At 40.2% G+C, this 288,358-nt stretch overlaps 7 protein-coding genes, 1 long non-coding RNA gene and 2 pseudogenes across 15 annotated transcripts in view; 4 read left to right on the top strand and 6 right to left on the bottom strand.

Annotated features, from left to right (window-relative positions):
• syt7b (synaptotagmin VIIb) overlaps positions 1-16,155 on the top strand; it is a 173,410-nt gene extending 157,255 nt beyond the window's left edge. For both annotated transcript variants that reach the window (XM_088333670.1, XM_088333669.1), the window contains 5 exons: positions 3,446-3,713; positions 7,106-7,275; positions 8,801-8,915; positions 12,236-12,435; positions 13,733-16,155. In XM_088333670.1, coding sequence (XP_088189796.1) covers positions 3,446-3,713; positions 7,106-7,275; positions 8,801-8,915; positions 12,236-12,435; positions 13,733-13,837 — 858 coding nt within the window. In that variant the 3' untranslated portion in view covers positions 13,838-16,155. The remainder of the gene's footprint in view (positions 1-3,445; positions 3,714-7,105; positions 7,276-8,800; positions 8,916-12,235; positions 12,436-13,732) is intronic.
• An 11,933-nt stretch (positions 16,156-28,088) lies between these two features.
• On the bottom strand, positions 28,089-34,066 carry sdhaf2 (succinate dehydrogenase complex assembly factor 2). The gene is made up of 4 exons (XM_088333664.1): positions 33,912-34,066; positions 30,709-30,932; positions 30,346-30,455; positions 28,089-28,615 (listed from the first exon to the last, which is right to left on the bottom strand). Exons 1-4 carry the CDS (start codon positions 33,936-33,938, stop codon positions 28,488-28,490), a joined length of 489 nt encoding a protein of 162 aa, XP_088189790.1. The 5' UTR covers positions 33,939-34,066; the 3' UTR covers positions 28,089-28,487.
• LOC148366849 (cleavage and polyadenylation specificity factor subunit 7-like) lies at positions 34,067-43,267 on the top strand. Of its 3 annotated transcripts, none has more exons than XM_088333663.1 (9): positions 34,067-34,255; positions 34,642-34,706; positions 34,862-35,065; positions 37,162-37,265; positions 38,283-38,428; positions 38,504-38,816; positions 40,376-40,464; positions 40,544-40,688; positions 41,462-43,267. In XM_088333663.1, exons 2-9 carry the CDS (start codon positions 34,668-34,670, stop codon positions 41,676-41,678), a joined length of 1,257 nt encoding a protein of 418 aa, XP_088189789.1. In that variant the 5' UTR covers positions 34,067-34,255; positions 34,642-34,667; the 3' UTR covers positions 41,679-43,267. The 3 variants fall into 3 exon arrangements, with proteins under 3 accessions (XP_088189789.1, XP_088189788.1, XP_088189787.1); XM_088333662.1 differs by having other exon boundaries at positions 34,067-34,273; XM_088333661.1 differs by having other exon boundaries at positions 34,067-34,706.
• A 9,278-nt stretch (positions 43,268-52,545) lies between these two features.
• Positions 52,546-57,013, bottom strand: polr2l (RNA polymerase II, I and III subunit L). 2 transcript variants are annotated; one of them, XM_088333659.1, is made up of 3 exons: positions 56,883-57,013; positions 54,278-54,383; positions 52,546-52,769 (listed from the first exon to the last, which is right to left on the bottom strand). In XM_088333659.1, the coding sequence occupies exons 2-3, from the start codon at positions 54,370-54,372 to the stop codon at positions 52,661-52,663; spliced, it is 204 nt and encodes a 67-aa protein (XP_088189785.1). In that variant the 5' UTR covers positions 54,373-54,383; positions 56,883-57,013; the 3' UTR covers positions 52,546-52,660. The 2 variants fall into 2 exon arrangements, with proteins under 2 accessions (XP_088189785.1, XP_088189784.1); XM_088333658.1 differs by having other exon boundaries at positions 56,854-57,003.
• A 4,040-nt stretch (positions 57,014-61,053) lies between these two features.
• LOC148366847 (uncharacterized) lies at positions 61,054-64,031 on the bottom strand. The gene is made up of 2 exons (XR_015850245.1): positions 63,878-64,031; positions 61,054-63,318 (listed from the first exon to the last, which is right to left on the bottom strand). It is a non-coding gene; the product is annotated as an uncharacterized LOC148366847 (long non-coding RNA).
• Positions 64,032-68,944: 4,913 nt separating this feature from the next.
• dagla (diacylglycerol lipase, alpha) lies at positions 68,945-134,900 on the top strand. 4 transcript variants are annotated; one of them, XM_088333666.1, is made up of 22 exons: positions 68,945-69,490; positions 101,423-101,524; positions 101,612-101,823; positions 104,237-104,338; positions 104,611-104,749; positions 104,815-104,902; positions 108,993-109,127; positions 110,377-110,454; positions 111,282-111,406; positions 112,927-113,077; positions 117,067-117,150; positions 118,893-118,970; positions 119,096-119,176; positions 120,568-120,710; positions 121,936-122,004; positions 122,087-122,159; positions 122,289-122,497; positions 124,740-124,866; positions 127,261-127,521; positions 129,199-129,365; positions 130,877-130,894; positions 131,526-134,900. In XM_088333666.1, exons 2-22 carry the CDS (start codon positions 101,430-101,432, stop codon positions 132,568-132,570), a joined length of 3,480 nt encoding a protein of 1,159 aa, XP_088189792.1. In that variant the 5' UTR covers positions 68,945-69,490; positions 101,423-101,429; the 3' UTR covers positions 132,571-134,900. The 4 variants fall into 4 exon arrangements, with proteins under 4 accessions (XP_088189792.1, XP_088189791.1, XP_088189793.1 ...); XM_088333665.1 differs by lacking the exons at positions 68,945-69,490; positions 130,877-130,894 and adding an exon at positions 87,336-87,402; XM_088333667.1 differs by lacking the exons at positions 68,945-69,490; positions 127,261-127,521 and adding an exon at positions 87,338-87,402.
• A 2,678-nt stretch (positions 134,901-137,578) lies between these two features.
• ext2 (exostosin glycosyltransferase 2) lies at positions 137,579-172,929 on the top strand. The gene is made up of 15 exons (XM_088333657.1): positions 137,579-137,703; positions 142,846-143,188; positions 143,255-143,478; positions 145,116-145,205; positions 147,125-147,241; positions 148,055-148,250; positions 148,340-148,479; positions 148,565-148,658; positions 152,838-152,969; positions 159,107-159,296; positions 160,902-161,068; positions 164,946-165,089; positions 167,293-167,421; positions 167,909-167,991; positions 170,828-172,929. The coding sequence occupies exons 2-15, from the start codon at positions 142,874-142,876 to the stop codon at positions 170,964-170,966; spliced, it is 2,160 nt and encodes a 719-aa protein (XP_088189783.1). The 5' UTR covers positions 137,579-137,703; positions 142,846-142,873; the 3' UTR covers positions 170,967-172,929.
• A 13,264-nt stretch (positions 172,930-186,193) lies between these two features.
• Positions 186,194-186,372, bottom strand: LOC148366844 (U2 spliceosomal RNA; annotated as a pseudogene).
• A 3,176-nt stretch (positions 186,373-189,548) lies between these two features.
• On the bottom strand, positions 189,549-242,966 carry LOC148366843 (homeobox protein aristaless-like 4). Its single transcript, XM_088333169.1, has 4 exons — positions 242,660-242,966; positions 214,171-214,475; positions 193,811-193,939; positions 189,549-190,925 (listed from the first exon to the last, which is right to left on the bottom strand). Exons 1-4 carry the CDS (start codon positions 242,964-242,966, stop codon positions 190,626-190,628), a joined length of 1,041 nt encoding a protein of 346 aa, XP_088189295.1. The 3' UTR covers positions 189,549-190,625.
• A 42,579-nt stretch (positions 242,967-285,545) lies between these two features.
• LOC148366842 (5.8S ribosomal RNA) lies at positions 285,546-285,691 on the bottom strand (annotated as a pseudogene).
• Positions 285,692-288,358: the final 2,667 nt, after the last annotated feature.

Raw genomic sequence — 288,358 nt, 5'->3', positions numbered from 1 at the left:
AAAGAAATGAAAAAAAACCTTGCAAAAGACACGACAAAATACACAACAAAATGTATGACAAAATACACAACAATATACATGACAAAACAAATACCAAAATGAAAAATGCCAAAGAAAAAAGAAAAAAATCACACGACAAAATACACGTCAAAATACACATCGAAAAAAACATGACGAAATACACAACAAAATAAATTAATAAAGAAATGAAAAAAATACCTTGCAAAATACACGACAAAATACATGACAAAACAAATATTAAAATTTTAAAAATGCCAAAAGAAAATGTAAAAGACACGATAAATACACAACAATATACATAACAAAACAAATACCAAAATGAAAAATGCCAAAGAAAAAAGAAAAAAATCACACGACAAAATACACATCAAAATATACGTCAAAATACACAGCGAAAAAAACATGACGAAATACACAACAAAATAAATTAATAAAGAAATGAAAAAAATACCTTGCAAAATACACGACAAAATACATGACAAAACAAATATTAAAATTTTAAAAATGCCAAAAGAAAATGTAAAAGACACGATAAATACACAACAATATACATAACAAAACAAATACCAAAATGAAAAATGCCAAAGAAAAAAGAAAAAAATCACACGACAAAATACACATCAAAATATACGTCAAAATACACAGCGAAAAAAACATGACGAAATACACAACAAAATAAATTAATAAAGAAATGAAAAAATACTTTGCAATATACACGACAAAATACCTGACAAAACAATTATTAAAATAAAAAAATGCCAAAATAAATTGTAAAAGACACCAAAGAAAAAAGACAAAAATCACACGAAAAAATACACGTCAAAATATAAGTCAAAATCGAAAAAAACAGGACAAAATACACAACAAAATACACGAATAAAGAAAAAATGACAAAACAAATACTAAAATAAAAAATGACAAAATAAGTGAAAAAACCCACACGACAGAATACACAACAAAATACAGCACAGACGTATGACAAAATGCATAAATAAGTGACATTTATGTCTTACATTTAAATATTACATGATTGATTAATGCATTCATTTATTTTTTTGACATACATTGTAAGTATTTATATGTTTATATATTAATTTCTACCTATGGAAAGATTGATCCTCCATAACCCCATAGCTATCATATTTTATTTACCAGATTAAGAGTTTGCTTCTTCGACTGGTGCAAATCCAATAGTTTGTTTTCTCAATTCCCGAAAAATGCTTTCTTGTTAATAAGTTTCAGACCCTATCTGTTGAACAATAATTTTCTGCCATTTAGCAGACTTTCATGACATGGGCAAAAGAGCAGAAAAAAATGAGGATCATTTCAGAGTGTCAGGCTGAATAACGAAAAGCCATCGCTTTTGACAAAGGGAGAATAAGGTTGGGCTGAAAAGTAGGAAATTGGATATGAGATATGTGCGACTGTTGCCGGGGGCGATGCCCCCCGAGCTTCTTACCCGCATTTCAACTGCATTTCCGCAGCTCTCTTTCGCATTAGTCTTGGGCGAAAGTGGAAATTTTGGTATCGATCCGACTAAATTAAAAACAGGGTAGTATCGATCGATACCAATCTTACACTGTTTCTTCTTGCTCTGAAACATGATCCTTGAATAGTACTTCCTCCATAGGTTAGTTTATAACTACAATCAGGGTTGGGTAGGGTTACTTTAACTTGATTACTTTCAATTACTTTTGGATTACTCCAATACCAAATATGCTAATAAAAGAAATGAATAAAATGACTAAATTTTGTGCAGGCTTGAGGAGTAACGGAATACATGGAACGGCAAAAATGATGTTGGCAAGCTGTTTGGATTTATTTTCATTTTGTTTCTGTCGCATTTTATGTTAGTTTTGCCAGAGATCAAAGAGATCAAAGCCAGGAGAGAAAGCTTACCACGTGTTGTGAGTCATCATTTTATTCATATTTAGTTTCTTTTGTCTTTTATTAGCATAATTGGTATTGGAGTAATCCAAAAGTCATTGAAAGTAATCCAGTTAAAGTAACCCTACCCAACCCTGATTACAATAAACAGACCACAAAAAGTCAAAGCACCGAAATGAACATTCTTTTTATGAACTCAATCAATGCCATAATATTTTCAAAAGCATTGTCTCCAAAACACAAAAGCACGTTTAATATTGTTTGTATTATTATTAAAAAACTATTATAAAAGGTTTGGTGCTGCTCATCAGTAAGTATCCAGCCTCTGGGAATGATTTCAATATGATAAATCACCACTGGATGGCAGGAGTCGCCTTGATCAGATATTAGCCTACACTTTAACCAAGCTCAACTTCCTAGTGTTGCTTCCTGAATCCTGCTAATGAGAGTGTGTAGGCAGGTGTGCATGGTGAAGTAGTGTGAGGAGAGTTGCGAGATATTAATTCCTCGTAAGGGCTTATTTCTTTCCCCAAAAATGTTTGTAGTCTCATTGTCATCGTCTCATCAGAGAGGGTTCACGTTTCATGCAGGAACGCCATAGTGACCAAAATCGTGCCGCCGGAAACATCGGGCCCGAAAAAGTTCCTGCAACATTCATGCATAAGTTTTGTTTTAAGTATTATTTTCTTCTTTTTATATACTAATTCTCTGCTTATGAGGTAGTACAGTGAAATATTTGACATAACTTCATTTTCAAACATTTTCGACGGACGGTGTGTCTCGGAACTTTTTTATAAATAAAAGTGTACCTTGGTTCAAAAAGGGTTGAAAAACACTGAGTTATATGATTACAATTACAGCTCTGTTGGATATTAAAAAAAAATGTAGTGCGAGTCATTAATCTTGGTGTGACACACTGATTTACAAGGACATTTGAAAGTGGCAAAAAGGTTGCTGACCCCTGATTTATATTGGTACTGATACTCTTTGCTTGGAAATATTATGATCATTTGTTATTAATCCACCCCCTTGACTTAGTTTTCAGTTACGATGATAACGGCCTCACAGGGGAGCGGCAGGGGCAGCAGTGGCTCAGGAGGTAGAGCGCTCGTCTTGGGATCAAGAGATCGCAGTTCGAATCCCGGCTCCTCCGTGTTCCATGTCGAAGTGTCCTTGGGTAAGACACTGAACCCCTAATACTCCCAATATGCAGCTTAGCGCCTTACATGGCTGCACGGCCGCTATTGGGAAATGTGAAGCACAATGTAAAGCGCTTTGGGAAGTCTTGACTTGAAAAGCGCTATATAAATGCAGATCATTTCATTTACAACTAAAATGGGAAATTTCACTTTCAAGAAACCCCTCAAAAAGCCAGTTCCTTCGTGACCAACACACCACTAATTCATACTGGAGTGAAGGTCTAGAAGTAAATTCCACGGCACGCTTTTGGTTTGCAGTCGCTTCAATAAGGTTCACTGGACTATATGTGTCCCTTTAATACTGTCAAAGAAGTCAGCATTGATGTGGTTTCTCCCAGTTGTCTCCAGGCTCAGAAGAGGAGGAACACGAGGGCCCAGCATGCGAGAAGTTGGGTCGCATCCAGTTCAGCGTAGGATACAGCTTTCAAGACTCCACCCTGACGGTGAAGATCCTCAAGGGACAAGAATTACCTGCCAAGGACTTTTCCGGCACGTCCGACCCTTTTGTCAAACTCTACTTGCTGCCTGACAAGAAGCACAAATTGGAGACAAAGGTCAAGAGGAAGAATCTCAACCCTCACTGGAACGAGACTTTTCTCTTTGAAGGTGTGACTGTTGCATGGACAGTAATATTTCAGTTATCGCAGTTAACGGGGACAAAAACGTGAAAATCCACGAAATAACGACGTCCCTTCATAAAACCCCCTAAGGGTCAAACCTGCCTTGAGATGACATCTTTACCAATGACAGTAAAAGAGCAACTATAGATCTCCCAAAAAACCCACAGAACACCAAATTGCTATTGAACGGTCTTTGTTGTCATTATCCAAAAGTGCAACAAATTCAAAGGACTTCTCCTTTTAGTGTAAGAAAACAATTTAGAGAGCGTCTGGCTAGCATTGGGTATCCTCGGATTGAGCCAGGACTATGTGGTGATTAAAATGCAACCATCCCAAATGTAGCGGTTTCCCACGAGTTGTAGATCCAGGTCATCCGTTTCTAGAGTAATGGATCTGGCGTTGGTGAAAGACAGCCTCGGCATGGGTAGCTTGTTATGTAGCCTAGCCGCAGTAGACAAGACCTGGGCGCCGCTATTCCCTATTGTCCCGACCCTGCCTCTATCTCTTACCGGATCCATGGAGCACTTGCTGGTGATCATCATTTCTTTGCGATTTAACTGATACTTTTTTTTGTAATGGACTGATAAAATACAAGCTGTTGCGGTACTTCGCCATTTTGTTTTGGTGGACACATTGAATTGTGCCATTTTTTAATACTTAAGATGTCAAATGTGCCCTCATTTGATGTAACATGAGGCTCAACTAGAGGGAGCTGGCATGATGTTTCGCCATCTTCTGGTAACCAAAAACCGAAGATCTTGTGAAATCTAGCAAAAAATGAGAAGAAAAATGGCGCGGGATGGTCACTTTCAGTATCCGTAGTTTGTATTTTTCCTTGTGCTTTGTAGCACACTTTATCGTTTGCAAAACACTGTACAGCTACATATAACGGTCAAAAAAATACTCCCTGTCTCTTTAAATATGTCAAGAACCGGAACGGGATCAGGACCCAAATGGTGACGTTTCTCACACACGCCTTTTATTTTAGGGGAAATGGGGAGTCATGCGCGTTAGGCAGCAGTCTGACATCGAATGACAGAAAGCCAGAGGCTGACACAATCGATACCAATTGCCCGAGCAGATATCGGACAGACGGGGTAGATACCGGACAGGATGGTACAGACAGGATTAATATCCAAACCGGATACCGAAATTAAACAGGACAAACTAGATGGGAACAAAACTGGAAACCAATATTAAACAGGACAAAATAAACAGGAACAATACAGGACAGAAAATACCAACAGGAAACAGGACCGAGTCAAAACCCACGTCTTGAGGGGCAGAGGTTCGTTGACAGACTGACAATAAGTGATAGAGAGCACTGAGCTTAAATAGAAGGAAAGCCAATCTGTCAACGAGCCGCAGCTGGTGCCACACGGGCGGGGCCAATTGGGCACCATGGGCAACCATGACAGAGGGAGTTGGCATGATGGTCCGCCATCTTGCCACTGGTAACCAAAAGCTTAAGATCTTGTGAAATCTATGCAAAAAATGAGAAGAAAAATGGCGCGGGATGGTCACTTTCAGTGTCCGTAGTTTGTATTTTTCCTTGTGCTTTGTAGCACCCTTAATCGTTTGCATAACACCATACAGCTACATCGAATGGTTGAAAAATACATCCTCTCCCTTTAAATAGCGTTTTTGGTTTTAGGAAGCTGTTCAAAATTGCCTTGCAAAAAAACAAAAGAGAAAATAAAAAAGTAAAATAAAAAGGTTGCACATACTGGTAATTTTGTTGATTTTAATTATTTTTTTCCTTATTTTACTAAAAAATAAAATAGTTTTTTTGCTCATTTTATGCATTTGTCATTTTGGTTATTTTTCTACCACTTCAACAAAAAAATAATAATAATGTAGAAAAACAGGTAAATGTATCTTAAAATCCGCAATGCAGTGTACAAGCAGCATTTCTAACCATAAGGAATACATGGTGACCACCAGGGTTGGGCAGGGTTACTTTAACTTGATTACTTTCAATTACTTTTGGATTACTCCAATACCAAATATGCTAATAAAAGACCAAAGAAACTAAATATGAATAAAATGACTAAATTTTGTGCAGGCTAGGGGAGTAACGGAACACACGGAACGGCAAAAATGATGTTGGCAAGCTGTTTGGATTTATTTTCATTTTGTTTCTGTCGCATTTGATGTTAGTTTTGCCGGAGATCAAAGAGATCAAAGCCAGGAGAGAAAGCTTACCACATGTTGTGAGTCATAAATTTATTCATATTTAGTTTCTTTTGTCTTTTATTAGCAAATTTGGTATTGGAGTAATCCAAAAGTAATTGAAAGTAATCAAGTTAAAGTAACCCTACCCAACCCTGGTGACCACAAATGATTTATGTAACATAATAATTAAGGCTTTAAGACCCTGGAGAATTATGACGCATAATCAGAATAGGAAACAGGACCCACTTGTGATGTTTACCACAAGTTTTATTGAAAAAACGAGGAAGGGGTTCACCCACGATCCGGTGTTCGCTCTAGTACTCGGATTGTGATCCGAACACAGAAGTGGATCTTCCATAGCGAGCAATGGCCGTGTCAGGGGCGGAAAACTGGTCGATAGCCGGGACTGGGAGAACAAGATGTGGTCGGGGTCGGAAACAAATTGTAAGCCGGGACGGGAGAGCAGACATGGTCGGGATCAAAAACGGGTTGTAAGTCGGGACGGGAGAGCAAGACGTGGTCGGGATCAAAACAGGTCGTAGCGGGAGACAAACAGGAGCAAAAATACGGGACGGGCGTGAGTCAGGGTCAAAATAGGCTTGCTTAATCGGGGTTGGGTAGGGTTACTTTAACTTGATTTATTTCAATGACTTTTGGATTACTCCCATACCAAATATGCTAATAAAAGACAAAAGAAACTAAATATGAAGTAAATGATGACTCACAACACGTGGTAAGCTTTCTCTCCTGGCTTTGATCTCTTTGATCTCCAGCAAAACTAACATAAAATGCGACAGAAACAAAATGAAAATAAATCCAAACAGCTTGCCAACATCATTTTTGCTGTTCCATGTATTCCGTTACTCTCCAAGCCTGCACAAAATTTGGTAATCTTATTCATATTTAGTTTCTTTTGTCTTTTATTAGCATAATTGGTATCGGAGTCATCCAAAAGTCATTGAAAGTAATCAAGTTAAAGTAACCCTACCCAACCCTGTGCTTAGTATACACGGAGATTCACAAAAGGACTGACAACAGGGGATTGACAGGACCGGGTTCAAATAGTGACAGGGAGCCAAAACAATACAAAATTCACTCCAAAATATTATTATGATTATTTTTATTATTATACTTTAACTCTAATTTTTTGTGTTGATCATTCGGACTTTGGAACGTGAACTCCACTTGGTGTTTCTATTTCAGGGTTCCCATTTGAGAAAGTGGTTCAGAGAACTCTCTACCTGCAGGTTCTCGATTACGATCGCTTCAGCAGAAATGACCCCATCGGAGAGGTGTCCATCCCCCTCAACAAATTGGATCTGGCCAACATGCAGACTTTCTGGAAAGAACTGAAACCATGCAGCGACGGCAGCGTGAGTACATTGAAGAAAAGAGGGAGAGGGAAAGAGTGGGAGGAAGGAAAAAGATGGGACAGAATGTAATGCAGGGGTGTCAAACTCATTTTTACTCGGGGGCCGCACGATAGAAGAAATATTCTGTCGGGGGCCGGACTAGTATATTAAAGAGAAAGAAAAAGAGAAAGGGGGAGGGAAAAGGAGAGAGGGTGGGACAAAGAAAGAAAATGAGAGAGAGAGAGAGAGAGAGAGGGAAAAACAAAAGATAAAAGGTTGCGAGAGAGGGGGAAAAGAAAGGGAGAGGAAGAAAGAAATCCAAAGAGAAATAGAAAGACAGAAGGAGAGAAAAGAGAAAAGAAAGCACAAAGGGTATGAAGAGAGAAAGAGAAAAGAGAGGAAATTAAAAAGGAGGTTAGAGCAAGAGGTTAAAAGACACAGAGAGAGAAAGAGACAAAGAGCAACAAAGGAAGCGAAAAAGAGAGACACAGAGAGTGAAAGAGACAGTGACAGAGTGGGAGAAAAGGGGAGTAAAAGAGAGAGAGAGAGAGAGAGAGAGAGAGAGAGAGAGAGAGAGAGAGAGAGAGAGAGAGAGAGAGAGAGAGAGAGAGAGAGAGAGAGAGAGAGAGAAAGAGAGAGAGAGAGAGAGAGAGAGAGAGAAGAGAGAGAGAGAGAAAAGGAGAGAGGGCGGGACAAAGAAAGAAAAAGAGAGAGGGGGAGAGAGGGAAAGACAAAAGATAAAAAGTCACGAGAGAGGGGGAAAAGAAAGGGAGAGGAAGAAAGAAATCCAAAGAGAAATAGAAAGATAGAAGGAGAGAAAAGAGAAAAGAAAGCACAAAGGGTATGAAGAGAGAAAGAGAAAAGATAGAGAAAAGAGAGAGAGAGAGAAAGAGAGACAGAGAGAGAGAAAAAGAGAGAAAAAGAAACCGAGAGAGAGAAAGAGAGACAGAGAGAGAGAGAGAGAGAAAAAGAGAACGAGAGAGAGAAAGAGAGAGAAAGAGAGAGAAAGAGAGAAAGAAAGAGAGAGAGAAAGAGAGAGAAGGAGAGAGAGAGAGAGAGAGAGAGAGAGAGAGAGAGAGAGAGAGAGAGAGAGAGAGAGAGAGAGAGAGAGAGAGAGAGAGAGAGAGAGAGAGAGAGAGAGAGAGAGAGAGAGAGAGAGAGAAATAAATACAATTACAGTGTCTTTGTTCGAGGCACCTGGCTTTGGCAACATCAAGTTGACCTATTTCAACCTGCAGCTTGTTTTTCTCTTGCGCTTCTCTGTGTGTTGTCTCGCGGGTCCGGATTCAATCCCTTAGCGGGTCCGATCTGGCCCGCGGGCCGCCTGTTTGTCACCTGTGATGTAATGGATGATGTCAGCGCTGGCTGCTGAGATCCTCCCGGGGGAGATGAGATGTGGAAGTGCTCCGGTGGGAGAGGATGCGTGCAAAAAGCCGGCGTCTGACAGCTTGCTGGATTAAACACAGACTGCTGGAGGAGAACACGGTCAAAAGGAAGGAAAACAATGGCAAAAAGAAATAAACAGGTCTGCGTTCCGTTTCTCCAGGGAAGCCGAGGAGATCTGTTGGTGTCTCTGTGCTACAACCCCACTGCCAACGTTATCACTGTGAGCATCGTCAAAGCCCGCAACCTCAAAGCCATGGACATAGGAGGCACTTCTGGTGTACACAAACACACATTCCATTATTGGCATCATCATACCTGTCAACCTGTACGTTTTTGCCGTACAAAGTACCGTAAATTCCAGACTATAGAGCGCACCTGATTGTAAGCCGCACCCACCACTTTTTAGGTGATCTGCCGCTTTTGTATTTACACAAGCCGCACCCATGTACCGTATTTTCCGCACTATAAGGCGCACCTAAAAGCCTTTATTTTTTTCCAAAGCTGACCATGCGCCTTATAATACGGTGCGCCTTATATATGGATCAATATTAAGTCGCAAAGTCTTGCAACTAATAGTTTTTGGTCCTATATTTTCCATACATAAGGCGCACCGGATTATAAGGCGCTACAATGGGAACGTCGACAAAACAGTCAGATAGTTCAGTCCAATTTATTACCCCCTTACTATTCCGAAAGCTTGCAAAGAAGCAAATGCGTGTCTCAGACATGTCAAAAACAGTGTCTGTACGATGTCACCAATCACTCAAATGCATCGTTCCAAATATCGTTCGGAAGGTTAAAGTCTTGGGATTCAAGAAATGCCAAACATTTCTGAGTTTCCATTTTATTTTTTGCTGGCAACTGTGTGGACAGCAAAGTAAGAATTTTATCGTGCAGGGAAACTGGGTTCTTTACTGTGCATATGACAATAAACACTTTGAAGTGAATTTAGTTTAAAAATAGACTCATCACAGAAACATCAAGATCGTTCTAAAACAAGATACCGGGAAAATATATATCCGCATAGCTCACCTAAGTTCTCTTGCAGCCATCACGTTCATTAATGATACGTAACCATGGTCTTCTTACAACCGTGAGTGTAGTAAATCCAGGAGAGTAAAATATTTTCAAATACAGAATAGTAAAACATGTTTTCTTTATGCCGTAGTGCAACCCAACATGTGATTCACATTCATCTTTTTCGACCAATTGCAGGCTTTGTTTCGCCCCTTTAGCCTATGCGAGCCTGTAAATTATAAAAAGGATCCGCCCCCTTTACCTCCGAATAACTTTAGCCAATAGTGACCGATTCAAGTGATGATTGACTCATTGGTTAGGAAATGAAACGCCGGTATATAAATCCCAGCATACACCGCGGACGACTTCGCCTTCGGGGGAAAATCTAGTTGGCGGCTGCTTGCTTAATTTGCAAGACTTTGCGACTTAATATTGATCCATATATAAGGCGCACTGTATTATAAGGCGCATGGTCAGCTTTTGAAAAAAATAAAGGCTTTTAAGTGCGCCTTATAGTGTGGAAAATACGGTACTCGGAATTACATCCAACGTACCTTGTAAAAATGTTCGCTGCAAATCCTAGAATATTTGAGGGCTGCCTTTGTTGGGACTCAGCACAACAACAGTCTCTCCGTTTGATTGGAGATAAACATTTTCGTCTTCTGTCCTCATCAAAAGGGTTAAAATTCCAAATCGGGTTTAGAAGCTTGCACAGGAATTATTCACCATGGTAAAAAGTGGTGGTATCTGTTTCAACTCAACTGCCTATTCAACTGCTGTGCGCTCAAGTGTTTATTCTTGCCAGAGAAGGCAACGTGACATCACGTGCAAAGGGTCAATACACACCTCCTAAAACATAAAATAGGTGAGAAAATACTACATGGTTTTTGCGGTTAATGGGTCCCAGAACCACCCAGGAAAACTGAAAATCCACAAAGTAGCGTCACACCTTCATAAAAGCCCCCAAGGGTCAAACTTACCTCGGGATGACGTCCCTACTGACTGAGAGTATACATCTGTAACAAAATAACAGCTATAGATCTACAAATAATAACACATTACACGGAATTGCATATGAATTCATGGTTTTGGGTAGCTCAGGAGGTAGAGCGCCCGTCTTGGGATCAAGGGATCGCAGTTCGAATCCCGCCTTGTTACATGTCGAAGTGTCCTTGGGTAAGACACTGAACCCCTAATACCCCCAAAAAGCAGGTTAGCGTCTTACATGGCTGCAATACAAGGCCGCCTTTTGGGAAATGTGAAGCACACTGTAAAGCGCTTTGGGAAGTCATTGACTTCTAAATTGGAGGTCCTCTCCATTCAGTGTTAGAAAGCGATGTAAGGAGCTAGCTGGACAATATTATACCAACCGCAAGACACGTGGCGAAAAACACAAATGAAATGCCACAATTGCCTATCTAAAAGGAGAAAATGTAACGACGGCAGGTAAACTTACCCAACACAGCTTTTGGAGGTCGAAGCACGCAACACGGACAAAACAGTCACAAGGCCTCCAGCGACCTGGTAAGCAAAGTTCCAAATTCCCCATGAGCAGTTCAGATTCAGATTCAGATTCAGATCTACTTTATTGTCATTCTAGTACACGTGTATACAGACCGAAATGTCGATACATCTGACCCGCACAGTTTTCTTGAATGTACAGATATAAATAAAAAGTTGTATTGAGTTGGAGTATTAAAGTACTAATAATATACTAAATAATTATGGCTATGTATAGTATTATACAATAGTGCAAAGAGTGCAAGAGGAGCAGCTAACCAGATGTGCAAAATGGGCAGTCAGGTAAACAAGTCACTGTACAGTAACAATAACACTGTAGTACAATAGTGCAGAGGAGAACAGATGTGCAAAGGAGTGGCTAGGTGTATAGAACTCCTAGTAGTGCAAAAAACAAAACAGACAAACTGATGTACAGATTAGCAGCAGTGTAGACTTTCTATGTGTGTGATTGACCATTTAACAGCCAAATGGCCAGGGGGACAAAACTATTGCAGAACCTGGTGGTCCTGCACCGCACACTGCAGTACCTCTTCCCAGAGGCTAGCAGAGTGAACAGTCCATGATGGGGGTGAGAGGGGTCCCTAATGATGTTCTTGGCTCGGGATAGGCAGCGCTTCTGGCCAATGTCCTGAATGGAGGGGAGAGAAGTCCCAAAGATTTTCTCTGCTGTCCTCATCACCCTCCTCACACTCCCCCAGTCCGAGGCACTGCAGCCTCCACACCACACAGGGATACAGCTGGTCAGGATGCTCTCTATGGTGCCCCTGTAGAATGTGATGAGGGTGGGTCAGGGCTGCTTTATATGTTGTGTTAACGGGATTCGCCATTTCCAAAGTGTTGTGTTCCTTTAATGACGTCAAAGCTCTACAGCAAAAAATCAGATGGGTCCACTTAGAAACTAAATTCCTCGAATCCCCCGGCACATAAAATATCTTGTGCATAATTGTGGGGAGGAACACGACACGTTCTGTTCCTGATTATAAATATTGTCTTTTTGAATACCTAAAAAACTGTGCGGAGGAGAGAAATCAATTCATATTCATATCCCTTTTGGCAGACCCCTACGTGAAGGTGTGGTTAATGAACAAGGACAAGCGCGTGGAGAAGAAAAAGACGGTGGTAATGAAGCGTTGCCTAAACCCTGTTTTCAACGAGTCCTTTCCTTTTGACGTGCCTGCCCACGTGCTAAGGGAGACCACAATAATTATCACTGTCATGGACAAGGACAAGCTTAGTCGCAATGATGTCATTGGAAAGGTAACTCCTTCCCTTTTCTCTGCTGCTTCTTGCCTCTTCCTGAGTGTATATTTTTACTCTGTCACAAGCCGGTTGCATGAAATCACCCAAATTGTCTCTACTGACCCCTGCTGGCACACATCAAATATATTAAATCCAGCATAGGTAAAGCCTCGGCTTTAAAGGAGCTGTGTGGAATTTTGATTTTATTGGTTTACTCGCTGCCGCCATCTCCTGGCTTGTGTCATCATTGCAGCCTCTGTCAGCTCATTCATGATGTGTGTATTTCTTTTACGCATTTGAACTCTTATTTTCTCATCTTTGGGTTGGCGTTAGACTGTACTTGAAGCATGCCTTTTTTACTTTCACCATTTTCTTGCTGCATCAACATATAGAAACAAGAAATATTCCATGGGCATGACTTCAGTCTCCAGCGTCCTTTTCAATATTTCAGTTGATTTTGAATTAATCCATAATGGCCGCTGTCCCATATTATTGAGCCTTGTTCATTTCCTACTAATGTCACGATCAGTGCAATCAGGTTCCTGTTTTTCTCTAGGTTTCTATCACTTATTCTCTTTCCCATCCTTCTGGACCGTACTTTTTTGGGCCACCTCTAGGTTAATTTTTGCTCCTCATAGCTGTGGTCACTTGTCTTGATTTCCCCTTTCTATCAAAACCCATCCTCTTCTCTCTATTAGTACTCTATCCCCTAGGTTCCTTGCTAGTTTCTTATTTTCTTATCACGTCCCAAGCACCCTTGTCTCAGGTCTGTGTTTCTCAAGTGGAATAAATCCCAGCCTGCCCTTCTGGATTATGACTACGACCTGATGAACTCTTGGACTGTCGCCTTCGCCTGGCTTCACTGGAACACCGAATTGCCTCTTGGATCACATTTGTTTTTCTCGGGACGTAGATACTGTCGCCTAGCTATGTGACTTTTTAAGTACCGAACTCTGCCACCTGCAATAAATTGTGTTTCTGCACTGTGTTTTGGGATGAGAAGACGACAAACTCGCAAGGAACCAAGGGGATAAAGTAAAAATAAAGGGGAGAAGATGTGTTGTGATAGGAGGAAAACCCATGGGGAAATCAGGACAAGTGATCAAAGTTGTGGGAAGTAAAGTTGAACCTGGAGTGGCCAAGAAAGGTAAGGTCGAAAGAGATAGGAGAGTGAAAAACCTACAGAGAAACAGGAACCCGAGTGCAGGATCGTGACTAACTAAACACCGGGTCGAAAACACAGGATTTTATGGTCCTACACTATCTCAAAAAGCCATTACTCTTTAGTTGAGACCCCACTCTCTTCTTTTGGCAGATTTATCTCTCATGGAAGAGCGGCCCTGCAGAGGTGAAACATTGGAAAGACATGATGGGTCACCCTCGCACGGCCGTGGCCCAGTGGCACGCACTCAAGGCCTGAGGGGACGAGCAGGCTCTGTTCCCCTTGCCCTGAAGTTGTAGACAAGTGTGCGTCACCTCTTTGTTCTCAGGCCTCTTTGAAATCCCGTCCCGCTTAATCCCCTCCTCGTCAAACAGTGACACCCACTCGACCCCTCCGTCATTCCTCCGACCTTTAAACGTATTTGATGTCCGTCCACTACTTCCTTCTTGTACTGTCTTTTGAAGAGATTGTTCCTTTCTGTTCACAATGCCACTGTGTCCTTCTTGTCAACCACTCCTGAACGTCTTAAATACGAGAGCAGTATTTCATGCCACACACAAAGACAAACTGGTAACCAAAAACGGATGGACCACGGATCCGAAATATGATGTTGGGGTGAAGGAGACTCCCAATCGCCTGCCTGACTCCACTTTTGCCGTCACTGCCAGTACAGATCCAGATAATGCAACAGGAAGGTGATGAAGGGAATGGTCTCCTGAAAAAATGGAATAGATGGAACTCTTCCCTTTTTTTATCTCTTTTTTTCTTTGCTCTGGCAGCTGTGTAATCATTTATCTTGACTGGTACCCGATGTTGTCTGTGAGTGTCGTGGGTGATGTGCTGTGACCCCAAACGAAGTTTTGTATTTTTTTTTCTTAAAATGGGGAAAAGATGAGAGGATCCAATGAGAAAACCTCCAGTACACAAAGCTATAGCATTGAAAATACTGTCTTTGTTTTTTGGACAGAAAAGAAAACTGTAGAAGTGATTGGTGTGTTATCTGCTGTGACCATAAAAAGAAACAAAGAATCAAGATGTTCTTCCAGATAGAAAATGAGCAAACCCAACATTACAACCTGGAAGTTGTGTGTGGTTTCTGTCTATCGGTGGATGAACGAGGGAGTATTTTGGGGATGAAATAAAGATGAATGATTGTAGGTTGATAAAGTGATACATTTTAAGTCATTCCAAAGAAAACACAGGTGATGCTGGAATCAAGATTAGCAGTCTTCTCTGCTGTGGTCCCTTTGTCATTTGGACTAATACTACATGATTTGTACAAAAATGCAGTTTTTTTCGAAAAACTCTTGGGTCAAAAATAACCCAACTTGGGTAAAGGGTGAATCGATTTCTTGAATTCATTCTACACAGCTTTTGGGGTTGTTTTGCAAAGAGGAGAGAATTCGTTCCTCAAGTTGCTTCCCCTTGTAATCAAAGAATATTACAAAAAAAGCTGAGAACACTTCCCCTGGAAAAAGGTTATTTTGTTAGAAAATTTAAAAAAGGGCCGTAGTGTACAAAACAAAACCCCCAAAATGTATTGTTTGAACGAAAGTTAGGTTATTTCTTCTGAACAGATTGGAACCACGGGCTGAAAACATCCCTGCTCAAAACCAGGCCGGTTTTAGGGAGGGAGGGAGTACCACAGAACCTGCTTTCAGTCTTCGCCTTCTATGTGAGAAGTTTTAACAACATGAGAGAGACCTCTATCACAGTTTTGTGGATTTGAAGAAGGCGTTCGACAGAGTATGGCAAGCCGCCTTGTGGGCCATCATGCAGAAGTGTAAAGTAGGCTTAAACTTATTTGCTCAAGGTGTGTATTTCTAAACAGTTTTATGCTCCCTTTTGGCGTTTCCTAGTCTTCCTGTCTTTGTTTACGTGTCCAGAGGGATGGTCTGTGGTCTTTTCTCGTTGTCTTAGTACTTTTACACCCACAGCGCAGAGGGGGGGAGGTTTTCAGAATAGAGTTGGGCTAGCGAGCTGAAAGAAGGTATAAAAATTGGCTAACACTAGAAAATACACCAGACATGAGACTTTTGAGTTTTCTTAACAACTGCAGTTGGAGAAAGAAAGGTCAGAAGAGCAAGGATTTTAACTCTCCCACATGTAAATGGTCGTTTTTAGACCCAACACGAAGTGCGACACTGACAAAAAAAATCAAGCAAAAACTGATTCTTTTTTGTTTGAATTTGAACCCCTTTAAGATAGATCAGTATGTTTAATATTGTATCAAAAAACAATCCCAAAACTGTGTACTTTAGTTTAGAAAAACAAAAAAATAGGTTGTTTCATACAAAACAGCTAAGAATATCGGATTCAACGACCCAAGAAATGAATCAGTCCATTTTTTTGACCCAAGTGTTTTTAAAATGCAATCCTACACACATTTAACCAGTTTCACGTTTGCCTTTGATTCAGCTGCCAAATCAAATTCTTTGCCAGCAGCAGAAGACGTTTAATCCGTTTGGATTTCGATCCATTCTGGAATTTTGTCTTCCAGTCATTTGTTTCTTTAAACCAGAAGATACCAGCCCTTAAGTTTTTTTATTGTACTCTGTGAACGAATAAAGGGATGTCTAATGTATGTGCTAGCGTGTGACAGTCCATGTTTCATAACACCTTATGTTCCACAATTTTCTAAATGTTTTTCATGGTAATGCTAAAACAAAACCCATATATGTGATAATAAAACGGGGATATTTTCATAAGCATGGCAGCTGGACGCTTAATCTTACAAAGAAAACAGCGACAGATTTTAGGTTTGGACCTAAGCAGCTAACTGTGCTAACTGCTGTTAGATGGCCGGGTCCCAAAAAATACCCCGCCATGCACAAGTGCTATCTGACACAACAAGTTCTATGTCCAGATCATTCCATGCTTTGCTGCGCACCATATGCGCACCGAGGGGGGAGAAGCGGTCGGAAAGGTGGGACAGGACATAGTCATCACCTCTCCACTTCACGACAGGTCAGCCAAGCACGACACAACATTCTAAAATAACCTTACCATGAAGTGTTTGATTGTGCTGATGGCTGTGCATAGTGCAGACGGAGAATTAAATTCAGAAACCATACCAAAAGTCACCTTAATGAATCATTGGAGCTATTAATCCTGATTGGATAACAGTCAGGGTTTAGAACAGTCCCTCTAAAAGTGGGGACAAATTGCCAACTGTCATTCCATTTAGGACTGCTTTAAACAAAGAAAGGTGAACCGGCAATATAAAATTTCACACTGTATGAAATAAAATGACACAGGTTGTGTAATTTGGGTAGATCTGTGTCTTCGGCCTATCTTTTAATGTTAAGATTCTGTGAGGGGCACAATGTCGATGTTTTTTTAATTGCGCAGTGTAGATAAAAGATGTGTACATACAAAAAAACATCTCATTATTTTAAGTTTTATCTCTTAAAACGTTTCCCCAAGTCCACCAGGAGATTTATTTTATCATTGGTTGGTTGGTTGGATCCATTAACCCCTTGGGTTCTAGAGGCACCATTTCCTGTGGTGTGTCTTGGGGCAAGTACAGCCTGGTGGCGCCCATCCCTCTCCAGGCCAACATATGCAGAGGTGGGTAGTAACGGAGTACATTTACTCCATTACATTTACTTGAGTAAGTTTTGGGAAATGAAATGATCTGCATTTATATAGCGCTTTTCAAGTCAATGACTTCCCAAAGCGCTTTACATTGTGCTTCACATTTCCCAATAGCGGCCGTGATCTGTGCAGCCATGTAAGGCGCTAACCTGCTTATTGGGGGTATTAGGGGTTCAGTGTCTTACCCAAGGACACTTCGGCATGTAACACGGACAAGCCGGGATTCGAACTGGGATCCCTTAATCCTAAAACGATCGCTCTACCTCCTGAGCTACTGCCGCCCCTGAGCTACTGCCGCCCCTGAAATGATGTACTCATAGGAGTATTTTTAAAACCCTATGCTTTTACTTTTGCTTGAGTAAATTTGTGAAGAAAAAACGGTACTTTTACTCCGCTACATAGGCCACAGAGTCCCCTGTTACACAACCCTGGTGGGGTAAGCCGGCTCTGGATTAGGAGGGAGAAGTTTAGCTGGGGACCAGGAGAAAATGGCAGCCGGCCCGCCAACTTGAGGGCGTTGTGGTTCAGGGTCGAAACACCCGATGACAGTTGGACACCACCTGATGACATCTTCTCCTGGTTGAAAGCTACAGTCACTTTTTTTGTGTGACTGTTAAGAGTAGCACTATTTTTGTGTATGTTATAATTTGGCAACATTTAAGTCATTACTTCGTTACTTAATAAATCCCCTCCAGGTAAGTGCGCGTCTGTCTGTCTCTGCTAAGGCGCATTTATTTTGACGCAGAATTCCGGCAGGCTCTACCATGTTTAACCAATCAAATGTAGCAACCTTGTCACGTGACCATATTCAACTTCAGTGGGGGAAATTTTGCTTACGGGTGAAACGGGTCAAAAATGTCGCTTAGCTCCTATGAAGGAGTAGCACCCTTGACCTCACATCAAAAGCACGCTCCCCTTAAAAAGGGTTCCAAACACCAGATACATACAATATGCGATGTCTCCTTGGTTTGCCTAAACAAACTGAGATTTTTGTATTCAAGAATTCAACAAATATTGGCCCCTTTTCAGTTAATACTTTGTACGACGTCCTTTTACTGCAATCACAGCTACAAGTATTTTTGGGTATATCAATATAAGTTGCACACATCTTAAAACAGAAATATTTCCCCATTCTTCCTTACAAAACAGCTCAAGTTCCTTAAGTTTCTATGGTGATCCTTTGTACACAGCACTTTTTTTTCTACAAATGTTCGATTGCATTGAGGTCTGGACTTTGTCTTGGTCATTGTAATACCTTAGTATTGTAAGTTTTTAATCATTCTATTGTAGATTGTGCTTTATGCTTAGGGTTGTTGTCCTGTTAGAAGGTTAATCTGAGCCCCATTTTCAGGTCTCTTGCAGGCTTCAACAGCTTTATAATCTTCCTGTTTTTGGCTCCGTCGGTCTTCCCATCAACTACAACAATCTTCCCAGTCTCTGCTTAAAAAGAAGCAACCACGGAGCATGATGCTGCCGCCACCATGTTTGACAGTGAGAATGGTATTTTCAGGGTGGAGTGGAGTGTTCTTTAACTTTGTTATTCTTTAACTGAATCGGTGGTTCTTAAAAGACGGCTCGTACACCCACGCCAGTGACGTGGAGTCAAGGGAACCAGGCGAGTCTTCATGGAAATATAACATTGAAACTATATTAAATGGTTACATTTATTTTTTTCAAAATAGCATCATCAACAAATTATGTTACACATTTTTAAAAAATAATATGTAATGTATTACTGTGATGAGCATCTGTAGCTGCAGAGTGAGGCACGCAATTCTCTTGCCTCATGGAAGAGGGCAATAGAGAAACGAAAAATTCTGATTTGGCGCACACCAAAGGCACAAGATAACCTGATAGCAGTAAGTCAACCAATCCAACATGGATTTTTTTTCATATTGGAGGATCACCTATCGATACTTTTAAGATTCATTATTTTAGAATAATCAAAGTACTATACATAAAATAATGTTTAATCCAGAAAACGATTTATTTTAAAACACAGGTATTATTTCAACACAGGATTGGTACACCTTTTTTATGGCCAAATTCAGACCCTTTTTAAGGACTTTCAGAGACGTTTTTCCAGTACCATTAAAATAAGTAATCCGGTGTGAATCATGTATTTTGCAAAGCCACAAATGTATCAATTCAAATCTGTATTATTCTATAACATAAGATTTTTAGATCTTGAGTAAATTGTGAATATATTTGTGGATCTGAATAGGAAGTGTGTAAATATTTTTAGACAAATCTCTCCCCATATAGGTGTTGCACATATTTTCAGTTGCAGGGAGTTCTTCCAATACAATTTACCACTGGTAAATACTACCTTCATTTTTTGCATGACCCATAATAAATGTCAATAATTGATATGTCATCCTAGCACTGATACATATTATAGAGTGCCCTGTAAGGTGTAGTATTAACCTGTCTGCTTGGCCGTGATGACGCTTCATCGAACAATCCCGTACAAACTAATGCCAGCTGAGGTTAATCACGAGGGAGGAAGAAATACAATAGCACAGCAAAGCCAATAAAGAGCAGTGTCTGTGTCATTTTTAAGCAGACTTGTTAATAAACAAGAAAACACTTTCAAGCATTTACAAAGCACTACACCCAAAATTCAAGCACTTTTCAATCTTTGAAAACAGAACATTAAAATTCAGGCATTTTTAAAGATTTCAAGCACCTGTACGAACCCTTTTAACTGATACATAGTAAATACCAAAACCTTGCATGTCAGGTTACAAATGGCCAATCTAGATTTTCCCTAGGTATGACTAAGTAAGTGAATTATTTGTCCCTGCGACTGGCTGGCAACCAGTTCAGGGTGTCCCCACTCCCTGAAGATGGCGAGAATGGGCTCCAGCGACCCTGATGAGGAAGCAGAGCAGAAAATGAATGGATGATTGTATCTAAATTCATTTTTCAGTACCATATAGTTTGACATGGTCAGTCAAATACAGCCCTTAATCACAAGAAGTCTCAAAGGGCTCCACAGACCACAGATTATTGCAAACTACAGACTATTTTTACACCTTCCCATGATCTAAAACCTACATGAGGGCAAGGGAAAACGCAAAACCTTAGCTTGAGGAAATTAAGAAACCATGAGGAGAGCCCCTACAAAAAAATCTTAATAGAATAAGGATTTGTATTTTGTTTTTTAATTTTAGACGAACTTCAAATATTTTCTTTTAGTAATGCTGAATTCCAGAAAACTGGGAAGTCGGATTTTTCCCACTCAATGGCACGGTCGTGGAATATTAGTATGAACTAAATTAATACTACATTAATCATGTTTCTAGTCATTCTGACCCAAAGATCGGACTTAAGTCAAAATCGGCAGACGAGATAAGTTTTCATTAAAACCAGATGGTTGTAGATAGGATAGTTTAAAAGCCAGGTTATTCTGAACTTATTATAAAAAAAATCAGATAATTTTTTTTGCAAGAGTCTGAAATGCCTGCCTGTAGACTATATAACCGCGAGATTTTCTCTGTTCGTTGAGTCTCAATCAAATAAATAAGACCATCTATTCATCCATTATCTGCACCCCTTATCCTCAGTAGGGTTGCAGGGGTTCTGGAGCTTATTCCAGCTATCTTCGGGCAGTGGGCAGGGGACACCCTGAACCGGTTGCCAGCCAGTCGCAGGGTACACAGAGACAGACAATTCGGTCGCTCATTCAACCCTAGGGACAATTTGGACCGGCCAATGAACCTAATATGCCTTTTTGGGAATGTGGGAGGAAACTGGAGTGCCCGGAGGAAACCCATGCAAGCACGGGGAGAACATGCAAACTCCACACAGGAGGTTCAATCTCATGACCTCAGAACTGTGCCGCACACGCGCTAACCACTGTGCCACCGTGCTGCTAAGACCGTCCAGTCTAGCTATTTCTCTTGGGTTTTTCTTCAACAGTACCAGATATGACCTCAAAGCGTTTCAGGCGAATGTAAACAGCAAAGATGGCTGATTGCTAATAGTTGTTTTTGATTTTCTTTATAGAAAATTGCCATCTCCAGCAGACCTGCCATCTGGCAAGCGCTCAAATTGTGGAGGAAAAATGGCAGCTGAGCTCAATAGCGCCACTGTAAACTGCCTTATCTAGTTACATCCTCGCTGAAACTCAAACACTGTGTTTCAATGGGCATCAGAATTTTGTCGAGTGACGTCTAATTGAAGCAACTCGAAGCAACTCTAACTTTGTAACTAGGACTTCCCAACATTCCTGTGATATTTTCCTCTCCAGGCAGTTTTTATTGGGGTCGGAGTTTGCCCCACATATGCAACAAATAGTACTGGTTTCCATGGTTAGAATTAGCAGGAGACGCCTTTTGATCTGACTCAGATACCAAAGTCAAGTCATGTTTATTTGTATAGCACTTAATCGCAAGGAGTCTCAAAGGGCTGCACAGACCACAGATTATTGCAGACCATAGGCTATTATTACACCATCCCCTGATCTAAAACCTACATGAGGGCAAGGAAAAACTCAAAAACCTTAACATGAGGAAAATGAAGAAACCTTGAGAAGGGACCGCACATGAGGTCATCCCTCTTCCAGGATGACCAGGCTCAGGCTGCAATGGCAATTGTAACATATGTCAATTTAATTTTAAATGTATGTTTCCAAAGTGTATACATGTTTATAATTATTCTCTATATTTTGTATTTTTCATTATATATATTTTATCCATTTGGTTACACTCCTACTTGTACTTTTAGGTTGAAGTTTTTATCCAATCAGCTGTAAATCCCCCAAAACAGTCAGCTGCCACAATCCTACACTGAGGCTCCTGTTCCTCTCTCTCTCTCTCTCGACCTAACCTTAGTCGACCACTCACTTGCGGGTTCAATTTTCCTTCTCGCAGCTGTGGTCACCTGTCTTAATATCATCATGGTTATTCCTCCGATCACAACTCATCCTCCTTCCTTTATCAGTCGGTTTCCTTGGTTCCTTGCTATTTTGTTGTCTTTTTTCATCACATCCCAAGCAGACTTGTTTTAGCTCCTTGTTCTTCTGGAATACTGAATCCTTGCCTTCCCATGTACCAGCTGATGAATTATTTGGACTTTCACCTTCGCTGCTATTTGGTCGCTGTTGTTTTTGGGTGTAGAGTGTAATCCCACTCTTCAAAGATGAGCATGACCTCAGTATTAACAGGCAACGGTGTGACCATAATATTATTCGACTGAATTATAATAACATTCATGTTTTTACTCTCCAGCAAACTATTAACTCATTCAAACTTTGCACATTTTTATACAAACCGAATTTGATGTCAAGTTACTCAGAATCTCTAAAAAATACTAAAAAAAAATGTTAATTATTGAGTTTTTAGCGCAACCACAAACAAACTGCGAGGAAGAGTGATGGAGATCGCATACTTGTCGATTTTTACATATTCCCCTGTCAGGACCAGAATGGAAACAGGACCCACTCGCGTACGTTTACCACAAGTTTTATTGAAGGAACGAGGAAGGGGTTCACCCACGATCCGGTGTTCGCTCTCGTACTCGGCTTGTGATCCGAACACGGAAGTGGATCTTCCGTAGCGAGCGGTGGTGGTGTCTGGGTTGGAAACTGGTCGGTAGCCAGGACAGGGAGAGCAAGACGTGGTCGGGGTCAGAAAGAGTCGTAAGCCGGGACGGGAGAGCAGACGTGGTCGGGATCAAAAACGGATCGTAATTTGGGACCGGAGAGCAGACATGGTCGAGATCAAAACAGGTCGTAGCGGCAGACAGGAGCAAAAAAAACGGGACAGGCGTGAGTCAGGGTCGAAAAAGGGCTTGCCGTGTAAAAACAGAGATTCGCAGACGGACTGACAACAGGAGACAGATAGGAGTGGGTTTAAATAGGGGACAGGGAGCCAATCAGTGTCCCAAACATGAGCGGGCACAGGTGAATCACATCAATAATCATGACATCCCCATATTTTATACATCGTTTGATTATTTCAAATTATGTTATTCTAATTCCACGGGCATGTACAAGCATGATCTCATTTAATAATAAGTGCACATCTGGCCTGAAGGCTCTTTTCCTCTATTCAGTAGTGGAGGGTTACAAATGTGAGTAAGGAGCCATTATCCAATGCCTCAGGGCGATCATGTATGAGCTTTAAAAGGAAAGACAATTTCAGTAGTGCTTAGGATGCTATAAAAAAATATTGGCTTAGTATCTCTGAATTCCAGAGGCAAAGTGCCTCCTAATGAACCATATGTGAGCCATATCAGAGTGAGAACGCTGCGGAAGATCATGTAGATAAATCAGGTAGGGATGTTTTAGAGGATACATTATCGCCAGATAGATTTGTTAAACTCATGGAAGATGAATTGGGTTAAAATGTGCTTACGTGAGCTATCTAATGAGTTGAAATTAGCACAGCACAGCCTCGATGAATGCATTTAGAATAATTTGTCGCCGTCTGCTGGACTTAAATTGACATTGTAAGGGTCAAAAGTACAGTCAGTATATACCTGCTACAATTGGACATCTGTTCTAGTCATGAATGTATGTTAGTAACTTTTTGAGTTTTGAAGATTTAGCTTAAATATGCCCTTTTATACTCTTATATTTGTATATACTCTTACACTTTTGTACTCTTGTATCTTTATACCTTTTTGTTTTTATAGTATACTAAATGAGTGTGTGGTTTTACAAATGCAAGGTCAGAAGAATAAGTTCCCGGACAACAAATGTGTGTCTCTTATTAAAAAGCTAAAACTTAAGAGGCCACTCACGGTTTCCTACCTTACGCCTATCCATTAAAAATATTATATCCAGGTGCTTTTTATGTTCTCGCAACGGTTGTATCCTCTTGGGGTCTGCAAGCTGTTATCAAGATGGCTTTCATTTTTGGTGCTGGTAAGCCTGCTCGAGAGCTTGCCTCCCACATTCGAAGTCTAATTGAGAGCTTGCATTACAGAGACGCATTGTGTTGCAAAGTTTCACTATCCTTATTGCTCATTTATCATACTTGCGCGCCATCTGGCGACCAACATTATACACTGCATTTAGAGCAAGTTCTGTCTAAACAAATCAGATTTGTTTCCTGTGTTCATATAATCTCATTTAAACCAATCAGATGTGTTGTTTCATTCTTGTGTTTTCCAATAAAGGAGCCTCCTGCCACGGGCAGAGCGTGCTTTCCTTCCTGAGCCAATCCTGGAAGCACGCACCTCCGATGGAAGAGCTATCAAAAACCTAAATCTCCGACTCAAAGTGTGTTATTTTACAATCTCAAGTTTAACCTTGACACAGTTTACGAATAAACCTTAAGCATAAACATCGAGATTAGAGAAAAGAGATTTCCACTGTCTGGAATTCAGTTTTGGCTCGTAATGCAGTTAGATATTAAATGTCAGTCGTGATTGATATTGTGGAATTTTTAGTTATGAAGAAACTGCCATTATGAGAAAATGCTGGTTTTGCCAGTTTTCTGGAGGACAGTGACTCCATTGGGCTGTTTTTGTCTCTTTATAAGTACTCTATGTACAAAGATCCAGAACTGAGCAGCATTACAAAAGAAAATCCTCCATAATAATGCATGCGATACAAGCTCAAAGGTACAAAACGAGAAGATCGAAATGATCAGCTCACTTGCAACAGAGGAGATAGTGAGACAAGTCGGGGATACATTTCATTCAATTAAAGGGCACGACGGGATCCCATGGGCCAGAAAAATATAACTTTAGCAGTGCGTTTTCGTGACAAAAAACTATCTCTTGTGTGAGTGCCTCATGGCAATGGCTATGTGATTTAGCCCACATTCAACAGTTTTTGAGTTTTTCCTTGTCCTAATGTAGGTTTTAGATCAGGAGATGATGTAATAATAGTCTGTAGTTTGCAATAATCTGTGGTCTGTGTAGCCCTTTGAGACTTCTTGTTATTAAGGGCAATACAAATAAACATGACTTGACTTGATGCAGAGGCTCTGACAGGTCGAATCATTGATGACTGTTTCAAAGCGCGTCAGCTGTGGTGCTTTTTCTCTTTGAGAGATGTTTCTGGTGTTTCATCTGTTTAGTGAAGATCTATTGTTTTAAAACTTAAATCATGAAGCCTGATGTAAGCTGTTTCCAGGGTTGGGTAGGGTTACTTTAACTTGATTATTTTCAATTACTTTTGGATTACTCCAATACCAAATAAGCTAATAAAAGACAAAAGAAACTAAATATGAATAAAATGATGACTCACAACACGTGGTAAGCTTTCTCTCCTGGCTTTGTTTTCTTCGATCTCCGGCAAAACTAACATAAAATGCGACAGAAACAAAATGAAAATGAATCCAAACAGCTTGCCAACATCATTTTTCGCCGTTCCATGTATTCCAAGCCTGCACAAAATTTAGTAATTTTATTCATATTTAGTTTCTTTTGTCTTTTATTAGCATATTTGGTATTGGAGTTATCCAAAAGTAATTGAAAGTAATCCAGTTAAAGTAGCCCTACCCAACCTTGGCTGTTTCTAGGTGTGCTTTTCATGTTTAAAGGTGCCTCCCGAAATGTGAAATGTTACTCTCTGCCGCCGTCTTCTGGCCTAAAGTCATGATTACAGCCCCAGTCCTCTCATTCGTCAAGAACGTGCATGACGTATACGCACTTCTTTTGGGGATTTGGGTTGGCGTTTGGATCGTACTTGAAAGAAGCTTTTTCTTACTTTTACCATTTTCATGCTACCCTAACAACAACAAAACTGTGATTACAGGCATAAAGTCACTCTCCATCCCACATCCACCACCGCCTTTCCTTCTTCCTAATATAGTGCGAATCCCAGAACAGCGATGCTGAATGTATGACAAAAGCAGATAAGTTCGGCAAGTCGCATTTATTTGTATAGCCCTTTATCAAAAAATGTCTCAAAGGACTGCACAGGATTACAATGACACCATCGCCTGATCTTTAACCAACATGCGGGCAAGGAAAAACTCAAAACCTCAGCGTGAGGAAAAAAGAAAACTTAAAAAGGGGCCTCACAAGTGGTAATCCCCCTTCCAGGATGACCAGGGTGGAATAGATTTAGCATTGGGTCACAGTACACAAACATAGTAAACATCAATAAAAGACAAAACTTGACTTAACCCAGAATCCAACCGGAAGTTAAAAAAAAAAAAAAAACAGACCTGGACCTGAAGCATGTCATCGTCTGCATCGATCTACTGGCAGAAATAGGAAACTGTGTCGTAGCTGTCATGGACTTTTTGAAAGATTTTTCATATTACCTATATTTTTTTTTACTTATTTTTATCGTTCACTATGTTTTGTGCATTGTTACCCAATGCAAAATCTATTGCAGCCTGGACATCTTGGAAGGGGGATTACCACTTGTGTGACCTCTTCTCAACGTTTCTGATTTTCCTTATGATGAGGTTTTGAGTTTTACCTTGTCCGCATGTGGCTTTCAGATCATGGGATGGTGTGATTGTGGCCTGTGTAATTCTTTAAGACATTGTGTGATTAAGGACTATACAAATAAATGTGACTTGACTCAACTCAGTACATAACTGTAGGGGGGTGGGCGGTTTATGTTGAAAAAGGGAAAGTGAAAATAAAGAAATATCTTCAGTTGTTTCTCTGGTAATGAGCACGATCTATGCACCAAAGATTATTTAGGGAATCCGAGGTAGTAAGTGTGTAACCTTGAGCTTCATCAGACTAGTCAAGTCATGTTTATTTGCATGGCCCTTAATCACAAGAAACCACAAAGGGCTCTGTACAGGTTACAGACTATTATTACACCAATACAATTCAGATGAATGACAAGAAGGTTCAGCAAATAAGCAAAAATACACACAACTTAGACGTTCTCCAATTTAAGTTATCCCAAATCCATGGGTATGTGCTAAAAACATACATTGATTCTTAAAGTTTAGTACCCCACAGTCAAGACCAAAGGTAGAATCCAATTCCTACCGCAACCTTGATGTGAAGCTCTATAACAAATAAAATATTCTATGAGACTGTTGTGGCAAGCGCCCTCTTCTATGCGGCAGCGTGTTGGGGAGGCAGCGTCAAGAAAAAGGATTCCTCTCGTCTCAATAAACTGGTGAGGAAAGCGAGCTCTGTTGTGGGCACAGAGCTGGACAGCCTGACAACAGTAGCCGAAAGACGGGCACTGGAAAAGCTGCGGTCAATCATGGACAATTCATCACATCCACTACACAGCATTATCTCCAGACAGAAGAGCAGTTTCAGCGACAGACTGCTGTCACAGTCTTGTACCACGGACAGACTGCGGAGATCTTTTCTTCCTCATGCCATGAGGCTCTTTAATTCCACCCGGCGGAGTAAAGGCCCACATTAAACCACACCCCCCACATTGCATATTACCGTATTTTTATTGCAGTGTGTATTCTGTGTAGCACTATCTAGATACTCTATATAACACGCTACCTTGGGCATTAACACGTCACATTGAGTATTTGTGTATTGTATTCTTTTTGCTTTATTATTGTTTTGTTCTCCAGCGCAGGGATGCTGCTGGAAATGTGAATTTCCCTGCGGGGATGAATAAAGTATCTATCTATCTATCTATCTATAAAGAATCAGATCCTTGTTGGATTCCTTGTCTGGGTAGATCGCCATGTTTTTGTTTCAAGTTCTGAAGCTCTTTCATGATTTATTGAAAAAAAATGTACTGTTTATAAAAAGCTTGGAACGGATTGGCACATTTACATTCAAAATGTGTCTTTACTTACAAAAAGGAATTTCAGGTTACGAAGCTACTCCCACAATGAATTAAGTTCGTACATAGAGGGAAGAAATTGAATATTTTCGTGAGAAACAAACACACATTTTTCATCTAAATATCTGATTGAATATTATATATGTGGTATTTTATTCACATGTGCAATTGGGAGATTTTGTATGTGTAATTAAAACGCCACTGAAGACTAGACAAGGATTTGCATGTTTGAGATTTATTTCATACCTTTCTTGTACCAGCGCCTTTTTTCAGACCTCCACTTACAAGACTTAAAAAGTGGTCGGCGGCGCCCTCTGTTGGCTGCGGCTGCATCGGCTCGCTACAACGGGTCAGGTGCAATCGACATTTCGTTCTGTGTACATTGTTACACAGAATGACAATACAAGGAAATTATTATTATTATTATTATTATAAGTCTCTAATATCATGGGACATGTAAGAAAAATATATGAAAACTCGTTGCAGCTCACATCACATTCCTACCGGCGAATATTTCGCAATACAATTGTCCAACAGGGGTCACTGTTTCATCAAGCACACAAATGAGAAAAAAAAAATATTTAACAGGGGTGTTTGAAGGGGAGGAAGAGGAAACTTTTAAACTTCCTTTTCTAAGTATTCCAAGTTGGGGGCATCCAACCTCTGCTCCTGATCGCGATTCTTTGTGAACTCTTTAAGCATATCCATAACTTCTCCTTGGTAAACGCCTGGTGTGGGTTGAGCCTCTGGAATATAGAGAGGAAATGAGGGGGGGTGAATTATTGCAACAGGTCAATATAAAACAAGACCAGGAGTCGTTTTAACACAGTGAAAAAACAGCGGAAAAAAATGTACGATTGTCTGTTATGTTTAAGTATTTTGCCTATCAAAGTTTTTGGAATTGGGCACAAGTGTGTCCGACAGTGGCTTGCGAAACTATTTGGTCCCCTTGAACTTTGAAACCTTTTGCCACATTTCAGACTTCAAACATAAAGATCTAAAACTGTAATTTCTTGTGAAGCATTAACAATAAGTGGGACACAATCATGAAGTGGAATGCACTTTATTGGATATTTTAAACATTTTTAACAAAAAACTAAAAAGTGTGTGTGCAAAATTATTCAGCCCATTTACCGTAAATTCCGGACTATAGAGCGCACTTGATTATAAGCCGCACCCACCACATTTCGGGAGTAAAACCGATTTTGTACATACACAAGCTGCACCTGTATACTAGCCGCATGCGCCCACATTGAAAAAACGCAATTCAAACAGAAATTTAACCAGTACCCGATAAAGTTCAAAAAACACAGCCGGCAAACTGACTGGAGAATGATACCGGTACTTAAGATTTAATGCAGACCTGCAAAGTCCAGGTGCCCGTGGAAAGTAATCCAAGGAAAAAAGTATATTTCCAAAGGTAAGGGTGGGAAAAATATATATCCACTATTGTCGGCCGCGTCCACAAACACGTCTCACCTTTACTCCACTTCCCGTCAGCCTGCGTTTGCCCCGCCCCTTCTTTCTCATTTGCTCGTACAAAACATATCAGAATAAGTTTCTAAAATAAATACATTACAAAAATATAAAGTTGCAAATACATATTATACATGGTTACACATATTTACAAAGTAAGACGGTACACCGAGAGAGTTTTCAAAGCTTTAATAATAATATTATAACTTTCATCCCAAACCTTGCCTGTGAAGGGTAGCAAAACGCTACTAGAAACACGCTCTCAACTCAGTAAACAGCTCTGTTAAAAAAGCATACCGTACTTGAAATAAGAACGGCAAACCGTCCTTATCTTCCTCCTCTTAACCGACGTCATCAAAGTCGTCTTCCTTCAGTATGGGAAAATGACTTTGACACATAGACGTCGTCCCACGCTCCCTTAACCAAAAAAAACGCTAGCATCACGCTCGCTAAGTAAAGTTTGCGTGCGGTAGCTCTGTTTCCTTCTATGTCAGACTGCTCGATTGCGTTTAACTTGAAAGTTGCATCGTGTGCCTATTTATTGCAATTTGCATGATCAGGATATGTCTACGCTAATTAAATTTGAGCACAAGTTAAGAAGTGGAAGTCTAAATCTTACCTTTTGTACTCGAGCGCCGCTGGCGGCCGTTAGAAAAGTTACATAAATTGGCCGCATCACTGAATAAGCCGCAGGGTTGAAAGTTTGGGAAAAAAGTAGCGGCTTTTAGTCCGGAATTTACGGTACTTTAAGTGCAGCAAACTCTGTCCAGAAGTTCAGTGAGGATCTCTGGATGATTCAAAGTTAATCTAAATGACTAACCATGATAAATGGAATCCACCTGTGTGTAATTAAGTCTCTGTACAAATGCACCTGCACTGTGATAGTCTCAGAGGTCTGTTTAAAGCACAGAGACCATCATAAAGAACGAGGAACACACCAGGCAGGTCCGAGATACTGTTGTGTAGAGTACCCTCAAAACAAAAGACATGATAATTTTACCTGTAGCCCAGTAGTAAATGTCCCAGTCGTTGCTAGGTTCGTTGATGAGTCTGTCATACTGCTGCAACTGGGTCTCGCTCATCGTATTCAAGTAGCGCTTGGCAAAAAGGCTACAAGGGCCATAAAAATTCATTAGTCATGACAAATTACAAAAACATGCAACTTAAAGAAATACTTGATAATTATATTGAGATGCAGAACACGGAGGCTGCCATGTCCCAAAAGAGCAAGTTAGGGTAAAAAAATTTTGTTCGAATAATAATTTCGCATGATTTACCAAAGAATATCCAAACACATTAAACATAAGCACAGCATGCCAAAGAAAATAAACACAATAGTTGTTCAAGATGGAAGGCTAAATACCTGAGTAATATACAGTTCTCTAACATGCCCCTCTTGCGGCTTTCATAGAGCAAGCGTCGTCTCTTGATGTCAACGGGCTCTCCGGGCTTTTCCTCCCAAGGGGGCAAAGGGATCTCGATCAGGTCAGTCCTGGCATCGTCGGGTGCATCGCCGCGGTAACAACGGGTGGGAACCAGACCAGTGATAGCAGGTCTGCATGCTGTCTGGCTAATCCTTGCCACCAACTGATGTGAACACAGTAGAATGAACACAACCATGAAGTTAGTTTTTTATGGTAAATCTTCTTTAAACTCCAAAAAGAGAAACGGGAGATAAACAGATCGGTGCAGTGTCTGCAGTCATGTGGACCCTTGGGGGTCCGTCGGGTGAAGCAGGAGCTGCGCCGAAAGGCAAAGCTCTTGATTTACCAGTCAATCAACGTTCCTACCCTTAATAATCGCAAACTGTGGGTCACAACAGAGTAAACAAAATCACGGATACAAGCGGTCTAAATGAGTTTATACCGCCTGTTATTTTGTTATTAAATCGGCAACGGGATTAATCAGCGACTGAGTGCATCGTTGATCATCGAGCGGCATTACAATATCGCCCCCCTTCTTTTCAGAATTTACATGCTTCCATTAGATGATATTATTCACTAGTATAATATCAGTTTCCATTGCTACGCAGATGACACCCAACTATATCATCCAATGGAGGAACAGGCCCCACTAGACTGTGAAAATTTGGAAGCCTGCCTCACTGAGATAAAAGAATGGATGTCACTCAACTTCTTGCGCCTTAACACTGAAAAAAACCCAAAATGTTTATTATTGGTCCATCTAAATTCCGTGACTTGTTCTTAAAAACTGCTCTGAACATTGACAAATGTAATATCACCCAGAGTGACTCAGTCAAAAATGTAGGTGTCATATTTGACCACAATCTGTCCTTTCAAACACACGTTAGAATATTACTAGAACAGCTTTTTTTTCCATCTTCGCAACATTGCTAAAATTCGCCCTTTGCTGTCTCATTCGGATGTGGAAATTATAATTCATGCGTTTGTTACCTCCCGATTACTGTAATGCACTACTCTCTGGTCTCCCAAAGTCCAAAATCAAGAGCGTTCAGCTGGTACAAAATTCTGCAGCAAGGCTTTTAACTAAGACAAGAAAGTTTGATCACATTACCCAAATTTTATCTAATCTGCATTGGCTCCCTGTTAGCTTAAGATGTGATTTTAAGGTTCTGTTGGTAGTTTACAAAATCATGCATGGACTTGCTCCCTCGTATCTTTCAGATTGAATTTCCCCCCTATGTTCCAGTCCGGAGCCTTCGCTCTGAAAATGCTGGTTTACTAGTGATCCCAAGAGCCAAGAAGAGAGCCGCAAGTTCGAGAGCATTCTCCATTCTGGCGCCAGTGCTGTGGAATACTCTTCCTCCTGAGATTCGATCTGCAACCTCAGTGGAACTGTTTAAATTTAAGCTTAAAACACAATTCTATTTCATAGCATATGAATAACCTATATTTTATGTTGACAATATGAAATGAAATGAAATGATTTGCATTTATATAGCGCTTTTCAAGTCAATGACTTCCCAAAGCGTTTTACAATGTGCTCCACATTTCCCAATAGCGGCCTTGTATTGCAGCCATGTAAGACGCTAACCTGCTTATTGGGGGTATTAGGGGTTGAGTGTCTTACCCAAGGACACTTCGACATGTAACACGGACCTCCTGAGCTACTGCCGCCCCAATATTTGTTATGGCAACATTCATTGCATCCTGCTCATCCTGGAAGAGGATTACCTCATGACTTTTTTGCATGAATTTGGCCAACTTCGGTCACTCAGTGTCATACCTGTCAACCTGTACGTTTTTGCCGTACAAAGTATGTTTATTATGCATTTTAAGACGTGTACGACGTACAAGAAAATCTGTACGGAAAAACACAAATATGTCAGTTATGGGTACCATCCGGTAAACACCGACTATCACGAAACGGCAAATCAATCAAGTCAAACGAGTTCGAGTTGTGTAGTGAAAGGAAGTCCGTCTCTTTTTAGAGAACCGGCTTTTTCGGCTCAACTCATTAAAGAGAGCCGACTCTCAAACGGCTCACTTGCTTTGATGCATTATATGACGAATTATTATTGTTGTATAAAGAAGTTAAGAAAAAAAGGAGAAAGTAATAAAAAGACAGGTTAGTGGTTATCACTTTAATCAGTACAATACCAAGAATAATTTAATGCAGAAAATGAATTAATAGTTTGAATAAGAAAATGTATTATTCTACTTAATTGCATGTATTTTTTTCCTTCTACAGTGAACGTCCAAGCGACCTCATTCATGTCGAGCAACTCAGTATCTCACAACAAAATGTTAATTAACAATATATATGAAATAACGAAACACATGTAGAATATAACATGTGAAACTACATAAATAAACACGTTTGGAAAAAAATATGGTGTAAGATTATTTTCTATTTTGTAAGGGAAAATACCAGACATGGGGACTTGAGACTTAGTGACTTGGACTCGAGTCGACTCGAGTCGCTGTTTTTATGACTTGTGACTTGACTTGGACTTGGCAATCTAAGACTCGGGACTTGACTTGTGACTTGACTTGCCCAAGAAAAAAATACTTGGGACTTACTTGGGACTTGAAGGTGAAGACTTGAGACTTACTTGAGACTTGCACATGTGTGACTTGGTCCCATGTCTGGAAAATACTACAGTTTGTAAGGGCATGGAGCCCTGGAGCTTGACAGGTATGCAGTGTTGACAGGTATGCATTCACAGTTGTGATGCAAATTAATAATAAAGGCTTTCAGACATGGTACTAAACGTCAAACTAATTCAGAGTTGATGCTACTTAATGTGGGCAGGTACAAACAATCACATTTTTTCGCAGTTTCAAGTTGCCATTGACCGAATGCAGCAAAAGGACAGTTGCATAATATCTCACGCTTGCCTGTTGTACAACTTAGATTGCAAAAATCGAAAATTCCACTCAGGAAAACTGTTAATACCCAACACAAAACGGACAAAGACGGTGTAAATATATTTCAAATAAATATGATTACATCAAGCACACAATCAGAAAACTGTTACAGTAGAGAAAAATAGGCATTGGCTAAAACAGTCTAGATCTCGAAACAGGGCTTGACAGATAATTAAATAGAGTTTGTTATATATTTAAAAATAATCTAACTTACTCTTTTTGCAATCACGGAGGACAACATTTGGCTTTGCTGTTTACGCGAACCTAACCTCTGCAGACTGTTCCTGCAACGTCAGAAACAATGCACGCCCTCTTCCTTACACAATATTAGAATTGGCTCAAACTAAACACGTGATGCAACGTGACCTTAACGTTTGCTTTTGTCTCACGTCAAATCCTCAAATAAACAATTTATGGGGAAAAACTCTATCTGATCTTGTTTCTGATTACATTTATTCAAAAATATTAAATATTTCCATATCTTAGCCCCCTCTCCTACTGCCAACCAAAGAGTCGGAACTAATGTTTCTTATGTTTCTAGGCGGCGGCATATAACAGGTACACATGACCAGGCAGGTACGTTAGCAAGAATAGCCTCAATGGCCAAATTTTGAAATTGTAACAATCTAAAAAAAACGTGTTGTAAGACGTGTGTGTCGTTTCCTTTCATTTTCATTTTGGCAGCAATCGTTCTATCGTGCTAAGTCGATAGACTAATGAACGTTTATTGCTATACATCCGCTACCGACGTTTGCTAACGTTAGCCAATGTGCGTGTCAACTAAAAGTATAAATATGACCCAGCATCATCATTTTCTCTTTCTTTTGGTTCCGCATCTTGTGTAAAATTTATATACCGAGGCTTTGATTAATCGCAAAAGAAATAAACAACATCACAGTCATTGTCATTCTTTGAATGATCCCTGGCCCTCGTGATGGCTGCAGCTGGACCGAGTAAATCCAATACGGAGATGGACGACATTTACCATGACCCGAATCAGAACGACGAGGTGAGTCTTTTCGCATGTATTGCAAAAGTAGATAGGGTTATGCCTCATTCTCTCTATTAACCCCATAGAGTAGAACAACATGTTTAAAATGCAGTTATATTTAACAATATTACCACGTTTTATCACCATGCTTCCTCTTGTAAATGCTACCACAGGATCTGGACAGAATCGATGAGACAAATGACCTCTTTGATGATGCTGTACTCTCTGGGTCTGTCGAACGAGACACAAAAGATACTTTGAAATCAGATACTGGAAGAACAAGGCCAACAAAAGTGGAAGAAGCGGCTTCACCGAGAGATGAAAAGGAAACACGGCAGTCAAGAAAATTCACGTTATGTATTGGGAATTTCTCTTGGGTGAGTTGAATGGTAAATGGTCTGCATTTCTATAGCGCCTTTCAAGTCAATGAAGACCTCCCAAAGCGCTTCACACTTACCCATTCACACACACACTCACACACCGCTTATTGGGGGCGTTAGGGATTCAGTGTCTTGCCCAAGGACACTTTGACGTGTAACACGGAGGAGCCGGGAATCAAACCCGCGATCTCTTGATCCCAAGACGAGCAGGATAGTTGTTGTATACACAATATATACAGGGTAGAGGTAAGATCTTAGGGCTGGGTTCGAACACAGGACCAAATTATTTGTCGGGCTTAGAATGTCGATCGTTTGTTCGGGCAGGCTTCTCTTGCTGACTTTTCAAGAATTGTTATTCAACCGTCCTTTGCATGCGTGCAAATACTCCACAAAGAATAGGAAACATGCCGCTGGCTTTGCCGGACAAAGAGTAGCAGGGAGGCGGAGTTGGCAAAAATCACACTTTCTTCCTCCTACCTCCTCTTCACAAAACATTATGAAAACTCAAGTTGGATTTGGGCTCAGTCCCTCAAATTATTTTGTTGTATTACTCGCGAGTCAAATCTGGCTGGATTTTTCAGTCCCGAGCTTACCTCTAGTATAGGGTTTATACGGGTGTTTTCAACGATTGAAAAGCGTTTGAATTTTGGGTTGAGTGCTTGTAAATGCTTCAAATTGCTGCCATGTTTCACAGCAAGTCTATGTAAAAATGACGCCTACACTGCTCTCTGGTGGCTTTGTCATTGCATTTCCTCCCTCGTAATTATCATTGGATTGACCTATGAAGCGTCATCGCCCCCTATGGGTCGTGCTCAAGCAGACAGGTGCATGCTAAACAGGGCACTATGAAATTTGGAGGATTAGGAATCAGATATTGACGACCATGCAAGCAAAAAAAAGCAGGTTGGTTTTCCATTGGTAAATTGTTATGGGAAGACATTCCTGCAACTGAAAATTTCAGCTACATATTTCTGTCAATTTAACACTTATACGGGGAGAGATTTGTCTCATAATATTGAGATGCGTAATCTCAAAATCCTCAGTCAAGTCATGTTTATTTGTATAGCCCTTAATCACAAGGAGTCTCAAACGGTTGCAAAGGCCACAGATTATCACAAACATCAAGCGATTATTACACCATCTCCTGATCTAAAACCAAATGAGGGGAAGGAAAAACTCAAAAACCTCAAAATGAGGAAAATGAAGAAACCTTGAGAAGGGACCGCACATGAGGTATTACAAAAATACTACAGATATGATACAAATATGATGCCATGGTAAAAATTGGATTGAGACGACTTTAGAAATACTACAGAATAAAAGCAAAGTTGTTACAGTAAAAACACCAAAAAAACACGACCAAATACCACAAAAAGTTGACTAGAGTAATGCTACAAAAATACTACATTGTATTACAGAAATGCTGCAAAAATACTATCTAATAAAACTAGTAATGATACAGAACTGCTACAAAAATGGGACTTCAGAAATAGGAATAGAAGTACAGTAATACTACAAAAAGAGAAGATATACCACAAAAATGTTGCAGGAACTGTTCAAAAATAGAACTACAGTAATGGCGGTGCTAGAAATGAATTGGACCGGACCATCTCAAGGCAGTGGAGTATTTCTGACTCTTCTTTATTTTAATTTAGCCTTTTTTTATGATATCTAAGCCCCTCCCGTCCTTTAGTAGGGGAAAGAGGTCCCCAAAACGCCATCATCCATCGTCATTCTGCTATTGGCTGAGAAGGTGTCAATCAATTGGGAAGTTAAATATGATTTATGGCAAGGCACAGACTAACCATGTGAGGAGAGGGACCTGATGGGAGGCCATCTAGCCCTCAACTTTTGAAACATGACACCAACAATAAATTCACTCAATTTCATTGTGTTGAAATGAATTATAATAACTGAATACACTAAATACCACTACTCATTGGAAATGATGGCATTTTGTTGAATGTTGGATAAACGGAAACGGTAAGCAATCAAAAGAGTACATGCGTGTCATTGCCCATTCAGAGTTGTGGCAGTAAAAATATGTGAACCCTTTTAATACTTATTTCTCTTCTCGTTTCATTTCCCTTTAGTGGACATCTGAAAATGACCTCCATCAATTGGCCGAAAGGTTAGGTGTCAGGAATATTGTCGACGTCAAATTTGCAGAGAATAAAGTCAATGGCCAATCAAGAGGGTAAGTGATTTTATATATACACTTTTTTTTTTTTTTTTTTTTTAGAATCTGAAATGTGGCCTAAAACATCTTCAAGGGGAAGTTAGATATATTTTTAAAGGCACTTTGTATTATTTAGCACCTCCTAATGTTGAAAAAAAAAACACTTACGTTTTTAGGGGTCATAATAGACGATAAATTAAGCTGGAAAACTCACATCAGACACATACAAACTAAAGTATCTAAAAGCATTTCAATAATTAATAAAGCCAAATTCCTTTTGAACTATAATGCATTGTATTATATTGTTCTCTAGTTCGGCCATACTTCACATATTGTGCAGAAGTCTGGGGCAATCATTACAAAAGTTCACTATAGCAGCTCTTTTTTTATCCTCCAAAAATGTGCAATTAGAACCATACACAGGTTAGGATGTTGAGATCATACTAATATTTTATTCCCGCAGTCCAAATTATTAAAATTAGATGATTTTGTAAAAAAATTAACTGCACAACTGCTATTTAAGGTCAACAAAAACATAGTGCCAGGAAAGAAGGAAATTATAACTTCAGGGGCTGTAGTAAATTCATAATCCCAAAGGTGAGAACCACCAGGAAAAGTATGTGTGTGTCTGTGTGTGGAGTCAAACTTTGGAACAATTTACAAGACGAGATCAAACAATGTCCAACTATTCACTTGTTCAATTTTAAATACAAAAAAACATTACTGGCGGAATACAGAGATGAAGAAAATGGGGTATGAGTGATACAAGAGATAGGGAATAGTGCGTCTAGAACTATGGTTAACTTTGTTATATTGTTGCTATTATCATAACTGTTATTATTAATATTATTACAATTGTTGTTCTATAATTGGTGTATTTAATAGGGAAGATGAAGAGGTAGGGAATATAAGCATTTGCTTTTACTACTTCTTTTCAAACATGTGTAATATTATTTTGTTGTTGAGTTATTGTTTTTGTTCTGTTATTATTTTAATGTTCCAATAAAGTATTCATTTATTCATTCTTTACTACAGCTATGCCAAGGTCGTGGTGACCTCCGAGACGTCCTTAAAAACCTTGTTGGAAATGATTCCCCAATGTACTCTGAACGGGGAAAAAATAGACTGTCGCTTTGCCACTCATCAAAACATTTCCATGTTTGAGGATGTCGCTAATAAACGTAAGAGCGCCGCCATTATTCGGTGGTCCACTTGTAAATGTAGCGTTTAACCGCAAAACCAATTTTTCTCGGCAGGATACCCCATGCGGAATAGCTCCAGGGACGATTCACCAGTGCCCTCGTCTTTCCGAGGGGACAGCCATCCTCCCAGTATGCCCCCTAACTTTCCGCCCCATCCGATTGGAAACACATTCCCTCCACATTCTAGCCCCTTCCCTGGGCTGCCACCTCCCTTCCCGCTTCTGCCGCCTAACATCACTCCGCCGCATCTGTACCCACCTCCCCCTTTCGGTGTGCCGAGCCGCCTGCCCCCGAGCCTGCATATAAATCCAGCTTACTTCCCCCCGGCACAAGACGGACACAGAAGCCATGCGTACGGGCAACAAAAGTAAGGAGGGGATCCATTTTTATTTACGATTGTGTCTCATTGTGGGTTCGGATGGGTGCTCGGAATCCTTGAAAATGATTGAATTTTAATGTTTTTTTGTTCAGGGATTGATCAGTTCGTGAATTTTGGGTGAAGTGTCTGTAAATGCTTGAAATTGTTGTCACGTCAGCAAGTCTGCTTAAAAATGACAGCAACACTGCTTTCTGGTGGCTTTGCTTTGCCATTGCATTTATTCTTCCCTTTTGATTAATAGCAGCCTGCATTAGTTTGTATGGCATTGTATTCTGAGGTGGAATATCCCCCTACGGGTCCTGCGTGAGAGGACAGGTCCATGCTACACTTAAACAGGACACTATGAAATGTGTGTTAGTGCAAGGATTATGATTTTTTTTTTTTTTTTAATGGACATTTATTAAGGAAGCGTTTCCCGTAGGTAAATTGTCATGGGAAGAACTTCCTGCAACTGAAAATGCCAGCTACATATTACTGCCATTTTACTCAACACCTATATGAAGAGAGAAATATTTACACACATATTGTTTAGACCCACAAGTATATTCGTGGTTTACTCGAGATCTAAAAATCAAATGTCTCCATAAATGGAAAGCAGTGTCTGAAATAACGTCTGCCCTGACACCCGGGGCGTGCATCTTTTACGTCGGGCGTAAAACTTACAAAACGTCTGCGCCCGGGTGGCCGACAACTTTCAAGAAAGAAAGAAAAAATATGTCAAATCAAACCTTGGCTTTATTCCAATTTCGAAATCTTCGTTTGGTTAGGAAATCTCGGTACGTTTGGCAATTTTCATACTCTGCAGCTGATCAGAATTCTGCATCGAATAATTTCGTGCTTTGGGACTTTCCCGAGCGCTATAAGGTCGCACATTTGCATATAATTTTCCAAAGTAGACGCACAGAACACAAGAAAAATGGAGAAGTGGTTAGGAATCAAGTCAAAACCTCAGCCCCAGAAGAAAGATTCAAAGGAAGCTAACAAAATTGATCACGCCACAAAACGTAAACGTACATTAAAAGCATCGTGGAAAGAGGAGTTCACATGGCTTGTAGCAGACGATGAAGATGAGTCAATACAGGTACATACTGATGGCAGATGGAAAACAGCGATGTCTTGTACATGCAATGAATGTTATAAGTAGATTTATAATAAAAAGTGTTGTTCTGTTATATATTCTGATTATCAATCCTTAATACTTTGCAAAAATGCGTTTTTTTTTGCGATGAGTTGTCTTACTGTGTTTCAAGTTGTGAAAAATGGGGCAGGCAAGTTTTCAGAGTGGGCTGCCCTGCCGTCCGGTAACTTTTTGTCATGAGTTTCAGACTATGCAGCTAGGTTTGTGACATGATTCACACCAAACTCCTACTTTTAATGTTACTGGAGAAATTTGAAACATGGCTTTGAAAGTTCTTAAAAGTGCTAGAAATTTGGTCATGAAAAGGGTATTACGAATCCTAGTAGTAGCCATAGTGTTGGGATAAAAGTGTCTTTTGGCCTTTATTAGATGATCAGCTTAAAACCTGTGTTCTGTGCGAACATCTTAGGGGTGACAGAGAGTATGAAGAGCTGTTGAACAGGAATAAAGCAGTGGCAAGCAGCGCCATTACCAAGGCCGTGACGGGAGCAACAACAGGTAAGTGCACAGAAAACGTGAGCGTTCCCCCAAAAACGAAACGTTACAATGTAACTTCCTGCATATTTTTTGTTTGCAGGAGACGTGAGAGAAGCCATGGAAACGCTGCTGACGGCAATCGCCACCATCAAGCAGTCGAGCATTTATGGCGACGAGCGCTGCCAAGCCCTCGTCACTTCTCTCAAAGACTGCCTGGCCTCCATCCATGGGAACTCCAGCTACAGGTGCGTTCGCTTGCGCATGCTTTATGTCAACATTGGATTCTTCAGGAAGTCGGGGTTAGGTCGACTTTTGCCGATTCTGATGGGAAATGGTTCAATGTGTTTTATAGAAAACAGGGATGTTCTATTTTGGAAGGGGTAGGTGAGGAGAGTCTGCGTTCCTGTTTAGTAGTTAAACGGTAACTACCATATAGCGCTTCTGTCTCATCAAAATTACAGGAGTTCCTAGGGGGACTCTTAATTCTGCCGGCTCGAGCCACTCTCGTGTTCGATTCATTAATGTTGAACTCTCTCGCTGCTGCTCTATTCCCGTGTTCTACTGCGTGACTGATCGCCTTGAGTTTAAACTCCGCGTTGTAAGCGTGTCTCTTAATAGGAGCCATTTCAGGGTCTTTATACAAACGCACAAATAATAAAGAATCGTTGTTTAATATTTCCCAGTATGCACAGCGCACTTCTTCTACGCGAAAAATGGAGTCGGTGGCTGCTTACCGTAAGTTGCGAGACCTTGTAATTCAATATAAGGTGCACCGGATTATAAGGCGCGTAGTCAGCTTTTTTTAAAAAAGATTCAGATTTTATGTGCGCCTTATAGTGCGGAAAATACGGTAATCGGGTAATAATGACAATTTTGTGTCAAAAAAGTTGTGTCCCGGGGACCTCGTTGATTTGAGACGATGCGTCCCCAGCAAAAATGGTGCGTCTAGGACGCAGGGACGCGGGCAAACCAGAACACTGCTAACTCGTCGGAATCCCGCTTTTTGTTTTTCCTACAGGAGCGGCAGCCATTTCGGAGAGCGCGACAGGGACCGCGATAGGGACCGGGACAGAGACCGGGAACGAGACAGGGAGCGGGAGCGCTACAGGGAATCCTCGCCCCGTTGGGAAAGCGCCGGGACGTCTCGGAGGCACAGGGAACGTTCTTGGAGCCGAGAGAAGGACCGGGAGCGTTCGAGGGACCGGCACAGAGATCACAGAGAACGCTATCGCTGACCAGGTGAGATTCTACCACACGGAAAAAACTGGTCCCACCCGCCTGTCAATTTACCCATCCGACTGATTGGATTTGCCAATAATATCAAATCAGAATCTGCTGTCCACTCACTGACACGAAGCAGCACAGCGAATCAACTTTTTTTACAAAATGACACCTCAAATTTCACATTCTCTTCTTTTGGCGAATCCGTGGTTGTTGTTTTTTGACTCGGAAATTAGTTTTGAATTCCGATAAAATCCGATCATATTACGTTCATGTTGATCACCTTTAGGTTAAATTTCTGTTGTAGTCCACTTAGAACACATGTGTCAAACGTGTGGCCCGCGGGCCAGATAAGGGCCCGCCAAGGCTTTTAATCTGGCCCGCGAGACATTACGAAACGAAGCACGATAGAACGATGAGTTGAGGTTTTAAATATGGCCACTTGATGCCGCCAAAGCCAGGTGCCACTCACAAAACAACTGTAGCAGCCTCTCTCGTCCTCTCATTTTATGTTTTTCTCACGCTCTTATTTTCTTCTCATTTTTCACTCTCTTCCTATCTCACTCTTTCTTTCACTCTCTTCTTTCTTTCTCACCCTCTATTTCTCTTATGCTTTTTTTTCCTCTTTCACTTTCTCTTTCTTTTCTCTCTCCCTCTCTTCAGCCATGTCTTTTTTCACTTTCTCTATTCCGCACTCTTTCTTTCTCTCTCTAAGTATCCCACATTCGCTCATTTTTCCTGTCTCTTTCTCCTCATCTCCTATTCTTTTATTTGGTTTCTCTCTCCCTTTGTCTCGCTTTCTCCCTTTTTATATCTTACTTTTTTTGTATCCTTCTTTCTCCTTTTTGTCCCTTTCTATATTATGCTCTCTTTATTTCTCTCTCCCTTTCATTTGTTTCTCTCTAAATCTTTTTTTCACTTCCTCTCTTTTTCACCCTCTTTCTTTTGCTATACTGCAATCCACTAGTCTGGCACCCGAGAGATTTTTTTTCTAGCATGTGGCCCCGAGCTCAAATAGTTTGACACCCCTGACTTAGAAAATATGCGTAGCCAGATTTGATTTAACAGGACCAAGTGAATCCGACCCAAATATCAGAAATTTGAAGCGTCTCATTGTGAATGTCCCGTTTGGATCTGTCTTTCAAATGTTTTGGCAGGTCCAAAGCTTCGGGTTGTGCCTTTTGAAATTCAAATGTCTTCAACATGTTAGTTTTGATTTTTTTTTTTTTCTGGATTCATGTGAAAATGTTTTGAGACAAACTACGATCGGGCAGAATCCTGAGAGTTTTGAAGAGGGTAGATTACAGTTCTTTTTCTTTGAACTCACTTGATTTTTTTTGTAATCAGTTACGAAGGTTATTTTTAGACTGGTAGAATATAACGATTTGTGTTGACACAACCTTGTAAAAAGACTAAAGATGTTCTCTCCAGACACATGTATAGTTTCTTCATTGTGCTCTTAATAGGCATTCGAATCGTTTTAAGCAGATACTGTGTGTAGTGAGTAAAATTAGAAACCTTGCATGGGCAAGACACCTTTAAATTTATTGAACCGTGTCATTGTTGTTTTTTTGTATGATAAAACAATCCCCAAACTGTTGAATGTGTTGTTTGTCAGGCTTAAAACACTTAAGGCTCCTTGGGGGTTATTCAAAAATGTTTGATATTGGAAAAATATGTTTTTTGGTGGGCAGAACCGCAAGGTAAGTGCAGTTCTACATAACGTCCACATGTATCGTATAAAGTGTATTGGGTCTGTTGGGAATTATAACTACTGTAAATTCCGGACTATAGAGCGCACCTGATTATAAGCCGCACCCACCACATTTTAAGAGGATAACCCCTTTTGTACTTACACAAGCCGCACCTGCATATAAGCCGCATGCGCCCACATTAAAACATGCTACACAATCACGAAATTAACTCAAACCTGACTTTAAGTCCCGCAATTGTAACTGAGTATGTAGTACACAGTCCTAAAACACCAGCAGGCAGATTGAACGTAAAATGATACCGGTACTTAAGATATGACGCAGACCTGCAGAGTCCGGGTCCCGTTGAAAATAATCCAAGGGGGAAAAAAATGTATATTTCCAAAGGTAAGGGTAGGAAAAATATATATCCATTATTGTCCGCTGCGTCCACAAACACGTCTCACCTTTACTCCACTACCCATCAGCCCCCGTTGTATTCGCCCCTTCTTTTTGATTCGCCCGTGGAAGACATATCAGAATAAGTGTCTAAAATAAATACATTACAAAAATAAACCGTTGCAAATACATATTATACATGGTTACACATATTTACAAAGAAAGACGGTACACCGAGAGAGTTTTCAAAGCTTTAATAATAATACTATAACTTTCATCCCAAACAGTGTCTGTGAAGGTTAGCAAAACGCCACTAGAAACTCGCTCGCGACACAAGTAAACGGGTCTGTTAAAAAAAAACGGTATCTGTAAAAATCATGGTAAACTGTGCTCATCTTCCTCCTTATAACTGACGTCATTAAAGTCGTCTTCCCCAGTATGGGAAAGAGGCTTTGTCACATAGACGTCGTCCCACGCTCCCATAATCAAAAACACGTTAGCAACACACTCGCATATATTCCACCGGTCTAAATCTTACCTTTTGTACTCGAGCGCCGCTGGCGGCTGCTAGAAAAAATACATAAATTGGCCGCATCACTGAATAAGCCGCAGGGTTGAACATTTGGGAAAAAAGTAGCGGCTTATAGTCCGGAATTTACGGTATCAAATTGTACCGTTTACCAAATGTTTCAAATTAGTTATCTGACTCCGTTAACCAAACATGACCTACATTCATCCAGCAATTATGAGCGCTCGTTTCTTGAGAGAAAAATGACCAGGAAGGCCGACATTTCCACACGGGTCGGATTTTATTATTCCTAACAGCAGAACTAAGTGTACCAACAGGAGACAGCTGAAGTGACCTTGGAGTGTGAGGGAAGCCTTCTTCTGAACTTTAGCTTGAATGAATGAATGAAAACTTTATTTCGAACCTTAAATAAAAACAGAACAAAAACAATGAGTCAACAACAAAATAATGTTACACATGGAGCCCATCTCAGCTATCTTCGGGCAGTGGGCAGGGGACACCCTGAACTGGTTGCCAGGCAATCGCAGGGCAGAGACACAACTCACTCGCCTCATTCACACTTAGGGACAATTTGGACCAGCCAATTAACCTGACATGTATGTCTTTGGAATGTGAGAGGAAACCCACGCACGCATGGGGATAACATGCAAACGCCGCACAGGAAGATTCGATCCCATGACCTCAGAACTACTGGGAAAGCGCTAACCACTCAACCACCGTGCCGCCTGAGATACTGTTGTGAAAAAGTTAAATGCCAGATTAGGCTACAATGTTTTTTCCCAGGCTTAAAAGGGAGAGAAACAACTTGCTGTGGTTGATGAAATAATGATTTCTGACGTTCACCAGAAGATCCTAAAGAGGAACGTCAGGCCATCAGTTTGTGCCCTCAAACTCAAAATTGCTCTTGGATTATGCAGCAGGAAAATAGTCCTGGAGTGCCCAAGTCAAAGTCCGGATTTAAGACCAACTGAAATGCTGTCGTGTGACTCTAAACCGGCAGTGAAGGCTTATAAAAACCCTTTGATGTGGAAGATTTGAAAGAATTTTGAAAAGAAGAGGGCCAAAATTCCTCCAGACTGTTGTGAAAGACTCATTACCAATTAAAAATGTTTGATTTCTATTATCACTGCCAAATATAAAGGTAGGTTTTAATTTTTTGCTGTGCCTTAATAAATGGAATCAACATTTAAAAGCTGCATTTAGTATTTATGTGTCCATACTGGGGGTGACACGGTGGATGAGTGGTTAGCCCAGTCACGGCACAGTTATGGGGTCAAGTCAAAAGTCAAGTCAAATTTATTTAAATAGCCCTTAATCACAAAAATGTCTCAAAGGACTGCACAGGATTACAATGACACAATTACCTGATCTTAAACCAACATGCGGGCAAGGAACAACTCAAAACCTCAGCGTGAGGAAAAAGAGAAACCTTGAGAAGGGACCTCACAAGTGGTATCCCCCTTTCAGGATGACCAGGGTGAATTACATTTAGCATTACAGTACACAAACATAGTAAACACTAGGTAACATGTTGAAAATTTGTCCGGAAAGTGCATGACAGCAAGGACGCCCCCAGCCTGTAAACTAGTCCAGAAAGTCTACGACGGCCACGACGCAGCTTCCCATCTCTGCCAGCTGGTTCATGCAGGCGTTCACATGCTTCGGGTCAAACGCTGGTCCGCTGACTCATCTCAAATCGTCCTTCTCCTTCGAATCACCACCAGGCAGGCAGTCGGGAAAAGACAGGACAATACAGAATATGAGGTGGGCATCAATCATAAGCTTTGGAATAGAAGTGCGTCTTAAGCCTTAATTTAAAAACTTCCATCGAATCATTCTGTTTGGAATTTGCATGTTCTCTCTGTGCTTGAGTGGGTTTTCTCCCACATTCCTAAAATGCGTTTCAGGTTAATTGGCTGGTCCAAATTGTCCCTAGGTGTAGAATAGAATGTACTTTTATTGTCATAGGTGTGAATGAGCAAGTGAGTCTCTGTGTGCCCTGGGATGGGCTGGGAACCAGTTCAGGGTGTCCACTGCCCATTGCCCGAGGATAGCTGGGATGGGCTCCAGTACCCCCGTGACCCTACCGAGGATAAGCGGTGCAGATAATGGACGGAGGGTGTCCGTACTGTCTATTGTAGTGGGTCCTATCATAGCTTGTTTTTTTATCTTCTAGACACAGAGGGCTGCGAGAAATGTATTTCAAATTCTCTGTTTATGCAGCAGAAGTGACAATAAAGCTGACTTTGACTAGTGTACCACCATTTTTTTTTGCATCAGCCTTTATTAGAGCGGAGAGAGAAATTGAAACCCAATCTAGTTTGACACAATTAGATAGTTCCTCAGCTTTGAGAGACCGATTCAGCTTCTGTCACAGGCAGACAATGCGCTGTGCCTTGGAGCTAGCAATATCTTTAAAATGAGTCCGAATTTATTTTTTTCTCATCCATCCATTATCGATATTACGTATGGATCTGTAGTCGCAAGTCGTGCCCCGAACAAAGGGGGCGTGGTTAAATGGAGCCCGTATCGAGGTCCGTCTTGTTTTTCATGTCACGTGATCGGAGGCACTCACGTGACTGACTTTCGTCGTGATTCACGCTCAAAGAATAAGCTCGAAAAATCCAGGATTCCCCCGCATGATCGACCCGACTTGGATATTTGCTGCAAGACTTCGACTACTTGAGAATGGAGCCACCCAAAAAATCGAAAGGACTTCACCAGTTTGGGAGCATTTTGAAATGATATCTCCCAAAAAGGTATAGACATGAATAATTAAGCACAGATTAGGTCTCTATATTTATACCCACGCACTTTGTGTGTGTGCGTGTCACACAAAATATAATAATTAGAATTATATATGTACCTACAACTATCACAGATTTTATTCCTCGATCAAAATCAATAAGATGCACTATTTCCTCTGTAATATGTGTGTCCCAGTTACACAAGCACATCAAGTTGCTGAACATACGGACGATATTTTGTGCTCATATTTACTGGTTTGTTCCCTGCAAACCACACAACATCTACGTTACATCAAATGACCAGCAGATGTCAGCACTGCTAAATGAGCTATTAAACGAGGCCTGGATTGATCAGGCTTTTGGCAAAGCAATTAGAATAGAATAGACTCAGGGTTGGTAGGGTTACTTGAACTTGATTACTTTCAATTACTTTTGGATTACTCCAATACCTCATCTCATTAGCTGCACCGCTTATCCTCAGTAGGGTCGCGGGGGTGCTGGAGCCCATCCCAGCCATCATCGGGCAGTGGGCAGGGGACACCCTGAACTGGTTGCCAGCCAATCGCTGAGCACACAGGGACAGACAACTCGCTCGCTCATTCACACCTAGGGACAATTTGGACCGGCCAATCCACCTGAAACGCATGTCTAGGAGGAAACCCACGGGAGAACATACAAACTCCGCACAGGAAGTCCGGTAGCTGGATTTGAACCCACACAGGAGGTTCCCAAGACCTTAGAACTGTGCCGCACATGCGCTAACCACTGCGCCGCCGTGCTGCCCTTACTCCAATACCAAATATGCTAATAAAAGACAAAAGAAACTAAATATGAATAAAATGATGACTCATAACACGTGGTAAGCTTTCTCTCCTGGCTTTGATCTCTGGCAAAACGAACATAAAATGCGACTGAAACGAAATGAAAATAAATCCAAACAGCTTGCCAACATCGTTTTTGCCGTTCCATGTATTCTGTTACTCCCCAAGCCTGCACAAAATTTAGTAATTTTATTCATATATAGTTTCTTTTGTCTTTTATTAGCATATTTGGTATTGGAGTAATCCAAAAGTAATTGAAAGTAATCCAGTTAAAGTAACCCTACCCAACCCTGGTTACATCAAATGACCAGCAGATGTCAGCACTGCTAAATGAGCTATTAAACGAGGCCTGGATTGATCCGGCTTTTGGCAAAGCAATTAGAATAGAATATACCTTTATTATCATTGTTACAAAATGGATTGAACATATTGTGACAACGAAATTGGACGTGGCACTCCAGGTTCACATTTACAGTGAGGATAGAAGAAAAGAAGATAAAGGAACAAAGAAGATGTTTGTATTGTCCTTGTTGCAAGCTTTTTCTCCAGAGGGGGGGTGTATGAGGGGGTGAGGAACAGACAGAGGTGGTCGGATCCAGCTAGGTGGGGGAGGGGGGGGGTGGCTCTGTACGCATGTTTGATGTTACTGTACACACGGTCCAGTGTTTTCCCCCCCCTGGTTGCACAGTCCACGTATTAAATGAATTTGCCCCAAAAGACACAATACATTCACGGGGCTTCAACCTGCCATCACTAATTATCTGCACTGCTTATCCTGGAGCCCATCTCAGCTATATTTGGGTACTACTCAGGGGACACCCTGAACTGGTTGACATGTATGGGCTCAATAGCAATTTTACAAGCAGTGTTTATACACTTTATGACCAAATTCAAGTACTTTAGGGACTTTTAAAGCAAATGTTCCCATTTCTGCAGTACCATCATAAAAACAAAAATATCCAGTGTGATTAATGTATTTTGCAGAGCCAGAAATATATCTGCAATTTACATATGCAATTTTAAATCATGCGTGTGTATCTATCAAGACATGAGTTCTAGATCTAAAGTCAATTTCAAATACATTTGTTTTTGAGCCAAACCTCTTCTCATATGCAATCAGGATTCAGGGCTAACCACTCTAGAGACAGCCCTGATCAAGGTAACCAATGATCTACTGGCAATGGACTCCGGCGCTTCATCACTCTTGCTGATGCTAAACCTTATAGTGCTTCCTTTGACACTGTGGACCATAAAATCTTACTCGAACGGTTGGAAAAACGGATTGGTCTCTCAGGAACCGTCGTGTTATAGTTCAGATCCTACCTCTCAGATAGGACGCACTGTTAAATATGGTGCAATGACATCTGAGCACTTTAGTGTTACCTGTGGTGTTCCGCAGGGTTCAGTACTTGGCCCCCTTCTTTTCAGCATTTAGATCCTTCCATTAGGTGACATTATTGCAAGTACAGTATAATATAAGTTTCCATTGCTACCTAGATGACACTCAACTATATCTTCCGTAATATATGAATCTGCCACACTAAACTCTAGATATTTGGAGGCCTGCAAAGAATGGATGTCACTCAACTTCTTGCGCCTTAACTCTGAAAAGACCGAAATGTTAAGTTATTGGTCCATCTAAATGCAGTGACTTGTTCTCAAAAACTGAACAATGACAAATGTAATACCACCCAGTGACTCAGTTAAAAATTTAGGTGTCATATTTGACCCCGATCTGTCCTTTAAGAATATTACTAGGACATTTTTTTTTTCCATCTTCGCAACATTGCTAAAATTCGCCCTGTGCTGTCTCAGTCAGATGCGGAGATTATAATTCACGCGTTTGTTACTTCCCGTCTCGATTACTTTAATGCACTACTCTCCGGTCTCCCAAAGTTCAAAACCAAGAGCCTTCAGCCGGTACAAAATGCTGCAGCGAGGCTTTAAACTAACACAAGAAAGTTTGATCAAATTACCCCGATTTTAGCTAACCTGCATTGGCTCCCTGTTACTTAAGATGTGATTTCAAGGTTCTCTTGGTATTATACAAAATCATGCATGGACTTGCTCACTCATATCTTTCAGATTTAATTTACTCCTATGTTCCGGTCCGGAGCCTTCGCTCTGAAAATGCTGGTCTACTGGTGATCCCAAGAGCCAAGAAGAGATCCATCTGGGCCCCGGTGCTGTGGAATGCTCTTCCTGCGATTTGATCTGCAACCTCAGTGGAAATGTTTAAATCTAAGCTTAAAACACACTTCTATTCTATAGCATTTGAATAACCTATATTTTAGGTTGACAATATGTGTGTATTATTTGCCCTCATGTAGGTTTTAGATCAGGGGATGGTGTCATAATAGTCTGTGGTTTGCAATAAACTGGGGTCTGTGCAGCCCTTTGAGACTCTTTGTGATTAAGGGCTATACAAATAAACATGACTTGACCTATGTGTTGGGTAAAAATTACGGCTTAAATGAAGCTTATTTTCAGATGCAGGAAGTTCCTCCCATGACAATTGACCACCGGGCGATGCTACCTTAATGTTTTGCATTGCACAGAATGAATGTCCATAATCAATGCATAATCCCTGCACCAATACACATTCCATAGTGCACTGTTTAGGTGCAGAATGCACCTGTCCAACTGGGTGCGACCCTTAGAGGGCGTTGACACTTCATAGCACAATGCTGTACAAACTAATACCAGCTGCAGTTAATCACGAAGGAAGAACTAATTCAAACAAAGGTACCAGAGAGCAGTGTCAGCGTCATTTTTAAACCGACTTGTTGAGAAACATGGAAATAATTTAACGCAAGCGATTTACAAGCACTTAACCCGGGATTCCTTATTGACAACACATAGAAATTCAAGCACCCGTACAAACCCTGGACTAGGATCAATCCTGTTGGAAAAATGCTGATACACATTGGAGTTATACAGGACTGTCTCAGAAAATTAGAATATTGTGATAAAGTTCTTTATTTTCTGTAATGCAATTAAAAAAACAAAAATGTCATACATTCTGGATTCATTACACATCAACTGAACTATTTCAAGCCTTTTATTATTTGAATATTGCTGATTTTGGCTTACAGCTGAAAAAAACTAAAAAATCCTATCTCAAAATACTAGAATACTTCCTCAGACCAAGTAAAAAAAATAATTTTATAACAGCAAAACTAAATCAAACATTTGAAAATGTCCATTGATGCACTCAGTACTCGGTTGGGAATCCTTTTGCACGGATTACTGCATCAATCCGGCGTGGCATGGAGGCAATCAGCCTGTGGCATTGCTGAGGTGTTATTGATGCCCAGGATGCTTCGATAGCAGCCTTCAGCTCATTTGCATTTGTAGGTCTGGTGTCTTTCATCTTCTTCTTAACTATACCCCACAAATTCTCGATGGGGTTCAGGTCAGGGGAATTAGCAGGCCAATCAAGGACAGTGATGCCATGGTCAGTGCACCAGTTTCTGGTGGTTTTGGCACTGTGGGCAGGTGCCAGATCATGCTGGAAAATGAAATCCTCATCTCCATAGAGCTTTTCAGCAGATGGAAGCATGTAGTGCTCTAAAATCTCTTGGTACACAGTTGCATTTACTCTGGACTTGATGAAACACAGTGGACCAACACCAGCAGCTGACATGGCTCCCCAAACCATTGCTGACTGTGGGAACTTCACACTGGATTTCAAGCAACCTGGATTTTGCTCTTCTCCAGCCTTTCTCCAGACTCTGGTGCCTTGACTTCCAAATGAAATGCAAAACTTGCTTTCGTCTGAAAAGAGGACTTTGGACCACTCTGCAACTGTCCAGTGCTTCTTCTCCATAGCCCAAGTCAGACGCTTCTTCCGTTGTCTTGAGTTCAGAAGTGGCTTGACCATGGGAATACGGCTATTGTAGCCCATTTCCCGGACACGTCTGTGAACTGTGGCTTTTGATACCTGGACTCCAGCTTCAGCCCACTCTCTTTGAAGCTCCCCCAAATTCTGGAAGCGGCTCTTCTTCACAATTTTGTTAAGGCTGCGGTCATCTCTCTTGGTTGTGCAGCGTTTCCGGCCACATTTTTCCCTTCCAACAGACTTTTTGTGGATATGCTTTGAAACTGCACTCTGTGAACAGCCTGCTCTTTGAGAAATTTCTTTTTGTGTCTTACCCTCCTGATGGAGGGTATCAATGATGGTCCTCTGGACAGCAGTCAGATCAGCAGTCTTCCCCATACTTGTGATTTAGTTTACTGAACCAAGCTGAGTGTTTTTAAGGCTCAGGAAACCCTCGCAAGGTGTTTCGAGTTAATTAGATGATTCAGGTGATTAGTTGAATAGCCTACTTGTATACTTTTTCATGATATTCTAATATTTTGAGATAGGATTTTTGAGTTTTCTTAAGCTGTAAGCCAAATTCAGCAATATTAAAATAATAAAAGGCTTGAAATAGTTCAGTTGATGTGTAATGAATCCAGAATGTATGACTTTTTTGTTTTTTTAATTGCATTACAGAAAATAAAGAACTTTATCACAATATTCTAATTTTCTGAGACAGTCCTGTATATTGGAGCCTTAGTAGGAAATTATGAAATTTGCCTGTGCAATTTTTTTTTCTGCGAAAACCAGAAAAACGACAAATTATCGATTCCTATTACTTGTGTTTAAGTCTTCAGGTAGATACCAGGACAAACTGTACAACACACAAAAGTGACTTTCATCAGCTTTATAAAAAAGAAATTCAGAAGTATTTAACTGAAAACATTAGCGTCCATATGATATCAAACAAAAAGCAATCATCAAACACTTATCAAGTCGAGTCGCCGCTACTTTTCCAGCGGGGCATAATTCAACAACTTTTCAATAAGATCCACATGAGACAGGAGCATCCTTCGACAGCAGTATCTCTTCAGGCCCAAGGCATCGAGCGCATCACTGAAAGAATTCCAGAAAATGAAATCAATTTTATGAAGTTCATAACATACTCCAACCAAAGATGGCTTAAACTTATACTATCATGAACTTTAGCAACTAGACGTCTACACAATTAAGATATTTACGGAGAAACTCAATATAGGAAAATAGTGTTTCCCATACCATAGGAAGTCTCTTGGTTCAAATGATCCCTCCAGAGTCTCAAATTTGGATTATTGGAAAACATAATATGTTTAAATATATATAACGTGAAGTTCATCAAAAAAACTTTTAGATTTGTCATTTTAATAAATGATGAAAAACACCATGGTGTGTGTTTGAGCTACGCATTTCCTCAAAGCGCCGCTTCTATATGTAGTTACCTAGCGCCGACCCAGAAGTCTCTTTCACCAAGCGCCCCGGCCATTCTCTAACTCTAAGCCTAGTTTTTGATTGTAAGCCTCCTGCCTGTCAGGCAAGGAACCGGGCCAAATCTATTTGCCCACCGTGTGTGGACTTTTTTTTAACTACATAAAAGGACAACGCCAGGCGTAATTTGTACATCTGTCAACTTTATCCCGCACTTTGTATAGGATTTTTGATCATGACGAATGCCATGTAACAATTTTTACGCAAAAAAAAACCCAACAAAAAATTATTTTAATTAGACCCTCTCTTGCCCATTTTGGCTTATAATCCAAAAGGTCTTGGTTACTGGTAGCAGACAGCAACATCAGCATAGATTGCTAAGATTGTCGCAGTACACTAGCAAAATTATAGCTAGTGTTGCGTCCTTGCTACATAAAATAACCTCAAATTGATTGCATGTGGCCAAAGAACAAAAAAATGTGCTGCAAGCATTGTTTGTGTTGTTTATTTTGCAAATATAATAAACTCGTTTACACAAATGACCTTTGTTTTTATTCTACATAGTCTGTCTTCCTGTGAGCAAATAGGTGTTTTTACGAGATTTATTAACGCTTAGTAAGAGAAACCGGCATCCTGTCATTGCAGCAATCACTAAAGCAGTGGTACTGAATATAATAATTCAACCCATCAGTTAAATCAAATTTAAAACTTATATAGGGGATTTGATCTGTTTACACGCCATTATACCTTTACCCTGGAGAACCCACAGGTCATAGTTTTCCAAAGAAAATGGTTTTCATGTTCTCCAGGGTACATGAAATAGTACATCATCGGCATCAGAACAGCGCTAGTTATTTTTAGTCTAATTAGATGACAAGCAGATTTACTGATTTTTTGCATCAAACTCCTGTCTGTGTGACTTGATTGCTGTATTTCATAATTAGTGTATTTATGATTCTAAATTTTACAAGGGCACAGATTCATCATAGCTTCTTGATTTTGCCCTAAAAACGCACCCGATCATTGCGTTTGAATTTAGAATGTACACCGTTTTCTTCCGGGAGGGACATTCCTCACACCCCTCTAGAAAGTCCTCCCACCAGGGTCTAACAAAAATCTACGGGAAACACTGGATAATAATAATAATGTATTTGTCCTACCCTTCAGTGTACTCAGCCTGCAGCAAGCCAAGGTACATCTCCCACTTGTTACCCACGATCTTCCCACACGTGAAGCACCGCACTGGGATGATCATTTTCGAGACACCTGAAGAGAAGAGCATCTTATTCAATTGCAAAACCGAAGGAGATGTTTGAAATATTTGCTATATTCATCGGTAAGTACAGGTAAGAGCATCCAGTCTTGATGTGGGAGTCAACCTAAGAGATTTCCTAAAAAAAGTCTTATGCAAGTCGTGAGGATAAGCAGTTGGATGACAGATTAATTGAGGTTTTATTGCCCCACTACTCCAATCACCAGATTTCGGATTATGCTAATTTTGTAGAATGTTCGTTACAAAGACAAAATCCACCTTTTATTGTTCATTTCTGGCGGCAGCTATTTAGCAAAAATGCTGTCGGGTTAATATGACATCACAAGCGCTCAGATACAGCAAACAACCAATTCCAGTTTGCATGTTTACAGAGTCGGGGCCACGTTGGTCATTAGCTGAAGCCTGAGCAACTGTGGTGTCATCTTTACTCAACTATTTTCTCATAATGGCCTCTGCTAAAGATGGATAAAAACAGATGGATATTGTTATATTTTATCAAACTCGTAAGTAGCCAAAATACCTCCAAACAACTAAAGAGGGGGGGGGTCTACCCTCAACGACTCAGCATGCTTTGAGTGGGTATGCTTGATGCCATTTGTCTTTCCATCTTTAATTTTGACTGTGTTGTGGTGCTTTCGCTTTCACGAATATCGCAATCACAGGCCAATATTTCCATTTAATGCTAATGAGTGGAGTTAAGGAATAAATTATCTTCAAGACGTCTAATATAATTTCTATTTCATTATATTTAGCTTACTTCATATTTCATCGGGACATTTCATCAATGCACTAGCAAGGATTGTGACCTTAATAATTACAAAATTTAGAGTTACTTTACATCAGGGGTCTTCAACTTGTTTCAAGCTTAGAGCTACGTTTTGCTAGCAATTAGTGTAAAGGGCACTCATTTTGTTATACCTTTCTAAAATACTAACTTATCTTGATCTACTTAGTGTATTGTAACTATGTCATTACCAGGTTAAATATTGACAAAGGAAAGAAGAGAGAAAAATGACCAAGAAAAAGAGGGAGTGAAAGAAAGAAGGAAAGAGAGTGTGTGTGAAAAAAGAAGGAGAGTGTGTGAAAGGAGAGTAATAGTAAGAGGGAAAGAAAATGAAGAAAGGGGAAGAGAGAGACAGTAAGAGAGAGAGAGAGTAAGTGAGGAGGATAGAGAGAAAGATAAAGAGATAAGGATAAAAAGAGAGAACAAGAGAAAGGAAGGAGGGAAGTGAAAGAAAGAAGTAAAAGTAAGAAGAAGTAAAAGTAAGAAGTAAAAGGAACTAAGAGTAAAAAAGTAGAAGTATAAGAAAAAAAAAAGACAAAAAGAAAGATAATTCAAAAAGTAGGGGTTTATTTGACTCAGTCCACCCAAAAAAAAAAAAAAACTACAAATTCACAATGACCCAGCACTGGTGGGGGTTTTTCAGGACAGGTTTGCGGGCACCTCAGCTGTCCTCAGGGGGGCACCAGGTTGGAGACCCCTGCTTTACATCAAAAAGTAGTAACATGTATTCATTTTATTTTAAATCCCAATAACATATTAGTTACTTACCTGTCAACCTGTATGTTTTTGCCATACAAAGTACGTGCATCTTGCATTTTAGGACGTGTACGACATAAAAGAAAATCTGTACGGAAAAACGCAAATTTGTCAATTACGGGTACCATCAGGTATACACCGACTATCACGAATCGGCAAATCAATCAAGTCAAACGAGTTCGCCGCGGTATTGTTTTTTCGTTACAAACGAAGCGAGCGTGTAATGCTACTGTGCGCATGCATCTGCCACTGTAGTGCCTCATTTCGACTCCCCTGCAAAGTCCTCCCCCCCTCGCGTGAACGTGCATTCTGCTGCGCTTCCAACAATAGCAATCGCATTCTATATAATAACAATAAAGCTATTGTCGGAAGCGCAGCAGAATGCGCGTTCACGCGAGGGGGGAGGAGTTTGCGGGGGAGTCGAAATGAGACACTACACATCAATGGTTGATATTGTAGTTTGGTTTACAAAATAGAAATGCCAAATAATTTTTCCTTCAAAAATATCTTTATTTACAAATTTAAATTTAAAGTATTATTAATGGATATTTCAGTTACGCTGATTACAAATGTTCTTGATTTTTTATTAAGAATATGTACAGAATGGCTTTGAAGACATTAGGCTGAAATGTCCCTCGATTAATACAATGTTTGACAACCCTCTTTTAGATTAATGTGGTCGTTTCGATATAACACGAGTTTAAAATAATGTATTTGCACCGTTTACCTTTATAAAATACGTTCTATTTATGATACCGGCATTCTACCAGTTACTTGTCGTCTCGTAGGCTAATGCTAAGCTAACAACAAATGCCGCCCGACGGCCACGATGTTACTGTAACCAACGTGACTGGAGGATTTTCTTTCTTCTTTTAAGACGATTTTAGATTAAATAAAATTCAAGTACATCCTATACAACTTACCCACAGAGTTTTCACTGCTTTAAACTTACGATGTAAATAAAATAGTGACCAAAGAGTTGACGGACAGCACTAGTTTTCCGGTGACTTAAAAACTTCCGGTTGTGTCATTTGAGGTCAAAGTTTAACTTCCGGTAGCGTATTGTAACTTGAAGTGGGTGATCCTGGTATTTTTGGGGTGTCGATCCGATCCAAATAAATACAGGATAGTATCGATCGGGATCGGCCCAAGGCTTCATGGGGCCCTAAGCAAAATAAGATTTGGGGTCCCCTATTACTTGATGATTTGCATACCTACATGAACTCATTCCATGTTCTACTCCAAGAGTGGGCAACTATTTTGAATCAGGAGCCACATATGACATGTTATACTTCTTTTTAAATCGATTAGTTTCATCAAATTGCTTTTGAAACGACCACAATTAGAGCAAAATAGTATACTAGGTCCCTGTTTTAAGCACTTCATTTGTTATTTAGTATTGAAGTATTACTGTAGGTTTATTTTGGTTTTTTTAAGTTGGATTTTTAAATAAGTTCTGTAGTTTTTTGAAGTGTTACTGTAGTTAAATTTTTAGTAATCTACATAGTATTTTCATAGTAGTGTTTTTTTAGTATCTCTGTAGTACTTTTGTTGTATTTTGAAAGTGGATTTTTGTTGTTGTATATTTATTATTATTATTTATTATTTTATTATATTAAAGGATATTATACATTTGACTATAAAGGATATTATATGATTGACTACAAAGTACATGTACTCGGTTTGATGCAGTAGAGATATTCGCTGACTGTTTTTATCCAAGGTAATTAGAAGGTTAGGCTGTGTGGAATGTATCAGACGTATTTCTGATAACGGAATTCCTGTGAGTGCTGACGGAGAAGGCCAGACGCACAAGGACAGACGCACAAGGACAGACGTCGGGGCGCCGCTGGTATGCGAAGATTGCGGAGCCCAGCCAACACGCCCTCATACGAGGGGTAGACCAATAAGAGAAAGCTAACGTTAACTATAGATGACACATAGCACAAAGCCAATGGGATGTCTTTTCTTTGTTTGTGAAATGTATAAATGATCCAGGGCAACTGGGAGAGGAACGCGGTCTCCTGTTGATACACTTAGGTCTTCTGTTAGGAACAATAAACATCCGCCCCCGTGTGAAATGTTGGCTTTCCTGGTCATTTTTCTCCCAAGAAACGAGCGCGCATAAATTGTTGGATGAGTGTAGGTTGTGTTTGGTTAATGGAGTGAGATAACTAATTTAAACAATTCGGTAAACGGTACATTTTGATAATTAATTCCCAACAATATCTGTAGTATTTTTATAGTATTTTTTGTATTACTGTAGTTTTATGATTATAGTATGTTTGTACTATTACTGTAGTATTTTTAAATTGTATTTTTGGGCTATTTCTTTTGTAGTTTGTAGTATATCTGTAGTATTTCTGTAGTACAGTGTTACTGTAGTTTTATTTGGGACGGAAATCAGCACAGAAAAACAAAAGTAATGACCAACAATCCCCAAGGTGTCACCAAAAACATCACCATCAACCACAGAGAGCTCGAACCTGTCACCAAATTTAAATACCTTAGAGCCGTCATATCAGAAGAGGGGTCAGAACCATAAATAATGGCCAGGATAGCTGAAACCACAGCCGCACTTTCCAGACTTAAACTCATCTGGAGGGCAAAGACCATATTAGTGATGTCAAAGATCAGACTCTTACAAGCACTGGTTACTTCCATCTTCCTCTACGCTTGCGAGACATGGACTCTCACAGCAAAACTGTAAAGGAAATCCTACAGGAGACTCCTGGGCATCAGCTACTTAGCCCATGTGAAAAACGAAACGAGTGCGCAACACCATCAGAGGGCAAATTGGACCCTAAGAAGAACTGTTGTTAACTGTGCGCAGACAGAAAATTCAGATGTATAGTCACGTCACAAGATTATCACGACTGTTCAAGATAATTCTCCACGGCACAGTCCAAGGCACAGGTGTCGAACAGGCGGCCCGCAGGCCAGATCAGGCCTGCTAAGGGATTGAATCCGGCCCGCGAGACAACACTTAGAGAAGCGCAAGAGAAAAACAAGCTGCAGGTTAAAACATGTCAACTTGATGTTGCCAAAGAAAGGTGCCTCGAACAAAGACACTGTACTTGTACTTATTTCTCTCTCTCTCTCTCTCTCTCTCTCTCTCTCCCTCTCTCCCTCTTTTGCACCCCTTTTCTCCCACTCTCTGTCTCTTTCACTCTGTGTCTCTCTTTTTCTCTTCCTTGGTTACTCTTTGTTTCTTTCTCTCCCTGTGTCTTTTTAACTTATTTTGCTCTAACTACCTTTTTTCCTTTTCTCCCTTTTCTCTTTTCTCTCTTCATACCCTTCACACTTTCTTTTCTCTTTTCTCTCCTTCTGTCTTTCTATTTCTCTTTGGATTTCTTTCTTCCCCGACCTTTCTTTCCCCCCTCTCTCACGACTTATCTTTTTATCGCTTTTGTTTCTCACGCTCTCTCCCTCTCTCTCTTTCTTTGCACCGCCCTCTCTCCTTTTCCCTCCCTCTTTCTCTTATTTCTTTATCTCTCTTTTTCTTTCTCTTTAATCTACTAGTCCGGCCCCTGACAGAATGTTTGTTCTGCCGTGTGGCCCCCGAGTTAAAATGAGTTTGACACCCCTGGTCCAAGGGGACAAAAGAAGAACTGGGCCCACAACATTAAGGAATGGACTGGTTTCAACTTTGCCACGACCCAAAAACAGGTCAACAGTGGAGAAGGCTGTCCAGAGTTGCTTCCTCATCGGTGCTCGACAACCCATGCAGTTAAGAGTGTCGTGAACCGTGAGCTACATCACATTTTTTTGTTCTCACTCATGCCTAAGACTTTAAAACACAGACAGAATATAAAATTGTACCATAAATTTACCATGTATCCATTATGAACATGTTGTGATGTTAAATAATCATGCATAACAAGATTGTATTGAATGAAATTGTCAGAACCAGAACAGGAGGAGGACCCACATGCGTAATGTTTCTCACACAAGCTTTATTTTGCAGGAATGGGGCAGTCATGCACGTTATCACAAACGCCTGTGATTCGGCTGGGCGGAAGAAGTAAGGCAGAAGTCCGGCGTGGAACAACAGGAAGCTAGAGGCCGACGAGATCGATACCAGATACACGAGCAGATACTGGACAGACGGGGTGGATACAGGATAGGACGGGACACACAGTATTGATACCAGATACACGAGCAGATAACGGACAGACGGGATCGATACCGGAAACTGGAGACTAGCGAAAGATATCGGACAGGATGAGACAGGCGAGATCGATACCGGATACCGGAGATTGTAGCGAGGAATCAGACAGGACGAGACAGACAAGATCGATACCCGAAACTGGAGACTGGCAAAAGATATCGGACAGGATGAGACAGGCGGGATTGATACCGAAGATTGTAGCAAGGTATCAGACAGGACAAGACAGACGGGATCGATACTGGAAACAGGAAACTGGCGAAAGATATCGGACAGGATGAGACAGGCGGGACTGATACCGGAGATTGTAGCAAGGTTTCAGAGAGGACGAGACAGACGGGATCGATACTGGAAACAGGAAACTGGCGAAAGATATCGGACAGGATGAGACAGGCGGGATCGATACCGGATACCAGAGATTGTAGCAAGCTATCAGACAGGACGAAACAGACAGGATCGATACCAGTCACTGGAGACTGGAGCCCGATTTCAAACAGGACGAGATAGACGGGAACGATACCCAATACTGGAGATTGTAGCAAGGTATCAGTCAGGACGAGACAGACGGGATCGATACCAAACACTGGAGACTTGAGTCAGATATCAAACAGGACGAGATAGACGGGATCGATACCGGACAGGCTACACAAGCAGGATACCGGACAGAGTCAAAACACACGTCTTGCAGGTGCAGAGGTTTTTTGACGGACTGACAAAGGGTGAATGAGAGCACTGAGCTTAAATAGGAAGGAAGCCAATCAGTCAATAAGCCGCAGCTGACGCCAACCGGGCGGGGCCAATTGGGGGCAATGGGCAACCGAGACAAAAATAACCATGACTGCAAATAAAAATGTGAAAAAACACAAAGTTTCCCTGTATTTGGCCCAGGAGCCAGAAACAAACTTCAAAAATAGTACATTTCCTCGTTCACAATTTCAGATAAAACAAACACCCATTTCTATTTGGTTCACGGCCTTTAATAAAGGTTGCATCACAACTACATTCTTTGTATACACTCTGGGAGGGAGGGTATTATCTATAATTTTTTCAAATATACGCTGTATATCAAAAATATACCAAAACCATCGGTCGCCATAATTACATACTTTCTGTCACCCAACATCATCGTCATTTTCTTAAACACTAGTGTTATTACATCATCATTTATCCGAAGTAACTTGCTACGGCACAACATTAGTTGCTAACTGATTAATCCTACCCGAATTATTGCATTTATACGCTGTTGTTGTTCCGATGTCATTAAGTCAACTTCTGGTACACGGATTTGTACAATGGCATGTGGAGTTGGTTCTAGGTTCGGCTTTGAGTCATTACGATGCGTTTGAGGTGAAAACGTACCGACGTACACGAACCATTTACGATAATTAATACATTGTAAACAAGTTCCTTTGCAACCAGTGAAATGACGATGCCGGGAACGCATGCAAAGTGTACAGAGATGAAATCACGACGACTTGACTAATCTACTTCCTTTACATTAGCACTCTAAATCTATCTATCTCTACTGAGTAATTCATAAGGTGCTGAAAACAAAGGGTTGCTCTTGATGGGATACACGAGGAGCAAAGCACGGCGCAATGGAGCCTGATTCGATTGCAGGCATTGGACTTCGATACCGGACCACTAATGACTGGTTTTCCAGTCTACAATGAAGTATTTACGATAAGAAGGTTGCATTTTGGTTGCAGACGGTGTGTCATACATTGATTTGATGCTATGATTGAGTATAACAGAAAAATCATCCCGATTCTACGATATACTTTAAGGCAGGGGTCAGGAACCTTTTTGACCCAAAGAGCCATAAAAGCAAAAAATGTTTTGAAAAGAAATTGAGAGAGCCACATGATATATTTTCAGACAAAATTGAAAAAACTGCCAAACACGCTCTCTAGACAAACGCTAATTCTTCAGCACATTTTATTTCACTGTGTGTTATTTAATGATTTCATCAAATGTATGAAATGATAATAATGCCAAATCCCGTGTCCCAAATCAATGTAAATATGCCATTTACAATTTGTCTTCCACCTTCAGTTAAGAGTGTTGAGGCCATTTTTTTCCATGAAATTTGTCCTTAATAACGGTTTCAAAACAATGTGCATGCAAAGTTCTTTTGTAAAAATGTCACAAATGACTGCAAACGATAAGCATGTCGTCATATTCACTTTCGGTGTAGACTGCATTGAGCGAGAGAGAGAGAAGGAAGTGCCTTGCGCTGTGTGCAGGGATCCGCCCACCTGTACTGCTTACCCAATCAAAGTCGTTTGCCAGCGTTTTTATTTATCAGTTTAAATGGTTTCTTATCGAAGTTGCTTCGGCTTTATATGGACCAAAATCGGGATGAAATCACTTGACTTTGGAACGCCACAGAGATGTGCAATAGTTACATTTTATTTCGGAGCCATACGTACTCATGAAAAGAGCCATATATGGCTCCCGAGCCATAGGTTCCCTACCCCTGCTTTAAGGAATAATACTAGTCCGACATATAAACACATCAGGATTATTCTCCCACATGCTATTAATAAGCCCGAGCAGTTCCTCTTCTATGAAATTATCATATAACGTGAGTTTTTTTTGTTTGCACTTTCAAAGACACAAGTGAATCTGCGTTATTCAAATTATATCACAATAATGAATCAACGAGAGTACAATTTTCTGGAAGGCAATGGAAATTGAACAAAGGACAATTACGGTGTTCAATATTGGAATAGATGATAGCATTTATAAACGCCATCTTGAGAGTTTTGTAATCCTAACAGCTTGTTTTTTCGAAAAATCTCGTGTTTGTTACCCCAAATAAAAAGCAAGCCCCCCCTCTTCAATATCAACCATGATTATTTGAGAACCAATTTCACATCATGTTATTCCATGAGAGTATTTTAATTTCTCCTTGCCAGCAAAATGGCTCCAATCAAGACGGCCCCGACCGCGATGACGGCGCCGCCGATGAGGAAAGGTTTCAGGTGCTCCAGAGAGTCTGTGCAGCATCCCGGGGCCCCGTCGCCCGCATCGCTTTTATCCTGGGGGGGAGGGATCTCTGGCTCTGGGGTGGCGGGGGCAGGCTCCGCTTTACGGGAGGCCGCCGGTTCCTTCTTCTCAGCTTTTGACGGCCCTTTGGGCGCAGGAGCCGACTTGGCTTTTGATTCCATGGATTCTGGGAGGGAGGTGCTGGATTGTCTGTACTGCTGCTGCTTCACTATAACATAGAAGTCATATATAGCACACAGAAGTACATGTTCCACATTATTTAGTTTCAGAAATAAAAATCATCGCTAAATATGGGAGCTTTAATCTCAGTCACTGTTTAGCGTTATCAAACTGGTGTCAGGAGGGCCTTACACGTGACCTTGAAGGATAAAATTTTGGATGTGAGTAAGAGGTTTAAGACCTTTTCACTATTTTGCTTAAAACACCAATAACGTTGCACGTTTGAGGTTAGAAGTGTTTGCCTCCTTTTGAAAACCCAGTCATCCGAAATGACTAGCATACTGGACTACTGTACCACTGCAGCTCTGCAGAGGCTGCACATCACCCGAATGCCACTCTTTCCCCAAGAATGATCAGATTTATAACAGGTGGAAGTGAAAAATAAGAAATGCAGAGGCATCCAGCTGAGTTAAGAAGACCCTCACGAACAGACATCACATTTTAACTTACATCACACGGAGCCTGCAGCTATCAATGCCGATCGTTTTGCAGAAATAGTACACGTTAACAGTGCTCTTGCTAAATGAAGCAAAACGGAAATAACCTACCTCTTCTGCGGCTTCTCTGCAATTTCTAGAATAATTGCACGATTGAAGGACCACAGCGGTCACTGGATGTCACAATGCCTTTAAATATGCGAGGATGACACAACGCAGGGAGATGGAGGGCGCAGAGAGCAGAAGGGAGGAGAATGGAAACCAGACCGGCACGTACCATTTGGTGCACAAAATAGGGGGGGTCTTCTTTCATCCTATTTTCCCCGGATTGTTTTCATTCAAAATTATACTAACAGGATAACGTGCAGTATTTTGTTGTCTTTATTGACATAACAATAACAAGGCAAATGGAAAAAAATAGGCCAAACGGGACCAAATGGCAGGTTAAATTAACTTAAAAACTCTTCGAATATAAATTCAGATTTTTAGTTTATTTCTTTATGTTTATTTGTATTTACTTGATTAAACTCAATGCTTTATACCTGATGTCTCGTGGCGAAATTCTTTCTGCTAAAAACTTTCGCCTGAAGATGGCAGTGTTTGCTACAGTTTACTATAATATCATTTAGCGTCATTTTTGTTTTTTGGGTTAGGCCGGTAGGGCGTATACAAGGGCGTAGTTTTACCTTAGACAAAGGGGGCATATCCCCACCAATATTCACAAAACATTGTTTTGTCCCCACTAATGCTATGTGATCATATTTAAAAATGTGCTATGTCCCCACTTATATCGACCAATCATTGATTAGTCACTATAAATAAGATGTGATCACTTTTTTCAAAAATACGCTGTGTCCTATATCGAGTCAAGTCAAGTGATGTTTATTTGTATAGCCCTTAATCACAAGAAGTCTCAAAGAGCTGGTACAGACTACGAACTACTATAAGAGATTAATTCAATGTTTTGAATCAAAAATTGTTGTCACTGTTTTCCACATCAGCAAAAACGGCAATAAAACACACCAAATGAGATATGGTACCTGCTACGTCTCAAAACCCAATACTCTGTCGCCCTACTGGCATTTTGGCCACATTGCTCAATGAGTCACCCCAATTAAACACGTCATATTCAGTCTAATCTGTTTTCATAACTTAAATAGTCCACTTTTTATAATAACTGCTTAATAAGGCTAACTCCACACTGCGCAATCATTGTTTTTTTCCACACTATCGTTATGTGATCACTTTCAAAATGTGCTATGTTCCCACTAATGCCCCCAAACCCAAAACCAAACCTGTGCCCTTGGTTTTATATATATTTTAAAGCGGTGGGCAGTGAGGGCCTACAAGGCCTTCTCTGATGGCCTAAAAATATCTGAAATATGTGGATGCTTATTATACTTTGTCCACGGATACCTATCAAATAATTCCCAATCTGTCATGATGACTGATTAATCTCACCTATGCCCGCTCGTTTTGCGCCAACCGCTGCAGGCTTCCTGATTGGTTCCCTGTCCTACTTAAGCTCAGTCCTTTCACTCCCATGTTGTCAGTCCGTCAGCAAACCTCTGTTTATACAAGGCAAGCACTTTCACTCTGACTCCTGTCAGTCCCGCTTTTTTCACCAGTTTTCCACCCGTCCGTTCCTGATTTGCCCGTTTGTCTCCGGCTACAACCTGTTTTTTGACCCCGACCACGTTTTGCTCTCCCGTCCTGGCTTACGACTCGTTCTGATCCCGACAACGTTTTGCTCTCCTGTCCCGGCTGTAAACCTGTTTTTTTCCCGTCTTCGACACCACGATCTCCTGCTCCAGAAGATCCACTTCCGCATTCGGAACACGTTCCGATTCTGTGAGCGGCTTGCTTCCCGCGTCCAGCGAGCTTCTCCTCTTTATCTCAATAAACCTGTAGTTAACGTTACGCATCTGGGTCCTAATTCCGTTCTGGTCGTGACACAATCGTCCGTCAATTTCCTTTCATTGCGTCTCCCCGGTCGTGCTGCTTCCAGATGTGTACTTTCATATTCAAGCATTTAACCAATCAGATTTCAGCTATTAGTTGTTGTTAGGCTCAGAAATCTACCCGGGGGCCTTCACACGCAAATTTGCAGGTCCTAAGACATATCATCAGCGACGATGAAATTGTTGGTTTTGCCGATCAGATCTCAAGTTGGTGACACAGAGGCCTGCTAGAAGGCGTTGGGAAACGTCAGCTAGGAGGCGGTAATACACCAAAGTCTAAAATCTATTACAGGAGTAAATTGAATCTTTTCTTCCGGCGCCGTCACGAATGGCAGCCACTCCAGCAGCTCCCGTGTTATTTTCGATTGTTCTCGATTGTTCTCAGCTCAGGGATGCTGCTGGAAATGTGAATTTCCCTTCGGGGATGAACAAAGTATCTATCTATCTATCTATCTATCTATCTATCTACTAAATTCTAATATATTTTATTTTTTAACTTTACATGGAACATTTAACTCTCTTAAACTTTGACGTTGATAGTGCAACAACAAATAAACTTGAGAAGAAGAACAAACTTGACATTTTTGTGTATAAAAAAATCTAATCATGAAACACATTACCCCTGAAAAAAAAAACACAGGAAACTTCGATAAAATTCATGACAGATCTACAAAAAAGATATGAAACACAACAAATGTAACTTTTTATAGATTAAACACATTTAAAGTCAACAAGAAGGAGAAAAAAATAAATAATGACCAATCAGAAGAGAAATACACGTCTCGAAGCGAACCGGCTCTTTTTTGGCGGGGAGCCGGCTCCCGTCGTGTTCTTCCAATGACCGGCTTATAAAGCCATTCTGTTTACGTACGACACATAACTACCACCCACTAGTGATGGGAATACTGGCTCTTTTTACAGAACCGGCTCTTTGGGCTTGGCTTACTGCAAAGAACCTGGATTTTTGACTCTCGAACGCTTCTTAAGATTTTTTAAAAAACTATATATTACCAAATAATAATGACAGATTATGCATCAAATTATATAATTTTGAAAACGTAGTATGCTGCTATATTATAAAAGCATTTACTGATTCAATATACCGTGAACTTTTATCCATTTTAGGCATTCTCAAATTGTTATACTAAGCAAACAACAGAGATGACGACACTCATATTGACAAGTAACGAGTGCCTTCAAGAAATAATGATGAGAATGAAAAAAGAGGAAAAGAGAATGAAAAAAGAAAGAAAGAAAGAAATATAAAGAAATAGAGAGAGAGATAGAGAAAGTGAAAAGGAAAAAGAAAAAAGAGAAAGACAGAAAGATAATAAGAATAGATTGATAGAAGTATAAAGAAAGAGAGAAAGAAAGAGAAAGAGACAGTGAGAAAGAGGGAGAGAAAGAGAGAATGAGAAAGAGAGGCTCAGGAAGGAAAATGAGAGGAAAAGAATGGAAGAGGAATAGAGAGGGGAAGAGAGAGAGGGGGAGGGAGAGAAAGAGACAGAGCATAAAAAAGAGAATGAGGGAAAGGGAAAGACAAAGAAAACAAGAAAGAGAGATATAAGATAAGGAGATAAAGCGACAAGGAGAGTAAAAATAGAAAAGGAGAGAGAGAGACAAAGAGAGAGAGAGAGAGGGAGGGAGAGAGGGAGAAACAGTAAAAGAGAAAAAGAGTAAAAGAAAGTGAGAGGGACAAAAAGTGAAGAGAGAAAGAGAGGAAAACAGAGAGAGGAAAAGAGAGAGAGAGAAAGAGAGACATGAAAAGAGAGAAGATGACAGAGACAGGAAGAAAGAGAATGGAAAAGAGAGAGAGTGTGTAAAAAAGAGAATGAGGGGAAAGAGAAAGACAAAGAAAGCAAGAATAGGACAGTAAAAATAGAAAGGGAGAGATATAAAGAGAGAGGAAAAATAGAGAGAGGGAGAGAGAGAGAGAGAGAATGAGAAACAGTAGAATAGAAAGAGATAGAGAGTAAAAGAAAGAGAGAGAGACAAAAAATGAAGAGAGAAAAAGGAAGAAAGAGGAGAAAAGAGAGATTGGGAAGGAGAGAGAAGAAAAGAGAGAGGCACACCGTGAAAAAGAGAATGGAGGGAAAGAGAAAGAAAAAGGGGAAGTGAGAAAGAGAAAACAAGAGTGTAAACATGAGGAGAACAAAATAAAAAGAAAATGAGTGAGAGTTACAGGAAAAGTGAAGGAGTGCGAGAGAAAGAGAAATTGAAAGAGGGAGAAGGAGCGTGAGAAAAAGATAGCGAGATCAAAATAGAGAGAAAGGGAGAGGGGGTGGAAAATTTAAAGAAAGAAGATGAGGCAGAAATAGGAGAGCAATAGTTAGAGGAGGGGTGTCAAACTCATTTGAACTCTGGGGCCACACGATAGAACAAACATTCTGTCAAGGGCCGGACTAGTAGATTAAAGAGAAAGAAAAAGAGAGATAAAGAAATAAGAGAAAGAGGGAGGGAAAAGGAGAGAGGGTGGGACAAATAAAGAGAGAGAGGGAGAGAGCGTGAGAAACAAAATATATAATAAGAGAAGTCGTGAGAGAGGGGGAAAGAAAGGGAGAGGAAGAAATAAATCCAAAGAGAAAGAGAAAGACAGAAGGGGAGAAAAGAGAAAAGAAAGTGCGAAGGGTAGGAAGAGAGAAAGAGAAAAGGAGAAAAGGAAGTTAGAGCAAAAGAAGTTAAAAAGACACACAGAGAGAAAGAGACAAAAAGCAACAAAGGAAGATAAAAAGAGAGACACAGAGAGTGAAAGAGACAGAGACAGAGAGTGGGAAAAGGGGTGGAAGAGAGAGAGAAAGAGATAGAGAGAGAGAGAGAGAGAGAGAGAAAGAGAGAGAGAGAGAGTAAGAGAGAGAGAGAAATAAATACAAGTGCAGTGTCTTTGTGAGAAGCACCTGGCTTTGGCAACATCAAGTTTTCAAGTTTTCAACCTGTAGCTTGTTTTTCTCTTGCGCTTCTCTGAGTGTTGTCTCGCGGGTCGGATCCATTAGCAGGCCTGATCTGGCCCGCGGGCCGCCTGTTTGACACCTGTGAGTTAGAGAATGAAATAAAAAGAAAGGGAGGGAGAGAGAGAGAGGGGGGGGGGGAAGTGAACGGGTGTTTCGAACTGAACAGGCTCCCCATCAATAGGAGTCTTTCGTCCTTCACTCCAAAGAGCCGGACAACTACGCCGTTCTGTTCTCGAACGACACACGACTACCGCCCACCCCTACAAACCACCAGTGGCGCTCTTTCTCCGCAAGATTTCACGAGCGCCTTCCGTTTAAGAGACGAGTCATGTAGTATGCGCAATCCAAAATCGGAATGCGATATGCGCATCGAAAGGCGGAAGGGAAACCGCATCTTCCTATCTAATTCCATATCGCTATCTACCGGGGGATGGGCCCACTCCTCGTGGAATGCCGCCTCTGTTTTCGCCCGGCGCCTGGTAACACGCACACGCCGCTGACTACAAACATGGATTTTTGATCTCGCCCGTTTTTTATCCGGGATAGGAGAACAAAAACACGCACGGGAGCAGCCTCGCTCCTAGAAGACGTGTTGCTCTGAGAATCGACATCTTTGCAGCGGATTCCATCGAGCAAGCGTCTTCCCCCTCGAATGACAGCTTGCCGGTGGTCACAAATCTGGTGGTCACAAATCAATGACTTTGAGATCCCCGACGCATCTTTGAGTCTGGCGGGGCTTGTCTCCGTTTGGGGGGAAATGGGTGACCGAGCGGAACCGATGCAGTGGTTCGTGGCAGGGCAGCGTCAATATACAGGTGAGATCGGCATAGTGTACCTCGATATATGGCTAGAAACCCAGGCTTCGGTGAAACGTCCCACAGTGATTTCTTTATGTATTGATTTTATGGGCACATTATGAGGCCACACGATAAGCGAGGCCCGCAGGATGCTCTCATCACTGCAAAACAGCTCATACACGTGTTTGGTGGATGCAGACCAGCAGGACCTGCCCAAGGTTTCATGGGGCCCTAAGCAAAATGAGATTTAGGGCCCCCTAATGCTTGATAATTGCATACCTACTAAAACTCAGTCCATGTTCTACTCCGGGTGTTGGCAACTATTAGGAGTCAGATGCTGCATGTGACATGTTATACTTATCATCTCACCTCATTAGCTGCACCGCTTATCCTCAGTAGGGTTGCGGGGGTGCTGGAGCCCATCCCAGCATTCATCGGGCAGTGGGCAGGGGAACACCCTGAACTAGTTGCCAGACAATCGCAGGGCACACAGGGACAGACAACTGGCTCGCTCATTCACACCTAGGGACAATTTGGACCGGCCAATCCACCTGGAATGCATGTCTTTGAAATATGGGAGGAAACCTACGCAAGCACGGGGAGAACATACAAACTCCGCACAGAAAGTCCGTTAGCTGGATTTGAACCCACACAGGAGGTTCCCAAGACCTTAGAACTGTGCCGCCGTGCTGCCCCTTGTTATACTTCTATTTAAATCTATTAAGTTCATCAAATTGGTATTGAAACGACCACAATTGGAGCAAAATACCACATTAGCTTCCTGTTTTAAGCACTTCATTTGTTATTTTGTTTTTTAGTTTTTTCTGAAGTCAGCTTTTTCTTGAAGTTCTATAGCTTTTTTGTAGTGTTATCTATCTATTTACTTTGGTCATATCCCTCAAGAGGGGTGACCAACAGAAAAACAAACACATACAATAACAAAGAAAATAAAAAGGGAAACAAATAGCAAAAAACACACACAAATATCTCTGGACCATGGCCAACCCAAATGCCAAACAAGTTGGGCACCTCGGCACCCAAGTTGCTCATGCTTTCGTCCCTCCAGATGAAACGGGACACAAGAAATCGCCCATGTCACTCGGGTCAGGGTGACACAACACACTCAGGGCCCGACAGCTTTCACTGGTTTACCCCTGCCGCATCATACAGGTGCCCTGCCCATCCCTTAGAACGAGTCCACACCTCCCACTATCCTTTTACAACACCTCTCCACTCATTCCTATCACCAACAAGTAGTGTTACTGTAGTTTTGTTTTTGTACTATTCTTGTAGTATATCCTTAAGTGATTTTTTTGTAGTATTTCCATAGTAGGCATGGCATGAGTTGCTTTTGTGACACAATCAATGTCAGTGTATATCATTTGGACGTGAACTTAAATGTGTGATAACCGAGACATTTATGATTTTTTTGGGGAGTTCCAACCACTCAAAATGTTCCGTAGCATCGAACCAATTGTTATTCATTTATTTATCCCCCCCCACCCTGGTCATCGTCGGGGAAACAACTTGCTGTGGTATGTCAAGTACAGCCTGACGGTGCCCGTAAATCTCCAGGACGTTTTGGTATGGAGTTTGCGTCAGCACATGAAACAGATAATACTGGTTTCCAAGTTTACCAGAAGCAGGAGAAGCCGCCTGATCTGACACGAATACAGCACCTTCATCATCTGGTCGCCGTTGTTGTCGCTTTAAAACAGGGGTCTCTAAGCCTAACTTTTCCCTTCTCTGATGAGAGGCCAGAGTCTGTTTGTAACAGAAAAGAGTGCCTAAATGTAAACATATATTGTTTTCCAGAAAGCCACAAGGAAATGAACCTTCTGGATTCTTTACAGAACAAAATTTAGAATTTAAATAATAAAAACCAAATAAATAAATAATAACCAAATCAAACTTTGTAGAAACTTAAAAAAGTCCATGGAACAAATAATAGGTCCAAGTTCAACTTAGTTATCAGAGCATTTGGACCACTAGTGGTACAGATGACTTGTAAAAAGGCAGTAGATGTTATCTCATTACTTGACAGAGTACCAGAAACGAATGTTTTCTATTCAATTCCAAGCACTGTATGTGACAAATTTATTGCCATTTTTCAGACACGAAATACACAACAAAATCAACGTTCGTCTCTGGTACCATGACTAATGATAGTTTGATAATGAGATAAAACCCAATGCCTTTTTCATAAGTCATGGGGCAGCACGGCGGCGCAGTTCATGTAGTGGGAACCTCCTGCGTGGGTTCAAATCCAGCTCCACTCCTGTGCGGAGTTTGTATGTTCTCCCCGTGCTTGCGTGGGTTTCCTCCGGGCACTCCAGTTTCCTCCGGGCACTCCGGTTACCTCCCACATTCCAAAAACATGCATTTCAGGTGAATTGGCCGGTCCAAAATTGTCCCTAGGTGTGAATGGGCAAGTGAGTTGTCTGTCCCCGTGTGCCCTGCAATTGGCTGGCAACCAGTTCAGGGTGTCCCTTGCCCACTGCCTGGAGATGGCTAGGATGGGCTCCAGTTTCCCGCGACCCTAATGAGGATAAGCGGTACAGCTAATGAGATGAGATATAATCACTGGTAAACCAGTGATAAGAGATGGCACTCTCAACCGCGGCTATCCGGGTTCAAATCTCGTTACAAGTAAAATAGCGCACCCAGTTCTTTTGCTATGTTAAAAAAAGGTCGTCAAAATGCTCTCTTATATTATTCAGTGGGCCGGACCATATCGGAAAGCACGGCCAAGGAGCTTCGTTTGGGGATCGGTGCCTTAAAGCAGTGTTTTTGAACCTTTTTTAACTGAGGTGCAGTTCTTTCATTAAGAAAAATCCCGCGCTACACCACTAACTGAAAATGTCAAAAAAAAGAAGAAGCCTTTATGAACAATATAAGTGTTTTTAACAATGAAGAATGATGTTATATTATAATGTCTTAAATTGGAATCAAATAAACACAAAGAGTAAAGTATTTTATTATCTTTCATATTTATATTTACTCTGTGCAAAATCTGGGCCAATTTGGATGAACGCAGAGCTGTTATCTTCGCAGGAATCGAAGAAAGGAACACACTAACTTCTTCCTCCACAGCTCAGTCTTTCTCATGCTAATTTGCTTGTCTCTAAGCACAAGGTAATTAGTTACCAGCTGCTGTTTATTTTATGGAAAAGTTCTACATTACTGTGCCAGGCGCTAGACCACACAGGCACACAAATTGGATAATTTCCCAAGGAACACCTGACAATATCTCTTGGCACACCAGTGTGCCGTGGCACAGTGTTTGAAAAACACTGCCTTAAAGCATCCACCTGTTTTTCAGAGATGAGCTCGACATCAGCATTGACAGGCTGTATAACCAATGGCAGCAGTGTCCAAACTTTTCAGAAAGCGGGCCAGATTTGGCAATTTGAAAATGTGTGATGGCGGACTATTCCGCCTAGCATTCTTTGAACAGTCTTTAATTAATCCACCCTCCGTAAAAGTTTTGCTTGGCATTCAACATCGCCACCTCATAGCTCACCTTTGTAGCATTGTTATTTGACCCGCAGGGTCTCGTGAAAGCCTCTTTCACTTGATTCACCTTTTCACAGCATTTGTTCCGGTTAGCTTTGTGTAGTCAGCATGTTTGGTCTGGCAGCACCTCTTTATATTATATTCTTCGAAAACAGCCATTGTATCTTGGCAAATTAGGCAGGCGCAGTTGTTTGAAAAAAATTACTCCAATTTCCACTTGCCCTCTCAGTCAACTTTCCTTTTTTTTTTTTTCCCCCCTCCCTTTATAGTCACCATGTTGGAAATGGGGTGAGCTAAAATTCTCACAGAAGGTCAAAAGAAAGGTGACCACTACTACTGCCATCATCTGGGGAACTGGTGAATTATTATACTTCGTACATTTTTTTTTTAATATATACTTCGGTCAACGTTACTGGCGAAGCACATATTATTATTTTAGTAAAAAATTGATCACGGGCCGTAACTAGCCCCCCTGGCCGGACTTTAGACATGCCTGACCTATTGGTATTCGTATAGAACAGTGGTCTAGCAACCCATGAGCGAGTTTATTATGGATGCAACCACTGTGGTGATTCATTTACTCGTATCAAATGGTCTGGCTGCACTCTACAAAAACAAAAAAACTCTAAATCATCCCTGTGTTGTGCAACAAACTAAATAAATTAGCTGCGCCGGTGCTACGAGTAAAAAAGCGCAAGACGAAGACTACAACCCCGTAAAATCGGTCTCATTCAAGGGGCTGCATGCTTCGGAGCACCAGGAATATCCTGGCAACCTGACTTCAGAAATTCCAATGTTAAAGACTGTAAATACACATAGTTAAATAGGAATACTCACACATTTCTCTACTGACTAACTATATGTGGGTTCTTAAGTCTTTTTTGCTATATTATTTTATGTATTTATTTTACATGTAATGCTTTTATACTTGATTTGTTTTATTACTTCATCTTTTTTTCTGTAAAATAAAATACAGTACCCAGAGAAAGTATTTACTCAAAGGGGGCCGGTATTTTTGCAACGTCTACTTTTTATTTTTATAAAATGTTGAATAAATCAGGGCAGCACTGCGGCACAGTGGTTAGCATGTGGGCGGCACAGTTCTGTGGTCATGAGATTGAACCTCCTGTGTGGAGTTTGCATGTTCTTCCCGTGCCTTCGAGGGTTTCCTCCGGGCACTACGGTTTCCTCCCACATTCCAAAAACATGCATGTCAGGTTAATTGGCTCAATTGTCTCCAGCACCCCCGTGACCCTACTGAGGATAAGCGGTGTAGATAATGGATGGATGGATGAATAAATTACGTTTATTGCAACCTTTGTCCCACATGTTGTTGAGTTTTAGAAGATATTTTGAGTTTATTATGTAGAAGGTGTAAAACCTGAAAAATGTCAAGTTCTTCACCTTTGCAAAACTTTGAATTTTTTTCATCTGAGCTTTTTTTGTCAAAAACCTGATGCGACCCAACCGTACTCAGACCTTAGCTTAAAAAATTGTTCAGAGTAGGAAAAGATATTTGGTGGCCACAGGCTCTGGTTTAAGCCATGCATGCCAACATTTTGGGCAGCAAGGCAGCTGAGTGGTTAGCGCGTCCGTGGCAGAGTTCTGAGGTAAAATCCAGTTACCGGCCTACCTGTGCGGGGTTTGCATGTTCTCCCTGTGCTTGCGTGGGTTTCCTCCAGGCACTCCAGTTTCCTCCCACCTTCCAAAAATATGTATATCAGGTTGATTAGCAGCAGCACGGCGGGGCAGTGGTTAGCGCGTGTGCGGCACAGTTCTGAGGTCGAGATCGAACCTTCCTGTGTGGAGTTTGAATGTTCTCCCCGTGCTCGAGTGGGTTTCTCTGAGCACTCCGGTTCCTCCCACTTTCCAAAAACATGCATGTCAGGTTAATTAGCCAGTTCAAATTGTCCCTAGGTGTGAATGGGCGAGCAAATTGTCTGTCTCTGTGTGCCCTGCGACTGGCTGGCAACCGGTTCAGGGTGTCCCCTGCCCACTGCCGGAAGATAACTGGGATGGGCTCCAGCACCCCCGTGAACCTACTGAGGATAAGCGATGCAGAAATTGATGGATGGATGGAATGTTGATTGGCTGGTCCAGATTGACCCTACGTGTGGATGAGCGAGTGAGTTGTCCGTCTCTGTGTGCCCTGCGACTGGCTGGCAACCAGTTCAGGGTGTCCCCTGTCCACTGCTTGAAGATAGCTGGGATGGGCTCCGGCACCCCCGCGACCCTACTGAGGATAAGCGGTGCAGATCTGGATGAATGGATGCCAACATTTGATATCGAAAGCAATAGATTTGATCTGCACAAAAACACCGTCTCCAGGATATTTCAAAACAAAACCAAAAACAACTTGTGCTTCTTGAAAAGCAGAAGTAGCCAGTTTTTACCAAAACGTAAATTTAATGTCCCCCCTCGCGCAAACGCTACTAAAACAACTTCGTATCTCATATTTTGGGGAATGTAATAGAACGATAAAGCACAGAGATATTGCACCTTGTGTATAAATCACTTTTGAGCGAGTTGATAATGGCGACTTCAGCGAAATGAAACTTTATATTGTGAACGTTTTTCTCTCGTTTTATACATTTAGGATTTGACAGTTAATTTCCACGTTTCACGCTTTTTTTCTGAAATCTGTCTATGCTTCCCCTTGGGGATGTCATCAGGAGACACGGAGTCAACTTCCAGTGTTACGCTGATGACACCCAGCTCTACATTGCCGTGTCCCCTGATGACACAAGTCCTATAGATACTCTTTTAAATGGCATTTCGGATATCAAGTCATGGATGGCAGAAAACTACAGTTCAACCGGGACAAAACGGAGGTTTCACTCATTGGTCCAGAAAATCTGAGAGTGAAAGATTTTAGAGCTTTAGATTATGTGAAAAAGTTGTGTCATTTTCAACTCTGAACTCAATTTTATTCCACAAATCAAAAACATAACTAAAATTGTTTATTATCATCTCAAGAACATAGCCAGAGTCCGCCCATTTCTCTCTCAGGCAAACACGGAGGTACTGGTGCATGCTTTTATGTCATGAACCGGAAAAGGATCAGGACCCAAACGTGTGACGTTTCTCACTCAAGCCTTTTATTTTACGGGAAATGGGGAGTCATGCACGTTAGGGAGCAGTCTGGTGTGGAATGATAGGAAGCCAGAGGCTGACGAGATCAATACCAATTGCTTGAGCAGATATCGGACAGATGGAGTCGATACCGGACAGGATGGGACAGACAGGATTGATATCAAAACCGGATATCGAAATTAAACAGGACAAACTAGACGGTGACGAAACTGGAAACCGATATTAAACAACGGGACAGACAGGATTGATATCCAAACAGGATATCGAAATTAAACAGAACAAACTAGACGGGGAACGAAACTGTAAACCGATATTAAACAACGGGACGGACAGGATTGATATCAAAACAGGATATCGAAATTAAACAGGACAAACTAGACGGGGAACGAAACTGGAAACCGATATTAAACAACGGGACAGACAGGATTGATATCAAAACCGGATATCGAAATTAAACAGGACAAACTAGACGGTGACGAAACTGGAAACCGATATTAAACAATGGGACAGACAGGATTAATATCAAAACAGGATATCGAAATTAAACAGGACAAACTAGACGGGGAACGAAACTGGAAACCGATATTAAACAACGGGACAGACAGGATTGATATCAAAACCGGATATTGAAATTAAACAGGACAAACTAGACGGGGAACGAAACTGGAAACCAATATTAAACAACGGGACAGACAGGATTGATATCAAAACCGGATATCAAAATTAAAAAGGACAAACTAGGCGGGGAACGAAACTGGAAACCGATATTAAACAACGGTACAGACAGAATTGATATCAAAACAGGATATCGAAATTAAACAGGACAAACTAGACGGGAACGAAACTCGAAGCCGATATTAAACAGGACAAAATAAACGGGAACCATACCGGACAGGGAATACCAACAGGAAACAGGACCGAGTCAAAACCCACGTCTTGCGGGGCAGAGGTTCGTTGACGGACTGACAAAGGAGGAGTGAGAGCACTGAGCTTAATTAGACAGAAATCTTTCAACAAGCCGCAGCTGGCGCCACACGGGCGGGGCCAATTTGGCGCCATGGCAACTTTGACATTTAGTTTTTTATCGTTTAGATTATTGAAATACCCTGCTTTCTGGTCTTCCCAAAAAGAGTATTGCTAGCTTGCTGCATTTGCAAAACTCAGCGGCACAGGGAAGGGATCACATTACACCAGGTTTAAAATCACTGCATTGGCTCCCTGTGCTTTTTAGGATCAATTTTAAGGCACCTTTACTAGTTTTGAAATGTCCTAATGGTCTTGGGCCATTCTATTTGTCTGATTTGCTTTTACTATATCAGCCCTTGCGGCCCCTGAGGTCCTCAGGCAGGGGGTTGTTGACTGTTCCCAGGGTGAGAACAAAAACCTACGATGAAGAAGAATATCTGTATAAAATACTTTTAAGAGTATTTTTTTAGTAACATTTCTCAAGTATTTTTTTTATACTATGGTATTATGCAATGGTATTTTTAGTACTTCTGTAGAAGTATAACTGATGTAATTTCAAAGCAGTATTTTAGAAGTATTTTTGTAGTATTTCCAAAGTAGTATTTTTGTCACATTTCTTTCGAATTTTTGGAATATTACTGTAGTTGTCTGTTTTGTAGTTATCGTGGAGTAAATAATTCCGTAGTAGCATTTTGTAATATAGTATTACTGTGGTAGTATTTTTGTAGTAACTCTATACTGTTTTTATTCAGAATGAAAGCAAAATAATATATGAGGTCCCAGTTTTTAAGCAGTATATTTGATATTTTTGTAGTTATTGTGTAGTATTTTTGTTGTACTTCTGTAGTATTTTTGAGTGGACACATAGAGTGACAATGAGGACAATTTTGGCACCCAAAAAAGTTAACCACTCTTGGGTGGCCCCCTAGTGGTTGCGGGGCCATAAGCAGCCGCTTAGCTCGCTTATGCCTTGGGCCAGCTATTTATTGTACCACTGCACGTGGTTTTTCAATGAAATGGTTTGAAAAGAACGAAGTGAAACAAAAATAAAGCAAAGGAGATTGACCCATGCTTAGTTTTCACGGTCTCGCTGCTTCATGGATTCACAGTGTGCTCTGATTGGCTAAGCAATCTAAGTGAGTAATAAAGATTTTTTACAGGTACTATATAGAGTATTTCTTTGTCAAATGTATAAAAAGAATATATATATCTTGACTATGTATAGGAAAAAGTACATTTATATTTTAGTTCTTTATTCTTGTTGCACTATGTTGCTGCAAATGTCTTTGCAGTATTTTCTGATGTCGCTATAAATTAGACCAGTTCGCAACCACTACCCTGTAAATAACCTAATTCTTTTTCCTAATTCTATTCCTTTTCATCTGGTTTTATCTTTCCGTACAGGTGCTTGAAATCCTTGAAAATGCTTGAATGTTTGTGTTGTGTTTTCAAGCATTTAAAAGAGCTTTTACTTTGGGTGAAGTGCTTGTAAATTCTTGAAAGTGTTGCCATGTTTCTGAACAAATTGCTTAAAAATGACAATGACACTGCTCTCTGGTGCCTTCGCTTTGCCATTGCATTTCTTCTTCCCTCGTGATTCACTGCAGCTGACATTAGCTTGTATGGTGCGTCATTGTCCCCTACGGGGTACGCCCAATAGGATAGGTGCATGCTACATCTAAACAAGGCACTATGCCATGTGTAGTACCGTAAATTCCGGACTATAGAGTGCACCTGATTATAAGCCGCACCCACCACATTTTAAGAGGAAAACCAATGTTGTACTTACACAAGCCGCACCTGTACATAAGCCGCATGCGCCCACATTAAAAAAATGTAACACAAACACAAAATTAACCCAAACCCAACTAAGTCCCGCGATTGAAACTGAATGTCCTTCAAAAAAGTACACGGTCCAAAAATCACAGCCGGCAAAATGAACGGGAAATAATACCGGTACTTAAGGTTTGATGCAAACCTGCAGAGTCCGGGTCCCGTTGAAAGTAATCCAAGGAAAAAAGTGTATATTTCCAAAGGTAAGGGTGGGAAGAACATACATCCACTATTGTCTGCCGCGTCCACAAACACTCACTTTTACCGGTCCCCACTTCCCGTCAGCCCGCGTTTTTTATTCGCCCGTGGGAAACATATCAGAATAAGTGTCTGAAATAAAGACATTACAAAAATATACAGTTGCAAATACATATCATACATGGTTACACATATTTACAAAGAAAGACGTTACACCGAGAGAGTTTTCAAAGCTTTAATAATAAAAACTTTCATCCCAAACGGTGCCTGTGACAGGTAGCAACACGCTCACAACACAGTAAACGGGTCTGGTAAAAAAAAAACATACCGTACTCGTAAAAATCACGGCAAACCGTCCTCATCTTCCTCCTTAGAACTGAAGCCGTCAAAGTCGTCTTCCTCAGTGTCGGAAAGAAACTTCGTCATATAGACGTCGTCCCACACTCCCTTATTCCAAAACACGCTGGCAACACGCTCGCTCCTTCTTTATCGGACTGCTCGATTGCTTTTAGCTTGAAAGCTGCATCATGTGCCTTTCTTTTTGCATTTTGCATGATGAGGGTATGTTTACGCTAATTTAATTTACTGTATGCACAAGCCAAGAAGTTGCAGTCTTCCTCGGCGCAAATATTCCACCGGTCTAAATCTTACCTTTTGTACTCGAGCGCCGCTGGCGGCCTTTAGAAAAATTACATAAATTGGCCGCATCACTGAACAAGCCGCAGGGTTAAACGTTTGGGAAAAAAGTAGCGGCTTATAGTCCGGAATTTACGGTAGTGCAAATATTATGTATCACGTATATACATTTGGCAATGCAAAAAATTAACGTAGCGTTTCCCAGTGGTAAATTGTAACGGGAAGGACTTCCTGTATCTGAAAATAAAGGCTACATATTACTATCATTTTAACTTAATACATATGGGGAGGGATTAGTCTCAAAAGCGAATATATTTGAAATTAATTCAAAATCTAAAAATCATATGGCTTGTTAAATGCACACGCATGATTCAAAGTCGCATATGTAAAACCCAGAGTATCGGATCTGCAAAGTACACGATTTGCACAGCATTTTTATGTGTTACTGGATGAATATGAAAACAATCTTAAAAAGTCCTTAAAAAGTGCTTGAATGTGGCCTTGAAAAAGCTGTATGAACCCTGAAGTCTTTATTACATTATCCGTTGTAATCAATGACAATAAAGACATTCTTATTCTATTCTGTTCAATTGATTTTATAGTATTGAGGGATGGTGATATTCTATAATACTTGAGTAAAATACAAATTATGACATCACAGATTCAACCTATCCTCCAGTTTCTTTTGGAAAGTAACCTCTGTAAAAAGCTTTGGATTGCTATAACCCAAGTCAAGTCTTTTTTATTTGTATAGCCCTTAATCACAAAGAGTCTCAAAGGGCTGCACAGGTTATTTCACAGACTCTTATTTCAGACTATTATTCCACCATCCCCTGATCTGGAAACAACATGAGGGCAAGGAAAAACTCAAAACCTCAACATGAGGAAAAGGAAGAAAAAATCTCTTTCGAACCCAGGGCGCATTGCTCCCTATGGTACGCCAGGCTCCTAGTAATAATTTTGTCGAGACACTCTTTTGTTAGACAGCCCTACCATTCGCATAATGAATAATGTTTACATATGTTGACCTATACGTTACTGTAGGCTCTTAGTCCTTGCGGATATTGTGCAGATGCTATATAAAGACCATTATCTAGTGGCCTTCCAAAGGACATCATATCAACAATGTTGCCCAAAACCAAATTGAGTTTGACACCCTGTCGTATTTCCATTTTTTTTTCTAAATGTATGTTATTAGTATTTCTTTTAAAATTCATACAAACCAATCCAGTGACATTCAGTTAGTTTATACGAAATGTGTTGATCGATATGTTGTGGATATTAACTAATACAAAACTGAACAAAAACCTGCAATTACATTCCTAAGTATAAGTATTTTATTTTTAATCAATGTATATGGAAAGGTAAAAACTATTTCATTAAGCCTTAATGGATTAGGGTGTCAATTCGAAGATTTACAAGGGGAAATTAGGTATTTGAGTTGTTAGGCCAAAAGTGTCATGGAGGTAATCTTCCACAGTATTAGCTGTTTGCTGTAAGTGCTTTAATTCACGTATTACAGTATTTAAAACGTCAGTAAATATCGGGCAGCAGTATGCGATTCAAAGTATTTTAACGTAATTAGTTCTGTTGTTTTTTAGCACCTAAAAGGACATGTTGCTATTGCTTTATTTAAGAAATGGTCCTGCTAGTCGGTTATTGTGACATTGTCGTCACAAATGTCTGCTTATGTGTTAATACAAGGCTGTCTCAGGAAATATAAATATTGTAATAAAGTTATTTATTTTATGGAATGCAGTTAAGAAATAAAGCTAAAATGTCATACAGTCTGGATTTATTCTAAATCAGTTGAAATATAGCAAGTCTTTTATTATTTCAATATTAATGATTAGGGTGGAAGAGCATTCAACAGCACCGAGGCCCGAATGGAGAACGCTCTCGAACCTGCGGATCTCTTCTTGGCTCTTGGGATCACTAGCAGACCAGCATTTTCAGAGCAATGCTCCGGACCGAAACATAGGGGGGAATTAAATCCGAAAGATATGAGGGAGCTAGTCCATGCATGATTCTGTATACTACCAACAGAACCTTAAAATCAATTCTTAAGCTAACAGGGAGCCACTGCAGGTTGGCTAAAATCATGGTCATGTGATCAAACTTTCTTGTCTTTGTTAAAAGCCTTGCTGCGGCATTTTGAACCAGCTGAAGGCTCTTGATTTTGGTCTTCGGGAGACCGGAGAGTAATGCATTTGAGTAATCGAGACGTGAGGTAAAATTATAATCCCCGCATCTGACTGAGACAGCATAGGGCGTATTTTAGCAATGTTGCAAAGATGGAAAAAAGCTGTTCTAGTAATATTCCTAACGGGTGTTTGAAAGGACAGATCGGGGTCAACCGTGACACAAAAATTTTTGGCTGAGTCACTCTGGGTGATATTACATTTGTTCAATGACTCAAGAAATGTTTTACTTCATTGCATAACCACATATACTGTAAAATACAGACCTTTCTTTTAGGCCACATTGCAAATTGTACTATATAAGCAATATGCGCGACCCACCACCCTGTCCAATGGTCCCTGAGGAAGCTGTTACCATTTGGTTTGGAGCCAAGTCACGACTGACTCCTCTTCAATTAAATCGTATTTCATGTTAATATTTTCCATTTACGATGCTCGAATAACTGATCGTGCGGCCACGTTTTCAGAATCCCTCCCGTTACATAGTTTCACATGCGGGCATCCTCTGCAGACAGCTTGGCAGTTCACATTCGCAACCCAGCCCTGGCTTGCATCCATACATGCAAACACGAACACATCGGCTGAAACACGAGAAAACGGAGAGCGAAGAGGTGAAAAGGATTGAGTGGGTGGCGGTGGGAGAAAAAGACGGAGAAAGAGGCAGAGGGAGAGTAGGAGTGAGTGGCACATGGCTCCAAGTCTAAAAAAAGATGAGCAGTGGTTAACCAAAACCAAAATCTGGCTTTGTTCGATAAGGCAAGAGAAGAAATTGTCGGTTTCCTCTGCGCCGAAAACGCTGCAGATGCACTCGCTCGTTTCTGTGTTCACAAACGTCCTCTAAAATATGAATAGTGAATGAGTGTGTGGGTAGGAAGGAGAAGGAGAGAGCATTAGGACGAGGAAGTGTCGAATGGGAGGGGGTAGAGGGAGGGCTTCGTTTCGCCTTGTGTTTTGCAATGCTTGTTGAGGAACCGGCTGATTAGAAACAGTGAGATGTGGATGTGACAAAAAGTGAGAGGATTTTTGTAGCAGTTTCATTCTTACCCAAGCAGGCATGAAAGTGAACATAGAGATTGAAATTTAAACCATTAACCACTTTGCCAGCTTTTACTTACCTCTCGAACTGGTAATTATCTAAAACTTTGATGAAAGAATGGAGATCTGATGTAGGCTTTAATTTTAGCATTATTATAAGGTGTGTCACGACCAGTGTTCCCTCTAAGCTGCGCGCGTGCGCACTGCTCGCACATCCTCTGCGCACAAGAAAATCTAGCCGGCGCACAAAAATGAGGGCTCAAAATGACTAATTACGAAGCGACTTAAGTCAAAGTTACAGTGCATGAAGGTAAAAATACACGGGTTCCCCTGACGTTGTGTCCTAAATGCGGTATTTTGAAGTCGAGTCAAAGTAGAACGAAGTTGAGTAAAGTTAGTAGAGTTGGTCGAGAACCGGTTTCTTCGGCTCGGCTCACGAAAAGGAACCGGCTCTTTCGGGTCCTAAACGGCTCTTCAGGTTGTTTTTGCTTCTTTAATCCCAACATGACCAAATATTATGTAAAATTATGCACAAAATGACTTAAAAGAAGGGGGAATAGAACAAAAAAGAAAAAAATACCAAAATAAAAAAGTAGTGAAAAGCTGAGAAAAAAAGAAACAAAAGGAAGAGAAAAAAAGAAGGAAAATTTTAGAAAAAAGCCAGAAAAAAAAGAAAAGAAAGTAATGTAGGAAAAAAGTAAATAGAGAACAAAAAAAAAAGTAACAGCTTGGAAAAAATAAACACAATGAGATTTTTTTTTAAAGGCATTTAAAAAAAAGTAGGAAAAAAACACGGAAAAAAGAAGAAAAAGCTTGGGTTGCATTGAAATAATTTCCAATTATATCAAGTGAATCTTGTTGCCAACATTGTACTTCCACTAAAAAATGTGATTAAGTACAGTTCTGTATCTTACAACCGACTAAATAAGCCCCCAAAAATGTTAATATTATGTGACAAAAAATATCACGGAAAAAAAAGAAATGGATATCTTGTGAAAGAATTGTAAGAACAAACGACGTTTGTAGGCCGTACAACCTTTGCCGTACATGAGTCAATTCATTCAAAAGAGAAAAATAATTTAGCATTGCCGGAAACTCCGCAAAATGTAACTTGATGTCCAGTTTTGGACATGTTTGATCATGATTTAGTTGCCACACTTGGGATTGCTGTTGCTCACTGTTGTTTCAAGCGTTGCACACCGACTTTACGTGAACGCTCAGACCCGTGGAAAATTACAGGGAACATTGGTCTGAGTTATATAGTTACTGGAAAAAAAAATAATGATTTACAGTTACTAGTTACTTCATTGCTGTCTGGGAAGGAAATTAAATGTTTTTGAGATGAAGTAATTGAGGAGTATGTTAGGAGTGACAAGATTGGATAGATTGAGAAATGAAATTGTGGGAGACTGAACTGGAGTAGTCGTGGAACTGAGCAAGCGTGTGGATAACACGGTACTCTGTTGGTTTGGGCACATGGAGAGGATGAATGGGGAGCGAATGTTGAAGAGTATCTACAGAGCAGAAGTCAATGGAAGGATACCAAGAGGAAGGCCGCGATTGACGTGGATGGTGGTGTTATGAGTGCACTGCGGGGAAGAGGTCTAAATGTAGTGGAAGCTAGAGCTCTTGTTGGTGATAGGAATGAGTGGGGAGGTGTTGTAAGGATAGTGGGATGTTTAGACGCGTTCTAAGGAATGGGCAGAGCACCCGTATGATGCGGCAGGGGTAAACCAGTGAAAGCTGTCGGGCCCTGCTGTTGAACAGAAGAGTGTGTTGTGTCACCCTGACCTGAGTGACATTGCCGCTTTCTTGTGTCCCGTTTCATCTGGAGGGACGAAAGCATGACCAACTTGGGTGCCGAGGTGCTTAACTTCTCTAGGTGTTTGGGCATTTGGGTCGGCCATGGCCCAAAAATCTTGTGTGTTTTTTGCTACTTTTTCCCCTTTTTATTTTCTTTGTTATTGTCTTGCTGTCGGTCACCCCTCTCGAGGGATATGACTAGGGTAGATAGATAGATGTCTAAAACTTTAGTGCTAGGTTTTTCAGATTAAAGGTTTTCAACCGGACCAAAAAGTGATTTAAAAAATATAAATGGTTAATCGTCTGCATTTATATAGCGCTTTTCAAGTCACTGAAGACCTCTCAAAGCACTTTACAATGTGCTTCGCATTTACCCATTCACACACACACTCACACACCGATAGCGGCGTCAGCCATGCAAGGCCTGCACAAGGACACTTTCACATTTAACTTGGAAGAGCCGTGGGTGTTTGTCTTGCTGTCGGTCACCCCTCTTAAGAGATATGACCAAGGTAGATAGTTACTTTTTTTTAAAAGTAATTGTGTTACCCTCCAAATTCCGGACACCAACTCTGAAAGTTACCGTATATTAGGACACCTCGCTGCTCAGCACTTTGGTTATCTCTGAATTCTCATAGTGCATTGTGTTCTGCATTCTGATTAGTTACACAGAGGAAAATGATTTCTATCGCCAACAAAGTTGGACCTGTCCATCCATTAAACCTGCTTAGGAGCCACATGGGGGGTCTTTGGCACTCCCTAGCGCTTATTTCAAAAAAGTTTCTGTGGAATGGAACCAGAAGTTAAAACCAGTTGTAAGGTCATTTGATGGTGGCAAAGTATCATGTAGAGTTAAGTGGATCGAGTCCTTAATTCATAATGTTGTGCAATAAAACAGCAGAAAATAGGTTTGTTCTAATTTAGACTTCAAGTGAGTCGTTTGTCAGTTTTTTTGTTTTGTTTTTTTTCGGAAGGGGGGTGGTACCCATGGCAGCAAGATGGCGGACAATTATGTCACCTATGTCTAGGTGAGTTCATGTTTATGTATTTTTACTTACTATTTAAATATATATATATATACATATATATATATATATATATATATTTAAATAGTGTTTTTACTGCTAGGAGGCTCGAAATAATATACACTCTCCCTTCAAGTCCCAAAATATACATGGGTTGGGTTTAGCTCTTTCCACAAAGTCCAAATTTAAGTCAACAATAGTTATTGTTGTCTGTATCTCCTTGAATGTAATCTGAATTTTGAATGAACAAATAATGCATTTTAATACATCTTTTTAAAGCTTTGATTTTTTTTTTTTGTCTTTCAATTTTCAACCAAATAAGTTTCCAGTTTTTTCCTCAGTAGGTTTAGTGTGTTAGATTTAAGGTTTAGGCTTCACTGCTTTTAGGAATATTAATTAGTTAGATAGAACAGTAAGATTGTGTTTTTTTCTTTTTGTAAAAAAAAAAACATGGTTCTTAGGTTAGGGGTGGTAGAAATCCTTAAATACTTGAATTTGATGGTTTTGTTTTCAAGGTTTGAAAAGTTTTTGAATTATGGGGAAAGTGCTTGTAAATGTTTGAAATTGTTGTCATGTTTTCCTAAATGAAGAATAATAAATCAAATCTAGTTAAAAATGACGCCGACACGCCTGCTCTGGTGGCTTTGTTTTGCCGTTGCATTTCTTCCCCCCTCGTGACTGACGGCAGCTGGCATTAGTTTGTATGCAGTTGTCATGTGAAACGTCGTCATCCCCTATGCGTAGATTTGCAGTGGTCTGATACTCCATCCATTTCAATATTATTATCCTCAGTAGGGTCGCGGGGGTGCCGGAGTCCATCCCAGCTATCTTCCGGCAGTGGGCAGGGGACACCCTGAACTGGTTGCCAGCCAATCGCAGGGCACACAGGGACAGACAACTCATTCGCTCATTCACACCTAGGGACAATTTGGACCGGCCAATTTTACCTGAAATGCATGTTTTTGGAATGTGGGAGGAAACCCACGCAAGCACGGGGAGAACATACAAACTCCGCACAGGAGGTTCGATCTCTTGACCTCAGAACTGTGCCGCCGTGCTGCTCCCACTTCATGATTGTGTCCCACTTATTGTTGATGCTTTACAAGAAATCACAGTTTTATATCTTTATGTTTGAAGTCTGAAATGTGGCAAAAGGACACAAATTTCAAGGAGGCCAAATAGTTTCGCAAGCCACTGTAAATGTGACTTGACTTGAATAAAGCAATATCTACATCTGTCAAACCTTGGAGCCAGAATAACCTGTCACTGAATGCGTAGCAAAATAGTTTGTCTAAATCCAAAATGAGAAGTTATTTCCAAAAAAGAACAAGAAATACTTTCATTATTACAACTTGACTTGAAGTAGTGGAACAGTAGCGACCTGCTATTTGTATTGCACCAGTCTCTGATAAGCTTCTCTGCTTGTTTGTCGTCCGACCAGTCTGCAAAGTCTGTTCAAAGTCTATGTGCTTGCAAGACAAAAAAAAATCTCTTGCTGCTTGATTGCATTGGCATTTGAGAAAAAAAGAAAGGATAGTTTATGAGCAGTAGGCAACCTATGAGGCTTTTGTGCCGCCGGGTGCATGGTTGGGAATCGAACAGAGGAGAAGAGCACCAGTTGCAAGTAGGGCTTCCTCCAACTAACCTCTATTTTCATAGTCGACTAGTTACCGACCGGGGGGGCAACGCGTCCAGGTACAGTTATGACGTCCTGGGTACTAATTCAGCAACCACCTTTCCTGTGCGGAGTTTACATCTTATGAAATGAAATGATCTGCATTTATATAACGCTTTTCAAGTCAAGATTTCCCAAAGCGCTTTACATTGTGCTTCACATTTCCCAAGAGCGGCCGTGCAGCCATGTAAGGCGCTAACCTGCTTATTGGGGGTATTAGGGGTTCAGTGTCTTACCCAAGGACACTTCGACATGTAACACGGAGGAGCCGGGATTCGGACTGCGATCTCTTGATCCCAAGACGAGCGCTCTACCTCCTAAGCCACTGCCGCCCCTGTGCTTGCGTGGGTGTCCTCCGGGCACTCCGGTTTCCTCTCGCTTTCCCAACACACGGTTCAAATTGTCCCTAGGTTTGAATGAGCGAGTGGTTGTATGTCTTGTGTGCCCTGCGATTGGCTGGCAACCAGTTCAGGGTGTCCCTTGCCCACTACTCGAAGATAGCTGGGACGGGCTCCAGCCCCCCCTATTGAGGATAAGCGGTGCAGATAATGGATGGATGGATAGTTACCGACTAGTGAAACAATTAGTCAGATTATCAGATACAGACTCTGCCCTACTTACAAACGAGATCGTTCGTAAGTTGAATTTGTTTCATAAGTATATAAGTACATTTAGTATAAGTAACCTGTATTGTTTTGTACTAAAATTAAACATTTCATGAAATAATATGCTCTATAAAGATAAATAAATTTACTTTTGGAAGATGGGCTTCTAAAGGTTGTCCTCCGTGGTAGAGAATGGACGAATAAAAGGCGATCCAACCATTTTCTCAACCGCATCAAGCTTTCTTAGTCCACTTTCAATTCAAAAGAAACGGCTCACCTCTTCCTTACACTTTACACCAACCATATTGAATGGATGCACGAGATATTAAACAATAAAAACGTCAAAGTTCTTTGTGCGCTAGAGATACAGTCCACGTAGTATGTTTACAGACAAACTAGGAAGTAGAAGCCAGATTTCTTCTTCGGGGTGGATGCTAGGTGACCTCTCACAGTGCCTCCACATGCCGGTAGTGGCGGAAAGAAGCACTGGAGTACTGTCCGGTACTTGGAAAAAGGTGCACACAATACAAAATCCAACTTACAGCAATGTCCGGATATTTGTCGAGATCCCGAAAAAAGTTTTTTTCTACCGTATTTAGTAAGTTGAATGGTCGTAAGCAGGGTTGGGTAGGCTTACTTCAACTTGATTACTTTCAATTACTTTTGGATTACTCCAATACCAAATACTCTAATAAAAGACAAAAGAAACTAAATATGAATAAAATGATGACTCACAACACGTGGTAAGCTTTCTCTCCTGGCTTTGATCTCTTTGAGCTCCGGCAAAACGACAGAAATGCGACAGAAACAAAATGAAAATCAATCCAAACAGCTTGCCAACATCATTTTTGCCGTTCCATGTATTCCGTTACTACCCAAGCCTGCACAAAATGTAGTAATTTTTTTCATATTTAGTTACTTTTGTCTTTTATTAGCATATTTGCTATTGAAATAATCCAAAAGTAATTGAAAGTAATCCAGTTAAAGTAACCCTACCCAATTGGTCGTAAGTACTAATTTTTCTTAAATTTAGCACAAGGTTATGTGGAAAATGATAATTAACACAAGGAAATGGGTACAGTACAATGAAAGATACTCATGTTATTAAACATATTGCATATTCGTACAAGAATAAATAAAAATGCCCTACCTAAAACCGATTAGGGACAATGCTCAATAGAGACATAAATCCAGTCAACTGCAAAGTCTGTGACAAAATAATGTATTGATTCTCAACAGTTTGAAATCAACGGTTTTAACAACGGAGGTCCGTTGATTTTAACGACTGACGTTTGTCCTTGAAACCGTATGCATTTAATTTCAAATATGTTTTTTAGGCAAAGTCTGACATAATGCTCAAGCTCTCTTTTATAGCGAAATATACACGTATAAAATGTGCAAAGCACGTCATCAAAACTGTATTTCTTCTTCCCTCGTGACTAACGGCAGCTGATATTAGTTTGTATGGCATTGTCATGGGAAGCTTCATCCCAGACACTGTTTTCTTTAAATGTCTGTTCATCACGGAGGTACTGCCATGACACGCAAGGTCTGCTTTGCATACTTTTCAAGGGGTCTTTTTATCCGCTGTATCTCAGCTAAAATGCTCCCAAACTTTGAAAATTTTGGTACCCATAGTTCGTGTTGTCGCCGTTATTTCTGAATGTTACCGCTAGCGACAGAGACCCTTTTGCAACCGAGGCACTCTAAGCAGAGATTTTAATCATTTAAGGTGCACCACAGTTGGAATAACTGATCTTGCGGCGATAGTTGACAATGTAATACATTGTGGTTCATTTCTATTAGCGATTTTTGTGGACAATGTCAACTAATCTTTGCAGCCATAGGTGGAAGTCATCCCAGCTTTTTGTCATATGGTCTGTGGGCTATATTGACACAATGTGGCTTTTTCAAGATCTGGCTGATAAGTTTGATTTTTAGGTTTTCAAATTACAGACATCTCAAACAGTGTTCCCTCTTAGCTGCAATTGCGCACTGCTCGCACATTCTCATCGCACAAGAAAATCTAGCCAGCGCACAAAAATGAGGGCTCAAAATGACTCATTAAGAAGCGACTTAAGTCAAAGTTACAGTGCATGAAGGTAAAAATACACGGGTTCCCCTGACATTGTGTCCTAAATGCAGTATTTTGAAGTCGAGTCGAAGTAGAACGAAGTTGAGTAAAGTTTGTAGAGTATGTCGAGAACCGGCTTCTTCGGCTCGGCTCACTAAAAGGAACCGGCTCTTTCGGGTTGTTTTTGCTTCTTTAATCCCAACATGACCAAATATTAAATACAATTATGCACCAAATGACTTAAAAGAAGGGGTAATAGAACAAAAGAGAAAAAAATACCAAAATGAAAAAGTAGTGAAAAGCTGAGAAAAAAAGAAACAAAAGGAAGAGAAAAAAAGAAGGAACAATTTAGAAAAAAGACAGAAAAAAGAAAAGAAAGAAATGTAGGGAGAAAGGAAATAGAGAACAAAAAGAAAAAAGTAACAGCTCGGAAAAAATAAAAATTCTTTTTAAAGGAATTAAAAAGAAAAGTAGAAAAAAAAGAAGAAAAAGTTTGTGTTGCATTCAAGTAATTTCCAATTATATCAAGTGAATCTTGTTGCCAACATTGTACTTCCACTAAAAAATGTGATTAAGTACAGTTTTGTATCTTACAACCGACTAAATAAGCCCCCCAAAATTTTAATATTATGCGACAAAATATATCAGGAAATAAAAAGAAATGGATATCTTTTGAAAGAATTGTAAGAACAAACGACGTTTGTAGGCCGTAAAACCTTTGCAATAGTACATGAGTCAATTCATTCAAAAGAGAAAAATAATTTTGCATTGCCGGAAACATAGCAAAATGTAACTTGATGTCAAGTTTTGGACATGTTTGATAATGAATTATCTTGCCACACTTGGGATTATGGTTGCTCACTGTTGTTTCAAGCGTTGCCCACCGACTTTGTGTGAACGCTCAGACCCGTGGAAAATCAGAGGGAACATTGATCTCAAACGTCAATTCATCTTTGACAAGCAAATAAGGTGTAGCCCCTGTGTTTGCTGTCAGCTAGACTGTACATGCAGAAGACAAAACCCTAATGACATAGTGGGAGCCCTGTCATTGTTGTTACATCATTGTTGTCGGGTCACGTGGGCAAAGGTCGGGACCTGGCACGCAGCCATACACTGTGTAGCACAAAGGCGCTGCTCACGTGCAGGGATGTGTACGTCTTTTCACAAAACCTACACATCCCTTTCGACTCACATGGACTTGGATTTGGGTGACCTCTGCGCTGTTGCACACCGATTCTGTCCATGTCAGGTTTAATGACACATTTTTCAATATTTAGTGCCATCTAGTGGACAACTAATATTTCTTTTTTTTTTTTTAACATGTAAATCAATACAGACGCTGCCCTACTTACGAACAAGATCATTCGTAAGTTGAATTTGCTCCAGTGCTATATTTTGTATGGAATACATGTTTAAGGTTTATATAAGTACAGTGGAACCTCGGTTTTCGAACGCCTCTCTGTTCGAACGAATCGGTTCTCGACCCAAAATTTTGAGAAATTCTTGCTTCGCTTTTCGTTCAAAAAATTGGAGTTCGAACGCCGGTACGCTAGGGTGCGATGCTTAGCGGTGTACGGGTGTAGATCGTGTAGATTGCCCCCACCCCTCGTGAATAACTCTTATCACGTGGGCGCGCACTTCTTTTCGCTTTTAATATCGGTGAACGGAGTGTTTTAGCCCCTAATTATGCCTCGGAAGAAGGTCGGGGCAGGCAGCAAAGTTGCTACAGGTGAAAAAAGAAGAGTAGTGCGTACAACTATTGCATTTAAGAAATAAATAATATTAAAATAAAGAAGGTGTGCGAGTTTCCCTTCTTTCGAGGGAATAGAGCCTGGCTTCTGCAGACCACCACAAAGGAAAGAAATCCTATTCATAATTATTTTCTTTATCCTTTAACCGCTCACCACTTTTTGTGGAGACCCGGGTGCTAAATGACGTGTAAACGACCTGATTTTTTTATTTTTACACGTTCGTGTTAGCGTAATCTTTCGTACGGAAGATTACGCTAACGCGAACGTACGATTAGCCTGGGTTAGCTTCATGTTTACGTTCATGGTAAACATTCGGGGTGTTGGAACGGATTAAAACGATTTTACATTACTTTTAATGTGAAAAAACGATTTCGATGATCGAACAAATCAGTTTGTCGAACAGGGTTCTGGAACGGATTATGGTCGAGAACCGAGGTTCCACTGTATGTTTAAGGCTTGTATAAGTAACCTGTATTGTTTTGAAACTAAAAAAAAACGTTGAATAAAATAAAATGCTCTACAACGTTACAAAGCAGGCTGAATGATCAAGCATAGTACTGTACTGAAAAACAAAACTCCACATTAGTCGGTGACATTCTATGGTCTGTGAAGCCCTTTGATACTCCTTGTGATTAAGAGCTATACAAATAAACATGGCTTGACTATAAAGATAAGAAAGTTAAGTTTAACTTATTTTTGGAAGAGTTAGGCAACTTTCTCCCCTGTGGTAAAAAGTGGACGAAAAAAAAGCGATCCAACCATTTTTTTCAACCGCATCAAGCTTTCTTATTCCACTTTCATTTTAAAAGAAACGGCTCGCCTCTGCTTTACACTTTACACCAACCATATTGAACGGATGCACGAGATGTTAAACAATAAAAATGTCAAAGTTCTTACCGCGCTAGTGACACAATACGTAGTATGTTTACACACGAACTAGGAAGTAGAAGCCGGAATTTTTTCTTCGGGGTGGATGCTGGGTGACCTCTCACAGCGCCACCACACGCCAGTAGCGGCGGAAAGAAGTACGGCAGTAATCTCCTTTACTCGGAAAAAGGTGCACACCATATAAAATCTAACTTACAACAATATCCGGATATTTTTCGACATCCCGAAAAAATGTTCGTACCTACCGTTTTGCGTAAGTCGAATAGTCGTAAGTAGGGTAGCGTCTGTATGTCATCACAACTTTTAGGTTTTTTTTCAACTATAATTGTGATTCTAGTAATCAGTAATTATGCTTTACTTTCAACTGGTTGGCATGTATTGGTTATTATCACGACTTAGTAGTCAAGAGCTGATTCTTGCAGAGGGTTTTTGTTAAGTCTCGTTTTTCAGGCTGCCGCCGCTTGTTACCTTTTGCTCTGCTCTCAAAACTGCTTTTTTTTTTTTTTAACCATCCTCTTGCGCTAACTTGCAGATTTAGAATCATTGTTCAATTCCCTTACATTTAATGACTTAAGTGAAAATACACCTAGTTAGGGCTGCATCTAACAATTAATAAAATAATCGATGAATCGGTCAATTTCTTTTTTCCATTAATCGATGAATCCGATTTCTCAGAGATGTGTTTAATTTCTTCCTTTTTATTTAGATATTGAAGTTTTGAACAAATAGAAAAATAGTGCACAATCGACAGAATATTCTGTAATTTAAAACGGTACAAAATCCAAGTGTTTGTCAATTAACCTAACAATAAAGAAAAATATATAGAAATGTATGCTAAACACCTGCAAATATGTGAGATCGCCTTTTTCTACCACCTAATCCAAAGGTCATATTATATTCGGACTTATTAGACAAAAAAGAAAGAGCAAAATGTAACCAAAACCAATTTTCATGATTTGTCAAAAAATTGTTTTTTTGGGTTTGTTTTGGAATATTCAGATTCAGATCTACTTTATTGTCATTCTAGTACACGTGTATACAGAACGAAATGTCGATACATCTGACCCGCACAGTTTCCTCGAATGTACAGATATAAGTAAAAGTTGTATTGTATTATGGCTACGTATAGTATTTTACCATAGTGCCGATAGTGCAAGAGGAGTAGCTAACCAGATGTGCAAAATGGGCATTCAGGTTAACAAGTCAGGTAAACAGTAACATTAACACTGTAACAATAACGCTGTAAGTACAATAGTGCAGAGAGCAAATGTGCAAGGAGTGGCAAGCTATAAAGAACTGCCAGTAGTGCAAAAAGTCAGATTAGCAGCCGTTAAGATTTAGGTTAACTATATGTTAGATTGACCATTTAACAGTCTAATGGCCAGGGGGACTAGACTACTGCGGAACCTGGTGGTCCTGCACCGCACACTGCAGTACCTCTTCCCAGAGGCTAGCAGAGTGAACAGTCCATGATGGGGGTGAGAGGGGTCCCCGATAATGTTCCTAGCATGGGATAGGCAGCGCTTCTGGCCAATGTCCTGAATGGAGGGAAGTGTAGTCCCGATTATTTTCTCTGCTGTCCTCGTTACCCTCCTCACACTACCCCAGTCGGTAGCGCTGCAGCCTCCACACCACACAGAGATACAGCTGGTCAGGATACTCTCTATGGTGCCCCTGTAGAATGCGATGAGGGATGGTCGGGGCAGGTGGGCTCTCCTCATCCTCCGCAGGAAGTACAGGCGCTGCTGTGCCCTCTTAACCAGTGATGCAGTGTTCACGGACCAGGTGAGTTTGTTTGTAATGTGCACCCCTAGGAACTTGATACTGCTGACAACCTCCACAGCCTTGTTGTTGATGCAAAGTGGGGCATGGTTGGGCTGGTTTTTCCTAAAGTCGACAATGATCTCTGATAAACATTGTCAATATAAAAATTATATATGCTCAAGAATCTTGCTCTTGTGTAGAGTTGAATATTTCTTTTCCTTTTTACTTTTTTTATTGACCTATTTTCCGTTTTTTTCTCAGTATTTTTACAGCACTTTCTGTTCCCTTGAAAATGGTTGACTTTTTTTCATGATGAAACAGTCAAACACTACCAAGTTGAAACTTTCATGCCAGTTGCGTTTGTAATGATGCAATGTTCAATATTTAGGATTTTGAAAAATGTAAGATAACTTTTTATAAAAACGGTCTTGGCGCTCTGTGCAAGACTAAAGCGGTACTACAACTCCCAGCGTCACTTCATTTGCATTGTTTTAACATACTGGGTGGCTCGTAACTCACATGATACAACTAATCAATGATCTAATTAGTTGCCACGGTTAAGTCATCGATTTTAATCAATTCTATCATTAGTTGTTGCAGCCCAGGACCTGGTAGTTCCAGACAGAAGAGTTCGAAAGAAGGCAGCAAAGGCTTTCATTTGAGTCAGACTCCAAATTGTTGTTTGATGCCCAAAATAATTTGATTCGAGATAGCCCGGGTGCTGGTATTCTATACTGAGGAACAGTGGGCTGCAATGACGTGTGCACACTCCCGCGTCATTTGAGGCTGGCTAGCATTGGTGTTTACGCCATCCCCTCTGCCTTCGTGTATCTGGAAATGTTCAAACAGCGCCATCCTCGGCTTGAATAATGAAGATGACAGCGACGCTGTAAAACTGGCATCTTCATTTAAAGATTTGTGGCAGTTTTCTGCCGATTCTTAGGCATTCTCTTGGACAACCCGTAAAATGTCCAGGTCCAAGTCGATTATATTCGTCAATTTCTCAAATGTACTTGACATACAAGAAATCTCAATTTTGTTTCCAACTCTCCCATGGGCAGACAACAAATGACAACAATTAAGTGCAAATGCACGCAACAGACCAAAAATAATACTAAATACAAGTGCAAGTGTCTTTTCAGCTAGTACTGAAGTATAAACGACTGACATTTAACACACGACATACAATAAAATGCTCAAAGCAGTAAATAGTGACAGCGATATAAATACAGACGCTGCCCTACTTACAAACGAGATACGTTCCGGACGATCGTTCGTAAGTTGTTTCAGTGTATGGAATGTTTAAAGTTTATATAAGTGTTTAAGGCTTGTATAAGTAACCTATATTGTTTTGTACTAAAAAACGTTTCATAAACTTATATGCTCTATAAAGATAAATAAAGTGAAGTTTAACTTACTTTCGGGACTTGCGCGCCAAGAGGTCCTCCTCCGTGGTAAAAAGTGGCCGAAAAAAAGCGATCCAACCATTTTCTCAACCGCATCAAGCTTTCTTATTCCACTTTCATTTCAAAAGAAATGGCTCGCCTCGTCTTTACACTTTATACCAACCATATTGAATGGATGCACGAGATATTAAACGATAAAAATGTCAAAATTCTTAGCGCCATTGTTATACAGTTTAGAATATTAACACACTAACTAGGAAGAGGAGACCAGATTTCTTCTTTGAGGTGGATGCTGTGTGACCTCTCACAGCGCCACTCATTGGCAGACAGAAGCACTACAGTACTGTCCTGTACACGAAAAAAGGTGCAATACAAAATCCATCTTACAGTAATGCCCAAGTATTTTTCGACATCCCGAAATTTTTTTTTTGCATCTACCGTTTTTCGTAACTCGAATCTTCGTAAGTAGGGGAGCGTCTGTAACAGTAAAAATACTGCCACAACACCTCCACTCTGCACATTAGTGGGGTAACTTGCCTCGTATGAGACAAGAAGCTAACAGTGTTTGACGGGTGCTTGTAATCCTTGGAAATGCTTGAATTTTAAGATTGTGTTTTCAAAGATTGAAAACAACTCGAATTTGGGGTGGATTACTTAAATGCTTGAAATTGTTACCTTCACGTCTTCTTTAAAATTATGCTGACACTGCTCTCTGGTGGCTTTCCTTTGCCATTGGATTTCCTCTGTTCTCCCTCTGTTGGCTGCGGCTGCATCGGCTCGCTACAACGGGTCAGGTGTATCGACATTTCGTTCTGTGTACATTGTTACAAAGAATGACAATACAAAGGAAATTATTATTATTATTATTATTATTAATTGTAGCAGCATTAGGTTGGAAGGTATTGTCCTATGGAGTGTCACTGCCCCCTATGGTTCACGTCTAAAAGGACAGGGGCATTCTACACCAACACAGGGCACTATGAAATATGTATTGGTGCAGAGATTACATATCAATTATGGACATTTATTATGGGCTGTGCAAAAAATGAAGGTAGCGTTTCCCAGTGGAAAAGGTATAATTGGAAGAACTTCATGGAACTGAAAATGTAAGTTACATATTACTAGGGATCGACTAATATGGGTGTTTCAGGGCCGATACTGACTTTTAGTATTAAGAGGAGGCAGATAGCCCATATTTGGCCGATATTAATTTGCTGTAAAAGATTAAAAATTGAAAACATTTTTAACAATGCAAAGAGAAGCAAAGTATGTTTGTTGTAAATTAAAATAAAACCTGAATAACTCTCTGAAACCTTTTACAGTGGACACAATACAACTAACATGACTTATCTTTTACTCAAGCCAAAAACTAACAGTGTAGGAAATGAAACTAGGCTTAGCAGCAACTCTTATAAAGGTACATAATACTTAGATAGTTCCCTTATTTTTGTTTAACAATAAATACATAAAAATGTCAATAAAACTAACATGACATAAATTAACTTCAAACAAAAAGTGAACAAAACAAAGGAAATTTCAACGGAGCTCATTAATTAAGGTGTAGGCACTCCTGTTTCAGCACCAGGTTGACAAACTCATGTTATGGTAACAGCTAATCACTCAAATTCCCAAATATCAGAGCTGATAATTGATTATCTGTCAACCTGTAATTTTTTACCCAATCTGTCAACCCTGTAATTTTTGTCTCAAAAATGTATTGTTCAGATCGATATATTTGTGATATACTCAAGATCTGAAAACCATACAGGTATGTCTTGATAAATGCACACGCAAGATTAAAAATCACATACAATGAATTACAGTAGAGTTTCTAATGGTAATATGAATTGGGAAGGACTTCCTGCTACTGAAAATGTAAGTTACGTATTAGGGTCCTTTTTAGCCAACGTCTAGTTTATTTTAGATTTGCTCATCCATTTTCTGTGCCGCTTATTCTTACTAGGGTCGCCGGGTCCCAGTTATCCTAGGGCAGCCGGGAACATCCTGAACTGGTTGCCAGCCAGTCGCAGGGCAGACAGTGAGATACAATACCGACCAATTAACCCGACACGCAAGTTTTTGGGAATGTGGGAGAAAAACCTGAGTGCCCGGTAAAGTAAAGTGACGGTAATAAATCGTTTCCATTTTTAGTTGCAGGAAGTTCTCTTAATTATAATTTAGCACTAGGAAATGCTAGCCTTGTTTTTTGCATCACAGCATCTCATGACTCTGGTAATGATTCTTGTGTGATAAATGACTAGATTGCAGAAGTTGCTAGATCCGCTCATGGTTGGTCTCGAAAGCTAGCTCAGGGTTCTTACACCTTTTTTCATGGCAAAATTCAAGCACTTTTCAATTTTCAAGTATCATTAAAAGATATAAATCATATATTTTGCAGAGCTACAAATGTATCTGCGATTTACATGTTTTTTAATTCTGTGTGCCTTTATGAAGACAAGATTTTTAGATCTTGAGTCGATCTAGAGGGTGGCACGGTGGATGAGGGGTTAGAGCGCAGCCCCATGGTTTCGGAGGACTAGGGTATCACAGTTTGCATGTCCTCCCCATGCGTGCGTGGGTTTCCCCCGGGCACTCCAGTTTCCTCCCACATTCCAAGGTTAATTGGCCGGTCCAATTTGTCCCTAGGTGTGAATGAGCGAGTGAGTTGTCTGTCCTTCCGTGCCCTGTGATTGGCTGGCAACCAGTTCAGGGTGTCCCCTGCCCACTGCCCAATGCTAATTGGGATGGGCTCCAGTACCCCCGCGACCCTACTGAGGATAAACTGTGGAGTTAATGGATGGATGGATTGATATTCTTGCATCTTCAAAATACAAGGTTCACACCAGATTTCTTTCTTTTATGGTCCTGGAGAACTTTAAAGAATAGGTTTGAAAGTCCTTAAAAGGTTTTTGAACTTGGCCATTAAAAAGATGTACTCACCCAGTTATCATCTACTTGGCCAAATCTACACACACTGCTCAACAAACCCCTCACACATCAAGCATCTTTAAAGAGCTAATTGTCTTCTCAATCAGGCAGGTAGCTATTAATCATGTCGGTAAATTCATTTAGCCAATTTTGTAACGTATGGCAATATCAACACTGGTATAAAACACCCTCTTTTCACTTTCTGGTTAGAAGAAATAAACGACACCCTTAACAGTTTGATATGTTTTCTATTAATAAGTTACCCCCCTTGCTTGGTGGTGTTGGTGTGTGAGTCATCAAAATGGATCACGTCACTGCATTGGTGCTGTAATGGAAATCAACATTAGGCAGCTTGAGCCTTCATCAGCACCTTTCACGATGAAATAGCTATCTTTTTAATTAGTATTATTAGATTTTTTTAGCACAAATTACAGCATGTTTCTTTATGACTTTGATGGACTTAGTTTTTTATTGTAGGGATTTGTCTAGCTTTAATTTAGAAAATTGTTAGGATTGAAACAAACTATTCTTCACTGCAATCAGTAAACAAATGTGCCTCTAAGTGTTGCTTGTGCTCCACCATAAATCTTTTTTTCTCTGAAGGATGCTTGAATTTCCTACACTGATAGAAAATTAATTTATGTTTTTACGTTTGAGTTCTTTGAGTTCTGATATGAATTACTAATCCCAAGAAAATGGAATCAGTGAACCAGCCCATTTGGAATATCACACACAATTTATTAACACATAGAACTAATGATGGGGGGAAAAAGGGGAGGGGAAGGCGCGAGAGATTATGGGAGTTTTCGACCGCTGAAATCTTAAAGTTACTAGCACAAAAGAAAGTTTCGCGCGATAATGATAGTCGATTTTGGGAGATTCACTTGTACAAAAAAAAAGCACTCATTCCCAAGAACCAGCAAACATGGTATTAAATCTGAAAGCTTTCTCTTACTTGTTGTTGCGCAGAGAGTTGGTCTCCTTGGTTTCCTTTATTTTGTATCTTTGAAATTTCAGTGTGTTTAGTTTACTGTTCAGTGGAGTCTTTTTTTTTTTTTGCTTGTCAACAATGATTATCACAGTGTTATCAAAGATTTGTTCTCAATATTTTTTGATCGTAAATATTTTATCGGGTGCATCTAAGCTTAAAGCGGTTTACTTCTCTTTAGTTCACTCAGTCCAATATTTTATTAAAGCACATATTGAATATCTTATTATAAAATCACTACCCAGCTATGGGTCACACTGGACACTTTTTAATGACCTTTAACTGAATATTTTTTCCAATATTCTTTGTTCTTGCAGACAAAAATAATTGCTAAACACAACAACCATGTTACGCATGTGATGACATTTTTTTTCATTGCTAGTAAAAAAAAGTCTCACTGTTTTTACCAAGTACTGTACAAGCTCTATCAATGTGAGGCATTGAATAACTAAAAACTGTGTGTGATAAATGTTTTGAACACTAAGGCCGATATTGGCATGCCGTTCTTTAGCGTCACCCTTGGGGCCCCCAGAAACCTTTACAGAAATGTTTGGAATCTGAATAAGATGGGTTAGGGAATAATAGATGTATTTTTACATCATAACTTGCTGTAGGAGGACAATGACACAAACATTCTTTGTTTTGATGAGGTAGACCTTTGCACACGATTTGACTGAGTTTATTTGGGGGCGAATGGAATTAACAAAAGGCGCTCCACAGTCCGCAAAAGGGACGTGGAGACAAGTAAGAGATGAAAAACACAATCTGGAAAACTCACTGCTGGCAAAGTTCAGGAATTCAAGAATATATCGACAGGTACACTCAGGCATGAGACAAGGACCATAAAGGGCAAACCACGAGCCATTAGTTTCTGCTGTCGGTACAGCCCTTTAATAGTAAGTGCCTGATTAAAGTCAGGCATGGGTGATGAGAAACAGGTACTGGGTCCTCCAGCCCGTCTGCTTGTTGGCATCCTCTGGAAGATGGTGGCGTAATGGATACTAAAAATGTTTAAACATTCCCCAAAGCTTTAAAAATGTTTTGAATAAATATCAAATGACTCACTTGAATACATGAATCCCTCATTTCTTTCGATGTAAAAATAGGTTCATATGAGGCTTTGAATTTGTCTACAGCTCCATGCATATTTTTTTTGGGGTCTGATAGATAAATAGATAGATAGATACTTTATTCATCCCTGAAGGGAAATTCACATTTCCAGCAGCATCCCTGAGCTGAGAACAGTACAATAAAAAAGCCAAAAGAATACAATATACAAATACCCAGTGTGACGTGCAAATGCCCACTGTAGCGTGTTATATAGAGTAACTAAATAGTGCTACACAGAATACATATTGCAGTAAGATTCGGTAATATCCAATGTAGGTGTTGTGGTTTAATGTGGGCCTTTACTCTGCCGGGTGGAGTTAAAGAGCCTCATGGCATGAGGAAGAAAAGATCTCTTCAGTCTCTTCTGTTACAGATCTTTCAAATTTCTGGGTTACCATCCCCTGGTTTAGGGTTTTCTGGCCAGCAGACTGTTCTAAGCATTCGTTTCCCCACAGGGCAGTGATGCCTGGCATGGTGATGTTTCGGCGGCGCTGGTCAGTCGGCAGTGATGACCTGGTGCTGCCTGCCCTCTTTCTGTTTTTATTACACTGCATCTGGTGAGTCTGTACTTGTCAAATAAGCATTTATTTCTTAAGTTGTATTGTTTGGGTTTATATGACATGCTTTTCTAATATTCTGTTTAGGCTGGTCGTTCTATCAGTGGTTTTGTTTGGCCTTCCTTATGGCTCCGACCAATCCTGTTCCATAACACTAGTGGACCATGGAAGAGGCTACATGGGCATCTTGGTCAGCTGCCTCATCTGTGAAAGTGCCATCATGTGGTTGAGTATGAGAGGCAGCATCCTGTATACACAACCCAGGGAAGCTGTGCAGTATGTTATCTACATTCGACTAGGTAAGAATTTTGTGTTTGGAAGAGTATATTTTTATTTTTATGCATTAGCATAGTGTATAAATGCAGCATACAAATACACCTGTACAGTATGTCACAAAAGTGAGTACACCCCTCACATTTCTGCAGTGATTTCATTATAATGTTTAAAAGAACAACACTGAAGAAAGTTCCCGTTGACACATTAAAAAGAAGTCTGTGCAAAGCTCATGTAGCAGTGTAAATTTATTTTTCCATCGAAAAAAATCAAATACAGTGGAACCTCGGTTCTCGACCATAATTCATTCCAGAACCCTGATTTGTTCTATCACTGAAATCATTTTTCCCATTAAAAATAATGTAAATTGTTTTAATTCGTTCCAACACCCTGAATGTTTATCTTGAATGTTTAACGTAAACTTAAAGCTAACATAGGCTAATCGTACGTTCGCGCTATCGTAATCTTCCGTACGAAAGATAACGCTAGCATGAACGTGTAAAAATAAAAAAATCAGGTAGTTTACAAGTCATTTAGCACCCGGGTCTCCACAACAAGTAGTGAGCAGTTCATCAGAAAGGGGGCTCCGTTCCAACACCCTCAATCTTGGGCTCTGTTACAACACCCTGAATGTTTACCTTGAATGTTTAACATATACTTAAAGCTAATCCAGGCTAATCGTACGTTTGCGTTATCGTAATCTTCCGTACGAAAGATTACGCTAACATGAACGTCCAAAAATAAAAAAAAGGATAAAGAAAATAATTATGAATAGGATTTCTTACCTTTGTGGTGGTCAGCAGAAGGCGCAGGCAAGATCAGACACTCGCACACCTCCTTCATATTTTGCTATTATTTCTTTCTTAAATGCAAAAGTTGTCCGCACTACTTTTCATTTTTCACCTGTAGCAATTTTGCTGCTTGCACTGACTTTCTTCGGAGGAATAATAAGGGGCTAAAACACCCGTACGCCGCTCAGCATCGCACCCTAGCGTACGGACTCACGCATTACCGGCGTTCGAACTCCGATTCTTTGACCGAACAGCGAAGCAAGAATTTCTCGAAATTTTTGGTCGGACTCCCGATTTGTTCGAACTGAGAGGCGTTCGAAAACCGAGGTTCCACTGTATAGCAATCAACAGCTAAACCTCTGGCAACAAAATTGAGTACACCCCAAAGACCCTACACCCCTGAATGTCCAAACAAAGCACTGCTTGTCATTTTCCCTCCAAAATACTGTGTGATTTGTTACTTTTACTAGGCCTCAGGGGCGAATAGGAAGCAGGTGTGTTCAATTTGTACAGCTCTCCCACTCTGTCATAGTGGTCATTGAAACTCCCAATATGGCACACAATGGCAAGGAACTCTGTGGCGACGTTAACCCCTTAACGTTCGCCCAGCCTGTTCTTAAACAAAGTTGTGTCTTCACGATTTCACCAGTCACTGAAGTACGTCAAGCCACATATCATTGAAAAGCTTAAATTCTTGGAATTCAAAATATGATAACGATTTCAATATATACTCACAGTATCATGATAAGTCTGAAACAAGATACCTGAAACAGTACAGTTGGTAACACTCACCCAAAAGTGCTGGAAAATTCTACTCATGAAAGAACTCTCCGCAATAATGATGTGGTTACATTCAGTACAGTCCAGTGAATCAAACCGTGTAAAATATTTACTCCAAAACGAACAATAATGCCGACAGATAAAACAAATTCCGCCTAAAAACATTTCTGCATTGTGTGACGATCCTTGTTGTAATCCATCTTTTTGGCTCCATAACTCCCGATTATTAAAAAAAACTCAAGATCTAAAAATCATGTCTTGATAAAGGCACATGCAAATTTAAAAACCATGTACATCCCAGATACATTTATATATATATATATATATATATACCGGAGCCATATCCCCCTAGTGGGAGGTGGCTAGAGTAATTTCTGACTCTTTCTGGGAAATTGATACAGAGGAGGGGATTCCCAGCCCCCCTCGCTCAACCCAACTGATGTGTTGGGAGTCATTAGGTGACCAAATCCCCCAATTCCAACCCCTAATGCCGAGCGCCAAGCAGGGAGGCAATGGGTACCAATGTTGTAGGTATGACTCGGTCGAGGCTTGAACCACAACCTCCCAGTCTCGGGGCGGGCGCCCTTACCCCCAACGCCACTGAGCTGCATCTATGGCTCTGCAAAATCCATGATTTACACCTGTTTTTATATATTTTAATGGTACTTGAAAAAATTTAAAATTGTCTTTGAAAGTACTTAAAAAGTGCTCGAATTTGGCCATGAAAAGGGTGTATAAACCCTGAATACAGAGTTGTTACACTTGAAAACCAAAAAAGAGGATTTTCTGCTATGTATTTATTTGAGATATTTTGATTTTGCTAAAACTACTTGTATTCAACAGCTTAACCATCTTATTTTCCCTCCAGCCATTCTTCTGGTAGAGCTTGTGTACGCAGTGGTGGGAATTGCCTGGCTTGTTCAGTATTATCAGCCGTGCTCTGATGTCACTGCCAAGAACTTGGCTTTGGGTGAGTCAAACGAGTTAATCTTCTAATTGTTCTCTTTTCTTTTATAATAAGAATATTTTTTAAAACATTTTTTATATTACATTGGAGAGTTGATGTTATAAAACTGAATTGACCTATGTACCTTACTAAACCTTGGTAACAGCAGTACATTTTAATGATATTTGTCCTATACACGTTCATAGTTGAGTAGAATGAAAATGGTGACTGTATTCTCATCAATCTGTCAATTTGGCCTTTGTTTTGAATGCATTTATTATTATGTTCTTTTTTAGGGATCGTTGCATGCAACTGGCTCGTAATATTCAGCGTCTGTATTACGCTTATGTGCACTTTCGATCCTACTGGTCGGACATTTGTCAAACTGAAAGCAACACGTCGGCGGCAACGAAACCTTACAACATATACACTAAGGTACCAACCAAATATTCTTTACACATACAAATCTTTCCTTATTAACACATTTCCTCTACATTTAGACACAGACTCGAGGAAGGCCAGGCTAGCAGTTGGAGCAGGAGACTAAAATTCTTCATGTGCTGCACAAGGGCCCAGGACACACAATCGGTGAGCCACATGACTTTTAATGTAATACAGCTGATTTGAGATATACAGTATACATTGTGTCTTTACCATATAAACACATGACTTCACTCGTGTGAAAACGCTTTGTATTAAAATGACCTTATTAAAAGAATGCACGTGCAGTGTTTCCCATATAATTTTTTCAGACACTGATGGGTGGATAGTCTAGGAGGGCCCGAGGGTATGCTTTACGGGAGAACATTTTAAATTGAAACACATTGATCATTTTATTTATAGCAAAGGACTCTGAGTTTTAATGTCCAGAAACGGAGTAAAGACGCTCCCCTACTTACGACTTTCAGAAAACGGGACATCGAAAAATATCCGGACAATGCTGCAAGTTAGATTTTGTATTGTGTGCACCTTTTCCCGAGTACAGGACATTACTGTAATGCTTCTTTCCGCCACTACTGGCATGTGGTGCTGTGAGAGGTCACCTAGCATCCACCCGGAAGAAAAAAAATCCGGCTTCCTCTTCCGAGTTTGTGTGTAAACATTCTTACTGCTAAATGTAAAGAAGAGGCGAGCAGTTTCTTTTGAAACGAAAGTGCAATAAGAAAGCTTGATAAGGTTGAGAAAATGGTTATATCACTGTTTTTTCATCCACTTGAAGCCCATCTTCCAAAAGTAGGTTAAATATAACTTTATTTATCTTAATAGAGTATTTTATTTTATGAATTATTTATTTTTTAGAAGCCTTAAACATACTTATATAAACCTTAAAAATACAAAATATAGCACTGAAGAACAAATTTAACTTACAAACGATCTTCCGGAACCTATCTCGTTCGTAAGTAGGGCAGCGTCTGTATTTTGAGTTACGATTGCGTTCGATTTCTGTTTCGGTAAAAGTCTGTCACTTCCGCTTTTAAAGGAGCCAATTTTTTAATATTCTGGACACGGATTGTGTTTCAGCGTAAAGATAGAGTGCACGATCAAGTCGACCACTTTTTATTGTCAAAAGTTGGGCATGTATGGCTACAATTAGGACCCCGGCCCACCAAAACCTCTTATTCTGAAGTGCAAATTATTTGAATTGCTTGCAATGGCTTTACCACGTTACCAAGCAGGGCTAATCATTTTTGATAATATTATTATCCCGCGACCCTACTGAGGATAAGCGGTACGGATAACGGATGGATAATATTATGATATCTTTTGATAATACAACTTTATGAGACTCTGGCGGAACCAATGGAACCTTGGCAGCCCACCAGTGTCCTCCAATCGTATGGGAAACGCTGTGGTAATATGAAAGTAATCAAACCACTGTCACAATAATTAAATCAATGGAAGTTGAAACCCTATTGAAATCACTTATGTCAAATTTCTTGGATTATTTTGTCCATTAAAATAAAGCTCATCAATACTGCATTGATGCTAATGTGAAATATTCAGCCGGCTTTCACTTTAATGACTACTAATTCCAAATGCGCAACCCGATACGGCGACATCTAGTCGTCAAATGATACACACTGTCTCTTTAAAGTAACGTTGGGGCCTAATTAAAAAAAAAAATAAGTGAATTACTTCATTTTTGACCTTAGGGGGCACTCTAGGGCCCGTGAGCACCACGTTGCAGACACCTGCTTTAAAGGGACGTTGTGTTTTTTTAGTGCCTCCTACTGGTGAAAAAAACCTTCATTTATTAAAAAAAAAACAATATTCATTTCAATAGTAAGATAAAAAACATTGCATTGATGCTAATATGAAAGATTCAGCCGGCTTTTGCTTTAATGACTACTAATTCCAAATGAATTGTAAACCTAGCAACCTATGTGAAGTATTACATCGGTTATCGCGGTAATGATGGGGCAGAACCCCCTGCAAAGCCTGAAAATCCGACCAAGAGCAACGCCCCTTTGTAAATGCCCCCAAGGGTCAAACTTACCTTGAGATGACGTCCTTACCGACTGAGAGTATACGACTAACAAATGATCAACTACAGATCTACAAATAAAAACAGAACACAGAATGACAGTTGACTGGTATTTATTGGCATTATACAAAAGTACAACAAAACTCAAGGGGCTTCTCCTTTCAGTGAAAAAAAGCAAATTAGAAAGCAGCTGGCTAGCTGCATGCTAGCATCGGGTATCCTCAGGTTGAGCAAGGTCTCCGTGTTAAGGAAAATACAACCATCCCGAATGTAGCGGTTTACCACTAGTTGTAGTTCCAGGTAATATGTTTCATGAGCAATGGATCTGGGCTTGGTGAGATACATGCTCGACAGAGGTAGTTTGTGAGAGTTGTTATGTTGCCTCACAGTAGGTAAGACCTGCGGAGCCGCCATTACCTTCTTCCTGATGCTCCTCAGTCTCTTATTGAACCCAATAACGACCCAAAGGATCTGCTGGTGATCACCATTTTTTGCACTCTGCCGACTTTGCTCACAGTCCAATTTAATTGATAATTCCTATCAATGTAACAAGCCGCTGAAATAATAGCTGTGTAGCTGTGCTTCGAAGTTAGTTTTGAGGGGGGCGGACACATTGCCTTGTGCACCTGCCCCCAACAACTGTCAGACAGCATACAACACCCTCTCACAGTCATGCACACACAAAGCCCACCCAACACACATGCAAACAACCTGCTCCCGTGGTTGCATTTGGTGTGTGCTGTCTGCTGCACAATACAATGCATGATATCTTTAAATCGCTAACGTAGTGTACAGCAGTCGGCTCCAACTTGGTACCCAGGTAGCCCCCTTAGAACACCTGAGTAGCTTGTGGACAGGTTCTGAAAATAGCTCTCCTAAATTTGATTTCTAACTGACATGATGTTTTAGTGTTTTAATGATTATCATCTGGGAATAACATAGTAACAACATAAACTGTTAATTTAGAAATGTACCGTATTTTCCGCACTATAAGGTGCACCTAAAAGTCTTATTTTTTTTCAAAAGCTGACCATGCGCCTTATAATACAGTGCGCCTTATTTATGGATCAATATTAAGTCGCAAAGTCTTGCAACTAACTTGCAGCCGCCGACTAGATTTTCCCCTGAACGCCAAGTAGTCCGCGGTGTATGCTGGGATTTATTTACCGGCGTTTCATTGGCTAACCAATGTGTCAATCATCAGTTGAATCGATCACTATTGGCTAAAGTTATTCGGAGGTCAAGGGGCAGATCCTTTTTATCATTTACAGGCTGGCATAGGCTTAAGCTGTAAAACAAAGCCTGCAATTGGCCGAAAAAGATGTGTCAATCATCAGTTGAATCGATCACTATTGGCTAAAGTTATTCGCAGGTCAAGGGGCGGATCCTTTTTATCATTTACAGGCTGGCATTGGCTGAAGCGGCAAAACAAAGCCTGCAATTGGCCGAAAAAGATGAATGCGTATAGCACGTGGTTGACGGCATACAGAAAGCATTTTTTTACTATTCTGTATTTGTAAATATTTTATTCTCCTGGATTTACTAAACTCACGGATATAAGAGGACCATGGCTGCACATTATTATTGAACACAACGACTTTGGTGAGCTACTCTGGCTATATATTTTCCCTGTATCTTGTTTCAGACTGAACTCGATGTTTCTGTGATAAGCGGTGCAGATAATGGATGGAATGAAGTGTCTATTTTTAAATTAAACTCAATTCCAAGTGTTTATTGTCATATGCACAGTAAAGTTGCGAGCGAAAAAGAAAATAGAAACTAAGGAATGGTTGGCATTTCTTGAATCCCAAGACTTTAACCTTCCGAATGATGGAACGATGCATTTGAGTGACATCGTACGGACACCGCATCTACACGTGTTCTCGACACGTATTTGCGTCTTTGCAAGCTTTGGGAATGTTAAGGGGGTAATCAGTTTGACTGAACTATCTGACTGTTTTGTCGACGTTCCCATTGTAGCGCCTTATAATCTGGTGCGTCTTATGTATGTCAAATATAGGACCAAAAACTATTTTTTCGGGGTGCGCCTTATAGTGCGGAAAATACGGTATATTAAAATGGTAGCCCTTGGAGCCAACCGGTAACAAAAAGTTGCTCTCACCTTCAAAAAGGTTGGTGACCCCCGGTGTACAGATTGCATAATGCCATCACATCTGCTGGTGTCCTCTGCAGGATGCATATTCAGAAGTGGCAAGCCTCTTTGCAGAATTCTTCAGGGACCTGGATATTGTGCCCAGTGATATCATTGCTGGCTTGGTTCTTCTTCGTCAGACACAGAGGTCCAAAAGATCGGCTATCCTGGACCAGGTAATATTAGCGCATATTACTAACTCTTTAACACTTCACAGTATTTTTTTCATGACCCTGATTTTTTTGGGTGCCCTTCTGGGCACTTGAGGCCTTAAGAAGTGCGCGTAATATGTGTTTTGGGGGGTTATGGCCCTGTGCGGTTCTCTTCTCTAGTCTCTCCAACATACAGTGGCTTGCGAAACTATTTGGCCCCCTTGAACTTTGTGACCTTTTGCCACATTTCACAGACCTCTGCAGTTATTCCAGATTGATCATGGGCCTCTTGGCTGCATCTCTGATCAGTTTCCTCCTTGTATGAGCTGAAAGTTTAGGGGGACGGCCCGATCTTGGTAGCTTTGCAGTGGTCTGATACTCCTTCCATTTCAATATTATTGCTTGCACAGTGATCCTTGGGCTGTTTAAAGCTTGGGAAATATTTTTGTATCCAAATCCAGCTTTAAACTTCTCCACAACAGTATCTCGGACCTGCCTGGTGTGTTCCTCGTTCTTCATGATGCTCTCCTACCCTAAACAGACCTCTGAGACTATCACAGTGCAGGTGCATTCATACAAAGACTTGATTACACACAGGTGGATTCCGTTTATCATCAATAGTCATTTAGATTAACATTGAATCATTCAGAGATCCTCACTGAACTTCTGGACAGAGTTTGCTGCACTGAAAGTAAAGGGGCTGAATAATTTTGTACACCCACTTTTTCGTTTTTTATTTGTTAAAAAGGTTTAAAATATCCAATAAAGTGTGTTCCACTTGATGATTGTGTCCCACTAATTGTTCATGCTTCACAAGAAATTGCAGTTTTATATCTTTGTGTTTGAAGTCTGAAATGTGGCAAAAAGTCACAAAGTTCAAGGGGCACAAATAGTTTCGCAAGCCACTGTACCTTTTTGGTATCATGCTTACCGGAGCTGAATAATTATTGTAAATGTTAAAAAGAAATAAAGAAACTCATACATTTACAGTAATATAATTTTGTGTGTGTTTGGAACATTGCATGCTGTTAATCATAGAATTCTGTTCATAAAAGGTGTCGATCTCTAGTGACAGGATTTTATTAGTTTTCTGTATCAGTATTAAAAAAAGTTATCCAGCATCTGTAGTATTTTCGGTTGTCGGCGGCACTTCATTACCAAGCTACTCCGAACGTGTGATATGCGCATGCAATAGACAAAAATTCAGTTTTCCATATTGTCCCTTTGAATGTATCATTTGAAAACAGCACTGATCTTTGAATTTCCTCCACAGGCCAATAACGATATTCTAGCCTTCCTTTCTGGCATGCCTGTCACTCGGAATACTCGGTATCTGGACCTTAAGAACTCGGTAAGTCCTTTGCTATAAATAAAATAAATAATGGAATGGACGCCTTTTCACACGTTTACCCTGTTGACTATCTTGGGTGGAAGTCCTCCGCTTGATCTGGAAGGTTTAGGTCAATGCATAAATGTGATGGCTTTGAATGTTGTATCAAAGTCATAGGAGAAGGACCATTACAAATCCAGAGTGTGAGGTTTAACACACTAGACTTGCTGGCCTTAATGTAGAATGTGCTTTGTCATTGACATCATTCCATTATCTTAATGACACAAGATCGATTGTGTACTTGAGTCACTGCAATGTCCTTCTATGTCCGATGGCGTGAATCAAACCCCACAACGTTTATGTCTGTGAGGCCTGAATCAATTTGCTACACCTTGTAAAAATATGTTACAGTAAATGCTGAAAAGAAAATGGAATATTGTGTTCCTTTGCAGTGTAGCTAGTGTGGAATTACACTAATCAGGTCAAGTCCTGATTATTTGTATAAACCTTAATCACAGAGAGTCTCAAAGGGCTGAACAGACCACAGACTATTGCAAACTACAGACTATCATGACACTGTCCCCTGATCTAAAACCTACATGAGGGGAAGGAAAAACTCAAAAACCTCAGCTTGAGGAAAATGAAGAAACCTTGAGAAGGGACCACACACGAGGTTACTCCCCCTTCCAGGATTTTGCATAAGCTAGAGAATAGAAGTGTGTTTGAAGCCTAACAGTTCTAGTGAGGTTGCAAATCGAATCTCAGGGGGAAGAGCATTCGAGGTTTTCTCACTCAGTACTGTTTTTGTGTCTCACCATTCCATGTGTATTTTTTCTCTTCTATCTCAGACTGAAATGGGCAAGTACAAGGATGTGTGCTACTATATGCTCTTTGCTCTCGCTGCTTATGGTTGGCCCATGTACTTGATGAGGAAGCCAGCCTGCGGACTGTGTCGCCTCGCTAGTGCCTGCCCGTAAGACCTCAAACATCCACGAGCAATTTTTGACCAGCTGTGACTTACTCATCTTTTATTGGGCTTTTTAAAATGGGGTTCCTTGATAATACTTGAAAATCCTTGAATTTGAATGTGTTTTCAAGGATTGGGTGAAGTTCTTGTAAATGCTTGAAATGTTTGCTCAAAAATGACGACGACAGCGCTTGGTAGTGGTTACGCATTGCCAATGTGTTCTTCCTTCATGATTAACGGCAGCTGGCATGAGCTTATATGATGCGTTATTGCCCCTTATGCCCAAGAGGACAGTGCATGTTGAACCTAAACGGGGCACTATGAGATGTGTAGCAGTGCAAATATTATTTATCGAGTAGAGACATTTTTTGTAGGCCATGGAAAAAATTAAGATAGCGTTTCCCAGCGGTGAATTGTAATTGGAAGATCTTCCTGCAACTGAAAATGTAAGCTACATATTACTGTTAGTTTTACCCAAGACCTATAGGGGAGAGATTTGTCTCAAAAATACATATATTTGCATTTTATTCAAGAAAATCATATACAGACGCTGCCCTACCTACAAATGAGATGTTTTTTGGTAAGATGAATTTGTTCGTAAGTTGCTTTAGTGCTTTATTTTGTATAGAATGTATGTTTAAGGTTTTTATAAGTATGTTTAGGGCTTTTATAAGTAACCTGTTTTGTTTCGTACTAAAAAATAAACATTTTAATAAAATAATATGCTCAATAAAGATAAATGAAGTTAAGTTTCACTTACTTTAGGAGGATGAGCTTCAAGAGGTCCTCCACCATGGTAAAAAGTGTCCAAAAGAAAGCGTTCCGACCATTTTCTCAACCACATCAAGCTTTCTTATTCCACTTTCATTTCAAAAGAAACGGCTCTCCTCTTCTTTACACTTAACACCAACCATATTGATATTTAATGGATGCACGAGATATTAAACTATAAAAATTTCAAAGTTCTTAGCGTGCTGGAAATACAGTATAAAATATTTATACACGAAGTAGGAAGAGGAAGTGAATTTCTTCTTCGAGGTGGATGGTGGGTGAGCTCTCACAGCACCACACGCCAGTAGAGGCGGAAAGAAGCACTACAGTACTGCCCTGTACCCGAAAAAAATGTTCGTATCCACCGTTTTTCATAAATCGAATGGTCGTAAGTAGGGGAGTGTCTGTATCTTGATAAACGCCCACGCAAGATTGAATATGTAGATAGCATATATATACTGTAAGTGGCTTTGCGAAATACATGATTCACACGTTTTTTGTTTTTTTGTTTTTTACGGTAATGGAGGAAAGTCCTTAAAGCGTGCTTGAATTTGGTCAGGTGTACAAACCCCGTAAGAAAAATTTTCATTTGCATCAATATTTTCAAGTCCTAATCTATTGCGACTATAGCACGATAGTCAATGTTGAACTGATCACATTGAGATTATGTATTCTATGTCAATTGAACAAAAGCCTGTTTTTTCAATCTTTTTTTAACGCCGTGAATTTTGTTTTCTCTCCTCTAATCCCCCAAGATGCACTTCAGTGTCTGGTTCACGTTTGTCCCAGTCAGTGACAGTGGAGGAGGACAATTGTTGCGGTTGTAATGTTTTGGCCATTCGAAGACAATTCTTGGACCGAGATCTAAAGCAGGTTCACATAGTCTACACTTCCTGGCATGATGCTGTAAGTATACTATCCTCAAACTAGGTTTCAATCTACATTCTTAATCATGCAGAGTGATATTTTTCTGGGGCGATTTTATTTATTTATTTATTTTTTTAATGCATGGGTCTCAAACATGGTGCCTACTTGCACAATTTAACCCCTTATGACCAACTTAGTAGCCTAACTGGTTCTTAAAATACATCATGGGTCATTGTATATCATTTTTTAATTGGCCTGCTGTTAAATGGTTGACTCCATTTTTAACTACCTGGTAATAACATAGTAAGAACAAAGGAATAACCTGTTATTTTAGAACTCTAATCGAACTAGTAGCCCTTAGGGCTGCAACAATAAATCGATAAAATCATTTTAAATCGATTATTAAATGTGTTGGCAACTAATTACCTCATTGATTCGTCGTGTTGCCACTAAGCACGTTAATCAATGCAATTAAGTGCATTGGATCTCATTGTGAAGTTGTAAAGTAGTATCACTTTGGTCTGGCAGTGGGCGCCTTGAGACAGTTTTTATAAAAGTATCTTACTTTTTTAAATCACTATTGTGCACCATTACAAATAAAAATAGCTTGAAACAGTCAAACACTACGAAGTTAACGGTGAGTCAAACCCGGGTCTTTTTAGAGAATCGGCTCGGCTCAGGTAAAGTGCCCGTCTTGGGATCAAGAGGTCATAGGTTCGATTCGCGGCTTCTCCGTGTTATATGTCGAAGTATACTCGGGCAAGACACTGAATCCCTAATGCCCCGATAAGCAGGTAGTTTTCTTGCATGGCTGACGCTGCTATCGGTGTGTGGGTGTGTGTGTGAATGGGTAAGTGTGAAGCACATTGTAAAACGCTTCGAGAGGTCTTCAGTGACTGGAAAAGCGCTATATAAATGCAGACCGTTTACATTTAACAAGGAAACGGAAAGTGCTGCAGAAATACAGAGGGACAAAAATGAAAAGAATTATCCTAACACAAGGGGCAGCCTTTTAAGCATATTGTTTTACATTTTCACTTTGGGAAATTTGATCATATTCAAAGATTCAACCCAAAAACAAATGAGTGGACAACAGTTTTTAAAGGGGATTAACATTTTTCATATTTTTTGGTGGGTAAAACTGTTCTGTTTTTGTTTTGCGTGATAAGTCTAAAAGTAATGTTTTTTGGACAAGTTGGTAGTTTCATTTTATTGAATATTCTGTTTTGTTGAGCACTATTTATTCTATCTTTCCAAAACTTCAATATTTGTATATAGGATGAAATTAAAATTGTGTTGTTGTTTTTTTAAATGATACGATTCATCGATTAATTGTAAGAATAATCAGCCGATTTCACGATTATTAAAATAATCATTAGTTACAGCCCTACTTCGGGTTAATCAGTAACAATAAAAAGTAGCTTTCAGCTTTAAAATAATTGGCAAAACCTGATAAAATGGTTTGTAAAAGGGAACATCCAGCCATGAAGTCCGGCTTTCATAACATTATTGAACTCTCGGGCTTTTTTAAGTGTACGTTACCTGCTGGACCTTCCCTTTTGGAAACAGAACATTAGTTATAAATTGAAAGTGGGCAGTGGTTGGCGTGTCAGCGGCACAGTTCTGAGGTCATGAGATCGAACCTTCCTGTGTGGAGTTTGCATGTTCTCCCTGTTTCCTCCCACATTCCAAAAACGTGTATGTCAGGTTAATTGACTGGCTCAAATTGTCCCTAGGTTTAAATGAGCGAGTGAGTTGTCTGTCTCTGTGTGCCCTGCGACTGGCTGGCAACCAGTTCAGGGTGTCCCCTGCCCACTACCCGAAGATGGCTGGGATCTGCTCCAGCACCCCCGTGACCCTACTGAAGATGAGCCGTGCACAAAATGGATGGAAATTGAAACCAAACCAACTCGGGCATTAAAAGCGGATAGCACACATTGTAAAGTTAAAGACCCGGGTCCTTGATTGTTGAGGTGCTTCATGTGTAAAAGTTTCCACTGTCATGCTGACTCAACGAAGTGCAGACTTCCCAACTTCATTTGGCATTAACATCGGCACTAATAATTTGTGCCATTGCGAGCAGCTGCACAAACCAATTACATCACCGAACGAAATGTCACACATCGTTTGGAATAATGTAAAGCATGCCGTCATCAGACACTGCCGTGGTGGAAATAGATTGTGTGGGGTAACAAATTGGTCTCAACTAATGAACTACTAGGTCGGAACACTGCATTAACTTACTTAGCTTTGTGCTTTTTAGGCGTTAAATGAGTCATGTCCAACATAAATTTTCAAGAAAGTCTAGAAAAGAAGAGAGTCTCTAGGTCATTTCTATCAAAAGTCAAGTCAAGTTATGTTTATTTGTGACACCCCTTAATCATAAGGAGTCTCAAAGGGCTGCACAGACCACCGATTATTGCAAACTACAGACTATTATGACACCATCCCCTGATCTAACACCTACATGAGGGCAAGGAAAAATTCAAAAACCTCAGCAGGAGGACAATGAAGAAACCTTGAGAAGGGGCCGCACATGAGGTCACCCTCCTTCCAGGATGACCAAGCGGCAACGGATGTTGCAATAATAAATAATACACAGATATTGTCAACATTAAATATAGGTCATTCATAAGCTAAAGATTTAAACAGTTCCACTGAGGTTGCAGATTGAATCTCAGGGGGCAGAGCATTCCACACCACCGGGGCCCGAATGAAGAACGCTTTCGAACCTGCGGTTCTCTTCTTAGCTCTTGGTATCACTAGTAGACCAGAATTTTCAGATCAACAATGTTTTTTTTTAAATAATTGCAAATCAAATGCTCTCTCTAGCCACTAAAGGGCAGTGTTAAGTTTGTATAGCATAGTGAGTTGATTTAGGTATACAACTACATTCACTCAAATGTTTTTAAAAAACATTTGACACAGTCAAGGCCAATCATGATTCCCCCCTCTTTTTCGAGGAACTGATAATGCTTTAAGATATTGTCTTGGTTTATTGGTTTGAAATGATTGACCAAAGCAAGAATCACTTACCGTTTTGTAGCTTAGAGATACTTGTCACTGATTGGTTATTATTTTTCACAGTAAAGAACCACGATTGAATGAAATTCTTACTTTGCTGTCCACGCAGTTGCCAGCGTAATAGAACGAAGAAACTGTACACATAAGAATATTACGAATATTAAAAAGATAAAAATACAAGATTAACTCAAAATGAGTTAAGGCAATAAGATAAAAATGAAGTAAAACACAGCTGAAGATGACTGTAGTGCAAGAATAGTCCAAGCAAAGACACTTATGTGAGCAATTTCTTATGCCGGTTAAAAAGGAAAAAAACGAGACCACAAATAAAAATCTCCTTCCGTATATCTTTTCCATTTTTTTGCATTTAAAATTCCATCCATTATCTGCACCGCTTATCCTCAGTAGGGTCGCGGGGGTGCTGGAGCCCATCCCAGCCATCCTCGGTCAGTGGGCAGGGGACACCCTGAACTGGTTGTCAGCCAGTCGTAGGACACGGGGACAGACGATTCGCTCGCTCATTCACACCTCGGGGCAATTTGGACCAGCTAATTAACCTGAAACGCATATTTTTGAATGTGGGAGGAAACTGGAGTGCCCGTAGGAAACCCACGCAGGCACGGGGAGAACATGCAAACTCCACACAGGAAGGTTCGATTTCATGTCCTCAGAACTGTGTCGCACACGTGCTAACCACTGCGCCGCCCTGCTGCCCTCATTTACAATTGTATTTGTAAAATCGCAATGACCCACTGCTAGTGCGCTTTTCTCTGAACCGCTCCTCGGGCTACGGAGATGTTTTGTGGGGCGATCCCCGAACTAGATTATTCGGCAGGTATTATATGTTGAATGTGTTTTTTAATATGACGCATCGCTGTGTATGATCACTTTTAACAAAACATAATAACATTCAAGCTGTTTCACTTACGTACTTTATTTTTGTTGGGATTCTCTTCTGTAATCCAGTTCACGCATTTTATCCTGTCTTCCATTTTTCCATCCAGGTTTATGAGACTCCATTTTTTGTGGCAGTGGATCATGAAAAGAAGAAGGTTGTCATCAGTATTAGGGGAACATTATCGCTCAAGGTGAATATCAACTCTGCACAGTAAAATTATGTACTGGTACTTGCGCAATATAAACCAGTGTTACGCCATTTCTTCCTTGGCCATATATTCACTAAAATAACCTGTTTATTGTTTGCATAAAACTGAAGCAGATTCACCATTGTCCAGGGTTTATGCCGGTGCCTAAATCCTTGAAAATGTTTGAATTTTAAAGTTGTGTTTTCAAAGTTTAAAAGTTTCTTAAATTTTGGGTCAAGTGCTTGTAAATACTTGAAATTGTTGCCATATTTCTCAACAACTCTGACGCCAAAACTCCGGTGGCTTCATTTTGCCCTTGTGATTCTTTTTCATTCGTGATTAACTCCAGCTGGCGTTAGTTTGTACGGCATTGTGCTACGAGCTTCATCGATCCCCACGGGTGCATGCTACACCCAAACAGGGCACTATGAAATCTGTATTAGTGCAAGGAGTAGGCACCAATTGTGGGCATTTATTATGGGCTATTCAAAAATGAAATTAGTGTTTCCCAATGGTAAATTGTAATGGGAAGAACTTTCTGCTCTTGAAAATGTAAGCTACATGATTTTACTAGTCCTTTTTACCCAACACTTTTACGTAGAGGGAGTTATATTTGTCGCTCTGAAAATTACATGATTTACACTGGATTTCTTCTCTTAATGGCAGTGTCTGAAATAATGTCTGCCCGGACGCCCGGGGCGTGCATCTTTGACGGGCGTACAACTAACAAAACAACCCCGCCCGGGTGGCCAAAAACTTTTTAAAGAAAAAAATAATATATATTTTTTTTTCAAATCAAACGTTTGCTTTATTCCGATTTAAAAATCTTCGTTATGTTTGGAAATTCTGGAATTTCGGTTCGATTGGCAATTTGCATACTTGGCAGACAATCAGAGGCCTGCATCGAATAACTTCCTGCTTCCGGACTCTCCCGAGCGTTATAAGGTCGTGCATTTGCATATCATTTTCCAAAGTAGGCGCACAGAGGACACAAGAAAAATGGAGAAGTGGTTAGGAATCAAGCAAACCTCAGCCCCAGAAGAAATATTCAAAATAAGCTAACGAAATTTATGACGCTACAAAATGTAAACGTACATTAAAAGCATCGGGGAAAGAGGAGTTCACGTGGCTTGTAGCAGACGACTCAATGCAAACATTGCATGAATGAAGATGAGTAAATACAGGTACATACTGAGCAGATGGAAAACAGCCATGTCATATACATGGAATTAATGTTATAAGTAGATTTATAATAAACATAATTTTAAAGTGTTGTTCTGTTATATATTGGGATCATCAATCCTTAATACCTTGGAACAATTGTTGCGATTAGTCGTCTTATTGTGTTCCAAGTAATGACAAATGGGGCAGGCAACTTTATAGCTGCCTTGTGTCCGCTAACATTTCTTAATGGTACTGGAGAAATTGTCTTGCTGTCGGTCACCCCTCTTGAGGGATATGACCAAGGTAGATAGATAGATACTGGAGAAATTGGAAAATTGGTATTAAGATACCTTAAAAAGTGCTTGAATATGGCCATTGAAAAAGTGTACAAACCCTGATTGGAGTATTTTAACTCCTGATTAAAACGCCAGAGATACGTCCTTGCTGTGGGTCAAACCACTCCTCTCACAAATCAAACTCTGAAAAAAGTCTTACTTTTATTTCAGCCTTTAAGGTCGTTTATACATTTTAATGCTTTTGTCTTTGCTTCTTTTGACCTGTTATCCTGTTTGTGTCATCAGGATGCATTGACTGATTTGTCCGGGGATTCCGAACGTTTACCAGTGGAGGAGCAGCATGGGACCTGGCTTGGGCACAAGGTCAGAGGAAAAGGATTTTTTATAGTACGCTGTCACGGCAGTCATTACCTTTTTATAAAAGCTTGACGCAGCAGAATTCTTGCCCTTGGACGGTCCTAAATCTCTCTGTGTCTCTCTCCTCATAGGGAATGGTTTATTCAGCGGAGTACATCAAGAAGAAGCTGGAGCAGGAAATGATACTGTCACAAGCTTTTGGAAGGGACTTGGTACATGTACATTTATTTTACAATCATGGTCTCTCGATGACTGTTTTTCTAATCTTCTCAACCAGCCAGGCACTTCATCTTATTGCTGCAAAGTCGTAAATCGTTTTAATAGAAGTTATAAGAGATGCTTTCAATGTGACTCCTGAAAATGCATGACGTAATATTTTTAAAACTGCTTAAAATGAATTGGATGTACTGTGAAATAGTAATTCTAGCCTTGACCGCCACAAGCTAAAGACTGGGATGCATTTTATTTGTTTTATAGTGTAAACTATTTGCTTCTATATTTTTTCAGGACTCGTACGGGTGCCAGAAATCAATGAAAATGCTTGAATTTTAATGTGTCTTCAAGGATTTCAAAGTGTTTACATTTTGGGTGAAGTGCTTGTAAATGCTTGAAATTGTTGCCATGTTTCTCAACCGACTGCTCAAAAATTTCGCAGACACTGCTCTATAGTGGCTTCTCTTTCCCATTGCATTTCTTCTTCCCTTGTGATTAACGTAAGCTGGATTTTTTTCTGGGCATGACATTGTCCTATAAGGCGTCATCGCCCCCTACGGGTCATACCCAAGAGGACAGGTGCATACTACACCCAGATAGCACATCACATGCACATGCACATCTGTTCTCCTCTGCACTATCATACTCCAGTGTTATTGTTATTGTATAGTGACTTGTTTACCTGACTGCCCATTTTGCACATCTGGTTAGCTGCTCCTCTTGCACTCTTTGCACTACTGTATAATACCATACATAGCTATAATTATGTAATATATTATTAGTACTTCAATACTCCAACTCAATACAACATTTTATTTATATCTGTACATTCAAGGAAACTGCGGGTCAGATGTATCGACATTTCGTTCTGTATACACGTGTACAAGAATGACAATAAAGTATATCTGAATCTGAATCTGATAGGGCACTAAGAAATGTGGATTACTGCAAAGATTACGTATAAATTGTTGACCTTTGTTATCAGCTATGCAAAATATTAAGGAAGCGTTTCCCAGTGGTCAATTGTAATGGGAAGAACCTCTTCTATGGGCAAGATTTGACTGTAAAACAATTTTTTTTTTAATTATTTACTCAAAATCTCAAAATCATGATAAATGCACAAGCAAGAATTAAAAATCACATATCTAAATTGCACATATACAGTATTTCTGGCTCTACGAAATACATGAATCACACCGGATTTCTTCTTTTAATGGTACTAGAGAAATTGGAAAATTGTCTTTGATTGAGAATAACTGTAAACTAATACATTTATCTTTCTTGAGGTTACTTACATCAAAACATATACCTAATTTACAAATGTATTTTTAGATTTGTTACTCAAGTGGTTGTGGTGTGTTAATTTATTGTTTCGGGCCATCTCTCGCAGAGTAAGGGCACCATGCATTATGGACTTGTGATAGTTGGCCATTCTCTTGGTGCTGGCACTGCTGCTATTCTCTCCTTCCTGTTGAGGCCTCAGTATCCTACACTTCACTGCTACTCTTACTCCCCACCTGGTGGCCTTCTTAGGTAAGTTTTTCGTTCAAAACAACTCAAGTTTGTACACGAACTCATATAGACAACATTGTTGGTAGCAGTGTTCCCTCTAAACTGCGCGCGTGCGCAATTGCGCACTGCTCGCACATTCTCAGCGCACAAGAAAATCTAGCCAGCGCACAAAAATGAGGGCTCAAAATTACTAATTAAGAAGCGACTTGAGTCAAAGTTAAAGTGCATGAAGGTAAAAATACACGGGTTCCCCTGACGTTGTGTCCTAAATGCAGTATTTTGGAGTCGAATCGAAGGAGAACGGAGTTGAGTAAAGTTAGTAGAGTTTGTCGGGGAACCGGCTTCTTCGGCTCGACTCACTAAAAGGAACCGGCTCTTTCGGGTCCTAAACGGCTCTTCGGGTTGTTTTTGCTTCTTTAATCCCAACATGACCAAATATTATCGTAAAATTATGCACAACATGACTTAAAGGAAGGGGGGAATAGAACAAAAAAGGAAAAAAATACCAAAATGAAAAAGTAGTGAAAAGCTGAGAAAAAAAGAAACAAAAGGAAGAGAAAAAAGAAGGAAAAATTTAGAAAAAAGCCAGAAAAAAAAGAAATGTAGGAAAAAAGTAAATAGAGAACAAAAATAAAAAAGTAACAGCTCGGAAAAAAACACAAAGAGATTTTTTTAGAGGAATTAAAAAAAAAAAGTAGAAAAGAAACACAGAAAAAAGAAGAAAACGTTTGTCTCGCATTCAAATAATTTCCAATTATATCAAGTGAATCTTGTTGCCAACATTGTACTTCCACTAAAAAATGTGATTAAGTACAGTTCTGTATCTTGCAACCGACTAAATAAGCCCCCAAAAATGTTAATATTATGCGACAAAATATATCAGGAAATAAAAAGAAATGGGTATCTTGTGAAAGAATTGTAAGAACAAACGACGTTTGTAGGCCATACAACCTTTGCAATAGTACACGAGTCAATTCATTCAAAAGAGAAAAATAATTTTGCATTGCCGGAAACTCAGCAAAATGTCACTTGATGTCAAGTTTTGGACATGTTTGATAATTAATTATCTTGCCACACTTGGGATTATGGTTGCTCACTGTTGTTTCAAGCGCTGCTCACCGACTTTGTGTGAATGCTCAAACCCGTGGAAAATTAGAGGGAACATTGGTTGGTAGTGGTCATTATTGTCCCTCCCAAAAAATCATCCTTATTAAATATTCTGCATTATTTACTCCTTTTGAACCAGTGAGGATGCCATGGAGTACTCCAAAGAGTTTGTCACCTCTGTAGTTTTAGGAAAGGATCTGGTTCCGAGGTAAGACAATAGTTAGTTGTAAACAAACTCCCTCTAATGGTGAACTTGTCACAGAGTCATCTGTATTGTATTTGTATTTAAGACTTGGCCTCTCTCAATTGGAGGGGTTCCGTCGCCACCTGCTAGAAGTTCTACAAAAAAGTAACAAGCCAAAGGTACGTCTCTCTCTGTATAATTTCAACAGGGTTTACTGATCTTCTTTCTTGTACTGTGCAATGATCTTTGGAATGGCCTGACTTCAAGTCAATGCCGTACAGTAAACTGTGATGTTTTGATGTCGCCAGTGGAGGATTATTGTAGGAGGCACCAAATGCATTCCGAAATCGGAGCTTCCACTAGAAGAGGAGGATCCTCCGCCTCAGCAAGCGGCACCCCCCAGCAGTCGCCTCTGGCTCCACCCCAGTGACCTCAGCATTGCCCTCTCGGCCTCCACACCCCTCTACCCGCCCGGGAGAATCATCCACGTGGTTCACAACCATCCTCCAGAGACATGGTAGGATCTGAGGGCCACACACTTAATTTTAAGCCAGATTGAAGCGCACTCACTAGTTTTGCACAACATTCGTCCATACAAGTTGCTAACTGGAGAAATGACAGTTAGGCAATCCGATGTGCATTTAAGAAGACCGTATGAGGTTTTTACCGGTATTAGCATACCTCACCTTGTTAAGACGTTTACACTTGCATACCTGTCGCGCTCCAGGGCTCCATGCCCTTACAAACTGTCGTATTTTCCCTTGCAAAATACAAAATAATCTTACACCATATTTTTTTTTCAAACGTGTTTATTTATGTAGTTTAACATGTACCAGCTCAGTAGCCTAGATGGTAAGGCGCCCGCTTTGAGACTGGGAGGTCGGTGGTTCGCGCCCCGGCCGAGTCATTCCTAAGACTTAAAAAGTGGTCGGCGGCGCCCTATGTTGGCTGCGGCTGCATCGGCTCGCTACAACGGGTCAGGTGCAATCGACATTTCGTTCTGTGTACATTGTTACACAGAATGACAATACAAGGAAATTATTATTATTATTATTATTATGTTGTACATGTCTTTCGTTACATCATATTTATTGTTAGTTGACATTTTTTTGTGAGATTCTGAGTTGCTCGACATGAATGAGGTTTATTATAAAAAAGTTCAAAAATTAAGTAGCTTGGATGTTCACTATAGAAGGAAAAAATGCATGCAAATATAATTAAGTTGAATTTTCTTATTCAAATGATTAATAAATTTTCTGCATTAAATTATTGTTGGTAATATACTGATTAAAGGGATAACCACAAACCATTCTTTTTTTCCATTTTCTCCTTTTATACTTCCTTTTTTTCTTAACTTCTTTATACAACATAATATAATGCATCAAAGCAAGTAAGCCGTTTGAGAGTCGGCTCTCTTTAATGAGTTGAGCCGAAAAAGCCGGTTCTCTAAAAAGAGAAGGACAGATGCATGCGCACAGTAGCATCAAACAGCTTGCTTCGTTTGCAACGAAAAAAAAACGATACCGAGATAGAGGCTACCGCGGCGAACGCGTTTGACTTGATTTATTTGCCGTGTCGCGATAGTCGGTGTATACCGGATGGTACCCATAATTGACAAATTTGCGTTTTTCCGTACAGATTTTCTTGTACGTCGTACACGTCTTGAAATGCATAATAAACGTACGTTGTACGGCAAAAACGTACAGGTTGACAAGTATGACACTGAGTGACTGAAGTTTGCCAAATTCATGCTAAAAAAGTCCAAATTCAACCCCCCGAATGTTTTTTAATTTTCTTATTTTATTCAGGGTGAAATAACGGTTTTAAACTGTAAAGGAAAACTGTGTTATTTGACCACTGAATACTGCTGAATAGGTATGCACTTGCCTCAGAGTTTTTTTCATTTTACGATGTTTTCCTCCAAATAAACTCTAGTTTGTCAACTGTTCATGCTTTCTGCATGTGACTCTAAATATAAACAATGTTTGAAGATGCTTGAATTATAGTGTTGGGTTTTCAAGGATTAAAACGTGCTTTGATTTTGGTTTAAGTGCTTATCTTTTTTTTCAATTGTTTTACAGCAATTTTCCTTAAAAGTTACGCTCACACTCTGCTCTCTAGTGGCTTCGTTTTACCATTGCATTTCTTCCCTCATGATTAACGGCAGCTGGCATTATTTGCTTTCCCTACGGGTCTTGCCCAAGAGGACAGGTGCATGTTACACCTCAACAAGATACTTTGAAAATAGTACGAGAGCACGGATTATGTATCATTTATGGACATTTATGATGAGCCATGCAAAAAGTTAAGGTAGAGTTTCCAGTGGTCAATAGTAATGGGAAGAACCTACTGCATCTGAGAATATAAGCTACACATTAGGGTCATTTTACCCAACACTTTTATTGAGAATGATTTGTCTTAAAAATATTTAGACACTTAGTGTTCCACAAATATATTTGCGATTTACTCAAGATCTAAAAATGATATGTCTTGAGAAACGCTCATGCAAAATTGCAGGTACAAATCGCAGATATATTTGTAGATCTGCAAAATACATTATTCACACTATGTTTCATCCTGCAATGGTACTGCAGAAATTGAAAAACTTGGCATTAAAAGTCCTTAAAAATGCTTGAATTTTGCTGTTAAAAAAGGTGTACAAACCCTGTATAAAGAGAATGAAATGAAATGAGGTGCACGGGAAAGCAATATACTCCTTTATGTGTTTTCTTTGTCTTTTTGCTTTCTCAATTTGGCAGCTGCGGTCAAGAAGAGCCAACTTATTCAGCTCTTTGGGGGGACAACAAGGCCTTTAATGAAGTCATCATTTCTCCCGCCATGCTCAATGAGCACATGCCTGTCATGGTGATGGAGGGTCTTAACAAGGTCTGTTTTTGTCATTTGCATGCAAAATGTTATGTCTTCACTGGTGTGCTGCTGGGGTGACATTAATTTTCAAGCAAGTGTTTAACAACTCTTTAAATTTTTTATGTGCTTAAAGAAAGCGGGTACAATTCCTTATTTAGTGCACTAGCCAACTTTAAGGGAGTCCTTTTAAAAATGGGTGCTTTATTTAATTATGAGAGGTTAGTTCTTTTGAGGCAGAACTCCTGTAGTTAATGTTTTAAAAATGATTTATCCGCTCATTATTCGTTTTCTTCAATCGACAGTTTAAAATGTTGGAGGAATTGACAATATAAAGTTATCACCAAAGAGACTTGGATGGGGTTCATTATTTGTTTAGGTGGGGACCCGGTTCCAAACTTTAATTAGAATATGCTGCTACATTGCTAAAAAAAATATATATTTTTTTTTTTAAATTTGAGTTGCTATTTTTTTTAAGATATATTTTTTATAGTAACTTTTAAGTTTTAATATATTTTCGACCGATGTTGGGCACATTACTTTAAAAAAGTAATAACCTATAGTTACTCACTACTTTTTCCAAAAAGTAATTGACTTACTCTATAGTAAAAGTAACTAGTTACCTGGGAAAGTAACTATTTCCGTTTCCTTATCAAAAAGTTGTACGGACGCTGCCCTACTTACGAACGAGATATGTTCCGGACGATCGCTCGTAAGTTGAATTTGTCCGTAAGTTGCTTCACTGCTATATTTTGTATGTTTAAGGTTTGTATAAGTATGTTTAAGGCTTGTATACGTGACCTGTATTGTTTTGTACAAAAAAATAAACATTTCATGAAATAATATGCTCTATAAAGATGAATAAAGTTAAGTTTAACTTACTTTTGGAAGATGAACTTCAAGAGTTGGACGACTTCCTCCTCTGAGGTAGAAAGTGGCTGAAAAACAAGTGATCCAACCATTTTCTCAACCGCATGGAGCTTCCTTATTCCACTTTCATTTCAAAAGAAACGGATCGCCTCTTCTTTACACTTAACACCAACCATATTAGATGGGTGCACAAGAATATAAACAATAAAAATGTCAAAGCTCTTAGCGTGCTGAAGATACAGTATAGTATGTTTACACAGTAACCAGGAAGAGGAAGCCGGATTTCTTCTTCGGGGTAGATGCTGGATGAGCTCTCACAGCGCCACACGCCGGTAGCGGCGGAAAGAAGCACTACAGTAATGTCCTGCACACTGAAAAAGGTGCACAATACAAAATCGAACTTACAGCAATGTCCGGATGTTTGTATCTACCGTTTTTCGTAAATAGGGGAGCGTCTGTATGTCAAAGAGTTTGACATTTTTTGAGAGGTATTGAAGTCAGTTGAATAGAGAAGAACAGACAGGTAGTTGTGTTCTACAACCTTGTAATATTGATTGCACCTGACTAGCAGCAAATTTATTCTACACTTGAAGTGCAACGAAAAGAAACAGTAAACAATATAATAAAACAAAAATCAGCAGTTAACAGTATAAAGTGAGTTTACTAATTTAAAGCTAACTCAGATGGTTATTCCGACTCTCTTTAGAGAACCAACCGTTTCGGTTTATCTCACTAAAAAGAGCCGTTTTTTTCCGGCTCCAAAACGGCTCTTCAGGTTGTTGTTGAATCCATATATTACCATTTATTATGTATTATGATGAATGACTTAAATAGGGGGGGCAAAGTTAAGTTAACACTTAAACATTAGCACTGAAAAACACAGGAAACATAAGGTGAAATATTTATAAATCTTCAAAGAAAAATATAAACAAAACATTACGGTACTTTTATTGACAATAATTATAAATGGATTGTCACATAATTGGATGGAGTAGGATAATTTCCTGCAGCAAACCAGACACAGTCTTACGCACAGTAGAATAAACACTGATTTAAGGTATTTCCCGTAAACAAAACCTGAAATAAACAGTTTATCTAATTTGGGGGGTTTATTTTGTTAGTAACCAATTGATAATAATCAGAAAACAAAACATTTGTTGGAAAATTGGGTACTCCATTCATTGTTCCATGATTGCCATCACTCAATAGAATTGAACGTGTGAATCATCCATCCTTAATGTTTCTTTCCTGTCTTTCTTTTCTTTACATTGCTCTACTAGCAATGCATGAAATCTCTTCCTCCTTTCCCAGTTGGTTCTGTGGTGTCTTCTGACATTGTTTCTCAGCTTATTGTGGTACAAGGGTGTGGAAATTTGTTAGCGTGTGAAGGAAAAACTTTATGACTTTCCCTGGTGCCTTGGGAGTTATTATGAGGTGGTGATGGGCCTTGTTGACCTTGCCTCTCTGTAAAGGTGTGTAAAGTACACCTATTGAAGCATTGCATTGAGTGATTGTATGTGTGTGAAACATCTGATGTGTCCGCAGGTGCTGGAACCATGTTGCCCTCTGTCTGAGCAGGGGACTCTGCAAGAGGAGGTGTTTGAGGTCTTTCAGCCTACAAGTGGCATTACAGAGTCCCGCTCTAACAGCATTGCCCATGACACATCCTCCCTCACCTATAAAGACAATTTTGCCTATGCCTCCCTTACAGAAGCTGAACTGCTCTCTTTCCCTACCATCTTTCCATCATCTCCTACAGATGGGAAGAATCCCTCTGATGCCCAGATAGCTGCTCTTTCAGATATTGTATGCATTCCCCTTCAAGCCCCAAATGACCTACCTTACACTGTGCTTTCTGGGGATGCAATTTCTTTTCCTTAGGTTTTTCTTAGTGAGTCTCAAGGAAATGAACATTTTGCATCATGAGGAAATCATCATGGTGTTCACTGTTATCATTGGGCTGGATTTGCCTTCTGTGTATTGTAAAAAAATATGCTAAGCACAGAGTATTATCTTGCCTTTGACAACTCTTAGTGCATGTTTACACACAGAAACACAAGTTAACTTCAAATACTACATTCTCCCAAAGCGCCCCCTCAAACCTTGTGAAATTGCTCAATGATATTACCTTTGTTCCCTCGAAGGAGGTTTTAAAAGTTCTCTTGTTCACGAACAAAGTTGTAACTGGAGGCACAAACAAGTCCAGGCTAGGACCACTCAGCAAGCCAAAAAAATCATAGACGCATTCTAGGGAGAAAGTGAATCATTGAAATGAGTCTTTCAACTGCATCAAGCTTATTTATTTTTGCACCCGTTGCCATCCAAAGCCTTTGTTCAATCAACATTTGGTGCCTTTCTTTGCCTCTGCACGTTTGCTCAAGCGCTGTGACATGGAACTCTCCCACTTCCTCCTGCTAACACATTTTCTTTGTTTTTACAAAACTGCCATGGTGATTCCTTCCACACTGACTGCACCTACTTCCTCAATGCTTGCTTACTCCCAACACACATTCCTTTCTTCTTTTCTTCCAGGGAGCTGAACATTTCCCCGCATTTTCAAACTGAGGAATAACATTTCTAATTATTGTTTATGCTGCTACCGTCTGAGTCATTTCGTTATGTTCTATTTTTCTAATTTGAAACACTGGGACTCGGCCACTTTTAAATAGAAGAAAGGATTATCTATTCTAGCATGCAATATGTTTGATAATCCTGTCATCGTGTGGTCTTGTGTGAGCAAGGCATTGGTAATCGATGTCATGTAAAATGATGGACTGAATTTGTAAACATGGTCCTTGACTGGTTTTACCTCACTGAACATTTCAGATTCAACCATTTTTCATTGTTTTGGTTATTTTGTTGTCAATATTTTGTCCATTTCATTTTAATAATCGTAGTCTTCCTCTTATATGCATTCTAACACATTAAAGTCAACATTGGATGCTTGTGTAATTGTGTTCATGTCATTGTCTGTTTTGAAAGTTGTTTACATGCACAGCAATCCTATGGACTGCTATTGACGCAAATACTATCGGACTTCCACGAATCTTCCTCGGGCATCTGTGACTCCATTGTGGGTGTTTAATGTCAGTTGGAGTAGGTGTAAACTCACCTTCAGCCCGCACTTACATTTATCCCAACCACTATGTACTATCGTGATAGATGTATTGCAGTAACTGCAGTTAAATATAGAAGTTATATATACATGACTTGTGTGGTCAAACGGTAAATCCCAAAATCCTACTCGTAGTCTTTAATGGTGCAATAATCTAATCTTAGTCTAGTGTTATTACTAAAAGAGCATATGGTTTCCGTTTATCATTATTTTTAATGATACTTAATCATTTTGACTGCCTATGTATCTCTATTTACACACCGTTTCTGTACACTTCCATCATGTCGAATGCTCATATTTCCCTTTGTTTGATTTTCAGTGGATGCTTTCATGCTTTCATTCTGTGTCTTCCTATGTGTTCGTGACAGGTCCTGGAGAATTACAATAAAGGAAAAACGGCTTTGCTGTCTGCAGCCAAGATTATGGTCAGCCCAACAGAAGTTGACTTGAACCCCGAAAGTTTGTTCATGGCTGCATCTGCTACATCCCAGCAATCTGTGCCTGCCACCCACCACCGCAGGAACAGTAGTGTCCGGTCAGTATTGAGTATCATAGTGTGGTATAAAATAGTAAAAGTGGGAAAAAAGCAAGTATTGTAATTTTACTTTGTATGTAATTTAAACATAAGTAAAATAGTTATATGAAAAATAGTCCTGATATAGGTATATATATTTGTGAATTGACGTGTTGAATCAGTTCATTTTATGGTTAGATAGAAAAATTAGGTTTTCAAAATGTTACCCAGTTAGATTAAAAATGACCAAAAACTATTTTTCTAAACATCTTTCTATATACAGTAAAGGTGTCAATTATCTTTCGGGATTCCTTTCCTCTTTCATGTGTTGGCAATGATGTGTTCTAAAAAATAAAAAAGTTACTGATAGGGGGCATTTAAAAACGTATGTACAGATTTGACAAAAATGGCTTGACATAAGTGTAAGTGATCGATTTGAAATGTACTCAAAATTAAACGTATAAATACATAACACTGCTTCAATCATAGTTAAATACCCATTAAAATAGTCTCGGGAGTCTTGAAAAAAGCCTTTTTTCTGGTGAACTTTTTTTAACTAAAAACACTTGGGTAAAAAATAGCCCAAATTGGGTCGTACATTGGACCACTGGAGCACTTTGATAGGCTTAACTATCTTAGTTGTTTTGTACAAAATTAACTAATGTTTGAGGTTGTTTCAAGTAAATAACCTGTTTTTTTAGGTTTTTATAAAGAAGACACAATTTTGGGAGTTTACCGGTAATTAAAAAAACAGCAACAAGTTTGTGTTTGTTTTAAACTACACAGTATTTTGAAGCAGTACAATAAAAACACCCAAATATTTGAGAGTTATTTACAAAAGTAAATTTTGGAGAGAGATTTTTTGTGGTTGTTTAGTGGGTGGCTCCATTCTTGTCCCAAATTATTTATTATTTAATTATCTTTACCATTTTCAAATGTATGTATTTTAGAAACGAGGCTTTCCTGGAACAAGGATGGAGTGTCATATTTTTTTAAGATGGAAATGTCTAATACATTTTATATTAAAATCTTACCCATTTCAGTGCCTTCATGTACAACACATACCCCGTTTGCCATTGTGTAATTAGGTCCGCTGCTAGTCTAGGCTTGGTTGCTAGCAGTTGGTAGCTACCTTTTTTCTGTAGCTGTGTATCGCTCTGGATGCTTGACAATGATAAAAAATACCAGTACGTTGTAACCAAAATTTTAAAAAATGGTCTAAAATGTACAACGATAAAAAGCAATCCTTTTTATAAATGTATTTAGGTAAACTAAATATACATTAATAAAATACATTAGTACTTAATTGCATTCCACCCATTTGCAAATAACAATTTTCTAAGCAAGGCATTATTGCTGACAAATAAGAGGTAAAAATAGCTATTTTCAATGTTTTTATTGAACCAAAACAGCATTTATTTTAACAAGACACAATAACTCATTTCTAAACCTGCATTACTTCTGCTACTAATTTCAATTTTTGTTTTCTCAAACTTGTAATTCCTGTCTGTTTTGTTTGGGTAACAAAAAAGACAAAAAACATTGTTACGGTAAGGAAAGCATGTGATTACTAACTGTTCATAATGTGCACCATTGTTTCATGCACGCATGCGTACCACAGAGCAGTTCAGACGTACGGTAGTATTCAGTTCTCTCCACGACCCCACTGGTTCAATCCCTGTCCAGAGTCTGTGTCCTGATAAAAATAGTTGATGTAGTACTTGATCCTCTCTGGTGCTAAAAGCACCCCCAAGGATGTTGACTTTCCACTCTCTTGTCAGTGTTTCTCCTTGGTGCAGTATGCAAACATGCTATATGGACAAAAGTATTGGAACAGTTTGCCGTTTTATCAACAGGAAGTGATTTTTTTTTTTACTCTGTAAATGAGTAGTCTCTGTCTCACCAAAATTATGAATGAGGTAAATAAGAGGGGCTGGTTAATATGTGTAATATCACTGTCACTCAGAGTAATTTGTATTTGAAATTCCCATGCAGTTGGGTTAGTTCCACTTCTACTTTTTATGTCCCAAGATCTTTGTCCATATGGTACATGTTTACTCACAAACCATTACCTATTCCCCTTCTTAAAACCCTCTAGCGTAGTTTATTATTTGTTGATGATCTCACCTGGTGGGTCCCGCTTCCCTGTCACCTCCTGTCCTTTCTCGTCCTCTCCTCTAGTTCCTGTGCCCAGTCTGAAATATCTCTGGATGGATTTTCGGAGTGCCCCCCACCTCCAGTACCTGTAGTGTTGCGTGGAGCACGGGAGCGCCTGACGGTGGAGCTTAGGGACCATAAAGCTCCTTTAGCTGTCATGGAAAGTTTGTCAGACGCCGAGTCAGTCTACAGTTTGGATTCCAGGCGCTCCTCTGCTGCCCTTAGAGGTTCTCCGATGCTCAGTAGCCTCCCATTCCCTTTGGATGCACCCATCCCTGAGGAGAACCCGTCTCTCAGTTCCCGCACGGAACTCCTAGCAGCCGACAGCCTGTGCCAGGCTTCGCCTGAACACTTAGGGGAGATTGGGCCTTTCTTCTCACCATTTGACCCGGTTTCTAATCCTGAGTATTCCATACAGTTTTCTCCTGCCACGCCTCGGTACAGCGGAAACTATTCACCTGAGCCTAATGACACAGAGCATAGCGTCTACTCTGAGATTGCCCCCGATGTGGAACAGATGCCTGGTGTCTACAGCCCGGGTAGCACTCCTGATGGTCCCTGCAGTCCACAAATTGCTTCTAAAGCAACAGATGGAGTTAAAGAAAAGTGGGAGATGAGCAACGAGAGCAAAGGGGAAAGCTCCCTTCTGCCGCAGCCGCTATCAAATGGTAACCCCAGCCGAACAGTGCTGGAATTCGCCCAGTACTTGGATTCTCTATTTCGACTCGACGGCAGCAGCTCACCTCCGATGGATCTGTCTGACGGGGAATCTGAGTCAGGACACGGCTCACTCGGGCATGTGGAGTGTTTGGCAGACGAAGCAGACGACAAGCAGCTTCTGGCCAGGGCAACGCTGGAGCCGAACTTGGTCCCCAAGCCACCACGCACTTTTGCTGGATCAGCAGACCCTTCTTCTGGCATCTCTTTGTCACCTTCCTTTCCTCTCTCATCGTCTGAGGAACTCAATGACCTCTCACCTGGCGAGGGTGCCCCACCTGCCATTGACTCATTACGAACATCTGTCCATACCCACTGTACTGAGGAGAACACGTTGTCATCTATGGTGTAGTCCGTTTCAACCAACAATTAAGTGACACAGTACATTTTAAAAAACAAAAAAAGACATATCACAGTATGTGCATGCAATGGAATGTAGTCACTCATCAGAGACCTAAGGACAGATTAACTCCCCATTCTTCAGGTGTCCTTCTCCCCCATCACTTGAATGATGTTTATAGCATTTTCGCACTATTGCAATGACAACAAAGAAGATACCTCTCTGCATGCCAGGGGGCTGTGCTGCTTTTGGGTGAAAAAGAACAACTGTAGCTTCACAAATTCCGTTCCAAACAATGTCACAAACATGTCAGCATCCGTTCATCCCCTGACTTAACTCTATGACAGAGTGGGAGTCGTTAACTTAGCAGGGATTCAAAAGCTAACACTGTAGAAGACGCTAGTTCGCAGGGGCGTGCCGGAACTTGGGGTGACGCGCTCTAACTTCCTGCACCCGCAACGGCACATTTTCCACCCGCTTTTTATTTTTTTTTGTCATTTATTCAGGAATATGGAGAGTGACATGTGTTAGTCAGTAAACGTGTGAAGACGTGACACGATGCTCCTCAGGTTTATACAGAATTGGTGTTGAGACAGATGTGAGTGCTTCAAATTGTGTCTTAAACATTTAGTGATTGTGACAAAGTTACTACAGACGCCTATGGATGTTTTAAAGAATTTTTGTTACTCTTTATAGTGCATGATACTTTTGTTTTTCTGTTCAAAAACATATTGTCATTAAGCCAGTTAGATTGACAATTTGATACTATTGCGCACATCATTTTCGCTTGGTCCCCTCTTTGCCAAATAATTTCCTACCTTGATATTGCCAAATGTATTTCTCAAATGTATGTTTGTATATGTTTATTGCTTTATTTGAAAAGGAGCTTTGTTTATGATGTCCCACTCTTGCCATCCACATGGAGACTGTTACAGACCACAAGAAAGACACCACCTGACTGCCACAGCTTACTTGTTAACACCGCATGTTTATGTCGAGCGTCAGGCTGCAATAAGCACTTTGCTCTGTTTCCTGTTTGGTTAGAGTTACCGGTCTCACGCTGGGATTGTTTGCGAAGGGGCTAGTATGAGTAATGAAATTGCAGCCGTCATGACGGAGAAATAATTTGGCTATGTCCAAGCAGTTCAATGCCAATGCAGGATCCCAGATATAACCAAACCACGCGTCTTTGAAATGTCCCAGGATGCATTTTTCATCCTCAAGGTGCTCTCGGACATGTTCGACATCAGGTGTTTGCTTCCCTTTAATCTGGTCCGCCTCGCTCTTCCAAGAGGTTGGATAATTGAGCTGGTGTCAGTTTTACATGTGGCATATAATCTTCCATATCACCAAGGTTGGGACAGGAGAAAGGTGGCTTACTGCTTGTATTATTTATTACATTGAATGGTTTAAATTGTATTGCTGTATTTGATGATTATATATTTATTGCTCTTGTAACAGATGGATGTTGGTAGTATTTTTCTTTTCTTTTTAAAGAATTCCCCAGAAGTTGCGCATTTATGTTTTCCTTTTCCCTGTCCAAGTGGAAAGGTTCTCAGAGTTTGGCCATGGCACATTTCGAAAAGTTCCATTGTGGTGAGACATTCTGCAAGATGACCTTTCTTGGAATTCCTATCCTGGAGTGACTAATATGATCTGCTCAGTTTCTGTTTGGACCAAGAGTTGTTACTCACAGCGCATCTCACGTGTTGACAGTTTAGTCTGTCACTGCACAGATCATCTCGCTAGTCCTTTTATTACAAATACATTTGTGTTACAACCCCATGGAATAAGAAGCTTGCAACTAGTACTGTTTGGCCATAATGTGTACAGCACCATCCAATATGTGTATTGTTGATGAGATGTCTAAATGATTACATTAGCAACATAGAGAATATATATACTGTATAACAAAAAGGTATATATTTAAAATATCAATATCGACATATAAAACAAGAAATATTTCATCTAAAAGTTATTTATTGAAACTAATGGAAATCACAACGCATTGTTCTGAGGAAGAATATTTGCATTTACAGAATGTCGTCTCCATGTTTACCTGGTTTCCTTCCTTCCCCTCTTGGGCCCAATGGGAGTGTATGTGCTCCCTCCCGTCACTGAACTTGTATGTTGTGGAATAAATTAAACACTCTGGTCCCTGTTTTCATTTTTCAAGTCGCATTTACATCATACTATGTTCATGTCGTCAGTTTGTCTAAAGCAATGCATGCATATCTTGAGAAAGAACGTATGAAGGGCAGCTCTTGATATCGAGTTTCAAACATTGTAAGTGGGAATAAAATGCTGGAAGAATAAATACTGCCCTGATACTTAAACACGTATGCACTTTGTCACTTCTCTTCACTGCCACGCAATGCAAAGGTAAAAAAAATATTTATTCACTGCACAAAGGGAGTGGGCTAAAATTGTTAAGTGGCTACCCCTAAAAACCCCTTTCCATCCTACGTCATCGACTCACCACAGGATGCATGCGCAGTGTTGACCTGAAACAGCGGGAGTAGGAACAAGTTGAAATAGAGAAAAAGACTATTTGTGTTTTGAGTTTTTAGAGTCACAAATTACAAAAACAACATACCCAACTGTTGTGTATATGGGGACACAAATCTAAATTACAGATGCTGCCCTACTACCGGACAATCGTTCGTAAGTTGAATTTGTTCGTAATGCCTTAGTGCTATATTTTGTATGGAATATATGTTTAAAGTTTATAAAAGTATTTTTTAAGGCTTGTATAAGTAACTTATCGTTTTATACCAACAAATAAACGTTTCATAAAATAATATGCTCTATAATGATAAATAAAGTGAAGTTTGACTTACTTTTGGAAGATGAGCTTCAAGAGTTAGGTGCCTTCCTCCTCCGTGGTAAAAAGTGCCCGAATAAAAGCGATCCGACCATGTTCTCAACCGCATCAAGCTTTCTCATTCTACTTTCGCCTCTTCTTTACACTTTACACCAGACATGGGGACTTGAGACTTAGTGACTTGGACTCGAGTCGACTCGAGTCGCTGTTTTTATGACTTGTGACTTGACTTGGACTTGGCAATCTAAGACTCGGGACTTGACTTGTGACTTGACTTGCCCAAGAAAAAAATACTTGGGACTTACTTGGGACTTGAAGGTGAAGACTTGAGACTTACTTGAGACTTGCACATGTGTGACTTGGTCCCATGTCTGCTTTACACCAACCATATTGATTGGATGCATGAGACATTAAACAATAAAAAAATTCAAAGTTTTTAGCGTGCCGGAGATACAGTATAGAACAGATCTGGGCACTCCGGTCCTGGAGGGCCGTATGTTCTGCATAATTTTTGAGGTTTCTCTGATCCAATACAGGTGATTCCAATTACCAGTATCGTTAACGAGCACTTGCTAGCTTGCTAACGAGGTTATAATTTGTATCACCTGAGTTAAAGAAGAGCCAACTTCAAAATCTGGCAGGACGTATGGCCCTCCAGGACCGGAGTGCCCAGGTCTGGTATAGAAGGTTTAAACACGAACAAGAAAGAGGAAGCGGATTTCTTCTTCTGGGTGGCTGCTGGGTGAGCTCTCACAGTGCCACACGCGGGTAGTGTTGGAAAGAAGCACTACAGTACTGTCCTGTACTCAGAAAAACGTGCACAATACAGAATGTTACAGCAATGTCCGTATATTTTTTGACATTCGTAAGTCATTTGTTATCTGGTAAGTTATGATTGCGATCTGGTTTAGGTACTGACCCTGACGTGAATGACAGAAGCTGACACTTTTTTCTTTGTGTTTTTTTTTTTACAATTAAGGCATATGTGATTGATCAAATGCTTTGTGTCGTCTCTGAATGTGCAATTCGGAGTACAAAAGAGTCGAAACGCATTTAGTCAAATTAGGAAAGAACAAAACGGACGTTTAAAAATAAAATACGCTTTTGTGTTGATTTAATAGCGAAAAGTTTGATTACTCCAAAGCAAGTAAGCCAAAAAAGTTGTCCGCCACTTTCAGCCCTAGGAATAAAATCTTAAGCCCAAACCCTACCTGATCAGAATTTAGGGCAAAGTCTATACGTCTGGGTCATCGTGAGCTTCTCTCTCTCGCTTTAATTTTTCTCTATTATCCATGCTTTGTTTTAATTCCTTGTCTCTGTTTATACAGTAATGTTTAGCTAAATTTTTTATACAAAAGACATGCTTTACATGTCGCACAGTGCTTTTTTCGTACCTACCATTTCCCCCCTGCACCGCCCGCGTTGCTGGCTCCCCGAGTTGACCGTGTTCACTGGCGTCTGGCAGTCTGACGGGCCATGGTGGGTCCAGATCACCTTTACTCCACTAGACTTCTCAGAAACAAAATGGGAAATTTCATAGAGTCGGTTTTGTTTGCAAAATGACATCACTAACTTGGACTGGAGTTCAGGCCCAGGTGTAAAATCCACAGCATGCTACAGAGTTTAAATGAGTTAAAAGGTCACCTAAGATCGGAAAAAATGAAGGTTGTTATATTAGCATACTTTCTTTTTAAGCAAATGATTTACTGAAGCCATATCCCCCCTAGTGGGGGGTTTCTAGAGTCAAAAATACAATCACATTGACAAAACATTCCCCTCCGCTCTTCCCAACCTGACACCAGACAATAAGCTCACAACACAAAAGGGGGCGAGTTGCTTTGCCATACAACCCCTTATCAGCAGAGAGGCCCGACGGCATACACTGGTTTACCCCCTCTGCATCATATGCGTCGATATCAGTCATTTATAACTATCCTTCCCCACTCACATCTATCCCCAGCACACACCTTTCCTTCTATTAAATTAATCCAAAAAAGTATATTTTTTTGTTTTAAATGTTATATTGTTATTGGTAACATAGCGATTAAAGCAACATAAACCAATCTAAAAAGTCGTTAGCAATCCGAGAAAGGGAGCTCTTTTTTAACGAGCCGAGCCAAAAAGGCCAGTTCTCGAAAAAGAGTCGGAATTCCTATCACCACCGACCACTAGATGGAAGCAAACTTGTGCTGAACGACGCGCTGTGTTTGAGGAAGAAAACGGAAATGACGACACACATCCGGTGTCTTGTTGTGTTTGGCTAAACTAGCTTGCTAGCATGAATTAACCCAAAATCGTCAAAGTTGAATCCCAACGTCTTGGTGAGTAAAATGCAAAACTACGATCGATGTTTCGATGGTAAACAATTCAATGTTTGTTGTAAGTAACGTTTGAGTATGACAACATCGGTTAATGCGGCTAACTGTTTGCTATCTTAGCTTCACAAATGATCAAGGTAGAGAATAATCATTTTAGAAATCTCGTGAATTCCTGATTTCTGTGTTGCCATGGTGACCGTTTTGGTGCCCTAACGCATCATTAGATTTAAGGGCTGATACCAGGTTAAGACTAAACGTTCATTGTAAAATAGAATCCCAATTATGTATGTATTCAAGTGCATACGCTCTCAATAATGTGCCAACATGCGACGATGGAACCTATTTGTTTATTTACCCAATTCTTCCTCTCGGGTTCTTATTATTGTTTTTAAACAGTTTGCAGTTTATTGAATATGTATTACTCGAGAAATCACGTTTGATTTGAGGTTTGTATCACAGGTTAAATCACTGATGACTTTTAGTTAGTGTCAAGTCATGTTTATTTGTATAGCCCTTAATCACAAAGAGTCTCAAAGGGCTGCACAGACCACAGATTATTGCAAACCCCAGACTATTATGACACAATCCCCTGATCTAAAACCTACATGAGGGCAAATAATACACATATTATCAACATAAGATATAGAAGTGTGTTTTAAGCTTAGATTTAAACATTTCCACTGAGGTTGCAGATCGAATCTCTGGGGGAAGAGCATTCCACAGCACTGGGGACCGGATGGAGAACACTCTCGAACCTGCGGATCTCTTCTTGGCTCTTGGGATGACTAGTAGACCAGCATTTTCAGACTGAAGCCTCCGGAACGGAACATAGGGGGAAATGGAACCTGAAAGATATGAGGGAGCAAGCCCCATGTATGATTTTGTATAATACTAACAGAACCTTAAAATCACATGTTAAGCTAACAGGGAGCCAATGCAGGTTAGCTAAAATCAGGCTAATATGATCAAACTTTCTTGTCTTAATTAAAAGCCTCGCTGCAGCATTTTGTTCCAGCTGAAGGCTCTTGATTTTGGACTTCGGGTGACTGGAGAGTAGTGCATTAAAGTAATCAAGACGGGGGGTAACAAACGCGTGAATTATAATCCCCGCATCCGACTGAGACAGCATAGGGTGAATTTTAGCAATATTGCGAAAAAAGCTGTTCTAGTAATATTCTTAACGTGTGTTTGAAAGACAGATCGGGGTCAAATATGACACCTAAATTTTTGACTTAGTCACTCTGGGTAATATTACATTTGTCAATGTTCAGAGAGTTAGTTTATAATTTTGACAGAAACTGCTAAAAATGTCTATTTTTATCAGATAACTACACTGTAAAGTATAAATGGAAATGTTTCTAGTACTGTACAACTTTTTCAGAACAAGTCAAGAGAGGGTTAAACCTCAGTGGAACTGTTCAGATGTAGGCTTTAAACACACTTCTATTCTATAGTTTATGAATAATAAAGACTGGACATTGAAAATGACCTGATCATTGTAGAGATTCCCCAACACTGCAATGTTTTAACCTTTGTTGTGTTTCGTTTGGTGTGTTTAAAAAAGTAAAATCATTGACTTAGCTCTGAAAATCCTGGTCTACTAGTGATCCCAAGAGCCAAGAAGAAATCCACAGGTTCTGTAGCATTCTCCATCCGGGCCTCAGTGCTGTTGAATGCTCTGCTTTCTGAGATCCGATCTGCAACCTCGGTGAAACTGTTTAAATCTAGGCTTAAAGGCATAAACATACTTTATGTGCATAAATGGTCAAAGTAGAAAAGTCCATACTACATTAAACGAAGACTGAACCAAACCGCCATGTAGCGTTGTTCAAAATGGATGGGGAATGTTGCCAGTATGAAGTGTAAAGAGACACTCTTTTCGTTGCTTATAAAGCGCCACAACTTTAGGGGACACTGAACGCCTAATGCCACAGATAAGAAGGTTGCTGTTGCCGCTATCGGTGTGTGTGTATGTAAATGGGTAAGTGTAAAGCACATTGTGAAGCCCTTTAGGAGAAATTAAATGAAATGATCTGCATTTATATAGCGCTTTTCAAGTCAAGACTTCCCAAAGCGCTTTACGGTGTGCTTCACATTTCCCAATAGCGGCCGTGCAACCATGTAAGGCGCTAGCTAACCTGCTTATTGGGGGCATTAGGGGTTCAGTGTCTTACCCAAGGACACTTCGACATGTAACACGGAGGAGCCGGGATTCGAACTGCGATCTCTTGATCCCAAGACGAGCGCTCTACCTCCTGAGCCACTGCCGCCCAGGAGGTGTCCAGTGACTTGAAAAGCGCTAAATAAATGCAGTCCATTTACAATGTCATCTATATTTCACGTTAACAATAGCTGTGTATTAGTTATTGCAACTTCATTTCTTCATTTTCCTCATGTTGAGGTTTTGAGTTTTTCCCTGCCCTCATGTAGGTTTTAGATCAGGGGATTGTGTTGTCTGTAGTTTGCAATAATCTGTGGTCTGTGCAGCCCTTTGAGACTCCATGTGATAAAGGGCTATACGAATAAACATGACTTGACCTAAAGCAAAAAAGCAGCAATGTATCGAAAATACAATATGACAAAGTCAACATGACAGGTAGAACAACTTCCATTGCACAATATTTTGAAAATTAAGTCAAAGTGATACGATGTAAAAACCTTTAAAGGTATAAGAATTAAAATATTTCAGTGACAACTACTTTTTCAGAAAAAAAGTCAAGAGCGTCAAGCCAAAAAAGCAATAACGTGACAAAAATACAAATACTGTTTAACGAAGTCAACAAAACTACTAAAATACAGTATTTTGTGGACTAAAAGGCCAACTCCTAAAAACTTCTACATACGGGAACCATTTATGAATGCATAGATTGATTTTAAATGTGAAGCCTGATTTCTTAATATTTTTCTTCTATGATACAAGTGTTTTATCTTTTGTTTTAATCTCCTGCACCTTATAGTTAGACATACCTTATATATGAGGTAAAAAGTCTTTCGCAAGGTGATATTTTTGAAGGTGTGTCTTATGATCAGGTGCGTCTTATAGCTCAGAATACAGCACCCTCTATTTCAACTCAAAGCACGTTTATTTGTATCGTCCTTAATCACAAAATGTGTCAATCGACTGCTCAGGCCACAATTACACCATTCCCTGATCTGAAAGACATGCAGGCAAGGAAAAACTCAAAACCTCAACATGAGGAAGATAAGAAACCTTTAGAAGGGGCCACACAAATGGTAATCCCCCTTCCAGGATGACCAGGATGCAGTAGATGTTGCATTGAGTAACAACACACAACACATAGTGAACATCATAAAAAAAAATGATAGGTAGTATGTAAATTTTTCCAAAAAGTCCAACAGAGCATCGACAGTTTCCCATCCCTAGTCTAGAGTTAGAAACTGTCACTGAGGTTGCACATTATTTTTGAAAAAAAAAAAATCAGTGGTGTATTTAAAGAGTAACAACGTTTTGATCCAAGGTGGAAGTTTTAATGTATGCATAATTTTACAACACACAATCAACATTATTATTGTGATTGTTAAAATGGGAAGACTATATCGATCTTAAGACAAGAGTATCGATCCGATCCAAGTACTCGCTCAGTGTTGATAATATTTATATTTGGATTGATCTGCTCAACCTTTGTTTTAGCAGTACTAAACAAAGGGCGCAAACTTTTGAAAACAGGTTAGCTAACTTACTGCGGGTGCCGGAGCAGGCCAACCGGTCTATGACATGATTATATGCAGTCAAATGAAATATCCACCAGTGCTTATGCACATATTGCCAAGTTCTAAAGTAGGTTTCAAATAGATCACATTGCTAATGCCCACAATGTCAACATCGGACAGCGATTCCCACAATCAGAGTCGACAAAACTCTACCAAAAACTTAAGGTGAGGAAAGTTCTTTATTTTTTAAAATCCACTTGTTTTCTATATTGTGAATTTGAAATATGCGACGACAAAAGCCCAGGGAATTCAGCAGGAAGAAAATCCCAATTTCTTACCCTGCCTCCAATGAATCATAATGTAATCTATGTAATCAAAAGTACTCTATAAATCTGTGTACGTGTGTGTTTGTAGGCGTCTTATAGGCTTTGAAGCGTTTTAACCGATTTTTGTAAAAATGTACACAGTTGTGCTGTAGACCTCTGTAGGTTATACGTTGAGGCACCTCTAATAAATAACAAAGAAATCGATAAACTTCTGTTTTCTTGTGGTCTGCTTTTGTCGGGTGTCCAACGCCATTATTGGCCAAATTGGGTACTGCAGCTCCCGACCACCGACTACTCCAAGCAGCCGAATCCTATCTTACGTGTGCTTGACAACCCCGGGCCATATTGCTTGTTTGTCAAGTAAAGTCATTTTTATTTGTATAGCCCTTAATCACAAAGAGTCTCAAAGGGCTTCACAGGTTATTACACTGACTATTTTTTTCAGACTATTATTACACCAACCCCTGATCTGGAACCAACATGAGGGCAAGGAAAAACTCAAAAAACCTCAACATGAGGAAAATAAATAAACCTTGAGAAGGGACCACACATGTGGTATCCCCCTTCTAGGATTACCAGACAGCAAAAGATATTGCAATCACAAATAATACAGAGATATTGTCACGAAAAGTCCTGTTTATTCGTATAGCCAAACCAGTGGCTTTGAGATTGTGATCAACTGACTTTAGAATTTAGAATTATTCAAGTCATGTTTGTCAAGTCGTGTTTATTTGTATAGCCAAACCAGTGGCTTTGAGATTGTGATTAACTGACTGTAGAATTTAGAATTATTCAAGTCATGTTTGTCAAGTCATGTCTATTTGTAATCACCATGCAAACGTTTTATTAAAACGGGTGGAAACATCCTCACCCTCATTTATCTTTTATTATTACTAATGTACATTGTGTTTTATCAAATCGAATGACCTTTCACAGTTGAGGACATTTTAAGCATTGAACAAAGAGTTTCATCCGTAATTATTCGAGTAGAGTACAGTGCTGGTACATCTATTCCGGGAAAGAAAAAGGTAGTAGTCAGCATAACCTGTTTTATTGTTTCTAAATATCTGTTTGAGCACCCTAGCATACCATTGACATTTAAACATCCAACTGCTAATTGTATATTATTGTGTCTCTGTCATTGCAGAGTCGGGCAAGACAGGCCAGAGGCAGACATGTACGCCTCTAGCAAATACAGTTCGAGGGGACCTGCTCTTATCCCTCGGATGAAAACCAAGCACCGTATATACTACATTACTTTGTTCTCCGTTGTGTTGCTTGGCCTCATCGCAACCGGGATGTTTCAGTTTTGGCCTCATTCAATCGAGTCCACCGCTGACTGGACTGTTGACAAACGTAGTGTTCAAGACTCTCCTATAGTTCACCTCGCAGCCTCCAGTCCCATTCCGGAGAGGGGAGACCTTGGCTGCCGCATGCACACGTGTTTCGATGTGTACAGATGTGGCTACAACCCTAAGAACCGGATCAAGGTAATGATAATCTTTGTAGACTAAGTTAGTGCTTTTTTTAATCATAGATTCTGTTTCTTGGTGTAGGTTTATATCTACCAGCTGCAAAGATTTGTTGATGAAATTGGAGTTCCAATCAGCAGCACGGGACTGTCTCGCGAATATAACGACCTCCTCAGTGCCATTTCGGACAGCGACTTTTACACCGACGATGTCAACAGGGCTTGTATTTTCATTCCGTCAATTGATGTCCTGAATCAGAACTCCCTGCGAATCAGAGAGACTGCACAAGCTCTCGCAATGTTACCAAGGTAACAGTTTCACTTAAAATTCAATTCTTGAGAAGGAATACGTGTGTGTGTATGAATATCGTATAAGTGCTCGAAATCCTTGAAAAAGCTTGAATTTTAACGTTGTGTTTTTGAGGATTGGAAAGTGCTTGAATCTTGGGCAAAGTTCCTGTAAATGCCTGAAATTGTTGCTGTGTTTCACAACAAGTTTGCTCAAAAATGAAGCTAGTGCCGCTCTCAAAATGAACGACCACACACCATACAAATCAAGCTCAAACGTTTTCTAAAGCAGCTAAATGCTCTCTTTGATTCATTCTGAAATAAAAACTTTTAAGTATCCCTAAACCAAAAATGTTTTAAGCTGGTTAAGTGTACTTGGCTGAAAAATATTTTAAAAATTGAGGATCTCATGTATTTAATTAAAACATAACTGGACCAAGATTTCACATCAGGTAGTGTAGCCTTGTCGGGCACATTTGGTTTCCATCAAACAGTTGATTTAAAAAATCACAGACCAGCACTTGTTTTTATTACTCATAATTTTAAGTTTATTTAACATTTACTAAAATGTCATAATTTCTAGTCAGTAGTGGTATTTATCAATTTAGTTTATTCCGTTCTGACTTATAGTTAATTTCAACACAATAAAATTGATTGAATTTATTGTTAGTGTAATGTTTCAAACGTTGAAGGTTGGATGGCCTCCCTCAGGTCCCCTCTCTTCACATGGTTGGTCTGTGCCTTGCCATAAATTATATTTAATTTCCCTTTCGATTGACACCTTTCTCAGCCAATAGCAGGATGTTGATGGATGATGGCGATTGAGGGGCCCCGTTACCTTAATAAAGGAGAGGAGGGGCTTGGATATCATGCAAAATGCTCAATTTCAAAATAAAAGAAGTGTCAGGAATACTCCACTGCCTTGAAATGGTCCGGTCCATTTCATTTTTAGCACAAGTATAACTGTAGTTCTATTTTCAAACAGTTCTTGTAATATTATTTTTGTGGCATTTCTGTAGTTTTTGTAGTATTACTGTACTTCTACTCTGTATTTTTGTAGTATTACTAGTTTTATTTTAATAGTATTATTGCAATATTTCTGCAGTTGTATTTTTGTAGTATTTCCGTAATAGAATGTAGTATATTTGTATTATCTTTGTTGTGTTACTCTCGTTAAATTTTTGTGATATTTTTGTAGTATGTTCATAGTATTACCCCACTTGTATTTTTTTGTATTACTGTACTTTTATTTATGAATTTTTTTGTAGTATTTTTAGAGTACGACTCTACTTTTATTTTGTAGGATTTGTTAAGTAGTATTTGTCCTATCTTTATCATTTTTGTATCATATCTGTAGTATTTTGTAGTATCACTGTAGAAGCGCATTGTAAAAAGCTTTGGGGGGGGTCTTCAGTGACTTTAAAATTGCTATATAAATGCAGACTATTTGCCATTTCTATTAGTATGTATTTTGGTTTTATTTTATTTTAACCATTGTGTGTGTGTGACTGTGTATAAGGTGTTTTGGGTTGTCGGGTAGAGATAAAGGAGGGGATTTTATCGTCTTTTGTACCACGCATGTTTTTATATATCACTTTTTTCCAAACTGTATAATCCTAGAGGAAAAAAAAAATCTATTACCATTTTTTTCCTCTTAGATGGAACAAGGGGATGAATCATCTACTCTTTAACATGCTTCCGGGAGGCCCACCAGACTATAACACTGCTTTGGATGTGCCCAGGGACAGGTACCTTGACCATAAATGATTATACTTTTTGCATATAACATTCTTGGCAACACTGAAGAAAAGACACATGGGAACCGATAAATGTGTTACCCATGACTTTTAGTGTTTGCCTTTCAAAAAACGAATTAATATAACTAAGTGCATGCCATTTATTGTAAAATTAGTGCCAAATTATTGTTATTATACTGAGGTGTCCAAAGGCATTCTCAGACGATCTCTTACTACTCACTAGATGTTGCGTGTACAACAGAAAGAGAATGAGAGATCTTAAAATGGATGTGTGGTACGTGGCACAGAACCAAAAAATGATTGATCGTGTGCACCCTTATGTTTAGGCTGATATCACACAGTTAAAGCAGAGCACACATGTAAGACATTATTTCCATAAGGTGAAGCATATATTTACAAATGGCTACAAATAGATATCCTCTACATAAAATAATAATAATAAGTGATCCTTGGTGGTTTTATGCAAGATGATGAACAATATCTTTAGATGTAAAGAATTTCCTAAGCTGATTCAGAGAGTCCATTTGGCATCAAACATTATCAGAACCAGATGTGGGGGGATTGCTGTCTGTATTATTTTCATTTTGTCTTGAATGGAATAGCAGAAATGCATCCGTCCATCCATTTTCTTGCTGCTAGGGCGTACAAACGCTATCATCACCCAAAGTAAAACTTCAAGAAATGAATAACTAATTTAGCAGGTATCAATTTTGAGACTGGGAGGTCGGTGGTTCGCGCCCCGGCCGAGTCATTCCTAAGACTTAAAAAGTGGTCGGCGGCGCCCTCTGTTGGCTGCGGCTGCATCGGCTCGCTACAACGGGTCAGGTGCAATCGACATTTCGTTCTGTGTACATTGTTACACAGAATGACAATACAAGTAAATTATTATTATTATTATTATTATTATTTTGTTGGTATGGTAAGATCTGTAATTTATATGTTGTTGGAATTATTGGAAATTGTATCAAATGGGACTGCAACAATGAATCAATTCAATCAAATAAAATCGATTATTAAAAGCGTTGGCAACTAATATCATCAGTGATGCGTTGTGTTGTGCGATTTATGAGCCACTAAGAACGTTAAATCCATGCAAATTAAGAATGCATTGGATTTTGTTGAGAACTTGAAGATTGTTGTACCACTTTGGTCCTGCAGAGGGCGGCTCGAGACAGTTTTTTTAATTTAAAAAAGTATCTTACATTTAAAAAAAAATATTTTCATTGAAATGCAATCATTCCAAACAAAATTGGCATGAAACAGTTCGACCCTACATAATTAAAGAAAATTAAGGGAACGGAAAGTGCTGATAAGAGAAAAATCAGAAAATATATTAATTAAATAAAGGGGAAAATAATGATAATGACATGTTTAACCTAACACAAGGGGCAGATTCTTAAGCATATTTTATATCCTTTGCACACAAGCACATTGGGAATGTTTATCATATTGAGAAAAATGTAACCCAAAAATCAATTTTGTTGACCAACTTTGAAAAGTAGGTTTTTAATTTTGATAGTTCTTTGTCGATAAAATATTTTGCTACACATAAAATGAAATTAATAGCTTTCTTTGTTCAAAAACCTCAACATAAGGAAAATAAAGAAACCTTGAGAAGGGGCCGCACATTAGGTAATCCCCTATTTTCCTGTTTGTTCAAAACTTCATTATTTTATTAATGAGGACGAATTAAAAATGTGTTTTCTTCAAACCAGATTATTAAAATAATTGTTAGTTAGTTGAAACCCTAACAGCAACGTAGTAAGTATGTCTTTATGAGATAAGACATATCACACTAGGAATAAACGTGTAATAAGAGACTAAAAAGAGAAAAAGAAGATTAAAAAAAGGTAGAAAACATTTTTCTAAATGCTATTTTTGTAGTTAAGGCTAATATGTTCTTGTTTCAGAGTGCTCCTGGCAGGAGGTGGCTTCTCCACATGGACATACAGACAAGGATACGATGTCAGCATCCCTGTTTACAGTCCCCTCTCTGCTGAAGTGGAGCTGCCCGAGAGACAGCCTGGGTGAGCTGCTTGCAAAGAGATACGTTATGTTGGAGTAGTCAATGTGAAGTTTATCTAGCTGTTTAGTGTCTTTCATATATACCTGTTCATCCAGTCATTTTTTGGAATAACTAAAGAGATAAAACATAATGCGAACGTGCAAATAGGAACTGATGAAGTAACATGTTTGAGGTATATAAATCAAATCAGTCACATCCTGATCCAATTGGGAACAATTTTTTGAGGTCAAGATATTGAAAACAACCATAAATTATTCATTCAGAAAGAGGGAAATTATAATTTAAGGGGCTGTAGTGAATTCATAATCCCAAAGGTGAGAACCACTAGGAAAAGTATGTGTGTGTCTCTGTGTGGAGTCGAGCTTTGGAACGGTTTGCAAGACGAGATCAAACGGTGTCCAACTATTCACTTGTTCTGGTTTGGATACAAAGAAACATTCCTGGCGGAATACAGAGATGAGGAGGGTGGGGTATGAGTGGTGCGGGAGATTGGGAATAGTGCGTCTAGTTAACTTTGAGTTATTGTTGCTATTCTTATATCATAACTGTTACTCTTAATATCATTACAATTGTTGTTATATCATTGGTGTATTTCGTGGGGAAGCCGAAGGGGTAGGGAATATAAGCATTTACTTCTTACTATACCCCTTTTCGAACATATTATGTAACATTATTTTGTTGTTGAGTTATTGTTTTTGTTCTGTTTTTATTTTGATTCGAATTAAGTTTTCGTTCGTTCATTTATTTCATATTGAGACATAGCTAACGTGGTTGTAAAAAAATCATTTAAAACTTTTGCTCTTTAATCCTCTAGGCCTCGCCGCTACTTCATCCTGTCCTCTCAAACTGCCATTCACCGCGAGTACAGGGCAGAACTTGAACGCCTGAAAGAAGAAAATGGTGAGGCTCTGCTTCTTCTAGATAAGTGTAGCAACCTCTCCCAGGGAGCTGCTTCTGCTCGGAAGCGATGTTATAAGGGAAAAGTATATGACTACCCACAGGTCCTGCAGGTGAGGCAGACACATTTAATAATAACACTTTTCAATGTATATGTTGGTCACTAATATAGAATCTATATGAAATGTCAATGTCTCTGCAGGAGTCCTCTTTTTGTGTCGTGCTGAGGGGTGCACGTTTGGGTCAGGCTGCACTTAGTGATGTTCTGCAAGCCGGCTGTGTCCCTGTCATCCTCGCTGACTCTTACATTCTTCCTTTTTCTGAAGTTCTTGACTGGAAAAGGTCCATCTAGATACGCCCATCTTCTATATGCGAGGGAACTTGCCATCTCTTTACTTACATATGTTGTGTTGTTTATCTGGCACAGAGCATCAGTTGTTATTCCAGAGGAGAGGCTCCCAGAGATGTACACCATCTTGAAGAGTATTCCTCACAGACAAGTTGAGGAGATGCAGAGACAGGTACTTGACTTATTCTTTTATAGAGTTCAATACATTAAATATAAACAACCTGTGACCCTGGTGAGGACAAGCGTTGCATATAATGGATGGATGGAAATATAAACAATTAGGAACTAAGACATGCAGGGTATTATACTTGTTACCTTCTTTAAAGTCAAGCAGAAGCCGTGATTTTGCTTAAAACTACAGAACGGAATAAGGAAACATTAATGGTTAGCCTTGCTGGTAAAACTGTTATCCATTTAAATTGATTGTGATTGTGGCAGTTGCTCCTTATGCTGCCAGATCTTAGAACTCTCATCCCAAGTTTGAAGCTCTTTTGACAATAAAAATAATCTATTGTGTGGCTTTAATTGCGAAAACAGAAATTCTGTCTGATACTAGTATTAACACATTGTCTATTATTCTGATTACGTGTTAAAATTAATGAAGCAGACATCAAATTTGATGGTTTTTTTCATTCTGTGTTTTGCTGCGGTTAATAATTGCTACTCTTTTTTTTTTAGCAACATTGATTTATTTACCAATTCTATCTACGGATATCAGAAGTCCTTTTCTGTGTGATGAGTTGAGTGTCATTACCTCTAACAACATCTGAAATGTAGAAAGATTGTGACATCTAACTGGCTATAAACCCCCATTAATTGTTTACTGTCAAACTCTCAAAAACAATAAATTATTTTCAAATGCATCCCTGCAAACATCTGTGCTGACTGTTAGCATTTACCATCTGAATTTTCTGTTAATAAAATTTATTAGATCCACTTTTAATAGGAAAAATACGCCTCTGCCAAAATTTCTCAACTAGGATATATGATGGTTGCAATGTGGTTGTTTTACCAACAGAGGGCTCACAAGTCTTTGAATTGAAGCCCTTATACATATACCCACATTTAAATCTGTTCACATTTTTGACATTTCTTTGTTTATTAAGGCACTGCAAAAATGTGTTTGAAGTTAGGACTGCTCGTTTTTTAGTTAGATACTATTGTAAATGCCATGTTAGGTATTTTATAAGGTCTACCGTATTGATTTGTCATGATTTCTCGTTAAAGTGATTATTCTTTCATGGTTAATCTTAAATCAACTGCATTTGGGGGAGGCCATATCTATCTATCAATGTAGACAAGATTGCTCCTCATTGTAATTTTTTGGTAAACATATCGAGCGGGGATTGTAACACTTTGTGAGCCATCCAACTACAGAGCATAAAATAATAACATTGTAGTGTACTATAGAACCTCACTGTCAATATGAATAAAGAGCGGTGTCATTTGGTAATTCTATTAGACGTTGTTGCGATATTGTGAATATGCATTTGTTTCTTAACACAACATTTTGGTATGTGAGCAAAGGTCAGGTCATAATACAAACATGAATTGAAAGTGGTCCACAACACTATTCTCTGTGAACAGCTTGCATGTGGTTGAGCTGCTGTTGTTGATTAAGTACAAATCACTAATGATTGCCCGGTTCCCCCTACGGCTCACTCAGTGGCTAGAAGATCTGCTCTATAGGTGCTGTCATGTATCACCTACTTGACAAGTAGACTTAAACAAGGACTTCTGTACTCACAAATGTTTCTTCTAATGGCTTTGACCTCTTCTCTAATGATATAAATTGCAAAAGAGGGGGGTTTAGTGCTTCAGTCTGCTATTATGTCTTTATTACCAATTTGCATATATTAACAACACACGCAAAAAAAAAATCTTGGACCAAGTAGCTATTGGGTCATTATTTGATCGGTATTTCTTTATTGGTTATTATTTGATCATAATGATCAAATACAAATTAAACAAGGCTGTTTTGAACTCAATGAAAACATTTCAAGTTCACTATTTGTGATGAATCATTTGTGTTTTATAGGACAGGAAACTATTGCACCACTTTTAGCAAAATATTTGATATATGCTTATTTTATTTCATTTACAAACGATATATATGTTACCTTAAATTTTGTAGATGATCTTTTGTTCACTCAAGGTTAACTATGTTTTTTCATAGAATGGATAGAGTGGGTATAAAGGGTAAGAGGTTGTTAATGGTTTATTCAGTGTTGCATTTCAAAAGTGGGGGAAATCAAGTTTTATCATTCAAGCATACAAAATGTTGTGCAACAACAAGAAAGCTGAGGTCCATTCCCTCAGGCCAGCACAGTTTTCTTACATCCTCCTCCCAGTCAGAAAAGAAAACTTTCATCACCGGCTGATTTATGAAGTGTTGGGATTCCCCAAGGAGACCAGAGAGTCTTTTTGAATTTTCCTCAGCGCTCTTTAAAAATGGGATCCATTTTTCTAAATGCTTTTTGATGGGGCACTGTACTCCAAAATGTAGTTTAGAGATCAATGTTCGCAGTGTCACAAGATAAAATGGCATTCCCTGTCGGTTTTAACAGTGAACTAGTCAGCATTGCAATGGATAAGTCGAGATAAAGTCTGTTTGGCTCCAGCTCTTTCCCTGAAAACCAAACACACATGTATTAAACTTTTCGGTTTGGATCATGAAATCCTCAATCAGTTATGCGATTGGTGTTTTATGTGCCGATGTACAAAATACATTTCAAATAGTCAATATTCCGGAACACAACATCAAATGTTTTGTGAGCGAGCCCTACCCTCCTCCAAAGACGGATCAATTAGTCCTTAAAATGCTATTTGTTTGCCCCATTAAATAATCACACACAGATTTGCAGTATTTCAATTGCATTTCCAAGATAATGTAATAGTTTTTGTTTTAAGAAACCAGTACATTTTTTTGCTGCTCCAGATACAGTTTAGGGTAGTGTTTTGATTATGTGTATAAAATATAACCTGGATATAAAAACATCAAGAATCAACATCAATCAATAACATTAATATTTAGTAATTACATTTTCAAAATGCATACAGCTATATGCATAATTGTATATGCATAGCTTTTCTATTGAGATTGAGTCCGTCGTAATTACAAAATAGCAAAATACATTTTCTAATGATGTAATCGTGAAGGCAACCTGCGATAAAAGGTCCGCCATTAACTGTAATTCTAACCAGTGGAAAGTGAACTGAATGAGGCCCCTAGAACGTTATTCATCTAGATCAGTGATTTTTAACCAGCGTGCCGCGACACACTCGTGTGCCGTGAGAGATCGTCAGGTGTGCCGTGAGAAATTATCCAATGTCACTTTTTAAAATTTAAGATTTTATAAAATATTTATGAATCATTTTCTGCAAATATTATGTCATTGTCAAGTGTCTGTGCTGTAAAAACTGGGGGTGTTATCAATTATATTGCAATTAAACATTGTTCAGTGTCATTTTATAACATTTTTGGTTAGTGGTGTGTCACAAAAATGGACATTTATATTGTTTAACATGACATGGTTTTTTTTGCATTCCCATTTTAATTTAAATTACAGTTTTGCTGAAAAATAATTTTGGCTTGGCCCAACACAATGGCACTGCTAATATTGTGATTGTGATCCAGATTACACATTTTAGTGTTTGTATTTGTAAGCAAAAACAATAATTTTTAAACAACAGATCAATAAGAAACTTAATGAAAATTTTAAATTAGTTTCTCCACATCATTGTGTACAAAGTATTAACACTGGTTCCATGTTTGGCACAGTGTGGTTACAAATCATCTGATCAGTTGTCACAACCTTTTATGAAAAGTGAATGACCTTCATTTGGGAAAAAGGAATGGACGGTCATTGTCTCTTGTAGTTAAAAATTATCTTTATGTGTAGTTTTCAAAATTTTGGGCAAAATATGATGTTTCTTGTTGCAACATATCAGTTGTCAGAATCACCTTATTATCATTGTATTGCTACAATGAAATTACGGTAGCACTCCAGTTGGCAAAATATATAATATAAAGCAAAATAGATAACGTTCATTTTAATAAAAGGTATTCACATCTAAAATAAAAACTAAACACAACTGGGATATTGCACTTAAAACCTTTTGTCCGAACAATATTTTGGATATGAATAAAATACTTTTTCTGCAACAGCTGTTTTAGAACCAAAGTCAAGAACATCGAAAATAAAAACTCTACATAACTGGGATATTATGGCGTTATTGTTATATTCCATAATATCATATTATTATTATTAAGTCTTAGTCTTAAGATAACAATGTCTATATTAGTTTATTATATTGTTTTCTTAATCAAAATTCTTTCCCTGTTTTGTAGGCGCGGTGGTTCTGGGAAGCTTATTTCAGCTCCATGAAGGCCATTGGTCTGACTACGCTTCAGATCATCAATGATCGCATCTACCCATATGCCGCGCACACATACGAGCAGTGGAACAATCCAACTGTTGTGGTATGTAGCTGTGCAGTCTTTTGTTTTATGCATCTTGGTTAAAGAAGCTTGGGTTGAAAAAATATTCATTCAATTCAAAGAATGTGGGTTTTACATACATTCATAGAGGGCATTTTCATTTTGCATTGTATGCAAAGACCAAATTACAGTGGTACCTCCACTTGCAAATTTGTTTTTTTCTGGGAGTAGCTTCGTAAACTGAAAACTAAGTAGAGAAGCGTTTTTAATGCAAATGTTCTCATCTGTTCCAAGCCTCGCAAAAGTAAAATATGATATTTTTTAAAATAAATCAAAAAAGAGCATCAGAACATAAAACAAATGCATATTAAAATTAGATTAGTGCACAATAAACATAAAACTAGAGGCTCATAATGTAAAAAAAAACACAGAATAAAGAAAACAATGAAATATTCATTTACATTTTTGCCTCGTGTCTTTTGAACTACTGATCAAATGGCGTCTGCTTTAGCCGGATTTTGACAATCCGTCGGAAATGCAAGAGGCAGCTGTAGCGATAGCCCGACTTATCTCTGAACTCTGAACTGTGGCGGTGAAATGAAGCGAATGCTGGAAGCATCCATGAGCCCAGGGTTGCCTGGCAGATTTTAAGCGATAGCCAGTTTGTTAACGCTGGGAAACTCTGGGACCGGCTAACAGACTTTGTATCCTAAATCGCCTTTGTAACTCGAGGCAATATGTTGCCGTTCAGCTACTTCGATCCTCAAACTTTCGTATGTAGAGACATTCGTAAGTAGAGCTAACACCGTACTTTTGTGGAAACTGTTCCTTTTACCTTTTGGATTTATTTCATGTTAAAAGATGGTTGAAAAGTTAATATTTCAATTTCAAACTATTCTGATCTTTGAAGGCTTTTGAGACTAAACTATTTTATTGTGATTTAAGCCCCAGATTTAGAGAGAAATGCCCCGACTTGACACTACTGTCACCATGAGTCATTTTGCTTCTTTTTTAGTATGTACAGTGAATAAATATAAGTAGTTTAAATGTTAAATGGATATATATTTTACATATACAGCTTTTTACAACAATCCTTTCGGTGTAGCAAAGTGCTTTACAATAATAACAGAGAAGCAATAAGTAAATACCAAACCAGAAAATGAAAATAAATAAACAATAAAAGACACCAAAAACAATAAATACAACACTATCAAATAAGATAAAAAAAAAGTGTCCTCATACTGGGTGGGTAGGTCGCATTCCCTTAACCACTAAGTCGTAGGGTCACCATTTCCTGTGGTGTGTCATGAGCAAGTACACCCTGGTGGAGCCCATCCCTCTCCAGGCCAACACTACCTAGTATTACAAGAAGAGGTGCCTATTTAGCCCGGATTTAAAAAGGCCCAGGTCAGAAATAACACGCAACTCGACTAAGCTGATTCCATAGCCTTTGGGCAGCAACAGAAAGGCTTGGTCACCCCAGCGTTTAAACTCTCACCTAAACATAACACATGGACAGAAAATTGCAGATTTTAAGTGTTGTTTTTGTCTCTGTAGAAAGAAAAACAGAGATCATAGTCACATGTGCAAAAAACTAGCACTTGCCAAATATATTATGCAATGACTTTAATGTTGTCGACATCTGGGCAAACACTATAACCGTTTTTCTTCCTGTGTCTTCATAAGAAAATTTTTGAACTACTTCACTGTGCCATATTTGTACGCTAATCGTTTATAATGGGAAACATTGTCTTCAACCTTCATATGGCTTTTTTCTACATGTTGTAGAAACAACCCCTTCTTTGTCATTTCATTTTTTTCTTATTCTTTGCAAAAATATTTAAACAAACATGTGAAAAGCGTAAATTTTAACTCTTTCACTTTGAGTGGAGGCTTTTTCCCACTCTGAACTGGAATGCAGAATTCAACTGGAATCAATCCCCCCTTATGCCCTGTTAAACAAATTACAAAAAAATGCCAAGACAAAATATTATTAAATTTGAAGAAATGCCAAAATCCTTTCAGTCTCTACCTTTTCATCCATAAGGGATCGTCTTGGAAAAATTAGAACAGGTGATAGTTATTTATTAACTGTAATGCAATAAACATTTCAAACATTCTGAATTACTTACAAAACAACTGAAATACTGCAAGCCTTTTCTAATTTTAATTTAGCCTATCATGGCTTATAGCTTACTAGTATACTTTTTCATGATAGTCAAATATTTTGCCATGGGATATTGGAGTTCTCGTCAAAATCGTCGCTATGAAAACAACAAAGAATATTTCTGTTGATTTGTAATGATTCCAGAATGTATGACATTTTTGAAAATGTAAAACAGTCTTGACCCTATTCAGCTCGTTTACATTCTACTCTATTTCACAACATAAAAGTCTGTTTTCAACTGTGTAACTCGGTTACACGGGGTTCCCGCGGGTCCTTGATAAGTCTTGAAAGGCACTCAATTCATTATTCTATAAATAAGGCCTTAACTGGCATTAAAATGCCTTAAGTCCAAATTTCTTAAAAATGTGAACACATTAATCAGATTTCTATTAGTTTGAACTAAAAAGATTCAGTAACATTTATCAAGTGTCTTAATAATTCACTGATTTACTTTGGTGGAAACATGGCATGACCACAATGTCGGAACGATCAAAACGGTGATGTGGTTTCAGTCGGACACATGTCTTAGTTCTACCCACGATCCGCATACCAACTTAGAACAGCTTAGAACAGTTTACTTTTGACCATGGCACAGTGTACGTTTTAAAGCTGTCTCAGGTAAGCGTACAAGGTGGGATTGTGTGAAAGGAATATTTCTGTTTAGTTTGTTTCAATTGCGTTGTTGTTTTTTTTTTGTCTTTTTGAATTTGATTTCAAAAGGCATTAAAAAGTCTCAAAAAGTCTTAAATTTAACATACCTTAGGCTGCAGAACTTTATTGTAACCCACATAAAATGATACACCATTTCAATGTATGATTTGAGTGTTTCATTTGTTTTAAACGTGAAATATAATGTGGATCAAATATATAAAGACCGTGTAAAAGGACTGATAAGGGAATAACAAAATGCACATTATAGTGAAAAATAGTAAATCGAGCATAGATCACCCTATTTATACTAGACAATTACTGTAGAGTGCACACACAAGGCACAATGCACTATATATTCCATTTTTCTTATTTAGTTCCCTCTCAAGCATTCTACATTGTACACAAAAAAAACTGAGCAGTAGTTCAAAATAATTGCGCTTCCATTGTGGTAAGGAGAAAAGATTTTTTGCATGTCTGTGGCCGACACTTTATGGGTGATAAGACGTGTTTTTTTTGTATTCATGTGGTTTTGAAAGTTTGTGGCCACATGAATCATGGCAGCCATGTAGATTAGAAGCGAACATTTATCTGATTCTTCTGAAACAAGTCCTGCAAGTGTGCAGAAAAAGGACTGTGATGTTCACATATTGTCGTACGGAATTCGTAGTCCTCTGTGTTCAGGTGTATCTTGACCTAAAGCTCAATTGTGTCCAATTAAAGCGCCCCCCTATGAGAGAAAGGTGAAGTGTTTTTGAGATCAAGTCATTGAGTGAATGATGAGAAGAACTCGAACAGAACACAAAATAAATCAGGCCGGGAACCACCCGCCAACCCCCTCACCTCATGTCGTCTTTTAGGCTGGTAATTGAAAGCACATTTTCCAGAATCGCTGGTGCTGTTACTTTGAGCTTTCAGAATGAAGGACAGGCTGCTTTTTGTTTGGGATGTTGGAGTAAAGGGTTTACTTCTAAAGTTGAAGGCCTCTCGGATTTAAGTTGTTTTGGTCTATGCAACTGTGTTTGGGCTATCAATTAAGCAGCAGAGTAAATTGAGACTTTTTTTGCCTTGATAAGCATCTTAAAAGTAAGGAGCGCACATGTTGATGTTTTGTGTGTACGATATATTTAGGTTTTAAAAACGGTCCTGCCTTTTCGATTTGTTTATAAATGCTGCTAAACTATTTTTAATTAAAAACATTGTCCTAATGCTGGAACTATTTGTTTTGGCCCTTTTCATATGCATGTTTGTCTTATAAATAACTTAAAAAATGTGTTTTTCATTTAATGTTACTTTACTTATTGTTGTTTGACTGAATGAGAACAACAACAGGCAAGTTTCCACTTTCCCATTTTTAGTGGTGCATTTTAATGGATGTTGTATAAAAGATCAAGGCAGGATTTATTTGAGTTTGTTTAATGGAGCAGAAGGTGCTGCTGTGTTATTGTTGAACCACGCTTTGAGGACTGGAAGAATCCCAGAAGTGCACTTTTTCCTTCATCTCGAGTGAAACACTTCATTTTGACGTGATCGCGACTGCTATGATGTTCGTTAACATCTACAAAAGCAAGTCTGTGCTACAATATTATTTAAGTTCTTTAGTATTGTTGGACTGTGTTACTTTCCATGTCAAAAATATGTTTTGGTACTTCAGTCAGCTCAACTGATGGGGTCAATGAAAGTCCTTCATTTTACTGGTCGATTTAATGGGGAACAATAAAATAGTGGAACTTTGAAGAAAGTCATTTTAAAGTACATGGCAAAATTCCATCACTTGTTATCCAGATTTCAACCGACAATCTTTTCTTTAAAATCAGTCTCCTGTCATCTCTCACCTTTAGGATAAATTCTCTGTTTTAAAATCAAAAAGGGTGACCCGCGTGAATTATATAGATCTGAGGAGAAAATGTTTTGTGGTGGGGAAGGGAGGTATTGTAAGATTTTCCAGAATGAATCTGGAGTTTAAGGTGGTGCGTTTGAATTTAATTCAGTGTTCTGTAGTTTGCGCAGGCAGGAGTACTGTATTTATTGTTTAATGCTCATTAGATCTCATCAGGCTATTTTTATTCACAGTACTAGAGACGAAGGTCAGAGAATGGAGAAAAAAGAAACTCGTCCTGAGGGTTTAAATAAACTCAAAGAAGCACAAGGAGGGAAACAAATCTTTGGTGTATCTGATGATATATCTGATTTTGAAGGACATTAATTAAACAATACAGTAGAAGTACATTGTAAATTGTATGTTGTCATAATGTCATCAATTAATGATTTGGATCATGCATACGTTTGTCACTTTGCATGCTTAGTTTAAGCAGGTCAAAAGTAAAAAAAAATGTTTATACCTTATTAAATTAGAAGTTAAGGGTGCAAGCTTTTCACAAAAAAGAGGTATTTCCTCCACACCCTTTTCACCTTTTAAGCCCTGACCCATTTTCACGGCCTGCCACAATTCACATTTGCTTCTGTAACGTGTATGCAATGGACTGGACCATTGTTTTATGCCAAGGTTCTTAGCCATCATGAAAGATTTTTGAATGTTACATGAAAATAATATCAGTCAGTTGAAAACAGCTGTATTTTGTCCTTGAAAGGGAATGCTGTCAATTACAAGAAAAAGTGTCTTGCTGCCAAATATGTTCACAGTAGTCAAGTCAGGACTTTGCCTCCAACTCAAAGTCAACTTGTCAAGTTTAGTCCAGGACGACCAAACTTGAGGATTTTAGGTCAGGGACCGTTTGCCATTTCAATTAAAAGACTGTTGTTTTTATTATTCCAGAATAATCAAATCAGTAAAACATCACTTTCAAATTCACTGTACTGCCCTGTATTTTCGTAAATTTTGTAAATATTTGAACCAATCTAAAGCAACACGAGTCAAGTCAAATAATGTTTATTTCTATAGGCCTTAATCACAAAGCTGCACAGACCACATATTATTGCTAACTACAGACTATTATTACACCATCCTCTGATCTAAAACCTTCATGAGGGCAAGGAAAAACTCAAAAATGTCAACCTTGAGAAGGGACCACACATGGAATAATCTCCTTTCCAGGATGACCAGGCTGCAATGGATGTTGCAATAACAAATACACAGATATTGTCAATAAGAAATATAGGTAATTCATAAGCTAGAGAATATAAGTGTGTTTTAAGCCTAGATTTAAACAGTTCCACTGAGGTTGCAGAGGGAATCTCAGGGGGCTGAGCATTCCACAACACCGGGGCCCGAATGGAAAACGCTCTTGCACCTGCGGTTCTCTTCTTGGCTATTGGGATCACTAGTAGACCAGCATTTTCAGAGCGAAGGCTCCGGAGTAGAAAAATTGTAAAACGGTGTGCTTTTGTCTTGTGTCTTTCGTAGAAGTGGTCCAGCGTGAACAGTCCTCTCTTCTTGCCACTGATTCCACCAAGAGCACCCGGCTTCACGGCTGTGGTGCTCACCTACGATCGCATTGAGAGCCTTTTCCGAGTCATTACAGAAATCTCCAAAGTTCCCAGCTTGGCTAAGTTGCTGGTGGTGTGGAACAACCAGAACAAGAGTCCTCCTGAGGGTGAGTGTTTTTGTTTATACTTCCAAGAGATCATTTTATTTGTCACTTGTGACAGTAGGCTTATGATTTCTTGCACATCAGTTTTTGTTGTTGTTTTTTTTAAACATTTTTTTTACAATTTTACAAATACTAAACTACTATTAGCCTGCCATGCTCTGCCTTTGGCACCATGACTTTCCAAAACCTGAAAATTACGCCAATATGATCTGATGAATGTAGTAATGTCATGGAAAGACTTTGAAGTGCTCTGTCATGGCTGCACGTTTCATTTACTTCAGACAAGTAAGCGGCGCCTGGCTGGAGAGGTGTGACCCCTCATAATTAATAAGGGGCCATTGACAGGTCAGACTTTCAGGTCGAAGTCAATTATAATGGCGTGCTAGCATTTTATTTCCGATTGTACTGGGTTTACATTGTGCAGGGTGCGTAATGGTGCGTAAGAAATGCTTCTAAATACTTGAAATTGTTGCCGTTTTATGGCAGTTTGACTTGATAGACCATATATATATATATATATATATATATATACATATATAATTATAAGTCTGCTTTAAAAGTACGATGATATGTCTGATCTGGTGGATTCGATTTGCCCCTACAGCTTGATCAGGTGTATCAAACCAAGATGCCTGGAAGTTGCTGTATTAATGGAAAAAAAAGGTCTATAGCGATGATATGTAAATCGTGGCTATAGACCCTGCACTGTGTTTGTAAAAAAATGTGATGTAACCGTATCGAGCGCATATTGGTGAGACAGAACAGTAGAATTAATGTCATTTTCTGCCCATTGAAAGAAAAAGATGGTAGATAGTAACAACTCAAATAACCATAAAGTATGTGCAAGCAGCAACATACCGACTTTATTTCAGTGCTCAAAATTTTGGGGGATTGGCACCACACATAGATTGTGCAAGCCACTTTGTGGCACAGTTTTCTGTGACTATTTCGCCTCATATACAATACCGGTCAGTATCTGGTAAGTAACAAGTGAAATTCCTTTTTATACCAGTAAGTTAACTGTCATTTCACCCAATATCCATGTAGAGATTTGTCCCAAAATATTTACACACGTCAACACGTAAAAATCATATTTCTTGATATACGCAAACATGGATTAAAAATTGCATGTGTAAATCTAAATATATTTGGGGCCCTAACTAATAAACAATTCACACCAGATTCCTTCTTTTAATGGTACTGTATACATTTCAAAAGTGTCTTTGAAAGTGCTTGAAATTGGCCATGAAAAAGGTGTACAAACCCTATGAACACTGCATTCAATCCCAGTGCCCACATGTTTTTGTGTAAATATTGTGTAAATTATAACCTTTATCTTATTTGTTCCTTTATCTTCATTGTTTTCTTTTATCCTCACTGTTAAATGTGAAACTGGAGTGCCACGCCCAATTCCGTTGTCATATGTTCAACCCATTTTGTAACAATGACATTAAAGGTAGATTCTAGTCTATTTAAAAAAAACAAAGTCCACCAATATCATTGACCCCAAACGTTTGGGTCAACTCGGCATCAACTGAGACACAATTTCTATGCTAAAAGCCTTTCATTAAACATTATCAAATGGTTTCTCTGCTTTACTCTTTTCAGAGTCTCTTTGGCCGAAGGTGGGCGTGCCTCTTAAAGTGGTGCGCACCACAGAGAACAAGCTGAGTAACCGCTTTTTCCCATATGACGAGATTGAGACCGAAGCGGTGCTGGCCATCGATGATGACATCATCATGCTGACATCTGACGAACTGCAGTTTGGCTATGAGGTGAGCAGATTTGGGAAAAAAACGCCGCCAATGGTTTCCCAAGTTTCTATCCATGCTCCTCATGAAAGGGATTATAAAAGAACCATTTTTTCCGAATAAGAAATGTAAGAAATGTATTCTCAAAATTGACCGATTGACCTTATATCCCCTTGAGCTGTAACGTCACCTGGTGACAACAAAGACTTGTAATAATGGGCGGGTCCTGTTGAAAAACAGACGGCGATTGTATTAATCAGCGATTGCATAGCGTTCATTTCTCCTTGGAGAAATTGGAACTTTGCTTACCTAGGGGGCTTTTGACTGTTTTGGCGGAGTTGCATTTGATTGTCAAAAGCTGGATGAACGTTTCTTTTTTGCCTTTGCCTCCTTTTAAGTAGGTAATTGTGACTTTTCCATTGTGTTTTTCCTTTTTGTTGCAATTAATATAATATTAACCAGATAGCTCCCCGTTAGTGTCCAGGTTAAGGTTTCCAGTTTTGTTTCGTCCAGGTTAGCCTGGTTAGCAGTTGGATAGCTGGCTAGCCTGCTGTGTGTCCATTGCTTATTTTCCCGGCTGTGTTCCTGTTTTTTGCCGTTTTTGTTGTAGGTTCCCATGTGGCCGGGCTGCTTACTACATGTTTTCAGTCAGCCAGCTTCCAGTTTTTCTGCTGATCAGTCCTAGTTAGCCCCTTTTTTAGCAGCCGGCTAGCCTGCCGTGATTGTTTGGTATATTTACGGCTGGGTTCTTGTTTGGTGCCGTGGCCGTTTTTAATTGTTGGTTCCCAGTTATCCTGGTTGCTTACTGCATGCTTTTGGTCTGTCAGTTTTCCGCTAATCGGTCCCGGTTATCTCTTTTTAGCATCGGGTAGTCTGCCATGTCCCAGATGGTTTAGCTCCTGTTAGCTCTCTGTGGGTTACGTTTGTCAGCTCGCCCCATTTTGGCTGTGCGCCATTTCTTGTACTATTTCTGTACCAACCTGCGACACAACGCCTTCCGCTATCCGTATATTCAACGGGAATTGATTTAGGTTATTATGTATAATATTATTATGCCAACGGCGTTCCTCCGACCTATTCTACTCTAGTCTTGTTATTTACATATTCTTTCTTTTTAAACTATTCTATATAATTACCTTGTATTATACACTACAATATATTTTTTACTCTATTCTTTTTATTCTTTTAAATCTATTATTTTATCACTATTGAGTGTTCGCGTGTCAAATGATTTCTTGTATATATCATGTTTATGGTTTATACTGGCTGAATAAATAAACACAATACAATACAATACAATACAGGCAGTCTCCACAAAAACTACCTAGACTTGGCTTAAAACACTCAAAACCTTTTTAACTAATTGACATGTAAACCAATATGGTGACTGGCCTGCTATTGTGCTGATGTTCTTCACATGACGTCACAGCTCAGGACGTCAAAGACGAGACACTGTCTTCAAAATGCATTATGTTGGATAATAATTGGAATATACCAATGAAATACTTTTAATATTTTGCAAACAAACATGTACCATTTTATTACATTTTCTATGTTTTTGTATGTGGGTGTCATTTTAAGGGCAAGGATGCACTTTCTCTTCATGAACACAGACCTTCGAGTTATTGGTGGAGATTAGAGTCATATAACAAGGCTTTGCCGTATTGATGCTGGTGTTTGAAGAATGAGCAATGATGATTGGCTCAGCGTCGAGTCATGTCGCCTGGCCTCACCTGACTGCAGTTAGAAGCAATTTCATAAAATTGGATTCAGTTTTAGGGGAATTACACTAAATTAGAAGCAGCATGGGGTAAATGTTGACACTCAGTAGCTGAGAGTTTCGGGCAAAATATTTAATCTTTGTAATAGAGCCACTCTTATAAAATATTAGCACACTCTCATTCTGCCTCACAGCAGTTTTCCATTTCCAGTCCTTCCCTTGTTAGATAAAATCTGTACAAATATATTATTTTTCTGATGATAAGCGGTACCAGTAAATCTTACAGTAGATACGTTTGCTATAATTATGTTTAGAGCGGTCTCTGTGTCATGAACAGCTTCTTTTACAGGCACTCATTGGTCCATTTGCATTACAAAATAATCAAATTAAGATCAGCTGTTTCATATGTAAATACACATATATTTTTTTCCCTTTTTTGCTCTGCGAGCAAAGTCCTACCAGAATAATCAAAAGAACAAAAAGCTTCCATTTTCCTCACAAAACACAATTACGAAATGTGGAATAAATAAGAAGAAAAGCATCCAGGAAACTTGTGATCGTTAGATTGGTAGAGAGAATAACAATGTCTAAGCTTTTACAAGCGGATCCAGTTTAGCTTTTTGGGAAATGATGCCTGATTCAACAAAAACAAGCAACATCTGTATTACCCGTACATTCAGTAACAGAATGCATTTGTGTTTTGTATTGTGCGGACCCTGAATTCTCCTGAAACATAGTCATTGAAGTTTGAAAGAAAAAAAAAACAGTTCCCATTAAGTGTTTTTTTTTTCTTCTTAAAGTGCAATTGTATTTTCATGTCTATAAGGGGCTCTACACTAAAAGGTGCAGCCTCAGTTAAGTGTTCCATTGTTGTGTTTGTCACACTAGTAAGGTGCGATGACTTGTGCAATCCACGCACCGATTTCAATGCCATTTTTGTACTAAGCAATGTACTCTAATGCAATATATTGCAGTACATTTATTGTTTTAAATAGCAGTACGCTAAGTTGACTCAAAACGTCTGGTAGCGTTGCATTAAATTAGGCCAGCTGTTTTAATCCATACCATAATATTAGTGAAAAAAATCATGAGATTTGTCCATGGGGTCCATTGCACTGTTAATAAATGTTAATTGCTCTATTTGACCGTAAAAATGCTAACTATTCCAACATACCATATTTTCCACAGTATATGGTACGCTGGATAATAAGGTGCACCAAAACATAGTAGAACCATACTTAAGGGCAGTGATTGATAAGTCCAAATGTAGAATCAGAACCGAACCCGAAGCGCAGTAGTGAAAGGGCAGGATCCCATCCACTAGACTACCAAGGATACGAACGGCACGTAACAAGGGATTAGGTTTTAGGTCATCATCACACAGTGCCACAATGTTATTATTGGGCCATGCCGCGAGAATATTGTCAGACATTAAACAAGTCCGTGGTACAGCAAAGATTGGGGACCACCGAAATACAGTTTTTCAATCGCAGACTTGCAAAGTATTTTGGAAATGCATGAGATTCTGAACTAAATGAAGTGAAAGGCATTGTGGGAAGTTATTTGGTCGTCCATAAAGATATAACCGCATGACCGCATGTATTCAACGATGTTTGTCGCTTACAATGCTTAGTTTGACCAAAGAAAAAGTTAAATAAACATTTATACTGCTTTTTAATACCATTTTTTTCTCATTTCGCTCACATATTTATCAGTACCATGACTAAAATAGTGTTATAGTAAGATAACACCTATTCCCTTTTCCTACTATATTCCTTTTCCCTAGAGGTCTGGTGATCAAGATTTACGGTGACCTTAAGATTGTCGAGAAAAATTGTTCAAACCTCACATTGTTTATTTGCTGTTAATAGTGTCAATAAAATTCAGGTTCGATCCCCGTTGCCAGCATTGTCATGCAACTGAGGTCGGCGATACAGGTTAATCAGAATTTGCACAAATATAATAATGCGCCGGGATGCCTTTCCAATTTTTTTTCTGTACATATGGCGCACCTGATTGTAAGGCACATGTTTAAATTTCTGACTAATTTGGGGTTTTCGGGTGTGCAGCAAATACTGTATTTTACAAAGGCATCAGTCAGAGTGTCATTGTATGAATGTGTGTCTGAATAGTTTCTGTATCTTTTGTTGATATGTGTTTTTGTTGTGATCCATCCTCCAGGTATGGAGGGAGTTCCCCGACAGGCTTGTGGGTTACCCGGGCCGCCTTCACCTTTGGGACCATGAAATGGGAAAGTGGAAGTACGAGTCAGAGTGGACCAACGAGGTCTCCATGGTTCTGACGGGTGCTGCGTTTTACCATAAGGTGACCGAATAGTTTTAATGTTTAGTAAGGCTTCCTTCACTCAGCTATTTTTGCCACATGAAAAAGATGATCATGGTTCATATATGCTCTGGGAAGTATGTTCTAGATTGCATTTGGGGATCAGGTGACCTTCGGTTGCAGTGGGGGAGTTGCCTGTAGATTGCATTGATGGATGAGGAGAATGTTGCACACTGGGCCAGGCTATCAAACCTCCTGTCAGCTCACGCTCACATTCCAAAGAAAATTTTAGCTCTGCTTTATTCTTCTCTGGGTTCATACTGGTGCTTGAAAATGCTTGAATTTTAATGTGTTTTTAAAGGTTTAAAAGTGTTTGAATTTTGGGAGAAGTTCGTGTAAATGCTTTAAATGTTGCCATGTTTCTCTCCAGTCTTGACTCGATAGACCACGCATTAAATGAAAAAGCATCAAACAAGTCTGCTTAAAAATTACGCAGACACTGCTCTCTGGTGGCTTCGCTCTGCCATTGCATTATTTCTTCCCTTGTGATTAACGGCAGCTGGCATTACTTTGTATAGCGTTTCCATGTGAAGCGTCATTACCCCCTATAAGTGATGTCGCCAAGCTGTGGTCGCATTGTGGAGGCAGAAAGGCAGGATTAATGTCAGTATATTTCAGCCAATCGGCAGAAAAAGATCATAGAACAGATAAGAACAAAGTTTGTGCAAGAAGAGAGACAGCAACTTTATAATTTTGGGACGCTACATGTAGATTTTGCGAGTCCCTCTTTGGCGCTTTTGTGTGTGACTTTTTCTTCTCATATGCAATGTCAGTCTGTATTGAATGACTAACCAGCAAAATATATTGTTATGCCAGCTAGTTAAATGGACAAACATAGTGGCTCAGATGACCAGTTCATAATTACAGTAGCTAAGAAGAATTTACTTTCCTTGGCCTGGATACCTTAAACACATTGTTAGCGTTGGTGGGATCAACAATAATCATTATCATTTTTAACAATATAATAATGTATTATTTAGTATTTGAATGGTACTGGAGAAATTTGGAAATTGACTTTAAAAAGTCTTTAAAAAGTGCTTGAATTTGGCCATGAAAAAGAAGTACAAACACAAAAGGTTTATGAGCAATTATACAAGTTACAACTGCATTGGAATACCAAAACTTTATAAACAAATTTTTTTTATTTACAATTCAAAATCAGTGTTAATAGTACATTTTAAAACTTAAAAAAAAAACTTGTGTAGCCTTTTTTCTTCTTTAATAATGTAAAAATGGTCTGTTGTCTCGAATAGTCTGTGGTCTGTGAAGCCGTTTGAGACTTGTGATTAAGGGCTATACACTAAATCGGGAAAAATTCCCTGGACAGCCACCATGTTGCGCATCTATAGATTTCAGCCCTTTACAATGTGATGTATTAACATTGTCTTTAGAAATTTCTTCCCGTTTGCGTTGAATCTTCTTATTAAAGAAGACCATAAAGTCATGGGCTGAATGGGTAGAACTATCTGGGATAATCTGTTGCCCCGTTAGCAATGCTACAGTGTCGAAAAGGATTTTGGGGTTATTCTTTTGTGCCGCAATCACCTTTGAAAAATAAGCTGATTTTGCAAAAGCAAGGGCTGCTTTATACTTTAACAAGCTGTCACACCAGGTTTGACGGAAAACCTCATTCTGGTAGCGCGCCATTTTCTTTCAGATTTCCTGCATTCTTGTTTGATCGAGTCTAGTTTCATCAGTAAACCAAGGCGTGCGTCTTTTAGGTCGTGATTTAAGCCGTATGGGTGCTACTGAATCCAGGACACTAGCCAGGGTAGCATTAAACTCATTCATGAGTGAGTCAATAGAGCCTTTATATAAAAGAAACGACGCAACTACCCCTGAAAGAAGATTAGAGAGCTCAGAAACTATGCCAGTGCTCATATTGCGTCTGCTAAATCCTTCAGTTTTTTAATACAACATTTAGCCAGCACCTCAAATGTAACTAAATAATGATCAAGACTTAACGGGAGCACACAGTAACACGTCACGTTTGAGGTTGAAACTCCTCGAGTCGGAACCAAGTCTAGCGTGTTTCCATTTTTGAGTCAGCAAATCAATCAGTTGATTAAAACCAAATGTATCAACGAGAGACCGAAACGCAACAGTGAGTGAACTTAGTGGGAGTTCATGTTGACTTGACCCTGGTTTCTAAATCTGCATCGTCCTGTCTCTCATTTGGTTGCAGTACTTTAATTACTTGTACACATACAAGATGCCAGGAGACATCAAGAACTGGGTAGACGCACACATGAACTGTGAAGATATTGCAATGAACTTTCTGGTGGCCAACATTACTGGAAAAGCCCCCATCAAGGTATGTTCGTCTTCTCGCTAGTTTGGGGGCTCTAAACTCATACAAATGGGGTGGAAGTGAAGACAGACAGAGTGAACCGACATCTCTGGGTTAGATCACTTGTCACCCCGACACTTTGCTCCACGCACCCCTCTCCCCTTCCCTCATCCAGGTGTAGGGGCCCACGCTCAAGGCCTGCTTTAACCTTCCTTATCAGAGGTAGGGAGTCAAGCGACTCCCCCTCCTCACTTACGGAAACACTCGCACACTGCCACCAAATCATGATCTGCACACACCCCGTGCCTTCACGTGGCTTCTTTCAGAAAATTACCTCTCTTCCGAAAACACACATCCATTGGCAGAGTGCTGGACCGAGCTGAGTAATACATCATCACTGCTCAGCCACAGCACATGACATTCCTCTTGCAAGTGGCAAGCTTATTTCAATAGACCGAGCCGTTTATTAGCTTGAAATTCCACTGACATTTGGTGGGGTGATTTTGTTTAGGTGACCCCTAGGAAGAAGTTCAAGTGTCCTGAATGCACTGCCATCGATGGACTGTCCCTGGATCAGACGCACATGGTGGAGAGGTAATGCTATTGTCCGACGCATAATGAATGTTGATTTGTTTAATTGGAAACTTTTTTTTAAACTACGATCATGATCTGTAAAAGACGAAATCATCTTAAAGGGAAAAAAAGGAGAGTGTATTGTAAAGTAGACCATATTATAGCAAAAGTTTTGTGACCTCATCAGATGTCAGGGGTTTGAAAAGGGCAATTTAGACACTACTTTTACCGCTTGGCGACCTTTCTAAACTGTTACACTTTCGAAAGCATTAAAATTATATTTTGCAAGTATTTTTTCCTTGAATTACTTAAAATTAGCCGAATGTTCTACTATGCTGCTCCTTTCAAATGTTTTTTCTTTCATATTTTACAAAACATCAATGAACTAATTTAAACATATTGAGTGGAACAATAAAAAATATGATTATTTTACACAATTATTTTCTGTTATTACTGGACCTTTCCTCCCAGTGTAAGAGGAATTACTTAAGATAATTCTTTAAAAGGTTTAAATTCAGGGGGTGCCCCGCAACCCTACTGAGGATAAGCGGTAAAGATAATGGATGGATGGAAATCAGGGGATGTTGTTGTGGTGGTTTATGCAGTCCTATAAACAAACATACTTTGGCTTAACAATATACATATATTTAAACTAATCACTGAGTGATAATATTTGAATATGTTTTGATTTTCAAAATGTTCCAATAGGTCACACAATTTGAAAACAAGTAAGTCCAACAATGAAGCAAAAAAAAATGTCCAAAAGTAGCAAAACAGTAACTCATTTATCCATGTTTTTATTTTATTTAGTAAACAAACTAATTTGTAACAGTTGTTACAGTCTTGTCCCAAAAAAGATTCAACAAATGTTTTCCTCAAACCTCTACCTCAAACCTCAGAATGATAACAAGAAAACCATATGTACTATCACAGCATCCACTCCATGCATTGTTGATGCACCTTTTGCACCAATTACAGCCTCCAGTCTGTTTGAATACGAGGCCACAGGTTAAGTACACCCATCTGTGAGCAGTATTGCTCTTTCCTTTTTGCAACACCTCTCAAACTCCATCAAGCTGGTGCAAATCCATTATCAGATCCCTCCAGATATTCAATTGGATTCAGTTTAGGGCTCTGAAGATTTTCACAGAGAGTTCCTAAAGCCATAATCTTGGCTGTTGTCCTGCTGAAAGATGAACTGTTGCGCCAGTTTGAGGTCAAGAGCGCTTTGGAGCACGTCTTCATCTTCTTTTAATTGGTGGATTCTTCTCTCTATTCTGACAAGGGTCCCAGACCTTGCTGCTGAAAAAAGCAAGCACACCCTGATGCTGCCACCAACATTGTTGACTGTAGGGACAGTCTGGTGATGAGCAATGTCTGGTTTCATTCAAACATGATGCCCAGCATTCAGGACAATAAGGCAAAATTTATCTCACCAGACCAGAGAATTTTGTTCCGCATTGCCAAAAGGCACTTGAAGGGCTCTCAGGCTATCCCCGGGGGGTATTTATGTGCCTTATACTAATCTTCCGTGTGGCCACTCTACCATCCAAGCCTGTTGGATGGTTGCTATTATGGAAGGTTCTCATTTCTCCATGGAGGAACACTGGACCACTGAGAGAGTGACCATTGGGTTCTTTGTCACCCCACTGACTAAGGACATTCCCTCGATCACTCGGTTTGGATGGCCTTGCAAGCTCTGGGAAGAATTGTGGTGGTTTCCGGACTTCCGTTTATGGATGATAGATGCAACTACATTAATCCCTCTAGCTCTGTCGCAGTTTCATCGTGCATTGTGTTCTACAGCAAATACACGGCAATAGCTATCACGGGGGCAGGTTCCCAAAGTCTGTGTCTGTTTGTGGGCATGCGTGCGTGCTGGGCGTGAATGTTTGTGTGTGTCACTGTGATAGGCTGAAGTCTGAAGAAAGTCAAATTAGCGCAAATAAATGCTCATCACGTGTGCTCTGTGGATTGTTATCGTGACCAGCAAGAAACTAAGGCGATGTCGGCAGAGAAAGCAAAAACGGCGCTTCGGTAGGCTACATAACAACTCTTAACAAGCCACGACGCAGAGTGTTTACCTCACCAGCGCCTGATCCATTACTAATAATGGATGACATAGAGCTATAACTTGTCAGAAACCGCTACATTACGGACTCTTATATGTTAATCATCACAAAGACCTGGCTCTAATTGAGGATCCCCCATTGTAGCGTACAGCTAGCCAGTCACTCTCTATAGCTCTTTCTTTTACTGAATGAAGAAACACTCTAATTTCGTTGTACTATTGCATAATGACAATAAAGACCATTCATTCATTCAACTGCAATTCTGTTATTATTTGTTGATCTGCAGTTGTTATTTTGTTACAGTCATAATTCTTTTTTTTTCTGATATCTAATAAAGAAGTACATGTTTCTTAGTCATGAGTTTTGATTATTCTATTTTGGACCACAACCCCCGCAAAAACACGGGATTGCTGTATACTCATTAGGTCCTCAAAGAGCCAGAATCTTGGTCTTCATATAGCCATGCGTATCTCAGTTGAATTTCCCATTGGGGACACTGAATACTTGTGCACATGTGGTTTCTATGTTCAGATTAGAGGTAAATTCTGACCTAAAAAAATCCAGCCCAACCCTGATTTGAGGGAGTGATCCCGAAGCAAACTTTTCATATTTTATTTGTGAAGACTCGGAAGGAGGAGGTGTGATTTTGTGTTTTACTACAAAAAAGTCATAGGACACTGTAAAACAAGAAAAATATACTTGTGCCACGAAAAATTGCCTAAATCTGCAAGACTATTGTTGTTGGCTTTCATCTACACTCATGAAGGTTTTCGTCTCCTCTCTAGGTCCGAGTGCATCAACAAGTTTGCATCGGTTTTTGGCACCATGCCTCTGAAGGTGGTGGAGCACAGGGCGGACCCAGTTCTCTACAAAGACGACTTCCCGGAGAAACTCAAGAGTTTTCCCAACATCGGCAGCCTCTGAGGAGCGAGCACGCGTGTTCGGAGCTCATCTCAGCTCCAGAAGAGACACGTTTGGACTTTTCTGATGTCATTGGCTTGTATGGTACCCTCTCCTTTGAGTTCGATATGGTTAAGCTCTTTTACACTGTATTGGTGATCATCACACACCAAGGGATACCGACTGATCACCAGCTATTGGGGATCAATGCATGTGTACATTATTGTATATCAGTTTTGCTCAGATAATGATTGGTAGTGCTTATTTATTCTGTGTTTCAAATGTTTGTGTTATAAAAAGAAACTATGGCCGAGACTGTATAGTTATTGCTTAAACATGGCAAGAATTTCCCTGACTGGACAAAGCTGTCCGCATTAAATCTAAAATGGAGATTTACTGGTAGCTGTAATGTTGCTCTTGAGCTACTGCAGGGGTGTGCAGACTGCTGCCCGCGGGCCACGTGTAGCCTGTCAGACTCTTCAATACGGCCTTTTGAACGAAAAGGGTTATAAAAATATATATATACATACTACTGTTCAAAGGTTTGGAGTCACACATACAGTATGATGAAATGAAATGATCTGAATTTATATAGCGCTTTTCAAGTCAATGACTTCCCAAAGCGATTTACAGTGTGCTTCACATTTCCCAATAGCGGCCTTGTATTGCAGCCATGTAAGACGCTAACCTGCTTATTGGGGGTATTAGGGGTTCAGTGTCTTACCCAAGGACACTTCGACATGTAACACGGACAAGCCAGGATTCGAACTGAGATCCCTTGATCCCAAGACGAGCGCTCTACCTCCTGAGCTACCGCCGCCCCAGTAGTGTGTTCCAGGAAGAGTCACAGTTTTATGAACTCATTTAGTGCCATAGACCTTTTTTTTATTGGCAACACTCCCAAAAATGATTTACATGCTAAAAGAGACAAATATGCCCTTTTAGATGAAATTTAGGTATACAGTGAATTATCAATATCTGAAAATAATAAAGTTACCCTTAATCGAATAAGTTGTAAAATCAATTTAAAGTGTAGTTGAGACATTCATAAGGTTAGAAATAATGTTTTTTATTTGAAAGAAAAATGTATCCTGGAAATTTGGAAGCAACCTCAAACTTAAAAAAGGGTAGTGTATATATTTGCGTGTATGACACAGTGTGTGTACTCGGCCATATTTTTGTCCCCAATGAGGCCCACAACACAATTTATTTTTAAATACTGGATTATTTTCTGTGCATGTAATGTCGGATTCCGCACCTTTCGCCGATCGATTTATCACGGATTTGTTGTGGATCGGCGTATACAATTGTTGATGCAATATTATTTATCCAGTTAAATCTTTTTTTCACTGGTTTACCCCTGCCGCATTATTTTCTTTGTTTTTGTATGTTTGTCTTGCTGTATGTCACCCCTCTTAAGGGATATGACCAGGATAGATAGATAAATCTTGTTTGGGTATTATTTCTATAATGTGTTTATTAAATGTTTAACATTTTAAGATGTTACCTTTGCTTTGCAAATAGCAATACTTTTTATTATTGATCTGATATCCAGAAGGTCACTAACTGATGTTTAATTTATGACGGATAGCATGTGTCCCTGACATTGGAATATAAAATTACCAAAACAAGTGTGCTGAAGTTATCGTTTGGCTCTTTGTTGGGAACACATTGCGATTTTTGAAAGATGACGTCGTATTTATATTTTACTTTCCGCTTCTGAGCCTCAATGACATTGTCCTCTGCATTTGCCTTCCCAGCCTGTCACCTGTTGTTAATATAGGCAGCCTAATCCGCCCCGTTCAATGTCAGCAGTTCAAAAGACCGCGATTTGTATTTTGGTCGACTCCATTTAGTGTCACACACTTGCTGGCTATGTGATCTCATTTCACGGCTCGTCCCTTCAAAGGTAATTAATGTATCTTCAGATGGGACAATTTTACTGCTGTTACATGCTGCAAATTAAATGTTGACTCATTCAGTGCCATAGAGTTATTTTCACGTTTTATTTTTACGTTTTTTTCGCCTTTAAAACAAATGGAATCTTACCACATTGTCAGAAAATGTCTAATTTTTTATATTTATAATGACATTTTTACTTCAATTTTAAGCTAAATTATACTCTTTACCCAAAAATATTTAACCCCATTAACAGAAAATGCTTTTTTCTTTCTAATTTTCTGGCATTTTTACTTGAAGTTATGACAGAATTACTTTTGCATTGCAAAAAAATAAAATTCTTACTCAAACGTCAGAAAATGTTGCTTATTTGGTTATTTGTGATTACAGACGCTGCCCTACTTACTAACGAGACGATCGTCCGTAAGTTGAAATTGTTCGTAAGTTTCTTCAGTGCTATATTTTCTACGTTTAAGGTTTATATAACTATGTTTGAGGCTTGTATAAGTAACCGGTTTTGTTTAAACATTTAAAGAAATAATATATTCTATAAGGAAAGATAAAGTTAAGTTTAACTTACTTTAGGAAGATGAGCTTCAAAATGTAGGCAACTTCCTCCTTCGTGGTAGAGAGTGGACGAAAAAAAAGCGATCCAACCATTTTCTCAACCGCATCAAGCTTTCTTATTCCACTTTCGTTTCAAAAGAAGGGGCTCGCCTCTTCCTTACACTTTGCAACAACCATATTGAATGGATGCACGAGATATTAAACAATAAAGAGGTCAAAGTTCTTCACGTGCTGGAGATACAGTATAGAATGTGTACACACGAACTAGGTAGAGGAAGCCGGATTTCTTCTTCTTGAATGTTCTTACTGCATTGTCAGAAAATGTTGCCGATTTCATTATTTATAATTATAGGATATTTTTACCTTAAAAAAAAAATTATTAACATTCTTACCGCATTGTCAGCTAATTTCAATTTTGTTTTTCTTTCTAATTTTACAATATTTTCACTGAATTTCAATAGCATAAGTATACTGTCATTGCAAAAAAAATGTAATCTTAGACCATTGTTACGAAATGTTTTTCTTCTATATCGTTTTTATTTTAATTTATAACTAGTTTACACTCTTTTAGGGGAAAAAATCTTACTCCATTTTCACAAAATGTTTACTGACATTTATAGCCCTCCACTAAGGTTTTTTTTTTCCCAAATACTTTTACTTTAATTTATGACTAAATGGTCTTTTTAAAAGGCAAATTTGTCTTTTCTCTAATGTAATAAAAGAAAATCACAAGTTTTGGCAGGAAAAAAAAACGTAAATGACATGAAAATACATTTATGGCACTGAATGAGAAAACATCAGCAGTTTCTAAATTCTTTAAAGAAAAGGACTAAACATTTCCATAACCCTGAGAAAAAAAGTAAAGCCGCTATAATCCTGCATACAAAGTTCTTGTTTCTTTGTAGGTATATCCCTTATCGCTCGCAACCTTACCTTATTTGGCCACTCCCGGGTTCAGTTTTCATCTTTGCAGCTTTGGTCACTCATATAGACTTCCCCACGGGTTTACCTCATATCTCAACTGGTCCTCTTCCCTTTATTAGTACTCCCATCTCCTTGGTTCCTTGCAAGTTCGTTTTCTTCATTGTCAAGTCTGAAGCATCCTAATCTCAGCTTCATGTTCTTCCAGTGTACTAGATATCTACCTACCCTTTTGGATCACGGGTGCCACCTGATGAACTCTTGTAATGTTGCCTTTGTTGCTCAGGTTTACTGGAACCCCAAGTCTCATCTGCCTCTTGGATCACGACTGTTACCTCTGGTGTTCTAGATACTTTTATCTCGCTGCCTTACTCTACATGACTTTACTGCCTGGAAAAAAGCCCAACGTTTACTATGCTAATCTATGTTTCTGCACTGTGCTTCCAAACCACCCTGAGTGGGTTCCTAACAAAAGTGGAATATTTAGCAGTGCATATTCTAAACTTGCTTTGCTGTAAGCATGTCAAATTTACGGACCGCGGGCTGGGTTGGGCCAGTTGGATGATTCAAAACAGCCCACTACAAATTCCCGAGTGTGTCAAAAAAGAAGTGGTTCTCTAGTCCATTTCTATCAAAGAATATTTTAATGAATACAAACCAGTGAATACAACCTGATGAGTTGTTGGCGCGTCAGTTCTGCACAGTTCTGAGGTCATGGAATCAAATCCAGCTACCAGCCTTCCTGTACGGAGTTAGCATGTTCTCCTCATGCTTGCGTGGGTTTCCACCGGGCACTCCGGTTTCCTCTCACATTCCAAAACAACATGCATGTCAGCGTAATTGGCCGGTCCAAATTTTCCCTAGGTGTGAATGAGCCAGTAAATTTTATGTCTCTGTGTGTACTGTGACTGGCTGGCAACCAGTTCAGGGTGTCCCCTGCCCACTGCCCGAAGATGGCTTGGATGGGCTCCAGCACCCCCAAGACCCTACTGAGTGGAGATAATGGTTGGATGGATGAACGCAAACCAAATGCTTCCTCTGGCTCGAGGACAGTAAAGATAATACTCTCAGCTTGAGTAGGCCTAGCCTAGTAGTTTGATCTGATGTAATCTAATCTTATTGTCCCTGCAATGCCAAAAACTATTGTTTTGTATTTTTTTTTTTTTTATTTATTTCATTCGGGTACAACATTTAAGGCAAAACAAAATATTTCTTTCTGAGCTCCCGCTTCAGTTTGCATAGAGTGGTGGGTTTGTTCAGGTGTAAAACTGCATTCACTCAACTCTTAAAACAAAACAGTTACGCATACAGTGCCAAACATGAAAATTATTTTTTTTGCCCATTGTTTGTGTCATCCATGATTATTATTATAATAATGATATTAATATAATAAACTAAACATTTTGAGTTCAAATTATTTTACTCACCCGGCCCGCCTGAGAACAGAAAGTCTGGATCTAGCCATAGAGCAAAACTCTGTTTAACATCCCTGCTTTTAGAGTATTGTGGGTTTTTATTTTAAACTGTGTAAGAAGTGTAGTGGATGTTTCATCATTTGTAATATATTTCAAAAGAGGTAGAATAAGTTATTGTACTTTATTCACACAAAAGCATCACACGTCTTGCTTTTAACAATAGCTGAAAGCTACACACAGTATAGAAGGAGGAGAAACGCATACCTGGAAACAAAAAAGGATCATCACCAGTCAGTCTTGTTACATTTATATGCACACATTCTAATACATGGTACCAGAGACGAATGTTAGAGAATGGAGCACGGCGGCGCAGTGGTTAGCGCGTGTGCGGCACAGTTCTAAGGTCTTGGGAACCTCCTGTGTGGGTTCAAATCCAGCTACCGGACTTACTGTGCGGAGTTTATATGTTCTCCCCGTGCTTGCGTGGGTTTCCTCCGGGCGCTCCTGTTTCCTCCCACATTCCAAAGACATGCATTTCAGGTGGATTGGCCGGTCCAAATTGTCCCTAGGTGTGAATGAGCGAGCGAGTTGTCTGTCCCCGTGTGCCCTGCGATTGGCTGGCAACCAGTTCAGGGTGTCCCCTGCCCACTGCCCGATGATTGCTGGGATGGGCCCCGCGACCCTACTGAGGATAAGTGGTGTAGCTGATGAGACATTCTAATACAAAAACTCCTGTACTGATTATATCATTTCAGTAGTACCAGTATTTGGTGAGGGCATTATGTCGAGATCATTTCATATTTTTGTTTGGAGAACTTCCACAGAAAATCTTGTTAACTTTTTAATCCATCATGATTATAGCAAATGTATGTTTTCATATCTAGGGTGACTAAACGTCTCGGTTTTGAGCCTTGTGTCCTGAGCCGTTAGGCATTTTGATATTATTGTCGTACCAAAGTTAGAAACGATTGTACTTTTGGGGGAGGTCAGTCCGCAAGGCAATGGTGGTACGTGCTTGTCAATCACACACTACAGTACATTTAAGGTATTTGGGTGAAAATCACCGTTTTGCCATCAAAAAGGTTGACCGGGAGATTTCCTAGAATGAAGGCGTGTGAGGTAGTGTGTTTGAATTGAAATCAGTGTCATTGGCGCAGGAAGAAGTACTGTATTCATCAGGTGTAACCCGCATTCGATTTTATCTCATCATTATCATTCCTAAGACTTAAAAAGTGGTCGGCGGCGCCCTCTGTTGGCTGCGGCTGCATCGGCTCGCTACAACGGGTCAGGTGCAATCGACATTTCGTTCTGTGTACATTGTTACACAGAATGACAATACAAGGAAATTATTATTATTATTATTATTATATATTTTTTTCATGGTACCAGAGACGAATGTTAGAGAATGGAGACAAACAAACTTGAAAAAGCACCAAAAATAGCACGACAGGGGTAAACGACTCTTTGATGTATCTGGTCATGAATCAATCTCTAAAGGATCTGAAATAAATACTTGCCGTAAATTCCAGGCTATAAGCCGCTACTTTTTCCCCAAACCTTCAACCCTGCGGCTTATTCAGTGATGCGGCCAATTTATGTCATTTTTCTAACAGCCGCCAGCGGCGCTCGAGTACAAGAGGTAAGATTTAGACCGGTGGACTATATGCGCAGAGGAAGACTGCAACTTCTTAGCTTCTGCACAAATTAAATTAGCGTAGACATATCCTCATTATGCAAATTGCAAAAAGAAAGGCACATGACGTAGCTTTCAAGCTGAAAGCAAACGAGCAGTCTGATAGAGAAGGAAACAGAGCTACTGCACGTAAACTTCAATTTGCGAGCGTGTTGCCAGCGTGTTTTGGAGTAAGGGAGCGTGGGACGACGTCTATATGACCAAGTCTCTTTCCCATACTGGGGAAAACGACTTTGATGACGTCAATTATAAGGAGGGAGATGAGAACAGTTTACCTTGATTTCTACAAGTAGAGTATATATTTTTTAACAGACCCGATTACTGAGATGCGAGCGTGTTGCTAGTAGCGTTTTGCTACCCTTCACAGGCACGGTTTGAGATGAAAGTTATAATATTATTATTAAAGCTTTGAAAACTCTCTCGGTGTACCGTCTTTCTTTGTAAATTTGTGTAACCGATGTATATTATGTATTTGCACCTGTATATTTTTGTAATGTATTTATTTGAGACACTTATTCTGATATGTTTTGCGAATTTAAAAAAAGGGGCCGAGCATACCCGGGCTGACGGGAAGTGGGGTAGAGGTGAGTGAGACCTGTTGTCGCGGCGGACAATAGTGGATATATATTTTTCCCACCCTTACCTTTGGAAATAAAGACTTTTTTTCCTTGGATTAGTTTCAACGGGCACCCGGACTCTGCAGGTCTGCATCAAATTTTAAGTACCGGTATCATTTTCTGTTTATTTTGTCGGCTGTGGTTTTTAAATTGTGTCCTTTATATTCAGTTACAATCACGGGGCTCAAAGCCGGGTTCGGGCTAATTTTGTGATTGTGTTACATGTTTAAATGTGGGCGCATGCGGCTTATATACAGGTGCGGCTTGTGTAAGTGCAAAATCGGTTTTCCTCTTTAAATGTGGTGGGTGCAGCTTATAATCAGGTGCGCTCTATAGTCCGGAGTTTATGGTAGTAAATTTGATGTTGTATTTGTTCAATACATGATTTGAATCTTGGTCGCATGGATTCAACAGCGTTTGTCACTTTCAATTCTCGGTTGAAACTGAGAAAAAGGCCAACAAAATGTTACACTGATTTGAAATCAAATTTCAGGGGGTGCACGTTATACACGAATAAATACGGTATTTCCGTCACACCATTTTAAAGCCCTACCTCATTTTGAGCCTGAATAATTCATATAAAACATTTAAAACATATACTGTTTCCATAGTGTAGTGGTTATCACACTCGCCTTACACGCAGTAGGTCCCAGGTTCAAAAACCCGGTGGTGAAATATACTGGTTTTGGGGCGGCAGTACCTCAGGAGGTGAAGCGCTCGTCTTGGGATCAAGAGGACGCAGGTTCGATTTCCGGCTCCTCCTCGTTATATGTCGAAATGTCCTTAGGCAAGACACTGAATCACTAATGCCCCCTATGAGCTTGCATGGCTGATGCTTCTATCGGTTAGTTAGTGTGTGTAAAAGGGAAAGTGTGAAGCACATTGTAAAGAGCTTTGGGAGGTCTTCATTGACTTGAAAAGCGCTATAAATGCAGAACATTTAGAACATACTTTAAATCGCCAGAAGGAGTTTGTATACCAACACATAAACTGAATTTGTTTACTGTAATGATACTTTTGTCCACATGGTTTATCTGTACCCTGCCATGTCATCTTTGACATATCTTATTTTTACCTAGGGCGTAGTTTTGGCATGGACCGAGGGGACATGTCCCGACCAATTTCGAGCAATCATTGTCTCATCTCATCTCATCTCATTAGCCGTACCGCTTATCCTCATTAGGGTCGCGGGGGGGCTGGAGCCCATCCCAGCAATCATCGGGCAGTGGGCAGGGGACACCCTGAACTGGTTGCCAGCCAATCGCAGGGCACACGGGGACAGACAACTCACTCGCTCATTCACACCTAGGGACAATTTGGACCGGCCAATTCACCTGAAATGCATGTTTTTGGAATGTGGGAGGAAACCGGAGTGCCCGTTGGAAACCCACGCAAGCACGGGGAGAACATACAAACTCCGCACAGGAAGTCTGGAGCTGGATTTGAACCCACGACAGGTTCCCATGACATGAACTGTGCCGCACAAGCGCTAACCACTGCGCCGCCGTGCTGCCCAGCAATCATTGTTTTACCACCAATATTCTGCAACCACTTAAAACCACTATGTCCCCAGTAATGTCAAGATCAAAACAAAACCCTTACTTTGAACTATGGTTCCTAGGCTGTTGGGTGCTGTGCGTGTGAGCTAGTATGCCTTCGAACATGCATGAGCGAGCAAGGTTTGCTTTTGGGTTGTATCTGTACTTGCGCTAATAGCCCAAAGCCTTCAAGAAACCTCTTGACAATCAGGAACCGGACATTAAAGGAAGGGTAAATTGCTATTACCGTAAATTCCGGACTATAAGCCGCTACTTTTTTCCCAAATGTTCAACCCCGCGGCTTATTCAGTGATGCGGCCAATTTATGTATTTTTTCTAACAGCCGCCAATGGCGCTCGAGTACAAAAGGTAAGATTTAGACCGGTGGAATATATGCGAGTGTGTTGCTAGCGTGTTTTTTTAAAAAAAGAAGCACAGGACGACGTCTATATGACAAAGTCTCTTTCCCATAATGAGGAAGACAAGTTTAATGACGTCAGTTATAAGAAGCAAGATGAGCACGGTTTACCATGATTTTTACAAGTACCGAATTTTTTTTAACAGACCCGTTACCTTGTGTTGCGAGCGTGTTCCTAGTAGCGTTTTGCTACCCTTCACAGACACGGTTTGGGATGAAAGTTATATTATTATTAAAGCTTTGAAAACTCTCGGTGTACCGTCTTTCTTTGTAAATATGTGTAACCATGTATAATATGTATTTGCAACTGTATATTTTTGTAATGTATTTATTTTAAAGACTTATTCTGATATGTTTTCCACGGGCGAATCAAAAAGAAGGGGCGAATACAACGGGGGCTGACGGGAAGTGGAGTAAAGGTGAGACGTGTTTGTGGACGCAGCGGACAATAGTGGATATATATTTTTCCCACCCTTACCTTTGGAAATATACATTTTTTTTCCTTGGATTATGTTCATCGGGACCCGGACTCTGCAGGTCTGCGTCATATCTTAAGTACTGGTATCATTTTACGTTCAATTTGTTGGCTGTTGTTTTTGGACTGTGTACTTCATATTCAGTTACAATTGCGGGACTCAAAGTCGGGTTTGGGTTGATTTCGTGATTGTATTACATGTTTTAATGTGGGCGCATGCGGCTTATATACAGGTGTGGCTAGTGTAAGTACAAAAGCGGTTATCCTCTTAAAATGTGGTGGGTGCGGCTTATAATCAGGTGCGCTCTATAGTCCGGAATTTACAGTAAATAAAGTAAAAATATCATCGGGATTCAGTCAGTGTTCCCCTCTAAGCTGCGCGCGTGCGCAATTGCGCACTGCTCGCACATTCTCAGCGCACAAGAAAATCTAGCCAGCGCACAAAAATGAGGGCTCAAAATTACTAATTAAGAAGCGACTTAGGTCAAAGTTACAGTGCATGAAGGTAAAAATACACGGGTTCCCCTGACGTGTCCTAAATGCGGTATTTTGAAGTCGAGTCGAAGTAGAACGAAGTTGAGTAAAGATAGTAGAGTTTGGCAAGAACCGGCTTCTTCGGCTCGGCTCACTAAAAGGAACCGGCTCTTTCGGGTCCTAAACGGCTCTTCTGGTTGTTTTTGCTACTTTAATCCCAACATGACCAAATATTATGTAAAATTATGCACAAAACGACTTAAAAGAAGGGGGGAATAGATCAAAAAAGAAAAAAACACCAAAATGAAAAAGTAGTGAAAAGCTGAGAAAAAAAGAAACATAGGAAGAGAAAAAAAAGAAAATAAAGAAACGTAGGAAAAAAGTAACAGCTCGGAAAAAATAAACACAATGAGATTTTTTTGAAAGGAATTTCAAAAAAAAGTAGAAAAAAACATGGGAAAAAGTTTGTTGCATTCAAATAATTTCCAATTATTACAAGTGAATCTTGTTGCCAACATTGTACTTCCACTAAAAAATGTGATTAAGTACAGTTCTGTATCTTGCAACCGACTAAATAAGCCCCCAAAAATGTAAATATTATGCGACAAAATATATCAGGAAATAAATAAAAATGGATATCTTGTGAAAGAATTGTAAGAACAAACGACGTTTGTAGGCCGTACAACCTTTGCATTAGTACATGAGTCAATTCGTTCAATAGAGAAAAATAATTTTGCATTGCCGGAAACTCAGCAAAATGTCACTTGATGTCAAGGTTTGGACATGTTTGATAATGAATTATCTTGCCCCACTTGGGATTATGGTTGCTCACTGTTGTTTCAAGCGTTGCTCACCGACTTTGTGTGAACGCTCAGACCCGTGGAAAATTAGAGGGAACATTGGATTCAGTCATTTTTTGCAAATGGAATGGAACCTGATGTAATAACGGTATCAGTATGTGGTATAAGTATCAGTAACTACTCAAGGTTTAGGTATCGTATCATTGACCATTCTATGACAATTTGGTGTTATGCAGTGAGCCTCATCAGAAAATCTGGCCACGATAAACATAACTTGATGTCTACGTAGTCGGCATCTCCTTAGCTCAAAGACTCCCGGGTGTGTCTGCCCTGACACAAGATCCTGCTGGCTCCCCTGAGCTCAACTTTAATTAAAAATCCTTCCGGCGTCGGCCGTGCCGCGACCCGGGGCCAGAGAACTCTGCGGATTTGCATCGGTGGCCGAGTTGAGCCAAGGGCCGAGCGAGGGGAGAGCTTTTGAAAGCAGAGACATGACAGCTGAGGAGGAAACATGTGTGAGACATGTTTGTTTTGCATTTAGCCCCTGAGCACAGCTGTGTGCACTGTCCTTTTCCCAGAACACCCGTGACACAGAACAAACCCTCAGCGAAACCAAGGGGGCCCCCGCGTCACGAAGACAATCCTCTCACATTTGATATATGGACGTTACAGTCCAGATGATGTCCTGCATATGCCTTGGATTTCAACCAAAGGCTAAAAACTGGATGTAATTTGGACAAGTCTGGTGTGACGTGCTCTGCTGACGGATTTTAGCCTGCTGCATTGCACGTCTTTCACCAGCTGACACGGGCTGCAAATGTGGTTCCGTTTTCAACGGTTACTGTGCCCGAAGCTCTTCGGACAAGGTATAAACTTTGTGCCCTGCAACTCTTGCACACAAAACACCTTTAATTTATTTATTATTCAGCCAATATCAACCATCAACATGATATCTACCGGAAATCATTTTGTCACGCGAAGCTATCGACGTGACTCGTCGTCTTCGATCGGCGCTGGGTTTTTAGACCCAACTGCTGTGTTGGGAGTCATTAGGTGACCAAACCCCCAATTCCAACCTTTAATGCCGAGCGCCAAGCAGGGAGGCAATGGGTACCAATGTTGTAAGACTTAGGTATGACTCGGCCGAGGCTTGAACCAGCGACCTCCCAGTCTCGGAGCGGGCGCCCTACCATCTAGGCTACCGAGCTGGTTTCTAACATAACATCTGCTATGCAAGGTGATTCCAAAAGTCTTTGGCAAATTTTTACATTGAGTATCTCAGAAAGTCCCCCATCAATGTTCCCTCTAAGCTACGTGTGTGCGCAATTGCGCACTGCCCAGAGCTTTTCTGCGCACAAGAAAATCTAGCCAGCTCACAAAAATCAGGGCTCGAAATTGAGAATTACGAAGCGAATTAAGTCAAAGTTACAGTGCATGAAGCGAAAAATACAAGGGTTCCCCTGACGTTGTGTTCTAAATGCGGTATTTTGAAGTCAAGGTTGAAGTAGAAAGAAGTTGAGTAAAGTCAGTAGAGTTTTTTGAGAACCGGCTTCTTCGGCTCGGCTCACTAAAAAACGGCTCTTTTGGGTCCCAAATGGCTCTTCAGGTTGTTTTTGCTTCTTTAATCCCTACACAACCAATTGTTATCTAAATTTATGCACAAAAAAACTTAAAGAGAGGGAGGGTGGGGGCTATGGCGCAATAGACAAAAAATGAAAAAATTACCAAAATGAAAAAGTAGTGACGAGTTGGGGAAAAAGAAAAAAAAGAGAAAAAAAGAGCAGGAAAAAGTCAGAAAAAAAGAAGCAAATAAAAGGAAAAAGGAAATAGAGAACAAATAAGCAAAAAACAAAAGAACAGCTGGGAAAAAATAAACACAATAAGATTTCTTTTTAAAGGAATTTAAAGAAAGTAGAAACAACAGGGAAAAAGAAGAAAAAGTTTGTGTTGCATTTAAATAATTTCCATTTATATCAAGTCAATCTTGTTGCCAACGTTGAACTTCCACGAAAAATGTTATTGTATCAGGTTCTGTATCATAGAGCTGACTAAATAAGCCCTCAAAAATGTTAGTATTATGCGACAAAAGATACCAGGGAAAAAAAATGGAAATCTTGTGAAAGAATTGTAAAAACAAATGACGTTTGTAGGCCACACAACCTTTCCAATAGTACACTAGTCAATTCATTCAAAAGTGAAAAATAATTTCGCATTGCCGGAAACTCAGCAAAATGTAACTTGATGTCAAGTTTTGGACATGTTTGATAACGGATCAGTTGCCACACTTGGGATTGCTGTTGCTCACTGTTGTTTCAAGCATTGCTCACCGACTTTGTGTGAACGCTCAGGCCCGTGGAAAATTACAGGGAACATTGTCCCCCATCATTATTCGTTTGTCTTCATAGGTTACTAGGTCGGACAACAGTTCAGAGAATTCATCTAAGAAAACTGAGTATGGTCCTGGTGCGCGAGAATTAATTGCTACATAAATTGACATTAAAGAGGACCGCATAACAAGACCCTCGAACGCCTTAGAATTATTAAAGGAACGGGGAGTAGGTTTGAGTATTTTTTTTCAGAAATTAGCGCAACACCGCCACCCTTCTTCAAAGAGCGTGCTACATGACAGCTCACGTAGTCTTGAGGAGAAGACTCATTTAACTGTAAATACTCATCCGGTCTCAACCAAGTTTCACACTGACCAATCAGGTTAAGTTTGTGATCACGAATAAGAGCACCAACAAGAAGAGCTTCAGGAGCAAGCGATCTAATATTTAGAAGACCAAATTTTAGCTTTGCTGAATCTTTGTAGAAATCGTCACAAGATGTCGCCGTTCAGGCGTGTTGAGTCTCAGGCGTCGGTTGACGGGCAAGATCCATGAAGAAATATTGGTGGAATTAGGCACAATTCCATCATCTTCGTGTCCTTCTCTGCCGTTTTGCCGATGTAGCTTCCTTAGCTATAGCATATGAATAACCTATATTTTATGTTGACAATATCTGTGTACTATTTGCCCTCATGTAGGTTTTAGATCAGGAGATGGTGTCATAATAGTCTGTAGTTTGCAATAGTCTTTAACTGTGCAGCCCTTTGAGACTCTTTGGGATTAAGGGCTATACAAATAAACATGACTTGACTTGACTATCAATGATGCAAAAACACATCTGCTAAATACAGAAAGCCCGTAATCTGAATTTTGGGAATTTTTTGGAATGTTCAAAGATGTTCAATGTACGCACACATCAAGCCGGTAGTCAAATTCTTGTCAGACGCGTCCCAGCATTTTATTTCCAATGGGCAGCACGGCGGCGCAGTTCTGAGGTCGTGGGAACCTCCTGCGTGGGTTCAAATCCAGCTCCCGGCCTTACTGTGCGGAGTTTGTATGTTCTCCCCGTGCTTGCGTGGGTTTCCTCCGGGCACTCCGGTTTCCTCCCACATTCCAAAGACATGCATTTCAGGTGAATTGGCCGGTCCAAATTGTCCCTAGGTGTGACTGAGCGAGTGAGTTGTCTGTCCCCGTGTGCCCTGCGATTGGCTGGCAACCAGTTCAGGGTGTCCCCTGCCCACTGCCCGATGATTGCTGGGATGGGCTCCAGCACCCCGCGACCCTACTGAGGATAAGTGGTGCAGCTAATGAGATGAGATGAGATGAGGTTCCAACAGCTTCTGTTATTCGTGCCTCGATCTTATTTACATCTCTTGGAATAGGAAGAACATAAACAATTATTTCACAAATCCCCCAGTAAAAGAAATTGCATGGTGTGTGATATGAAGATGTGGGTGGCCATGACATGAGATTGTGATCATTCTCCTCGGACTGTCTGGCAGTGTTGTGTTCAGAAACTGTCTGACCCTGAGGCTCCAGTGTGTCGCCATAGAACAAATAATGGAAGCAACTATTGACAATACAAGGCTGGGACGCGTTTGGCTAGAATTTAACGATCAGCTTGATGTGTGTCGTGGAACCAATGGTGCTCACATTGAACATCTTTGAACAATCCATGTCAGAATTAGGATTACAAGCTTTCTGAATTTACCAGATTTGTTTTTAACATCATTAATATTTTGTGAGATAATCAACATAAAAATCTGACCAATACTTTTGGAACACCCTGTATTTCTCTTCAGGTGTCTGGGTGGAGTGGAATTCTCAGACTTTCCAGAGTGGATTTGGGCAGTGCTCTTTACTAATTTTTCATTGGTAGATTTTTAGTTGTTCGAAAAGCATGCTGGTTTTTCGGGGCGTTTTTTCTTGCCCTCATATTGGTTTCACGTCAGAGGGGGGGGGGGATTTTTTAAGGGTTATTGTTCTATCTTCTTTATTCATTATCCGTTATCGGTCAGTTCATAATACACTACAAAGCCTAGGAGCCGGGACTCTTACTCTCAGCCAAAAGGCCAAGCTAAGGTCCTAGCCCTAAAGCTGCGATCATTGCGAATGCACCGTTCCCGGAGGTACTGCAATACCGGGCCGATGCGTGGAGTGGACAGAGCAAGCTCTTGTTCCATCTCCGGATTGCAAAAATCAGTCTTGATTCATTCAATTATGGCTTTAATTCCACAACTGTAACTACAAAGATAGTACACAATTCTAAAACCACAGAATAGTGGTCTGTGCAGACCTTTGTTACTTAATGTGATTAAGGGCTACACAATTAAATGTGACTTGATACTGAATTTGGTTGTCGTGGTATAGCATGACCATGTGGGACTTGATACATTATTTGCAGGTAAATTGGTGGCACAGTTGAACTTCGGACTTGAGGCATCTGTGTTGTTAGTTGGAGATTAACAAGTATCATAGGCCAGCATTGAGGACAATGAAAAGGTGCTTATTGTGTTTTCAGTTGAAAAAGACACTGAAGAGTCTCATATCTCAGTTTTTAGCATGTTTCATCAATGACATCTATCCTTTGTTAAGGGCACACTGTGTAATATTTGACCATTATATGTCGCCGCTTGGGCAGCACGGCAGCACAGTGGTTAGCGCGTGTGCGGCACAGTTCTGAGGTCTCGGGAACCTCCTGTGTGGGTTCAAATCCAGCTAACGGACTTCCTGTGCGGAGTTTGTATGTTCTCCCCGATGCTTGCGTGGGTTTTCTCCGGGAACTCCGGTTTCCTCCCACATTCCAAAGACATATTTCAGGTGGATTGGCCGGTCCAAATTGTCCCTAGGTGTGAATGAATGAGCGAGTTGTCTGTCCCTGTGTGCCCTGCGATTGGCTGGCAACCAGTTCAGGGTGTCCCCTGCCCACTGCCCAATGATTGCTGGGATGGGCTCCAGCACCCCCAAGACCCTACTGAGGATAAGCGGTGCAGCTAATGATCTGCATTTATATAGTGCCTTTCAAGTCAAGACTTCCAAAAGCGCTTTACAGTGTGCTTCACATTTCCCAATAGCGGCCGTGCAGCCATGTAAGGCGCTAACCTGCTTATTGGGGGCATTAGGGGTTCAGTGTCTTACCCAAGGACATTTTGACATGTAACACGGAGGAGCCGGGATTCGAACTGCGATCTCTTGATCCCAGGACGAGCGCTCTACCTCCTCAGCCACTGCCACCCCCTAATGAGATGAGATGAGATGTCGCCGCTTTGGTTTGTGTAAACGAAATCAAGTGCTCAAAAAACAGCAAGAAGATAAGAAACTACGGAGACTTTATGTCATAAAAACGCGCCATTTTTCTTCTTTTTTTCGCCTTTTACAAGATTTTTGGGGGTAGTGGTAGCAGCAAGAGGGTGGACAATCATGTCAGCTCCCTTTGGGTTAGCCTCGTGTTTTTTAAAATAAATCCAAATGTCTTGACTCTTCCAGTACTTAAAAAAAATGATAGTTCTTGTATTTTTGTTTATTATTCTAATCATTGTTTTTTTTTTAAGAAATGAATATTTTAAACCACAACGAAGCACTAAACAATAGACGAATACCCTTTAAACTAAAATGAAGGAAAGTAAGGCATGGGTACAGTGACCAGATTCTCGAAATGAAAATCAGTTTCATTAATTTTATTCCTTAAATGTTTCATATTTTCTAAACAGCCAATCTTTGGTTGCACATATGCTCAAATGCTAATGCTAAATGCTAGCTTGGTTGGCTGTTTAACAGCACTCATCAGGTCAGTGCGCTCACAAATTTTTTGGAACTGTTTTTTTCTCAGGTTGTGTTGTTTACATCAAGCTATATGTTGTTAAAATGATAATATACTGTCGGAGAGTTCCCCTTTTGTTGTCTGAACAGTCAGTAGCGATTTCAGGGAAGACTACATTTCCCATGAATCTTAGAAGTGAAATCAGGAAGTAGTTCTTCTTCCGACAATGATGTACTTCGTAGGTAATTCTGTCCTGTTATAAATTAGATAAGTGGTTGGCAGACCGCAAGAGAAACCCCTATAAAGATCTAGGACCTTAGTCCCTTGAGGCTTAGGTTTTCCATTCCTGCATTAAATGCAGATAGTCATGGGACAAAGATATAAAATTGGGAAAAAAAATCGCTTCATAGTGCTGAAACTTGTGTGATTGACATGCACCGGACCCTTCCCCCCAAATTACATTTTACACAGGGTTGGGTAGGGTTACTTTAACTTGATTACTTTCAATTACTTTTGGATTACTCCAATACCAAATGTAATAATAAAAGACAAAAGAAACTAAGTATGAATAAAATGATGACTCACAACACGTGGTAAGCTTTCTCTCCTGGCTTTGATCTCTGGCAAAACGAACATAAAATGCGACAGAAACAAAATGAAAATAAATCCGAACAGCTTGCCAACATCATTTTTGCCGTTACATGTATTCCGTTACTCCCCAAGCCTGCACAAAATATAGTCATTTTATTTATATTTAGCTTCTTTTGTCTTTTATTAGCATATTTGGTATTGGAGAAATCCAAAAGTAATTGGAAGTAATCAAGTTAAAGTAACCCTACCTAAACCTGATTTTACACAATGTAAAAAATATACAGATCTTTTGGTCACCCTGGTCATCCTTGCATAGTTTTGACAATTAAAAATGTCACTGTTTGCAGGGTTTCTACACCTTTTTCATGGCCAAATTCAAGCACTTTCAAGGACTTTTAGTGAATCATGTCTTTTGCAGAGCCAGAAATATAACTGTGATTCGAATTTGTGATTTTTACACTTTATTTTGGGAAAAATCCCTCCCCAGATTTTTGGTAAAAATGACTGTAATATGTAGCGGTTGCTTAAATTTTCAGTTGCAGGAAGTTTCCAGTTGCTTAATAACTAGCTTAGTTTTTTGCATTTGCAATTTTTTCATAATAAGTGTCCTTAATTGATACATAATCCTTGCTCTAGTACGCATTTGATAGAGCCCTGTTTTGGTGTAGCATGCACTTGTCCTCTTGGGCGTGACCTGTAGGTGGCGATGACACTTCGTAGGACAATGTTGTATAAACTAATGCCTGCTGCAGTTAATATCGAGGGAAGAAGAAATGCAATGACAAAGCGAAGCAACTAGAAAGCAATATCGGCGTCAATTTTAAGCAGACAATTTCAAGCATTTACGAGCACTTAACCCAAAATCCGAGCACTTTTTAATCCTTGAAAACACAATATTAAAATCAAGCATTTTCATGGATTTCAAGCACCTGTACGAACCCTGTGTTTGCTTTGAGGCAACAGAACTATTCCTGTAGCAGAATCGTTTTAGAGAAGATAATTTGTTTGAATTCCATGTCAAAGATGCTGTTTTAGATTATACATTAAATTAAAAAACAACTTCCCATATTGATTCTTGATTTAAAAGCAAATACCGCACAAATGGATGAACTCAAAAATTTTAAATAATAATAATAAAGGAGCACCTGAACCACACTGTACAAAAAATCTTCCTGTATTTTAGCAAATAGTGCATGTATTAGGATGAGAAGAAAAAGGAAAACAAATCATGAAATCACCAGTACTGTACCATAGAGGTAAGATCTTAAGCCCGAGCTTGGCCTGAAATGTCAATCATTATGTTCGGGTGGGGCTGGGCTTCTCTCTTGCTGTCTTTGTTTTTTAATTATCCTCCCGTCATACTTCTGTTTCTTTTTCTTTGTGGAGGACACATGGCGGCGCGGGTGCTCACAGTCAAGGGTGTTCGGCGGTGCTGTCTGAAACAGAAGCGGGCGGCGGTGGAGGGGGGATGGGCGGTGTCGGCCAAAATCACACTTCCTCCTCCTGAGTCCTCACAAATAAAATATGAACATTCGGGTTTGCTTCAGGGCAGCACGGCGGCGCAGTGGTTAGCGCGTGTGCGGCACAGTTCTGAGATCCTGAAATCAAACCTGTGTGGAGTTTGCATGTTCTCCCCGTGCTTGCGTTGGTTTCCTCCGGGCACTCCTGTTTCCTCCCACATTCCAAAAACATGCATGTTAGGTTAATTGGCCAGTTCAAATTGTCCCTAGGTGAGAATGAGCGAGTGTGTTGCTAGTCTCTGTGTGCCCTGCGACTGGCTGGCAACCAGTTCAGGGTGTCCCCTGCCCACTGCCTGAAGATAACTGGGATGGGCTCTGGCACTCCCGTGACCCTACTGAGGATAAGCGGTGCAGATAATGGATGGATGGATGGGTTTGCATCAAATCAAGTTTATCGGTCAGGCTTGCATTTGTTCTTCTATACCTGGGGGCCTAAATTGGGTTAGGCTGGATTTGTTAAACCCAATCTTACCTCTACTGTACTCAGACATAGTTCCTTCCCTCCCCATCCACTTTGAAGGTTTCAAGTCTTTTCGAACTGCATTTGTCAGCAGCCTTCATCAAGGTAGGCACAGTCGCTGTTAGATTTTCAATCCTGTGCCTCGGCCCTGATCCGGGTCGACCGGGACATCAGCGGGGGCCATTGAAGACGGTCCCCTCGGGCATCATCACGAGGCCCAAGATATGGCAGCGCTGTGCTCTTTGGCCTTCATGCGCAGGGAGGCAATACTGGAGGACTTGCGGTCGGGATCCATGTTGAGTTCGAAGGCGTTGAGGCCCGCCGCCATCCCGGGCGAAGCGCCGTAGAGGCTCCCCATGTGAGCTCCGGGGCTGGGGACGCCCAGGAACTCGGACACCCCACTGGCCGAGTGGGGAGTCATGCAGGGGGTCACAGTGTCACAGGGAACCACGCAGCCGGGAACGGGTGATGCCGCGCTGCTGCCGCTGATCCAGGATGGGTTTTGAATCTGAAGCAAGACAACAAAAGCTTTTAGTAATGGCTCATGACCCAAAAATGGAATCAAATAGTATGGAATACTCTTTACTCTCAATGATTCCAATGTAGCTGACATTGACTAGACATGGCACTCCAGGATGAATAAGATAAACATGTAATAAAGACTGAACCGAGAAAGACTAGGTATGTCGTGAAAACTGATTCGCCAACAGCCCTGGTCGCTGATTGGCTCCCTGCCACTTTTTAAACCCCCTGTTACCTGCGTCAGATCATTGCGAACCTTTGCTCCCTGCTAGGCAAGCTCATTCCGTCCGACATTTTCCTGCCTGATACCTTTTCCCGACCTGTTTCTGGACCCGTTTCTGCCCTGATCTGCTCTCCTGACCACCAATCTGTTTTGCCCTGTTTCCTGCCTGATACCTGTTGCCGACCTCTTTTCTAAACTCGATACCGCTCTTGCTCTCCCATCCCGGCTAGTGACCAGTATCCCTGCAGACTACGATTATCCTCGCTCGACACGGAAGTGCCACTACTGCGTTCCTGCCATCAGCTACCCGTGTCCGTCGATCATCGGATCGTGGACGCAAGCGCTGCTCCCCTTCTCTATCAATAAAGCTGAGTAAACGAACGCTACTGGGTCCTGTCTCCATTTCTGGTTTGTGACTAGGTAGGCAAAATGTTTACAAGGTAGTGCTTGTAGACTAGCCTAAGTTGTAACTACAATTTCCTTTTGAGCTAATAGTGCATTGTAAAAATAGTACAATGAAATGTTTGTTTTATTCAGCAACAAACATTTTTTTCAATACTGGCAACATATACATTTTTACTGTCTTGAGCTCTTGTTTAGGGTGGTGATGGCCCTGTGGAAGAAACTGGTTCTTAGTCTCTTAGTCTAATGTAGGGGTCTCCAAAGTGGCACAAGACTGCCCACTAAGGACAGCTGAGGTGCCTGTGGACCTGTTTAGAGAATAACTCACCAATTTTGGGCCATTGTGATTTTCTAGTTAAATTCTAAAAATGTTGGTTGGCTGTCATTTAACCAAACTTATAAAATTTCACCTTGTAATATCATAGTAGGAATGCTTATCAAATTGGGTGCCTTATCGTAAAAAAACATAGCAAAAGGGTTGAAGACCCCTGGTCTAGTGTTTCTCAAATGGTGGGTGGGGACCCAAAAGTGGGTCGCAGACCTGTTTTCAGTGTGTCGAGAGCCTGTGCCTTTCAAAAATGCTAGGAAAAATAATAACTGACGTTCAATTACCTGTTTAACTCTACAATACCCTGCAGATGCGAGTTTACACCTGCCATTTTACAGATGTTTACAGATGTTAAGCATGGAAAAACGCAGATACAGCAAAAATACACCAATTACTGTTTTGGATGTGCTTTGATTATCTCAAAGACAAAGCCATTTAAATGAAGCGCTTTGGATATGTTTAAAAATAATGCTAATTGAGCAGTAAAGGGGCAAAGAAATTGAATATTAATAATATTAAGTTATATTTTTTTAACGGGTCCGGTCAAGTCTGGTCTGGTCTCCACTTGTATACTTGGATCAGATTGATACTAAAATTCCCAGTATCGCGCTCGTCTAGTAAACAAACTTTAGCTGTCTTTTCTGTGGTGTGAAATTGCAGGCGTCAACTCACATTTGAAGGGAATTGTCCCCATCTACTGTTAAGGAGTTTAAATGACCCTCAATTATTATTTCTTTCTTTTCTTAGCTTTTTTTTGCCAAGGCAAAGGTCTGTGAACTACTGAAAACAAGTCCGTGACCCACTTTTGGGTCCCGAACCACCAGGTGATAAACACTGGACTAACAAGCTCAAAGACAGTTTCTTCCATAGGGCCATCACCACCCTAAACAAGTGCTTACCAGATGTAATACAAAAGGGTTTGCTGATAAATAAAATTGGACTACTTTTCATTGCACTAGTGTTTTGATGCACTATTTACGCGTTGTTAGTACAAAAGGAAATTGCATTTACAACTTAGGCCAGTCTCCATGGACTACCTTGTCAATATTTTTGTCTTTATTACGTTTATCTTGCTTATCCTGGAGTACCATGTCTGGTGCAAACAATGTTAACTACGTTGTGATCATTAACAATAAAGTATAGTCTAGAGGTAGTCTAATCTATCTGGAACAGTCTATTTTCCAGTCTGTAGTCCAGTCTCCAGAGTCACATCAAATAATGTTTATTTTTATAGTCCCTAATCACAAGAAGTCTCATAGGCTATACAGACTACAGTTTATTACACCATCACCTGACCTAAAAACCTACATGAAGGCAAGAAAATTTTAAAAACATCAGCATGAGAATCCACAGACAGTACACATATAGGTAAGAACAAAATGATTGGTTGACAGCTTTCTGAGGTCTACATCGTTCATAATCTCTTGACTATGGGTGTTTTAAGCCTAGATTTAAACACTGAGGTTGCAGATCAATCTCAGAGGGCAGAGCATTGCACAGGACAGGTGCCCGAATGGAGAACGTTCTAGGAATCTGCGAATTTCTTCTTGGCTCTTGGCATCACTAGGAGACCAGTGTTTTCCGAGCAAAGGCTCAGAGCAGGAACATAGGGGGTAAATCAATCTTCGTAATTAAATTAAATCAGTCCAGTCTCCTGTTCTGTTCTTGTTTCTGTTCTTGTTTCTGCTCTTGTTTCTGCTCTTGTTTCTGCTCTTGTTTCTGTTCTGTACTTGTTTCTGTCCTTTTGTTTCTGTTCTTTTGTTTCTGTTCTTTTGTTTCTGTTTCTGTTCTTTTGTTTTTGTTTCTGTTCTTTTGTTATCTGATCGGTTCGGTTCTGTTCCGTTCGAAGAAAACGTTTATGATGCTATGATGGATTCACTTCTGCTCTTTTGCAAATACAAATCATCCGTGGCGTTACCTGTGCATAGCTCTCAGGACGCGTGAGCAGAGGTAGCTCATAAGCCGTGGAAAAGTGTGTTCGGACCTGCTGCATCTGACCAAAACGTTCCCTCTTTCTCCATTTGGCCCGTCGGTTCTGGAACCACACCTAAAAACAAGAAGAATGACCATTTCAAACCTCTTCATTCGCTATGTTTCCTTTCTATTGTTGTCAAGTAAGAAAAGCGCTGAGTAAACACAACCAAGGGAGTCGTTTTGGCACTTTTACCCAGCAAACATTGTTTTAACCCTGCAAATATTACGTGAAAAATGCCAATGTTCCCATCAATGCCAAGACCAAAACTATACCCTTGCCAACAATACATCAAATCTATTTCAAGTTTTAAAGCCGTTTGAAATCTGGATTCCAGGCGGCATTAATTCTTTCACTCTGCAGTCATACCAGTAACATGATTTGACTCTAAATAACCATCAGTGCTTAAAGTTTTTTACCTGGCCTTATTATTATAGAGATAAATAAACAATAATGCTTCATTTATGGAGTTAAACCAACATTAATACTTTAACACTCATAAATTAAACCAGAATGAATGCTGTAACTCTGAAGTCAAACTCTTAAAATGCTTGAATTCTTAAAATTAAACCAGTAAAATGTTTTACTCTGGAGATGGATAACCAATAATGATTTAACTCTGAAGTTAAACTGGTATTACATATTTAAGTTTGTAGATAAATTAGCAATGATTTTTTTTATTTATAAAATGAAACCAATATGAATACTTTAACGCTCAGGACTTGCAACAGCATTTTGTTTGAATTCTGGAGTTAAATCAGCATTATGTCATGAACCACAACAGGATCAGGACCCAAACGCGTGACATTTCGCACATAAGCCTTTCATTTTACGGGAAATGGGCAGTCATGCACGTTAGGCAGCAGTCTGGCGTGAAATGATAGGAAGCCAGAGGCCAACGAGATCGATACCAATTGCCCGAGTAGATATCGGACAGATGGGGTCGATACCGGACAGGACGGGACAGACAGGATTGATAATGAAGCAGGATATCAAAAATAAACAGGACAAACTAGACAGGAATGAAAACTGGAGAGAATAATAAACAGGACAAAAATAAATGGGAAAGAAACTGGAAACCGATATTAAAAGGACAAAAATAAACGGGAACAATACCGGACAGGAAATGCCAACAGGAAACAGGACCGAGTCAAAATCCTCGTCTTGCGGGGCAGAGGTTCGTTGACGGACTGACAAAGGAAGAATGAGAGCACTGATCTTACTTAAATAGATGATAAGCCAATCTGTCAATGAGCCGCAGCTGGCGCCACATGGGCGGGGCCAATTAGGCGCCATGGCAACCGTGACACATTTTTACTTTAACACTCGAAAGTAGAGTGAATTATTGCACATGCTCGAGGTTTACTTTAATTGTAGGATGAAAATGGTGAAAGTAAGAAAAGGATTGTAGCAAGTACAGTCCACATGCCAACCGAGATGTGAAAAACGATCAAAGTCTAAGAGAAACACATAGGCGGACGCACCACAGAAGCAGCTTGACAGATGCTGCAATGATGAATTTGGCCAGAAGATGGCTTCAGAAAGTAGAATATTTTGAATTTACGGACACCACCTTTAACACTCAGGAGTTAAACCAGCATGACTTTGACTATGGAGTTAAATAAGCATCAATGCTCTTACTTGGGGGCTGCACGGTAGATGAGTGGTTTGCAGCACAGTTCTGAGGTTATGGGATCAAACCTACCTAAGGCCTTCCTATGTGAAGTTTGCATGTTCTTCCTGTGCTTGTGTGGGTTTCCTCCCACATTCCAAAAATATACATGTCAGGTTAATTGGCCGGTCCAAATTGTCCCAAAGTGTGAATGAGCGAGTGAGCTGTATGTCTCTGTGTGCCTTGCGACTGGCTGGCAACCAGTTCAAGGTGTCCCCTGCCCACTGCCCAAAGATAACTGGGATGGACTCCAGAACCCCCGTGACCCTACTGTGGACAAGCGGTGCAGATAATGGGTGGATGGATGCTTTTACTGGGTGTTAAACCAGTATCACTGCTCAAACTCTGGAGCTAAAACGGCATGAAAATTAACTCCCTCAAAGATATAGCAAATTTAAATTGGAGATTCAAGTTTATTCTTTTAAACTCGTCTTGCCTTTTTGGAACACCATATACTGTGACAGTGACATTTTCAAGTTGATTAAAATCAAGCAAAACTTCCCCTTAAGTACCAAAATAAAGTAGCGTTTTCCCCTGAGACTGGCTGGCAACCAGTTCAGGGTGTCCCCTGCCCACTGCCCGAAGATAGCTAGGATGTGGGGCTCTGGCACCCCCGCGACCCTACTGAGGATAAGCGGTGCAGATAATGGATGAAGTATCGTTTTCATTTTAACAGAGAAAAGGTAAGATTTGAAATACAATCCCCAAAGCATATACCGTAAATTCCGGACTATAGAGCGCACCTGATTATAAGCCGCACCCACCACATTTTAAGAGGAAAACCGATTTTGTACATGCACAAGCCGCACCTGTATATAGGCCGCTTGCGCCCACATTTAAACATGAAACACAAACACAAAATTAACCCAAACCCGACTTCAAGTCCCGCAATTGAAAGTAAATGTCCTTCATTAAAGTCCACAGTCCAAAAATCACAGCCGGCAAAATGAACGGAAAATGATACCGGTACTTAAGGTTTGATGCAGACCTGCAGAGTCCGGGTCCCGTTGAAAGTAATCCAAGGAAAAAAGTGCATATTTCCAAAGGTTAGGGTGGGAAAAATATATCAGATGAACACATTTACTCACACAACTCCTTTTTCTTTAACCAACTTTTTACCCCCTCTTCTTTCCTTTTCTGTCCCTCACCTTTAGCGGTCCCCACTTAAACTCGGCACCCCGCGTTTGTTCCGCCCCTCATTTTTCGTTCACACGTGCAAAACATATCAGAATAAGTGTCTAAAATAAATACATTACAAAAATATACAGTTGCAAATAATAATAATAATAATAATAATTTCCTTGTATTGTCATTCTGTGTAACAATGTACACAGAACGAAATGTCGATTGCATCTGACCCGATGCAGCCGCAGCCAAGAGAGGGCGCCGCCGACCACTTTTTAAGTCTTAGGAATGACTCGGCCGGGGCGCGAACCCGAACCTCCCAGTCTCAAAGCGGGCGCCTTACCATCTATACATGGTTACACATATTTACAAAGAAAGACGGTACACCGAGAGAGTTTTCAAAGCTTTAATAATAATAATAATATAGCTTTGACAGGGCAGTTAATGGTAGCAACACTCGAGCGCCGCTGGCGGCCGTTAGAAAAATGACATAAATTGGCCGCATCACTGAATAAGCCGCAGGGTTGAAAGTTAGGGAAAAAAGTTGCGGCTTATAGTCCGGAATTTACTGTAGATCCGCATTCAGACACATACAAAACAGTTCATTTCTATTTCCGAATAGTTATATTTATATTGCTATGAAAAAATGTCTCTTTTCTAAAGAGCCTTCATTCAGACAACAAAACGTAAACAGGATCTCTCTCGGTTCACCTTTGCTTATTTGCAATGTGACAAGCGCTGAGTGCCTCACGTTTCTTGTAATCGCATTTGACGTTTGGGCTTCAAACCGCCGTGTAATGAAAGCGTCAGTGTGCCGAGCCATATTCTAATGTGACTGCGTCTTGCCCTTCAAGCAGTGGTGGGCAACCAGGCCTTCTCTGCTGGCTTGAGAAACATCTGAATCATGTGATTTAATTCTATTTTGTCCATGAATACTTTAAAAATTCCAAATTGTCTGTCAGCTTTCTTTCATTGCTTTGCCTTGGTTGCACTGTTTCTGGACTTGTGTTTCATATTCAAGCTTTTAACCAATCACATTTCGTTGCCAGGGTCAGAAAACTGCCCGGGGGCCTTCAGAATAAGATTTGCAGGCCTTGAAGCATAGCATTAGTGTCTGATAAAGCTGTTGGTTTGGCCAATAAGATTTTGAGTTTGCGACATCAAGGCCTTCTTGCAGGCGTAAGGAAACCTAAGCTAGTGGGCAGTAATGCGCCAAAGTCTAAAATCTATTATTCTACTAAATTATAATAGCATTTATTTTATTATCACTCTACAGTGAAATTTTAACTCATTTGACCTTACTTATACTAAGCAAATTTAATGTCAAACAATTATGAATCTCTGAAAAACACACAACAAAATGTTGATTAAAAATGATTGACTTTTCAGTGCAACAACAAATTAATAACCATGAAATACAAGAACGACTTTTACATTTGTTATGAAAAACACGTTACCCCTAAAAAACACAGGAAACATAAATGAAAATAGTTACAGATATACAAATCATTATGAAATACAAAACAATTTTAACCTTTCTATCCGCAGAAAAAACAGGGGGCATGCCGACCAAAAGCATGCAGTAGGCAGCCAGGATAACAGGGAGCCAACAATAAAAAAAACGATTTTAGTAACAAAGATGAACCCAGCCATAAATATACCAAATGATCACAGCAGGCTATCCAGATGCTGTAGAGCAGGGGTGTCAAACAGGCGGCCCGCAGGCTCGCTAAGGGATTGAATCAGGCCCGCGAGAGAACACTTAGAGAAGCGCAAGAGAAAAATGAGCTGCAGGTTGAAATATGTCCACTTGATGTTGCCAAAGCCAGGTGCCTCTCACAAACGCTGTACTTGTATTTATCTATCTCTCTCACGATCTCTCTGTCTCTCTCTTTCACTCTCTGTCTCCCTCTCGCCCTCTTCTTCTCTTTCTTTGTTCATCTTTGTCTCTGTGTCTTTTTACCTTGTTTTGCTCTCTCTCTTTACCCTTTCTCTCTCTTTTCCTTTTCTCTCTCCTTTCTCTTTCTCTCTCTCTTGCTTTCTCCTTCTCTCTTTCTCCCCTTCTCAAGTTTTCTCCTTCTCTTTTCTCTCCTTCTCTCTTGTCTCTATCTATTTCTCTTTGTATTTTGATCTTTCACTCTATTTATTTTCCCCTTTTTTACTATTTCTCTTTTCATCTCTTTCTCACGCTCTCTCTCTCTCTCTCTCTCCCTTTCTCACTTTCTCTCTCTCGCTCGCTCTCTTTTTCCCTTTCTCTCTATTTTTCTCCCCCTCTCGTTTTCTTATTTCTTTATCTATTTTTTTCTTTCTCTCTAATCTACTAGTCTGGCCCCCAAAAGAAAGTTTCTTCTATCGTTTTCTTCTATCGTGTGGCCTAGAGTTAAGATGAGTTTGACCCGGATGAACCGAAACCGATCAGCGGAAAAAAACCGAGTGGCTGGCTCACCAAAAACATGCAGTAAGCAGCCAGGACAACCGCGAGCCAATGACAATAAGACGACCATGGCAGCAACAAACACAAACAGGAGAAGAACAATGCGCAAGGTAGGCAAGCCAGCTAGCCGACTGCTAACGTGGCTAACAAACAAAACTGGAAGCCTTTGGGAGCCTGCACACAAACAAGGAGCTATCTGGACAATATTATATTCGTTGCGTAACACTCGGCAAAAAACCTGAGCGTAAAGTCACAATCACATACCTAAAAGCGGGCAAAGGCAAAAAAGGAACACACGCTGTACAAGACGGTAGGTTAACTTTTGCACAAACCTTGAGATGATCAAAGCACGCCCCTCGGACAAGACAGTCAGACGTCCCCCAGCGGCACGGTAAGCAAAGTTCCAATTACTCCGAGCGGCAATAAGCGCTACACATATGCTGATTACTACAATCGCCATCTGCTTTTCAATGGAACGCGCCATTGTTTAGGTTGTCGTTGTCATCCGGTGATGTCACAGCTCTAGGGGATATGAGCTTAAACTATCTACTTTCAAAATGAATTCCTCGAGATCCATGACACGTGGAGTATCTTAAAACATATCTGCTTGATTGTGGGGAGGAACGCTACACTTTCTGTGCTTCATAGAAAAAAGGGTCTTTTGTAATCCCATAACTGAAGTCCTTGGTGTGAAATACACAGCAGGCCTCTGGTTTTAAGCCACGGGTGCGCGTGTTCGCTGCAATGATAATGGAGAAATGAAACCTGAGAAGAAATTGCGACATAGCTTTGTTTGCGTTTTCCTTTTTAATTTCCTGTAGCGCTCGGATACCGTCGCTGCATAAATTACAGAAGCTTAGCAGCCGTCTTTCCCCTCGTGTAAAATGACTCCTAGCCAATGTTCCCTCTAATTTTCCACGGGTCTGAGCGTTCACACATAGCAACGCTTGAAACTACAGTGAGCAACCATAATCCCAAGTGTGGCAAGATAATTCATTATCAAACATGTCCAAATCTTGACATCAAGTTACATTTTGCTGAGTTTCCGGCAATGCAAAATTATTTTTCTCTTTTGAATGAATTGACTCGTGTACTATTGCAAAGGTTGTACGGCCTACAAACGTCGTTTGTTCTTACAATTCTTTCACATAATATACATTTTTTTTTTATTTCCTGATATATTTTGTCGCAAAATATTTACATTTTTGGGGGCTTATTTTGTCGGTTGTAAGATACAGAACTGTACTTAATCACAATATTTAGTGGAAGTACAATGTTGGCAACAAAATTCACTTGATATAATTGGAAATGATTTAAAACACAAACTTTTTCTTCTTTCTTCTTTTCTGTGTTTTTTTCTACTTTTTTTCAAATTCCTTTAAAAAAAATCTCATTGTGTTTATTTTTTCTGAGCCGTTACTTTTTTCTTTTTTTTCTCTATTTACTATTTTCCTACATTTCTTTCTTTTCTTTTTTTCTGGCTTTTTTCTGAATTTTTCCTTCTTTTTTTCTCTTCCTTTTGTTTCTTTTTTTTCTCAGCTTCTCACTACTTTTTAATTTTGGTATTTTTTTATTTTTTGTTCTATTCCCCTCTTCCTTTAAGTCATTTTGTGCATAATTTTGCATTATATTTGGTCATGTTGGGATTAAAGAAGCAAAAAAAACCTGAAGAGCCGTTTAGGACCCGAAAGAGCCGGTTCCTTTTAGTGAGCCGAGCCGAAGAAGCCGGTTCTTGAAAAACTCTACTAACTTTACTCAACAAGATTCACTTGTTATAATTGGAAGTTATTTGAATGCAACACAAACTTTTTCTTCTTTTTTCCGTGTTCTTTTCTACATTTTTTGTTACTTTTTTCTTTTTGTTCCCTATTTCCTTTTTTTTCCTACATTTCTTTCTTTTCTTTTTTCGGGCTTTTTTTCTAAACTTTTCCTTCTTTTTTTCTCTTCCTTTTGTTTCTTTTTTTTCAGCTTTACACTACTTTTTAATTTTGGTATTTTTTTCTTTTTTGTTGTATTCCCCCTTCCTTTAAGTCATTTTGTGCATAATTGTACTTTTTGATCATGTTGGGATTAAAGAAGCAAAAACAACCCGAAGAGCCGTTTAGGACCCGAAAGAGCCGGTTCCTTTTAGTGAGCCGAGCCGAAGAAGCCGGCCGGTTTTCTACTAACTTTACTCAACTTCGTTCTACTTCGACTCGACTTCAAAATACCGCATTTAGGACACAACGTCAGGGGAACCCGTGTATTTTTACCTTCATGCACTGTAACTTTGACTTAAGTCGCTTCTTAATCAGTAATTTTGAGCCCTCATTTTTGTGCGCATGCTAGATTTTCTTGTGCGCTGAGAATGTGCGAGCAGTGCGCAATTCTGCTCCTAGCCAAATGTCCGTCTCGATTCCTCGCACTCCAATCTGTTGGTTATTACCAAGAAAGAAATTGTATTTGCATGTTGCGCTGGCCGGGTCCTGACAGTAATTGGGAAAGACCTTGACAGCTTAAGTAGCTGCCGGACTTTCAATGAGGCTTTATTTATGTTGCGGGGCCGAGCCAGCGAGGGAGTAGAGAAATGGCAAACGGGCCCCAGCAGGAGAGCCGTACGGCCCCGGGAATACTTTGAAGCGTGAGAGCAGTTCGGGGGATTGATAACCCGCCTCGGCTGTCACTCACGTCAGCTGAAAAGAAATCCGAGGCCGGGACTGGCTTGGCTTTTCCGACACCCTCAAAGCTCCCTTGATAGGACGGAAACACCATGTTGTGCCCCCGCTAAATTTTCTTTCGCGCGGTTCCACTTTCAAAAGTCTTATAACCAGGGGTCCGTAAACATTTTGAGTGTGTGTTTAGAATAGAATAGAATAGAATAGAATATACCTTTATTGTGGCAGCACGGCGGCGCAGTGGTTAGCGCATGTGCGGCACAGTTCATGTAATGGGAACCTCCTGCGTGGGTTCAAATCCAGCTCCAGACTTCCTGTGCGGAGTTTGTATGTTCTCCCCGTGCTTGCGTGGGTTTCCTCCGGGCACTCCGGTTTCCTCCCACATTCCAAAAACATGCATTTCAGGTGAATTGGCCGGTCCAAATTGTCCCTAGGTGTGAATGAGCGAGTGAGTTGTCTGTCCCCGTGTGCCCTGCGATTGGCTGGCAACCAGTTCAGGGTGTCCCCTGCCCACTGCCCGATGATTGCTGAGATGGGCTCCAGCACCCCCGCGACCCTACTGAGGATAAGCGGTGCAGCTGATGAGATGAGATACCTTTATTGTCTCATTGCCAGCCAATCGCAGGGCACACAGGGACAGACAACTCGCTCGCTCATTCACACCTAGGGACAATTTGGACCGGCCAGTCCACCTGAAACGCATGTCTTTGGAATGTGGGAGGAAACCGGAGTGCCCGGAGGAAACCCACGCAAGCACGGGGAGAACATGCAAACTCCGCACAGGAAGTCTGGAGCTGGATTTGAACCCTTGCAGGAGGTTCCCATGACATTGTTACAAAATGGGTTAACATATTGTGACAACGAAATTGGGCATGACACTCCAGTTTCACACGTTCGCAGTGAGGTAAAAAGCCAAGAAGATAAAGGAACAGAGAAGATAAGGTTATAAAACAAGGAGGATAAGGCTATAGTTATAATTTACATGATACTTACACAAGAAATGTCGGCATGTAGGATGTTACATATAGTTGGTATCGTAATACAGTTGGTATCGTAAGGGTTGTGAAATTTGGCATTTGGTGCAAAAGTCATCATAGTGCAAAAAAAATAGTCAACATATGCATTGGTGCAAACATATTCATCATAGTGGAGAAAAAAAAACAAAAAACAAAAATAAAATGGAGTATAGTAGCAGTGTTCTCGTTTGCCTGCTTCCCTGCATCCTAGATGCATTATTTTTACTGGGGACGCATCGTCTCAAATCAACCTGCGTCCCCGGGACGCAACTATTTTGACACTAAATTGTCATCATCATTTTTAACAAAGAATTACCGCACTCCAAACTTTTCGTCAGGCAGATCCGCCATTGTTGTTTTGGTCTCGCGGTTCGAGTTTTCGTCTGCACGCCCGTCTCTTTTTAGAGAACCGGCTTTTTTGGCTCAACTCATTAAAGAGCCGGCTCTCAAACGGCTCACTTGCTTTGATGCATTATATTACGAATGATGATGTTTTATAAAGAAGTTAAGAAAAAAAGGAAGTATAAAAGGAGAAAATGAAAAAAGACAGGTTTGTGGTGATTCCTTTTTAATCAGTACATTACCAACAATAATTTAATGAAGAAAATGAATTCATAATTTCAATAAGAAAATGTATTATTCTACTTAATTATATTTCCATGTATTTTTTCCTTCTAGATTGAACGTGCAAGCGACTTCATTTTTGAACTTTTTTTATAATAAACCTCATTCATGTCGAGCAACTCAGTGTCTCACAACAAAATGTCCATTGACAATATATATGATATAAGGAAACACATGTACAATATAACATGTTAAACTACATAAATAAACATGTTTGAAAAAAAAAATTTGAATTTTGTAAGGGAAAATACGACAGTTTGTAAGAGCATGGAGCACACTAAATTTTGGGGACCCAATGATCTCTGTTGGGACCCATAGATTTTTGAGCATGCGAGTCCCCGGGACCCATTACTTTTCACAGGTAAAATGAACACTGTAGTAGTATGTAGAGAGTACAGTAGTGTTGAATGAGAGTAGTGTTTTAGCATGGGTATACAGACGCTCCCCTACTTACGAACATTCGAGTTATGAAAAAAAATCGGGATGTCGAAAAGTATCCAGACATTGCTGTAAGTTAGATTTTGTATTGTGTGCACCTTTTTCCGAGTAGAGGATAGTACTGTAATGCTACTTTCCGCCACTACCGGCGTGTGGCGCTGTAAGAGCTCACCCAGCATCCACCCCGAAGAAGAAATCCGTCTTCCTCTTCCTAGTTCGTGTGCAAACATACTATACTGTATCTCCAGCGCGCTAAGAACTTTGACATTTTTATTGTTTAATATCTCGTGCATCCATTCAATATGGTTGGTGTAAAGTGTAAAGAAGAGGCGAACTGTTCATTTGAAAGGAAAGTGGAATAAGAAAGCTTGATGCGGTTGAGAAATTGGTCGGATCGCTTTTTTCGGCCACTTTCTACCATGGAGGAGGAAATCGCCTAAATCTTGAAGTCCATCTTCCAAAAGTATGTTAAACTTCATCTCATCTCATTAGCCGTACCGCTTATCCTCATTAGGGTCGCGGGGGGGCTGGAGCCCATCCCAGCCATCTTCGGGCAGTGGGCAGGGGACACCCTGAACTGGTTGCCAGCCAATTGCAGGGCACACGGGAACAGACAACTCATTCGCTCATTCACACCTAGGGACAATTTGGACCGGCCAATTCACCTGAAATGCATGTTTTTGGAATGTGGGAGGAAACCGGAGTGCCCGGAGGAAACCCACGCAAGCACGGGGAGAACATACAAACTCCGCACAGAAAGTCTGGAGCTGGATTTGAACCCACGACAGGTTCCCATGACATGAACTGTGCCGCACAAGCTCTAACCACTGCGCCGTTGTGCTGCCCTATGCTTTATTTATCTTTATAGAGCATATCATTTTATAAAATGTTGGTATTTTACTACAAAACAATACAAACCTTAAACATACAAAATATAGCACTGAAGAAACTCTCGTCTTGTTCGTAAGTAGGGCAGCGTTTGTATACATATTTAAATTATTTCAAGCAGAAATAAGCTGTTCACTACAATCGCAGTCTGTTAAGGAGCTGTCTCATAGGTTGTGTTAATGGGATTCTTTCAATGATGTCACAGCTCTCAAGCAGGGGTTGGGAAACTATGGCTCCTGAGCCATATATGGCTATTTTCATAAGTACAAATGGCTCGGTGATAAAATGGAATTAGTGTATTTTTTTAATGTATAATTTCATCCAGAACCAATTGTCACACAAGCGATGCTCAGGCAATACTAAAAGACGTGGTTCGGTCCAGTATATATAGGACACAACTTTAATTACAGTTAAGAGTCAAGGTATCACACCAACAGACCCAGTTGTGGCTGTAAATAATCATTTTATTTAAAAGCTCATTAAACAATCTTTTTTCATTTTTAATACACTTTATGATGAAAAGCCACAGAACAAGCTTTGGTCCAAAACAAAAGTTTTACCCAGAAGCTAAAGCTTCTGTAGAGCAATTTGACTGGATAAGCGTTAGGAATAGGTGGAGCTTTACACTTTTCCTCTTTTGTCTAGCACCGTCTGCACTAAAGGTAAATACGTTGATATTCTCATTTGCAATATTTTGCGACATTTTTACAGAGGGACTTTGCTTGCACCTTGTTTTGAAACTCTTTTTCAGGAGAAGCCTTAACACTCTTAAGTAACTTCAGGTAGATCAATATCTGCATAATTGTGTGGAGGAATACTACTCGTTCTGTTCCGAATTGATAAAAAAGTTGTCTTTTTGACCCCTGTTCTAGGTTTTTCCTGATGCTGTTCGAGCCCCTCAATGTTTTTAGAAGCCCCCAACCTTTGACCCTTCAGTGTACGGGAACTGCATATGACTCCGATCTGAACTCGTGTTGGAAAAGAAAGCAAACAAGCTCGAATGAGATCTTTCATTAAAAGTTCTTTAGGTTTGGGATTACGAGTCAACATCTCGGGAGATATTGTTAACTCTTTTTGTCAGAGAGGGTTTAAAAATGTGTTTTGAAGATTTCGGCTTCAAACCGATGACATCAATCAGGGGAGAGGCTGGATTGGGTTTATAAATGTGGCCAGGGGCGGATTCCTGGAGAAGGGTGCAATTTTTCTCATTTATGAGTAAATATACATGCAGACATTTACATGTTATATTTCTTTTTTATATTGATCTTATTTTGGTTTATATCTATATGTTTCTATTTCTATTTGTTTTTCTGTTTTTTTTGTTGTGCTTCTTCTCTTCCGGAGCGTAAGATCGTGGTGTCGAAGACGGAAAAAACAGGTCGATAGCCGGGACAGGAGAGCCAAAACGTGGTCGGGATCAAAAACGGGTCGTAAGCCGGGACGGGAGAGCAGAACGTGGTCGGGGTCAAAAAACGGGTCGTAGCCGGAGACAAACGGGGAAATCAACCTATCGTGGCTGCAGAGCCGGAGCTAAGGTGAGGGCTAAGCGGCTAGCGGCGTTATAAGCCTTCGGTAATCATGGGAAATGAATTCTCTATCAACCGACGAACTGGCTGTGCTGGTGAAAAACATCAAAGCGTAGAGGGAGTGCAGTTTCTGTTTTACGGAAACGTGGCTCACGTCTAGCATCCCGGACGCTAACGTGGAGCTACCCCACTAGTATAGTTGTAGTATTTTTGTGTGATGATATTACTGTAGTAGTAGTTTTGTAGTATTTTTTTTCCTTTTAGGATGAAAGCAAAATAACATTTAGGTCCATTTTAAGCACCAAATTTGATATTTAGTTTCGTAGTAATTTTGTTGTTTTTTCATCGTTTTTTTATAGTATGTTCATGGTATCTTCATTTCCATAGTAGTGTTTTTCTAGTGTATCCGTAGTATTTTTGTAATAGGATATCAGTTGTATTCCTGTTGTAGTATTTTTGTGTCATATTACTGTAGTAGTAGTTTTCTAGTATTTCTGCAATATTCTTTTTCCTTTTAGAATGAAAGCAAAATAAAATTTAGGCCCATTTTTAAGCACCAAATTTGATAGTTTTGTAGTAATTTTGTAGTATTTTCAAAGTTTTTTTATGGTATGTTCATGGTATTTTCATTTCCATAGTAGTATTTTTCTAGTGTTGCTGTAGTATTTTTGTAGTATTATATCAACTGTATTTTTGTTGCATTCCTGTTGTAGAATTTTTGTGTGATAATATTACTGTAGTAGTAGTTTTGTATTATTTCTGCAGTATTTTTTTTTTTTCGTTTTAGGATAAAAGCAAAATAAAATTTTAGGTCAATTTTTAAGCATCAAACTTGATATTTAGTTTCGTAGTAATTTTGTTGTTTTTTCATAGTTTTTTATGGTACGTTCATAGTATTTTCATTTCCATAGTAGTATTTTTCTAATGTTGCTGTAGTATTTTTGTAGTGTGATATCAGTTGTATTTTTGTTGCATTCCTGTTGTAGTATTTTTGTGTCATATTACTGTCGTAGTAGTTTTCCAGTATTTCTGCAGTATTTTTTTTTTCGTTTTAGGATGAAAGCAAAATAACATTTTAGGCCCATTTTTAAGCACCAAATTTGATAGTTTTGTAGTAATTTTGTAGTATTTTCATAGTTTTTTTATAGTATGCTCATAGTATTTTCATTTCCATAGTACTATTTTTGTAGTGTTGCAGTAGTATTTTTGTAGTAGTATATCAGTTGTATTTTTGTAGCATTACCGACCATAGTTTTTCCACCTCTACCATCAACATTCCCACTCGAGACTCACCCCATTTATGTGTTTTTGGCGTCCCGATTGGAACACGGAGCGGCCGAGGGGCTTCTCGCTCCTTTCATCTTCAGAGTGGAACATTTAAGAGGGCCGCCGGGAGAGGCGAAGGCCGTAAAAGCCCGATCCTTCGAGTCACCTCATGTTATAACCCCTCGGCCGCATCGGTGAAGCCATCTCATGTGTTGCCAAAATCGTTTTCGTTTTTATTCCCAGGTTCGGACAAATATCAGTGACGGCTGTGCTCCTTGCTTTGTGTTTCACGCAAGGGAAGGGCGGATCCATCCAAATAACGATATTATCGATACTGAGCGAGAACTTGTATCAGATTGATACTGTTGTCATAGTGACTTCCTATTTTGACCAACGCAATAATAATGTTCTTAAAGGTCGTAAGATGGTACTTACATTATAACTTTTCAAAATTGATTGAATTGTGTTGCCACTTTTTGCACGACTGACTTTATTTACAAAATATGATGAAATGGAAGATCATTTTGTTGTCTTGTTGACATCGTTATTGTCAGAAAACGGACCGGGAAGTAGTTGGAACTCATATGCATAGACGATCTGTCACTTTAATTCAGGAAAGAAAAGTTGTCCAACGGACCAAAACAAAACAGGTTCAAAGGCAATCAAAATGACAAACTAGGCATTACTCAGATCAAACGGGCATGAAAGCGAGGGTCTGGCAACGGGCAGTCCCAATAGGAGCGTTTAAGTTCTCCAAAAGCAATCAGTCCAATGGGTCTCAGCCGGTGTCAAGGGGCAGGGCCAGCTGGGCGCCATGACAACCGTGCAGGACATGACAGTTATGGTTGTTTTTGTTACACTGCTGATTTTTTGGTTTGATGCGGTCCTTTCTCAAGGTTTCTTCATTTTCCTCATGTTGAGGTTTTTGGGTTTTTCCTTGCCCTCATGTAGGTTTTAGATCAGGGGATGGTGTCATAATTAGTCTGTACCCAAGTAGTCCCCAAACTACGGCCCGGGGGCCAGATACAACTTGTCTCCACATTTGGTCCAGACCCTTAAACAACACCAAAGAGCATTTTGCATGTTTTTAAATATACGGTAACATGCTTTTTTATTCTATTATCATCATTATTATTATTATTATTATTATTATTATTATTATTATTTTAACCTAAATATATAACTTAAAGCCTAGGTTCCAATTTTAAGTAGTAACAGGTTTTAACGGGCAGTTAGCGCCAACCCCACAGTGAAGAGGTTCAGGGTTCAATTCCAGCATCCTCCCTGTATGGAGTTTGCATGTTCTCCCTGTGTCTGTGTGGGTTTCCTCCAGGCACTCTGGTTTCCTCCCATTTTCCAAAAACATGCGTGTCAGGTCAATTGGCCAGTCCAAATTGTCCCTGGGTGAGAGTGAGTGAGTTGTCCGTCTCTGTGTGCCCTGAGACTGGCTGGCAACCAGTTCAGGGTGTCCCCTGCCCACTGCCCAAAGATAGCTCGGATGGGCTCCAACACCCCCGCGATCCTACTGAGGATAAGCGGTGTAATAATGGATGGATGGATTGGTTGCAAACCAGGGCTACGGCAGTGAAAGCAATGAATTCTTACCACCGTACTACAGGTGATGTAGATGACGAATGAAAAGGCATTGGATCTTAACTTAATATCACACTCTTTCATCAAGGTACCAGTGGCCGATGTTAATTTCCTTGTGCATTACACATGTTATTACGACAATAAATGTCATTCTATTCCTTGAATTTGTTATAAGCATTGTGAGTATTGCTGTTATGTTGACTTTTCTCCATTTGTATTTTTGTTTCATTACTGCTTTTTTTGGTTTAACTCTTGACTTTTCTTCTCAAACACTTGTAATAGAAATATTTATATATATTTTTTATACCATTAAAATGCCACATTGTAGTTATTTAATACAAAAATAGAACATTTTTAGTGTCTAACAACGATGTGCTTGTCACAATTCTGTCACTTGCCCGCTAATTGCCCTCACCTGCGCTCACTCTTTCAGCCCCAGCTGCCACTCATTCCCAAATCATCCCGCTCCCTATTTAAGCACTTCTTTCTCATTCACTCTTTGTCATTCCGTCACCGAACCTCAGCACATGCAAGGCAAGCACTTTTTGGCTCTGGCCCTCATTCTCATTCCGACCTGTTCCTGTATTCTGCCTGATTCCGTCCCCTGTTTCCTGTATCGATCCCCTGTCCCTGGCTTCCTGATTATTTCCGGTTACCTGACTTGCTTCCGACCACGCTTCGTTCTCCTGTCTCGGCTACCCGACTTGCTTCCGATTTCCGGACCACGCTTCTTATTCCTGTGCTGGCTACCCGACTTTCCACCTAGCACCGGCCGCGAGAGCTTCCTGCTCCTCCTGCCCAGCGAGCACCAGATCGCTGTCTTGTTCCTCTCGCCCTGACTTCCCGATCCCTTGATAAAGCATCGTGTGAAACGTTACGCATTTGGGTCCACTGCTTGTTCCGGTCGGGACAGTGCTGTGTTTGTTGTGCTGTGGGGTCAGTGATTCAATGATTATGACATTTTCAAGCCTAAAAAATGTTGGTCTCGGATGGGTATCCATTGATACTATTTGGATCGGAACGATACCAAAAATCCCAGTATCGCCCACTTCTATTTTACACCTCGGCCCAGGAGAGCACAGCGGGGACACATTCTTGTCTGAAGAGGAAGTTAATGAAAGCAAAACAAAGACAATCCGAAGGCTTTAGTGGTTAACACACACAGACTCACGCACAAAATTGATGTCACACGACAGAATAGAAATCCGCTTGGATCACATGTATCAAATTCAAGGATTACGGGCCACATCCGGCCCCCGAGATGGTTTTCTACGGCCCCCGAGATGATCTCATACACCGTTGTGTGGGTTTTTTCTTTTACTCCATGTTTCCTTTCCTTGAACAAAGTATTGTTTTTTGGTACATAGATTTTTGCACTCACATTACAATCTAATTATATATAAAATAGTTCAGTTAAATGAATGATATCAAATTGATACTGTGTTTTTTCCCGTTGAAGTACACTACTGTTCAAACGTTTGGGGTCACAAGACAATTTTTTGTTTCCATTAAAAATCCGTGTTCTTTTGCCTATTTGCCTATTTCACTTCCTTTTGTTCGCCAATTTCAGTTATGGCTTTTTCTTTGCCACTCGGCCTCAAAAACAAGAATCTCTGAGTCGCTTCTTCACTGTAGATGTTGACACTGGTGTTTTGAGGATACTAGTCAAGTCAAGTCCTGTTTATTTGTATAACCCTTAATCACAAAGAGTCTCAAAGGGCTGCATAGACCACAGATTATTGCAAGCTACAGACTATTAAGACACCATCCCCTGATCTAAAACCTACATGAGGGCAAGGAAAAACTAAAAAATCTTAACATATGGAAAATGAAGATATCTTGAGAAGGGACCGCATATGAGGTAATCCCCCTTCCTGGATGACCAGGCTTTCTGGCAGTATTTTAGCCAACCCCATTTCCGACATAGTGATGGTAAATAAAAGAAGGAAAGTTGATAGGACAAGTAGAAATTCGAGATTTTTTTTTTACCGAAATCTGAAACAACTGTGTCTGCCTAATTTGCCAAGAAACTGTGTCTGTTTTTAAAGAATATAATATCAAGAGTAACTGCCAGACAAAACATACTGACTTCAAAAAGCTAACTGGAAACAAATGCTGTGAAAAGGTGAAGCAACTGGAAGCTTTTTAACAGCACATCAGCGCTTTTTCACAAGACCATTCACCTTTGCTGAAGTGAGCTTACCCGATCACCGAGCCCTTTTCTGCCTCTTGGACCACGACTACTGCCTCTGGTGGTCTAGGTACTGTTGCCCCAACACCAAACTCTGTCCAAATAAAGACATCCATTTCTACACCGATCTGTGTTTCGGAGCTCTGCTTTTGCACCACCCCAGGCGGGTCCTTGTTGGATGGAGACTAAAATCCTGAAACGGGGGTACTAAATGGTTTTGTGTCTCATTGCGGGTGATGTTCATTTATGAGTTTTTAGTGTATAGGGTATATATTTTTTGGTATTCATTCATTTATATATTTATTTCTACATATGACAGGATGAGTCTCACATAGGCAACTGCCAGCACTAGAAAATAAGTCCAAATAGTGCGTATGGAGCGACGCTAACCACTTGCACCTGAACAACACCAAGACCAGAGAAATGGTAGTGGACTTCAGGAGAACTAGAACTCACCCAGTTCCTGTAACTATCAAAGGAGAATGTGTAGAGTTTGCCCAGACCTACAAATACCTGGGTGTGCAGCTGGACATAAAACTGGACTGGACTGCCAACACAGAAGCTCTGTGAAAGAAAGGAAGAAGCCGACTGTACCTCAGAAGGCTAGCGTCCTTCAACATCTGCAGAAAGCTCCTGCAGATGTTCTATCAAACTGGCAAGCGCCCTCTTCTATGCGGCAGCGTGTTGGGGAGGCAGCATTAAGAAGAAGGATGCCTCTCGTCTGAATAAACTGGTGAGGAAAGCCGGCTCTGTTGTGGGCACAGAGCTGGACAGCCTGACAACTATAAGCTGAAAGACGGGCACTGAACAAGCGGCGGTCAATCATGGACAATTCATTACATCCACTACACAGCATCATCTCCAAACAGAAGAGCAGCTTCTGCTGTCACAGTCTTGTTCCACGAACAGACTGAGGAGATCATTTCTTTCTCATGCAATGAGGCTCTTGAACCCCACCCAGGGGAGTAAAAGCCCACATTAAACCCACCCCCACATTTGCATATTACCCTATTTTTACTAGAGTGTGTATTTTCCGTAGCACTATTTAAATACTCTATATCAACACGATGTATTGGGTATTTATGTATTCTATTTCTTCTTATTTTATTCTTTTATTTTTCAACACAAGGATACTGCTGGAAGTGTGAATTTCCCTACGGGGATGAATAAAGTATCTATCTATCTATCTATCTATCTATCTATCTATCTATCTATCTATCTATCTATCTATCTATCTATCTATCTATCTATCTATCTATCTATCTATCTATCTATCTATCTATCTATCTATCTATCTATCTATCTATCTATCTATCTATCTATCTATCTATCTATCTATCTATCTAACGAGTTTTGGAGATGTGGGATTGAAAATGGCGTCCAAGAAAAGGATGTTTACTAATGTGTGCCACTGAGAAGCAACAAAACACAGGAAAGTTGAGCTCATCTCCTCATGTGCCGATGATGAAAGCACATTCTCCAAAAAGGCAACATGTGAGGCCCAGGCAACCCAAACCGTCAGCCCCAGGGGCCCCCCTGGAATCCCCCCGCCCAGTTTATCAGATAAACCTTTTTCTGTGAGTGACGTTATCTACTCAGGCTTGCAGATGTTGAAGGACTCACCAATGTTCTTATAAAACCGAATACAGTTTTGTGGTGAAACCTAACACCACTGGGGATGAGTGCATACGTTTTAAGTTTCTATTGTGAGAAAGTTAAGGAGAGCAAAAAAACAAAGCGTTTTGGGTTATTTTTCCTCGTATGTATTAATGACCATCCTCCCATTTTGTATCTGCTGACATACTCCACATTCCTGGTGAATTCCTGAGGTGAGACAGGTTTCAAAACAGGATTTCATCTTGATGGAGGCAGCTAAAGTAAAAAATAACAACAAAAAACTAATAATAAATATTTGACCAATCTAAGCCCAAAAAGTAAACTATTAACTGAATCCAATTTGAGTGGTAAAACTGCCAAAATAATTTAAAGGGACAGTGTTTCATATATGACACTATATGTACCTGTATTGTGTAGTGCAACCTACAATGAATGCTACAAAGCACAAGGAAGAAAACCAACTGCATAGATTCGAAGTGACCAAAAAGCACCTTTTTTTGCCCAGTCTTTTGCAAAGAAATACAAGTTGAAAAAGGGTAAAAAAAACAAAGAAATATAAGAAAACATCAAAAGAAAGCATGAAAAAGAAAGAGGAAAATTCAAGAAAAAAACCCGAAGCAAAGTGGAAAAAGAGAAAAAAAACAATAAATAACAAAAGAGAAAAAGCAAGAAAAGAAAAAAAGAAAGAAAAGAAGAAAAGGATAAAAAGAAAAGAGAAAATGCAGGAAAAAAGAATAGGAAAAATGTAAAATAAAAAGGTAAAAAAAATTAAGTAAAAAAAAACAAGAAAAAAAAACAATAAGAATAACATTTAAAAGAAAAAGTAAAAAACGTGAAAATTCTGTAAAAGAAGAGAAATAGAAAATAGAAAAAAGAAAGATTGAAAAGACGGAAGACGGAAGGAGAGACGAAAGATGGGAGATCGTGAGAGGGAGAGGGAGGCTCGACGAATGCTAATTAGACTAATTCGACAATAATTCGGCTAAATTTGATGGAATTCACTTAGTTGAATACTTTAAGAAAATAAATCTGCCCCCCGGGTGAAAACGCCGGCTATCTTTGTTCATTTTCCCATTAAGAAATGAGCATGCATTGTTAGGAGAATGAAGTTTGTGTTTGGTTAATGGAGTCATACAACTAATTCGAACAATTTGGTAAACGATACATATGTAATGTAGTTTTTTCCCTGACAGGAGCAAACCAACGAACTAACAAAAACGTGTCAAAAACATGTGAAAAATAATAAAGATAACCAATGTTACCTGCACACGAGCTTCAGTCAGGTCGGTCCGTAGCGCCAGCTGCTCACGGGCATAAACATCTGGATAATGCGTCTTCTGGAAGACCTTTTCCAGTTCTTCCAGCTGGTAGCTGGTGAAAGTGGTGCGATTCCGCCTTTTTTTGCCTTTGTTGCTCTCGCCTCCGTCGACTTTGTCGTGGGGGTTTGCCGAATCCGGACCGGAGGGTCCTTCGGCCTGATCCTTCGCCGCCAGGTAGCCGGCGTCCATTGCCTGACGATTGGAGAGCGACGTCAAGTTCGATTCCGTCAGATTCGAACTGTCTTTATCTGGAATGCAAAAAAGGAAGTACTTTGAAGTGTTTGTAGACGGACATGAAGTGAACAAAGTGGAGCTCTGTGGACTGTACGACATTGTCGTTATTGCCAAAGTGTACGAACATAACGGTCTGCTCTCCTCTAGTATAACCGTTCTGTCACGAACCAGGACGGAATCTCGGACCCAATCGCGTTTGTTTCAAAGGAATCTTTATTAGAAAGAGTTTTCGGAACTGGCTTTGGACGCCGGCGTTTGTCGGTCATCAGCCGCTTCGGACGGAATGGCAGTTCCCTGACAGGTAGGTTGAATCGGTACAGCTTCGCGGGCAGGTCGATGGCCAGGGCGGGAGAGCAGGTCGAAACGTGGAACGGGAACAGGTCAAAATCAGAAGGCAGGCAGGAATCAATCAAGAGTAGTCTTTGGAACTTGGTAATCGGGGGAAATACACAGGAATACAGAAGTACGGTCTGACGTCCTCCTCTGGACGCTGACCGCTTAAGAGGAGAACGTCAGCCAATCAGAGAGCGCGCTCCAGCGCTCCAAACGATTGCCCCTAGGTGACTTCACTATGGCGTTCACGACAGTCATGAAAGAACCTGACAGGAACTCGAGACAAAATTGAGATTGAAATGGTTTTATATTGTTAATGACAGGTTTGTGTTTAGGGAGTTGTGCACCCCCTGGAAAAAAAACATAACACACAAGATATCCATTTACAAGACCAGACATGAAACAGCCAAGAAGGTCCAAGTTTAAATACTTGTTCCAAAGCAAATAAATAACAAAGTCTCTGTGTGCAAGAAGTTTGTGTTAAGATGCATGTACGACAAAAAAAGTGTCTTCTTTGCAGAGATATTACTTGCAGTCCATGCACAATATGTCCTGTCGGTTTTGGATGTAGGATCTAGTGTTTTATAAGCAGTGCATTACTGGTTTGTGATATTTCTGATTACCTACCAGTATTTACAGTGTATGATGAAAAGGTTACTAGACAAGAATCGACTATGGAATATATTTATGTAGCGGGTGTAATAATAACTTTTGTTTTATTGAAATTCCTGCTGAAATATGTTGTATAGTTTCTGTATAAGTGTCCTGCAATGATGAGTCCAACAGTGCCACCTGCTGGTATGTGGTAAGGTTTGGTTTGGCTTTGGACTTTACGACAGGAAGGTGGGTTTTTTTGGCAGTCTACAACAAGCTGCCAACGGTAAGACACGATCTTTTGGTGCTCCGCAAAAAAAAGTTACTTTTAAACATTAAAACCACAGCTGACAAATCTCTCAACATGCACAGGAATGTCAAGCTGTTTGGATTTATTTTCGTTTTGTTTCTGTCGCCTTTTATGTTAGTTTTGCCGGACGTTGCATGTTGTGCTAAAATGCTAATTCCCCTTATAGAGATCAAAACCAGCAGAGAAGCTTACCACGTGTTGTGTTGTGACTCATACATTTGCAGGCAAATTGTACCCGTTTTCATACTCATTATTGTTATTATTTCTATTTTCTCATATATATAAAATGGATGATGTTGGTTAAAATTCAGACTAAAGAAAAATATGTTAAATTCATTGTAAACGTTAAAAATCCACTATACGATCTCTTGTTAAAAGTATCTTGTTAAAATGGATGTAAACATGTATTGTGATGGTTGATATTCTAAAATGTATTGAAATGTAAAGAAAGCTCTTTGATATGTTTTGGGCAATCTACAGCGAGCTGCCAACGAGATCAAAGCCAGCAGAGAAGCTTACCACGTGTTGTGTTGTGACTCATTCATTTGCAGCAACTATAATAAAAACCTCATCATCCAGTCCAGCGTGAATGTAGATCTTTGGTGGGACAGGTACACCGCGGTTACATTTACAAACGAGTTAGAACTGAAGAGACTATTATATCACTCTATGAGTTAATCAAAACTGAAATGCTATATCTGGTACAGATCATGTGGATCGTGCGTTTGACATATTTTTGGAAATATTCACCAACAACTATAACAAAAAGTGCCCAATGAGACAAACTAATATCAAGAATAAACCTGTAAAGCATCCATGGATAACTAAGGGTTTATATCAGGGGTGTCAAACTCGTTTTAACTCGGGGGCCACAAATGCTATAAAAAATCTCACGAGGGCCTGACTAGTAAATTTAAGAGAAAGAGAGAGGGAGAAAAAGACAGAGAAAGAGAGGGAGGGAAAGAGAGAGCGATAAAGAGATAGGGATAACAAGGGAGACAGAGTAACAGTGAGAGAAAAAGAGAGATATGAATGGAGAAGAAGGGGGAAATGAATATAGAGAGAAAAAGAAAGTGAAAAAAGAGAAAGATAAAAAGAATAAGAGAAGTGAAACGACAGAAAGAAAAAGAGTCAGCAGGAGAAAAAGAGACAATGTGAGGCGAGAGAGAGGGAGAAAGAGAGAGAGAGAGAGAGAGAGAGAAAGGTTGAAAAAGGAAAGAAAGAGGGTGAGAAAGAAAGAAAAATAGAAAGAAAGAGAATCAAAGTGTAAATTAGAGAGAGAAAATGGAAAGAGAGCAAGACGGAGAAAAAGAAAGTTAGAGAGTGAGAGAGAAATAGAGAAAAGAGAAAAAGAGAGAGAAAAAGAGTGAACCGGAGAAAGAAAAGGAGGGAGGAATAAATAAAAAAGAAGTGAGTCAGAGAGAAATGGAGAAATACTACCACAATTGTTTTGCAAGTGTTAACTGGCTTTGGTGACATCCGGTGGAAATATTGAAAACTACAGTTCATTTTCCTCTTGCGCTTCTCTCACTGTTGTCTTGGGGGCCGGATTTAAGGCATTGGTGGGCCTGATCTGGCCTGCGGGCCGCCTGTTTGACACGTGTGGTTTATATAATGCTTGTAAGAAAAAAACCCACCTTATATAGAAAATGTATTTAACTAAGAACTGAGGAAGCCGAATCCCGATATAAAACATATAAAAATAAATTGACAGGAATATTAAGAGTAAGCAAGAAATTATACTATACCAATTTATTACATCATAACAAAAGTAATAGTCAATGTATTTGGGATATATTAAATAGTATAATAAAAGGAAAGAATGTAAGTAATGCATATCCAAACTATTTTTTTGATAAGAACGTTGAGGGATGGCTATTACGAAGATTAGTGTCTAAAATATGTGATTATTGTAATTATTATAATTATTGATATCCGACCTATGTAATAAGTATATCCATGAGATTCTGTTAAATTAGACACAAGAGGAGAAGAGGATTTGTAAAATGTATTAAATAGGGAAGATAAAGAGGTAGGGAAAATAAGCATCTGCTTCTGACTACCCCATTTCGAACATGTTATGTGACATTATTTTGTTGTTGACTTAACGTTTTCGTCCCGTTTTTATTTTAATGTTTGAAATAAAGTTTTCATTCATTCACTCAAGCTTGATCTGTAGCCATGTGGAAACTGATACTAACAATTCAAAAGTGAAAAGTTCAATGAGAGTATTCATACAGTGATGTCAGGACCAGAACGGAAACAGGACCCACTCGCGTAACGTTGCTCACAAGTTTTATTAGAAGAAAGATTGAAGGATTGCTGGATGCGGGAAGCAAGTCGCTCTGTTTGTATTGTAGTATTACGGTACTAGTATTTTTGGAGTATTTCTGTAGTATTTTCTTGTAGTATTTTCGTAATAGTATATTTGTAGAATTATTTAGTAGTTTTGTAATATTTCTGTAGTAGTATGTACAGTATTTCTTTTTTTGGTGTAATAAATATTACAATTGATGGTGGATCAGTAGTCTGTAGTCTGTGCAGACCTTTGAGACTTCTCATAATTAAGGGCATCCCAAATACACATGACTTGAATTACGCTGCTGTTGGGTTGGTTAGTTGTCAGTGAGAGAGGTTTGTAAGTCACTGCGACCGCTTTACTTGCACCTTCTTTGGGTATATCTCTGCGCCCTTGTTAGCATATCTAGTTAGCATATTTACCATATGACAAAAACAAATAACAGAACAGAACAGAACAGAACAGAACAGAATATACCTTTATTGTCATTGTTACAACATGGGATATATTGGGACAACGAAATTGGACGTGGCACTCCAGTTCCACATTTTAGTGAGGATAAGGAAAACAAAGAGATAAAGGAACAAAGAAGATGTTTTAACTGTCTTTGTTGTATAGACTTTGTTTCCTCCGGAGGGGGGGGTGTATGGGGGGGGTGGGGGACAAACAGAGATGGGCGGATCCAACTAGATGTTTGATCTTACTGTACACATGGTCCATATACAATTACGATGGACAGGGTTGGGTAGGGTTACTTTAACTTGATTACTTTCAATTACTTTTGGATTACTCCAATACCAAATATGCTAATAAAAGACAAAAGAAACCAAATATGAAGAAAATTATGACTCACAACACGTGGTAAGCTTTCTCTCCTGGCTTTGATCTCTTTGATCTCCGGCAAAACTAACATAAAATGCAGGGCTGGGTAGGGTTACTTTAACTGGATTACTTTCAATTACTTTTGGATTACTCCAATACCAAATATAAAAGACAAAATAAACTAAATATGAATAAAATTATGACTCACAACACGTGGTAAGCTTTCTCTCCTGGCTTTGATCTTTTTGATCTCCGGCAAAACTAACATAAAATGCAGGGCTGGGTAGGGTTACTTTAACTGGATTACTTTCAATTACTTTTGGATTACTCCAATACCAAATATGCTAATCAAAGACAAAATAAACTAAATATGAATAAAATGATGACTCACAACACGTGGTAAGCTTTCTCTCCTGGCTTTGATCTCTTTGATCTCCGGCAAAACTAATATAAAATGCAGGGCTGGGTAGGGTTACTTTAACTGGATTACTTTCAATTACTTTTGGATTACTCCAATACCAAATATGCTAATCAAAGACAAAAGAAACTAAATATGAATAAAATTATGACTCACAACACGTGGTAAGCTTTCTCTCCTGGCTTTGATCTCTTTGATCTCCGGCAAAACTAACATAAAATGCAGGGCTGGGTAGGGTTACTTTAACTGGATTACTTTCAATTACTTTTGGATTACTCCAATACCAAATATAAAAGACAAAATAAACTAAATATGAATAAAATTATGACTCACAACACGTGGTAAGCTTTCTCTCCTGGCTTTGATCTTTTTGATCTCCGGCAAAACTAACATAAAATGCAGGGCTGGGTAGGGTTACTTTAACTGGATTACTTTCAATTACTTTTGGATTACTCCAATACCAAATATGCTAATCAAATACAAAAGAAACTAAATATGAATAAAATGATGACTCACAACACGTGGTAAGCTTTCTCCCCTGGCTTTGATCTCTTTGATCTCCGGCAAAACTAACATAAAATGCGACAGAAACAAAATGAAAATAAATCCAAACAGATTTGCCGTCATCATTTTTGCCTTTCCATGTATTCCGTTACTCCCCAAGCCTGCACAAAATTTACTAATTGTATTCATATTTAGTTTCTTTTGTCTTTTATTAGCATATTTGGTATTGGAGTAATCCAAAAGTAATTTAAAGTAATCAAGTTAAAGTAACTCTACCCCACCCTGACGATGGAGTATACTTAAATTAAATTGTTGAGGGACAATAAATCTGCCCCTGTGTGAAAATGGCGTCTTTCCTGTTCATTTTTCCCTCAAGAAACGAGCGCGCATGAATTGTTTGGTGAATGTTGGTTGTATTTGGTTAATGGAGTCAGACAACTAATTTGAACAATTTGTACATTTTGATAATAAATTCCCAACTTGGGTCACTCATTTGTAGATCCTCTTAAACCATTTTCTCTCAGAAATCAGAATCTATTTCCATGTGTAGTTGGTTTGGGGTTTCTGACTTCCTCATAGATCGCCAACATATTAGATCATCAGAAGTAGCTAAGATACTTTGGATAAGTACATGCTTCCATTAGGTGATATTATTCGCAAATATAATATCAATTTCCACTGCTACGCAGATGATACGCAACTATATCCTACCTCAAAGCGGCGCTGCCACGAGCGGCTGCCTTTTCCAGCAGCTGCCCTATTGTTTAATTGTCTGCTCCTATCTTCGGTGTTTTTTCTTCCCGTTTTGACAACTACACCATGGATTACTTCTATCCTATGGGACATGGGTTTTAGCGCACAAAAAATGCGTGTATTCAAGGAATTTCAACTCCTTGCCCTGAAGAATTCTCGTGCCGGCGTGATGAAGGGGCCTATCGTGGAAGAAGAGCGGGAGCTAGCGAAGCGGCTAGCGGCGTTATAAGTCTTCGGTACCATCCGTAATCATGGTAAATGCGAACTCACGACAAAATAAGATCATCGAGTGCTGGTGGAAAACATCGAAGCGCACAGGGAGCGCAGTTGCTGTGTTTTGCGGAAACGTGGCTCACGTTTAGCATTCCGGACGCTAACGTGTAGCCACACGGAGCTACCCGAAGCTATTCCGGCTTCAACGCTGCTAAACAGAGACACGAAAGCCGGGGGGAATCGGAGAGGAGGCGGACTTGCTAACACGAGGTGGTGTATCCCTGGATTTTCACAAAGAAAAGTTTTCCATCTGCCGCAGGAATGTCGAACTTTTGGACTAGCGTGACGTCATCTACTCCGCTACAAGCACCCCTAGGGCATCATGTTAATCTGTTAATAAACAACGGACTGCTGGAAGTGTGAATTTCCCTATGGGGATGAATAAAGTATCTATCCATCTATCTATCTATCTATCTATCTATATCTTCTGTTGGAGGAATCTGCCACACTAAATTGTGGAAATTTGGAGGCCTGCCTCAGTGAGATAAAAGAGTGGATGTCACTCAATTTCTTGCGTCTTAACTCTGAAAAGACCGAAATGTTAGTTATTGGTCCATCTAAATGGCGTGACTTATTCTCAAAAACTGCTGTGAACATTGACAAATGTCACATCACACTCAGTTAAAAATTTAGGTGTCATATTTTACCACGATCTGTCCTTTCAAACACATGTGAAGAAAATTACTGGAACAGATTTTTTCCATCTTCGCAACATTGCTAAAATTCGTCCTATACTGTCTCAGTCAGATGCGGAGATTATACCTCCCGTCTCGATTACTGTAATGCACTACTCTCCGGTCTCCCGAAGTCCAGAATCAAGAATCTTCAGCTGGACAAAATGCTGCAGCGGGGCTATTAACTAGGACAAAAAAGTCCAATCACATCACGCCGATTTTGGCTAACCTGCATTGGCTCCCTGTTAGCCTAAGATGTGATTTCAAGGTTCTCTTAGTATTATACAAAATCATACATGGACTTGCTCCCTCATATCTTTCAGATCTGATTTCCCACTATGTTCCGGTCGAAGCCTTCGTTCTGAGAGCGCCGGTCTTCTGGTGATCCCAAGAGCCAAGAAGTGTTTCGCTGGTTCGAGAGCGTTCTCCATCCGGGCACCGGTGCTGTGGAATGCTCTCCCCCCTGAGATCCGATCTGCAACCTCAGTGGAAATGTTTAAATCTAAGCTTAAAACACACTTCTACTCTATAGCATATGAATAACCTATACTTTTCGTGGACAATATCTCTGTATTATTTGTGATTGCAACATCCTTTGCTGTCTGGTAATCCTGAAAGGGGGATGCCACATGTGCGGTCCCTTCTCAAGGTTCCTTCATTTTCCTCATGTTGAGGTTTTTGAGTTTTTCCTTGCCCTCATGTTGGTTCCAGATCAGGGGATGGTGTAATAATAGTCTGAAAAAATAGTCTGTGTAATAACCCGTGAAGCCCTTTGAGACTCTTTGTGATTAAGGGCTATACAAATAAAAAAATTTCTACTGTCTTTTGAGATACGTATGCATAATAAGGAAGAGATGATACGGCTATGCTATCAGGAATAGAGACTAAAAGACTAAAGGATCGCTCTCTGCTGTTTCAGCCGCTCTATTTGCTCTGCGTGTGATACATGGATACCGTAGCTATGGTGGCCGTGGCCTAGCGCTCTCTGTCTGATCTAATAATTGACAGCATGGGATCACTTCCATTGTGCTTGTGAAGTACTTGAAATGATGACAGACCCTTGGCGGCAATGCTGGGCCCATAATCCATTTGAAGGATTACGGCAGGGTGGAGCATGGTTGTCTGGAGTTGCCAAATGTGTTGGCTTCAAGTGCTAATGCGAGCGCTGATTAGTTTTCCCGCCTGCGTGTGTGATGCATGACACATGAGATCTGCTACGCTTATGTGTATATGTCATTTGCTGATGCACTCTCGCGAGCTTTATTTTAATAAGACTTGAAGTGGCAGGAAGTTAAGTTGAGTAAAGACCGTGTCACCTGAGTAGTTTGCAGACGTGCTATTTGGGGCGGCAGTAGCTCAGGAGGTAGAGCGCTCGTCCTGGGATCAAGGGATCCCAGTTCGAATCCCGGCTCGTCTGTGTTACATGTTGAAGTGTCCTTGGGTAAGACACTGAATCCCTCCAATAAGCAGGTTAGCGCCTTACATGGCTGCACGGCCGCTATTGGGAAATGTGGAGCACATTGTAAAGCGCTTTGGGAAGTCATTGACTTGAAAAGCGCTATATAAATGCAGATCATTTCATTTCGGGCCGCAGGAATCTAAACACTTAGTGATACTGCAACATGCGAATTGTCGGACTGATCACAACGGTCGGTACCTCCAATTAAATTGGCTGATCTTTTGCTAATAAACTTCAATTTATCTGTCCTAGTCCATCAAAATGATCTAGTGCCTTACTCAGTTTTTGGATGTGATCCCTTCAGGTCAGGCGTGACAGACAGGTAGGCAGGCAGGCAGACAGACAGACAGACAGACAGACAGACAGACAGACAAACAGACAGACAGACAGACAGACAGACAGACAGACAGACAGACAGACAGACAGACAGACAGACAGACAGACAGACAGACAGACAGACTGATTATAAATTGTTATAAACTTATCATTTATAAATAAACTTAAAAATTAAAATCTTAAATTGCTCCCAAACTAAACATTATGCCATTACCGCTCGTGTCTTTAGCAATTAGATTCGGATTCAGATTCAGATCTACTTTATTGTCATTCTTGTACACGTGTATACAGAACGAAATGTCGATACATCTGACCCGCACAGTTTCCTTGAATATACAGATATAAATAAAATGTTATATTGAGTTGGAGTATTGAAGTACTAATAAGATACAAAATAATTATAGCTATGTATAGTATTATACAGTAGTGCAAAGAGTGCAAGAGGAGCATGTTTCATTTTCCAGACTTGGACCAATATATGAAGGTGTTGGCCTGTCGTTTTTTTGTTGTTGTTTAATAGAACGCAAACAAAATCCTCTGTCCAGCCGCGAGAGGGCGTTGTTGAGTTTATATAGCAGGGTGAGTTGGTTCGGGTATAAAACTGCATTCACTCAACTGTTAAAATAAACCAGCTAACACATTCAACGGCGAACGTGAAATTCCTTTTTCCACATTGTTTGTGAATAAATGCATAATTGCCAAACTTTTGACATTAAAAATATCAAGATTTTGTATCTCGTATTCCTCACAAACAATATGGGTTTGTTGTTTCTCACCAGGCATATAAACAATCCCCAAATTCCCGGTCAGACTATTCCTTGCATGTAAACGTACTCTGTGACTCATTTTTATATTCCTGCTGCGTGTAATTATCACCAAGCTTCGGGGAGAAATGATGAGTCAACTGTGTTGGGTCTCATCAACAATGGCGAGGAGACAACCTTTGGGAGTGAAGTGGGTAAACTGGTCAACTGGTGTAAGGACCACAATCTCAGAGATTGTGGAGGGCACACACTGACCATACCCAACTCACGATCAATGGTGCTGCAGTGGAGAGTGTGAGCAGTATAGAGTTCCTGTAGTCATAACATCACATCCCTGGACAAAAAAGTCTATCAACCCTTGTACTTTCCCTGCAAACTCAGGAGAGCAAGTGCCCTGATCTCCATCTTGCTCTTTTCCTACAGAGGCACTATTGAGAGAATCCTGACCACCTGCTTCACCGTGTGGTATGGTGTCTCCAAGACTCTGCAGCGCATCGTTAGAACAGCGCAAAAGGTCATTGGTGTCTCCTTCATATCCTTCCTGGACATTTACTACTCCCACCTCACTAGCAAAGCCACCAGGATTGCAGTTGACCCCACCCACCCATCTTACAGCCTCGTCAACCTGCTACCATCAGGGAAATGACTGAAGTGTCTCGGAGTCAGAACCAGCAGGCTAGAGAACCACTTCTTGCATCAGGCCGTCAGAACTCTCTCCCCACCCTAACTTCTCCCACCTGTCTGCGCTCTTCTTGGGATCAAGAGGTCGCAGGTTCAATTCCCGGCTCCTCGTGTTATATGTCAAAGTGTCCTTGGGCAAGATACTGAATCCGTAATGCCCCGATAAGCAGGTAGTTGCCCAGCATGGCTGACATTGATATCAGTGTGTGAGTGTGAAGCACATTGTAAATGGCTTTGGGAGGTCTTCATTGGCTTGAAAAGCACTATTTAAATGCAAAAAAACAATAAATTTGAAAGTTGAGTCACCATAAACCCCAACTGATACACCCAAACCCAGAAAAGTAAGCTCTGTCAGGTTCGTGAGTGATGTTAGCTATCCATCCATCCATCCATTATCTGTACCGCTTATCCTCATTAGGGTCGCGGGGGTGCTGGAGCCCAACCCAGCCGTCTCCGGGCAGAGGGCAGGGGACACCCTGAACTGGTTGCCAGCCAGTCGCAGGGCACACAGGGACAGACAACTCGCTCGCTCATTCACACCTAGGGACAATTTGGACCGGCCAATTAACCTGACATGCACGTTATGGAATGTTGGAGGAAACCGGAGTGCCCCGGAGGAAACCCACGCAAGCACGGGGAGAACATGCAAACTCCGCACAGGAAGGTTGGTAGCTGGATTTGAACCCATGACCTTAGAACTGTGCCGCACATACACTAACCACTGCTCCGCCGTGCTGCCCCTGATGTTAGCTAACTGATGAAAAAAAACCTGTTTATGTAGCACTTTAGCAATAAAGCAGCTAATGTGTACGTAAGTTTCTCCTTCTGGAATAAAAGATATTTGATGAGTCTGGCGGCGCACAGAAATTTGTTTCCTGTCTGCGCGAACAACCGACAGTTTCCTCTCACTAAATTATCACAAGGCGATCTGGTTCATCTTCAGCCTACACCTGCGCCTCTTCGAGTAACAACACATGATGAGCCCGATCGTAAAATAAAAATTTGGACTTGCGACTGCACAAGCGGTAGCATATGTTACCTCGGCTTTGAGCAGAGGATGAGGATATTAAGGCCGCGAGTCCATTTTTTTACCCGCTTTGCAATAAACTATTACAATTCCAAGACTGTTGTCATTCATCAGCTTGTGATGCTTTCCCAACTACAGTAAGACCTCGGTTATCGCGGTTAATGGGGACCAAAACCATCCGAGATAAGTGAAAATCCGCGAAGTAGTTGCGCATCTTCAATTTTTTTTTTTTTTTTTAATTATTTTGTTTTAGACCCCTTTAATGGGGAGCAAAACCACCCGCAAAAAGTGAAAATCTACGAAGTAACGACGCCCCTTCAAAAAGGGAAAAAAAAAAAATATATATATATATATATATATATATATATATATCTCATCATCTCATCTCATCATCCGTACCGCTTATCCTCATTAGGGTCTGCCATCTCCGGGCAGTGGGCAGGGGACACCCTGAACTGGTTGCCAGCCAATTGCAGGGCACACAGGGACAGACAACTCATTCGCTCATTCACACCTAGGGACAATTTGGACCAGCCAATTCACCTGAAATGCATGTTTTTGGAACGTGGGAGGAAACCGGAGTGCCCGGAGGAAACCCACGCAAGCACGGGGAGAACATACAAACTCCGCACAGGATGTCTGGAGCTGGATTTGAACCCACGACAGGTTCCCATGACATGAACTGTGCCGCACAAGCGCTAACCACCGCGCCGCCGTGCTGCCCTATATATATATATATATGTACATATATATTTTTTTTTAATTTATTTTTTTTTATTATTATTTTTTAGACTCGTTTAAGGGGAAGCAAAACCACCCGCAAAAAGTGAAAATCTACGAAGTAACGACGCCCCTTCAAAAAGGAAAAAAAAAAAAGGAAAAAACATTTTTTTTTTTTTATTATTATTTTTTAGACCCGTTTAATGGGGAGCAAAACCACCCCCAAAAAGCGAAAATCTGCGAAGTAGCGACGCCCCTTTAAAAAGGAAAGAAAAAAAAAATCTCATCTCATCTCATTATCTGCACCTCTTATCCTTATTTGTTCGCGAGCGAGCCCCTAACCCGCGGGTACTTTCGGGCGCGATACGCACGACACCGCGACAAGCCGAGCGGGTCCGGCGCTCCGCGCGGAGGCCGGCCTGTAGGAAGCGCAGATGATGCGGAGGGGGTAAACCAGGGCAGACTGTCGAGCCTCCCTCCCAATGAAAGGTTGCATCATGGCACATCAACTCACCCAGTGTTGTGATGTGGGCTTGATATTCGGTTTTAAGTCGGGAAGAGCGAAGTGGAATGAATGCTTGGTGAATGTGTGTTCTTGACTCTAGCCACATAGATAGATAGATAGATAGATAAAGAGAGAGAGAGAGAGAGAGAGAGAGAGAGAGAGAGAGAGAGAGAGAGAGAGAGAGAGAGAGAGATAGATAGATAGATAGATAGATAGATAGATAGATAGATAGATAGATAGATAGATAGATAGATAGATAGATAGATGGATAGATGGATGGATGGATGGATGGATGGATGGATGGATGGATGGATGGATAGATAGATAGATAGATAGATAGATAGATAGATAGATAGATAGATAGAGAGAGAGAGAGAGAGAGAGAGAGAAAGAGATAGATAGATAGATAGATAGATAGATAGATAGATAGATAGATAGATAGATAGATAGATAGATAGATAGATAGATAGATAGATAGATAGATAGATAGATAGATAGATAGATAGATAGATAGATAGATAGATAGATAGATAGATAGATAGATGGATAGACGCTCCGGACCAGGGTGACTTACAGACAGCGTTTAAGTAGTCAGGGAGCGATCTGTCAATGCGTTCCAGCTGGTGTCCATGGGCGGGGCCAATTGTGCGCCATGGCAACCGTGGCGCCACACAGCGGGGACCAATTGGGCGCCATTGCAACCGTGACATTCGGGCTCGGTACGTCAAATTAAATTAACCTGTCGGGCTCAGGCTGGATCAGGCTTAACTACCCGCGAGTCGGGTTGGGCTGGATTTTTTAAGCCCTATCATACCTTAACTCCCAACATCCCAAAGACAGACGACCGGCAATGCACCCCCCTTTTGGAACCCACCCCCGCCAAAAACGTGCTAGACGCTCACTTTGAAATGCAGCTCTGCTGACTCTGCACGGATGATCAATCTCAGCAGGCTGTGCAACGTTTATAGACTGTGAAAAGAATCCAGCGCGCCCAAAAGCGATAAATCACGTCTCAAACAGTTTTCCCTTCCCCGCGTCGCCGCCCCTCACTCTTGTCCCCCTTCCAAATGTTTCACTCACCCGCTCGAGCGAAAACGAACATACTTCATCTTTGGGTTTTTGTGGTCTGCTTGGGGAGAGAACTTTCCCTTGGAGAGGGGAGTTTAAAATAATAAAATGAGAAAAAAAGCCGCCACTTTTCATTTTTTTTGCTGCACATTCAGCTTTAAACGGTCATTGATGATCCTTGTCACTTAAAAATGACGGATACACCTATAGCTAATAGTGCAGGTGGTTGTTTGAAGGGACAGTGTGTATTATTCAGCACCACCTAGTGCACAGGGGTCAAACAGGCAGCCCGCGGGCCAGATCAGGCCCACCAATGGTTTAAATCCGGCCCGCGAGACAACAGTGAGAGAAGCGCAAGAGGAAAATGAGCTGTAGTTTTAAATATTTCCACCAGGTGTCACCAAAGCCAGTTGACACTTGCAAAACAATTGTGGTAGTTTTTCTCCATTTCTCTCTGACTCACTTCTTTTTTATTTATTTCTCCCTCTTTTTCTTTCTCCTGTTCACTCTCTCTTTCTCTCTCTTTTTCTCTTTTCTCTATTTCTCTCTCACTCTCTAACTCTTTCTTTTTCTCTGTTTTGCTCTCTTTCGATTTTCTCTCTCTAATTTACACTTTAATTATCTTTCTTTCTATTTTTCGCATTCTTTCTCACACTCTTTATTTCCCTTTTATGGCCTCTCTCTCTCTCTCTCCCACCTCACTTTGTCTCTTTTTCTCCTGATGACTCTTTTTCTTTCTGTCGTTTCACTTCTCTTTTTCTTTTTATCTTTCTCTTTTTTCACTTTCTTTTTCTCTATATATTCATTTCCCCCTTCTTCTCCATTCATATCTTTATTCTGCTCTCTCTTTTTCTCTCACTGTTACTCTGTCTCCCTTGTTCTCCCTATCTGTTTATCACTCTCTCTTTCCCTCCTTCTCTTTCTCTCTCTTTTTCTCCCTTTCTCTTTCTCTTAAACTTACTAGTCTGGCCCCCGTGAGATTTTTTTAAAGCATTTGTGGCCCTCAGCTAAAACGAGTTTGACTCCCCTGCCCTGTTTTTAAGTCATGATCGCAGTTCATGTAATTGGTATATAGCGCTTTTTAAGTCACAAAAGACCTCCCAAAGCGCTTTACAATGTGCTTCACACTTACCCATTCACACACACTCACACACCGTTAGCAGCATCAGCCATGCAAGGCAACTACCTGCTTATCGGGGGTATTAGGGATTCAGTGTCATGCCCAAGGACACTTCTACATATAACACAGAAGAGCTGGGAATCGATCCTGCGACTACTACATACTACAGTAATACTACTACAGTAATACTACAGAAATAATTCAACAGTAATGCTATTGAAATACTACTAAGCAACACAAATACAGTGATGCTACAAGAATACTGTACTGAAATACTTCTACAGTAATGCTGCACAAGTACTACGAAAGAAATTCGACAACAGTAATGCTACAAGAATATTATACAGAAATACTTCTACAGTAATGCTACAGAAATACTACCAAATAAATTTCACTACATTAATGTTACAAGAAATTAATACTGAAATACTTCTACAGTAATGCTACAGAAATACTACTATATAAATTTGACTGCAGTAATGTTACAAGAATATAATACTGAAATACTTCTACAGTAATGATACAGAAGTACTACCAAAGAAATTCTACTATAGTAAGGCTACAAGAATATTATACAGAAATACTTCTACAGTAATGCTACAGAAGTACTACTAAAGAAATTCTACTCTATTAATGCTACAAGAATATACAGAAATACTTCTACAGTAATGCTACATAAATACTACTAAATAAATTTGACTACAGTAATGTTACAAGAATATAATACTGAAATACTTCTACAGTAATGATACAGAAGTACTACTAAAGAAATTCGACTATAGTAATGCTACAAGAATATTATACAGAAATACTTCTACAGTAATGCTACAGGAGTACTACTAAAGAAATTCTACTCTATTAATGCTACAAGAATATACAGAAATACTTCTACAGTAATGCTGCACAAGTACTATGAAAGAAATTTGACAACAGTAATGCTACAAGAATATTATACAGAAATATTTCTACAGTAATGCTACATAAATACTACTAAATAAATTTGACTACAGTAATGTTACAATAATATAATACTGAATTACTTCTACAGTAATGCTACAGAAATACTACAAAATAAATTTGACTGGAGTAATGTTACAAGAATATAATACTGAAATACTTCCACAGTAATGATACAGAAGTACCACTAAAGAAATTCAACTATAGTAATGCTACAACGATATTATACAGAAATAGTTCTACAGTCATGCTACAGAAGTACTACCAAAGACATTCTGCTATAGTAATGCTACAAGAATATTATACAGAAATACTTCTACAGTAATGCTACAGAAGTACTACTAAAGAAATTCTACTCTAGTAATGCTACAAGAATATACCGAAATACTTCTACAGTAATGCTACAGAAGTACTACTAAAGAAAATCAACTACAGTAATGGTACTAAAATATTATACAGAAATACTTCTACAATAACGCCACAGAAGAACGACTACAGTAAAACTACAATAGGAATACTACAAAAAAAACAACTGCAGTAGTCCTACAAAAAAAGCTAAAGAAAAAAGATAAAAAAAATACCGCAGAAGAGCCACAAAAACACTAAGAAATACAACAAAACAAACATTCAAAATAAGTGCTTAAAACAGGGGCCCAATATATTATTTTGTTTTATTTCTAAGGGATTCACAACCAATTTGATGAAACAAACCTATTTGAAAACAAATATAAAGAAATATGTTTATCTAAATCAAATACAAACTGATATATCTTCGTGAAAATTTACACAGTTGTATTTAGTTACGTTTTGTGTCGCGGCACTATAAATCAATAAACATCTGCTTTCATGGGGTCTCTAACACCCTACAGGTCCCAAACCCCTACCGCTCCAAGCAGCCGAATCCAATCTTGTATTTGCTTGTTTATTCATAAATGCAAATGAGATAAATCGGATAGGTGCCTTGGCCACATTTTTTATCCAAATACGGCTCTCGACTCCAAAAGTTTCCCGTGATGTGTCAGTCAAGTGTAGAGAGGAAGTTCTGGACTGCGTCTTCGTCTTGCTGCTCTCACTGGGCCATGCAAAGCGGCTCCTAATGCAAATTGGAGCGCTAAAGGCCGGCCTGAAAAGTAAACCGATCCCGAGTTCTTGTCACCTCCACTTACGTCAGCCACATCTTAAAGCGTGCCTCGCTTGTCTGTATTGTGTGGCTGCTTCCTATTAGCGGCAGGTTTCGGCCATCGGCTCAGACAGGCACCAGCCTCTGAATGGCAACAGAGCCGAATCAGGCCCGAGAGTCCAAACGGGTCGAGTCGAGGGCCACACTGCGCCGAGGGGCCGGTCCTGGAGACCTCTCCTTTTTTTCACATTTAAAAATGAATGTACATCCAGACATCTACATGGGTATCGCCACCTCTGCCTTGCGTATTTACACAAAAATTGTCAAAAGCTTCCAAAAGCAGACGTCATTGGATCAGTTTTTCAAGAAACACCGGGCAAAAAAGTAAATGGTAAGTGTGAAGCACATTGTAAAGAGCTTTGGGAGGTCTTCATTGACTTGAAAAGCACTATAGAAATGCAGACATTTACCATTTACTATTTTTCATATTTGTTTTTAAAAAGATCAGTCTCATCAGATTGGTCTTGAAATACTCACAAAACCAAGCAAAATATTGTGTTAGATCTCTGTTTTTAGCACTACATTTAATATTTTGTTGTTTAGTATTCATGTATTTGTGTTTTGTAGTACTTCCATACTCATTATTTTCTGGTATTTCTGTGGTAGAATGTTCTAGTATTTCTGTAGTAGTAGTAGTAGTGTTTTTGTAGGTTTCCCATAGTAGTAATTTTGTAGTACATCCGTAGTCATATTTTGCAGTGTTTCTGTAGTATTTTTGTCGTAATTCTGTAGTATTTCTATAGTAGTAGTTCTCTGATAGTTTTTCCTGTATTATGATATTGCTGTAGTGGTATTTTATAGTCTTTCTATAGTGTTTCTGTATTTTTGTAGTTTTCCCATAGCAGTAATTTTGTAGTATTTCCGTGGTTCATATTTTTGTAGTAATTTTGTATTTTTTCTGTAGTTTTTCTTTAGTAGTAGTTCTCTGGAAGTATTTCTGTATTGTAATATTGCTGTAGTAGTATTTTTATAGTATTTCTGCACTAGTTCTGTAGTAGTATTTTTGTAGTTTTGCGATTGCAGTAATTTTGTCGTATATCCGTATTTCATATTTTTGGAGTAATTCTGTATTATTTCTGTAGTTTTTCTATAGTTGTAGTTATTTGATAATATTTCTGTATTTCAATATTGCTGTAGTAGTATTGTATAGTATTTCTGTAGTGTTTCTGTAGTCGTATTTTTGTAGTTTTGCCACTGAAGTAATTTAGTAGTATATCCGTAGTTCGTATTTTTGGAGTAATTCTGTATTATTTCTGTAGTTTTTCCATAGTTGTAGTTCTTTGATAATATTTCTGTATTGTAAAATTGATGTAGTAGTATTTTATAGCATTTCTGTAGTGTTTCTGTAGTTGTAGTTTTGTAGTTTTGCCACTGAAGTAATTTAGTAGTATATCCGTAGTTCGTATTTTTGGAGTAATTCTGTATTATTTCTGTAGTTTTTCTATAGTTGTAGTTCTTTGATAATTTTTCTGTATTGTAATATTGCTGTAGTAGTATTTTATAGCATTTTTGTAGTGTTTCTGTAGTTGTATTTTTGTAGTTTTGCCACTGCAGTAATTTTGTAGTATATCCGTAGTCTGCAATTTTGTAGTAATTCTGTATAATTTCTGTAGTTTTCCTATAGTAGTAGTTCTCTGATAGTATTTCTGTATTTTAATATTGCTGTAGTAGTATTTTTATAGTATTTATGTAGTGTTTCTTTAGTAGTGTTTTTGTAGTTTTGCCACTGCAGTAATTTTGTAGTATATCCGTGGTTCATATTTTTGTAGTATTTCTGTATTATTCCTAACAGGGTTGGTGTAAAATGTTTTGCTTATAAACAATTCATATCTAGTATTTTTGCAATATTTCTTTGTTATTTTTGTTGCATAAATGCAGTAGTATTTTTGTAGTATTTCTGTCGAACTATAACTGCAGCAGTATTTTAGTAGCGTAGTATAACTATAGTAGAGTTTTTATTCTATCTTTATTTTGTTTTTCGACTGAAACCAAAATAATATATGAGGTCACTGTTTCTAAGCACTAAATTTAATATTTAGTTTTGTAGTAATTTTGTAGTATTTCTTCAGTATTTCAGGGGATGATGTACAATATTTGTAACCTGTGCAGTCCTTTGAAACATTTTTTGATTAAGGGCTATACAAATAAATGTGACTTGACTTGAGTATTTCTGTTGTAGTATTTTTGGTGCAGACACACAAAGGGATAATGGGGACACAGTTGGCGCAGAATAACAGGTTTTTGTTAGTACAGTGGAACCTCGGTTCTCGACCATAATCCGTTCCAGAACCCTGTTCGAAAATCGATTTGTTCGATCACCGAAATCATTTTTCCCATCAAAAATAATGTAAATCGTTTTAATCCGTTCCAACACCCTGAATGTTTACCTTGAATGTTTAACGTAAACTTAAAGCTAACCCAGGCTAATCGTACGTTCGCGTTATCGTAATCTCCCGTACGAAAGATTACGCTAACATGAATGTGTAAAAATAAAAAAATCAGGTCGTTTACAAGTCATTTAGCACCCAGGTCTCTACAACAAGTGGTGAGCGGTTCATTGGAAAGGGGGCCGCGTTCCAACACCCTGAATGTTTACCTTGATTGTTTAACGTAAACATAAAGCTAACCCAGGCTAATCGTACGTTCGCGTTATCGTAATCTTATGTACGAAAGGTTACGCTAACATGAACGTGTAAAAATAAAAAAAGGGCTAAAACACTTCGTACATTGTATATTAAAAGCGAAAGCAAAACGAAGCACGACCGCACGCGATAACAGTTGGTCACGAAAAGAGCGATCTACACCGGTACGCCGCTCAGCATCGCACCCTAGCGTACGCACTCACGCATTACCGGCGTTCGAATTCCGATTTTTTTGAACGAACAGCGAAGCAAGAATTTCTCGAAATTTTTGCTCGGACTCCGATTTGTTCGAACTGAGAGGCGTTCGAAAACCGAGGTTCCACTGTAGTACTTTATTTACTATTATGTGTATTGTCATTATATTTTGACTACAGTGGAACCTCGGTTTTCGAACGCCTCTCAGTTCGGACAAATCGGTGTTCGACCAAAAATTTCGAAAAATTCTTGCTTCGCTTTTCGGTCAAAAAATCGGAAATCGAACCCCGGTACGCCAGGGTGCGATGCTGAGCGGCGTACGGGTGTTTTAGCCCCTAATTATGCCTCCGAAGAAGGTCGGTGCAAGCAGGACAGGTGAAAAAAAAAACAAGTTGTTCGTCCAACTATTGCCTTTAAGAAAGACATAATAGCTAAATATGAAAGAGGTGTACGAATTTCCGATCTTGCTAGTGAATACAGCATGGCTAAATCTACTGTCAGTACGATAGTAAAGAATAAGGAGGCTGTGAAATCGAGTGATGCGGCTAAGGAAGTTAGCGCTATAAGCAAGCAACTGCCGCAAGTTGATTATTTTTCTCTCCCCACCGTCCACCACAAAGGTAAGAATTCCTATTCATAATCCTTTTTTTATTTTTACACGTTCATGTTAGCGTAATCTTTCGTACGGAAGATGACGATAACGCGAACTTACGATTAGCCTGGGTTAGCTTCATGTTTACGTTCATGGTAAACATTCGGGGTGTTGGAACGGATTAAAACGATTTCACATTACTTTTAATGGGAAAAACGATTTTCGGTGATCGACCAAATCGGTTTTCGAACAGGGTTCTGGAACGGATTATGGTCGAGAACCGAGGTTCCACTGTATTTTTGCTTGGCAGGGAGGATGAAAAATCCATGTAGTTCGAATCCCCCCTCTGCTTTAAATGTTTACAATGTCAAACTGGAGCTGAAATGTTGCAAATATCTGCAAAAATGATATTACAGGGCCTCAATGGATTATACTTGCGGACGTTTCCGAGTGAATGCTTGCAGGGGTACCGGTCCCGTGACCCCAAAAAGAAGAGAGCGGAAGGTGAAGGTCACACGCTAAGGGGGACTCGGACGCTTCAAACGAAAAAACCCGATGTTGTCTCTGGAGGATCACAAAGATTCCGAGTTGGAGGGGCTCCTTTAGAGGGAAGGTTCCCCAGAGGCTCCTCCGTGCACCACTTTCAACGTTTTGTTTTTTTTCAAAGCGAGCATATGCTCAACTAAGCATGCCGGGTAAGTGAAATTTTTTTTATCTGCGTGTGTTCCTCTTCAGTTTTCTTCAGCCAATGTCAGGGAAGAGAACCGTATGTTGTGGAATGCTCTTCCCCTTGAGATTCGATCTGCAACCTCAGTGGAACTGTTGAAATCTAGGCTTAAAACACACTTATATTCTATAGCATATGAATAACCTATATTTCCTGTTGACATTATCTGTGAATTATTTGTCATTGTAACTACACTTGACAACTACACTTTGGATTACTTTCTATTTTATCGTTATGAGTTTTAACGCACAAAAATGCATTTATTCAAGGAATCAACTCCTTGCCCTGAAGAATTCTCGCGCCGGCGTAATGAGGGGGCCCTATCGTGGCTGCAGAGGCTGAGCTAAGGTGAAGGCTAAGCGGCTAGCGGCGTTATAAGCCTTCGGTACCGTCCGTAATCATGGTAAATGTGAACTCTACCAAATAAGACCGACGAACTAGCTGTGCTAGTGAAAAACATCAAAGCGTACAGGGAATGCAGTTTGCTGTGTTTTACGAAAACGTGGCTCACGTCTAGCATCTCGGATGCTAACGTGGAGCTACCCAGCTTCAGCGCTGTTAGGGCAGACAGAGACACGAAAGCCTGCGAGAAGCGGAGAGGAGGTGGACTATCTACGTGAACACGAGGTGGTGTAACCCTGGGCACAAAGAATTCCATCTGCTGCAGGGACGTCGAACTTTTGGCCTAGCATGTGACGTCATCCACTCCGCTGTTGCTAAACTAATCCATCTATCCATCTATCTATCTATCTATCTATCTATCTATCTATCTATCTATCTATCCTTTTCAGCCTGGTCATTCTGGAAGTGGGATGATCTCATGTGCGGTCCCTTCTCAAGGGTTCTTCATTTTCCTCATATTAAAGTTTTTGAGTTTTTCCTTACTCTCATGTAGGTTTTAGATCAGGGGATGGTGTAATAATAGTCTGTGGTTCGCAATTATCTGTGGTCTGTGCAGCCCTTTGAGACTCTTTCTGGTTAAGGGCGTCACAAACAAACACAACTTGACTTGACTTAATAATATTAAATAAAATACTACTCATAAGAAATGTTTTTGTCCCCATTGTCCCTTTGTGTGTCTTCAACAAAAATACTACTCCAGAAATACTACAAAAATAAACATTGAATTTAGTGGTTGCAGATAGGAGCCTAATACATTATTTTGCCTTCATTCTAATTGTATATGGTCTGCGTTTATATAGCACTTTTCAAGTCAATGAAGACCCCCCAAAGCGCTTTACACTTACCCATTCACACACACACACTCACACACCAATAGGGAGTCAGCCATGCAAGGCCCCTACCTGCTTATCGGGGGCATTAGGGATTCAGTGTCAAGGACACTTCGACATATAACACCGAGGAGCTGGGAATCGAACCTGCGACCTGTTGACGAGCGCTCTACCTCCTGAGCTAATGCCGCCCAAATACTACCAAAACACAAATAGAGTAATATTAGTAAATACTAAAGAAATACTACGCCAAACATGACTACGGAAATACTAAAAACCCTACAGAACCAATAGCAGGATGACGATGGATGGAAGGGGCTTAGATATTATGAAAAAAACTAAATTTAAAAAAAAGTGTCAGCAATACTCCACTGCCTTGAAATGGTCCAGTCCGTTTCAATCCTAGCACTGCTATTACATAGTACTATTTTTGAACAATTACTGCAATACTATTTTTGTGGTATTTCTGCATTTTTTGTAGTATTACTGTACTTCTAATTTGTATCTCTGAAGTCATATTTTGTAGTATTTCAGTATTTTTGTAGTAGTAGTCGTTTTATTTTATAGTATTTTTGCAGTGTTTCTGCAGTTGTATTTTTGTAGTATTTCTGTAATAGAATGTATGTCAGGACCAGAACGGAAACAGGACCCACTTGCGTTGCGTTTCTCACAAGTTTTATTAGAATAAAGGGAAAGGGTTGTGCCCGTGATTCGGGGATTGCTGGACGCGGGAAGCAGGTCGCTCTGAACGCGGAAGTGGATCTTCCATGGCGAGTGATGGTGGTGTCGGGAATGGAAAAAACGGGTCAGTAGTCAGGACAGGAGAGCAAAAACTTGGTCAGAGTCGTAAGCGAGTCGTAAGTCAGGAAAGGAGAGTAGACGTGGTCGGGGACAAAAGAGGTCAAAAGCCGGGACGGGAGAGTAAACGTGGTCAGGATCAAAAACAGGTCGAAGCCGGGGTACAGACAGGTGCAAAAAACAGGTGGGTGTCAGGGTCGACAAAGGCTTGCCTAGTGTTAACTGAGGTTCGCAGACGGACTGACAACAGGGGACGGATAGGAGTGGGTTTAAATAAGGACAGAGAGCCAATCAGAGTCCGAGGCAGTTGGCGCCAAAGGAGAGGGCACAGGTGAGTCAAATCAGTAATCATGACAATGTAGTACATTTGTAGTATATTTGTTGTATTACTCTATTTATATTTTGGGGGTATTTTTGTAGTATTTTCATAGTATTACTCTGATTGCATTTTTGTGGTATTTTTGTAGTATGACTATCATTTTGTAGCATTACTCTAGTTATATTTTTGTGATATTTTTGTAGTGTTTTTGTAGTATTTTGTAGAGTACGACTGTACTTTTATTTTGTAGTATTTCTAAAAGCGCTATAGAAATGCAGACCATTTAACATTTACCATTCATAGGGCAGGACGAATGTGGAGGTGAGCCATATATTCGGCCCATGGGCCGGAGTTTGGGAACCACTTATTACATTTGAATTTGGGGATATACAACACATGCATTTCAATACGGTTGAGCTTTTAACACACTGGCTACTTGATTTTTCCTTTCTCTAGACTTATTCTGAAAAGGAAAGCCAGCATTTCTAGATCTTAAATCTTGTGAATTTTCCTTTATCAAACGTTTAAACATGTTTCTTTAAAGTTAAATTAAATCATTTCACAGGGGCTTGTTGTTGTCTAATAAGGGTCTTTAAATGCATTCATGAATAAATAGAGTAGAATAACACATATGGAATGCATTCTGTGGAGACACAGGAAAAATAAATTAGTATTATTATTAGTTTATTTGTCACAGTTGCGATGGCGCCCAATTGGCCCCGCCCATGTGGCACCGGCTGCAGCTCATTGACAGATTGGCTTTCCGTCTATTTAAGCTCAGTGCTCTCATTTTTCCTTTGTCAGTCCGTCAACGAACTTCTGCCCCGCAAGACGTGGGTTTCGGCTCGGTCCTGTTCCTGTTGGTATTTCCTGTTCGGTATTGTTCCCGTTTATTTTGTCCTGTTTAATTTTGGTGTCCCGTTTTCTTTCCGTCTATTTTTGTCCTGTTTATTATTTCCTCCAGTTTTCGTTCCCGTCTAGTTTGTCCTGTTTATTTTCGATATCGTGTTTCATTATCTATCCTGTCCGTCCTGTCCTGTCCGGTATTGACCCCATCCGTCCGATATCAACTCGGGCAATTGGTATCGATCTCGTCGGCTTCTGGCTTCCTATAATTTCACACCATACTGCTGCCTAACGTGCATGACTCCCCATTTCCCGAAAAATAAAAGTCTTGTGTGAGTAACGTCACGCGTTTGGGTCCTGATCCCGATATGGTTCATGACATTAATATTAATATCATTACTATTATTAATAATAAGAATGATAACATTATTATTGTTAATGTTATTATCATTATCATCATCATTCTTCTTCTTCTTCTTCTTCTGTTTCTTCTTCTTCTTCTTCTTCTTCTTCTTCTTCTTCTTCCTCTTCTTCTATTATTATTATTATTATTATTATGATCCACCAACTTCTAAAAAATATAGATGATTTTGGTGAAAATAGTTAATGCACTATTGAATTGAATTAATAGCGCATGCTTTTGACCTAAAATTCGATTTTACGTTGTCACTGACTTTAAAATAAAACAGGCAGGATTAAGAATAAACGGGCGTCATTCCAAATATATTATAGTAATATATTTTTAGTTTCTTGTTTTAATTCAAGAATATGTCAAACATAAGGTCTGGATCCTGTTTGTTGGATTATCCAATCCGGCCCGCTATGAATTTCTGAGTATGTCATACAAAAAAAGCGATTTTCTAGGTAATTACAATGAAAAGTTATGATTTCTTCAATGAATATAAACCAAGTTCTCCCTTTGGCCGCTAGAGGGCAGTATTAAAAACAATATTACTGGCCAAAGTTAGAATAACAGTGGAATGTTTTTAAATGGAAGAGACTATTTCTGTATTTTTTTGTAGGGTTATTGTATTTATATTCTTTATCTCTGTAGTCACATTTTTGTCGTATTTCTGTAATTTTGTGTATTACTAGTTTTATTTTATAGTATTTAGGCAGTATTTCTGCTGTTGTTTTTGTAGTATTTCTGTAATAGAATGTATTATATTTGTAGTATCTTTGTTGCATTATGCTAGTTGTATTTTTGTGATGTTTTTATAGTATTCATATACTTTTATTTTGTAGCATTAATCTCGTTGGATTTTTGTGGTATTTTTGTAATAGAATGTAGTATATTTGTATTATATTTGTTGTTTTACTCTAGTTGTATTTTTGTGATAATTTTATAGTATTATAATACTTTTATTTGGTAGCATTAGTCTAGTTGTATTTTGTCTGATTTTTAAGTATATATTTTTAGTATTTTTAGAGTACGGCTGTACTTTTATTTTGCAGTATTTCTAAAGTACCATGCCATCATTTTTGTAGTATTTCTGTATTTTTGTAGTATTAATAATTTTATTTTATAGTATTCATGCAGTATTTCTGCAGTTGTATTTTTGTAGTATTTTCGTAATAGAATGCAGTATATTTTTGGTATCTTTGTTGTATTGCGCTAGTTGTAATTTTGTGATATTTTTATAGTAGTATATATAATTTGAAGCATTACTCGAGTTGTATTTTTGTGGTATTTTTGTAGTATATTTAGAGTACGGCGGAACTTTTTTTGTGGTATTTCTAAAGTAGTATGGCGTCATTTCTGTAGTATTTCTGTATTTTTGCAGTATTACTAGTTTTATTTTATAGTATTCATGCAGTATTTCTGCTGTTGTATTTTTGTAGTATTTTTGTAGTATATTTGTATTATCTTTGTTGTTTTACTCTAGTTGTATTTTTGTGATAATTTTATAGTATTACTATACTTTTATCTAGTAGCATTACTCGAGTTGTATTTTTGTGATATTTTGTAGTATTTTTGTAGTATATTTAAAGTACAACTTATTTTATTTTGTAATATTTCTAAAGTACTATGGTGTCATTTCTGTATTTTTGTAGTATAACAACTTTTATTTTATAGCAGAATTTCTGCAATTGTATTTTTGTAGTATTTTCTTAATAGGATGTAGTATATTTGTATTACTCTTTGTTGTATTACTCTAGTTGTGGTATTTTGTAGTATGTCTAGAGTACGACTGTACTTTTATGTTGTAGTGTTTCTAAAATAGTATTAATGCAATTTCTCACGTGACATGATTTTTGTATCATATCTGTATAGTATTTTTGTAGTACTACTGTAGAAGCACTTCGTAAACATTCGTAATAATAGTGTAATCCCATTTCGCAGGAACAGAATCCCTCCAAATAAATCACAGGTTATATATTTTCGCAGTTTTGTGTAATTGCATTTAGTATCTACAAAAACATGAAAAATAAATTTGAAAGATGTGTTTTTACACTTTTGTGCGCTCGTTTAGGATGCTCTTCCCCAAACGCGGATCAACGTTTTATTAGGCCCCTCATTAATGACCCCATTTTGGTGCAATTAAATTGAATTAGGGGCCGACACAAAACCATAAAATTACCCCAAAAACGCCCGAAAAGGCGATAATTCAATTGCGTGTTAACGCTTCGGTATGGCGAAAGATAACTATTTAAGAAAATGTGTTATATGCTCTGTAGATGCAAGAAAATAAATACATTTTTTAAGAATTACGCACCACGACACTCTGTAAGTTTTTTTTGGTTGGATGATATTGTTATTGCACTGATTTTCGTTGCGCTATTATACAAAAAAATACATATTTTGTGCCTATTTATCCCGGCATTCCTTTTTTATCTTTTTTTTCCTCTTTAAGTATTTATTGTATGTTTATCCTAAATGCCCACGTCTAATTTTATTGCAAAAAAACGTTCCTGTTATTATCAATTTGGGTTGTAGACGCCATATAAATAGCATAAAATCCAAATTAGGAATAAACATTGGAGTGATGAGTAGATATAGGCGGATATTTGACAAAAAACATATAATTGTTATCATATCATTAATTTTGCCGTAATTTAAGTTGTCGTATAGAGATTTGAGGAGATACAAATAAAAGCAATATAGAATATAAAAGAAAGCTATTAGAATTGTGCATAAAAATGGGTGTAAGAACATGTTAAAATGTGAAAATATGATAAACTTAAATCCCTATTATTAGTATACAAACAAATAAGCAAAAAAATTCTCAAATAAATAGGGGAATCCATAACTCCAGGGTCCAATATTCTTGCACAACACTGAAATTCACCGGAAAAGTTATTAATTTATCGAACATTTTAGATGTCCTTAATATTATTTTTTTCAAATTTACACAATATACGTATTTTAAATAAAGAAAATGAATATATCAAGAGTTTTTGGGGGTATTACATGTTATAGGAGTCACTAGCGATCCTATTATAAATGTGATATGTCAATTTTTGTTTTGTTTTTTATGTTTCCGTTGTATATTGTTGTTTTCTTGTTTTGATTTTGAATATTTCTTCCCTGCAAAATAAAAATAATTTGGGTAGAATATTCAAATCTGGCTTACCCCCTTTGGGCACGTAATTATCCATTATTCAATGGTATCCTTGAAATACTAATAATAGAGTATTCTAGCAAATACATGGATCTTCTTGTACTCAATCTCGAGGAGATAATTTGTGTATTAAGAGTAAAAAATAGCATTATTTAGGAAACTTACCCAAAATATGCTTCAGCGGTGAGCGCTGGATTACGGTGCGCAATGTAAAATCGTTTGCATCATCCAGTTGTTTTACATTTCTTTTTCTTCATATTTGGAAAAATAAATCGTATCATCTTCAGCATGAATATTTATCCATTTTAATTTCCTGTGTTCATGTTCTATCTGTGATATTTACATCCCAAAAGATATCGCATTTTTGAAACACTGTGTTTATCGTTTAATTTTGTTTATTAATTGTTTCGTTTTTTTTTGTGATGTGCCGAAATAAAAAGCCGCAAACAAACAATGTCAGTAAATACATTTTTTCCAATGTACTCACCATAGCAGGGGATGATCTGGTTCTCCTGGCGCGCGTCTCTTTCCTCCGGGTGTGATTTGCAGGCCGCCGGATGCGCAAAGAGTTGAGATTTGCCGAAGGCGTCCAATGAGTGGCAGTCCTGCTGGAACGGACTCCGCGGCTTATCTTCGTGACCTTTAGGGGCTTGTGCAAACGCGTATCTGCTGCCAGGGGATGGGAAGGTCCTGAAGTGCTCCGCTTGCTGCTCGCGAGTTTGCGCTATGGAATGACTGAAAAATGCCTCCATGGAGGTCATGTCGGTGTACGGGTTGCAGGTCTCGGCGCTCATGTCTTGAAAAAATGGGGGGAGACACAAAAGTAGGGTGGGGGATCGATCTCGCCCTCTCTCTCTCTTTCTCTCTCTCTTTGGTAAATGAAAGCCGCGCGTGTGCGCATACAAATACGCACACCCCCTCTTCTAGATCACGCGTGCACACATTCACAGCAGCTGGTTTTGGTTATAAAACCATTGAGATTTTTTCCAGGAACAGTGTTGTGGAGCAAACCCAAGCTCCTTGCGTCTGAGGATGAAGATGACCTCCCGCTTCACAATCTCAATGCCGAGTGTAGCTGACAGTGACGAGTGAAAGCACTTATTGGGGAGTTGGAGAATAGGGGTCGGGGGGGCAGATTAGTTCCAAACAGCGTGGCACGTGATGTCCATTCAGACAAAAACGTCCCCGGGAGGAAGACGATTTCATGCTTCATCCGTAACGCTTCATTAAGGGCCACCGGGCCCTTCAACACAGAGGCCTACGGTTGTCTGCACCACGTGGATCCGATGATTTCGTTCATTTGCGATTGCATTCAAGAGCATGATCCTCGAAAAGAAAGAAAGAAAGAAAGAAAGAAAGAAAGAAAGAAAGAAAGAAAGAAGTAAACAAATGGTAAATGGTCTACATTTCTATAGCGCATTTCAAGTCAATGAAGACCTCCCAAAGCGCTTTACAATGTGCTTCACACTTACCCATTCACACACACTCACACACCAATAGCGGCCATGCAGCCATGCAAGGCGCCTACCTGCTTATTGGGGGCATTAGGGATTCAGTGTCTTGCCCAAGGACACTTCGACATGTAACACAGAGGAGCCGGGAATCGAACCTGCGATCTCTTGATCCCAAGACGAGCGCAGTGATATATTACGATTTTTATGCATGGTGCCGAATATAGATTTGATGTCACCGGCAGGAGGTAGAGTGCTCGTCTTGGGATCAAGGGATCTTAGTTCGAATCCCGGCTCGTCCGTGTTACATGTCAAAGTGTCCTTGGGTAAGACACTGAACCCCTAATACCCCCAATAAGCAGGTTAGCGTTTTACATGGCTGCTATTGGGAAATGTGAAGCACAATGTAAAGCGCTTTGGGAAGTCGTTGACTTGAAAAGCGCTATATAAATGCAGATCATTTCATTTTGTGGTTTGCTACTAGTAAAAATATAAACTAATGCCAGCGAAAATAAAATCTTAATAATTTATTTTTATATCGTAAACATATATGCTGGTCGTTCTTTTTGAAGTAATTGTAGTCACAAAGTATTTTTTAATTGCCAGTCACTGTAATTATATTAGTTTAGGTGCCATTTGAGGGCATTATTAATTATTAATAATCTATAAATACACTTTTAAAATAACTATGTAATCATTTACAAATAAATTAGATCACAATTGAAAATGAAATTACACAATTGAATTTATTTTTTGAAAATGTGCTTTTCTCATGTATAAATTATATTTTATAAATGCAACCATCATATTTTGTAATTTTAATATAAAGCTAAAATAATTGAAAAATGATATGCTAAATTATAATAACAATTAGCATATTTTTCAGGTTAAACTAAAAAAAAATCCTTGCACCCCCTTAGAAATATTTACTGGTAGGCCATCAGGGCCTGCAAGGCCTTCTCTGCTGGTCTAAAAAAATAACAGAATCATTTTTATCCATGCTTATTAAATGATTACAAATGTTAATCAGATTGATTGATTCATTGATTTCAGATGTGTGCATGGTTTCATATTCAAGCATTCAACTAATAAAATTTTAGCCATTACTTGCTCCTAGGTTTGAGAAATCTGCCCGGAGGCCTTGACAAAACATTTTGAAGGCTGTCAGGTATAATTATTAATCTTCGAGAAAGCTTTTGGGTTGGCCAATCAGATTTGGAGATGGCATTATCAAGGCTTTCTTGCAAGGAAACGTCAGTTTGACGCCGAAAAATATTCATGTTTACGGTCATAAGTTTGAGTGTATTCTTTTCTTGGTATTGCCTGTTTTAAGAAACAAGCCAATATGATGTACAGACGCTCCCCTACTCACAACCATTCGACTTGTGAAAAAAGGTAGAAACGAACATTTTTTGAAATTATTTTCAGGATGTCAAAAGATATAGCTATAAGTTCGATTTTGTATCGTGCACCTTTTCCCGAGAACAGGATATTACTGGCGCTGTGAGAGCTCACACAGCATCCACACCGAAGAAGAAATCTGGCTTCCTCTTCCTAAACTATACTATACTGTAGCTCCAGAACTTTGGTGTTTTTATTGTTTAATATCTCGTGCATCCATTCAATATGGAGTCGTTTCATTTTAAATGAAAGTGGAATAAGAAAGCTTGACGCGGTTGAGAAAATGGTCGGAACGCTTTTTTTGGCCACTTTCTACCACAGAGGAGGACCTCTTTAAGCGCATCTTCCAAAAGTAAGTTAAACTCAACTTTATCTTTATAGAGCATATTATTTTATGAATTTTTTAAATTTTAGTACAAAACAACACAGGTTACTTATACAAATCTTAACCATACTAACATTAACCTTAAACATAAAAAATATAGCTCTGAAGCAACTAACAAAAGAATTCAACTTACGAACACAAGTATATTTTGAACTTAAGCATGTTGCAATAAAGGCAATATTTCAAACCATAATTTTTTCACAAACAAAGTATTCCAAAAGAAATCATCCCGGACGTTTCTTGAAGGTTTTATTGTCTTTCGGAAGATTTTATTTCAAGAATGAATGAGAACGTTTTGTGACATCAAGATTTGATGTTTACAAATAAAAACATTTTATATCGGAATTATCATCAATTATTTATCTATCTCTCTTAACTCATAAACCAAATGATTGAAGGTTTTGTTTCTTATTGTATTCAGGTAATCACGTGATAAAAATTATATATCGTGTTTATCAGCAAAGAGGAATAAATGTGTGCTAAAAACTCGTTTTCCTCAAAACAAAAATACGTTTGGTATTCAACAAAAGAGAGGAAATCCTGTTCATACATAAATAAAGGCTTTCAGACTTTTCTATGCCGGAGATAATAGATCCTCTAAAACTCTATTAACACACAACCGTGACCAATTTTTTTAGGGAGCATAGTGCCATTATTTATTTTTGTGTGTGTGAAATGTTCCGGCCTTGGCGGGTAAATATATAAAGCCTTTGTCCTGAGACCACAATGAGCAAGCCTGTTGGCACGGCCCGTGGCCTTAACTTGGCCTTTGTAAGCTTAATCTATTCACATTTGTCTTCCACCCCAAATTCGTACGATATTTGTAAATTGGGGGACCCGGAGAGAAAAACACAAGGATATTGATAAATAGCTGCCGGACCACATCCCCACTAAACTTTAGCACCATTTTGATTTCAGCCTGGAGCAAAGCAAGGCGATTGAGGCCTCCGATGGCCACCAACACAACGTGACCAGATGGCTTTTGTTCAGAAATGGAAATGATTTCAGAAAATGGAGCGGAGGAGGAAAGTCCCAAAAACTGATGGTATTTCCAGTTGTCCTTGTTTCGCTGGCTTGGTTTTCTGAAACAACTTAAATATAAAAAGAATGGTATTACTGATAAGAATAATACAGAGACACCTCAGTATATCGCGCTTCGGTTATCACTGGTTCACTGCCTCTCGGAATTTGAATTCTCATCTCATCTCATTAGCTGCACCGCTTATCCTCAGTAGGGTCGCGGGGGTGCTGGAGCCCATCCCAGCAATCATCGGGCAGTGGGCAGGGGACACCCTGAACTGGTTGCCAGCCAGTCGCAGGGCACACAGGGACAGACAACTCGCTCGCTCATTCTCACCTAGGGACAATTTGGACCGACCAATCCACCTGAAATGCATGTCTTTGGAATGTGGGAGGCACCGGAGTGCCCGGAGGTAACCCACGCAAGCACGGGGAGAACATACAAACTCCTCACAGGAGGTCTGGTAGCTGGATTTGAACCCACACAGGAGGTTTCCAAGACCTTAGAACTGTGCCGCACACGCGCTAACCACTGCGCCACCGTGCTGATTTTGAATTGAATTGTCTTAATTGTCATTGATATCAAGGTATTCTGCAGCAGACAGCACACAGAAAATGCAGTTTGGGGGAGGGCTGTGTGTCGGTTGATGGTGTGACTGTGGTCTATGGTGTCAGGCAAACAGCCGGTGTGTGCAGGCGCACGTGTCAATGTTTCCACCCAGAACGAATTGCGAAGACGGCTATAGCAACAGCTAGTATTTCAGCGGCTCGTTACTCTAAAAAAACTAACGAATAAGTCGGACTCTGAGGAGAGTCAGAAGAGCACAAAGAGATGGTGATCACTAGCGGGTGCTCTGTGGATTGTTATCAGGTCTTGTAAGGGACTTAGGCAACGTCAGGAGAGATGGCAATTATGGCGCCTCAGGTCCAGCCTACTGCGGCTAGGCTACGTGACAACTCTCACAAGCCAGCCTGTATCTCACCAATGCTAAATCCATTACCCATGAAATGGAAGACCTGGAGTCTTACTTGCTGGAACCATTGCACTTGTATTTTACCAATACGGAGACCTGGCTCACTCCGGGGATACCCGATGCTAGCGTTTCGCTAGCCAGCTGCTCTCTAAATCATTCTCTTACACTGGAGGGAGAAGTGGCTCCCTACCACTTTATCAAAACAATGTTTGATAATGGAATATCGTACGGTTTCTGTAGGGGAAGTCATGTCCTTCTTCCTTCCTTCCTTCCTTCCTTCTTTCCTTCCTTCCTTCCTTCCTTCCTTCCTTCCTTCCTTCCTTCCTTCCTTCCGTCCTTCCTTCCTTCCTGCCATACTTTCTTCCTTCCTTCGTGCCATACTTCCTTCCTTCCTTCCTTCCTTCCTTCCTTCCTTGCTTGCTTCCTTCCTTCCTTCCTTCCTTCCTTCCTTCCTTCCTTCCTTCCTTCCTTCCTTCCTTCCTTCCTTCTTTCCTTCCTTCCTTCCTTCTTTTCTTCCTTCCTTCCTTCCTTCCTTCCTTCTTTCCTGCCATACTTCCTTCCTTCATTCCTTCCTGCCATACTTCCTTCCTTCATGCTATACTTCCTTCCTTCATGCTATACTTCCTTCCTTCCTTCCTTCTTTCCTTCCTTCCTTCCTTCCTTCCTTCCTTCCTTCCTTCCTTCCTTCCTGCCATACTTCCTTCCTTCCTTCCTTCCTTCTTTCCTTCCTTCCTTCCTTCCTTCCTTCCTTCCTTCCTTCCTTGCTTCCTTCCTTCCTTCCTGCCACACTTCCTTCCTTCCTTCCTTCCTTCCTTCCTTCCTTCCTTCCTTCCTTCCTTCCTTCCTTCCTTCCTTCCTTCCTTCCTTCTTTCCTTCCTTCCTTCCTTCCTTCCTTCCTACCTTCCTTCCTTGCCTGCCTCATAATGCTTATATAAAGCTTTTAATTTATTGAGGCTAAAAACATGTTTTTTTTTACTTTTTTTGTCTCAATATGGCTCTTTCAACATTTTGGGTTGCCAACCCCTAGGTCATGGCCACTCCAGTGAGTAATAAGTAAATAGTAGGGATAGCAAAACTACGGCCTGCGGGCCATATGCGGCCTGGCAGAATTTTTAATCATGATAATATATATGAGGGTAAATAAACTACCGGTAATTCTGATAGGAGTCTGTTGAGTTGGTGTTGCTCTTATTCCCAGTGTCCATTTTTTATTTTTTTTATTTTGATGTCCCCCATGAAAAACATATTTTTCATGAAGCATAATGCGTACCACACTCAAGGCCATTATTCAAAAAACATATTTTAGGATATGCTTTTTTTGCTTTACATACAGTACGAACAAAGGAAACATGGAGAGACACCTGGACAAGTGGAAACACAAGGGAACAGAGTAACACGACACAGGCGGAAATGATAAAACTCAACAAGACAGACAATAAGAGAGATATAAGGAGACACGTAAAAATACTAAACTAAAACTAACTGAACACAGATCACAACCATGAATGCGCCATTTTTGACAACCAAGCTGACTATCAAAGTAAAGCCTGTGTTGTGATTTGAGATGTTCTAAAAACAGAGTCTTCTGAGGCCATGTCAGTCAATATGCCAGTTTTCCAGCGAGGCTTTTAACTAAGACAAGAAATTTTGATCACATTACCTCGATTTTAGCTAACCTGCATTGTCTCCCTGTTAGCTTAAGATGTCATTTTAAGGTTCTGTTGGTAGTATACAAAATCATGCATAGAATTGCTCCCTCATTTATTTCAGATTTAATTTCGCCCTATGTTTCGGTCCGGAGCCTTCGCTCTGAAAATGCTTGTCTACTAGTGATTCCAAGAGCCAAGAAGAGATCCGCTGGTTCCAGAGCATTCTCCTTTCGGGCCCTGGTGCTGTGGAATGCTCTTCCCCCTGAGATTTGATCTGCAACCTCAGTGGAACTGTTTAAATCCAGGCTTAAAACTTTTATTCTATAGCATATGAATGACCTTTATTTTATGTTGACAATATCTGTTTATTATTTGTTATTGCAACATCCATTGCAGCCTGGTCATCCTGGAAGGGAGATGAATTCATGTGCAGTCCCTTCTCAAGGTTTCTTCATTTTCCTCATGTTGAGGTTTTTGAGTTTTTCCTTGCTCTCGTGTAGGTTTTAGATCAGGGGATGGTGTAATAATAGTATGTAGTTTGGAATAATCTGATCTGTGCAGCCCTTTGAGACTCCTGGTGATTCAGGGCGTCACAAATAAACTTGACTTGACTTCACAGAAGATTTTTATGTCACTGAGGTCATTTTGGCAAGTGGTAGAATAGAAAAGAGTCCAAAACTGTAATCCCAGAATGTATCAATAGATTTTCAGAGGGATTGTCCCTGAATGCCAAAACGTAAAAATGTGTTAAGGCTGCAGGATTTAGTAAAAAACCTAATTGTGATTGTTTTATATCTCTGTTGCAATTTTGATGTGATATTCAATTTTCAAAGAAAAGTGCATTTATGTGCTATTGAGAACTTAGTCATAGTGACTTGCAAACCTACCTCAAGATGACATCATTATCGACTGAGAGGATACAACTGTAACAAAATTAAAACTATAGATCAACAAATAAAAACACAGAAAAAAGAGTTGCAGTTGTATATATGGTCTTGTTTCATTCTCCTTTCAGAGTAAGAAAGCAATTTAGAGACCAGCTGGCTAGCTACTCGCAAGCATCAGGTAACCACGACTTCATCCAGGTCTCCAGGATGATACAATACAAGAGTCATGTATGAAGTGGTTTTCCACAAGTTGTTGCTCCAGGGCATCGGTTTCATGGGTAATGGATCTGGTATAGGTGAAACAGAGCCTCCGCAGGGGTGTCTTAAGAGAATTGTTATCCTAGCAGCCGTAGCACTAGTCCTGATCTTTATCTCCTGATACTACATCGCGATATGGATTAGATTACAGTTAACCGTGCAGCTCTGATGAAGGGTTTGGTAAAGATCATCGGTAATTGTCCAGCCTCTAGAAATGAAAAAAAAAACGCTCATTCCCAGATATCTGATACCACAAGGATCGGATGACGGTGTTTGAAGTTGCTAAACTTGTTAGAAAGCCAAAGATGTGAGGAGCTTGCGTAATGTTCTGTACATGAGAATGCCCCTGTACAGGTCTACAGGTATGAAATATACATATAAAAATACAATATTGTTATAACATGTTAACAATTGTTATTTCAGAAATACATATTAGACAGTAAAAAAAAGTAGCTCTCATCTTTCAAACACTTGGTGATCTCTGACGTAGAACCTGTCAATTTACATTAGTGTTTGAAAAATTGACTATGGTTGGAGTAAAGGCGCGTTCGATAATCCCATGGCAGTAAATTTAGTATCCACTGCTTAGGCTTTAGTAAGTACATGACAGGCCACTTAATTTATGCACGCTAAGCAAAAACCTTCTGGCATTAAACCCTTCTAACTGCGTCCAAGTGTGCCTTCAGGATAGTAAAACGGTTTGGATGGAGTACAATGTTATTCTCCATCCGCCATCGGTGTCTCCTTGACAACTTTAGAATTACAGCATCTGTTCCAAGGCCACCCCACCTCTCGATTGCTCGATTTCAAAGATGAAAGTTTATAACCATCGGAGAAATGTTTTCCATACGTGGTCGTCTTCGGTCACGATTCTGCAAGTGACAGAGGGATTACTCCTTTCCCGATACGATCGGTTGAAAGTGTTTGGCTTCTTCGTCTTTCTTATGGCACGTCAAAACTTTTAACTGCACTCAAAGTCACAAGATGTATCGTATTAGAGAGAGTAACGTCTTTATTACAACACATCTTCACATCTTAGGACTTCAGTGGAAAAACTATGACGTTCTTTCATCCGGCCTGCCTAACAAAAACTTTCAAAATATAGTGACAATCTTATAATATAATTTAATGTTTTATTTTTAATTTTATTGTTGGTTAATGCAACATCCATTGCAGCCTGGTTGTCATCCATCCATCCATTGTCTGCACTGCTTATCCTCAGTAGGGCCGCGGGGGTGCTGGAGCCCAACTATCTTCGGGCAGTGGGCAGAGGACACTCTGAACTGGTTGCCAGCCAGTCGCAGGGCACCTGTTATCATCCTGGAAGGGGAATTACCTCATGTTAAGTCCCATCTCAAGGTTTCTTCATTTTCCTCATGCTGAGGTTTTTCATGTAGGTTTTAGATCAGGGAATGGTGTCCTAACAGTCTGTAGTTTGCAATAATCTGTGGTCTGTACAGTCCTTTGAGACTCCTTGTGATTAAGGGCTATACGAATAAACATCACTTGACTTGATTTGGGGCACTGCTGTAGTTAGCGCGTGTGCTGCAAAGTACTGAGGTCATAAGATCAAACCTTCCTGTGTGGAGTTTGCATGTTCTCGCCATGCTCGCGTGGGTTTCCTCTGGGCAATCCTCCAACATTCCAAAAACATCCATGTCAGGTTTATTGGCCAGTCCTCTGTGTGAATGAGTGAGTGAGTTGTCTGTCTCTGTATGTCCTGCAACTGGCTGTGTCCAGGGTGTCCCTAGAAGTTAGCCGCAACCCTACTGAGGATAAGCGGTGCATTCAATGGATCCAAATAGTCCATAGGTGTGAATGAGCGAGCGAGTTGTCTGTCCCTGTGTGCCCTGCGATTGGCTGGCAACCAGTTCAGGGTGTCCCCTGCCCACTGCCCGATGATTGCTGGGATGGGCTCCAGCACCCCGCGACCCTACTGAGGATAAGCGGTGCAGCTAATGAGATGAGAGATGAGATGAGACAAAAGTGACAATGAGGACAAAGTCAGCTCCAAAAAAGTGAACTGCTTTTAAGGGTCCCCTAGTGGTTCTGAGGCCCTAAGCAGCCGCTTAGTTCGCTTATGCCTGAGGCCGGCTCATGTCATGAGTAAAGGTTCTGTTTGCAATAATGTAGAGCTTCAGTGTTGCTAGTTTTACCCGATAAGAAAGAAAACAAAATCTGCTGTCACATCAGCCTACGGTTGGACATCTCCACAAGGTAGGACGTTTCCACAGAACACCGGTCTTAGAATCATATTATCCACCAGTCTTATTTTGTTACAAAATAATGCAAATGAGTTTGGATTAACCAAACAATAAAACCCCTGGCTTGTTCAGGAAGCAATTATTCCACCAAATCCGAACACTTATTGGCTCCGAAATGTTGGACCTTTTCCACCCGGAGAACAAAGATGAGATCATGGCCTGAAAAGTCGTGAAGATCACCGTGATCCTAACTTCGCCAGAAGATCACATTCGGTAAGACTCCTCTGATGTCATCCCAGCATACGTATGGCTCCAGGGGGATATTTTCACAGTGACAAAATCTTGAATGATTTTACTAGCCAAAATGCTTCCACAATTGTAGTCCACAAGCTCCCGCCTCAAAGCATTCCTGTTAAGAGTAAGTGAAAATATTTGGTCACTTCAAGAACGTTGATATACTTTTACAGAGATGAAAAAAGGAATAGTTTTTTTTTTGCTGCAGGTATAACCGTAACCCTTTAGCCAGTTGTACTATATGTCTTCTGTCTACAACCACGCAGTTACTCTAAAACAGTGGTTCTCAAATAATGGTCTGGGGGGATAAGGGGGCTGGGGCGTGTTTGACCTCTGGGACCTTTTTTTTTTTTGTTTTTACCGTAAATTCCGGACTATAAGCCGCAAATTTTAACCAAACCTTAAGTACCGGTATCATTTGCCGTTCATTTTGCCGGCTGTGATTTTTGGACTGTGGACTTTAATGAAGGACATTTAGTTTCAATCGCGGGACTTGAAGTCGGGTTTGGGTTAATTTTGTGTTTGTGTTACATTTTTTCATGTGGGCGCATGCGGCTTATATACAGGTGCGGCTTGTGTAAGTACAAAATCGGTTTTCACTTATTCAGTGATGTGGACAATTTATGTAATTTTTCTAACGGCCGCCAGCGGCGCTCGAGTACAAAAGGTAAGATTTAGACCGGTGGAATATATGCGCCGAGGAAGACTGCAACTTCTTGGCTTTTGCATAAATTAAATTAGCGTAAACATAACCTCATCATGCAAAATGCAAAAAGAAAGGCACATGACGCAGCTTTCAAGCTAAAAGCAATCGAGCAGTCCGATAAAAAAGGAAACAGAGCTACTGCACGTAAACTTGGCATAAACGAATCGATGGTGAGACGCTGGAAACAGCAGCGGGAAGAACTGGAGAAATGTAAAAAGACGAAAAAGGCTTTCCGAGGTAATAATACTAGGTGGCCCGAACTGGAAGACCTTCCAGAAGACTGGGTGAACAAGAGAGCAGAAGGCCGAGGTGTTTCGACTGTGCAGATCAGACTGAAAGCAAAAACAATCGCCACCGAAAAGAAAATTCCGAATTTCAAAGGAGGACCGTCGTGGTGTCTTAGATTTATGAAACGAAAAAGTCTGTCCGTCAGAAGATATATATTTAGTGGATATATATTTTTCCCACCCTTACCTTTGGAAATATACACTTTTTTCCTTGGATTACTTTCAATGGGACCCGGACTCTGCAGGTCTGTATCAAACCTTAAGTACCGGTATCATTTGCCGTTCATTTTGCCGGCTGTGATTTTTGGACTGTGGACTTTAATGAAGGACATTTAGTTTCAATCGCGGGACTTAAAGTCGGGTTTGGGTTAATTTTGTGTTTGTGTTACATTTTTTCATGTGGGCGCATGCGGCTTATATACAGGTGCGGCTTGTGTAAGTACAAAATCGGTTTTCCTCTTAAAATGTGGTGGGTGCGGCTTATAATCGGGTGCGCTCTACAGTCCAGAATTTACGGTACTTAAAATAAAGTAAAATTGCACCACAGTGGCTTTCTCATTGGTGTTTTATTTACATTTAGCCTCCATGCAGTGCATTAAGCACAGAGTATTGGGTAACATTGAATATATAGAATAGAATAGAATACAATAGAATGGAATAGAATAGAATAGAATAGAATAGAATAGAATAGGGGCAGCACGGCGGCGCAGTGGTTAGCGCTTGTGCGGCACAGTTCAAGTCATGGGAACCTCCTGCTTGGGTTCAAATCCAGCTCCAGACTTCCTGTGCGGAGTTTGTATGTTCTCCCTGTGCTTGCGTGGGTTTCCTCCGGGCACTCCGGTTTCCTCCCACATTCCAAAAACATGCATTTCAGGTGAATTGGCCGGTCTAAATTGTCCCTAGGTGTGGATGAGCGAATGAGTTGTCTGTCCCTGTGTGCCCTGCGATTGGCTGGCAACCAGTTGAGGGTGTCCCCTGCCCACTGCCCGGAGATGGCTGGGTTGGGCTCCAGCCCCCCCGCGACCCTAATAAGGATAAGCGGTACGGCTAATGAGATGAGATGAGATGAGAATAGAATAGAATAGAATAGAATAGAAAAGAATGGAATATACCTTTATTGTCATTGTTACAAAATGGGTTGAAGATATTGTGACAACGAAATTGGACGTGGCACTCCAGTTTCACATTTTACAGTGAGGATAAAAGAAAACAAAGAACATATATTAAGAAGATGTATTGTCCTTGTTGCAGGCTACGACACAAAGTAGAGCAGACCCCATGAAAAAAATATTGAATAAAAATGCGGAGCCAGGCGAAGAGAGAGGGGTGTAAAGCGAAAAACAAAAGCCTCCTCCTGAAACATACATAGCACTTTACGACGACCATGAAGGGAGACGAACAAAGACCGGTTGATTGCTGTGTTAAAAAAGTCGGCAGCAGACAGCATGCTACCAAATAAATTAGGCTGTCACTTAAAGACATCACAACCCTAACACGCTAAAAAGACGCTTGATTTTGTTGAAGCGAAAATGTGCCGAAAGATTTAACATAGACCGAGGTAACGTGTTACCACTAATATCGAGCAATCGTTGTCTTGTCTCCTCCAGCGTGATGTGAAGGTTTCTTCTTCCAAGAGGGGGGGTGACAGAAAATAATTGAGAAGCACTGCTCTAAAAGGACACTGTGTAATATTGGACAACTAGATGTTGATGGATTGTGTAGTGCTACTGAAAACGAGTGTGACAAAGCCAAGGAAGAATAAAAACTACAGCTGGTGATCAGGAGACCAGAACAGACCAGGAAACCCCAGAGCATTCGTTTCAGTTCTTTATTTAAGGAAGCCTTCAGGGCTTGCGGGAGACGTGATGGCTGTCAGACGTCAGCAGCGGCGCCGGAGAGATAGCTTCGGATCGAGTGTCCAATCGGAGTGCCACTCGATCCGGTCGAGTTTACCGGGGCTGGAGAGGAGATCGAAGCGTGGGGTGGAAACAGGTCGGATCGGAGGCAGGCAGAAACAGGTAAGCAGAGTTCTTAGATGAACGGAAAATCAGGAGAGTCACACAGAGTTACAAATGTACACTCTGACACGGAACTCTGGGCGCAGCGCGCTTAAGAGCGAAGTGGCAGCCAATCAGAAGGCGCCCACCCAGGCGCCACCTGATTGCTCCAGGTGATCAGAGTTAGTAATCATGACACTGGTAACTGGAATTGAACCCAGTGTTCTGAAATTCCTTCCTACCTCTCGAGATGTCCTACTAATGCCCAGTGTGCATACGCATGCACCACGCTGATAGTATTTTGTGCCTCTGAAAGTGGCGAGTTCTTACGATTTTTGTATTTATTTTGTCTTGTTGGCGTCTTTAACTGCTTCAAATATTGTTCTCTGTTATGGCTTTTAAGCTTGGCGCTTTTTTCTGTGGTAGCTTTCCAGCATGGTGTTTGTGTTTTTGGGTCGTAGCAAAATTGACACCAATCCATTCCTTAATGTTGTCGGCCCAGTTGTTTTAGGGACTTCCTCTCCTGCTTCCCCCTTGGACTGTGCCCTGGAGATATTATCTTGGCCAGTCCTGATGATCTTGTGACGTGACCATACCTCTGAAATTTCCGTTTGTGCACAGTTGACAACTGTTCTTCGTAGGATCCAATGTGCCCTCTGATGGTGTTGTGCACCGTTTTGTAGCTGATGCCTAGAAGTTTCCTGTAGCATCTCCAAGGCCTGGATTTTCTTTTCCAGCTGTGAGAGTCTGTGTCTTGCAAGCGTAGAGGAAGATGGAAGTAACCTGCACCAGCGCTTGCATGAGTCTGATCTTTGATTTCACTGCTATGTTCTTGTCCCTCCAGAAGGGTTTATGTCTGACAAGTACGGCTGTGGTTTGAGCTATCCTGGCCATGTTTACTGGTTTTGAACCCTTTTCTGATACAACAGCATTAATATATTTTAATTTGTTGACAGGTTCTTGCTCTTTGTGGTTTATGGTGACAACACAGCCACTTATATAAAATACAATTACCTAAAATTGATATAAGAACTAAACCAAAAATGAGGAATTTGTTCTTCCACTGATGTAAGATTGTTTTTTGTTTTTGTAGTGAAGAAAGATATACAACAGTCTTAAGTTTTTTAAACAAGTTAAATTCCCATTTAGTCCTGTTCAATTAGTGATTGTAGAAGTTAGAGATTGTAGCAAATATGGGTGGTAAATAAATTATTCTAACAAACAATTTATCGACCAATTGAATTAACAGGCCAGGTTTATTCTTTTCAAAAGTCGTCTTGCTTTTTTGGAGCACCACATACGTTTTTAGATGATTATGTCAGGGAAACGGGTGAAAAACCTTGTTTAGGTATTCCGAAGGGTGGCCACACACACTATAGCTGAGTTCTTTTTACTGTTTTTGATAGTTCAATATATTTTAATAATGACACACACACTCTTGGATTTATGGACTTTTCTTTCACTAATCATCTACTGAAGAAGCTTGAATAAAAGACACAAAAAATAAGAAGAAAATAAAACAAAGACAACTAGAAGTTGAGAACTAAAACTGGCACCATTTGGATGGACAACAACATTGGCTTGATTATTACATTATATTGTATTTAGATAGATATCCCCCTTTAACGTCACACCAATACCTAGCAACAACGAGATGTTCTGCGAAGTTCTGCTTCGATGAAGATGACGGCCGAGTCTTTATGTCCTCGGCTGTAGAGCGATGAGGAATCCTGGTACGAGGACCACAGCATGCAGAGTGTTGAAGTGTTGACGGCTGGTGGCTTGAGGCCTCTCTGAGGTCACTGGCTTTGTCCCACCCGTTTGGCCGCTAGTGTGATCAAGATTGGCTGCTGACTTGGCAAGGTTCTCTGGCTGCTTGTTGAGCTGAGACTTGGTCAGAACCGGCCAGGATTTTGATCCAGTTCTTACTGTTGGGATATGCCCTGTTGCCTTCTGGCTGGCCAAATTCAGACTGCCCTTGCGAGGTGAGATTTGTGCCAGCTCTTGATTCCGGTCTCCTGGGAAGGGCGGACCCCCTGTGGTGGAGTTTTCGCGGCAACCTTTGATGCGCAAATGCAAGCTAACGCCCCCCTCCCCAACCTGACATTCCACCAGTATCAGTCAGATAACATTTCTATACATATCACAGTATTCACCTCACATGTTTTGACAATGTTTGATAATTTTCTGACAAAGATTCTTACCAAACGTTGAATACTCTACAAAATGTTCATAACATGTATGCTGTAAGGTGCAAACAGCAACAACAGCCAACCATAATAGCATTCACATTGTCAGCAAGTAGGGAAGAAACCCACAACGCCCGCTGGAAAGTCAGCAGCCTACAATTAATCGCATTTCTAATAAACACTTGGATCCAAATGCTTGGGTTTAAGTGTTTACGTCGAGCGGTTTTACGTGACTTGCTCAAAGTTTGTCTGAAGTAGAAACAATTTGCACCCTAATAAAACGGTGATGTTTACATGTTTAAGGGTACCGTGTGGTAAGCAAAGTAGTGTGGGATACTTTTCTACCGTGCTCGTCGCTATGAAAAAAAAAACGCCTCAGCAATTGGCAACCCAGCCAGCTCCAACCACTTCTAAGGGACGACGAAGCGCAAATAGGTTGCAGGCTGCAATCTTCGGCCTAGCATATTTGGGGTGAATTACACAAAAGTCCAATAATTTGTTGCCTCCCTCCTATCCTGTATTTGTAAAAGCCCAGGTTTTTGAAGGCTAACAAACCCGAGCTTTCCTGAATAATAGATGTAGGAAAATGTCGGCATTGGTCCAAAATAGACTTAGGGGTAAAATTGTGACTAATAACGGGAAAATGTCTGGACATTTTTTCTTAAAAGAACTTTGTCCATTATGTAGATCCTTCTTCTGGTAAAAAAAAAATAATTTACCTAAATAATATTGATTTGGATAATAAGATATAATACATACACTATCATATAAACACGCATTATGTTTGAATTGAGAAATTTGTATTCATTTTACATAACATGAGGCTCATCTAGATCAGTGGTTCTCCATATATGCAGTATCCATCCATTATCTGCACGGCTTATCCTCAGTAGGGTCGCGGGGGTGCTGGAGCCCATTCCAGCTATCTTCGGGCAGTATATATATGTATATGTATGTGGGCAGCACGGCAGCGCAGTGGTTAGCACGTGTGCTGCACAGTTCTGAGGTCATGAGATCAAACCTTCCTGTGTGGAGTTTGCATGTTCTCCCCGTGCTTGCGTGGGTTTCCTCCGGGCTCACCGGTTTCCTCTCACATTCCGAAAACATGCGTTTCAGGTTAATTGGCTGGTCCAAATTGTCCCTAGGTGTAATTGAACATATGAGTGGTCTGTCTCTGTGTCTTGCAAGTGGTTGGCAACCAGTTCAGGGTGTCCCCTGCCCACTGCACGAAGATAGGTGAGATGGGCTCCAGCACCCCCGCGACCCTGCTGAGGATAAGCGGTGAGATAATGGATGGATAGATGGTATATATATGTAATTATAATTATTTAAAAAAAAAAAAATTTTAGCCCACTTTTGCTAAAATAGAAATTAAAAGATACTTCTCTCATTCAATTGTCATGTAATGAGAATTTCAATTTAAACTTTTATCTTTTTTGCCTGTTGAAAATGGAAGATTTCACACAGAGCCATAACAAATATTGCTTTATTGATCTGCCTAAAACCTGTGCTGTGTTTATTATAAATACAAACCAACTCAAGAGGTAGGGTTCAATTATTCAATGATTTTGACATTCCTAAGCTAAAAGCTGTCAGAACCAGAACAGATACAGGACCCAATCGCGTGACGTTATCACACAAGCCTTTATTTTACGGAAAATGAGGAGTCATGCACGTTAGGTAGTCGGTCTGGCGTGGAAAGACCGGAAGCCAGAGACCGACGAGACCGATTCCAATTTCGCGAGTTGATATCGGACTGTTGGGGTGATACCGGACAGAAATAGGATAGATAACGGATCAGGATATCGAAAATTAACAGGAAAAACTAGACGGGACGAAAACTGGAGAAAATAATAAACAGGACAAAAACAGACGGAAACTAAACTGGAAAACAAAATTAAACAGGACAAAAATAAACAGGAACAAATTCCGGACAGGAGACATCACAGGAAAACAGGAAAAGTTTGTTTGAAAGGCTGACACTGAAGCGAGAGAGCGCTGAGCTTTTACATAAGCAGAAAGTCAATCCCTCAACGAGCTGCAGCTGGCACCACACGGGCGGGGCCAATTGGGCACCATGGCAACCATGACACACACGGCGAGGCCAATTGGGCACCATGGAAACCATGACAAAAGCATCACTATCTGCTCAGTAACAATCCGTACTACCTTTTATTTACTTGGATCAGATCAATTCTAAAATACCCAGTATTGCTCACCCGCCCGTACAAGTAGTCATAGAATGCAAACCATAAATCATTGGCTGCTCTTTACCCAGTCTGGAGGACACTGTTGACTTGTAATATCGCAATAGAGTCAACAAAATTATACAGGGATTTACTCTCTTGTTGTAAATGACAGTGAAGACAATTCGATTCAACTTATTTTGTTCCCTGAAGCACAGTTCTACATTATTTGATTTTCTAGAAGGAAAGACCAACAGTAAATATGATTTCAGAATAAGAGTTGGTAAACCATGGTGGAAACAAAGAACAGATTCAGACTCATACAGTTTGTTTTATTTTGAGAGAACTCGATCTAGATTTACACCAAAACCAAATTATTGAATTATAAAATGATGACTGATCAGAAACCCATATGTTTTTATGAAAGAACAAACCAGGAGTTAAGCAAAGACCCGGATGTTCCAGTACTTGACTTATCACAGTCCTGCACTCGGGTTTGGTTTGATTTCTCTCTCCCTCTCACTTGTCCTTACCTTGTTTGTCACTTACTTCCTAGCTCTCATTTCCACCACACACTTGTCCTGATTACCCTCAAATCACACCTCTCCTTCTTCACAATTAAAACACTCTATTTACTCGGCTCGGTGCTAGTTTGTTGCCTATCTTGTCACCTCCTAAGCCTTCTTGTCACAGTCTTGCGGTTATCCCAGTGCACCAAAACCCTACCTTCCATCACAAGCCCCATCTGCTGATTTTTGGACTGCCACCGTTGCTGGTGGCTGGATCACCAAATCCTTGGCTGCCTCTTGGACCACGACCGCTGCCTCTGGTGTTGTAGATACTGTTGCCTCGATACCAGATTCCCCGTGTACCGAACCTTGCCTGAAATAACGACCACTGCACTAATCTGTTTCTGTATTGTGCTTATTCACCCCTGACATTACCATTGCAATCCAGGCTGACTGGCTAGCAGTAGTCTAGCTGGATGTTCTCGATTTTCAACAGAATCACGTATGTTGGAATATCCATGATATCTGAGACAGGTTTTTTGTATTCAACTGAAGTCCTTCAAAACCTTGCTACTTCTCAAACCTCAATAGTCCCTTGGGAACTTGAAAAAACATAATTAGGTGATGATTTGCACTCATGAAACGTCCAGGTTGCCATCCAGTTGCTGTCCATTTTCCGAGCCATTATTGAGCCAAAAAAAATCCATGCCAGAGTTTTTGGGGTTTGTGTCAGGGTACACCCAAGGTTGCTCATCAGTAATGTAAAGACCCTCCAGACTGCCAAGATGTTCTCATGTCTAAAAGGCTGAGAACCGTATGACAGTTGTGTGTGAGTGACTGTCATTTGGAATGTGTTCTGTGAATGTCTGGTAAGCCACTGAAGGGATGCATCTGCCAAGAGTTGAAGGTCTAGTCATTCTTTCAGAATAAGATTGATGCTAACTGGCAGCCAAGGAGCCCACACTATTTAACTTACACTTTGCACTCTTGTGTGTGACAGTGAGATATTATCAAGATCACCAATGCCTCATATTTGCCACAATCTGGTTACTGGAATTGCCTACCATGAGATTCCAAGATGAAAGAAGATAGGAAACCAGAATGTATCTGGAATACTTTACGTGGATTTTCTATCTGTGCTAACGCCAAAACATTGTACTGTGAGAAACATGAAGAAGTAAATGGAGTCTGTGGGGTATACACTCTGAAAAAAAAGATCTTTAAAAAAACCTGCTCGTTTTAAGGTAGCATATTTTTATATTTTGCTCAACAACATTATTCATCTAGAAAAAAAATATAAATAATATATCCTAAAATGTCTTGATGTCTGTCATGATTGCCGATTGAGCTCACCTGCGACGGCATAATTGGCCGCCCGGACAGCTGATTGGCTGTCACTCTCTTTTTAAACCCCCGTCAGATCGTTACGCGAACTGTTGCCATCAGCTCAGTAAGCCTTTTTGTCCGACTCCGTTCCTGTCCTGCTTTTTCTGCCTGATCTTTGTTGCTAACCTGTTTCCGGACCTGACTACACCCCGTTCTGCCTGCCTGACCTGTTTTGCCCCGTTACCTGCCTGCCTCCTGCTACCGACCACGCTTACGAACTCGACACGGCCTTTGATCTCCAGTCCCGGCCAACGACTTGCTATCCCTGCCTGTTTTCGATCCTCCTCGCTCGACACGGAAAAGCTACTTCCGCGTTCTCGCCACCTGCTACCCCTGTTCGTTGATCCGCGGATCGTGGAAGCAAGCCTTTCTCTCCCTCTTATCAATAGAAACTGAGAAAACGAGCACTATTGGGTCCCGTCTCCGTTCCTGGTCTGTGACAATATCCAATCCAAATCCAAACGACTTTATAAATCCCAATTTGTGTGTTTGTGTTTTTGTATGTGACTTATATGCTCTGAAACGGCAGACCCAATTTAGGTGAAAATTTACACATTTTTACTTTAGGCCACCACGAGTATCAGTATTATGTCAAGGCAACCCCAATAAATACCAAAAAAAATCAATAAGTATCTGCTTTTGTTGGTTCTGCTTTCATAGGTTTTCCAATTCCCTTTGGCGGCCAAATTGGGTACTGCAGCTCCTGACCACCGACCACTCCAAGCAGCCAATTTCAATCTCCTATGATTGATGCAATTATTTCCTTTGCTCAACGAACCATGACCTGCAACGCCTTCCCGTTCTACTTGTGTAGAATAAATTCAAATGTATCAGCCTAGCAGAATTTAAAAAAAACGTAGGTTTACATATTAATTCATATATATTTAATTATTAATCAAATCAAAATTGAATTAAATGTTTTTTTGCCACTAATAGGTGCTAAACAATATTCAATGTCCCTTAAACGCTTGTCATGGTTTTTAATCTTTGTTTCTCAGTCAGAAGTGGAAAGGGGACCGATTGGACAGGGGACTGTGCTCTTTTCGGCCCTGTTCACCCTGTATACGTCGGACTTTCAGTACAACTCTAAGTCCTGCCACGTGCAGAAGTTTGCTGACGACACTGCTATCGTGGAATGTATCTGAAGTGGGCTTGAGGAGGAGCACAGAAAATTGATCCAGGACTCTAATGGAGCGATGCTAACCACCTGCACCTGAACAACACCAAGACCAGGGAGATGGTGCTGGACTACAGAAGGTCCTGGACCTCACCCGGAACCTGTAACCATCAAAGGAGAATGTGTAGAATTATCTGGGTCTGCAGCATTACATATAACTGGACTGGACTGCGAACACAGAATCTCTGTGCAGGAAAGGACAAAGCCCACTGTAGGCGGTCGTCCTTCAACATCTGCAGAAAGCTCATGCAGATGTTCTATCAAAGTGTTGTGGCAAGCGCCCTCTTCTATGCGGCAGCGTGTTGGGGAGGCAGCACTAAGAAGAAGGATGCCTCTCGTCTGAATAAACCGGTGAGGAAGGCGGGCTCTGTTGTGGGCAAAGAGCTGGACAGCCTGACAACTGTAGCTGAGAGACGGGCACTGAACAAGCTGCGGTCAATCATGGACAACTCACTACATCCACTACACAGCATCATCTCCAGACAGAAGAGCAGCTTCAGCGACAGACTGCTGTCACAGTCTCGTTCCACCGACAGACTGACGAGATCATTTCTCTCTCATGCCATGAGGCTCTATAACCCCACCCAGGGGAGTAAAAGCCCACATTAAACCCCAACCCCACATTTGCATATTTTACCCTATTTTCATTACAGTGTTTATTTTTTTGGAACATAATTCAAATGCTCTTTATATTTCACATTATATTGGGTATTTTTGTATTCTATATCTCTTATTTTATTTGATATTTTTAACACAAGGATACTGCTGGAAATGTGAATTTCTGTACGGGGATGAATAAAGTATCTATCTAGCTATCTATCTATCTATCTGTCTGTCTGTCTGTCTGTCTGTCTGTCTGTCTGTCTGTCTATCAGCTGGAGGGCTGGATGGATCTCCTGTGTTTATTTTGATATACAAAGGCCCATAGCAAGGTGCTCGCTGTCATCACTGCGACCTACGAACCTAACAGCTGGACATCATCGAGACTTACTAGGAACACAGCCACATGCGGGACATCCAGGCAGTGGACAAAGGGCAAAGCTGCTCCTACGCTTGTGCGCAGGAAGCATCCATAGTAGCATCGTTCTCACAGAAGAGCAGCCAGCACAGTGACACGACAGTTTCCTCAGTGGATTACTTGAATTTACGCTAGTGATTATCGGCAGGCTGCCGATTGGCTGCACTTTTAAGACAATAAATAATTCAAAACACCACAAATCACTTGGTTTATAAAGACAAACAGTAGTATGGCACACTGGGAAGAGGCCAAATAAAAAAAACTATCACATCTCTCAGGGATTGAAGCCTCAAAACCAACTGAGAGCAGTTTGTCAAGCGATAGCGCCATCCTGACAAAGAAGACTTGGAAACTGTCTAGAACAGGGGTCTACAACGTGGTGCCCCCTAAAGAAATTTAGGTGGCCACGGACCTGTTCTGAAATTACCTCAGCAGTGGTAGGTCATTAAAATTTTCTATTGTTTGCATTGGTTGACTGAGTATATTTAACCCTATTCTTATTAATTAATCTGGTATAGCAAGGTAATAGCATAGTAATAACATGATAAATTGTTATTTTAGTTATGCAAATAAATACATTCAATTTCATGGGCTTCATGGGAAAAAAATCTATTCAATTGATACATTTTTAAACAATTAATAAGAGAATAGAATGGTAATCTATGTATTAAGAACGAAGATACGAAGATCAAAGCGGCGCTGCCACGAGCGGCTGCCTTTTCCAGCAGCTGCCCTATTGTTTTATTGTCTGCTCCTATCTTCGGTGTTTTTCTTCCCGTTTTGACAACTACACTATGGATTACTTCTATCCTATGGACATGGGTTTTAGCGCACAAAAATGCGTTTATTCAAGGAATCAACTCCATGCCCCGAAGAATTCTCGTGCCGGCGTGATGAAGGGGCCTATCGTGGAAGAAGAGCCGGAGCCAGCTAAGCGGCTAAGTCTTTGGTACCATCCGTAATCAGGGTAAATGCGAACTCACGACCAACTAAGATCATCGAGTGCTGGTGGAAAACATCGAAGCGCACAGGGAGCGCTGTTGCTGTGTTTTGCGGAAACATGGCTCACGTTTAGCATTCCGGACGCTAACGTGTAGCCACCCGGAGCTACCCGGAGCTATCCGGCTTCAACCCCGCTATACAGAGACACGAAAGCCGGGGGGAATCGGAGAGGAGGCGGACTCGCTAACACGAGGTGGTGTATCCCTGGATTTTCACAAATAAAATATTTCCATCTGCCGCAGGGATGTCGAACTTTTGGACTAGCGTGACGTCATCCACTCCGCTACAAGCACCCCTAGGGCATCATGTTAATCTGTTAATAAACAACGGGGTAGACTGCTGGAAGTGTGAATTTCCCTATGGGGATGAATAAAGTATCCATCTATCTATCTATCTATCTATCTATCTATCTATCTATCTATCTATTAAACAAAAATATGTATCCTCTTTGGGGCAGCACGGCGGCGCAGTGGTTAGCGCTTGTGCGGCACAGTTCATGTCATGGGAACCTTTTGTGGGTTCAAATCCAGCTCCAGACTTCCTGTGCGGAGTTTGTATGTTCTCCCCGTGCTTGCGTGGGTTTCCTCCGGGCACTCCGGTTTCCTCCCACGTTCCAAAAACATGCATTTCAGGTGAATTGGCCGGTTCAAATTGTCCCTAGGTGTGAATGAGCGAATGAGTTGTCTGTCCCTGTGTGCCCTGCGATTGGCTGGCAACCAGTTCAGGGTGTCCCCTGCCCACTGCCCGGAGATGGCTGGGATGGGCGCCAGCCCCCCCGCGACCCTGATGAGGATAAGCGGTACGGCTGATGAGATGAGATGAGATGAGATGTATCCTCTTTTTATATTAAGGACCAGAACAAATGGTAGACCCAATCACGTAACGTTTGTCACAAGTTTATTGAGATATAGAGGAAAAATCAGCGCCAGCGATCCGGTGCTCGCTGGACGCGTGAAGGAAGCCGCTCATAGGATCGGAACATTTTCCGAATGCGGAAGTGGATCTAATGTGTTTTTGCTTATTATTCAAATCAATATTTCTTTTTTGATGAAAGACAGTTTTTCGTTTACCGCTATTACAGTATATGCCATATAAAACATAGCGTCCCTTTGAGGCAAGTTTCCTGGTTTCTCGGATAAATGAGAAAATCCACGCTTCAAATAAGAAAACATTTTATTCAGCACATAATAAATTATTTTGCTCATTTTAAGAAAGTAATGCCACCCAGATTTGAAAAAATACTTAAAATAAATCTAACGATCTACCAGCTGCTTGATCATACCACATCTTTTAAGTACAAATATTCTTGTTCCGCTAGAAACAAAAACACGTTAAAATACAGTATCGTGATATTGAAAAAACGGGACTTAGAATACAAACTTTTTTCTGCCAATGGTGTAAAAAAATAATTTCTGCCTTCGCCATAATGCTGGCAAATACAATCTTACTGGCAGATATGTATTTTATTTTAAGTGTGTGGTTGTTTAATAGTTTTTGTCATGATTACCGTTTTTCCACCTGTCCGTTCCTGATCCCCCCATTTGTCTCCAGCTACCACCTGTTTTGATCCCGAGAACGTTTGCTCTCCCATCCCGGCTTACGACCCATTTTTGATCTCGACCACGTCTGCTCTCTCTTACCGGCCTAAGACCCGTTTTTGATCCCGACTACGCTTTTGCTCTCCTGCCCCGGATAATTACCTGTTTTTTCCGTCCCTGACACCGCCATGTCCTACTTCTGTGTTCAGATACCGATCCGATTGCAAGACAGACTTGCTCCCCAGCTCCCGCGACTACCGGATCGCACTTCCTTTCTATTCCATAAACTTGTGGTTAAAGCTACGCAATTGGGTCCTGATTCCGTTCTGATCGTGAGGATATTTATCTTGTTTTTCTGATAATATACATTTTATTGTTTTTTCAAAGCTTATTTGTCTCATGTTTTGCTCATTTAAAATATTTTCTTTACCTGTTCGGTCGAGAATATTTCTTAAAATGAGCAAAATGATCTACCAATTACTAGATACGTCAATTTTAAGGATATATTTCATTTTGTATTTTTCAAGAAACAAAAAAACATCTTATAATAAGAAAAAAATTATACTTAAAATTACAACAATTTTCTTTGAATGAGGTAATTTTTTTTATGTGGCAGTTTTCTAAAACACTTTGGAAAAAAACATTTTCACCCAACTGTCAAAAAACTCTATTTGTCATGATTGCTGATTAGTATCACCTGTGCCCGCTCATTTGGCGCCGGCCGCTGCGGGCTACCTGATTGGTTCCCTGTCCTTTTTTAAGCCCAGTCCTGTCACTCTCCGGTTGTCAGTCCGTCAGCGAACCTCTGTTGTTACAAGGCAAGAATTTTTTACCCTGACTCCCGCCTGTCCCGTTTTTGCACCTGTTTTTCCACCCGTCCGTTCCTGATCTCCCCGTTTGTCTCCGGCTTCGACCTGTTTTTGATCCCGACCACGTTTTTGCTCTCCTGTCTCCGTCTGCTCTCCCGTCCCGGCTTACGACCCGTTTATGATCCCGACCACGTCTGCTCTCTCGTACCGGCTTAAGATCTGTTTTTGATCCCGACTACGCTTTGCTCTCCCGGCAATCGACCAGTTTTCCCGTCCCTGACACCGCCATTTCCCGCTACGGAAGATCCACTTCTGTATTCGGATCACGATCCGATTGCATGAGCGGCTTGCTTCCCACATCCAGAGAGCACCATATCGCGGGCGCTGCCTTTCCTCTTTCTATCAATAAACTTGTGGTTAACGCTACGCATTTGGATCCTGATTCCGTTCTAGTCGTGACACTATTTGATTTAAAAAAAAATCAAGATTTAAAAAAAAAATGTTGGTAGAAAAAAAGGTTCTTAAGATTCACAAAACTGATCTACCATCTTCCAAATGATTTGTCTAATTAAAGTAGAGAAATCAAATCAACCATCTATAAATATACCGTATTTTCCGCACTATAGGGCGCACCGGGTTATAGGGCGCACCCCCAAAAAATTGTTTTTGGTCCTATATCTTCCATAGATAAGGCGCACCGGATTATAAGGCACTACAATGGGAACTTCGACAAAACAGTCAGATGATTCAGTCAAACTGATTACCCCCTTAACATTCCCAAAGCTTGCAAAGACGCAAATACGTGTCGTAGACACGTGCGGATGCGGTGTCCGTACGATGTCACTCAAATGCATCGTTCCAAATATCATTCGGAAGGTTAAAGTCTTGGGATACAAGAAATGCCAACCATTCCTTAGTTTCTATTTTCTTTTTCGCTCGCAACTTTACTGTGCATATGACAATAAACACTTGGAATTGAGTTTAATTCACTCAACTCATCACAGCAACATCAAGAGCGTTCTAAAACAAGATACCGGGAAAATATAAAGCCGCATAGCTCACCTAAGTTCCCACGTTCAATAATGATACGCAACAATGGTCTTCTTACAACCGTGAGTGTAGTAAATCCAATACAGACTAATGAAACATGTTTCTTTATGGCGTAGTTTAGCAAGCTTGCTATTCAGTCATCTTTTTCGGCCAATTGCAGGGTTTGTTTTGGGCCTCCAGCCTATCCGAGGCTCCGAATAACTTCAGCCAATAACGATCGATTTAACTGATGATTGACACATCTTTTTCGGCCAATTGCAGGGTTTGTTTCGGCCCTCTAGCCTATCCGAGGCTCCGAATAACTTTAGCCAATAGCGATCGATTCAAATGATGATTGACACATTGGTTAGCCAATGAAACGCCGGTATATAAATCCCAGCATACACCGCGGACTACTCCACGTTCGGGGGAAATTCGAGTCGGCGGCTGTTGCGTAAGTTGCGAGACCTTGCGATTTAATATTGCGCCATATATAAGGCGCACTGTATTATAAGGCGCATGGTCAGCTTTTGAAAAAAATTAAGACTTTTAGGTGCGCCTTATAGTGCAGAAAATACGGTACTTAAATTAGCAGAATTTCCTAGCTATTGGCCTAGACCTGATATTTTAATGTGAGAGTGTGTGTGTTTGGGTGTGTGCATGTATGTGTACGTGATTTTATTTAACAAAAGATCCGTTCATCCAGATTCCGAAGACCGAGTGATTCTAATTAAAGCTGTACGTATTGTTTATGAAAAACGGGGTCTTTGAGGAGTCTGATCATAAGGATGAGAGAAGGACCTGTATAATGTTGACTGTAAATGCATCTGGAGCAAAACAAAGAACAAAAATGAAAAAGTCTTTCATCCCAGACGTGTACAGAGACGGATGGGACAGATTTGCCAGATTCTCAACCAGTGATGTGCTGTCAGGGCCCGCAAGGCCTTCTCTGCTGGCCTAAAATATATCTGAATCTGTCAGGACCAGAACGGAAACAGGACACATTTGCGTTACGTTCCTCACAAGTTTTATTGGAGGAAAGAGAAAGGGCTGCGCCCAAGATCCGGTGTTGGCTGCACACGGTAAAGAAGTCGTTCTCGTACTCGGATTGTGCTCCGAACGCGGAAGTGGATCTTTCGTAGCGAGGGATGGCGGTGTCAGGGACTGAAAAACAGGTCGGTAGACGGGACTGGGAGAGCAAGGCGTGGTCGGGGTCGTAAGCGAGTCGTAAGCGAGTCGTAAGCCAGAACGAGAGAGTAGACGTAGTGGGACAAAAAGAGGTCCTAAGCCGGGACGGGAGAACAGAAGTGGTCAGGAAAACAAGTCATTGCCAGAGACAGACGGGAGCAAAAACCGGACATGTGGGAGTCAGGGTTGAAAAAGGCTTGCCTAGTATTCACTGAGGTTCGCAGACGGACTGACAACAGAGGACTGACAGGACTGGGTTCAAATAGTGACAGGGAGCCAATCAGAACCCGCGGCAGTTGGCGCCAAATGAGCGGGCACAGCTGAGTCACATCAGTAATCATGACAGAATCATGTGGTGTGAATTATATTTTATCCACCAATACTTAATAAATAATTCCAAATGCTCTTTCAGCTGCTTACAGATGTATACTTTCATATTTGAGCATTTAACCAATCACATTTCAGCCATTAGCCGTTAATAGGCTCAGAAATCTACCCCAAGGCCCTCACACCAAATCCTGAAGGCTGTGTACCGTAACAACTGCGTTCAATAAAGCTGTTCGTTTAGCCAATCAGCTTTTGAGTTGGTGAAAATTGTTTCTTCTGGAAGGCGTAAGGAAACATCAGCAATTCAACAAGATAAGATTGGCTAGGGGGCGGTACAGTAATCCCTCGGTTATCGCGGTTAATGGGGACCAAAACCACCCGCGAAAAGTGAAAATCCGCCAAGTAGCGACGCCCCTTCAAAAATGCTTAAAAAAAAAATGAAAAAAAAAAAGTATTATTATTATTATTTTTATTATTATTTTATTTTATTATTTTTCAGACCCAGTAAATGGGGACCAAAACCACCCTCGAAAAGTGAAAATCCGTGAAGTAGCGACGCCCCTTCAAAAATGCTTTAAAAAAAAATATATAATAAATAAACACAGTATATATATATATATATATATATATATATATATATATATATATATATATATATATATATTTTTTTTTTTTTTTTTTTTTTTTTTTTAATATATACCCGTTTTTCCACCCGTTCCTGATCTCCCCGTTTGTCTCCGGCTTGGACCTGTTTTCGCACCTTGACCATGTTTGCTCTCCCGTCCCGGCTTTTTTTTTTTTTTTTTTTTCAATTATTATTTCATTTTGGTATTATTTTTTTTTAGACCCGGTTAATGGGGACCAAAACTACCCACGAAAAGTGAAAATCCGCGAAGTACCGACACCCCTTAAAAAATTCTATTAAAAATTTTTTTTTTTTAATATTTTATTTTATTATTATTATTTCTTAGACCCGCGAAGCTCTGAACCCGCGAACGTGGAACCGCGAAGTAGCGAGGTCCCACTGTAAATATATATATCTCATCTCATCTCATCAGCCGTACCGCTTATCCTCATTAGGGTCGCGGGGAGGTTGGAGCCCATCCCAGCCATCTCCGGGCAGTGGGCAAGGGACACCCTGAACTGGTTGCCAGCCAGTCGCAGGGCACACAAGGACAGACAACTCATTCGCTCATTCACACCTAGGGACAATTTGGACCGGCCAATTCACCTGAAATGCATGTTTTTGGAACGTGGGAGGAAACCGGAGTGCCCGGAGGAAACCCACGCAAGCACGGGGAGAACATACAAACTCCGCACAGAAAGTCTGGAGCTGGGTTATATATATATATATATATATATATATATATATATATATATATATATATATATATATATATATATATATATATATATATATATATATATATATATATATATATATATATATATATATATATATACAATTTGCATTGGTATATCCAACTATGGTGTAGGAGCTTCAAGAACACTCTATTCATTTCACACATAACATTCAGGCACTAGTCGGGGCCACTAATCCAATTGCTCCTAATTGATCAATTGAAGTCACATGGCCATAGACAAGTAAATAGTTTAGTGTTAAATATGTACTCCAGAAAAGCACTAATTTTCTTGTAAATTTGTGGTGACAGCAACATGGGTACTGATTTTGTTCTCAATGACATTTTCCCTCCTTGTTCTTCAAAGAGACTCAATTTTACAACACTTTGTTTTGTCATGATATTTGAGGGTGGACCCAAATGCAGGAAGCATAAAGAGTCAGAAGTGTGCTAAATAAGGATGGTATTATTAAAACCAAGAACAAAGTAGCAAACAAGGGGGCATAAGAAAAATGACACATCCAAGCAAAAGCAATATACAGCCCTTTGAGACTCTCTGTGATTAAGGGCTATACAAATAAAAATGACTTGACTTGACATTTAAGAAATTTTGGAAAAAAATAATCATTTGTCCCGAAGTTATTTGGGATTTAGTATCAGTTTTGTCACACAAACGCGGCTGCCGGTTATTGCCGAGGTCCAGCTCATATCTGAAGAGCAGAATGACGCTGTGCACCGAAAAACAACGGCGACCAGATGATGAGGGTGCTTTATCTGATTCAGATCGGGATCCAGGTAACCTGTTTCATGTGGGGGAGCAAGTACGGTCCAAATGAAAGAAAAATTTGTGAGAAGTGGGGTAACACATCAAATTGTAACAGCAGTTGAGTTACAATATTTTACGAGTAACACGTAAAAATACTCGTTACCGAGAAAAGTAATTGGGTTCCAGGAACGTGTCCCCATACCTGTCGACCTGTACATTTTTGCCCTACAAAGTACGTTTATTATGCATTTTAAGACGTGTACGACGTACGAGAAAATCTGTACGGAAAAACGCAAATTTGTCAATTATCGGAACCATCCGGTATACACCGACTATCACGAAACGGCAAATCAATCAAGTCAAAAGAGTTCGCCGCGGTAGCTTCTATCTCGGTATCGTTTTTTTCTTTGCAAACGAAGCGAGCGGTTTGATGTAGTGGAAGAAAGTCCGTCTCTTTTTAGAGAACCGGCTTTTTCGGCTCAACTCAATAAAGAGAGCCGGCTCTCGAACGGTTCACTTGCTTTGATACATTATATTACGAATTATTATGTTGTATAAAGAAGTTAAGAAAAAAAGGAAGTATAAAAGGAGAAAATGAAAAATGAATTAATAATTTGAATAAGAAGATGTATTATTCTACTTAATTATATTTGCATGTATTTCTTCCTTCTACGGTGAACGTCCAAGCTACTTCATTTTTGAACTTTTTTTATAATAAACCTCATTCTGTCATGTCCAGCATGGTCGCCGTGGCGACCGGCGTGCCCCCCACCCCTGTAGCAGATCGTCTAATTTGTGTGTGTGCTTCTTAAGGGGGGTTTTGGGTATTGCCGGTTGCTGGTTCATTGCGTTTTCTGTTTTGCATCCGTTCTGTTTGTCCTGAGGAAACCTGTGTTTGCCCGTTCTGAGTAAAAGCCTGTTTTGTGAGTATTCCTAGTCTGAGTTCCTGTTTGCCTGTAAGCCTGTTTTTGTTTTGTTTTGTCCCTGAGTGTTGGACAACTTTTATTCTGCTAATTAAAAGTAACTGGTCGTTACACGATTGAGTTCATCCTTTCTGCCTCCTGCCTCCGTTCTGGTCCGGTCCCGTGACACATTCATGTCGAGCAACTCAGGATCTCACGACAAAATGTTAATTAATAATATATATGATATAACGAAACACATGTACAATATAACATGTTAAACTACATAAATAAACACGTTTGAAAAAAAAATATGGTGTAAGATTATTTTGTATTTTGTAAGGGAAAATACGGCAGTTTGTAAGTGCACGGAGCCCTGGAGCTTGACAGGTATGTGTTCCTTATCATTGGAAAGTTGTGCACGTTGGCACCAGTACTCCGTTTAAAGCCATTTCCACGCTCTTCCCAGAAAAGGATAGCCAACAAATCCAGCACACGCATCTGAGTTTTGTATTCCATGCATTTGCATAATTCACTTTGATGGCCAAAGACTTGTCTCAATCTCTGTTTCTCTCGTATGCGCAGATTACACAAGGCCTTTTTTTTCCAGGCTACCACGAAGAAGAGACGATCAAAGAGGAAGAACGGACTTTCAAGTCAGGACCCTTCGATTGTGTTACTGATTGTTTCCAGGTGAAGCGGCTTTGCAGAGTTCAAACGGAGGAAAATTGCTTGTGGGACAAGTCCAGGCTTTGCAGTGGGCACGGCGCTCCGGGATTTGACTGAAATTTTGAAAAAGATGAACGTTAGGCCTCCGAAATTTCATTGCGGTTGATTGCAGTTACGTGTCCATCTAAGCTTAGACAGAAAATGGCCGTATAGAGTGTCTGGCTTGTTTGCAAAAAGCAAGGAAATTGCCACCGGCTCTGGGCCCTTGGATTCCCTCAGAAGCTAAGTCCAAGATTTGTTTTTCATACTTGACAATTTGAAGATCTTCTTTACAGTAATCCCTTGCTGTATCACGGTTTACTTATGGCAGTTTCACTTCTTCGCAGATTCTAATCATGCATTTGTTCTCCTGCAGAAAACACACAGAATATGCTATAACAGGGGCGGACATCTATGTGTGTGTGTGTGTGTGTGTGTGTGTGTGAGTGTGTGTGTGTGTGTGTGTGTGTGTGTGTGTGTGTGTGTGTGTGTGTGTGTGTGTGTGTGTGTGTGTGTGTGTGTGTGTGTGTGTGTGTGTGTGTGTGTGTGTGTTTTGGGTGGGCGACTGTGATAGGCTGGTGTCTGTTAGTCAAACAGCTCAACCCACCCAACAAAATCTGTAAAGCACGGCTACAGCTAGTATTTTAGCAGCCTGTTACATTGAAAAGGAATTCATCAATTAAATCGGACTCTGAGGAAAGTCAGACGAGTGCAAAAATATGCTGTTAACCAGCGGGTGATCAGTGGTTTGTTATCGGGTCTGGGAAGAGACTGAGGCGGCATTGGAGATAATGCAATAGCAAGGCTGAGCATCGACCTTCTGCTACAGCTAGGCTATGAAACAATTCTTTTAAGAAACGCCAGAAAGGTTACCTATCAAATGGATGACCTGTATGTCATGATTGCTAACTCTGGTCACCTGGAGCAATCACGTGGACGCCTTCTGATTGGCTAACGGTTCCTTCTTTAGCGCGCTGCGCCCAGACCTCTTCGTCAGAGGATACGATTGTAACTCTGTGTGACTCTCCTGATTACCTGTTTTGCCTAGAACTCTGTTTATCTGTTTCTGCTTGCCTCCGACCCGACCTGCTTCCGTCCCACACTACGAACTTCTCTCCAGCCCCGGTAAACTTGACCTGCTTGACTTCCGCACTCTGATTGGCTACTTGATCCGAAGCTATCTTCCCGGCTCCGCTGCTGACGTCTGACAGACATCACGTCTCCCGCAAGCCCTGTGCGCTTCCCTAATAAAGAACTGTAACGAATGCTCTGGGGTTTCCTGGTGTGTTCTGGTCTCCTGATACTGTAGATCTATAGTTGTTATTTTTTTACAGTTGTATAATATATGTTTCTGATATCTAATAAACAAATAACTGTTTCTGCTTTGTAGCCTAAGGGGGATGATCTCATGTGCAGCTCATGTAGCTCATGCCCTCATGTAGGTATCAGATCAGAGGATGGTGTATTGGTAGTGTATTGTCCGTACAGCCCTTTGAGCATTGTGATTAATGGCTATACAGATAAACATGATGTGGGATCTAAACCTCTATTACTTTGGTTCAGTCCGCCAACATGTGAAATAAAAAGACAGAAGTCTGAGTTTGGATCAAAGTGACACTTCTATTTTCTTCTTGCAAGAAGGACACCGGCCTAATGTGTGTTACTCACGTTTTTTTTGCCGCCTTTTATGCAGTACCAGTCGTGACAGTGCGAAGCAGGATATGACTAGAAAATCAATCATTGAAGACAGATGGATCTTGAGTTTAAACACAATAAACAATGGCGACCTTTACAAAGCCTGTGAAAGGAAACCAGCTTCTCTCAGACAATTTCATCAGGATAAATCTGTTTGAGAAAAACCCAGCTCATTTAAACTTAAACACAGATGGCCGGATGCCGTTTTGCTACCTTGAGGAAACTTAATGAGAAAACCAATCATTGGAGATAGCAGGCTATGTTTAGGACATTGGGTTTTATCAGCAGAAGTGCGGTGAGACCATACATTGTTATTACGGGTTGAATAGGAGATCACATCACTGTCAGCAAATCTTAATTTGTAACATAAAAAGATACACTTATATGGTTTATTTACCCTTCATATGACTTGACTGGGGCAGCACGGCGGCGCAGTGGTTAGTGCGTACGCGGCACAGTTCTGAGGTCATGGGTTCAAATCCAGCTACCGGACTTCCTGTGCGGAGTTTGTATGTTCCTCCCGTGCTTGCGTGGGTTTCCTCCGTGCACTCCGGTTTCCTCCCGCATTCCAAAAACATGCAATTCAGGTGAATTGGCCGGTCCAGATTGTCCCTAGGTGTGAATTAGCGAGCGAGTTGTCTGTCCCTGTGTGCCTTGTGACTGGCTGGCAACCAGTTCAGGGTGTCCCCTGCCCACTGCCTGGAGATAGCTGGGATGGGCTCCAGCACCCCCGCGACCCTACTGAGGATAAGTGGGTCAGATAATGGATGGATGACTTGGTTGGACTTAACTTTGACAACAGCGGAACTTTTTTGGAATGCAACCCCATGAAAAACAAGGAATTACTCATCTCATCTCATCCGCTACACCGCTTATCCTCAGTAGGGTCGCGGGGGTGCTGAAGCCCATCCCAGCAATCATCGGGCAGTGGGCAGGGGACACCCTGAACTGGTTGCCAGCCAATCGCAGGGCACACCGGGACAGACAACTCACTAGGGACAATTTAGACCGGCCAATTCACCTGAAACGCATGTCTTTGAAATGTGGGAGGAAACCCACGCAAGCACGGGGAGAACATACAAACTCCGCACAGGAAGTCTGGAGCTGGATTTAAACCCACGCAGGAGGTTCCCAAGACATGAACTGTGCCGCACATGCGCTAACCACTGCGCCGCCGTGCTGCCCTGAAAAACAAGGAATTACTGTATTTTCCAAATGAAAAAGCTTCATTCTTTCGTTTTCACACATGTTATTATGGTTGGAAAGTCATCCAAGGACTGCTATAGCGTTTTTGGCAAGTGGGCCCCTGAGCATATATCAATTGCATGTAATTGCCTTTTTAAACTGCATAGATTTCACTTAAAACACGGGTGGAACGTTTGCGTTCAGATTTGTCAAATAAATTGCTCCCTTCCAGCGAACACCTCGGTAGATTTTCGTTCCGCTCCGGAGGGCTTAAGAGCCTTCCAGGGAATATCATTCAAAACAATTCAGGAAGTCTGTCATCACAACTTAACAACTCTAATGTTACCTTGAAAACTTCCAGGGCCGTTCGTTTCGGTTTCTAATACGGCGCTAAGATCATCGTGACTGTCTTTTGATATACTTACGGTCGCCATCTGCAGAGTTGCGTCCATCTTTAAGCAGTTTGCAGTGAAACTTGAAACAGATCCGAATGTGTTTCGCACATATGCGTAGAGTCTCGGGGAGTCTGCGCGGCACACGTTGTCTGATCCCAACCGAGGCCGGCATCGTGCGGGAAGGACGATTAGGCGGAGGCGTGTATCGGTGCCCCCCGCCGTGGTACTTAGGCGTCCGTCAGCCGCCCGCTTCAAATGGATGGAGACAGGCAAACGTGGCTTGGATCATGAAATTCGACAACATTAAAGAAACAGGCTGCTGGAGCTGTCCTAAGAAAATAAAACAGTGTTCTACCATCCCGTGTAAAGCATGAATGCGGGAAATTAGGAAATAAAAACATTACTAAAGGTGGTGTTATCAAGTTCAAAATATTGTACAGTGGAACCTCGGTTCTCGACCATAATCCGTTCCAGAACCCTGTTCGAAAACCGATTTGTTCGGTCACCGAAATCATTTTTCCCATTAAAAATAATGTAAATCGTTTTAATCCGTTCCAACACCCTGAATGTTTACCTTGAATGTTTAACGTAAACATGAAGCTAACCCAGGCTAATCGTACGTTTGCGTTATCGTAATCTTCAGTACGAAAGATTACGCTAACATGAACGTGTAAAAATAAAAAAATCAGGTCGTTTACAAGTCATTTAGCACCCGGGTCTCCACAACAAGTGGTGAGCGGTTCATTGGAAAAGGGGCTGCGTCCCAACAACCTGAATGTTGGGCTCCGTTCCAACACCATAAATTTTTACCTTGAATGTTTAACGTAAACATGAAGCTAACCCAGGCTAATCGTACCTTCACGTTATCGTAATCTTCCGTACAGAAGATTACGCTAACATGAACGTGTAAAAATAAAAAAAAGGATAAAGAAAATAATTATGAAGAAGATGTCTTACCTTTGTGGTGGTCAGCAGAAGGCGCAGGTAGATGGTGGGGAGAGGATCAGACACTTGCACACCTCCTTTATATTCTGCTATTATTTCTTTCTTAAAAGCAATAGTTGTACGCGCTACTTTTCTTGTTTCACCTGTAGCAACTTTGCTGCTTGCACTGACTTTCTTCGGAGGCATAATTAGGGGCTAAAACACTTGGTACACCTATATTGAAAGCGAAAGCAAAACGAAGCACGTCCGCACGCGATAACAGTCGGTCACGAAAAGAGCGATCTACACCCGTACGCCGCTCAGCATCGCACCCTAGCGTACGCACTCACGCATTACCGGCGTTTGAACTCCGTTTTTTTGACCGAACAGCGAAGCAAGAAATTCTCGAAATTTTTGGTCGGACTCCGATTTGTTTGAACTGAGAGCCGTTCGAAAACTGAGGTTCCACTGTACTAGCTAACTTCATTGCAGTTCCTCTCGTTGCGCGCTCAATTTTATGAATTTTTTTAGACGTGCTCAAGTACACTTCCACTTTCATCTTTTTGGAGATTTGGGTTGGCATTTGGATCGTACTTGAAACAGCCCTTTTCTTACTTTCACCATTTTCATCATAGAAAAAACACATCCTCTCCTGTCTGATTTAGTCTTTTCTTCTCCTGTCTTGTCCTCTTTTGTTCTGTCAGGTAATTTCCTATATTTCCTTAGCCTTACCTGTCTTGTCCCCTCATGTCTTTTCCTATGTTGTCCTCTCCTGTCTTGTCCTGTCCGGTATTTCCTTGTCTTGTCCTGTCTTCTCTTGTTCTGCATGAAATGAAATGAAATGATCTGCATTTATGTAGCGCTTTTCAAGTCAAGACTTTCCAAAGCGCTTTACAGTGTGCTTCACATTTCCCAATAGCGGCCGTGCAGCCATGTAAGGCGCTAACCTGCTTATTGGGGGCATTAGGGGTTCAGTGTCTTACCCAAGGACACTTCGACATGTAACACGGAGGAGCCGGGATTCGAACTGCAATCTCTTGATCCCAAGACGAGCGCTCTACCTCCTGTACCACTGCCGCGAAACTCTCCTGTCTTGTCTTATTTCTGTCTTTTCTTGTCTCCTCCTGTGTCCTTTTCTTCTCTCTTGTCTTGTCTAAGCTTTTTCTCTCTTGTCCTGTACTCTACCGCATATTTTTTTCTTCTTCTGTCTTTTCCTTTTTTGTCTTGTCATCACATGTTTTATCCTGTCTTGCCTTATCTTCTCCTGTCTTCTTTTGTTCTCTTTTGTTTTGTTGCTTCTCCTGTCTTATAGTCTTCCAGCTTTTTTGTCCTCTCCTGTCATTTTTTCTTCTGTTTTGTCTTCTCAAGGCATCTCCTGTCCTTTTTTGTCTTGTAATATCCTGTATTATTTGTCTTGTCATCTCCTTCTTGTCCTGTCTTGTCGTCTTCAATATAGGCCAGCCCTGTCAAGTCTTGTCCCTGCTCCATTTTGTTTTGTTCTGTTTTACTTTGTTTTTTTTTAACTGATCCATGGGTAGGAAATTAAAACAACCAAAACATCTGGTCCACAGTGATCGTTCATATTATTAAACGGGGGCTCAAGTCGTGTATTTCTGTTTCATCATGTGTGGCGACCTAGCACTCTGATGGGTGGTTTGCCTTCTTGTAGTGGCAGTCGGGTAGCAAAGGCTAGCTTCACACTGCAGAGCTTAATGGACAATTACGAATTTTGGGTGAAATCTGATGTTTTTGTGAGATTGTTCACATTTCCATCGAAATGCAACTTTCATGTGATGGTGAATGCCTGTGTGAACACCACATGTGTCCCACACAGGGTTGGGTAGGGTTACTTTAACTGGATTACTTTCAATTACTTTTGGATTACTCCAATACCAAATATGCTAATAAAAGACAAAAGAAACTAAATATGAATAAAATGATGACTCACAACACGTGGTAAGCTTCCTCTCCTGGCTTTGATCTCTTTGATCTCCGGCAAAACTAACGTAAAATGCAGGGCTGGGTAGGGTTACTTTAACTGGATTACTTTCAATTACTTTTGGATTACTCCAATACCAAATATGCTAATAAAAGACAAAAGAAACTAAATATGAATAAAATGATGACTCACAACACGTGGTAAGCTTCCTCTACTGGCTTTGAACTCTTTGATCTCCGGCAAAACTAACGTAAAATGCAGGGCTGGGTAGGGTTACTTTAACTGGATTACTTTCAATTACTTTTGGATTACTCCAATACCAAATATGTTAATAAAAGACAAAAGAAACTAAATATGAATAAAATGATGACTCACAACACGTGGTAAGCTTTCTCTCCTGGCTTTGATCTCTTTGATCTCCGGCAAATCGGACATAAAATGCGACAGAAACAAAATGAAAATAAATCCAAGCAGCTTGCCAACATCATCCATGTATTCCGTTACTCACTAAGCCTGCACAAAATTTAGTAATTTTATTCATATTTAGTTTATTTTGTCTTTTATTAGCATATTTGGTATTGGAGTAATCCAAAAGTAATTGAAAATAATCCGGTTAAAGTAACCCTACCAAGCCCTGGTACCACATGTGCAGAAGAGGACAGGTGTTGTCTCACACAATACACTTTGTATTTGCGGAAGTACTCATGGATGTTAACAATTAGCAATTTTAAAGTTATTGTGCTACTGAACCAGCGCATGCAACTTTATCAAATTAAAACACTTGCTTTCCTTGCAGTGAATGCTCTCCGTGTTTTTGTTTGCCATGGTTGTTGACTTCTCCACTTCCTCCCGCCTGGTTGAACGCAGAATAGTGACATCTGTGGCCTATTGATGACTGCAGGACCGTTAACACGGCAGTCGCATTCCAGAATCAGATATGTATCAGATTTTGGACCACATATGAAAGGGGCTTGGGTCTGGTGTGAAAAAAAATGTAATATGTGCTGTTCGGACAGACTTTAACAAATCGGATACAGATAGATAGATAGATACTTTTATTCATCCCCGCAGGGAAATTCACTTTTCCAGCAGCATCCCTGAGCTGAGAACAATACAATAATAAAGCAAAAGGAATACAATATACAAATACCCAATGTGACGTGCTAATACCCACTGTAGCGTGTTGTATAGAGTATTTGAATAGTGCTACATAAAATACACACTGCAATAAAAGTACGGTAATATGCAATGTAGGGGGTGTGGTTTAATGTGGGCCTTTACTCCGCCGGGTGAAGTTAAAGAGCCTCATGGCATGAGGAAGAAAATATCTCTTCAGTCTGTCCGTGGTACAAGACAGTGACAGCAGTCTGTCGCTGAAGCTGCTCTTCTGTCTGGAGATAATGCTGTGTAGTGGATGAGATGAATTGTCCATGATTGACCGCAGCTTTTTCAGTGCCCGTCTCTCAGCTACTGTTGTCAGGCTGTCGAGCTCTGTGCCCACAACAGAGCTTGCTTTCCTCACCAGTTTATTGAGACGAGAGGCATCCTTCTTTATGACGCTGCCTCCCCAACACGCTGCCGCATAGAAGAGGGCGCTTGCCACAACAGTCTCATAGAATATTTTCAGGAGCTTTTTGCAGATGTTGAAGGAGGCCAGCCTTCTGAGGAAGTAAAGTCAGCTTTGCCCTTTCCTACATAGAGCTTCTGTGTTGGCAGTCCAGTCCAGTTTGTTGTCCGGCTGCACACCCAGGCATTTGTAGGTCTGGACAAATTCTACACCTTCTCCTTTGATGGTTACAGGAACCAGGTGAGTTTTAGTTCTCCTGAAGTCGCTTTTGTCCAAAACAATCAGATTCCCCTGCATGGTGAACCTAGCCTTAGACTCTGTGGAATTATAGTGCTCTGCAAGTTTTGAGGGGCTTACCAAGGACATTGTGGGCCATGGGGTCTTTTTCCTCACAATGTCATGATTACTGATGTGAATCACCTGTGCCTGCTCCTTTGGCGCCAACTGATTGGCTCCCTGTCCCTATTTAAACCCACTCCTTTCTGTCCCCGTTTGTCAGTCCGTCTGCGAACCTCAGTTAACACTAGGCAAGGCTTTTTCGACCCTGACTCCCACCTGTTTTTTGCTCCCCTCTGTCCCCCTGGCTTCGACCCGTTTTTGATACTGACCACGTCCACTCTCCTGTCCCGGCTACTGGCCCGTTTTTCCGTTCCCGACACCGCCATCGCTCGACACGGAAGATCCTCTTCCGTGTTCTGAGCGACCTGCTTCCCGCGTCCAGCAATCACCGGATTGTGGGTGCAACCCTTTCTCTCTCTTCCAATAAAACTTGTGAGAAAGGTTAAGTCAAGTCAAGTCAAATTTATTTATATAGCCCTTAATCACAAAAATGTCTCAAAGGACTGCACAGGATTACAATGACACAATTACCTGATCTTAAACCAACATGCGGGCAAGGAACAACTCAAAAACCTCAGCGTGAGGAAAAAGAGAAACCTTGAGAAGGGACCTCACAAGTGGTATCCCCCTTTCAGGATGACCAGGGTGAATTACATTTAGCATTACAGTACACAAACATAGTAAACACTAGGTAGCATGTTGAAAATTTAACCGTAAAGTGCATGACAGCAGCGACGCCCTCAGCCTTTAAACTAGTCCAGAGAGTCTATGACGGCCACGACGCAGCTTCCCATCTCTGCCAGCTGGTCCATGCAGGCGTTCACATGCTTCAGGTCAAACGCTGGTCCGCTGACTCATCTCAAATCGTCCTTCTCCTTCGTATCACCACCAGGTAGGCAGTCGGAAAAAGACAGGACAATACAGAATATGAAGTGGGCATCAATCATAAGCTTTGGAATAGAAGTGTGTCTTAAGCCTTGATTTAAAAACTTAAAGCAAGTGGGTCCTGTTGCCGTTCGGGTCTTGACACACATGGATTCTCTTTGCTTTCTTGCACCTTTGTATGTGTTCTGGGCAGGGGTAATGGGGGGTGGTATTTTATTTTTCCATTGTAAATAAACCTTTTTTAATCATGACTGCACATATTCAACATTTAATTTAATTGTATAATAAGAGTTTAATTGCACACAGCACTTCTACCTGCCATTTTTGCTTTATCAATAAAATGTAATTTTATGCAATTACTTTCATTTTATTACAATTATCACCTAACCCTTGGGCTCATTTATTCAGGAGATAAAACGCCATTATTTTGAAAGTTTGAAATACGCACCGAGACCTGTATTCACAGGAAAACATCAATATTACAATGGGTGCTATCAAGTCAACGTGAACGGGCAATCTCAAAGATGTCTGATAAAACACTTCGTTTCTACAGTCCATATTCAGCATTCACTTTGGTTCCTCAAATCAGTTCTACTCACCCTTTCCAGAAAAGCAAATTTGAGGCCGGGAGGTCTGTAGGCTCATGAGGATTTGTTGATTTCTCTAATCACTGCTCCGACTTTGCTTTCTTTTGTTTGGTTTGTCAAACTTATTGCAAAGACAAAAGCTTAAGATGGTCTTGTGGAACAAAGGCGAGTAAATTACTGGAGGACACGCAGCTCTTGATTGCACCTTCAAGGACATTTCACTGATTCGGTCCTGTGGGCTTTTTGTCCTGCAGAGCAGCTGAAACACAAATATGTCAACTTTAATTATAAGTGATAATTTGCTTTGACCAAATATGCGTACACACGCTAACATCGGCTACTTGATTAGTTGACATTTCTCATTGGAAACCTTTTGGTTTCTAATTTTGGAGAGGTTTTCCGAGAATTCCTCATTGGCGGGGCAAAATGGGGACGTGAAGGACTCATGGATGTTAATGGCGGAGCGTATCCATCAGTTTTTGTGGTGGTTGTGTATTTTCCGATTTATTCACAGTCAGGAGCGAAAAAACACTCATGGGAAGAGATGTACCGTATTTTCCGCACTATAAGGCGCACCTAAAAACCTTTATTTTTTTCAAAAGCTGACCATGCGCCTTATAATACGGTGCGCCTTATATATGGATCAATATTAAGTCGCAAAGTCTTGCAACTAAGGCAAGCAGCCGCCGACTAGATTTTCCCCCGAAGGCGAAGTAGTCCGCAGTGTATGCTGGGATTTATATACCGGCGTTTTCATTTCCTAACCAATGTGTCAATCATCATTTGAATCAGTCACTATTGGCTAAAGTTATTCAGAGGTAAAGGGGGCGGATTTTTTTTGTCATTTACAGGCTCGCATAGGCTAAAGGGGCAAAACAAAGTCTGCAATTGGCCGAAAAAGATGAATGTGAATCACACGTTCGGTTGCACTACGGCATAGAGAAAACATTTTTTACTATTCTGTACTTGTAAATATTTTACTCTCCTGGATTTACTACACTCACGGTTGTAAGAAGACCATGGTTACGTATCATTATTGAACGTGATGGCTGCAAGAGAACTTAGGTGAGCTCTGCCGCTTTATATTTTCCCGGTATCTTGTTTTAGAACGATCTTGATGTTTCTGTGATGAGTCTATTTTTAAACTAAATTCAATTCAAAGTGTTTATTGTCATATGCACAGTAAAAAAACCCGTTTCCCTGCACAATAAAATTCTTACTTTGGTAAGCACCCCCGCGACACTACTGATGATTAGCGGCACGGATAACGTATGGATGGAAAATCAATTAAAGAGATAAAATACCAAAAATAATGACAAGTGACATGAAGACTTATGAAATATGCAGGCATTTTGCAAAGAAACCAATGCACGCAATTCAAACCTTGGAAATGACAAAGGTTTTTGAGGTTATGTCATGAGTCATTGTTGGAATTTAGTTTCACACAGTAATTACATTTTTACTCCCTGTAACAGTTGCATCGTTTAATTTGATACAAGGCGTCTTTCTATAAATGCATATTGATGACATTTGGTTTTACCAGAAGGAGTAGAAATCACTTCATTCTGAGCCAAGCTGCATAGTTTAAACTGATTTTTTAACTCAATGGCACTGAGCATGTCAAAATACACAAAATAAATCAAATAAAAATAAGTGCAGGGGTGCCATAAATACAGCCTGCGGGCCAGATTTAATCCACCCTGCAAGAAGTTGCTGAGAAAAACGAGAGAATGAACTAGCCGCATTACATCAAAAAATGACCTACAGTTTTAAATATATCCACTGGATGTCGTCAAAGTCAAACCACCCGCTGTAGCTGTATTTGCTGATTACCATTTATCCACCAGATAACATTCGAGGAAAAACTTGTTCCAAATTACAGTAAGACCTCGGTTATCGCGGTTAATGGGGACCAAAACCACCCGCGATAAGTGAAAATCCGCGAAGTAGCGGCGCACCTTTAAAAAAATAATTTTTTTTAAAAAAAATTTAATTATTATTTTTTAGACCTGGTTAATGGGGAACAAAACCACCCGCAAATAGTGAAAATCTGCGAAGTAGCGACGCCCCTTCAAAAATGCTTAAAATGGTTTTTTTTTGTTTTGTTTTTTTAGATTATTATTTTTTAGACCCGGTTAGTGGGGACCAAAACCACCCGCTAAAAGTGAAAATCTGCAAAGTAGCGACGCCCCTTCTCATCTCATCTCATCATCTGCACCGCTTATCTGTATTAGGGTCGCGGGGGGGCCGGAGCCCATCCCAGCCATCTCCGGGCAGTGGGCAGGGGACACCCTGAACAGGTTGCCAGCCAATCGCAGCTGCAAATCACATTAGTTCTCGCAGCTAGCTGCGTTCTTCATCGAAGCGCGAGCCGAGTGATCCACCGCTAAGAGTCGTACAGCTGGGCGATTTTATGTCCTCCCGGGACGATCGGAGACAAATTCACGACAGGGTTTTTACTTGCGTGCACCGCGGGTGCCGTTGGGTCGCTCCCGAGAGCGAGCCCCTAACCCACGGCGCGGGTACTTTCGGGCGCGATACGCACGACACCGACACAGTTACGGGGGTTCCGCGCACGTCCGCCGCCTTTCGTCCGCCGCCTTTCGCCCGCCGCCTTTCGCCCGCCGCGCGCGGATGGCCGCCTGTCGTCGCACCACGCTATTGGGGTCGTCGGACGAGCGGGCAACCCCCAGTCCCGCCCGCCGCCTTTTCTCGCGTTGCGCCATGTGACGGCGCGTCCGCCGAACTCGCTCTGTCGCGAATTTTTTTCTTTTTTCTTTTTTTTTTAACCATAACAGACCGCGAAGCTCTGAAGCCGCGAACGTCGAACCGCGAAGTAGCGAGGTCCCACTGTATTTTAAAATTGAAGTTACGGATGCGCTGTTCAAGGAAATTCAATTGCACTCCCGTCATTGGCGCATGAATGTCTCTTTTAACCGCAACACATTTTAGGATGCTAGTCCTCAAAGTCAAATCTGGCTGCTATCACTCGGTTCAATGAATTCAGTCTATAAAGAAAGAATAAGTAATTGAGTTATTGGCTACTGAAATGTGTATACACTTTTTAATATATTCATGGAGACCTGATTTGGACATGGGGATGGCAACAAAGTCCTGGTCATACTGGTGTGGAATCCACCACGCTTCTAGTATGTCTCTTGACTTTGTTTTCATAGAATTTTTTAGGTGAATTTCATACCTGTCAACCAGTACGTTTTTGCCGTACAAAGTACGTTTATTATGCATTTTAAGACGTGTACGACGTACAAGAAAATCTGTACGGAAAAACGCAAATGTATCAATTATGGGTACCATACGGTATACACCGACTATCACGAAACGGCAAATCAATCAAGTCAAACGAGTTCGCCGCGGTAGCCCCTATCTCGGAATTGTTTTTTTTCGTTGCAAACAAAGCGAGCGGTTTGATGTAGTGAAAGGAAGTCCTTCTCTTTTTAGAGAACCGGCTTTTTCGGCTTAACTCATTAAAGAGAGCCGGCTTTCAAACGGCTCCCTTGCTTTGATGCATTATATTACGAATTATTATTCGTAGTTAAGAAAAAAGAAAGTATAAAGGGAGAAAATGCAAAAAGGCAGATTTGTGGTTATCTCTTTAATCAGTATATATATACCAACAATAATTTAATGCAGAAAATGAATTAGTGATTTGAATAAGAACATGTATTATTCTACTTAATTATATTTGCATGTATTTTTTCCTTCTACGGTGTCATGTCCTGCACGGTTGTCATGGCGCCCAGCAGGCCCCGCCCCTTGACATCGGCTGACCTGAATTTTCCTGATTACTCCTATGGGTACTTAAACGTGCCTTTTGGAACTGCCCTTTGCCAAATTATTGTTTACACTTGTTTGAACCTGTTTATGCTTGTTGTGCTTGTTGGACTTTGTTGCACTTTGGTGTAACATTCTGTGTGATTACGGCAAGTTCTGTTTAATCCTGTTAAATGCCTAGTCTGTAGTTTTGCCTGCATTTGAGCCTGCTTTGTTTTGTTTTTGGTCCGTTTGTGTGTTGGTCAACTTTACTTTCTCAATTAAAGTGACAGATCGTCTACGCAAATGAGTTCCAACTTCCTGATTCCCGTTCCGTTTCATGACATACGGTGAACGTCCAAGCTACTTAATTTTTGAACTTTTTTTACCATAAACCTCATTCATGTCGAGCAAATCAGTATTTCACAACAAAATGTTAATTAACAATATTTCTATATAAGGAAACACATGTACAATATAACATGTTAAACTACATAAATAAACACGTTTGAAAAAAAAATATATTTTATATTTTGTAAGGGAAAATACGACAGTTTGTAAGGGCATGGAGGCGTGGAGGTTGACAGGTATGGAATTTTGCATGGACCGGTACGGTGGGCCAAATCATAAATGACGTCAGGGTTTGCTAAAAACGCTCTTCAGGCTCAATCTGGAGCTAGGACCCAGATAGTTTGCAGACTCCTCAGTCACTCACCACATCCGGACATGACAAACCTTCAGCGCTACCCGAAATGATTTGGTTGGGACGGACATACGCTCTGCTCTACTCTAGGTTACTCCCGTCCTTTGACATAGCAATCAAAGCTGATTTAATGAAGGCAGTCTGTGTAATTGAGGTATTTGGGAAAAGGGTGATGGGATCCAGAAACTTTGTTTCTCTCAAAACATCTAGCGAGAGAATCGTGGGATGCAGGCGAGTTATGACAAAGACTTTCTCCATGGATGTTAACCAGATGTCAAGCGCTTGTGTGTCCGGATTTGGCGAGAAAGCTACAATCCTGCATGTGTCACTGCACTCTCGTTTAAAAGCGTCTTGAATCTCTCACTGCCCGTGTCTCTACATTTTCATTTCAGTCGTGAGCTGAATGTCAAAGTCACTGTTTCTGAGTTGTTCTACCTGAGAACAACACGTCTAAAGCTGTATTGCAGCAAGTCTTTGCGACAAAGTCATACAAGATGAGAAGTGTTTTTCGCAGGGACGAGACATTTTTGTGGTCCCTCTCTTCTCCTTTACAGGACGAATACATTCGAATGTGTTTCTCATTGGCCT

The sequence above is a fragment of the Urocampus carinirostris genome, chromosome 4, assembly GCF_059441175.1.
Source record: "Urocampus carinirostris isolate Australia breed hairy pipefish chromosome 4, RoL_Ucar_1.0, whole genome shotgun sequence".
NCBI lineage: Eukaryota > Metazoa > Chordata > Actinopteri > Syngnathiformes > Syngnathidae > Urocampus > Urocampus carinirostris.
This window is presented reverse-complemented; position numbering and strand designations above follow the sequence as displayed.

Excerpts from the sequence above, each read along its gene's own strand:
- sdhaf2 (XM_088333664.1), bottom strand. The coding sequence starts at position 33,938 with ATGTTGTCCTCCGTGATTGCAAAAAGA. Across the intron at positions 30,456-30,708 it reads GAGAACTGTATATTACTCAG|CCTTTTTGCCAAGCGCTACT; the intron begins GTATTTAGCCTT and ends TGGCCCTTGTAG. Across the intron at positions 28,616-30,345 it reads CATTTACTACTGGGCTACAG|AGGCTCAACCCACACCAGGC; the intron begins GTAAAATTATCA and ends TCTATATTCCAG.
- LOC148366849 (XM_088333661.1), top strand. The coding sequence starts at position 34,632 with ATGGCTGCAGCTGGACCGAGTAAATCCAATACGGAGATGGACGACATT. Across the intron at positions 38,817-40,375 it reads CATGCGTACGGGCAACAAAA|GGGTGACAGAGAGTATGAAG; the intron begins GTAAGGAGGGGA and ends CGAACATCTTAG. Across the intron at positions 40,689-41,461 it reads CATGGGAACTCCAGCTACAG|GAGCGGCAGCCATTTCGGAG; the intron begins GTGCGTTCGCTT and ends TTTTTCCTACAG.
- polr2l (XM_088333659.1), bottom strand. The coding sequence starts at position 54,372 with ATGATCATCCCAGTGCGGTGCTTCACGTGTGGGAAGATCGTGGGTAAC. Across the intron at positions 52,770-54,277 it reads CAGGCTGAGTACACTGAAGG|TGATGCGCTCGATGCCTTGG; the intron begins GTAGGACAAATA and ends GAATTCTTTCAG.
- dagla (XM_088333665.1), top strand. The coding sequence starts at position 87,362 with ATGGTTGGGAATCGAACAGAGGAGAAGAGCACCAGTTGCAA. Across the intron at positions 109,128-110,376 it reads GATCGGCTATCCTGGACCAG|GCCAATAACGATATTCTAGC; the intron begins GTAATATTAGCG and ends TTTCCTCCACAG. Across the intron at positions 122,005-122,086 it reads GGAAAGGATCTGGTTCCGAG|ACTTGGCCTCTCTCAATTGG; the intron begins GTAAGACAATAG and ends TTTGTATTTAAG.
- ext2 (XM_088333657.1), top strand. The coding sequence starts at position 142,874 with ATGTACGCCTCTAGCAAATACAGTTCGAGGGGACCTGCTCTTATCCCT. Across the intron at positions 147,242-148,054 it reads CTGCCCGAGAGACAGCCTGG|GCCTCGCCGCTACTTCATCC; the intron begins GTGAGCTGCTTG and ends TTAATCCTCTAG. Across the intron at positions 148,480-148,564 it reads GAAGTTCTTGACTGGAAAAG|AGCATCAGTTGTTATTCCAG; the intron begins GTCCATCTAGAT and ends TATCTGGCACAG.
- LOC148366843 (XM_088333169.1), bottom strand. The coding sequence starts at position 242,966 with ATGAGCGCCGAGACCTGCAACCCGTACACCGACATGACCTCCATGGAG. Across the intron at positions 193,940-214,170 it reads TGACTGAAGCTCGTGTGCAG|GTGTGGTTCCAGAACCGACG; the intron begins GTAACATTGGTT and ends TCTTGTTTTTAG. Across the intron at positions 190,926-193,810 it reads GTCCTGAGAGCTATGCACAG|ATTCAAAACCCATCCTGGAT; the intron begins GTAACGCCACGG and ends GTCTTGCTTCAG.